General features: G+C 40.3%; 13 protein-coding genes across 25 annotated transcripts in view; 4 read left to right on the forward strand and 9 right to left on the reverse strand.

The window, feature by feature from the left end:
- Positions 1–4,601: 4,601 nt before the first annotated feature.
- LOC120435182 (deoxynucleoside triphosphate triphosphohydrolase SAMHD1-like) lies at positions 4,602–12,809 on the reverse strand. The gene is made up of 15 exons (XM_039604240.1): positions 12,749–12,809; positions 9,411–9,571; positions 9,177–9,319; positions 8,815–8,888; positions 7,829–7,996; positions 7,630–7,730; positions 7,321–7,429; positions 7,139–7,230; positions 6,925–7,046; positions 6,682–6,821; positions 6,009–6,038; positions 5,842–5,928; positions 5,579–5,686; positions 5,387–5,500; positions 4,602–5,212 (listed from the first exon to the last, which is right to left on the reverse strand). Exons 1-15 carry the CDS (start codon positions 12,755–12,757, stop codon positions 5,195–5,197), a joined length of 1,476 nt encoding a protein of 491 aa, XP_039460174.1. The 5' UTR covers positions 12,758–12,809; the 3' UTR covers positions 4,602–5,194.
- Positions 12,810–36,650: 23,841 nt separating this feature from the next.
- LOC116312536 (deoxynucleoside triphosphate triphosphohydrolase SAMHD1-like) lies at positions 36,651–53,876 on the reverse strand. 4 transcript variants are annotated; one of them, XM_039604237.1, is made up of 18 exons: positions 53,765–53,833; positions 53,103–53,204; positions 52,839–52,910; positions 52,538–52,656; positions 45,034–45,194; positions 44,821–44,936; positions 44,306–44,379; positions 41,233–41,379; positions 41,044–41,147; positions 40,809–40,917; positions 40,630–40,721; positions 40,439–40,554; positions 39,391–39,524; positions 37,666–37,695; positions 37,517–37,582; positions 37,258–37,362; positions 37,037–37,165; positions 36,651–36,854 (listed from the first exon to the last, which is right to left on the reverse strand). In XM_039604237.1, exons 4-18 carry the CDS (start codon positions 52,544–52,546, stop codon positions 36,831–36,833), a joined length of 1,416 nt encoding a protein of 471 aa, XP_039460171.1. In that variant the 5' UTR covers positions 52,547–52,656; positions 52,839–52,910; positions 53,103–53,204; positions 53,765–53,833; the 3' UTR covers positions 36,651–36,830. The 4 variants fall into 4 exon arrangements, with proteins under 4 accessions (XP_039460171.1, XP_039460172.1, XP_039460173.1 ...); XM_039604238.1 differs by having other exon boundaries at positions 53,103–53,200; positions 53,765–53,794; XM_039604239.1 differs by lacking the exons at positions 52,538–52,656; positions 53,103–53,204 and having other exon boundaries at positions 37,114–37,165; positions 53,765–53,876.
- A 5,470-nt stretch (positions 53,877–59,346) lies between these two features.
- LOC116312539 (NUAK family SNF1-like kinase 1) lies at positions 59,347–71,074 on the reverse strand. The gene is made up of 7 exons (XM_031729981.2): positions 70,331–71,074; positions 65,988–66,108; positions 64,919–65,070; positions 63,629–63,694; positions 61,977–62,096; positions 61,368–61,500; positions 59,347–61,258 (listed from the first exon to the last, which is right to left on the reverse strand). Exons 1-7 carry the CDS (start codon positions 70,664–70,666, stop codon positions 60,069–60,071), a joined length of 2,118 nt encoding a protein of 705 aa, XP_031585841.1. The 5' UTR covers positions 70,667–71,074; the 3' UTR covers positions 59,347–60,068.
- A 148-nt stretch (positions 71,075–71,222) lies between these two features.
- On the reverse strand, positions 71,223–79,444 carry LOC116312533 (bone morphogenetic protein receptor type-2-like). Of its 2 annotated transcripts, none has more exons than XM_039604679.1 (11): positions 79,308–79,444; positions 78,864–79,073; positions 78,495–78,653; positions 77,929–78,027; positions 76,553–76,659; positions 76,225–76,446; positions 75,252–75,366; positions 74,833–74,990; positions 74,482–74,548; positions 73,713–73,849; positions 71,223–73,631 (listed from the first exon to the last, which is right to left on the reverse strand). In XM_039604679.1, exons 1-11 carry the CDS (start codon positions 79,342–79,344, stop codon positions 73,515–73,517), a joined length of 1,428 nt encoding a protein of 475 aa, XP_039460613.1. In that variant the 5' UTR covers positions 79,345–79,444; the 3' UTR covers positions 71,223–73,514. The 2 variants fall into 2 exon arrangements, with proteins under 2 accessions (XP_039460613.1, XP_031585839.2); XM_031729979.2 differs by having other exon boundaries at positions 74,482–74,635.
- A 1,216-nt stretch (positions 79,445–80,660) lies between these two features.
- On the reverse strand, positions 80,661–87,291 carry LOC116330824 (kelch repeat and BTB domain-containing protein 12-like). 3 transcript variants are annotated; one of them, XM_039604124.1, is made up of 10 exons: positions 87,250–87,291; positions 84,760–84,935; positions 83,680–83,861; positions 83,438–83,570; positions 82,961–83,194; positions 82,489–82,847; positions 82,130–82,403; positions 81,485–81,632; positions 81,201–81,398; positions 80,661–81,120 (listed from the first exon to the last, which is right to left on the reverse strand). In XM_039604124.1, exons 2-10 carry the CDS (start codon positions 84,928–84,930, stop codon positions 80,972–80,974), a joined length of 1,848 nt encoding a protein of 615 aa, XP_039460058.1. In that variant the 5' UTR covers positions 84,931–84,935; positions 87,250–87,291; the 3' UTR covers positions 80,661–80,971. The 3 variants fall into 3 exon arrangements, with proteins under 3 accessions (XP_039460058.1, XP_031609130.1, XP_039460059.1); XM_031753270.2 differs by lacking the exon at positions 87,250–87,291 and adding an exon at positions 85,642–85,763; XM_039604125.1 differs by lacking the exon at positions 87,250–87,291 and adding an exon at positions 85,068–85,107.
- A 6,895-nt stretch (positions 87,292–94,186) lies between these two features.
- Positions 94,187–105,768, forward strand: LOC116330825 (solute carrier family 26 member 6-like). Its single transcript, XM_031753271.2, has 19 exons — positions 94,187–95,856; positions 96,636–96,775; positions 97,030–97,140; positions 97,267–97,439; positions 97,555–97,719; positions 98,513–98,665; positions 98,853–98,935; positions 99,321–99,468; positions 100,967–101,080; positions 101,498–101,575; positions 101,693–101,788; positions 101,894–102,000; positions 102,115–102,184; positions 103,296–103,388; positions 103,561–103,671; positions 103,763–104,071; positions 104,156–104,210; positions 104,430–104,560; positions 104,685–105,768. The coding sequence occupies exons 1-19, from the start codon at positions 95,717–95,719 to the stop codon at positions 104,709–104,711; spliced, it is 2,304 nt and encodes a 767-aa protein (XP_031609131.1). The 5' UTR covers positions 94,187–95,716; the 3' UTR covers positions 104,712–105,768.
- A 190-nt stretch (positions 105,769–105,958) lies between these two features.
- si:ch211-117c9.5 (sodium- and chloride-dependent creatine transporter 1) lies at positions 105,959–121,803 on the reverse strand. 2 transcript variants are annotated; one of them, XM_039604581.1, is made up of 14 exons: positions 121,761–121,803; positions 118,895–119,191; positions 115,632–115,763; positions 115,213–115,549; positions 114,809–114,941; positions 113,528–113,662; positions 113,310–113,413; positions 109,423–109,547; positions 109,201–109,313; positions 108,263–108,403; positions 107,689–107,791; positions 107,499–107,599; positions 107,248–107,418; positions 105,959–107,021 (listed from the first exon to the last, which is right to left on the reverse strand). In XM_039604581.1, the coding sequence occupies exons 1-14, from the start codon at positions 121,786–121,788 to the stop codon at positions 106,893–106,895; spliced, it is 2,049 nt and encodes a 682-aa protein (XP_039460515.1). In that variant the 5' UTR covers positions 121,789–121,803; the 3' UTR covers positions 105,959–106,892. The 2 variants fall into 2 exon arrangements, with proteins under 2 accessions (XP_039460515.1, XP_031609126.1); XM_031753266.2 differs by lacking the exon at positions 121,761–121,803 and adding an exon at positions 120,483–121,149.
- Positions 121,104–131,671, forward strand: LOC120435290 (secreted frizzled-related protein 5). Its single transcript, XM_039604583.1, has 5 exons — positions 121,104–121,201; positions 130,129–130,309; positions 130,799–130,974; positions 131,057–131,143; positions 131,250–131,671. The coding sequence occupies exons 2-5, from the start codon at positions 130,131–130,133 to the stop codon at positions 131,567–131,569; spliced, it is 762 nt and encodes a 253-aa protein (XP_039460517.1). The 5' UTR covers positions 121,104–121,201; positions 130,129–130,130; the 3' UTR covers positions 131,570–131,671.
- Positions 121,821–132,640, reverse strand: LOC116330835 (transmembrane prolyl 4-hydroxylase-like). Its single transcript, XM_031753281.2, has 9 exons — positions 132,259–132,640; positions 131,916–131,997; positions 128,066–128,262; positions 127,822–127,912; positions 126,793–126,955; positions 126,482–126,667; positions 126,179–126,269; positions 125,896–126,019; positions 121,821–123,102 (listed from the first exon to the last, which is right to left on the reverse strand). Exons 1-9 carry the CDS (start codon positions 132,625–132,627, stop codon positions 122,894–122,896), a joined length of 1,512 nt encoding a protein of 503 aa, XP_031609141.2. The 5' UTR covers positions 132,628–132,640; the 3' UTR covers positions 121,821–122,893.
- On the forward strand, positions 132,422–172,220 carry LOC116330836 (cyclin-dependent kinase 17-like). 5 transcript variants are annotated; one of them, XM_031753284.2, is made up of 16 exons: positions 132,422–132,557; positions 141,049–141,209; positions 155,082–155,215; positions 158,697–158,822; positions 163,019–163,075; positions 163,179–163,293; positions 163,474–163,568; positions 163,649–163,711; positions 163,810–163,933; positions 165,330–165,450; positions 165,823–165,920; positions 166,018–166,123; positions 166,312–166,354; positions 166,436–166,526; positions 166,626–166,703; positions 168,878–172,220. In XM_031753284.2, exons 2-16 carry the CDS (start codon positions 141,080–141,082, stop codon positions 168,913–168,915), a joined length of 1,419 nt encoding a protein of 472 aa, XP_031609144.2. In that variant the 5' UTR covers positions 132,422–132,557; positions 141,049–141,079; the 3' UTR covers positions 168,916–172,220. The 5 variants fall into 5 exon arrangements, with proteins under 5 accessions (XP_031609144.2, XP_031609142.2, XP_031609143.2 ...); XM_031753282.2 differs by lacking the exon at positions 132,422–132,557 and adding an exon at positions 132,967–133,040; XM_031753283.2 differs by lacking the exon at positions 132,422–132,557 and adding an exon at positions 135,493–136,002.
- Positions 172,221–174,357: 2,137 nt separating this feature from the next.
- Positions 174,358–176,710, reverse strand: parapinopsina (parapinopsin a). Its single transcript, XM_031753287.2, has 5 exons — positions 176,334–176,710; positions 175,468–175,558; positions 175,147–175,384; positions 174,813–175,055; positions 174,358–174,694 (listed from the first exon to the last, which is right to left on the reverse strand). The coding sequence occupies exons 1-5, from the start codon at positions 176,662–176,664 to the stop codon at positions 174,554–174,556; spliced, it is 1,044 nt and encodes a 347-aa protein (XP_031609147.2). The 5' UTR covers positions 176,665–176,710; the 3' UTR covers positions 174,358–174,553.
- Positions 176,711–178,487: 1,777 nt separating this feature from the next.
- On the forward strand, positions 178,488–188,306 carry ddx20 (DEAD (Asp-Glu-Ala-Asp) box polypeptide 20). Its single transcript, XM_031753306.2, has 11 exons — positions 178,488–178,700; positions 181,334–181,428; positions 181,753–181,921; positions 182,018–182,132; positions 182,304–182,446; positions 184,926–185,064; positions 185,178–185,236; positions 185,639–185,721; positions 185,832–185,937; positions 186,664–186,765; positions 186,896–188,306. The coding sequence occupies exons 1-11, from the start codon at positions 178,505–178,507 to the stop codon at positions 188,062–188,064; spliced, it is 2,376 nt and encodes a 791-aa protein (XP_031609166.2). The 5' UTR covers positions 178,488–178,504; the 3' UTR covers positions 188,065–188,306.
- Positions 188,307–193,718: 5,412 nt separating this feature from the next.
- kcnd3 (potassium voltage-gated channel, Shal-related subfamily, member 3) overlaps positions 193,719–288,358 on the reverse strand; it is a 106,309-nt gene continuing 11,669 nt past the window's right edge. The window contains exons 4-9 of one of the 2 annotated variants that reach the window (XM_039603943.1): positions 212,124–212,292; positions 201,096–201,197; positions 197,852–197,884; positions 197,547–197,639; positions 196,238–196,497; positions 193,719–195,553 (exon numbers count right to left, since the gene is read on the reverse strand). In XM_039603943.1, the coding sequence (XP_039459877.1) occupies positions 195,379–195,553; positions 196,238–196,497; positions 197,547–197,639; positions 197,852–197,884; positions 201,096–201,197; positions 212,124–212,292 (832 nt within the window). In that variant the 3' untranslated portion in view covers positions 193,719–195,378. The remainder of the gene's footprint in view (positions 195,554–196,237; positions 196,498–197,546; positions 197,640–197,851; positions 197,885–201,095; positions 201,198–212,123; positions 212,293–288,358) is intronic. The other variant, XM_031753295.2, reaches the window with a different exon arrangement.

A 288,358-nucleotide genomic window follows, 5' to 3' on the forward strand; every position in this document is an offset into this window, starting at 1 on the left:
TGAGAACGACCCCACCAAGGCTTGCAATTCTGGAAAAGCATATGGGAAAAGGAGGAAACACATAACAGCAATATTCAATGGATCTAAGAGAAGGCCACAGCAACCTCACTGAATAAGACCCAGTAAACATCACAGTGGCAGACATCCAAGAAAGAGTCTCCAGTAAGTAGAGCTGGACCTGATTCACGCCTTCTGACTAACCACGCCATAACAAAAGAACCCTAATAACACCACAGGAAGTAACAAGGTAATCTTAGATTTCATTCAATTTAATTGTAGTTAAGTTATTTAAAGTTTGGTAAACTGTTGAATGATTCAGCATTTTTCTTTCTGTAGCACTAAAAATGATGACACTATTTTTAAATTCTGATGTCGTGCAGTACATTTTGTGACTTTTTGCAGTTTTACAAATAAATTGATAATATCATATCTTGCTTTGTTGGATAAAGCTACCTGTTTGCACACCTGCCATCAATCATGACATCAGTGCTGTTATACTGCTGTCCACACAATCTATTCACATTTTTATAAACAAAGATTCAGAATTATTTTTTACTATCATACTATCAGTGCGACTTCAATTTTGAATTAATCCCCAACAGTGCTGCTTGTTGCTTTTCTTTAGTAGTGGTTTCTTAGCAGCTATTTGACCATAAAGGCCTGATTTGTACAGTCTCTTCTGAACAGTTGATGAACCAGTTTCATCGTAGTGCTTAATGGTTTTTGCAACTGCACTGTGACACAAGTAATGATGGACTGTCGTTTCTCTTTACTTAGCTGATTGGTTCTTAACCATCACCCAGAACATTAAAAAAAAGGCAGTGTAAAGTAACTGTGCAATTGGTATCTGATTTAAGGTCACAATCTTTTGCAGCCTTTCTACTTTGGATAAAAGGAAAGGATATTGATTGAATGATGAAGCTGTTTATTAGTCACTTGCAGTAGCATGCAGCGAAATTAGACCCCTTGTAACCGTATATACATTACATAGACATCACATTGGGGAGACAGGTCAGAACAGGTTCCATTTAAGAAAAACAGTGACAGGTACAACACAATAGGGGAGTTGAGGAGGAAAAAAGAGAACTCTACTCAGACTGAGCTCCTGATAGGGGATCAGTGTGAGAAAAGAAAAGAAAAAACTCCTCAGCACAAAAAGTACATGAATTTTCACATTGCAACACCATGAAAAACACATGACAAGCAACAGGGGTGGGTAATGGGGTTGGAGTGAGCCGGTGTAGACAGCAGCATCCAGTCCTGCGGCATCACTGCGCTGGCCCAGTCAACCCGCCACCTGCATTGGGTGGGGCAAGCATCAGAGGTGTTTGGAATGGGGAGGCGGGTGAGTGCATATCTGTGTCAGTGTACATACGTGTATGTGTGTCCTGTGTTCAGCTTAAGAGAGTGTCCTTCCACCCAATTAAGCGAGAGCTGACACAGGTGGCCTTGGAAGGATATGGGCACAGAGAGCCATAACAGTCTCATTATCAAGGAGAAGAATTAGTTGTTGTTCTCAGTCAGTCAGCCTTGATGGTGGCTATCCACATAAGAGAAATTATGTTTTTGTTTAGTGCGAACGGGCTGCTTCTAATTTTACAGCCGGTCTAGGTCTAAATACAAGATCAGCAAGAACCCTGTTCGAATATTCATGGTCCGAATAGGTATAAATCTTCTATGTCCTCAATCGACAGTCCCGCCAGGCAAACGACGCGCCACTTCTGCCGCCCATCCATCATGTATCCTACAGGAAATGTCCCTCCTGGACAATCGGGCTCTTCTGAACCCAGGCTTCTAGTTGAGAAAAGGGTTTCAATTACGTTGAGGGACCAGTTGATCGAATCCATATTGTTTAGGTTTTAGAGAACAAGACTGAGAGACTCTCTGAAGGTTAAAGTTGCACGAGACTAGACAAGGACATGAGAAGCCAAGCAGGAAAGATAAGTTGAGGGAGAGGGAGAGATACGTCCCCCTCCATCAGAGCCAAAGCAAGTTGGGGATATTTTGACATTACCATGTGTTAACTAGCAAGCTAAAATGGCTTCTGTCATCTGTATCCCAGCTGTCAGTCAGAAGCAGTAAACAGAACAGGGCAGCTACATCATGTAAGAACTGAAACTGAAAATTTTATTGTGCTGAATTACAGAGACAGAGACAGGTGATTTTGATGGTCTTATCAGGCAGCAGCTGGTCAAACTTAAGTGTTGTAAATCTTTTATGGGGTTGTAAGGAAGAGGACTTGCTTATTATGATCTTGTACATTATAACTTTTATAGCACGCTAAGAGCACCATTTGCACCTTATTAAAAGCACATTATCCAGCACTTTAGTTAGCATTGCACCTTGAACATAGATTTGCACACGAAAAACATTTGCACAGACAAGTTTAATTATTTAATGAATATTTATTGTGTATTTTAAAATCAGTAGGTGGCCTTTTGGTTCCAGCTCCTCAAGAACCAAGTCCGCCAGAGCTTATCTTTATATTTTTAAATGCTTAGTGCCATTTTTGGGAGCATTTCAAGTTGCTATACATCAATAAACCGTTATAGCCCAACCTTTAATAATATGTATGCATTAAGTGCATACTAACTACATAAATTGCAGAAAAGTGCAATAAACTACAAAAAAATTGAAAATCGGTTTTGGTTTTTTTACATATATTTGTAGTTAGAGAAATTTAAGAGGTTCATCGCTCAAAATTGTAAATACAAAAAAATTGCACAAAATAGTTTCTCACCACAGGAAATGTATTTTGAGTGTCTTCATAGTTTTATTTTTGAGATACACCAATTTTTATGTGCTGCAGGAAAAACGAAAATAAATATTATAATGCAAATTTGCAAAAATAACAGCATGTGCATCAAAATAAACTATTTCCAGCAGTGCAATTTGAGTTCTAAGCATCTCAGAAATGATACAGAAAAGCATAAAGTCAAACATGACTTTTAAAAACACCAGTATAGGCTTATAAGCCCTAAAGGTTAAAAAAAAAAAAACACACACACAACTACGTTGTCCGCGAACGTGACGTCACTTCCGGTTTCTGGCAGGTAATGGCGATAGTTCGCGCTGACGTAGGAAGTGTTATGAACAGCTGATCGGATCAGCAAAGCGTGTTTCTGTTGCTGCAAGTGCTTTTTATGCAAATTTTGCCATTTTTGCAAAGCTATATGTGGAAGGAAACCGTGACCTAGGACAAGCTGAATTAGTGATGGCCAAATGAAGCTTTCTGAAGCTTATATTGAAAAAGGGTTCATTACTAGAAGCTTTTCAGCACAGTCCTCTCTGGTGACATCTGGTGGCCAAAAACATGAAGAGCAGCTTCAATCTACAAAATAAAACGAACTGCTTCATTATGATTGCCCACTCTACAAAGTGGAGTTCTGTTTGCCACCGTTCTGTTGCTTTGAACATGTGGGGGGGGATTTTTTGTTTATTTGTTTAATAAATTTTGATCAATAAACTTTACTTTTTTAAACATGCACCATGGTGTGGTGTTTCTTTACTTGTGACTTCTTGATGTTGGTAAACACAATAAGTGAAATATATATATATATATATATATTGTGCATGGAGGTTTCACCCCAAATCCAGCACCCTGAGGCTGTACGCTAAGCGGAAGGAAGGGGGCCGGGGACTGGTGAGTGTCAGCACCACAGTCCAGGATGAGACACATTGTAGACTCTGTTAAAACACTTAGTTGAATATGTAGCTGTTAAGAATAGTTGGTGTATTTCTAGCCTGATAGTCAAAGGAGTTTGCAAAGAAAAGCGTCTGGACTTCTTTAAGTTGCTTGAAGATGTTTCACCTCTCATCCGAGAAGCTTCTTCAGTTCTAAGGTCAAATGGCCGAGAGTCCCAGATTTGAACCCAGTGGGAGTATCTCCCCAAAGAGGGACAAAAGGACCCCCTGATGATCCTCTAATCACCTGAGCCAAGGTGTGAAAACGGGTGTGGGTCCCAATCAGCCAGGGTTTCTGGTGAGCTCATTGTGAAACCAGGCCCCACCTTGTCATGCAATTTCCTGAGGTCACATGGCCCAGGATGTGAGTGGGCGTTAAGGCGTCTGGGGAGGGAACTCAAAACTGGATTATAGATGGCAGACAGTTGGTGTCGTAAACCACCGCCTCTGTTCAAAGATGGTTGCTCACAGTGGACATCGATGGCTTCGTTCACTCCTCTTTCAAACCATCTGTCCTCTTTGTCCAATATGTGAACACTGGCATCCTCGAAAGAGTGACCTTTATCCTTAAGATGCAGGTGGACTGCTGAGTCTTGTCCTGTGGAGGTGGCTCTTCTATGTTGTGCCATGCGCTTGTGAAGTGGCTGTTTGGTCTCTCCGATGTAGAGGTCTGGGCATTCCTCGCTACACTGTACCGCATACACCACGTTGTTAAGTTTGTGTTTTGGAGTTTTGTCTTTCGGGTGAACCAGTTTTTGTCTGAGTGTGTTGCTGGGTCTGAAATGCACCGGGATGTCATGCTTGGAGAAAACTCTCCTGAACTCTCCATCGTATGGGAAGTCAGTATATACTTTTATAAATATAGCATTGGTATCATAATTTGTTCCTTTGGTGTAACTTCAAAATGATACAACAGAAAGAGAAAAGGAGCTTTATTTTGAATAGGCCAGAAATCAACAAACACATCTAAACAGTAAAACAGCTAAAAGTTTTAATTAACTTTTGGTAGGTTTTCATTTAGAGACCCATTACATAATAAAGAATAAATTTTCACACAGTCAAAACTCACAAGAGTACCCAGTGCTTGTCTTAACCATATATTGAGCTGAGCTATATGGTATAATATAACAGTGAAAATTGCGTTATATATAGTTTATTCAATACATGACTTGTTTTAGATTTTAGGTTCTTACTTCACATTGATACATATTGCAGAAAGTGAAAAAAGCCTTGCTAACCACAAAACCATGTCAGCTAGAGATGTGGAAGATTTAGAAATCATTCAGTATGTAAATATATTGGTTATATTTAGTTTCCAAACTAAACCACTTAGGTAAAATAAAAAAACAAAAAGCAAAAACAAGATATTGTAAAATAGACAAAGTACTTAAGTTTTATGATTTAAATTCCTGTTTCAGAATCTCTGCAGTATTGCCAAAACTTAGTGTCTGAATGTTTAACATCTTCATATTCACTGGGCATCTCCTGGTGTTGCTTTTTTGACGTCACTCTAATTCTCCTCCACCTCCTGTATTTATATAAAGTTCATTAGTACAAGCAAGAAGGCAAAGTTATAAATCTGTAATTCGTAATCAGCACTCTGACAAGATACAGAGTTTTTAACTGCAGCTTGCATGCTTAACTTCCCACCACATTGCTGCTGATGTAGTAACACCACTGCCATTAAATAGAATAGTAATACCTTTTTCACAGCCTCGAAGCACTTCTTTGCATCTTCCAGATGCTTATCATTACGTCTCTTCCAGTAAACTCTAATATGCTTCTCAGAAAAGCATTCTGGGAGAAGACTGGATACCTGACAACAAGGACAGTGACATAAAAATGACAAAATATGCAGCAGAAAGTTTCCCTATATATGCACTGTGATTCTGACCTCTTCTGGCTTGATCTTGAATCCAATGGTAGGGTTAAACTTGCTGTAGAAATATGTATAGTTACTGATCGGGTCTTCATTTTTCTTTCCATAGTCAAATTTGGCAACCTAAAAGAGAAGTGTGACAGAGAAGCTGGTGTTTATATTCACATGTAAATAATGGCTCATTGGAGGTTTGCAATGCCTTTTTAATCAAATGATTATTAACAAAATCCAAGATATTAAGAAAAGACTTATTGAAGGCAATTAAATTAAAAACTCACTTTAACTTCAAAGTTGTCGTTTTCATCCTGTTTTCCATCCTTAGGAATGACTTTAGTCAGTTCTGTTTTTAAACGTTTAGTCACGTCCTGAAGTATGGAAGAGAGAATCTGAGCCTTTATCGTTATAGATTTGTTAATCTTGTTTTACGATGAGTTCTCATTCTTACCTCTGCTTTCTCTTGGTCTTTTTTCTTGAGCTGAGAAAGTCAGAAAAATTGGAGTGAGAAGACAGAGATTTGTTCATTATCGGTAACAGTAAGAGAACCTTCACATTACACTCCTTCCATGTGTTTCTCAATTTTCAATTTTTTTCTGTTTGAAATTGGACTTTTCTTAGATTCCTAAATTCAAGACTTTCTTAGGTCTTCCAAGACTTTAAAATATTTAAATCTACAGCTTGGTGTTTTAGTTCACACACAAAAAAAAATAGTAGTAGTAGTGTATACCTGTCTAGCTCCTGTTAGGGCATGTGTGTAAAGGCAATGTCAGAAAAGCCAGTCACATATCACGTGCTGACACCAGCTTTTATATTAGGTTGATTTTATTAACAACAACAGGGAATAAACATGGAGATTAAACTGGGCTAATAAGAGAGGTTTACTGAATAACTATTAAAGACTATGTATTGAAATCCCTTTCGTCAAGCAACATTAGCAACAAAGATTTATTTTTGCTAAACGTTTTTTGCAGCCATACACATGAAAAACTTGTTCTATTGTCAAAACTTTTGGCCATGACTGCATATTCATAATGTCAGGTTTAGAAATTGTAGATAAGAAAACATCTTCAGCTGTCAATAGTGAACTTGTAATACAAACACATGAAAATCTAACTGCAGACCTTTATTTCACCCACAAGCTGGTACAAATCTCGACACATTATCCTCTGTATAATCTGTGCTGCCTCCTCCAGAGAGGAAGAGGTGGATTCATTTGAACAAGCACAAGCATCATGGTGGAGTATTTGTTCAATCACTTCATCTACAGAGCAAACATAACAAATAAAATACATGTATAGACAACTTCAGATGTTTTAAAAGTTAAATCAGTAGTTAATTTTAAACACCACACACAAATCCTCTACCTGTCAGCTTGGTGTATGCCTCCTTGTGCTTTTTAGCTGCGGAGAGAGAGCACGTCTTCCCTTCTGAGGATTTAATTTGGAAGTGTGGATCCTGATCTGCTTTTAAGAGAGCGTCTTTAATCCTGAATAAAAATGGCCAACATGTCAGTTTTAGGTGAGACAGTAGACAAATTAAATGTTGTGTAGTACTGACACCTGAACTACAGGTACTCACATAATCTCTACTGCCATTTTTACCCTGTGCTGGTAGGCTCTTCTGTGGAGAGAGTTTCTTGTGTGGAACATGTCATACAGATTTGCCATTTCCTGTTGAAAGCATGCCAACGGTTTAGTCACAGATAATGAGATAAATAGCTCGCTCTTTTCAAAGTTAATAAAAAAAAAACAGGTCAGCACCTTGTCTCTAGAACAAATGTGCAACTGCCCGTCCACATTACACACTCTGGCAAATACAATAAAGCGTCGATGGTCAAAGTTGTTCTGGATGCCCAGGTGGTGGCAATCTCTGAAATAGGAGTGAGAAGGTGTGGATTTCAAAAAACAACCGCTCCCCCCCACAAAGAGGTTCAAAGAATTCCTGAGATTCTTCATATCATGTAGTAAAACAAACATTATTGAATATTGTTGATGTTCAACAGGAATTGATACAGAGAAATTTAGCAATACAAGTTAAAGAGGACAGTTTCACTGGATAGCAAGCTTCACCTTGCAAAGTAGTCAAACTTGTCCACATCAATTCCATTTTGTTTGTTTGCCACAATTTCATAGAGAAAGGATTTTTCATTGTTTCGACCTCTATACAGCTGCTGTGGAGATGAAGCCAGAATAATAACATTAGGCACAGTTTTTTCCAGGAATAATCCTGACTGATTTCAAAACATTCACACAAAAAAACGATGAATACCTCGTTCTGAGGTGAACTGTTCTTCAGAGATCCTTTAATCATCTCCTTGATAAACACCAGGTCATTCTCATTGTCACCTTCTGTTATCAGTCCGCACTTATTCATCACTGGCTTCAGGTTATTGTCATCCACTAGGTGATCAAACATAAATATAGAGGCATCCTCATGCTGCAAGAACACAAAGACAAGCATTTTAATGATCACAGATTCAAAGTGGCACCCTCCCCAAATAAACAAACAAACAAACAAGCACAGGTTAATTTCTCAGGTAATAAGCAAGCAGACAACATTTATTTGCATTTCTAATGTAACAGTCACAATTTCTTTTACAAAGCCAACAGGTCTGACCTAACCTGTGGAATGCATGTTCATTGTAATTTACCATTTAGTGGAACTACTGTAGCTAATGTTACTTGGCAAATTTATTAATTATATTTTATTTAAACAAATAAAAGCCCATCATAATAGATGTAAAATACTGACAGCAGTAACAAAAGGAGAGATTTACTGTTCTTGTTTTCACTACCTGCCTGCACCAATATGATTTTGTTTTTTGTTTTTTGCTTTTACATCCATGTAAGTTAGTGTGCTTCACTTTCTTTTACAGAGGCTCAGATTTTCCTAACTTTGGACAGAGACAGTTTGTTTTAAGTTTTCAGTCTTCAGTGTCAGTGAAGCTAACTCAGTGAAGTTATATTTTTCTGTATGGACTTTGGATTTCCTCCAGGTACTTCTCCCATAATCCAAAGATGTGCATATTCTGTTAATATGTATTTCCCAGTGGGCCATGTGAAGTAGAGAAAGTGCTCAAAGTGTGTGGAAATAAAGTTTTGTAGTGCTTCAAGTGGTCAATAAGACCAGAAAAACAGCGAAATAATTGCTGGTTCATTTACATTTTTTTCTGTATTTTTATATATGTTTCAGTTTTTGGAATGACTGCTATGACCCATTTCACACAAACTGAAACTAATATTTTTCTTTCTTACCTCCCATTTTTCACCACTTGGGTCTGCTTGAGGGTTGAACATTCCATCAAAGACATGAGAAAAGGGCCCGTGACCTTGAATTGAAGAAAAAACAAATATGGTGAATGTGTGTGAACTGCAGAGTGGGTGATTTGTGATAAATTCCTGTCAGGCACTGACAAAAATCAAATAAAAATCTATTTGATTCCTGCACCCGGGTTTGGTTATTAATACTTTTGTAAATTTCCAGGAAAAAACATAGTCTCCTCCAACTTTCAAACAGAACAACTTGTTTGAAGATGGGGTGAATGGACTACATGACGGAGCCACCTTACATCTTCAATATAATGCATGTAATACTGAAAAACGTGTGTATGATTTACCTAGGTCATGGCAAAGGCCTGCAATCTGCACACAAAGGACATCTCGGTCATTGATGAGGGAGTCCATTGACGGCTCCTGCTCCAACTCCTCCAACTGTTTTGCCCTCAAAGCTTTTACAAGCTCTCCTGCCAAATGCCCGACTCTGTATCACAAAAAACACAGTTCACCATGAAACGAACCGAAAAAACAAACAATTGAACAAAAAATGTGTAACTCCAAACATATTGACATACCCAACTGAGTGCTCAAAGCGGTTGTGTGACGCTCCTGGAAAAACATAATAACCCCCTCCAAGTTGCTTGATTTTTCGTAGTCTCTGAAACTGAGGTGTGTCTATGATCTTGACAAGAAGTGGGTGTAACTCAATGTGGCCATGGATGGGATCATTAAACACCTGAGTGAAAAAAGAAAGAAAATTTTTTTGATAAACTGTGTCTATCTAAAGACGAGTAGTCTTTAAATTTATTATTTTAAATTTATTCTCCCTTAATTTGATTTGTTACTGTATTTCACTTCTTATTTGTTATAGACTGCCAACAGGCTCAATATACCATAAGCATTAAAAAGGTACATGTGGATGGCTTAAAACAGCTGTTGAAAAACTAAAAGGTAACAGTAAAGCTTGTAATGCTGTGTGCTGCTCAGGACTGCACCCACACACCCATTTATTCTCCAAAGCTAGGGGGAAAAGAGTCATAGAATTAAACAAATAATGTTAAGGAATTAAACATGGAGAACATAAAATATTTCCTAAAAACCATAATCTACAACTTACCTTTTTTCTGTGTTTAACATAACACATTTAACATCTTATAATCAGCCATTTTACTGCAAGGTGCTACCAAACAAACACTTTAAGCATATGTGATGCAAGAAAGCCCATAGAGAGAAAAAAAAATGGTCAAAGCTGTCATGGTGATATTTAGGACTACATTTACTAGCGCTTTGCACCAGAGTCAGTCACTCTGTTGGATTTTACTAAAGAGGCACAGTGCCAGTATTTTGGGGGGCATTTAGCCTGATGACACATTTGCAGGAGTGGAAAGTTCTTTCCTGTTCTACTAACAGTGCACTGATTTCTATACCAAGATGTAGCTACTCAGTTTATTTCAATAATTATTACTATCAAGTAGCACAAATTAGTGCCTTAAAAACAAGCACACCCTCCCAGTGAGGCAACAATGTCTTAAATAATAATATTACTGTGGGTAATGTGTAAGTGCAGGTTTTATGCATATTTTTTTTCTGAAAGCATCATGAGCAGATAAATTAATGGTCTTGATATAAAAGTAAAATATTACAAATTTCTGTGACTGTGTGAGCTCTTTAGGACTGAGACTCAAGTGGAACAAAATTTATCCAGAGGGCACAGTAAGGGGGTTGCAGATGCGGTGGAACCAGGGATTCTCTTCACCCGATGTACAATTTATTTACAAAAAAAGAAATACTGATAGTCAGGGTGCACAGGTTGGTGGTATGAACAACCAAAAAGAAATTTGTACAAACAAACTTACACTGTTAAAAAAATGAAGGAAACTTATAAATCAACTAAAGATAATTCCAGCAAGCCTTTATTCTCACAGAGCCACCTTGAACTCCACCCTCAGGAGAATTAACTCAGGCTCATAAAGCTTAAGCCCCTCCCCTAAGAACAAACCATACAAGTATTTAATTAGTTTATACTCGATACTCATAACCAAAATATGACAACGATATTCTATTTGTCACTTCTGAGGCTTCTACACAAAAATCACAAATACAGAAGTTTATTCACAATGACTAAAAGACTATTTAAACAAAAGATTGACAAACTCCCCTCTGTTTCTTACTGCTTGGTAAGAGCCCAATTCCTCCCTACAGTAAAGAGGTTTGGAATTTACCATTTCCTGTTCACTGTCTGTACCTCCAAATGGTGGCAACATGTAACACAGCAACCTTCAACATTCTGGCAATACTGTTAAACCAACTTTGCAATAAATGATTCTGAATACATGGGCCCACTGTGTGACTATTTTATGGTATGAAATGGTAAATTAGTACAATGCTTAGGAGAATTAGGGGAAGTACGTATTTTATTTCACCTCTTTAGGACTTCAAACAAACTAATGAAGGAATAGCATCACATTCACAACTAAAACAAAAACTGTATTTTGTGGGCTAGATGTTATAAATTGCCATTCTAGCATGTTGTGGGATATGTGCAGACTTAGTCCTCTAGAGGGCATGGGTTATCCAGAAAGGCACGATCCTGGACCAGCGTTATTATGATGATGATATAGGAAGAACACCAACATGGGGGTATCAGGTAGACCTATCCAGAGGCAAGAGCTGCATTATTCCAAACTATTCCACCATGTAAACCTGAATGTCTGAATGTTCACACTAATGTCATGGTGAAGACAGTTGGTAGATATGACCCCACCCACTCTGTTATTTTTGCTGTGACATCATTGCACATATATTTCTAGGAATTTCCCTTTCAGAACACCACAGGGAGCCACAACACAAGACTGATGCAGCCAATCAAGATATAAAAAACAAAAAATCCCACTCACTTTTACAGTATCATCAATAGTATGTATCGCCTTTACTGAAATAAAATCAAAAAACAGTAGCAACTGTGGTGACAGCATCATGACATGATGCTCCTCTGTTTCTTGAGACCAGATTATTTGTCTCCCCTTATACAGTTATTGTGAGCAAAACTGGTCACTGCACATGCTTCATGAATCCAGTGAAAGGTTTGAGTGTGCACTTCTTTTGTAGGTGAGGTAAGGACATTTTAATTGATTTATTAGATAATTATGAGCCCACTTCTGCTTTGAAGCAGAAACAATGAACTTTGAAAATGAGAACTCACTGCAAGGACAGAATAGTAACCACTAGATTAGTTTGGCCTAATCAAATATAGTCCAATATAAAAAAGGCTATTCAGTGAAAAAGGAAGACTTTTTATACTGCTCACTATTTGCAAGCTTGTAGACAAACATCTTGAGGATGGACAGTTCAGGTACAAAGTAGTTTAAATTTTAGGATGAAGTTACAAATGTTTCAAAACCATTTTGGTTCAAAAATGGAGCAAGTGCAGTGCAGGCTCATTTTTACTGGAAGGTATTTAAACATGTGCTTGGACAGCCAATTTAACTGCAGGGATACATTTGAGTATATAAACCTCAGTGTTATTGGCCTTCCTCTAAACACGAAACGAAACTGACACTAATCTGATGGAAGCCAAGAGACCTTTGGACTCTTGTGCATTAAAAAGTCAATACAAATGACAATCTTTCTTCAACACAGAACAAAATTCAGTGTATGCATAGATGTGCTGACATAGTAATGACTAGTAATAACTTTTTAGGGATCTTATTTAAGATTGACTATGGATTTTTTTTTTTTTAATTAAAATAAAAATCATCACTGTTTATTGCAGGTCACAGATAATAATGATGCTTACACTGAGCACTTCTAATCAGGTATAAGGTATAAGACAAACAATTTTCAGACATCATCACACACCAAAACCGCCATTTAAATACCTAAAATGTAATATTGTAAAGTCTGTTTTAATTACCTTGGCCATGGCGATTAAACTTCAGTCTGCACAAGAAGGATGTCTCTGTCAGCAACATCAAGTTCTGATTGCTATGTACTGCAAGTTCCTCTCGCTTTATACAGATATATTTCTTTAGTGTTTTATGATTCTCCTCCACCCTTTGCTCTCACTCTGTTTTTCTGTCTTTCTGTTTATGGATGTGGTGCTTTCTCTCCTCCCGATTACACACCTTCACATTTTCACATCACTGCTGTGAAACCTGTGTGTAGGATCATTATTTATTTTCAATGAAGTATTCCTAATTATGTTACTAGAAATAACTGTGAATTTATTAGGAAGGAAAGTGGAAAGCTTAAGGCCAAAAAAATAACATCAAACACCCAAGTCTCAGGACTCAAAGTAGGTTTGGAAAAGTAGTAAAAGGTCTTCATTTTTCTGGGATAAATATATCTAGAACGCATCAGTGCCCATTGGCTGGGTTACAAATTCAGTTGCCTTTATCATATTTTAACAGACCTAATAGGTACATAAAAAACAATATTTTGCTGGACAAAAGGTTCAGCAAAAAATGACTTGAAAACCATTATTTAGAACCAATAATGTTGCACTGCAAACACTGTTGGCAATTTTAGCTTGGTGAGGACAGCCTATACAACAATGGTGGTGTATCTAAAATGTCAGGCTGGCTCTTAGCCTCTTTATGTGGAGCAGCTGGCACCTCCTGTCATTACGTATGACATACTCTCCTGGTGCAAAGTCCAACCGGAGTAATTTCACTCTACAGGTAGTGGAAAACCAATCCCAAAATAATCCTCAGCTGTGGGATCACTCTCAGAGCTGCCTTGTGGATTCAGACTCTGTTGACTTAAAGGCACTTTTCATCAAAACTTTCCTATTGTTTGCTTTAGCATCAGCAAGAATTTTAAGTCAGGAAAGTTTTGAGTCAGCTTTCCTGATTTAAAGCACAATGATTAAAAAAATGTTAAGGCTAAAAATGTAAATAACTCAACTTTAAGAATTCTATACTTTTCTCTTGTGATACAACATACATCATCTTTATTGGAAAAGGGTTTAAGCATCAATGGCCTTGCATCTGTTCATTACCAGCCATTTGATTTTGTACAAATCCACTCTAATCCATTCTAAGATTATTTTTAATTGAGGTAAATAGTCAAATGTCATTTTATAGTGTCCATTGTCTGTGAAGGTTCTCAGTCATCCAGGTCATCGTAGTCTAAGGAGCTTGGAAAGAAAAGCGTCTGGACTTCTTTAAGTTAAGTTTTATCTCTTTTTAGCCAATGAACTACATTCAAAAATCATTAAGGGAAGTGGTGAGAGAGTCTGGATCCACAACTCGGTGTATCCAGAAGCTGTACCAAAAAGAAAAATTATGCATTTTTCTATGATGTGTGGAATTAACATATTCAATTTTTGTACAGTGTTTTGTATAAATTCATATTCTTGCTAAATGTGAAGACTTTGTGAATTGTTGCAATACTGTTTCTGTTGACTGTGACTTATTTGTCTTATAATGGCCGACTGTTTAAAGTTAATTTTGTTTCATAATAAAGTTGAAAAAAAACAAAGATGATTTGTTCACTGCAGGAACCATAAATTCATCTTTTGGTACTCTGCTTTTTAAAAGTAGGAACAAGTTTTTTTAACAATGGTTGACAACATATCAAATCTAAAATTTAACAAACGACAAAAAATAAGAAAATTAAGAAAATAACAAAATCAAATGCAGAAATTCCAACACTAACTCACTCACAAAGTAAAGATGCAGTGAACATGTGTGCGGTAAATTCTCCTATTAGAAAACCAACACCAAGCTATAGGGTGTTAACCTCTCATTCACAGAGGAAAATGCCAATATGCAGTCAGTGAACTGGAGGCTGTCAAATATTAGATGTATTCATTTTGGAAATTTCAAGTATAAAATGGAGCTGTTAATCAATATTTTTGTATGCAAGACACAAAGACTAGAGGAGTAAAGAAGCTGAAGAGATGATGAGATTGATGAGGAAATGTGCATCTTCAGGGCCGGGTTAACAAGATAACTTTTCCGGTGATGAGACACACCGAATCCCATTTTAAAAGCAGCTGAGATATGCTTAAGATAAAATTATGTGTAACGGTCTTTTGCATTTGATGTTTGTTGCATTTGATGTTTGTTGCATTTGATGTTTGTTAAGCTGTATGTTTGGATTTTGTTCCTTTGCGCCCTCTGGTGGTGAACTGTGTAGGGTACAGCTTTGCTGTTTGGGTCTCCACCCAGCCACTTTTTCCTTTGCTAGCGCACATGGTGTCTGCATGCTGCAGCTCACGGTTAGCTCCACACATGGAGAAAATATCGTTTAAAGAGTGGAAATAATTGAGAAAGAAGATGGAGGATAAGGCAATAAGGCCATAAAGGACTATTTAGCACCTCCTGGATGTCAGCTCACGAGGTTTGTGTGTTTAAATGTTTTATTTTCTGTAATTAAGGATTTTTGATTGATTGATAGTGCGTACAAGAGCGCATTTTTATGTGATGTTTTTGTTTTATTGTTTTGTCCGTGAGCAGTTCTCACGGGTGGCCAAGACCAGAATAAACCCTGTTCTATAACTACATCGTGCGTACGTCAATCCTTGAGGGTGCTACACTATGAAAAACTGCATCCCTGTGACAACACTTAAAAAGTTACCTGTTTGCACACCTGCCATCAATCACGACATCAGTGCTGTTATACTGCTGTCCACACAATCTATTCACATTTTTATAAACAAAGATTCAGAATTATTTTTTACTATCATACTATCAGTGCGACTTCAATTTTGAATTAATCCCCAACAGTGCTGCTTGTTGCTTTTCTTTAGTAGTGGTTTCTTAGCAGCTATTTGACCATAAAGGCCTGATTTGTACAGTCTCTTCTGAACAGTTGATGAACCAGTTTCATCGTAGTGCTTGATGGTTTTTGCAACTGCACTGTGACACATTCAAAGTAATGATGGACTGTCGTTTCTCTTTACTTAGCTGATTGGTTCTTAACCATCACCCAGAACATTAAAAAAAGGCAGTGTAAAGTAACTGTGCAATTGGTATCTGATTTAAGGTCACAATCTTTTGCAGCCTTTCTACTTTGGATAAAAGGAAAGGATATTGATTGAATGATGAAGCTGTTTATTAGTCACTTGCAGTAGCATGCAGCGAAATTAGACCCCTTGTAACCGTACATACATTACATAGACATCACATTGGGGAGACAGGTCAGAACAGGTTCCATTTAAGAAAAACAATGACAGGTACAACACAATAGGGGAGATGAGGAGGAAAAAAGAGAACTCTACTCAGACTAAGCTCCTGATAGGGGATCAGTGTGAGAAAAGAAAAGAAAAAACTCCTCAGCACAAAAAGTACATGAATTTTCATATTGCAACACCATGAAAAACACATGACAAGCAACAGGGGTGGGTAATAGGGTTGGAGTGAGCCGGTGTAGACAGCAGCATCCAGTCCTGCGGCATCACTGCGCTGGTCCAGTCAACCCGCCACCTGCATTGGGTGGGGGCAAGCATCAGAGGTGTTTGGAATGGGGAGCGGGGTGAGTGCATATCTGTGTCAGTGTACATACGTGTATGTGTGTCCTGTGTTCAGCTTAAGAGAGTGTCCTTCCACCCAATTAAGCGAGAGCTGACACAGGTGGCCTTGGAAGGATATGGGCACAGAGAGCCATAACAGTCTCATTATCAAGGAGAAGAATTAGTTGTTGTTCTCAGTCAGTCAGCCTTGATGGTGGCTATCCACATAAGAGAAATTATGTTTTTGTTTAGTGCGAACGGGCTGCTTCTAATTTTACAGCCGGTCTAGGTCTAAATACAAGATCAGCAAGAACCCTGTTCGAATATTCATGGTCCGAATAGGTATAAATCTTCTATGTCCTCAATCGACAGTCCCGCCAGGCAAACGACGCGCCACTTCTGCCGCCCATCCATCATGTATCCTGCAGGAAATGTCCCTCCTGGACAATCAGGCTCTTCTGAACCCAGGCTTCTAGTTGAGAAAAGGGTTTCAATTACGTTGAGGGACCAGTTGATCGAATCCATATTGTTTAGGTTTTAGAGAACAAGACTGAGAGACTCTCTGAAGGTTAAAGTTACACGAGACTAGACAAGGACATGAGAAGCCAAGCAGGAAAGATAAGTTGAGGGAGAGGGAGAGAGATACGTCCGCCTCCATCAGAGCCAAAGCAAGTTGGGGATATTTTGACATTACCATGTGTTAACTAGCAAGCTAAAAATGGCTTCTGTCATCTGTATCCCAGCTGTCAGTCAGAAGCAGTAAACAGAACAGGGCAGCTACATCATGTAAGAACTGAAACTGAAAATTTTATTGTGCTGAATTACAGAGAGACAGAGACAGGTGATTTTGATGGTCTTATCAGGCAGCAGCTGGTCAAACTTAAGTGTTGTAAATCTTTTATGGGGTTGTAAGGAAGAGGACTTGCTTATTATGATCTTGTACATTATAACTTTTATAGCACGCTAAGAGCACCATTTGCACCTTATTAAAAGCACATTATCCAGCACTTTAGTTAGCATTGCACCTTGAGCATAGATTTTCACACGAAAAACATTTGCACAGACAAGTTTAATTATTTAATGAATATTTATTGTGTATTTTAAAATCAGTAGGTAGCCTTTTGGTTCCAGCTCCTCAAGAACCAAGTCCGCCAGAGCTTATCTTTATATTTTTAAATGCTTAGTGCCATTTTTGGGAGCATTTCAAGTTGCTATACATCAATACAACCGTTATAGCCCAACCTTTAATAATATGTATGCATTAAGTGCATACTAACTACATAAATTGCAAAAAAGTGCAATAAACTACAAAAAAATTGAAAATCGGTTTTGTTTTTTTTACATATATTTGTAGTTAGAGAAATTTAAGAGGTTCATCGCTCAAAATTGTAAATACAAAAAAATTGCACAAAATAGTTTCTCACCACAGGAAATGTATTTTGGGTGTCTTCATAGTTTTATTTTTGAGATACACCAATTTTTATGTACTGCAGGAAAAACGAAAATAAATATTATAATGCAAATTTGCAAAAATAACAGCATGTGCATCAAAATAAACTATTTCCAGCAGTGCAATTTGAGTTCTAAGCATCTCAGAAATGATACAGAAAAGCATAAAGTCAAACATGACTTTTAAAAACACCAGTATAGGCTTATAAGCCCTGAAGGTTTAAAAAAAAAAACAACAACAACTACGTTGTCAGCGAAAGTGACGTCACTTCCGGTTTCTGGCAGGTAGTTCGCACTGACGTAGGAAGTGTTATGAACAGCTGATCGGATCAGCAAAGCGTGTTTCTGTTGCTGCAAGTGCTTTTTATGCAAATTTTTGCCATTTTTGCAAAGCTATATGTGGAAGGAAACCGTGACCTAGGACAAGCTGAATTAGTGATGGCCAAATGAAGCTTTCTGAAGCTTATATTGAAAAAGGGTTCATTACTAGAAGCTTTTCAGCACAGTCCTCTCTGGTGACATCTGGTGGCCAAAAACATGAAGAGCCGCTTCAATCTACAAAATAAAACGAACTGCTTCATTATGATTGCCCACTCTACAAAGTGGAGTTCTGTTTGCCACCGTTCTGTTGCTTTGAACATGTATCTTGGGGGGGAATTTTTTGTTTATTTGTTTAATAAATTTTGATCAATAAACTTTCCTTGTTTAAACATGCACCATGGTGTGGTGTTTCTTTACTTGTGACTTCTTGATGTTGGTAAACACAATAAGTGAAATATATATACATATATGTATATATATATCTATATATATATATATATATAATGTACATATAATACTGTACAACACATTATGGAGTATGCTTCTGTTGTGAGGTCCTTCCTCCATGTGTAACCAGGTCACAAATTACATATTGTTACAATTACACGAAATGTGTTCTAGACCCCAAACTGTTCCTTTTATACCTGACTTTTAGGACCTCCAGGCCTGTAGTTATGTTCATTATCAGTTAGAGCCCCTCCTTCTTCTTCTTCTTCTTTGGTGCAACCCTATAAATACGGAATACGCCTTTGGCCTCTCCCCTTTTCCACAATTCCCCTGTGGGAGAGGTTGGTGTAATTTCTTTCCAGACACTGTACAACACACATATAATGTATATTTAGCCACCCTGATGTTTCTGATTGTGTTTTTAGTTCAATTATTGTCTTCATTGTGTCTGTCTTTGTTAGATGCTGTAAATGTGTAGTACGTGTGCCACATATGTGTTATAGGCACAGTCTATGTTAGCATGAATAGATCATTCTTGCTAGCTTGGGCGTTATGGTGGGTTGAGCTAACCCTCTTCCCTACTGTTAGCTTTGTTGTAGGAGCTGGAGTGGGCAAGTTAATGACTTGGAGGTCTTTCTTTTACGTTTCATTGTCAGATATGTCGGATTTTGTGTTTGTGTTTTTTTAATCTTATGTCAAAAATGTTCCATGTAAGTTCGTACTTTATGTTTAATGTAAAAATAAATGCAGCCCTTTTCTACAATTCCCCTGTGGGAGAGGAAATGGAGTGGGCAAGTTAATGACTTGGAGGTCTTTCTTTCTTTTACCTTTCATTGTCAGACACAACGCAGGAACAGGAACACACCGGTTACACATGTTCTTATGCAATTAATCATTGGACAGTTGGGTTTATAGATAATATTATATTAGGCCAATTTTCTTATACATATTTTTGACCTGAGGGTAGAATTGATTGTGAACTGGAAAGGGAGAATGCTTATGAACTTGCAAAGTAAAAACATGATACATTTAACGTAACCCTTTTTAATTTTTACTCAAAAAGAGAATTTGTTGTCACTGTGCGATGGCCGAGTCTGTTTCTTTTCGTAGAGATAATTTCTCCTGCCTTAAAGAAAATCCTCTGACATGGAACAGAAGAGGCTGGAGTGCACAGAAACTGCAATGCAAGTTTGTAGAGATGCAGTTATACCGTCTTCCTGGGTCCCACAGACTTTCAGCTATTGCTGCTCAATACCATTCAAAATTTAGTATTTACTGTTACTTACATGTATATAAGTTGTTGTTTGTTTTCTTTTTTCTTCTTTTAACAGGTGATTCTGTTAAAAACTGCTAAAGTACCAAAAGGGACAGGGGAAAAAAAAAAAAAAAGAAAAAAAATATTTTTTTATTATATTAAATTTAAGTCAAATGGAAATGTTTCTGATGTTATATAATGATATGTAAATTATGGAAAGCAGATTGTTGACATTTTAAGTTTTTTCATGTTTTCAGATAAAATAAACATAAAACAAAAACAAACAACAAGAACTGAAAGCTGGCAAACCCACCCGAATGACCAAAATCAACTCAGAATACTCCCACACGGCAGAACCTCCTCTCTTTCTCGTTGGCTCGAAACCTCTCAATAGAATGATCAGTGGTTTGCTATCACTCACCATTACAACACTCCACAAATCCCGCGAATGATTCACGTCCTTATAAACAACTGAATCAGTTACGTTCTAAATGAAGCTTCGGACGTCACTGATCATGTGACTCTGGCCAAACGAATCAAGCCTCGACACAGTGCTTCTGAAACAGTGTGTTGTTTTTTTGATTCACGCACCGGAGCGTCAGCTTCAAGCGGACCATAACTAAGCTGAATGCACAAGATGTAAGTACAACTCCTCTGGTTTCATATGCAAAAAAAATTATTGTGCTAGCTTATGTGGTTGCAGTTCTACAGGAATTTAAAAATAGTTACGCAAAACGGAGCGTGCCTGCTCCGACCGGTCTTAAGGGGTGAAAAAGTGTGGTTATTATTGAGAGCAAATAAGGTTAACCACTGAGGAGAACTGGGGCAAATATGTGTGAAAAATCTAGAAATGAAGGTGGTGCAAAGAAGTGACTATGAGATGTGATTACTCACCTTTCTTTCCTGTGTCCTCTCCAGGGTTTAAAGGTTCCAGGAGAGGCCATGGGTTAAGGAAGTGTGGGGAATCTTTGTGCTTGGTCGTACTCATTGTAAATACAGCTGCGAAAGGTCGCCTTCTTACAGTGGTATATAACAAACTCCTGGTGATTATCACTGAGTGAGGTTCTGTTTGTCAAATTTCATCACCCAGAATGTCTTGATGCATGCTCAATCATTCAGGTAAGGAAATCATAAAAAGTGGATTTTGTTCATCTAAACATAGTGTTTTTAGTAGGAGTGGGACTGAAACTAGCATCACTGATGAACAATGTTGCTAGTTACAATTTGCATATTAATTCAATTCAATTCAATTCAATTTTATTTATATAGCGCCAAATCACAACAACAGTCTCCTCAAGGTGCTTTATATTGTACAGTAGATCGTACAATAATAGATACAGAGAAAAACTCAACAATCATATGACCCCCTATGAGCAAGCACTTTGGCGACAGTGTGAAGGAAAAACTCTCTTTTAACAGGAAGAAACCTCCGGCAGAACCAGGCTCAGGGAGGGGCGGCCATCTGCTGCGACCGGTTGTGGTGAGAGAAGGAAAACAGGATAAAGACGTGCTGTGGAAGAGAGACAGAGATTAATAACAGGTATGATTCAATGCAGAGAGGTCTATTAACACATAGTGAGTGAGAAAGGTGACTGGAAAAACGAAAAACTGCATCATGGGAATCCCCCGGCAGTCTATGTCTATTGCAGCATAACTATGTCTGTCTGTATTACTGATCAAGAAACTGATCAAGGCCTATGACTCAATGCCCCACACCTGGATCCTGGAATGCCTAGAACTGTACAAGACCCTTAGAGCCTTCATCAGGAACTCAGTGGGGATGTGGCGGACAACACTAGAGGCCAACTTCAAGCCCATAGCACAAGTCACCATCAAGTATGGGATCTACCATGAAGAGGTCGCTAGAAAAGCTGCAACCACCAAATACCTGCAGAGTGTCAGGCAAGTCCTGAGAAGTCAGCTGAACGGAAAGAACAGGATCTGGGCTATCAACACCTACGCCCTGCCCGTGATCAGGTACCCTGTTGGGATAATAAGCTGGTCAAAGGAGGAGATAGAAGCCACTGACAACAAAACAAGGAAGCTCCTGACCATGCATGGAGGGTTTCACCCCAAGTCCAGCACCCTGAGGCTGTACGCTAAGCGGAACGAAGGAGACACTGGTGAGTGTCAGCACACAGTCCAGGATGAGACAACAAACATCCACGAATACATCAGTAAGATGGCCCCAACCGACCGCGCGCTTAGTGAATACCTCAGGCAGCAGAAACCCAAGAATGAGGAGGAAGAGGAGGCACCATCATGGAAGGCCAGGCCCCTGCACGATATGTACCACCGACACATAATGGAGGTGGCTGATATCCAGAAATCCTATCTGTGGCTGGACAAAGCCGGACTGAAAGAAAGGACAGAGGCACTAATCATGGCAGCACAGGAACAAACCCTGAGCACAAGATCCATAGAAGCTGGGGTCTATCACCTGTGGGACTTCCAGATACAGACGGAGAAAACGGTGGTGGCTAACCAACCAGACATAGTGGTGGTGGACACATAGAAGAAGACGGCCGTAGTGATAGATGTAGCGGTTCCCAATGACAGCAACATCAGAAAGAAGGAACACGAGAAGCTTGAGAAATTCCAAGGGCTCAGAGAAGAGCTCAAGAAAATGTGGAGGGTGAAGGTAACAGTGGTCCCAGTGGCACCTAGTGCTCCAGTGGTAATTGGAGCACTAGGTGTGGTGAATCCCAAACTAGGCGAGTGGCTCCAGCAGATCCCAGGAACAACATCGGAGATCTCTGTCCAGAAGAGCGCAGTCCTAGGAACAGCTAAGATATTGCGCAGGACCCTCAAGCTCCCAGGCCTCTGGTAGAGCTTCCGAGCTTGAAGGATTGACTGCCCACATATATGTCTATATGTATATATATTTGTGTGTGTGTGTGTGTGTGTGTGTGTGTGTGTGTGTGTGTGTGTGTGTGTGTGTGTGTGTGTATGAGTTTTTTGATGAGCCAAAAAAGCCAGGGCCGATTTTTTTTGTCCCAGTTCAGCCTTGATTGCACACCTTGGTTTCACCCATAAACTGGTACAGGTCTCAAGACATGATCAATGATTTATTATTTTAATTACTATCATATTTTTTTAATATCTCAGTCGTTTGGACATTCTGCGCTGAAAATACTTAAAATCACTCAGAAAGTAGGATTATTTCAAAGTTAGACAAATAATTTGACAGAACATGTATGTATAGACATTTTAGTATGGTTTAAAAGGAAATATGTAGAGCATGTTTTCCACTAACTGTCAGCTTTGTGTTGACTTCCATATCAGTTTTAGCTTTGGAGAGACAGAGCGTTGTCCCTCCTGAACCTTTAGGGCATCAAAGAGGGCATCTTTGATCCTGTATAAAAAAAGACCCAGTATATGATTTTATGGTCACTTTGTAGATAAAATAAATGTTGCATTACAATAGGATTATACAGTTGGTACTCACATAATTTCTACACTCTTGGTTACTCTGTGCTGGTACGCTCTTCTGTGGAGAGAGTTCCTTGTGTGGAACATGTCATACAGGTTTGCCACTTCCTGTTGAGACCATCGCCTATAGTTTAGTCACAGCCAATCAGATAATGAATTACTCATTAAAAACTGATCGTTCACTGATGTCACGTTCTGTCTGTTTCAGGTTCAGAGTTTTTACAAGTTCTCCTGCTAAGTGCCCCACCCCGTATCACCAAAAACCACACACACACAAACACACACACATTTCATCATGCAGCACTGAAAGAAAAGTATTACTAGTGTGTCTGTCTGTAAACAAGTGGACATACCCTATTGAGTGTTCAAAGTGGTTGCGCGACGCTCCTGGAAAGTAACCACCCCCAAGCTGCTTGATGTTTCGTGGTCTCTGAAACTGAGGTGTGTCTATGATCTTGACAAGTAGTGGATGTAACTCGATGTGGCCCCGTTTCTCCAGTTTTTTTTATTGAAATTCTGACACTTCAGTGTCTTATTGTTCTCTGAATGAAAGCACAGAACAATAAGACACTTCAGTGTCTTATTGTTCTCTGAATGAGAGCACAGAACAAATAAACAACTTTTTAAGTTAAAAATGAAATCATAGAATCTATTTATAAACCAAATGTTTTCTAATCTTCTGACCCATCAAAGTAGCTGCCTTTAACAGATATAACAGTTAAATGCGTTCATGCCCTTCTTTCTACATCAAAAGCCAAATATTCTTCAGAAAGGTCTTCCTAACTGGCTCTTCTGGGTTGCTTTGCTTTCACTCTTCTGTCCAGTTCATTCCAAACCAGCTTGATGTGATTTAAGTCTGGAGACTGTGCTGGCCACTCCATGTTGTCAAGCTTGCCTTCGTGTTCTTTTTTCCTAAGATAGATCTGTAATAGCCTGGACTTGTGTTTTGGGTCATTATCTTACTGTAGGATGAACCCCTGACCAACTAGATGCATACCAGAGGCCACTGCAGAATGCTATGGTAGCCATTTTGGTTCAGGATCCCTCTCACTCTGTAAAAGTCACCTGTATCCAACAAAAAGACCCAAACTATCATGCTTCCTCCTTAATGTTTGACATTTGATGCCACAGAGTAAGGAACCAACCTTTTGCCTACTCGACAGTGCGCAAAAATCCTGCATGATGAACCAAAGATTTCAAATTTGGATTCATCAGTCCATAACACCTTCCAGTATTCAGTAGTCCATTGGTGGCATTTCATGGCCCAGGCAAACCTCTTTTTCTTGTTTTGATGTCATAGTTATGGTTTTCTTGCTGCAAACGGATCTGTGAAACCTCCAAGTCAAAGTCTTGCTTACTGCAACTAATATTAAATCTGTGCCAGAAGCTGTGGCTCTTTGAGCTGCCTATTACACAAGCTGTTGACTCTCTTTCTCTGTAGGAAAGACCTCCACTTTCAATGATGGTCCATTGGAAGCTGAAGCTCCAGCTCATGTGTCAAAACAACAACACAGTGCTTCTGAAGCACGTGTCAAGGCTTGGTTTGTCTGGCCACAGTCACATGATCAGTCACATCCGAAGCTTCATTCAGTCTGTCACTGCTTCAGTACCTGATTCAGTGGTTTAAACACTAAGTGAATCATTGACAGGATTTGTGATGTGTCTTGGTGGTGATTCTGTGTGAGACGTGGTGAACCGATGTGTGACATAATGAGAAACATGAACTCAGCGAGGAAGAGAGGATGTTCTGCCTGTTCATAGATAATATATTGCATATAAACTTGTTAATAACATAACGGAGGCAGGGACCTCACAGCATAAGCATTGCTCCTGGTCTATTTTAAGATTGTGTTGTACATTATTATATATAATGTATTTTTATCTATTATGTTTAAAAATGTGAAATTTCCATATCCAAGATGTAATTATTGTTAGTCACTGAAAACCTTTACAACATCAGGCTTAACTGGCTTAACACTGCATGTATGAGATTATTATCCTGGCAAACAAAATAGAACAAACTGGGACACACCTGGATACTGGGAATTGATCAACCATGACAGACACACCACCATCAACTTCTTTATGGATTAGAAAAAAGAGATGTTAAATCTTGTGATATTAGGATTTATGTCAAATGCATTAAATTAGTGCTATCACTACAGGGGACAATGTTTATATTATCATTTGTTTTTTCAAAATAAGCTCCTTAATTAAAATGATATTTTTAATGATACAATATAATTATTTTTGCTATCCACAATTTTCACATTTACTATTTGAAACAAAAGTAGAAAAATATTAAAGCAGTTATTTAATTTGCTTTAGACAAAAATTGTTTTAGTGATTGAATGTTATTATTGGATTATATTATGTCAAATTATGTCAAATGTTAAAAAATGCTGATAATTTTAGCATTTTTAGTGGCTCCATAATGTGCTTGCAAGCTCCTTGGAATCACCTCTGACCCAGATCATGTGAAACACTTCCTGTAATTCTGTAATGTGTTTTCAAGAGCTTGAATCAAATAACGAGGGAGTCTCGTTGTTTCAGAGAAAGGGGGCGTAGTTTGTCTTTGGTCAGATGACATTCTGAAGAACTACCTACACAGTTTAGGACGAAGGAAACTGTACACAACAGTCATCAAGAATGGGGTGCAAAAGAAAGGGGGTGTGAAACCCAAAAGAAGCAAAATTAAGATTTCAGTGTTTCCTTTTTTTTTAATCATCAAATTAGCTTTTTATTCAGGGGATACAACATTGGATCTTCACCTGCACATTTGTGAGGGAAGAAAACTTTGTTTCCCCCTGTTTACTTACACTATGATCAGTGTAGAATGGATGTTTTCACGTCAGGTATGTACAGGAATATGATCACAGCTTCCAGCAGTTTTTCCATTATTACTATTGTCATGGAGTATTAGTTTTAAAAATGCTGTAGCTTTCCTAAAATTTGCATAACTTAAAGCACATTATGTCAGTTTGTTTTAAGAAGCAGGGTTGTAGCCATTTCATTATGATGTCACTCTCAAAGATCACAGAGCAGATCACACAGCATTTGTAGAATCAGGAGATCTGGTACAAAGACGTGCATGTGGTGTCTTATTGCACCCCAAAATGATATGTGGCAGGATCTGTAGTGGATTTTGTACAGCAGATCAGTTAATTTGTGTGTCCATACCACCCCACATTTACCTTGCATTCAAGGAAGACCTCAACTGTTACTGGAACACATGGCTCAGCTAAAATGCAGGTCCAGGTTTACAGATCAGCTGTATTTCTGCTACATACACATGGAATTGACACTTCATTGTATATACATTTGTCTCCTGTTCCTTTTATTGTTTTAGGTTAGTACTTTAAAAGGCAATTTAAAAAAAATACATAAAATGAGAGTTATTCCAGGTGGCATTCTATGTGTGTGAAAACTGTACATTTCCCCTCAAATCTATGTTTTAATTCAGTGTGTCAGCCCATGTGGTACTTTAAATTACACAAATGAAGGTTTAGAGTACTGCAGCCTAGTAGTTATTGACACAAGCAAGACTTAAAAGCATTACAATGTGATCTTGACCCTAATTCAGAAATCTTTTTTTTTTTTTTTTCAGTTTTTGGAAAGAATCTTTTTCCACTACATGTACAGCGGGCGAAAAACAAATAAAAATAAACAAATAAAACCTTGCAAGTGGGGTTTGTTTTATTATTATTCTTTATTTCCTTAAGAATAATTGAAGTCTGACAATTTGGGTCATCCTTCTCTAAATAAATGTGAATTCCAGCTGATGGGACACACAAGGGGTAAGTCGGCTGCTTTTACACCTGTTAAAGTTTCCCAATGATCAAAACAAAAGGCTAAGACCTCAAAGTATTAGAAAAAATGCAGATTGCACAGCAGCAAATCCACACTAGACCTTAAAATGAACTTATGATGTTGACTTACAGAAACCTGGTTGCAGCAGGATGATTATGTTAGTTTAAATGAATCAACACCCCCGAGTCATTCTAACTACCAGAAATCTCGAAGCACAGGCCGAGGGGGCAGTGTGGCAGCAATTTTCCAGTTTTTTCCAATTTACCAGCCTATTAATCAACGAAAGACCAAGACAGACTTTTGATTCATTTGAAAACCTGATGCTTAGCCTTGTCCACCCCAGCTGTAAAACTCAAAAACCAGTCTTACTTGTTATCATCTATCATCCACCTGGGCCTTACACAGAGTTTCTGTCTGATTTCTCAGACTTTGGATCTGATTTAGTGCTCAGCTCAGATAAAATAAATATTGTGGGTCATTTTAACATTCATGTAGATGCTAAAAATGACAGCCTCAACATGGCATTTAATCTGTTATTAGACTCAATTGGCTTCTCTCAAAATGTAAAAGAACCCACCCACCACTTTAAACACTCTAGATCTTGTTTTAACATATGGCATAGAAACTGAACATTTAACAGTGTTCCCTGAAAACCCTCTCCTGTCTGATCATTTCCTGATAACATTTACATTTACAATAATTGATTACACAGCAGTGGAGAGTAGACTTTATCGCACTAGATGTCTTTCTGAAAGTGCTGTAACTAAGTTTAAGAATATAATCCACCAACTGTTATCATCTTCAATGCCCTGTACCAACATAGAGCAGAGCAGCTACCTGAGCGCTACTCCAACAGAGGTCGATCATCTTGGTAATAATTTTAACATCTCACCACGTACGACTCTGGATACTGTAGCTCCGGTGAAAACTAAGGCCTCAAATCAGAAGTACCTGACTCCGTGGTATAATTCTCAAACACGTAGCCTAAAGCAGATAACTTGTAAGCTGGAGAGGAAATGGCACATCACAAATTTAGAAGATCATCATTTAGCCTGGAGAAAAAGTTTGTTGCGTTATAAGAAGCCCTCCGCAAAACCAGAACATCTTACTATTCGTCACTGATTGAAGAAAATAAGAACAACCCCAGGTTTCTCTTCAGCACTGTAGCCAGGCTGACAAAAAGTCAGAGCTCTTTTGAGCCAACCATCCCTTTAACGTTAACTAGTAATGACTTCATGAACTTCTTCACAAATAAATTTTTAATCATTAGAAAAATAATTCATAATCATGCCACAGATGTAATATTATCTACAGCTACTTTTAGTACCATTGATATTCATTTAGAGTCTTTCTCCAATTGATCTTTCTGAGTTAACTTCAATAATTATTTCCTCCAAACCATCAATGTGTCTTTTAGACCCCATTCCTACAAAACTGCTCAAAGAAGTCCTGCCATTAATTAATTCATCAATCTCTAATAATCGGCTATGTACCACAGGCCTTCAAGCTGGCTGTAATTAAACCTTTACTTAAAGGGAGACCATGATGAGAATGCCACCTCACTCAGGCTTTTTGCTTAAAACTTTTCGTTCTGGACCAATCTATGTGTGGATATGTGCCTAAAACCCTGAAAAATGTTAGACTTACCACAGATATTCACTTACTGCCTGTAAAAACACATTTAACGGTTTCATGAATTGTGTTCATCTCATACCCAACTGCTTTTATCAAATTCTACTCCAAATTCTGCTCTACTACAATACCAGCACTCATGATCAGAGTGCACAAATGCAACAGTTTTTTTCATACTTGACAACACAATAAAACAAAGAAAAATAAGAATTTGTTTGTGAGTAGGATTTTTATTTGATGTTAAACCAAATTTTTTTTATGTCAGGTTTTGATTCATTTGAGTTAAGTATACTTTAGTTGATTTGTTTTGCTTTGATGCTATATGCTAAAATTTTTTAAATTAAATTAAATTTAAGATTATATAGCATCACAGCAAAACAACAGTCTCCTCAAGGTGCTTTATACTTTAAGGTGAAAACCCTACAGTATTAGCAAGAAAAATCCCAACAATCAAAAGATCCCCCTTTGAGCAAGCACTAGGCAACAGTGGGGAGGAAAAACTCCCTTTAGTAAGGAGAAACCTCCAACAGAACCAGGCTCAAAAAGGGGCGGCCATCTGCTGCGACCGGTTGGGCTGATGGAAAGACAGGGAGACCAGATGAAGTATACTTCTGATGGTCACTTAGATTTTTTGGAATAAATTATTAAATGCTTCAAGATCTTTAAAGAAGCAAGGTAGTGGGGAAAAGAGTGAAGCTGGTCTTTTAGTCATCATCACTTCATTAAGAACCTGAACGGCTTCTTAAAAGCTTTTCCCACTGCTCGAAAGAACCTAGCAACTTTAGACTTCTTTGGGGGATTGAGTATGTCCCCAATAATCACATCCAGGTGAAACAGATATAGTTCATCAAAAGTTGAATCATCTGGTGTAAGAGCAGAACCTACAAACTCATCTGCAGAGCCAAACTCCTTTCTAAGGATTTTACTCATTTTCTTTAGAATTTTAGGTTGGTAAATTGTGAGAGCACTCACATAATCTGGGTTTCCAACGTTATCTAGAACCATATCTGTAAGACGCCTGGTGATGATGGTTAATTTTTCTAGATTCAAAGTCTTTTTTGTGTCTAAACTGCATTTCCCGAGGAGCTTATTTAACAGACGTCTGCTGAAGTCTCTGACACTTTTCTCAGGTTCTTTCTGTAAGTTTTTTAAGGCTGATGACTGACTTTGACTTTCTGTAGGCCCAGTGTCAGTTTTTGGTTCAGGCTCGGGGCTTTTTTCTGGGGGTAGGTCCTGCTTTAGTACACGGACACAGGAGACTGTTTCATTTTGGGTAAGAGAATCTGGACGTGACTGTCTGTCAGTTTCTTTTCGCTCTGTTGGGGTCAGTGCTCTTAAAATCACATCCTGGATGTCTTTCACGGCGCCAGAAATGTTGTCACTTTGGACAGTTTTATCCAAAGCATCATTCTCTAACCACAGAATAATGTTTTGCAAAAACTTTTGCACCGAGTCTTCTACAGTCACATAGAGGACCTCGGGCGAAAAGGGTAACTCATCTGTTGGCTCTGCACACCTAGAGATCACAGAGTCTGAAAGACTTCTTCCCGATAGCATCACAGGGAGTAAATATCTTTGATTTGACTGGAGATGGTCATACATTTTATCTGTCAACTCCCTGCAAAACATCTCAATTTCAACACTTATCTTTAGGTTTTCCTGGGGTTTCCGGATAAGGTTAACGTGATCTGCCTGGTTTAATTTACTAAAGAGTTGATCAAGATTAGATTTGATGGTGTTAAAATCAACTGGGGAAGAACTTTTATACATGGTATCCATAACTGGTGTGTTTACATAGCTACAGACAGAACTGTAGCTGTCCAAAGAATCTGTTCTCTGATCACCAGGAGACTTGACCGGTTCGTGGATACAGATGAAGAACCTTTTGTTTTTCTTCACCAGGTGTTTTAGCTCGCTGATCATTTGGTAAAATTGCTTTTTGGCAAAACTGCAGAAGCGGTCTTTGCGCAGCTTTTGTTGATTGGTTTTTGTGGATGGGATGCACAAGGCCAAAAAGTTTTTCACCTTTTTGATAATTACCTGCACATTAAAAGCAGGTTCGCATGAGTCACATTTCTCACTAGATGTGACATCTTCACCATCAGAAAACTGCAGATTATCAATTATTGTGTTTACAATATCAGCTGCAGCTATTTCTGCTGGCATGCTGGGAAGCTGGAGACTTTCACCTGTCTCAGCATCTATGCACAGCTCTTTTTCTGTGTCATCTTCAGTACACAAATGATTTAGACAGTCAACTATTTCAGCGACAATATCAGGTGCAATCACTTTAGCTGGGATGCTGGAACGACTTTCTGTCGTCTCTCCAGTTTCACTTTCTTTTTTCTCTACAGGCATCACGTCATTTTCCTCCTGTTTGTCCTCACTGGTTGCTGTGTCTGTGCTCCACTTGGTGAGAGCAGTGCACACCTCATCAACAACCAGTGTCTTCTCAGAAATCTTTGAGTCAGTACTCTCTGCTCTTGAATTAAAGGGTCTTGGGGAACAATCTCCGGCGCCCTCTCGCATGCGCAGGCAGATTAGTTTACCTGCACATTTTTCCACACATGAGGTTGCATGAGAGACCATGCGTCGAAGGTTTTTTGTGGCTGTAATTTTTCCGCTGACATAAATAGCAGGATCTGACCGCAAATCCGGGTTGCTTAAGAGTAGAGTCACAGCCGAGTTGACCTTTTCTGAGATCTCCATTTCAATCAGTTTTGTCAGTATCTTACTGGACTGACATTTTTCATGGGGGATGTTAAGAGAGACACCAATGCTGGTTGAAAGAGAGTCTCCCAGCGACGGAGCTATTTTTACCACAGGCATGCTAAAATCTGTTTGGTATGCATTATCTGTCATTAACTCCTGAAATGCAGGAAGTGCAGATTTCAGGATGCCGGTAGAAACTGTCTGAATTATTTCGGTTATCGTATCAGCCAGTGCTGCTTGGAGATCAGAGTCCCAGACTCCATGTTCAATCATTCCCCATTGTGCCCAGGAAAACTGCTCAAAACACTTGCTGAATGCAGGTAAAATATGCTCTGGAGTAATGGGTACAGCTTGAGTCTGAAATTCAGCCATTGTGGACATTTCTGTTTCACTGATATTATTTAAGGGACTTTGAGAATCTAGGTTTCTACAGTGTGAAGATCGTGGTCTGTACGTCTCACTTACTAACATGATAAGTAGTAGATTTTAAGTCCTATATATGAACTCGGTTGACCGTTACGTCAACGGCACATCAAAGCGTTCGCTACGTCACAGTCAGCGATCAAAGCGTTCGCTTCGCCACGTTGCACGCATGCGCACTGTCTGGATTTTGAACTCACACGCACAAGCGGGTCGACTCAAACCGCTAATAAATTCTTACATTTTTTTTACAGCGTGTTGGCGTAAAGCATCCGTAAGCGCAACGACATTTAGCCTCGTTATTTACTCTGTTAAAATGCACAACACCCATATATAAAGTATACGGAGGCACAATGGAGCGAAATTAACCTCTAATCTCCGAGTGGACAACCTGTGGACCCAGCTTGATCACCACCTGTTAGTCATGCTAACATGCCTAACGCCAGCATCACTGCATGCTCGTGTTAGCTTAAATACGTTCCAGCTGTACTAGCTAGCTACCGTTTTCAATAAGCTGACGTGCTCTTGACAAATAAACCCTGCAGAACAGTGTTGCCAACTTAGCGACTTTGTCGCTATATTTAGCGAGTTTTCAGACCCCTTAGCGACTTTTTTTCTAAAAAGCGACTAGCGACAAATCTGGCGACTTTTTCTGGTATTATTGGAGACTTATTTATGACGACTTTTTGACGTGAAAACGCGTATCGCTCTCAATAAGCAGCGGTGCTGCCGTGGGCACCTCGCCCGTGCCAAAGCGCTCACAGGCGGAGGATAGTCCTCCCCCAGCTGCTATCAGGGCAGGAGACGTTCACACCTATGCCTCCAAACGGCAAATGAATCGCGCATGAGCGAAGCCGCTGCTCCCGCACTGACTGTAACGCAGTCAGTTCTTCTTTTACTGTTATGCTGTTTTGTGGATCACAAGGTTTAAAACTACTTATAAACACACTCACACACACAAAGTAACTCCACCAGAGTGCCTATTTCGGGTCACTTTTGCCAGTCCAAGCCCGGGTAAAGGAGCAGGGTTGGAATTGTGACATTAAAAAAAAACAATAATTGCTAAAAGAAATTTAATTTGTAGTTCTAAATAAATTCTAAATGCATTTAGGACGTGCTTTACTCACTTTATGTCTCGTTCCACGTTGTTATTTCTCTCTCCAACAACATAGGTTACAATTATATTAGCATGACCAATTATGCAAATTAGGCGATGACGTCATTTAACGACTTCTAGCGACTTTTAGGACGCCAATAGCGATTTTCCTTACTGAGGAGTTGGCAACACTGCTGCAGAAGCTCATACTGAACCAGCGCTGAGCGAAGTTACCTGCTTGTACTTACAAGAACTGAGTAAGGCTGAATAAAATGAAGGCTGCCCAGTCAGTCCTCTGCCAAAGTTGAACAAATGTCTGATATTGTCTGAATATTTCTTAATGAGGTATTGTTCACAAAGTTACCTGTGCAGTACTCTGTACAGCTTACATCCTTTGAGAGAAATAATTTCAAGCATTGATATTTGTTGTCACTTGTATGTTGAACTAAAATCTTCTGATCTGGAATTCTTTCACACAGTTTTTTGCCAATAGTGTGTTATTTACCATAACGTAATTCAGAGTCTTTCATACAAGAGTAACCAGAGAGAATACTATATTTTTAAATATATAATTTTCTACAGCACTGAATGTAATATCATTATGTAAAGGTCCAGGGCCTCTGAGGATTATCTGAGTATTTCTAACATTAGACAAAGCAAAGGTCTCCAATGTTCATGAAGTGCTGGGTTTATTCATCTTCAGGGACGGGCCTACAGTAGAGGTCTGAAGACACAAGACTCTATTATTAATGGAAAAGAACAAATTACACTTCTATGAACCCTTCTGCTGCTGTTTTTATTTAAGGTTACATGTTAGCAGGCTGTGGAGTGCTCTGTCAGTTTAATTAAGTTCAACTTCATTGGCAAAACTGAAGTAATGGAAGCAATAACAAATGCACTGGACCACAAACAATATGCAGTTGGAATATTTATTGATTTTAAGAAAGCATTTAATACAGTTAATCACTCAATACTACTAAATAAACCACAGCTTTATGGCACAAGGGGAGTAGTACTGAGCTGGATCAAGAAGTATTTAGATAACAGTTTGTGAAGATGGGAGAATTTACATCTAGGTACATGGAAATTGCTTGTGGAGTCCCTCAAGGGTCATTATTGTACCCCAGTCTAGTTAATACATATTTATATTAATGACATGTTCAAAGTTTCTAAATGATCAAACTTAATATTATTTGCTGATGTTACTAATATATTTTTTCTGTGAATAATCATGAGGAACTTTTTAATGATGTAAATAATAAATTAAGACGGTTAAAAATTGGATGAATAGTAATACAGTGGGGCAAAAAAGTATTTAGTCAGCCACCGATTGTGCAAGTTCCCCCACTTAAAATGATGACAGAGGTCAGTAATTTGCACCAGAGGTACACTTCAACTGTGAGAGACAGAATGTGAAAAAAAAATCCATGAATTCACATGGTAGGATTTGTAAAGAATTTATTAAGTAAATCAGGGTGGCAAATAAGTATTTGGTCACCTCAAACATGGAAAATCTCTGGCTCTCACAGACCTGTAACGTCTTCTGTAAGACGCTTTTCTGTCCCCCCACTCGTTACCTGTATGAATGGCACCTGTTTGAACTCATCATCTGTATAAAAGACACCTGTCCACAGCCTCAAACAGTCAGACTCCAAACTCCGCCATGGCCAAGACCAAAGAGCTCTCGAAGGACACCAGGAAAAGTATTGTAGACCTGCACCAGGCTGGGAAGAGTGAATCTACAATAGGCAAGCAGCTTGGTGTGAAAAAAAATCAACTGTGGGAGCAATCATCAGAAAATGGAAGACATACAAGACCACTGATAATCTCCCACGATCTGGGGCTCCACGCAAGATCTCATCCCGTGGGGTCAAAATGATCATGAGAACGGTGAGCAAAGATCCCAGAACCACACGGGGGACCTGGTGAATGACCTGCAGAGAGCTGGGACCAAAGTAACAAAGGTCACCATCAGTAACACACTAAAACGGCAGGGAATCAAATCCCGCAGTGCCAGACGTGTTCCGCTGCTGAAGCGAGTGCATGTCCAGGCCCGTCTGAAGTTTGCCAGAGAGCACATGGATGATACAGCAGAGGATTGGGAGAATGTCATGTGGTCAGATGAAACCAAAGTAGAACTTTTGGTATAAACTCAACTCGTCGTGTTTGGAGGACGAAGAATACTGAGTTGCATCCCAAGAACACCATACCTACCTACTGTGAAGCATGGGGTGGAAACATCATGCTATGGGGCTGTTTTTTCTGCCAAGGGGACAGGACGACTGATCCGTGTTAAGGACAGAATGAATGGGGCCATGTATCGTGAGATTTTGAGCCAAAACCTCCTTCCATCAGTGAGAACTTTGAAGATGAAAGCGGCTGGGTCTTCCAACATGACAATGATCCAAAACACACCGCCCGGGCAACAAAGGAGTGGCTCCGTGAAGCATTTGAAAGTCCTGGAGTGGCCTAGCCAGTCTCCAGACCTCAACCCCATAGAAACTCTGTGGCGGGAGTTGAAAGTCCGTGTTGCTCGGCGACAGCCCCAAAACATCACTGCTCTCGAGAAGATCTGCATGGAGGAATGGGCCAAAATACCAGCTACTGTGTGTGCAAACCTGGTAAAGACCTATAGTAAACGTTTGACCTCTGTTATTGCCAACAAAGGTTATGTTACAAAGTATTGAGTTGTATTTTTGTTATTGACCAAATACTTATTTGCCACCCTGATTTACTGAATAAATTCTTTACAAATCCTACCATGTGTATTCATGGATTTTTTTTCACATTCTGTCTCTCACAGTTGAAGTGTACCTCTGGTGCGAATTACTGACCTCTGTCATCATTTTAAGTGGGGGAACTTGCACAATCGGTGGCTGACTAAATACTTTTTTGCCCCACTGTAAATTATCACTAAATGTTAGTCAAACAAAAGCAATGATATTTGGTAACTATAAAGTCAATGATGGCACCCAAATACAGGTAGAAAATGAAAAATTGAAATAGTAAAGGAGACTCAATTCTTAGGATTGATACTTAATATCAGCTAGAAACCTCATATCAGACATGCACAAACAAAGTGTCCAAAAGCATCTCAATCATAAACAAAATTAAACAGGTTCTAGATTAGAATTTCCTCTGTCTACTTAATTGTTCTCTAATTCTTCCTCATTTAACTTATTGTATAGAGGTATGGGGAAATAATTAAAAATACACTAAATTCTCTTTTCGGAAATTACAGAAAAGGGCAGTTTGTACAATGAACAAACATGAGTATCTTCATAATACAAATTTATAATTTGTACAGTCAAAATGATTAAACCTTCATGACTTGGTTAACTACAATATTGCACATATAATGCTTAGAGCTAGAAATAATCTATTGCCAGCCAAATTTCAAAATCTTTTCAACCAGAGAGATGCATGTGGTGAGAACTACTAGGAAAAGTTTTTGTGTGTCTGTGTGTGGGGTTAAATTGTGGAGTGGATTAGGGGCTAAGGACGAGCAATGTCCAAATATCCAGAAATTTAAATAAATGTTTAAAGATACGGTTTTCATGCAGTTCGGGGATGGGGGCAGCATTAAGTTATCATTGTTATACAGCATATTACATACACTCAGTATATTTGTACCCATATGCTCGAAATAAATTATCAATCAATGGACCAGAAACCAGCGGTAATTAAAACTAAAGAGGAAACAGCAGAAAGATTCTATTATCCTTCGGTAAATTTTCATGTAGAGATCTGTTATATAATAAATAATTTTTCACACAATGAGCAAATCATAACAGTAGCCTTTATCTAAACCATTCAGCCAAGTTGAGCTATATAGTCTGATTATAGTGAAATATAGTGTGATATATAGTTTAATCACCAAACTACTTTAGCTTGCTGATTTACCTGTTTTTAAATCTCTGAAGTAACACAAAAAATCTAATTTCTCAGTGTTTCACATCTTCATTTCATGGAGTTGCTCTGTCTCGATCCTGTAGATATATAAGGACACAGACAAGTTCATTAGTACAACCAAAAGGTCAAATGTGTTATGTGAACTCAAGGCTCTGACAGAATATGCAGGTTTAACAGCAGCTTTCTTGTTTATGTTCTCATCGCATTGCTTGTAACATAGTAATGCCTGTCACTGCCACCCAACAGAATAAAGTGTTACCTCAGTTACAAAGTCATTTTCGTGACACCAGCTTTGAAAGCAGAACTTAGCATCTCTCAGACTGGCTGAGTTCTTACAGTAAACTCTGAGGATCTTCTCAGCAAAGCACACTGGGAGAAGCTTGGACACCTGACAACAAGGACAGTAACATAAAAGCTGTTTTACAGAGACATCTACAGAAAGAACACACAGCTCATGCAAAGACATGCAGTAGTTCTGACCTGTTCTCTGGGAATCTTGAATGCTTCAGTAGGGTTAGCCTTAGTGTAGAAATATGTGGTATTGATGGGGTCCTTGTTTTTCATCCCATAGTCCAAAGTGACAACCTAAAAGAGAAGTGTGACAGACCAGCCTGTGTTTATGTTCACATGTACATTATGACTCAGTGCAGGTTGGCAACACAATTTAACTAAAACAACAAAGCAAAAACCAAGATTTTAGGAAGATTTATTACTGAGTATAATTAGAATAAAAACTCACAGTAATTTCAAAGTTGTCCTTTCGAATGACTTTAACCAGTTCATTTTCCAAGCTGTCCTTCATCTTCTGACAGATGGAGAGAACATGTGCTGTCATTGATATTATCATTGTTTTGCTAATCTCTTTTTATAATCACTTTTCACTCTTACTTTTATTTCCTCTTGGTCTTCTTTCTTGAGCTGAGAAAGGGAGAGAAGATTCACATGAACATTTGGAACATCTGCATTTCTCTCTTCTTTTTTTAGGGCACACACACACACCAAAATGTGTGATGATTCAGTTTTTTCCAACATTGCAGCTTGGGCATGATTATTTTTTAGTTTCCATTAAAAAAATGCAATAAAAAGGTTGCCGTACTGCAAGTTAAACGGACTGAAATAGTTTCAAGCAAAATCAGCCACAAATAATTCATTTTAACTCTGTCTTGAATATTGAGTCAAATAACTATAACAGGCAGGAAAACAGCTATAGAGCAAGTGAAATCAGTATTATTTTGTTCACAATTATATATATATATATATCAGATATCTGTCTTTAAGTTAAAAAGAAACAACAAAGCTATTGATTTTCTTTATAACCATAATCTATGTCAACAGTGAAACAATATAAAAATCACCATAATGCAGATTGCCACCTGGGATCAAAAGCCTAACAGTTTTTATGGACACATTTGACCATGTGATAACAAAATTTAAAGGGGGATTTTAACAGTTCGGAAATTACATTTTCATACACTGGTCATAAAAATTAAAAGTGCACTTTGTAATCAGAGTATAACATAAAGTCAATCAATCTTCTACGTATTGATATTCTGGTAAGTTGAGCAGGAGAGGTGGTTATTAATCTTTTTTTTTTTGGTGTTGAAATGAATGAAATTAAAAACAGGTGCACCAGAGGGGCAACAGTGACTAAACACTCAAAACAGGAATGGTTTTACTGATGGAGGCCAGTGATACTTCATCCTCGTCATCTCTGCTGACTGTGTCACTACTGGTATCCTGAGGCGATACCTGGATCCTACAGAGGCTGCACGGGTAGTCCAACTCCTCCAGGATGGCACACTGATATATGCCATTGCCAGATGGTTTTCTGTGCCTCCCAGCACAGTCTCAAGAGCAGAGGATTATCCATGGGAGTAACAGCAATAACTCTAGGAGAGTTTGATAGAAGGCATGGAAGGTCCTTAACCCATCAACAGGACCAGTATCTGCTCTTTTGTGCCACAAGGGGAAGGATGAGCAATGGAAAAGCTACAAAATGACCTCCAGCAGGCCACTAGTGTAAATGTCTGTGGCCAAACAATCAGAAACAGAGTTCATGAGTATGCCCTGATTTTGTCAGGCATCCATAGCATACAAGCATATAAGGGCCATACAAACTACTGAGGATCATTTTGAGTTTAAATTTCAGCAAAATTAAGAAGCCTCCCAGATATACATTTTTAAATACATACAGGCTGGAAATGTTTATTTCCATCAAGCAGTGTGCCATACTTTCCTTCCTAACATGTTACCCTGTCCATATGATAACAGATATCCAGCATGATCTTTTTCTCATTGAGATTTGATGTGTTCTCATTTCATTTTTATGAGGACTATATTTATTTATTTGTATTTATTCATTGTTCCATTGCTAGATATTTTAGGTTGCAAAACAAATAAACAAACAACCATGTTTGTCAGATATGTAAGTATCCTTTTTTTTCGGACCATAATGCGCACTGTCGATGAACAGGTCTGTTTTCATACATAAGGCGCACCGGATTATAATCCACACTGTTGATTTTTGAAAAGAATTAAAGGATTTTAAGTGCGCCTTATAGTCCGAAAAATACTATATGACTAATACAGGCACCTAAAAACATCAGTGCACACCTTGGTTTCACCCACAAACTGGTACAGGTCTCGAGACATGATCCTCTCAAGAATCTCCCTGGCTTCCTCCAGAGGAGGAGGAGTGGGTTCATTTGAAGAAGAACAAGGGTGGAGTATTTTTTCAATCACTTGATCTGGAGAGTAAACAGAAATAAAGTGAAAGATAGGTCCATTCAAACAAACCAAAGAAACATTCAGTTCATCAGTGGTGTCTTGCAAAGAAATTTACACACATTTACATACACACAAAAAGCAAACTGATTAGCATTAGTAAACAAAGTAGGTGAGCAAAAAAACTAAGTAACACATTAGTAACACTTTTACTATAAACTAGTAGAGTACTGCTCCTTAGCAGACTGCAGTATTTTAAATACATTTACAGTTAAGTTACTTCAGCAGTGTCAGTCAAAATGAAAGTTGTTATGCAGTATGTGTAAAGGTATTTTTAGTTGAATGACTTACTTGACTGAAAAGAGCACTTAAAATAGAGAAAAATCATAATAATTGAAGTGAAAATAAAGTGAGAAAGCACGATACCACCACATAATGACCACATTTTAATTACAGTACATAATTGTTTTTCTTTCTTATTATTTAATATTTCAACCTTTTCTCTACGGATTTGGCTTCAAAGTATTTTATATGTAAAAAAAAAGATTATTTTAAATAAATGTTCTAAATAAATATATAAAAATAACTAAATATGAAAAAGAATAAAACAAAATATCTTTATATCACTGTTGGTCTTTTTAATTATTTCCATATTTCCATATCCTTTTATGGATTTATTGTGTTTCATGCCACTTCTGTCACTCCATAAAGAAGTTCAAATCTTTTTTTCATTGACCTACAGATTATAGATTACAATCTGGAAAGTTTCTATTTCATAAACCATAATCCTGTTCCATACACTAAATACTGAAAATACTAACAAACATTCAGGAAGTAGAATTATTTCAAAGTAAGACAAAAAATGTTGACAGCAAATATATGTATAGACATTTTAGTAATGTTTAAAAGGAAATATGTAGAGCATGTTTTCCACCACCTGTCAGCTTTGTGTAGGCTTCCATGTCAGTTTTAGCTTTGGAGAGACAGAGCGTTGTCCCTCCTGAACCTTTAGTCAGGATGTGATGATCTGCTTTCAAGAGGGCGTCTTTGATCCTGGATAAAAAAGACCCAGTATATGACTTTATGGGAACTGTTGTATTACAATAGGATTATACAGTTGGTACTCACATAATTTCTACACTCTTGGTTACTCTGTGCTGGTAGGCTCTTCTGTGGAGAGAGTTCCTTGTGTGGAACATGTCATACAGGTTTGCCACTTCCTGTTGAGACCATCGCCTATAGTTTAGTCACAGCCAATCAGATAATGAATTACTCATTAAAAACTGATAAAAAGCAGGGATCAACACCTTGTCTCTAGAGCAAATGTGCTTCCGCCCATTCACATCACACACCCTGGCAAACATGATGAAGCGTTGATGGTCAAAGTTGTTCCGGATGCCCAGGTGGTGGCAGTCCCTGAGATAGGAGAGAGGAAATACATCAATTTAAATACATTTATTATGGTAAACGTTATAAAACACCCTTAAGATTTGCTGTATATAGAAATACTGAGTTTTATAAAATGTCATCAACAAGTCCCACCTGGCAAAGTAGTCGAACTTGTCCACATCAATCCCATTTTGCTTGTTTGACACAATTTCATAGAGAAAGGATTTATTCTCATGTCTCTCACCTTCACGCAGCCACTGTGGAGACGACACCAGAATTGACCTTCATGACAGACACAATAACCAATGGTTTCATAATATTCAGACAGTAACTGACCAGTACCTCAGCGTCATCACTCTTTAGAGGTTTAATCATCTCCTTGATAAATGTCAGGTCAGTTGGGAGTATCAGTCCATAACGCTCCATCTCTTGTGCCAGACTATTCGCTTTCACCAGGTGATCAAACATCTGTAAAGAGGCATCCTCATGCTGCAAGAGATACATTATTACTGACATAACATTATGACCACTGACAGATGAAGTAAATAACAGAGGCCAACAACATCTATTTCCAATCCATCTGTTATAGCAAACTAGCAACACACAATCAATTTCAATGGATTTGCCTTTTATTGTGAAAAAGGACCCCAAGTACAGACTTAACATGGTATTTAAAGCATACTATTTATTGAGTGGCAGCTCAAACAATCCAAAAGAAAATAAGTCTGAGAGGGTGACATGGGAAAACATAAGGAAACAGAACAAGTTGAAAACACTTGGGAAGGAAAAACTGAGACTAAAACTTACTACAAATATAAGGAGGAGAAATAACAGGAGCTAACGGAGGCTAGGTACACTCAAGGACAGTAAGCACTGACAAAAGCCAAAAGACTGACTGAGTTGATAATATGAATTACACACCGCTGCAGGGAATAAATAGTTGCAACACATCAGAGAAATTACACTAGGGGAAGCTAAACTCAAAACTAGACACACAAGACAGAGGCTACCAAAATAAAAAGGGAAAAAACCTAAAGCAGCGATGGAGTATTACAATCAAGGCACGAGAAATACAAGGGATAGCATAAATTAAAACAGAGGCTATAAGCAAAATATGCAATACTAAGCTAGATAGCAAAACTAAAGCTAAGAATACCCTCAGGATGTAAATAAAGAAACAAACTATGAATATCTGCTATTTGTAAAAATAGAAAACTCAAAAACATAGCCAGAAATTGGAACTAATAACTCATGCCCAAAATACAAAATAACAAAAAACAAAAAAACAGCAACAGTCCTGGCCTCCAGAGTTAAATGACCTAAACCCAATCAAGATGGCTTGGGACGAGATGGACCGCAGAGTGAAGGCAAACAAGTGCTCAGCATCTCTGGGAACTCCTTCAAGACTGTTGGAAAAACATTTCAGGTGACGACATCATGAAGCTCACCGAGAGAAAGCCAAGAGTGTGGAAAGCAGTAATCAAAGCAAAGGGTGGCTATTTTGAAGAATCTAAAATATCAAACATGTTTTGAGTTTTTTCACACTTTTTTGTTTACTACATAATTCCATAGTTTTGATGCCTTCAGTGAGAATCTACAATGTAAATAGTCATGAAAATAAAGAAAATCAATTCGGTTCAATTCAGTTTGCATTAAATTGAACTGCATGGCAGTTGCAGACTTGCAGAATGATTTGAGCTTCCCACATCAATCATAATATAAAAGTGAAGAACTATATATATATACATATATATATATATATACGTATATGTATATATATTATAATAGACAGTGCTTATATTTAGTTTACTATTTGACCAATTCTTTGACCAATTCTGTCAAGCCAGAGAGACTCACTTAAGCAGCAAAGCTACCGTATTTCCCGGACTACAAAGCGCACCTGAATATTAGCCGCACAAGCTAAAATCAGGGGAAAATCCTGTTTTGTACATATATTAGCCGCACCTGACTAAAAGCCGCAGGTGTTTCAATGTTTACTTATCATATGTAAGAGAATATGCACAAAGGGAATTGTCAGGAAAGAGATGGCTGTTTGGAGACACACCCTTTTATTAATATTTTGAAAAACAAATTAGGGTACATATTTGCATAACTTTTAGGTATATGTACAAGTACCGGTAATTACAAGTACGAAACATGTACTGTGCTTCATAAATGAGTAACAAATGTAGTACATAACAATAACCTACAGCACACCAGAAAAATAGATTCAGCCAACCTTTTTAGGCTCAGGTGCAGTGACACGGCTTTAACAAGAAGAAAAGTCAGTCATTCACCACCATCTTCCTGCGCACTAAAACCACCAAAGTCCTCTTCTCCAGTGTCGGATACGAACAGGCTCAGTATGGCTACGTCATCCACTCTCAGCTTCTTTCCTTCGTTGTCACTTTCAAAACCAAACAAATCCTTGTTGTCAGTGTCAGAGTCGAACAACCTCTGAAGGGCCGTGGCGGTGTCCTCCTCTCCATCATGCAGCAGTCCAGCCCTTGAAATCCGTTGGTGATCATGGATGTTTTCACACTTTTCCACGCTGTCAGAATCCACTGGTGGAGTTGAGCATAACTTGCTTTTCGCAAGTTTATCCCCGCTTCGTCATCCACGCCCCACTGAACGCGTAGCGCCACTTTGAAGTTTGTTTTTCGCGCTGCCGTGCGGCACCACGTTGCCTGGTGGATGGACACGTGACCAACATACCACTCTTAAAGCCCGATACTGTGTGTCTGATCACATGCCCTTCCGCCAGGCAACGAAGTGCCGCATACAACAGTGGAACAAACAAAACAAATCGTCTTACGATATGACAAAAATCATAGAAAGCCGCACCTGACTAAAAGCCGCAGGGTTCAAAGCTTGTGCAAAAAGTAGCGGCTTATAGCCCGACAATTACGGTACTTAGATCAGCTTGCTGTTAAAGGTACCGTAGAAAGACAAATTGTTAGGACTCTTAATTTAATTACCATTTTGTTGTCAGCCCACAGAAAACATTTCCACACTGAGTACAGTAACTACAGGCTTAACTCCCCATTCTAGTCTTGGTGATATGTAAAGATAGCCATCAATTAAAACAAACTAAAGTAAAGCAATCACTCTCCTTTCATCGCAGTGTTTTGTCAGAAAGGTTCTCCCATGCTGGTCTGTTGCTGCCATCTTGTGGCCACAGTTCACTATTGCTTTAGAAGAGGAGTCATTTGTGCTTGATTACAAAGCCACTGAACTCTGGATGGATTAATCTGCATGGGTTAGGTATTCTCATGGGCATGTCTGTGTCCTGTTAAGAAAATGCTGGAGTTTATCAAGCCTACAAGCCAGCAGCGGTCTCTGGCTGTTTGCATATGCACATTGTGGATAAACCTCTATTGTCTCACACTAAAAATTATTTATTTTCTTCCCCTACCTTCCAGTCTTTAGTTAGTGGGTCCGCTTCAGGATTGAACATACCATCAAACAGATGAGAGAAGGGCCCGTGTCCTTCATGGAGAAATATAAAATAGCCAAATGGTAGTATGTGAATATATGCTCCTTTACTCTATTACATGTTTGTATTCCTTTCCACTTTAGAATTAAATAATATATCGGTCATTATGTGTTTTCAAAATCTCGATCAGTAGATTTTGTTTTACTGACAGTTGTGAATTAATAAATGTACTTTTTATGTGTTAAGTGAGTGCCACTTTATGAATGTCTTCCAGACAAGACTCTTAAATTAAAGTGTATTTCATTGTTTTATATCTAACACTGAAATCTCAGAGAATATGTTTAATTTGACGAGTAGAAGTATGACTTGTAATTGTATATTGTAAATGACCAAATAAACATGTTTTACTATAGTTTTACTTTCATGTTCATACTTAAACATACCCATCAATAAAAGCCTAGCATATGGCATGGTGAAAGACGGGCATCACTTACCCAGGTCATGGCAGAGACCTGCAATTTGCACACAGAGGACATCTCGATCACTGATGTTAAGTTCTGGCTGCTTCACCTTGAGGGCTTTAGCAAGCTCTCCTGCTAAGTATCCCACCCTGTATAGTACACAGACACAAACACGGAAAGACAGAATTCACTAAGCAACACACTGAAAAAACTTATAATGGTGTGTCTGCAAACCTGCTGACATACCCAATAGAGTGTTCAAAGCGGTTGTGGGATGCTCCTGGAAAAACAAAATAACCGCCCCCAAGCTGCTTGATATTTCGTAGTCTCTGAAACTGAGGGGTGTCTATGATCTTGACAAGAAGTGGAGGTAACTCGATGTGGCCATGGATGGGATCATTAAACACCTGTGTGAGGAAAGGCAAACAAAAAGTTTGACAAAATGTGTGTAATTCTTATCCAAAGAAACTTCTTGTTTTTTCATATACTGATAACATGCTCAAAATCAGTAAAACCGTAAAGTAAAAAAAAAAAAAGAAGAAGAAGCTAAACATGGATGGCTTAATAACACCTGTATCTGATTGCTAAACCTGGTAAAACACAGTAAAAGCAAACGGGATCATTATCTGGAGGTTGGGCCTTAGCCACTGGACCACCCCTCCTGTGAATCCAGTACCTGCAGGAGGGGCGATAGGGGTCAGGTGGCAGTCAAACACAGAGGCCTTGGGGGGATGATCGATGGTTGCTGAAATGTCACCTTTCTGAGAAAGGAGTGAGCTTGTGCCTGAGCTTGAGAAATACCTGCTAGAGAAAGTCACCGCACAGCTTGGGTTCTGGAACCAGTCTTTTGGAAAAGATTTGGAGTCTGTTTCAATCTGAAGTCGCCCATTGGGAGAGGCAGTGAACAGGGATGGATAAACTTGTATTACCCTAATTTGGCTATTCCATGTTGTGGTTTTCCCAGCGGATATTCCTGTGCCTTTGGCTCTGGAAATGGGTACAGATTATTGTCTGCTCTAACACACCTAAGGACATTTCAGAATACCTGACCTTCTTGGGGTTCTTGAGCATAATGCACAAAGATGCTCCATCTAGCGACCCCATCGTCCTACTGGGGGACTTCAGTGTCACATGGGCAATAACAGTGTCACCTGAAGGGGTGTGATTTTAGAAATGGCTTGCCTGGCTTGAACCCTAATGGCATTGTGGTAGTAATCTTTTTTTTTTTTTTTTTTTTTTTTTTTTTTAAACCTGTCCCGTTTGGTTCTTTTGCCATCAGAATTATTGTCTAAAGGCGAAGAAAGATGCCCAACGGATTTACTTTACTAAATGGACCATCCCAGCCTTGCCGTAATGGTCCATCTGATTCAACTTTTATTGTTTATTTTATTTTCACTTGTTGAATACGGGACAGACTTGACTGGAGGAGAGAACGTGGAGAAAGAAAGAGGAAAGAAAAAACCTGAGAAGAGGGACGGGGAAAAGGGCAAAAACAAAACCAACAGAATAAGCAGACAAAAAATACATATATCGATCACCTGGATCACCTGTTGAGAAAGAAAAAAGAAAGCAAGCAGAAGAAAACGAGAGTAATAAACAAGATCACAATGATATATGGGAATATGACAGTAAATACTAAATATTAAACATTATTGTGCAGCACGTGAGATCGACAGCGCACAGTGTGCTTTGAGGTAGGAGCCAAAAAGGGTGTAGTTTGTGTGTGATCACCCGTGTGTACACCTGTGAGCATGAACGCGCTTGTTTTTAAAAAGGTTCCTTCATGTAACGATCTGCTAGAGGGTGTGGGGGCCACTGCCCCGACCTCCAGGGCATGAAGCAGGTATGGAGGAGATCAAGACTCCAGACATCCAGAGGCCCCAGAACACAAGAGACCAAGGAAGACCAACAGAGGGCAGCCGCGCCCACTATCCCAGAAAGAGCTGAGGAGAGTCCCAGATGAGGGGTCACTCAGCAGCCGCGGAGCAGAAGCCAGGGGGTTGCAGTGACGTGCCCGTGAGCTCCGCCCGGCAGCCAGCTGTGCCTGAGTGGCGAGCCCCGGGCCGTGAGGCCGAGGGCACCCCATCCTAAAGTGGCCCGAGCGAGCCCCAGGCTCCAGGCCCCAATAAGCAGCCGCCAAGGAGTGAGCCGGTGGGTACCTGGGCGCCCACCCCGGACACAGAGAACCACCAACGCACCGATGTCTGAGGGCATCTGCCACCGGCAGGGGAAGTGGTGGGGAGATGGGCCTCAAACCTTGGAGGGCCTGAGATGTCCCCAGAGAGGTGGCGTCTGATACCCAACCTGACATATAGACACAGACAAACAGGCACACACAGATACAAACATCTATTCCCACCCTCATGCTCTCATATACAATTACTCAACACTCACCCAACGTGGAGACAGACATAAAGAGACACTGTACACACAATCACACTCCCCAAGCGTACTCTAAGAACCGGGTCTAGGTACCCTTGCCCCTGGAGGGGGAAACTGCACCCAGACCCAGGTGGTGTTACCCTTTTCTCCGCAGCAGCAGGGAGGCCCCACATTCCAGACCCCAGTCGGACGGCCAACTCCTCCTCCTAGCCCCCCCGCTCCAGCAGGCCGCAGAGAACGGGGGTGTGTGAAGACTCCTAACCTCCCTCCACCCGCTCATATGTAGTGTTGATGTATGTGTGTTCTAAGGTGCATTTAAAACCCAGGAGGGCATGGAGCCACCTGCCAGAGCAGCAGGTAAGCGTATAGCCCCTCCTGCTAGCCCTCAATGTCTACGTGTATTTAAAATTGAGAGGTGGACAACGACGCCAGGGGTGAGGTGTACACCCTGATGGTAGTTTGGAATCCGTGTAGCGTGCCCACCCCCAAGATCTTATATGTATGTGTAATGAGAGTGTGAGTAATGTGAATGTCTAAGTTGTGGGGTAAAATTGAGGCAGAGGCAGCCAGAAGGGGACAGAGGGGGGGGATGTCTCCTCTGCACCCTGGTGACACACCCCTACCCCAAGGCCCTGCATGTGTGGGTGATTGTGGTGGAGCGGGAAGAGGGAGGCCGCTGGAGATGGGGAGGGAAGGAAGGGAGGGGCTTGTGCCTGAGCTTGAGAAATACCTGCTAGAGAAAGTCACCGCACAGCTTGGGTTCTGGAACCAGTCTTTTGGAAAAGACTTGGACTCTGTTTCAATCTGAAGTCGCCCATTGGGAGAGGCAGTGAACAGGGATGGATAAACTTGTATTACCCTAATTTGGCTATTCCATGTTGTGGTTTTCCCAGCGGATATTCCTGTGCCTTTGGCTCTGGAAATGGGTACAGATTGTTGTCTGCTCTAACACACCTAAGGACATTTCAGAATACCTGACCTTCTTGGGGTTCTTGAGCATAATGCACAAAGATGCTCCATCTAGCGACCCCATCGTCCTACTGGGGGACTTCAGTGTCACATGGGCAATAACAGTGTCACCTGAAGGGGTGTGATTTTAGAAATGGCCTGCCTGGCTTGAACCCTAATGGCATTGTGGTAGTAATCCTTGAACCAAATGGTGCAGGTGAAGGGAGCTGTCAAACTGAAGGAGCAGTCATATCAGGCAGTAGCTAAAGGTAAAACCCGGGTGTGGGAGGATTCTGGCAAATCGTTAGATCACTCAGGAGAGGGAAACAGCTTCCTCTTCACATTGTACATTAGGGTGGTGAAATGAATTTTTCAAGGATCGTGAATACATATGAAACGCCTTCTGTAGTTGAAGCAGAGCCCAGGGAAAAGAGTGATGATTTGCATTGATTTTCCCTGAGGTAGTTAAAGAGGTCTTTGGTCGCTGAGATTCACCCTGAGTTTTTCACAGCTCTGGATGTTGTTGTGCTGTCATAGTAAACACACCTCTGCAATATTATGTAGAAGTCAGGAATAGCGCTTCTGGATTAGGGGGAGGGGAGTTCAGTGTTGCTAGCTATCCAATCCCTGTACAATTGTTGCCAGAGTTTTTGATGATAAGTCAAACTCTCCATTTGTCACTGATTCTGCTCACAATTTATTTGGACAGAATTTGCAGGTGCAGCGAAGGGGCGGAGGATGTCTGGTTCGGTGGCCTCGACATCTTGTCTGTGATTTTTGTGGCTTTATCAAACAGTGACATCCAGCTCACACTGGGGCAGTTTGTGGCTCAGTATGAAGCAGCTGGGATGAGAATCAGCACCTCAGAGTCTGAGGTTATGGTTCAGTTGCAAAACAGTGCCCATTCCTGGTCAGGAACAAGTTCAAGTGGAGGAGTTTATGTATCTTGGGATCTTGTTCATGAGTGAAGGGAGAGGGCAGTGCAATACTAACAGATGGATTGGTACAACATCAGCAGTGATGCAGACTCTGTACTGGTCTGTTGTGGGAATAAAAGAACTGAGTGTGAAAGCAGTTGTTAGTACTACACCGGTCGATCTGCATTCCTACCCTCACCTATGGTCATGAGCTCTGGGTAGTGATCCCTAACACACACACACACACACACACCCCCCCCCTCCTCCCCTCCTTTTTCCTCAGCAAGTCCCCGTTAATCGTATCCCATTTAGGGTAAACTGGTTCCTTAATATATATGTATATAGAAATATTTTTGTCTCTCACAGAGATCATTTCAATGTCTTTTATTCTGGCCCCTAACCCCGGACTAATTTGCCTTTGGAGACCCAGCCTGCAACAAGAATCCCCCTGGAATCACTGAATCCAGCCCCTGGGTCTAAAGCAAACAGTGCAATCAGTCTGCTGTTTATTTCTTTTTTAGCAAATAAATCACATGCAAAAATTGTTGAGGGAGGTTGTGAGAGGGCCTGTAGCCATACCTACTCAAAAGCTGTACATACACAGCATATATAATTTTTTATGATGTGTGCTAAAATGTGCAAATTCTTGCTAAATGTGAAGACTTTGTGTATTGTTGTAACATTGTGCTGAAATGGCACCTTTTTTTTTCTATAATTCTGTTAACTATGACTTTCTAGTGACTGATTGTTTAAGGCTGACCTCTGATTTTTTTTCATAATAAAGCTGAAAAACAATGTTTTGTTCACTGCAGAAAACATGGAATAAATATGTATTGTTTTTTAAACTTTTATATAATTTTCAATATAATTTTTGAAATTACCAAACTAAATCACTCACAAAGTAAAGGTGCAGTCAATATTAACTGTGATAACTGCCTTTTAAAACCCTAATGTCGTGAAATATGATACTTTGTAAGTGTGAAGAATGTGTTAATTACCTTGGCCATGGCAAAGAACATGACTATGCACGAAAAGGATGTCTCTGTTACTGATGTAAATTCTGACTGCTGTGCACTTCAAGCTCTCCTACTCATATTAAGACGCATTTGCTGTTCGCGCTCCTCCCCTGTGGTTTCTGTCTTTCTGTTTGTGTATGGTAACCATGGGTGTGGTGCTCACTTCCTACTGCAGTGCAGTACCTCTGCATAGGATTTAGTGAGCTGTATTTTCAGAAATAAAATATTGCTTTCATAATAGTTGTGTATTTGTTAGCTTAGAACAAGCCCTCCATATCTACACAGGGAGTGGATCCAGTTACATTAAACCATACACATTGGACCATATTTCTTCTGTAACCCAGTGGGACAGACCTAATACCAGCAATAAGAAAAGGTCTGTTTTTACATTTAAGTTGCAGTCAGTGTAGGTTCTGCCACACAGTTGGTGGGTACTTAGTTTCCTACTCACTGCTCCTTTAAGTCTTAAGCCTATCAACCTCTCCCTCTGCACCCATGCTTCCTCTCCAGTCTTCTAAACCTGCTCAGTCATCAGACTCTCTTACCATTTACCACCAAAAACAGATCACTCACAGAACTTTCCCCTAGCATTGGTGTACATTTGTGATTGTGACATTGTGCTAATTGAACTACTAAGTAAATCTGATGCTTCAAATGAAGTAGGGATGACTTATAAATTCAGTCTTTTTCAGATCGTCTGTGTTTCCTCCATCAAGTTCCATGTATGTCAAGATTCAGTTCAGCTCAGGTTCATCTTCCATGTTCTTGTTTTTCATACTTTCTTGCTCGTTCCTGGCCTGAATCATGTTAATGTCTGGTTCATAGTTATCATAGTTAATTATAGTAACCACAGTTTAGTTTCCCTAGTTTAGGTTTGCCTTTTGCTTTATTTTTGTGTTCATGTTAATCAGTTTGAATAAACGGCTCGCTTTTTGTTTGAAACTCAGTTCTGTCTCCTTCAGTGTCTGTACTTGGGTCCTCCTTCTCTCCCAACACACAGTCAGCTTCCGCCTGGCTGTGACAGTTACGCTGGAGTATCTAATGGATAACAGGTATTGATCTAAATAACTGGACTTGAAAAACTTGAGCTTATTTTGTAATACTGTACTACACTGCTAACTAAATAGGCAGCTCATTCTCTTTCTCTTGACAAAGCGTCCTTTAAAGACAGGGAAAACCTGACTTTCTTTCAAGTTTTGGGGTCAACTTGAAAGAAAGGAAGTGAGAAAGGCTGATGTGAGATGTAAAAGAGATTAGAGGTCATCTTAAGTTTTATTTGGATTCAAATTTTAATATAATATTTGGGATTGTCATATACTAGTTTAATTTCCTAAATGTTGCAAATAACAAACAAAAACAGTAGAATTTCAAGCATAGTTTTAAAGATAAAAGAAATTTTATGAAAGCTTGACCTGGAAGGAGAGGTCAGAGGTTAAATGTGACATGATATTTTAACAGAAACTATAGACTAAGATCAAGAAAGCAGGGAGAGAAGTTCTTAAACTATCTGAGCTGCAGAAAGGTGTGATGAAGAAAAGGATGGCAAAGAGGTACAGCAGGCTGTCCAAGCCTGAGGCGTTGGAAACTGCCTAGAAAAGTCTCAAAGCCTTTGCCAGCCACTTGAAGAGATATACCAGAGCGATAGAAGCCAGGAGAATAAAGCAGATGTTTTTCACTGAATGATCCAAGGTGTACACTTGGTAGAAGGGGAACACTATGGGAACTGCCCCACCGAGGCTTGCAATACTGAAAAAGCATATGGGAAAAGGAGGAAACACATACAGTAACAACAATGCCCAGTAGATCTAAGAGCAGCAACCTCAGTGAAAAGGCTCCGGTAACCATCACTGTGGCAAACATCCAAGAGTTTCCAGTATAAAGAGCTGGACAGCATCAGGCCCTGACCCTGATCACGCCTACTGGCTAAAGAAGTTTACTGCACATCACGAGCGCCTGGCAACAACACAACACCAGAGACCTTTGTACTTCTTACTGTCAGTAACTCTTGTACATCTTTGATTTGGATACAGAATCATTTTCATTTGTTCACTGTGGGCACTATGACTTAAAGATGGTAGTGACACATCTGTTTATCCATGTTAAACAAAAGCCGTGTGTATGTGTGCGTCTGTGTTTCCTGCTCATTTGTTGCCTCTAGGACTATAAAAATGATGCAGCTTTTTTAAATCAGCCTTTAAATTATAACAAAACCAAAAACAGCAATGATTACCTTTTGTAACCCACCCACTTAAAATAAAATTTATTTAACTGTAACTAGACAGATATTTTGTTTGGGAGAAAAAAACCTTTTTACAGAATGTCTTTTATTATCTTATTTTCCTCTTAAACAGAGTATTTGCTTATCAATAACTTGTTAGACATAAGACCAATCATTTTCACGCATGTTTACATACTAGAGTTGCCATTTAAAACCCAAATAATATAGATATTAAATAATATAATATAAAATAATATAAAGTTAATTACCTTGGCCATGGCAATCGAAGTTCAGTCTGTACTAAAAGGATGTCTCTGTTAGTGACGCCAACTTCTGGCTGCGATGTACTCCGAGCTCTCCTCCGTTTATCAGTGTTTATATAGTGTACCTTATCAGGGCCGTGCAGAGATGTTTAAAGGGGGGGGGGTGCTCAAAATTAAAAAGGGGCACATAGAACCAGGCTGAATAACAACAACCCATATTCATCAAGAATATAATATGGAATCACATCATATTATATCACTGTTATCAGGTGGGGACATTGCAAAGGAAACATAGCCTATGTTTTACCTGATGGGGTATAATGTTGCTGCTGCTCCTGCTGCTGAGGGTGCTGGAGGGCAGGGCTGTGTTGATCTGAGACTGTAGACATTAAAAAATCCATAGAAGAGATGGTAGCTGATTAAACAAGTGTTATGAGATGATAATACACCTAATCCAGAATAAAGTAATGATAGAAAATGTTATAGAACCAAAACATTGTAATTATGTTTATTATTGTTTTTATACTTGAATACCTCTGCAATGCAACGACTGGTACATGTCTCTTATTACCTGTGCCCTTTTTAATCCAGCTGGTGAGGGATCCACTACCTTTAGCAACGTCAAATAGCTCCTTCTGTCACTCTTTCCTCCTCATGTCCTTACAGGGCCTTTCTGGACAATGTCATATGTAATGTAATATATTTTAAAAACTCTATACACATGGCCACAAGTTTGCATCATGATGCTGATCCAGAATCCTCCTCTTATTATTTATTCTTACTGCTATAATAGTAAAGTAATGAGAACCAAAAAAAGTATAAATAAAAAATAATGTATTTATGATTATTCAATTTTTTTATATCATGATTATAATAATCCATAATTATGTGGATATGCATATCTGATATGCATATCAGATAGTTTGTAGTGAAATATAAGGCCACCAGAAAGGCAGGGAAAAGCCATGTAACTTACTTAACACTAAATATGTTCGCTAAAACGCTGTTCAGAGCTACAGACCCATGACACCCTTACCCAGTTAGCTAGCAGCATGACCAGGACTACTTGTGAATTTAATAAAAGGACAGGTAATGTTGGTTGCGCTGTTGCACACGCAACACGTTCATTTGTTTTAATTCCTCAGTTGCCACAGAACAACTTACCAACGTGTACATAATAAGCTAACACTCCTGCGTGCTATAGACTACTGTGTATGCTGTACACCTACTTACCGGTGTCCTCTGCATCAGTCTGCGTCTACCAATTAATTCGTGCTTCTCCTGAAGCTCCACCGCTCAAGCAGCAAAGAACGCGCGTGCTCTTTGCGAGCTCGTTCCCGGCTCGTAACCAGCGCGCTCTGCCGTCAAGGGCGAGCATTGGTTAATGGTAGCCACGTGACTGATGTGAGCCAGAACCTTTTATTTAGCAAAAATTGTGATTAATAGTTAAATGTTATTGAGGGGCATAGGCAGGACTCCACACGCGCACACACAAAATAATAATAATAATAATTTAAAAAAATGCCTCAAGAAAAGGGCACTTGGGCACCCTTCAGGAAATGGGGCAGGTGCGCAAGCCGCTTCCGCCACCCTTCTCCCCCTAACCTGCACGTGCCTGTACCCTATGGTCGTGCTTTGCACTTCTATCTCTCTGTATCCATGAGTGGGGTGCTCCTCTAAGCTACCTGATTGCAACCTGCCTTAGATCAATAAATTATTGCTGTTATGAAGCTTATGCGTAAGTTCTATAAGGACGTATCTGTTTTCCTGGTGCGACTTCTTCTTCTTTAGATGACTGCTGCTTTCCCAAGCTGTCAATCTCAATACTGACATCATTACTCTAACTTCTTTGAGTCGGTCGACCTCCGCTTTGCTTGGTTCAAATCTGTACTCTCCGTCATTCTCCCTTTCAGACTCTCTCCCTTTCAGGGCTCTATTCAAGCTTAGTGTTCATCTTCATATTAGAGTCTAATCGCCAAATACATTAATGTCTCTTGCTCAAGAAATAATTCTGTCAAAATTCTGTCAAGTTGAATGCGTTCACAATTCAAACATTATATGATCAAGTTACCCAAATATTTTTATTAATTGCTTTTTGGTTTTACTGAGGACTTTTAGCTGTAAGACAACCATCTTAACACATAATCGCACGCAGCAATCGCCATTTAACACCCTCTACACAAGAAGGATGACAAGTTCTAGATGTCATGTGGTATCCGCTCTCCTCCCTATATTAAGATATATTTGTGCAGTGTGTTTTATGATCCTCCTTTGCCCTCTTCTGTTTACTTTATTCCCCTGTCTTTCAGTTTGTTTGTGTATCCAAGGGTGGGGTTTAACTTGTCTCTTTACAGTGGCAGAAAAGCAGCCCCAAATGGGAACAAATGCTTTGCTTTTGTGACAGGCTGAGAGGAACAAAGTGTCCTAAGATACAATTTAAAATTGGTTCTTTGCTAGGTTGTCTGTCATTGGTAGACACAACTTTTGCACAGTACTGTAACAAAGCTGTCTTTGAACATGGAAATGCTTGCAAGGTCAGAATAGTAAGCATGGTTACTTGAACTGGATTAGCTAGCCCTAATTATTAAAAGTGATTTTTTTAAACAAAAGTTACATTAATACCACATTTAATACCAACAATGTACTGGAAATGCTGAATTTACTGTACAACATTATAGGATCAAGTTACAGATGATTTTGTTACTGATGCAGTATGCAGGCCGAGAGACATAGGTGCATCTAAAGGCTCACATCACAAATAAATATCACATTTACTGCTATGTAGGAAGCAAAAGCTGAGGACCGAGATAAGTTAAAGATCGAGTTTTTCATCCATTACAACATGTTTTGTTCCAGAGACATTTCATAACCAAATCTATTGGTAGTAATAGGTAATAATCCAGTCTGATTTAAGCTGAAAACCTTCAGCAGCCTGAAAAATTGTGACAACTGATGTTGTCATTTAAAGTACTGTTAACCAGCAAGCTAACAGTGGCTTCTGTCATCTGTCATCTGTATCCCAGCAGTCAGTCAGAAGCAGTAAACAGAACAGGGCAGCTACATCATGTAAGAATTTGAGAGGTGAGAAACTTTAATATTGTATAATGTAAATGTGCTGCTGATTGTATACTTTGTCCTGTACAGGAACTCACTTTATTTGACTAGAACTGACAGTTGTTAAGCTGTGCCTATGCCATTTTATTTCAACAACTTAATGATTCATATGAGTTCTGAGTCTGCAGTATTGATTTCAAGAAGAATAACTTTTAATGCGCTTCCAGGCATTAATATCACGTAGCATCTTGTCTACGTGTACTTTTGTACAGCTAAATTAAATTTCCACAAGGTGGCACCATTGCTCACTTCTCTGTGTTCAGCTCTCTTCCCTGTAACTAATCCAATAATACCCACTCTACTCTCCAGATTAAGTTATGTTATATCTTACACCTAAGCTGATAAAAAAAAGAAATGATAAAGAAAGTTTTCACACAATTTTAAGAATAAGAATAACTTTATTGATCCCACAGGGAAATTCATGTCTGATGTGGCTCATTTGTTATTTCTATGAGAGTTGAAAAGCCTGATGGTTGTGGTGGCTGTGAAGGATTTTCTGTCCATCTCACAAAGAAGAGAAAGAAGGTTTTTATGATATATATCCAGAAACAAGAAAACATAGTTAGCAATAATACAAATGTATACAAGGAATTACAATAAAAGAAACGTCCATATATGTAAAGCATGTAATAAAATAAACCTCAAGTAAATATAATTCAAAACTCTGCATTGGGTACAGCAAGACACCACGTTCGGTGGCTTCGATTACTCTTTCACTCACGTCTTTCTTCCTCCTCTATCAAACAAAATCAAGGGCTCATAGCGACCGCATTTGGATAACGGGGGATTTCTCCATAGTCATGCCACCATTCCCCAACTGCCTGGGCCCCAGTAAGCAGCCTAAAAACCAGTAAAGTCTGTCCTCTTTTGTTCACTCAATAGTACTTTTATCCACACGTGAGGAAACAGGAAGAAAAGCCTCTTGGCCTGCAGGACTTAACAGTGAACCCCTTCTGCTCAATAAGCATTGCAAATATTTGGAGTACTTAAATATATTTAAAGTCCTTCAACATTAAGTCCATGTGGTTTAGGGAAATCACTGGCAGGAAGCTCACTCACATTTTAAATGCTTTAAGCTGGCAATAGTCTGCTGTAAGTGATGAAGCCAAGTTTGTTATTGACTAGAGGACCTCAGTTAAGTAGATAGTAGATAGTTAAGTTTAAAAATATATTTTTTAGAGAAATATTGTATAAGTTTAAAACAAATGTGTGAATTCAGAGAAATTTGAAGTATCCAGATGAGGTGCTGTTATGTAACACCACAAGCTAAAACAGCTGTTTTTAATTCTAAACTTGGCTGTTTAATAATCAATCGTTATTGTTCATAAAGTCACTGCGTTACAAAAACAATCATGTGAGCAACAACAATCTTTGCACATCATCATGTGGTACCTATTAATGAATGCCCAGACAAATAACACAGAAAAATGAGATAATAAATATAAGATAATAAATAAATAAATAAATATCAGTTGCTTTGAACCAATCCATTAAATATAACGGTGCTTTGTCTTAAAGGGGCTAATGTTGCAATACCTTCAACTGTAAGAGAATCATTATTAAAAACGTCTTATACTGTATGAGCGTGCCTTGGGACATAGATCACAATATGGAGTCTAAAGCGTCATTAAATAGGAATTTGGATATTTGGGCATCATGGCAGCGCAGTGGTTAGCATTGTTCCCTCTGGAGCACTCCTGCAGTTAGTCTCTCCATGCCCTTGTGGGCTTTTTTGGATACCCAAGCTTTCTCCCAAAGTCCTAATGCATGCATTTTAGGTTAACTTGCACTTGGATAAGAAGAAGAAAGTGGATAGATGGATGTTTCAATGATTTAAACATACTTCTTAAAATCACCTCCCAGTACAGTAGTTTTGATGACAACCCATCTTAAGCAATGATCCAGAATCCAGAAGTCTTGGGTGGAGATAAAGGCTGTATCACATTTACTCATCTACTCGCTGTGCATGCAGCATAAACATTAGCTCAGCACAGTTAAATGGTGGTTCTTATGTAACAAAATAGTCCCCATGAGACTGACGGGATATGAGGAGTGTTGTGAAAAGTCACCATCTGACCTTTGCTCTGGATTTCATCCTCTGCTGGCCAACATTTTCTCCAATCAATCAATTCAAATTATATACAGTGTCCTAAAATGGGGGGAACACTTAAAGAAATTTACAACCAGGCAAGTGAGTGGTATAAAGTAAGCTCTGTGTTTATCAAAGACCATGCCAGGCTTCTTCACATCTAAACAAGGCCTGCTGGTGAGTTTTGTTGTTTTGGAGATGTTGGAATTTTTTTTTTAATCCATACAGAAAAATGTAATCCTTAAAATGAAAATCTCCAAACAACAATCTATGAAGTGTTTACTCATTGGACAGGCTTTCAAAACACAAAGTTGGAATAACTGCGTACTGAAACCTGCTTTTTCAAATCTGCTGTTTCCACAGTTAATGTTTCCTCTTTGTAGAGCATTTAAAGAAGGAAACTGTGCCTACTTCTTTTTATAACCAAGTGCATTAAAAACTATGAAAACAATCTGTGGGCCAACTAGAGCTGAGTTTATGGAGACAGAAACACAGAAAAAGACAGCAGTGTAACTAAATAGACATCTTTTTGTCTTCCACACTCAGACAAATAATCAAACTGACTAACATCCCTGCTTATGAGTACAAACTCCACGGTTGTTCAAGATGCAATACGACTTACAACATGCTGCTGATTTTATTTATTGTTTCATCAGAAAAAACACTGCAAACTGCTCAGATTCAAATAATTTATTTTACCCAGAAAAACAAAAATATTAAAAAAAAAAAAAAAAAAAGTTAAAGAGAATTCTTTGTTTTTCCTCTCACAGTATGAAAATCACAGATTTAAAATTGCACACATCTACTGCATACATCACCTTAAACATCCAGAGCAGCACAGGTGGTGTCACGGTAAAAAGCAATGTGATCTATCTGCTATTCACACTGTGTGTGTTGGTGCAAAGAAGCAAACTGTGCAGTGAAACACTGTGTGGTATAAATATACTTGAAAACAAATATTGTCATTGGCATTACTTTCTTTAGCATTTTAGATAAGCGGAATATAAACATTTAACAAATGGGTTTTAACCAATGTGAAGTGTCTGTCAACAACCATAGCTCCTCTTGTGCAAGCCCACAGTGCATAAACATAAGCAGGATGATGTGTGAACAGATAATGAATAAAAACACAATTTATCCTCAGATGAGAAATTAGAATTGCTGACAGATTATACAGGTTAATACTGAACACTTAAAATGTCCTGATATCTGCTACATTTTAGTGCGCTATAACCATGTCGTAATGTTTATATAAGGTTTATAAAGTGCTGCCACAAAGTATCCCAAAGGTCAACTGAGCAGAATTTATCCTCATAACAGAAGTTGCTACAGTCTAGTTTCCATCCAAACACTGCACACATTTGAACGCATTTCAGAAAATCGTTAAGCTCAAAGCAAACTTCTATGTATATCTGTTTCCATATGTATGCATGACTGCATGAAGGTGGATGCTTGAATATAAGTAGCTGATGATGTTAAATTTATTGCCGGGTGCTATCACAACCACTGCAGAACAACAGTGTGCAAATTATATATTACAAAAGATCACCAGCAAAACTAGTAGCACTGCCAAACAATGCAGAAAAAATTAAATTACATTTATATTTGCTCCATATATTAATTTAACTAATGCCCCCCCCCCCCGCCATTAGTTCTCGCATACGTACTGTATGCTTCTATCTGACATGCTTCATGCACGATTAGTGTATAAAAAGCTAGTTTCAATTGCACTTTGCCACATTTCACTGTTATCAATACACACATATTTTTTTTAACTTTAAAAGTATTTTTTCTTCTTTTTTTCTGAACTTACACCTCAGATTTTATATCCAAAATGGTCAAAAAAAATGCAGGTGGATGGAAACATCCTTAAGTCTTTTGACTTACTCATACAATGATTGTTCGATAAATCTAAGATGCATGGATTGCCACGTTAGCAGATGACCGCATTCAGACAAAGATTTTGAGAGTTGTCAACATCAATCTGCAAAATCTACAAGGAGAGTCTGTTGTGCAGGTGAGGTCAGACCGAGTCCATTAAACAGACTATTCTGTCCTATCTCTGCAAACTGCTGGAAATCAGGTCCCATTTGGAGGAACACAGTTAAACAATCAGAGGCTAAACTTTAATTTATCGCTTCAAATATGCCGAGACATGGTGCTTTACGTCGGCAGTGCAATGGTCATGAGAGTCTGTGTACTTGAGATGCAACCTTTCTAGAGTTCATGAAGTCTTTTCAAGATGGCAGGCACTGATTATCACATAAAACTGAACTGAAGAGCTGGAATTAAACCCAGTTTTTCAGCACACTAAAGTTTCTATTACGCTTCGTATTACAGCGTTTCCTTTTTTGTTTGTCGTTCTCCAACAACACTGTCCGCCTCGCCTCTCAGCTGCTCCAAATCGTCCTCTGAGCTGTGCCGCACCCCTCTTGAGAAAATCTTGCGACGTGACTGGGAGCTAAGGTCCAGCAGATCAAAGGAATCGGAGGAGAAGAGGCTATCCTCGCTCACCACGCTGGAGGGGCGGCTATGACGGCCCTCGGCATCCCCTGCAGTCTGGAGGAGATGCTGCAGAGCCTCTGGGAATATCGCAGGAGTTGGAGAGGGAGACGACTGGTGGTTGTCAGGAAGATCCAGGCTGCGAGAAAACTTTCCATTACGTTTCAAAATACCCTTACGTCTTCTTACTGCTTCTGTGCGCATTGTGGGACTGTCTTCAACTCCTGGGAGACATGTTTGTTGTTTGTGGGAACAGGACTCACCTGCATTACTGTCTGTACTTCCTACACCTGAGCCCCTTCTGTCTGATGAGGAACCATAACCTGACTCCCCACCATACAAGTTCTTTAGTATCCCTTTCTTGGGCATTTTGGACGATGGCTGACTGAATGTAGTTGGAGACGGAAGGCTGGTTGATAGGACGTCAACATACGCATGAGTAAGACTGTGTGTTCGACAGGGCTGGGGAGCAGTGTTACAGAGCTGAGAGGGGGAGTTATCCCTGGGAGGGGTGTGAAAGACTGAATCTAAACTCCTCTGATGTTTCAGAATACCTTTGGGCTTTTTTCTTTCAAAAGTGGAAGTGGAGGAAATCACAGTGGAAGAAGCAGCTGCTAAACAAACGTCACCACAAGCTCCCTGTGCAGTCTGGGGAATCGCATTCTCCTTGCGAGACTTCCTAAGACTCGATATTCCACCGCGCACCCTTGAACCTCCCCCGCATTCGTGCTTCAGAGGTAAGCTGAAGTAAAAGGGGTTGGAAGCGTGTTGAGGAGGACCAGAAGAGTCTGAGGACAGGCAGTCTGCATCCACCGTCAAACTGCTAGCAGCAGCAACCTGATTCTGCCAGTCGATGTAGCGAGCCAGAAGTGGAGAGGGGCACTCTTGGTGTGGAAATGAAGGGCAGTCACAAACACTCTCTTCATAGCCCCAGTTCACCCACCAGTGGTTAGCCACGTCCTCTATCGTGGCCCTCTCATCCACACGCACCGTCAGCAACCAGTCGACGAGAGCGCAGGCGTCTGGAGGGGACAGAGTCAACAGTTATTTATGGCCACTACGCTGACAAACTAGATCCCATTTGACACCTTTAAAAATATATATATAAAAAATAAAGTTGTGAAGCTTTACCAGAGGGGGAGTTGGGTCTGCGATAGCGACCTTGGCTGATCTGCTCTGTGAGTTTTGTGTGGCTGGCCCCATCGAATGGCATGCTGCTGTAAACGAGGGCATACAGCAACACCCCCAGTGCCCAGCAGTCCACCTAAGACACACAAACACATACAGAATGAAATATTATATTCCTTTAAAGCATATTCATGAGTAAAAGAAGATGTACTGCGGTTTAAAGCTACACTAATCCAGATATGAATATTAGACTGCTAAATTAGTGTAATTTAGCATTGCACTAATATAAATAACAATGTTGGATTAATGAAAGACACAAAGATGCAGCAGAACCAGCGACATCATATTTTTTTTACATTTTAAAGAGCTTTTTTTCATGCCAGCATCTGGTGCCTACAATACCCACAATGCAAGTTGTTAGTATTAGCTAATTTACTAGAAAGCTGTTGTTTTAAAAGAAAACCAGCCACATGTGGTGACAGTAAATGATTATGTAATCTCACAAAAAGCAGCCCTGCAGTCTTTCCCTAAATAAAACTGAAACTTATTCTGTGAACATTTTAAAACAACCTAACATCCATAATGTTGGGAATTAGCAGCATGTTGACCAACCTCTGGCCCCTGGTATGGCAGCCCTTTCACGATCTCTGGGGCAGCATAGAGCGGACTTCCACAGTAGGTTTGCAGCAGCGTGCCCTTGTGGAAATTATTTGAGAGGCCAAAATCAGCCAGCTGCAAAGAAAGAAAGAATGCAAATTAACATATTTTGTTAATAATTATTTTTATTTCTTCCTACTGATGACACTATTCAAAGCTTTCACAGCTGCTGGATGTGTCTGCGCTCATTTTCTGTGCCAAGTAAACACAAGGGGTTCATGTGACACTGTGAATCATAGATGGCATAACAAACTAACAGCTGTCACATTACAAGACAACAGATCTCCTTCCAGATGTCTCTCCACAGCCTCAAAACACTGATCTCTCAAACTTTATGTCACAATGACCTAATCAGTTCACACTGAATCCTGCACTGAGTTTCATTCACGTTAACACTCGCCCTCACGCAATCTAAATTCCTTTTCAGTGACTATGTACGGAAAGCTTTTAGTCATGTGGAAAAAAATACACAATAACTCAAAAGCAATTCCTTTTAAAGGAGCCAAAAATACTGCAGGTATGCTGAGCTTTTGCCAGAGTAAGTGTGAGCGAGGAAAGGGGAGCGGGCCAAAAGCATCAGGCTGCTTACGCCCACGTAACGGAACAATCACTCACTTGAGGCTCTGAAAGCCATACGCAGACAGACTGTGTCTCTCCTCTATCTGCGAAGATTATAAACATGCATGCTGGCTCACTATCAGCCCTCGTGGTGTTAAAAATATTCACAATGACAGCTTCACTTCCATGGTAGAGAGATACGGGGAAACAAAGACCTCATGGAAGAAGATGTCACTGTAAATGCAAGCCAGCTCACTGTTCATATATATTTGGTGGCAATTAGCGCATTTCTTTGGGCTCCCATATGTTTGTATACATTCAGCCTATAGTGAGACAGTTCTTCATGAAGCTGGAAGAGGAAGTGAATGAATACCAAATGCTTACAAAAACAAAGTCAAACACAAAGTTACACTCTACAGACTAATATTCTACTTTAAACTTGACATGACCTAACATTTCACCTAACATATCCGCCTCTCTCTGCCCCGTACAGATGCCATTAAGTAGCTATTGTGCAGACATAACAACGCATTGCACAGAGTCTCGGTCATTTCCTGCAGCAGATGCCGAGAAAGGCCGGTGCGGTGAACCTCCGGTGATGTGGTTGGCAGCGAACGAAGACCCGCAGAGAAGTCTGCACATAGCGTTTTCTTTTGAGAGACAGAGCACACATACGTAAACCCTCTGGCTGGCATGAATCCTCCAGATTGTCGCTAAATTCCCGGCATTCCCTGCTGGCCATACACAGCACCGATATAGGGAGAACAATGCCCAAATAAGGCAAGAAATATTCCCTGGGTTCTTTTGTAAGGCCTTACATTGTGTTTTTTCACATTCACTGTGCATTGCTCAACAACACATTGAAATTCCTCTGGGTAGAAAATGCTCCAACATATATCCTGAAAGTACACTGTGTTTGCATTTTATGTTAGAGGCGGAAAAACAATCCAAGTAGCATGGATCAGATGATAATGGGAAACTATGAATTATGTATCAAATGCTCAGGACTTGTGGCTCAGTTAGTGCACAGTATTTTCTTGGGATCCTACCTTTACATTCAAATCTTGGTCCAAAAGGATGTTCTCCAGCTTGAGGTCTCGATGCACAACCCCGTTCTGCAAGACAGGAGAAACACACGTGAGGTCCTGCTCTTGGAGAGTCTGAAGGAAGATCATCAGACTGTTTAATTATTCTCAAGCATGAGAAGGTGCTCTGTTTTTTTCATCGGATGACGGTTTGAGCCGCCGACTGGCATTAAGCACGAGTGTGCAAGGAAAAGGCAGACGACTCAAAATCGACACTATTTGTAGCAAAATAAAGTGTATATGTAGTAACTCATTAGGTGTGGTCATCCAGGAAATCATGTGACACAGGGACACTTTAAACATTCATGTTAGTTCATCTTAAACAAACTTTATTTCATTTATTAAATTCTCTTCTGAGCACATATGTGGAGGAAATGGCCAATGACCTCAGACAATGCTTTGTGTGCTACATGTAACTCCACTGCACTGTGTGTACATGTGTATGTGTGCAAGCACGGCAGACACAAATATGAAAGATGTGGTTTATCAGGTCAGTATTCTTACTATCGTTTAAAATGCCTGTGACCTGAGAAGTGAACGGCCCTCGATTATTTCCATTTTTCTCGTGAAGCCTTGCTCATCTTTCCATGTACCCCGCATACCTCTCAGGCACATTCAATAATTCATTCACGCTGGAACATTCATGTCTATTTTGGGACAATATTCAAGGGCACGAGGAGCCCAAATTCCATCTCGCTTCACACCACAGAGACCCAGAAGCTGAATCATAATCTCTGAGTTTTACGTGAGCAGATTCACACACAGTCCAAACTGCCAAAATAAGAAAAGCAAAACAACTGCCATTTTTTTCATGTCCAGCTCAGCTGACAGTCAGGCAGATACCTTAACTTCCACTGTAATGCACTTCTGTTTAAATATGACTTAATAACTCGTCAATAATTCCTGCTTTCTGGTGTGATTTTATGTACACAACAATAAATCAGAGAAACAAAGAAGTATTTGTTTCTATGCCAAGGCTTACAGTAATGTTGAAGGAGGCTCATTTAGCATTTGTTAAATGTGTCAGTGTGTGACTGTAAAGAACAATCGAGCCTTATAATGCGCTCTTAACCCAAAGAGATCTGAAAACTCAAGTCAAGTTTTTCTGCAGTAATAGGATTAGGATTTATTGGTTTAAGCAGTACAGTATTTGCATGTGTGCACACGTGCCTGTGTGCAATTTGCTAACTTGTAATGTATTCCTGTTGGGCACCTGCAGAACACATGTGGGTAGGTTGTTTGGTGTGTATAAACCTTATGGCAGTAGTGGACAGCAGATGTAATCTGTCTGAAGATGCTGCGGGCTTCTGTTTCTGGCAGTCGCCTCCTCTCCTGTATGTAATCATACAGCTCTCCTCTGCTGGCGTACTCCATCACAATCACAATCTTATCTCGGCTCTCAAACACTGTCAACACAGGAAAACAGAAACCTTTAATGATGTTTTGGCTGTGTAGGTTTTCAACTCCTGTGTAATCCGTGTATGCAAATGCTTATTGTTTACATTAAATCTCCATAGAAACAGAAATATTTGCAGTTTCATTTGTACAACTTTAAAAGAGTCTCACCTGATGAATGGCTACCAATCAAAATGATATATTTAAGTATAGTGACAGGTATGGGGCTAACTGGGATTTTTATCTTATTCATCGACTATAACATCCTCCTCATTTGTTCTAATCAACAACAATACCCATCCAACAATAAATGGGAGACCTTTAGTGAATAAGGGTAAAAATCTTCTATTTTTATTGTTAGGAACACTACGAGATGATGAAATAAGATACCAAAGAGCATCTCTCAAGGCTGTTTTAGAAGTTTTAAAATTCTTTTCAATCATATTGTTTCATTTCTGGGTGCTGTAGCTTTTAGCAAATCATTTTGGGGAGATTACTTCTCGCTGCAGTGAGTATTTTGGCTCAATTCAGGCTAAACCACCAGAGTGGTGTCAGTAGTAGTTTTGGGATATTTTTCCCAAATCAGTGCATCACTGATTTGATTTTAAGTTAAGTATTTGCCATCAATGCAAGTTTATGGAACAGAGTAAGAAGCCATGTGTTCGATTCTTTGTACAAATAGGAAATACTTAGTTGGATTGTGTCATTGTTGGTTTTGGGCTTCAAATAGGATTTGTGAGCATTACCAGCGTTATCCCTTAGCCCCTGGCATTGTTGAACAACACTGCTGTAAATGCTGCTGTGTGTGTTGTGGGACTTAATATCTTTCGACTGACTTTCTTTAAAATATTCACGGCCTAAATGCTACCTGGAGACCAAACTATGAAATTGTCTGATTATGTGTGATGGTGTGTCAGTGTCATCTTACCCTCATGGAAGCGTATGATGTTGGGGTGCCTGAGGGAAGATGTGATCTCGATCTCTCTCTGGATGTGAATTCTGTCCAGGTCGTCCGTGATGCGCTCCTTGCGGATTGACTTGATCGCCACCTTAGAAGGAAGACACAGATTAGAGGATGTTATAAAAAAAAAAAAAGATTGTGTCCAAATTTCACACACTATCTGTTAAATCTAGTGACTGAGTAATAAAACTTGAGCCAGTAGATTTAATTTCCATAAATTCCTCGAAAAACACACCAATTTAACCATTTTCTGCTTTATCTCCATCAAAACAACAAATAAATAAACAGTTCAAGCATCATTTGCGCAGCCAAACATGGAAACAAAGGCATACTGTACATACTGTTGATGCTTAAAAAAACACACACGCTCATACACAAATAAAATCTCTGGGTATTAGACATGATTATGTGGGTTTAAAGGCTGCATGGTGAGAGCAGATCTCGTGATGTGAGATGTTCAGAGGCAGAAGGTTGACAGCTGCAGTGTTCACACTCTGCTTCTTTAATCCCATACACCGGTGCAACCCGAAGCTTCTGAACACACACACGCAGGCCCGCAGTAAAAACGTACATCCTAAAACGAACCTCTAAAACTGGTTGGATAGAATAAGTGTCACATAATCAGCACTTTACAAAGACGAGACAAGTGCATGCAGGCAGACAACGAGGCATCGGAGTGTGCCTAAAATACACGAATGACAACTGAGACGTGGAACATAACGAGTAGCTGAAGCCATGGGACTAATTTGTGAGGCTGACATTTAAACATGGGACGAAACATGCGCTGTATAATTTTCCTTGTCCCTGTGGGTGAGCTCCCACAGGTCAAAACTCCAGCTTTCTCAGCTGGCGGGGGAAAAAAAATGTCTCCGAAATACTGGAAGAGACACAGTTCGCACGCTCCATCAACCATGATAGTTATGCAACACAACACGAACACCATCCAGGGAACCCCTGAGACTGAAGTGACCTTCTGAAACTCATGTATAAGCTATGTGGTGAATGAAAATACTTTCATTTTCAAACTTATGTCTTTGCTATAGTCACATTTTATGCATCTAACAATATTTTTCTTATATGGGTGATGTGTCAAACCCTTCAGTGGGGTGCTGGGCAATAGTTTGTGCCACACAATTTATGTGGTCATCAGCTGAAGGGCAAATATTAAAAAGTTGAGGAGGCGGATTCTGATGCTCACTAAAGAGCCATTTATGACCCAAATACTTAAAGTAATGTGAGGAAGAGCAGGGGAGACTGTAAAATCAGTTACTGGGATGACTTGGTGGAATATAACAGATAAGTTATGGATTAGACATGTCAATGTATAGACTGGGAGTCAAAAAATTCTACTGCCGTCTCAGCTCTAATTTACTACCAAGACTTTGAAGTGACACATGACACAGGGAATACAGACACTCTGGGTATGGTTCAGGGCAAAGGAGGGTATTTTTTGTGACTGATTTCAAGGGGCCATGTGTGAGTAGAGGAAGCTGTGGTTGTGTGTTTGTGTGATCTCACCCTTGTGCATGCAAATATCCTGCGGATGCATCACGCAGAGACATGACCTCTAAAGTATCCTTCTCACCAACAATGTCTCATTGTTTCCTCTAAAAACTGCAACCTCACATGTGCAGGAAACACAACGCAGCATGTGGGAGTCATTCAGCCGTTCTTTGACATCATCACGGCCTATATTATGATAGCATGGCAATTTTAGATGTGCAAAGGGATGTACTGGCTTTCCCATCCTCTTCTCGTTTTCCTGCTGACTCCAGTCTTGACTTATTGCAGGTGTGTTTGTCTGTATGAAGTCATCATGGGGGTTGGGGTGTGCACCAACTTCCTTCCTACCCTGCTATTTTCACAAACACACATATGTATCCCAGGAGCCTGAGCATCACTAAAGGTCCCTGCTGCATCTGTGAACGATTTAGCGGCAGGATTATACAGGCTTCCTGCCAGAGTGACCCTTGACCTCCAATCATCTACACACAGCCTTAAGCTGTCCCTTTCCTTAACCAGGAATTGCAGAACTGATGGGGAACTGGGCAAATACATATACATAAATGCAAGAAAGGAAACAAGATAATTTTTTCTGATGGCATTATTTGATTATGCTTCAATTCTTTTTTTGCCTATGATATTTAAGCTTTAAAAACAAGTGAGGCTCCCAGCCAGCGTAAGTGACCACAGAATACTTAGCTTGCATAACCAAGGCTGGTTATTCATCTTTCCTTTTGCTTCACTCTGTGCATTCATGAGGATGACTTACATTCCTTTCTTGCAGCGTCACAGGAAAACCACTTAGACACTTTACAGGAACAAGTCTCAAGTCAGCTCCTTATTATAAAATCACTGATAGTGCCTTCTCTTCCTGTTCTTCTTCCTGCTTTCCTCTCCCATCTCCCCACACTCACAAAACAGCCCGCTAGCCTTGTTTCCAAAAATAATGCCTGTTTTGTTTCAAAGAATCCTTGGTATGTGCCTGCTAATGGCTCAAGGAATTCAGCTTTTCCCCCTTGTCCTACCAAACCCACTCACCCTGCACAGACACACACACACACACACACACTACATGGCCTCGTTCCTCTCTCTGTATCCTACCAGCAGTCTCTTATGCATGCTTCACTCCATGTTAAGGTGTAGAATAGAATTGTATAGCACACAACAGAAAACAAGTTGCAAAGTGCTTGAAAGTAGTGCAAAGAAAGACGTGGTCTGAATAGAGTCCGTGTGTGAGTGCCCTGAGTGATGAGGGTAACTCAGGCCATGGCTCAGATCAGGTGGTTGGGCAGGGGTGGGGTGTGGGGAGAGAGTGTTTTTTGACAGTCTCAATGTCCCCAGGGGAAGAAGGTGTTTGTGAGTTTGGAGGTGTGGGACCTGACTGACCTGAGGCGCCAAACAGAAGGCAGCGGGTCAAACAGGTGATGGGCAGGGTGCAAAGGGTCGCATGTGATGGCTCTGGTTTTCCTGAGATAGGAGGATCTGGTGATGGCTTCCAAGGGTGGCAGAGGGCAGTGACTGATGTTTTGGGTGGTGTTAATTACCCTCTGCAAAGGCTTCCTGTTCTCTGTTGTTGCAGTAGAAGGCCACTTCTGGTCCAGGTTATTTTTCTCAGGACACAGAGGAAATGAAGCTGCTGTTAGGCCTTCTTTACCAGGGTGTTGGTGTTGTGGGTCCAGGTGAGATCCATGGAGATGTGGGTGATTCTACAGATTCCACCCATTCTCCATTTATAATGAGTGGGGAGTGGACCTTTCTGTGCCTCCTGAAGTCCATTATGAGTTCTTTGGGTTTAAGGGAGTTAAGCTTCAGGTTATTTTCTGAGCACCTGCAGGACATCATCGGCATACTTGTCAATGTCATTAGTTGGCTGGGTTGGTGTGCAGTCATAGGTGTACGGGGCGTACAATAGAGGGCTGAGAATGATTTGCTCTGTAAGCAAACTGGTGGGAGTTGAGGGAAGAGGGTAGGCAATCTCTGATATGCTGAGACAATTTCTAGTTGGTGAGGGCTTCGACGTCTCTCCACACCTGGCGGGGGTTACTATCAGTGAGGAGGTCTAACAATCACAGTCAAAGGAGCCAGACAAATTGTGAAAGACTCACTCTAATCGGAATCATCTTTTTTGTCCCAATCAGGTTGCGGAAGTGTGTTTATTTATTAAAATAAAACAGAAAGGAAACTGATGAGGCCCCCGTCCTCTCAGATCACAGCACAGAGGGAGGGATTAGGGTCTGACCAGACATAAACCCACGATTATTCAAACTAATCTGGCACCACATTCTGTTTTAACCTAGATACTCAGATTGTGAAGTTAAACAGAAACATGTTATGCTATTATGTCTGGCTCTGTGTGTGTGTGTGTGCTTAAGTCTGGGTTTTTAGGGGTCAGACTCTAGTTGGAGCAGATCTATTGTAGTGATTTTATCCCCTTTTTCAATTGCTGAGTGAGTCAGACCAAAGGCATCTCAAGCTGGCAGCACAAGAAATGGGTTCGGGATCAACGCATATCCTACCACACGCAGAGCGCCCCCCACGAAGTTCTTTCCACCTTCAAATTAATATTTAATTACCATTGAGCAACACCGTGGCAAGTGCAGCACGCAAGCACAGACGCATAAGGAGAGTGGCGAAAAGTAAAAGCATATGCATCACATTACACTTTTGATAGGCTTTTTACAGGGTCAGCAGACGAGGTTAAGAGGTCAAATCAATTTCAGAAACTGATAATTGATCGTTTCCTTCAGCCACACAGCTCCGAAAAGCTTGAGGCACTATGATATGATGGGATATGGTGACCATCTTACCGTCTTCAGGCTCGCTCTCTCCACCGCTTTCTTCACTTTGCCGTAGGTGCCTTTCCCCAGCGTCTCCATCACCTCATAACGGTGCTTTAAGTTGTGCTTGTGCTGATGCTTTTTTACTTCCATGGACGCTGCGGCTGTGGATGCCTGGCCCGGCGCCTCCACGCCTGCTTTCATGTTTCTCTGTCGCTTCTCCGCGTTGCAGGCACGGCGGCTGTCCATTCTCGGTGACTGCTCGCCGCCATGCTGGCTGCTGAACGCCGCGTCCTGCAGGCAGCCCAGCTCGGAGCGTCCGCTGGTGTTCATTGCGCCTCTGCTGTCCGCCTCACGTCTGCCCATCCTCTCTGCGCACTGTGCGCACCTGTCAGGAGCAGCTTTCCTCGGGACCGGATCCCCAAATCACTTTGAGTTTTGATAAAAAGCAGCTGGAGCTCTTTTTAATGATCGGGTTGTCCATATAGAGTCTCACACGTTTAAAAGAGGCTTCTGTAATGGTCTGAAAATTAAAAAATCCCCCAAAGCCGTCTGATCCATCGGCCCAGCTGTTGTTTTCTACTATCACTCTGAGTCTCAGGAACACAGCAACAGGAGCGATGGGAACCACACGCTCCGAGGCGAGGGGCGGAGCCTCCACAAGGCAACATCTCCGAGCGTCACACTCGTTTGGGATTAATTTGGGTTTTTCCAGCGAATACTTGACCTACCCAGCGGCACAAACACGGGGGAAGAAGGCATGCGGGGAATGTCCTGCGGGTCAGATTTACCCTAAATCCATCACTTCAGTCAGACATTTGTGGTGATGCTTTGCCATGCGGCGAGCTTTGAAGACTCTGAGGAAGTTGGCAGAGACTTTGCAGTCAGAGAAAAGAGGCAGCTTAAAATGTAGAAAGAAAGACCAGGATTGTATTCTTTTATTTAAAACGTACATTTTAAACAGTAAAACAAAAAACAAAAACTGTTATAGATAAAGTGAGTGATACATGCTCTGTGGCTGTGCTTTGTGCAGAGCACAACTAACAAGTTAAGAATGGTTTAGCTGTCAGCAGTTGTTAAATCGGGAACCAGTATCTACACTATATTTGCCATATTTCCCTAACAGAACTTAACACCAGGTAATGTGTGGCCCTTAATTTAAATACAGCCAGAGAGAGTGAAGCAGCAGCAGCAGGTCCCACTCCAGAAAATGGGACACAAGGTGAGCATCAAAAAGTGGAAACTATAAGTTATTCCAAATAATCATTAGTGTCAGTAGCAGTTTCAGCTGAAAGGACTGAGCTTTATCGTATGCTGGACGAGGAGTTCACAGCTACAAGATATTTTGAGGAAAGCAATGTGTTTGAAACTGAAGAAATAACATTTTAAAATACCACAGCCGCTCTGCTGCTTAATTAAAAAGAAAAGAAAAGCTTTTGTTAGTTCCAATGAAACCGCATCAGACAGGACACCAGCATAACTGTGAGCTCTGTGGATGTTTTTGTGTATGACTAAATAACCCAAAATATCTGCAAGACCATTAGACTGCTGTACATGACGTCTCTGGCTTTTGTGGTTGGTAACATCAAAAGAACACTAACAGAAAGTGGGCTTTAAAGCAGGGCAGGGGTTAAAATGAGGTTTACTGTTCTTTGTGGATTTAGGTGGAAATTGTTAAACTTATTCATCCTTGACTGACTCCTTCGTTGGGTTACCCACTACAGGCATATTGTACTGGTTCAAATACTTCTTTCTCATTTGGTTTTCTACTTTAAGACTGTTGTTAAAATTTGATGACAAACTTTTGAGCACAGTGACTTAAAACAGCAACATTTGTCATGACCGTTACATACTGGAAGTCAGTGAAGTCAGCATACAATAAGGCAATGCCAGAGAAACAGTTTAAAACTTGTGGTTGAAGGTTGGAGATCAAAAGACATGCTGCTGAGGCATAAGCAGTAAACTGCATCTCTGAAACATCAGTGACATTTTAGCAAGAAAACAACATTTCAGTTGAAAGCAAAAGTTTAAACAACGAAATGCTTAAATAAATACATTTCAAGTGTAAGCCAGAAGAATGTGGCCACATGTTGAACACGCTGGCTTTTTTCCTTTTTGCAGTGTTATGAATAGACTTGTGATGAGATCATAATCCATTGTTTCCATTGGAAACAAATGGATGTGAGTGAACAGTGACATCTAGCGGTCAGTTTTAAAAGCATCTTTATCATTATTTAATAAATGTAAATTCTCTAATTCATAAGTTTCCTTGATTATCAATTTTTTTAAATGAATATTATATTTGATATTTTGCATCACCTTAAAAGCCCAGCCACAGCAGCCCGTCGGTGTATGCTTGGAGTTTGTCCCTGTTGTCATCGTCTCTTTCGTAGGTGATAAATGGGATTAAAAAGGTAACATTATACACATTAATTTAAAAGCAGTTCAGTTACGCAGTGTAAGATACCTGCACTGGGGGAGTCTTCTGGGATTCAACAGTTTTTGCACTCAATCATTGAGAGACTAAAGTTAATGAAGAATAAATGTCAATAAAACATGAATTTCATGTTTCTGTGTTTGAAGACCTAAAAATGAGATTTAGCCTGAAATTTAAAACTGAAATAAATACTTGCACTTTCCAATAATCCCACTTACAGTTGATCATGGAATATTTAGGAAGAAACAAAGAAAACGCTCTGATCTGATCTTTTTTCTTTTTCTTTTTTTTAGGAGTGACAGTTTAGGGGGAATTTAAATTGAGTTTATACGTATGAAACATTTGCATTTTGTGTAATTTGTTGCATTTCTGAGATGTTTTGAACTTGTATGGCTGCTGCCTTGGTCAGTTCTCTCTTGTAATATATACCATAGGGCTTTGCATAGCAGGAACACAAATCCTGTGGGCTTTAAAAGGAACAGTGAAACCAGTGCCTGCTGAAGTAAGGCGTCAGTGGTTTTAATGAGATCAAACTCAGGACAGAAATGCCTGTGAGCCTGCTGAGTAATGCTATCAGAGTTCACTTTATATCAGAACTGCCAGATAAGAGATCATTACGGCAGCAAAGATGCAGGTTCTGTCTCATTCTGATTAGGAGAAATAAAGTTATAAATGCCACTAAATGTTAAGGCAGTCTTTGAAGATTCTTTTACTAAAGGTTTCTGGAGGGAAACAGTACAAAATTGTGTCATCCTGAAAAGACAAGAGACAGAGAAATCACAGAGAGTAAGAAGACTGAAGAGAGGTTATTCTTTCCATGATACTGTGAGCTGTTAGTCGGGCTTCTGAATCACTGTCCCAGCAATCCTCCAGGAGCTCCCTCAGCGCAGCTCCCTGAGAACAATAAACATTTAGTCCACACATTACAGAAACCGCAGGTGTAAGTTGTACCACAAAGCCCCTATGTAAGAATACCTGTGGTAGCAGTTCCCAGTGTTCAGGTATACAGGGTCTTTTGTCCATATAGGACACGTACAGGATGAGGCTCTCCAGTGTTAAATTGCTTCCCAGCTCTAGTTCATATGGCAAAAGATGCTGTGGTGCAGCTCCACCTGCAGGTGGAAACAGTGGTATTAGTCATAGATGGTATCTGTAATAAATGAGGTCTGTTCACAGAATTTTCTAGGCTTAGTGAATTGAAAATTTGACTTGTCAGCCCAGAAACGAATGCATCAGATTTCAAGCAGCTGGGAAACCAGGCCAGCTGGAGCACACTATTCACCAGTTTCTGATTCATGTCGATTTTCCCCTTTCAGTGACACACCCACTGAAAAGCCAGTGTGGTAACTGATCTCTACTGAGAGGAATGAAAGCTGGACTCTAGCAACAGCCTGCAGTTGTATGGTTGATAATGACAACCCATTACAATAATAAGCTTGCCTTAGAGCAGAGAAAACCGAACGACTTGCAGTTTTTTGTTTCTTAATTCAGACATCAGAAACACACTGCAGGTGTATGACATGACATTTATCATTTGCAGTGCTGCACCATTGTTTACATGTAAAAATTGTTCATTTCTAGTCAAATAAAGCTGCACTTTACAGCTACACAATATACAGCAACCTTTTTACAGTGTGCCTAGCCATTTAAGTACTCTGAATAACTTTACCTTGACCCTCTGTACTACTCTAAAGAGCCTTGGACTTATTTTTGAACATCATAACATCTACTCATAATGACTAACCTTCAAATAAATCAGAGCAGCGCATCCAGATCTCCCACAGCAGCAGACCCAAAGCGTAAACGTCACCCTGCATGAGAAACATGCTTTCGTTCAGGTTCACAAAGCCTTCCAGGATCTCAGGAGCCATGTAGTGCAGCATGCCCAGTTGAATACACTACAGAAATACAAATGTATCTATTAGAAATAAGTAATAATATTGGATGTTTTGTTTTCATTTTACTGACTCTTTAATTCTAGTGTGAAATTTTAATTACTTCAAAAAACAGCAGCAAGTCTAGGTCTTCAAGTTTTTATGTTTTGTTATTTAAATAAGATGATTTGAGTGGATAAACAGTAGTACCTGTGTCTCACCTTCATGTTTTTATTCTGGTTGTGCCTGCGGTAAGGCTCTGAACAAGAACGCAGAATGGTGGAGCATCCAAAATCAGACAGGGCACAGGTACCACCTGCCCTCACCAGCACGTTGGAGCTGCTGAGGTCTCTGTGGGCCACAGGAGGTTTGTGCAAATCTGTATGAAAAATCCAATAAAAATATTTTGTCCCCGTAGCTTACGCTCACATATCAAGACAGCCTCAGATAAACAGCGTATCATTATTTAAGATTTGTGGCCACATTAGATGAATCACTGCAGCAGATCCATTGTTTGGATGAAAACAACTCATCTTTATTCTTGGTGATAATAGTTTAAAAACACGCACTCTATGCTTCCCACATCAAACAGATAACCCATGCACACATGCATTTGTTGCAATATTATTCTGGCCAGTACCATGGCTGAGAAGGTCAGAGTGGAGATAGGAAAGTCCCTGCGATAGCGACTGGCACAACTTTAGTGAGAACATCCAGCTCGTGGTTTGTTTGGACAAAAAGGAATGAAGAGATCCCTGAAATCAAAGGGATAGCAGACATTCATACCTGAAGCATACAGTGGTTTCAAACAGATAAAGCACTATAGACTTAAAGGCATGGAACATAAACTATTCAACCATAAATATAGAAAAGCAATTATATTTCACACATTAGCATTAGTTTTAAACTTTATGTAGAGCTGTTCTACTCTTACTGATCAACAAGGTTTAACCATACAGTACCGGATTATCCGATCTATGTCCATTTTAGAATAACAGCTTAATATGACATGAATGTCTTCTGACTATGAGAATGTGAGAGCTCCACACAGAAAGACTAAGTTCAAACTAGAAGCTTCCCTGCTGTGAGACAGCCGTCCTGACCCCTGACCCATTAAACCTTTATTAATGGTTTTTGTTCATTATACCCATCTTAAAATCTTTACAGTGGTTTCCATTTAGTGTTTGCAATAATTTTATTAGCCTTACTCTACGATAACTCTAGACATCTGATCAGAAATGGTTTTAATGACGAGTGAGCCACATAATCTGACATGTTTCCTTCAGCCTCCGATCGAATCTGAAAGGAGCTGAAATTATTGTGATTAAATAAGAGATGTGGGTAGAATAGCTAGTGTAATAAATATTTTTAAACACAGTGGCTTAACCTGGCATATAATTTTACATTTTTACTGTAGTGCCTGTTCATTTATTCATTTTTCTTTAACATTTACTTACGTTACTTTAGATAATTTAAATAAATTGTTTTCTTTTACCTATATATTCTATTTGTCACAACGGACTCTTAGTATTAGTTATAAATATTTCTCTGGTCTGTTCCATGCAGTTTTTTCCTTGAGCAGCTGTTGTCTTCGTGCAAAGGTTTTCACTCACATATTCAGCAAATTGCAGCACGATGAACCAGCTTTTGTCATCTGGTTTCCTCCCAGCCCCGAGAAAGTTCACGATGCTAGTATGCTTTAACAGCGGTAGCTCATAAATCTCCTTTTCTGTGTTAAAATTGTGTTCATAGGCTGCAGGTAAAAATTTAACAGCCACCACAGAGCCCTGGTATGTCCCTTGAAAAACAGTTGCAAAATGCCCTCGGCCCACAATCTGCAGGACATGAACAAGTAAAGTATCAGAACCTGTATGCATTTCTTGCTGATAATTTGCACACTACCTACTGTGGAATTAAAACCTGTTTCATAGCAGAGCATACCTGCTGTAGCTCGATCTGACTGATGTCGATCTCAGAGGTTTTTGTCCTTTGGCAGGAACAGGAGGGTTGGACGAGGTAATCATGACTGGAGGATTGTAGATTCTTCTCTAAAATATTATAGTAAAGAAGTGATTTAGTTGCCACTCATAGAAAGTAATCTGGCAGTACAATAAAGCCACCATTCATTTGAAAGCTTCCTGATTAGTTACTGAGAGCATGGAAATGTGACTGAAGAGTAGCAGAGGGAGTACCATAACACAGATAAAAAAAACAAGGTCAGTGTAGCGCATAGAATGAAGGCATTTCAAGGCCAAGACATCATGGGAACTCATTTTAACTTTAGAAAATGTGGAAACAATAGCTTTATTCTTCTGTGGAATTAAAAAAGACAAATGGACACATTATTACTGTATTAAAACTAAAAATAAAAGGGTATACCTAATATCTCATCACAGTTGATTGACGTGAACATGCAATGCAAATATTAAACACTACAAATGTAAAACTGAAGGCAGAAAATGGACCTTAAACAAAACACAGTCTTCAGCCTCTGAGCTGGCCAGCTTGTTGTCAACTTTTATCACATGCCACGTTATCCCTTAATGAAATTCACGCAAGTTACACATCCCAGAGAATGACTCAACATGTATGGAATGCCAGTACTGCCAAAATGAATTGATTAAATACACCCTTAAATAATTAATTAAATGTGTCAATAATTAATCAAAATTGTAATAAATTAATGAAATACATATTTATGACATATTTAATGATTAAATAATTAATTTCACATTTTAATTAATTATTGACACATTTAATAATTATTTCATGATGTATTTATTTATTTCTTTTTGGCAGTCCAAACCCCTAGGGCCAGGATTGCCAAAATGAATAATTAATTAATTAAATGTCATAAATATGTATTTAATTAATTAATTCAAATTTTAATTAATTATTGGTACATTTAATCAATTATTTAATGGTGTATTTAATTAATTCATTTTGGTAGTCCTGGCATTCCATAAACAGAAAGGTGCATCTCTTCATATTGATGAACATACAGACACATAGAGTGATTTAGAATTATTTTTTTTTTAGAAAGACAACAAGAACACATTATTTTAGAAATCTGCAAAATTCTTCTTTAAAACTAAAAGTAACATTGTTATTTTTAGGAAAATAACAAAGTGAATTTGAGTGTTTTTGCCCTGAATGCTGGACTTCTCTGAGAAATCTGAGGGTAAAGCATAACTTTGAATGTGTAAAAGAAGATTCACTACTTTTTTTTTTTTGTAGTGGAGTCAGTCAGGTCAAACTGAATTACTCAAGTGGTATTTCAATCATAAATAATGTTTTTGAAGAAAAAAGAACCTTACTTTTCTTTTTTAGGCAACTTCTCCATTGAGCAGCAACAATACAGAAACACATAAAGAGCAAAATCCCAACAACAATCACAGCCATTTTCATGAAGACATCTAAAAAGGGGAGAGAAAAAAGGATTAGGTGCCAGTTGAATTGTGAATGAATGATCATATCTATCGCGCATGCGAATGGGTGAAGAATTAAAGGAAAAACACAACCATTTGAGCTAGAGATCTGGTGGGTCTCTGTAATGGTGTGTGAGCCATTTTGCTGGCATGGTGTTGGCTAAGTGCTCCCTCCAAGAAAGCTCCAGATAATGACAAATCAACGCCAAGTGTTGGGTGTCTGGTAATGTTACGCTTAATGTGGATTTTTCCTTAAATTTGTCAACCACCTGAATATATATTCAGTATAACAAGAGCCTAACAAGAAAAAGATCCAAATTCCTTTGGGGTAGCCTCAGGAAGGACATGAAGTGTTTTAGGCTTTTTAAATGCTTCTAATTATATTATGCTATATTATTCTTAAATTATAAATTTATTTACTAATTCACGGTTATATAACCTTATTAATACCATACCTGAAAAATAAGAGTAGGGGTTTGAAGTCTGTTCTTTTCCCCAAGTAATGTTGCCATTGCAGAGGTCTGTGCTGCACATGCATGTAAAGAATTGGTTGTTGATGCGTGGTTGTGCCTTGCAGGTTTCATCTGGGCATGACTTTTCAATCCTGTCACAAGCTGCAACCGAAAAATCAGGAGCACGACAAACAATATTACATATTACATTATACTTCACAGCACGTGGCGCATTTCAGCTGTTAGTGAGTGGCGTGGGGGCTTTAATTAAACTAGCTCATCAATCATTAGATTTTTTTGCTAATGTGCTAAAAATGTGTTGTTGTTTTCAATTACACTCCACGTACTTGGCCAGACATTCGGGCTTCTTACCAAGAACGTCAGCTTTTGGTGTGCCGTTAATGATCCGGTAGTAGCCCACGCAACAGTCGGTGGTCTCACAAACTTGCACTGACCCACTCACACTGCCCGCAGCAGTGTATTTCTTATTTTGCCTGTAGTTATGCTCGGTACTTTCTGTTATTTGGAAAAAACACCTTCTCTTCTGCTCTAAGGGTTTGCTGTAGATGCACATAATACATTCTGGGAATAAAAAAAAAGAATAAAAAGAGAGCCGGACGTACAGTAAAAGCCGGACGTATACTGTAAGATGACAACGGACAACAGTCCTTTTACACCACAAGCAACGCAACCTGTAACTATTAGCAGCCATCAACCTGAAAATTGTACATTAAAAATCCTCATTAATCAAAACTGAAAACACAGAAAAAGGCACAAACAACACAGCAGATTGGCAGATGATTTTAAAAAACTCACCCAAGGCCAAAATCAGCCTCCACCTTTCTACTAGCATGTTTATTCACCCTGAGCGGCGAAGTTGAATGACTGTCCTGAGAATGTGAGATTAGTTTCTCATGCTTGCGAGCGCACCTCCCACCAGCCCACACCTGCTGTTATATCTTTGCGCGAGGACACTTGTTGTCTAAAACATGATTAAATTTAGCCTCCCAGACTATCGGCATCATCTATCATCATCAAGGTCTCACAAAATGGCAATTTCATAGAACTCTGGAAGTATGCCCTGTGTTATCTCAAGTCACGATTGCTGTATCAAATTCTACAGTGAAATCTGTATTCATCTCAATGAATTGAAATGTTGTTTTTTAAGGGCAATGTAGAGTTTTTTTTAGACTGACTAAAGTGCATGAAAGACCAGGTATTGTGTGAATGCAATCGAACTGAGTAACACAGAGGGGGTTTTAAACAAAGGACAAAGTTAAACATTAACCAACAAACAAACAAATAAAAAACCTCAATCAATCCCAGTAGTTATTATTAGATATAATTTAATTAATGTGAATGCCTCGTGATTCAGTAGCTTGTAGAGCAATCTTTATTTATTTATTTCTTAGCAGCAATAACTTAAGGTAATGATATTCTCTATGACTTTATCAGTTTCTCACAACATTATGGAGGAATTGTGTTCCACTCTTCTTTACAGCTCTTTACTCTCTTAAGGTCCCGCCACAGCATGTCAGTTGACTTGAGGTCAGGACTTTGACTTTGCTTGGGAATTTCCGGTTGTATGACCCACTGCTGGACTGTCTTCAGATCTGACTCTAGAATACTTTGGTATACAGATGTGTTCATGGTTGACTCTACCATGTTGATTGAAGCCTGGAGAGTCTGAGATGTAACTTCTGGGATTTTTGTAGTTAATGAGCATTGCACAGTCTGACCTTGGGTGGAATCTACTTGGACGTCCATTCCTGGTAAGAATGTTCCATTGTGTTAACACCCACCTGAATCCTCCATCTTTTTCACGTGACTTTATTGTTTCATTTTATTATTATATCATTTCAACATGCAGTTATCCCAAAAAAAGAGAGAAAAATATATTTACAATGTTTTCTCACTAAGATGTCACCAATTGACAACACAGAGAAAAAAACATAAAAACCTAGTAGCAGTCAGTGTGAGGCTTCTGTGGTTTCTGTAGTTTGACTGAAGAGCAAAATAAATAGCTTGTTAAATTTAAAATTTGCTTTTTTTTTCTTGCCATCCTTCTTTTTACCAAAAGAAGAGTTAAAGTGGTGGAAGTGACTTTTGTATAGACAAGATTTTGTGACTTTAAAGAAGGCTGCACATGTTAGTTTAACAGTTTATACCACATATAGAAAATACACAGAACAGAATGTTGATTTTTCTTTTATTCTTACATTTACAGGTAAAATTCATTGCTTGGACAGGACATGTAACAAACAGACTTTTGACATATAACATAAAATTGCATTATCTAAAGTCTGACTTTGGATGCTCATATAGCAAAAAAAAAAGTTGTTAGTTAATTATAGTGAAAATTAATCTTGTTATTCTGGTTTCCAAATACCAAGAGTGAATAAGGCTTTTTTGAATGAGGCTTTCCGGGTTTAGCGTATAGATGCTTACTTTCCACACACACTGGCCCAGGAGGAGCTGGATTAGGGTGTGAAGAGGTCTCGAGGATTAAGATTAGCCACCAGACAGACGTCGTAGCTGTCGTGCATGGCTGCTCGTCTTTCCACAACTGTCCACACATTGTCTGCAGGGTCCAATTCTAAAAGCTCCTTGGTGATGATCTCATGACGGCCTGCAGCCATTAGAGACAAATTATTTGAGAGCATGCAAAAGTGCTTTTAAAAATTATTTGACAGACATTCAGTAACTGACCAGCCCCCTTGTAGTATCCACAGAGATAGAGCTTTCCATCCACTACTCCTATGTTGGAGGCGTTCGTTCGAAGGGAAAGTAGGGATGTGGGGAGGGTTGGTCCTGGTCTCCAGGTGTCTGTATCTGGGTTGTAGATCTCCACGGAGCTCAGGCAACGACGTGATTGCCCACGGTCCTCTCCATCGCATCCTATACCACCTGGAAACAAACGCATCTTCTCTTGCTCCAGTGCAGAAATCTCACAATACTAATATAGATACAGTTATGTGTTCTGGTAGTCCGACCTAATATATAGATCTCTCCACTGAGGACAGCTGACCCACAGCGGTACCTGGAGTACTTCATGCTGGCACACTCTGTCCATCTGTCTTTGCCGGGGTCAAACTGAAACACACGATTGCTGAGCTTGTCAGGCTCGTCGTCAGGGTGATCCTGAAAGGCAGGAAGAGAGATTTAGGCAGCGAGATGAAGAAAAAGATGAAGAAATGGGGACATATTGGACAAATGAGAAGCAGAAATATTTCAGTAACTATTTCACCATCTCTATTGTGTGGGAATTTTTTAAAAAAGAAAATGATTTTAAATAAAAGTACAATACTCCTGTTAATGTTCAGGGGAAAAACAACCAGTTTGTGTGGATTTTATATGGCAAGTTTTTGTAAATTTTTGAGACTTCCACAACTTCAGTATGATTTTTTTTTTACCCGTGAAAAACCTAAATAAATTGTACAATACATTTTTAAATAATACCGTGCAAAAAAAGGCCAGAGGCAACAAGTATGATAAAAATTCAAACTCATATATGCAAATACATTTTTTCTTTTAATTTGTCAGAAGGTTCAATAAACACTTAATTTAAAAAGATGTATTTTGGGGGCAATTATTTCATGGCTCAGGCTTTAAAGGGTTAAGATGGTGAGTTTGGGTACCTGTGGTGTCCAGCCCCCCAGCACATAAAGATGCTCCTTTAGGGTCACAACACAGTGACAGGCTAATGGAAGAGGCAGAGGAGCAAAGCCGAGCCAGCTGCCTCCTCTCTTCAGCGACCATCTCTCCACGCTGTCTGTGATGACGTAGTGATTACGCACTTTCATCTGACCACCGATTAAATAGAGGGCATCTCCTATGAGCCCTAAAGCATACATGTCCCTGTAAGCTGCCGAGCACAACTTCACCCAGCTGTTCTCCTCTGAACTGTCATACCTGGAAGATGAATAAGTAGTTCATTTGTTAATTCAATGTGGTGCCTTTTGATAAAAAGATTTCTGATATGCAAAGGGATTAAAACCTGTAGATATCAACCCCCTTCGTTCGATGTTGGTCTTCTGCCTCTACAGCCACCACTATGATGTTTTCTCTGCTCACTGCGCCTGCTGTGATCTGTCCCACTATGCTGCAGCCCCTCAGGGGAGAGGGGATGTAGTAAGTCTTCCTAACATGGGGGTCGAAGCAAAAACTGAGGTCAGCAAGTCCTCCACGCCGCGCAGGGACGCCCTCCTTATTCACGCCACCCAAACAGAGGAGCAAATCTGTTGTCTCCATGCCGTAGCGAAGAGCTCGGCGAGGAGGAGCTGCGGCCTCGCAGAGACCTGATGTCTGGAGAACAGCATCAATCATCCCAAAGCACTCAGCATCCCGCAGAAGCACCTGAGAGAATCATAAGTATAAGAATGATATATCGACATACTTATCTCAGGACGAATATAAATAGGGAGTCTTGCTCCTTATTATATTTGGACCTCATTCCAATCTCTTCATACCGGGTTTCTCCTCCTTGCTTTACGGAGAAATCCAGGATCCACAAGCTCCAGTCGGACATGCCTGAGTAACTCCACAGCCTGGGCTTCCCTTTCTGAGTCACCCCTGCACTTTTCCACCCAGCGCAACACCAGCTCCAAAACAACCTCCTCCTGTGATACGTTAAGGTCATCTAAGCCAAGCAGTTCCCCAAGACTTTGAGCATCCAGCTCTAGCACTTCTTCTTCCTCACAAACCTAGTGAAACCAAGATAAAGAAAGACAGTATAAGTCATGAAGACGAAATAAAATAAGATAAAATAAAAACAACACATCATAGAAAGAACAAAAGAGATTTCCACAGTGTTCAAAAACTTCACTGAACTTCAATTCTTCTGATAATTTAGGGCAGGCTGAACTTCATTAATCGTAGGTTCAAGAGCTATTTTTAAAGACTCTCACTGAAGGATTATTTCACATTGGCAATACTTAATACCCTACTTGTGCAAAGTGTTGACAAAGGTATCGCAAGGCACAGTCAGCAAGGCCAGTTGCTCCCAAGTTCCTGGCCCAGTGGTACAGACCAACACAGTTTGACGGGTCCATACAGGCCTCCATGTGACTCTGGCACAACCTTACCTCAGTAAAAACAAGAAGAGTTTGTCAGTGTTTCTTAAGCATAAAACATTTACCACATACCCCCTGTCAGTTTCACCCCATTTCCCATGTTCGTGTTTTTTCACCTGAAGGCTCCATCTACATGTAGCAGAAAGGCAGCGACGGCCACTCCCTGGATGTTGTTGTTTGAAAGTGGGAGCTCACCACGGTACATGTAGTCCAGCAGCAGCCTTAAGCTTTGGGCAGAAGTGTCTCTGAGAGGTATTTCTCCTCCCTGCGTCTCCTTGAGACCACATGTAAACATGGCCTGGACACAATGATTCACCAGAACAGTAAGAAATGATACAACTGCAGCCTTGCGTATCATCAATGCATTTGCTTGGAGCAGTTTGGGAAAAAAAAGAAGAAAAGAATAAAAAATATGGTAACACTTTATAATATGACCTGTAACTAAGGACTTAATTCCCCTGCAATACAATGTAATTTACAATGTATAATTTCCAATGTTCAAGTAATTATATTTAACTACAAATACTAGAGGTAGGTCCACTAGAATATTAAACAAGTCTTTTTTTTTTACAGTAAACAAAGAAATAATTATACTGTAAGTAAATCTGAGCATTGTGTTTATAATTATAAGTAATATGCAAGTAATTCTTTGTAGTGCATGTGCAATTTTGAGTACTGCATAACTTCAGGTGTTTTACAGGAAAAGAAAAATAAATACATAGTAAATAATTTAAGTAGTGCACAAGTAAAGTACTGCATAATTCTGCAGAAAAAACTGCACTATTTATACATCTCACATTGTAAGTAGAGCCTTACATCTCAGGGCTGTATTATGAAGTGGCTGAACCTTGCCTGACTCTCCATTCATGTACACTTCATTTTAAAAGTTATGTTGAAAGTGTAATTATATACTTCTCAATTGTTCTTACAATGTAACCATTTCTTCTTTCTTATAAAATATCTGAAGTTATGCAAGATTTAAAATTATGCACTATGTGATATTACTTACAATTACTAGTTACAGTTTAATAGGTAAATATAATTACATTGTAATTTCAAATAAAAAACGTTAACATTCTATTTAATTACAGTCAAATTTAAGATATGGTGACTGTCCGTATTATACAGTGTTGCCAAAGGTACAATTTGTTGGTCGTTTTCCTTCAAGCATAGTTTGTTGTTGCTGACTATTTTACCTGGAAGTAAGGACTGAATGCAGACAGCACCACCTTGTGGCAATGGAAGGGGATCCCTTCAGCTAGCAGCACCACGTCAGTGAGCTCCTTAGCTGTTCTCATCCTCTCTAGCTGCCTTAGCAAAAGGGAGCCATGCTCTACTTGAGCAGAGTGCAGCACCTCAGCATCCATGGACTCTTGTTTTGAAGAGAGGGGAGTTGTGCAAAATCCGTCAGTAATTACAAATAAATAAATCAATAAATAAAATCAGTGAACATCTGCGAAAGTTTGGTCTATACACACTTGTGTGCAGTTTTAAGTGCGTCTACCTCTCCACTGTCAGTACTGCATGCAAAGTTTTCTCCCAGGTGAGACTGAATGACTATGCACCTTTCCTCCGTGGGTCTGATCCATGCACAGCTCATATTTAGTTCCACTTTTTGTTTATTCACGCTGAGCTAATGAGTACCAAGTGTATTCATTAGCTCAGCTGGGAGTGTTTTGCATGAGTGAGCTAACTCATGCCAGTCACAATGGCCATTATATTATGAACACATGAGCAGTGTGAACTCTGATCGTGCTTTTAAGTGGGCACAGCGGTTCAAGATGAGCACCTTTCTTTGGTTTTTATGAATCACTTTAACATGTATACCAATCACGTTACACAGTCTGCCTTAACTAATGCGATATTTAATATACTTCATAAAACTAAATAGCCATGGCCTGTTTGTAGATAACTTTCTTCTACATGTTGACCTGTGGTTCCACCCCTGCAGCTGATAACCACACTGTCCGTGCGTGAGCTGCGAATAAACAGCTCAAGACACGCACACACGGTTCCGAGAAGAAGCAATAGCATGCGTTATTATTGCTAAGAACATGCACAAAAAACAGTTATCATACCAGTGTTGTCCAAAGGTCAAGATTTAAAAGTATTAAAATGAGATTATGTCAGGTTTCTACCTAAAGCTACAACACAGGCTGGGCTGTATTTGTTTGCTGCCTGTTCTCTCTTGTGTTCTGTGCCATTTTGTTTTGGGGAGTGCGGTCAACAGCGTGTTCACTGTCAAAGACGAGTTTAAAATAGACACGCAAGAGCTGGTGGGGCTGCAGGCCTGTTCAGGTTTCTAGACATGACTGAGCAGTCTGTCCTTAAACTCATTTAAGCAGTGTTTCAGTCTAATTACTTAAAAAGTGTGCAGATTTCTTTAATAGACCACATGAATAATTAACATAATGTAAACAGGTATGTGTGAAGACTAAAGTCAAATCTAAAGTTATGTATAAATTTAATAAAATAAGAATAAAAACTAGACTCTTGAAAGAAATTAAAACTATGTATTACCAATACTAGAATATAACACTTAGTATTTGTTCGTTTGGGAAACTCTGTGATGAGGCTTTAATGCAGGTGATTATTGAGGATGTCTGTGAGTCAACTGTTTTTAAACAGTTCGATTGACTTTCCTAATTCTTGCCTCTGACATACAATAAGAATTAAAAAGATTAAAACTGACACTTAAACTAATAGAAACTGAACTAAAACGGCACCTTTTCAAACAATAAAAACTAAACTGAAGCAAGAAAACCCACTGAAAACGAACTGAAACCAAACTGAATTAAAAACAAAAAGTCAAAAGGAAAAAAAAAAACTAATTAGAAAAGTGAAGGTTTTGTGTGAAACACAGCAAAAACTCTTTGGTGTATGGAAGCTTTTTTTCAGTCACTTCAAAAAAATGATTTGTTAAAATGATCTAAAAGGTTATTATCTAAAAAAGTGATTTAATAACTTGAAATGTTAAGTTATTTTCCCAATTTCCAGTAATAGTCCCAGAAGTTTCAGTTAGGAGTATTTTTTTTTCTGACCAGCAACAGAAGCAGCTTCTCTGGTCACAGATGGTAGTTACACAATTTTGGTGCTTTAAATGTTGTTGGGCTCCAAGTTTATAGTAGTAACAGATACTAGAAAAGAAAAACTAGAAAAAAAGGTCTGATCACATTTGGCCCTCAAGTAAAAAATGAATCTAAAAAAACATTTAGCAATATTTCGATTCACAGGTTCGTTTTTCCTGAAAGTCTGTCAAAGAGAAGAAAGAGTGGACATTTTCTAAAAACTATCAATCAAATTGAAATTATAAACTTTTTCTTGAACTAAAAGGAATCGGGATCATGTGTATGAACTTTATTATCAAAGCATTTTTATTACAAAAATCACAAATCTATGAACAAAACAATCAAACAAAAAACTATTCTGAAATGCTGCTTTTGTATAAATGTTTTACAATGTACAGACCTTTGCTCTTTTTCTTTGCTGATAAATGCTTTTTTGGGGGTTTTTTGGTCACACTTGCTATTTATTTTATCTAAAGTGAACCAACATCGACTGATAAGTTAGTATTACTACAATTTATTGAGGAGATATTATTTGGAAAAGTTGAATGTGATTTATTGAAATAGAGAAATTAATCAGTTTGGCTATTAGACTCTGATTACCCATCATGGCAGACCTACCCAGAGTCTAGACGCAGGTAGCGGTGAAGATGAAGACTGAGACTGAGGTGGAGATGGGGAGGAGGTGCGTTACACAAATGAGAGTCTAAAAGGGAAAATGACAGAGAGCATGGATTTAAACCATGCAAAGAAGATGCTGATTGGTCAAAGAAGGCGGGCAAAGAAGATGATTGGACTAGAGTGACGATGTCAGTGTTGACAATGTGGAAAAGAGGAAGTAATTCAAAGAACAGAAAAGCAGCCTTACACCCAGGAAACTTGATCCTGGTTTGGGTAAAATTAACCATTTTGTCACAAATATCAAAAAATTTTTAATGTGTAGAAATGCATGCTTTATGCATGCATACGTGAATGCCCATGTCTAAACACTGATGTACAAACACATAACACATCAAAAACATTAAACATAACAATGGCTAAAACTGGCTTAGAGAAATGTTGCACATGTAATGGGAAATAGCATCAGTCATGCAGCAACTTTGTTCAAACATCTACTGAAGCAAATGATTGCTGAAAACAAACCATTGGCGGAATGCACTATGTGGGTCTGTTGAACCGAAAAGACACAACGTCAAATGATCACCAAAAATGCAGAGACACACAAAAAGTAAGTAATGTTAATTATACAAATTTTTTTACATATTCAAATTTGTCAGGAAACGCGGCTGCTCACTGGGCGGATTATTTGAGGTGACAGCCCAGAAGGGTCGTACTTTGGGCTAATTGTTCTCCAACCGTCTTCACGGACAGTCAAGCATGCTGCAATACACAACAGTAGATACACAAAGTGTTGTCCTTGCAGATTACAGGCAGTGTAGATTAATGAGTGACACATGCTCTGGTCGTCTGTACATTAACATCTCTGAAACGTGCCCTTGCAAGTGTTGCACAGTGAAACTGTTGTCACATGGCCAGCCTCTGTCCCGGTTTCAGGACCTTTGTTCACGTATTTACCTCAGGAAGGCCTCAGTTTATATTGATGAATGTGAATGCATTTATAAAGCAAACGTAACTGCTGAGCTGCCTAAAAAAATGTTGAATCCTTGCACAGTATACAGCATTGCAGTGCCACAGGGTGGCTGTAGTTTTAAACAAGCCCTCAGCCTTAATATTGGTCATATTGGTCATTTTTTTTCCTGCCATCTGAAATGGTTTGTAGAGGTGTTTCCACATCAAATGGGACAAAAATGTGTCAACAGTTAGGAAAAAGACAGCCCACAAAAGGTGAAAAAGGCTCAAACAACAAGACATTTCCAAAAAATGCAAAACGTAAAAGTGACATCATCCTAAATTTACTAAACTTCCACAGATTACACAGGTGGGCTCAGTCCAGGCCACACTGCGCACACTCAGCTGTTATCTTTCCAAACTGGTTGTTTCATGAAGGATTTATGGCACCGCTTTGGTGTCTGTTTGCGTAGGTCTTTAGCTGTGCAAAAAGAGAGGTTGTAGGAATTTAACAAATGTAGAGGCTACAGAGAAGTTAATACCACCTCACCCGGCTGGGATGACATTATGTGTAGGTCAAATGCTAAATGGTTCAAAGTTGGCCTGACTGAAAAAAGGAGTAGAGTTCACCTTGAAGAGGAAAAAGTGTCAAAGAAAATCTATCAATATCTGTTTTTAACACTTAATTTGACTCCACTATAAGTAAGTTCTTTGTACATTTTAGTTCTACTGTCTCAGCTACTAAGGTTCAGGATCATAAGGAAAACACGTAACACTACATGTGCTCCATGTACAGCACTGTTGTAGAGCAGAAACATAACAGTAGGCAACAGAGTATCGCACTCATTTCTGACACTCCCTCCAAGTGAGCTTATATATGGATATGGGTCTTAAATCATTATAGCCTTTAAGACCAATGCCTCAGCAGGACCTTAAAGAAGAGAAAATTACACTCACTGCAGTTTGCATATTTCAAGATATTGTTGCAGAGTAGCATTTGTCATCCCTCAGGTTTTGGGCCCTCTTGCAGCTGCCTGTCATAGACGTTAAAAAAAGATAAGTAAATGTAAGTGTGGTAAGATGGCAAACTCAGAGAGCTAACATGGCTTTTTGTGAATTCATGGGGATGGTTAGGAGATCCTATACATTCAGATACAAATTACTTATAGTTTTCTGACAGAACACAGCTTGATGTGAATTGTCTTCACTAGTCTTTTCAGCATTTCCTCTTTACAATTTTTCCAATAGCAGAATGCAAAAGCAGCATTTTGTTGGTTGCTTGGTCGGTTGCTCTTTAGGCATTTCCATTTATACTTAACCTATTTACTTCTAACTGAGTCAGGGAGAAAAGCTTTTCCGGTCACAAAAAAATCTGAAACCCTTAACAAGCTTGTAAAAAAAAAAAATACTCATTTTTAGAGCACATTTCAGGATAAATATCACAAAGTGCTTCACAACATAATGTTAAAAACATAAAAACAAAATGTTAGCCAAAAAGCTGAGTTTTTAGCTGCTTTTTAAAAGAAATCACGTCTGCAGATCTCAGGCTCAGTGGGAGAGAGTTGCAGAGTCTGGAGACCCTGATCACATGACCTCAGCGACCCGCTGCAGTATGTATGTAAAAGTTCACTGACGTATGCTAGAGCTTGTCCATGCAGAGCCTTAAAAGTCAGCACACAAATATATATCTTTTAAGTGATAAAGCACAAGACTTCACCTTTTCATCCCTGCAGTTAGTGTTTACATTTTGATAAGCGACAATACAAACAGAGAGATGTGTGGCGGCAGGCAGGATTTGAAACCCATCGATCACAGAATGACAACGATCGCTGTTGCTTAAATTATTCTCTTTGTTATATATATGAAGCGCACACTTAGGCCTGTATATTTTATTTTTATTAAGATGGCGCCGAGTATGGCAGCCTCGTCGCGAGCTCCCCCAAGCAACAGCTGTTTTTTGTGTTTAATTTTACTTTTTCTTTATTTTTTCACGAGTAGCACATGTCTCCTTGTGTACGACCGACAAACCTTACTGGACATAAAAGACGGACTTTCTCATCACTTTCCGGAGTTCAAGTTTTGCAACACGGACCCTCCGTTTGCAGACCCCCATTCATCTCACCTGAGACGCCTTTGTTCTGGGCCCGTGGAGGCCGCAAACGCCGACGCAGAGGAAGAAGATCTGGCGTTCTGTTCGACTGAGACGGCGCACTAACAGACCACCGTTACCCAGCTTATTACTGGCTAATGTGCAGTCTCTGGAGAACAAGCTGTGCGAGCTTCGGGCACGGATCTCATTCCAGCGAGAGATGCGGGACTGCTGCGTGATCTGCCTCACAGAAACCTGGCTATCGGACAAGGTACCGGACTCCGCAGTACAACTACCGGGGTTCTCTGTGCACCGCGCGGACAGGTCACAGGAGCTTACTGGGAAAAGCAGAGGCGGTGGTGTGTGTTTCATGATCAACAACAGCTGGTGTGATTATGCGAACGTGCACCCGGTCAAATCCTTCTGCTCACCGGACCTGGAGTACCTGATGGTTAAGTGCCGGCCATTCTGGCTACCGAGGGAATTTACAGCAGTGATTATTACGGCTGTTTACATTCCCCACAAGCCGACACTGACCGAGCACTCAGGGAACTGTACAGCGCGATCAGCAGTGAGGAAACCTCACACCCAGAGGCGGCGTTTATCACGACCGGGGACTTTAATAAGGGTAACCTGAAGAAAGTCTCACCAAAACTCCACCAACACATCCATTTCAACACTGTGGAGACCGGCTTCTTGACCACTGCTACACCTCTTTCCGGGATGCGTACAAAGCCCTCCCCGCGCCCCATTCGGCCAATCAGATCACCGCTCCATCCTGCTTCTACCCGCCTACAGGCAGAAGCTGAAACAGGAAGCTCCAACCCTGAGGGCGGTGCATCGTTGGTCGGACCAATCGGAGTCTACGCTGCGGGACTGTTTTGATCACGCGGACTGGGAAATGTTTCACGTGGCTGCTAAAGACATCGATGAATACACAGACTCAGTCTGTGGATTTATCAGAAAATGCGTGGAAGATGTCGTCCCATCCGGAACAGTTAAATCCTTCCCAAATCAAAACCCTGATTAACGGAGATGTTCGCACGGCGCTAGCGGCACGGAGCACCGCTTTTGCCTCCGCGAACACATCGGACTACAAACACGCACATTACCAACTCCGGAAGACGATCAAAGCAGCCAAACGTGAGTACAGGGACAGGGTGGAGCAACAGTTTGACAACCCTCGGAGTATGTGGCGGGGACTAAACACGATCACAGACTTTAGAGGGAAAACCAGCACACCGCAGACCACGGCCTCTCTGTGTGAGGATCTAAACGTATTCTACGCTAGATTCGACACAGCGAACACCAGGAGACCGGACAGTGTGCGCACCGCGGATGACGTCAGTGCGCACACTGTGTCTGAGGAGGATGTGCGGAGGTACTTCAGGAGAGTGAACCCACGCAAAGCTACTGGTCCGGACGGGATTCCCGGCCGCGTCCTCAAGTCATGCGCGGCTCAGCTGGCTGGAGTGTTCACACATATCTTCAACCTTTCCTCTCTCTGTCTGTAGTCCCAGCCTGCTTCAAAATGGCCACCATCGTCCCTGTACCCAAATCCTCCACCATCTCATCATTGAACGACTGGCGACCTGTAGCCCTGACCCCATCGTGAGCAAATGCTTCGAGAAGCTGGTCAGGGACTTCATCTGCTCCGCACTACCCGACTCACTGGACCTCTACAGTTCGCATACCGCCACAACAGGTCCACTGATGATGCCATAGCCCTGACACTCCATGCTGCCCTGTCACACCTGGAGAAGAGAGACACGTATGTGAGAATGCTGTTTGTAGATTACAGCTCAGCATTCAACACCATCGTTCCTCGAAGCTGGACAGGAAACTGCAGGATCTAGGACTGAGCAGCTCCCTCTGCAGCTGGATCCTTAACTTCCTGTCTGACAGACGCCAAGTGGTCAGACTGGGCAGCACCACCTCATCCCCATCACACTGAACACTGGTGCTCCACAGGGTGTGTACTGAGCCCTCTCCTGTACTCACTCTACACCTCACGACTGCACGGCCACTAACAACTCCAACATCATTGTGAAGTTTGCGGACGACACTACAGTGGTGGGTCTTATCACCAACGGTGATGAGACAGCCTACAGGGAGGAGGTCAGCGCCTGACCCACTGGTGTCAAGACAACCATCTCACCCTCAACGTCGCAAAGACAAAGGAGCTGATAGTGGACTTCCGGAGGTGCAGAGGAGTACACACCCCATCACCATCAACGGCGCCCGCTGTGGAGAGAGTGAGCAGCTTCCGCTTCCTTGGTGTACATCTGGCTGAGGATCTTACGTGGTCAGTACACATAAACAAGACAGTGAAGAAGGCGCAGCAGCGCCTCTTCTTTCTCAGGAGACTGAAAAGATTTGGCATGAGCCCCGCATCCTCAGGACCTTCTATCGCTGTGCCATTGAGAGCATCCTCACTGGATGCATCACCACCTGGTATGGCAACACCACCGCTTACAACCGCAAAGCTCTCCAGAGAGTAAAAGTGTGCTGAACGGATAATTGAGGTGAGCTTCCCTCCTCCAAGACATCTACAGGAAGCGGTGCCTGAGGAAAGCGGGAGGATCATCAGGACCCAGTCACCCCAGCCATAAACTCTTCAGACTACTTCCATCAGGAAGGAGGTTCTGCAGCATCGGTCCCGCACCAGCAGACTGAGAGACAGCTTTTTCCACCAGGCCATCAGACTGCTGAACACGTCATAGACACCTCACCCTCACTACTGGAACTTCAACATTATGCACTCCATACTGTACATTAATGCCACTGTTTTGCACATACCTACCTCTGTATATTTTATATTTTATATATCTTATTTTATTGTTTACTCTATTTCATTTGTAAAACATGTATACACACACACACACACACACACACGTAGAAAAACATATTTAGTACACACATTCAGTAATGTATATACCTTTATATATGGTACATATATTTATTACTTTTTAGATTAACCATTTTTATATTTTGCTTGTTGCACGTTATTGTATTTTGCACAACTCTGTTGCTTGTGAAGCTTGCACACAAGAATTTCACTCGCATGTACTGTACCAGTGTACCTGCACATGTGATGTGACAATAAAGGTGATTTGATTTGATTTGATTTGATTTGATTTATATTTATATAACCTTTGTGCTGCTCTCCTCTCAACCCAGCCTGAATGGAGCTCTCTGAGAGTTTCCTTCCCGGTGCCATCAATGAGTTCTCATTCGATGGAAATATTTGGGGGGGTTTCTGTGTTGGTAGGCACAAATCCAACTTAAAGAACGGCACCAAATCTAAATGTGGACGGGTACATTTAGCGTTAATATAAAAAAGGTTTTAGCAGTGGTTGTGTAAATGGTTTTGAATTAATGGAGAATCCTGTCACAGTTCATGCGAGTTATCCTTTGAGCTGCTTGGTCATCAAAATGTTCCAATTTTAACTTCACACGTTTACATGTGTGTGACAGGAATCAAGGTTAATATGTACAGGCATCTGTCCCGGTACATGGAACACTCATCTATTGCTGTTAGTTATTTGAGTAAAAAGAAAAAATTAAATAAATAAATAAAATAAGGGAGAAAGAAAAAGGAAATTTCCTCCTGGGAGTAAGCTGCTCCCATAAGCAGAGCCTGTGGGCCTGTGACAATGACTGCTTGGTCAGCTGCTACTTGGTCACACAAAAACGTGAAGAGGCTTCAGTGACAAAATAAACATATAGGTTCATGCAAGCAGAAAGAAATGCAAACTGGCACCTGATGAAATGAAACTTTTAATGTTCAGACAAAAAACGGAGAACAGAGAAGCAGACGGAGAATCCATCACTACAATTAACTAAAAAATGAAACAAAAGCTGAGCTTCACAGGCTCATTGTCTACTGATATGGCTGTTTTGTCTTGTACACCACCCTCACTGTCATCCTCAGTATCAACATCATAAAAACATAAATGTATGAGGAAAGCGTTTAAGATGTAAACCAGTTAACACACAAAATCATAAACATAATCTGACTACAGTTATGTGTCCTGCCAAGTGCAGTTCATTGACATGTTGTTCGAGGTACATTCTAAGAAAAAGAGAAGAAGAAACAATTGATAAAGATTGATGAAATCCTCTTGTAAATATTAACTTATTTGCCAAAGGTAACAGAGACTATGCTGCTTTTTAAAATATACTTACCTTTTTCAGCGTGGGCAAAATATAAATCCTTCATTTACTGCTATGCTACGCTGACTGTGTTATCCTTCTTCATCTGTTCACACAGTGTGAAGAGCCCAATCAATAGCTGAAGACATTTTGACAAAGAACCTTTTAAATGTTAACTAGCTCAGCTTTAAACGTTGCATAGATGTCAGCAGTGTGACTGTTTAATTTGTTGTATAAGGCCAAACGGTTCAAGGCTAAATGGCTTTAAATTCTTGATGTTTAAGTGGCTGTACAGAAAAGCATACATAGGTCATGTGTATAGAAACAAATCCCCCCTCCCCAAAATATTTTGCATTAATCAGTCTTTTCCAGCTCTTGTTCTGCTCTGATTTTCAGTATCTCTAGCAAAAACAACAGCTTTCTATGCTATACCTTTAGAAACATTTGAAACATGGCATGTGTGTCAAAGTTATCTTATATGTTAACAGGCGCTCGGGATATGCAGGATCACTTGGTCACATTTAGGACATGAGGAAGTCGCCTGATTTTACTGGTCTGTCAGATTCAAAGAAGCATATCAGACAACGCAAGAAGCATCTGGCACTGCGTTTCTGCTGACAATGAAAATGATGTTATTTTATCTCTTTACTGAAGCTCAACAGCAATAAAGATAATAGATAAACAACAAAGAATAAAGATAATAAAGATTTTTCGTTGAACAGTGACAATAAAAGGCTTTTCTATTCTTTAAGCTGTTTTATGCAGATTACTTGGAAGCAGATTATGAGTGATGGGTTCAGAAGAGAATGGAACAGACCAAACTAGAAACATCCTTTATTGTTAAACACTGAGGATATCCACTTTACCAAGGAAAGTAGTGTTTTTTGTTTTTGTTTTTAAAAAAGAGTCTCTATTAATGCACATGCATTACATTATAAAACACATGTTCAACACATTCTTCAGTTGCAATTTTCGCCTGTTTTCTGATATCAAAATTTAGCCTTTCAAGTTATTTTTAGCAAATTAATCAACATAAGCTAACACACATGCATGTTCACATAGACACACATCACATCAGACATGTGCAGGTGTGCAGTCAGGGACATGTGAGGAGGTGGCTCCTCTCTTATAAGGATGGGAAAGGAACAGTCACTCCCACAGACACATTGTTACAGAAGACTTCAGGGGGGTTCGCTCTCATTACACAGAGGTGACACCAGTAACTATCTGCACTACTCAAGAGGAGCCTAAAAAATCCCAACTGTAGAGAAGGACATGGAGGAGAAGGGCTCGCAATCTCTGGAGTATTTTGTGAAGAGGGAGGTTCTGGATGAGTTATGCCTGGATGAAGTGGCTCAAAAAGGGACTTGGTCCACTAAACCAACACTGGGCGATCGGGTGAAAGATTCCCTAAGGTAAAAAATAAATAAATAAATAAAAAAAAAAGGAAGGAGGAGTTAAATCAAAAGAAAATAATAAAAAATAGGAAAAAAAAGTTTGTTTTTGAATCCTAATGCAATCGTTATCAGTGCTATAACTTGTCACTGAACAAGTGATTAATGAAGCGAGTTAAAGAGCTAAGAATGAGTTTGCACATTTAGACACAAGTTTACTTTGTCTGGTTGGTAAACTGTTTTGTTATCTCAAAGCAAAGTTCATCATTTTTTAAAAAATTCCCTGGTTAACCTTTATAACAGCTTGTGATACAGCACATCATATCTGACCATAAAAGTGATACTGATGAATCACAAAAGCAATTATTGCCTGTTCAATTACATGAATTCATAACACTTCAGCATGGCAGAGGAGGTCGAGACTTACTCTGTTTACCTACAAATTTCTTTGGGATTAAAAACAATCAAATAATAATGCAGGAAAAAGGCATTTGTTTATTTATTTTGGGGTTTTTTTTGTAAAATATTAGTTATTACTCAATGGTAGTGTACCACGTTTCTGCCCTTATCCACAGTCACTTAATTTTTTACAGCCCCAACTGATAAAAGATGTAACAGGTGGTACAGTTCACAAGATATGTTGTCAGTCTTTCTGAATGTTTAGATGTATAGACATAAAAATGTATATAGATAGTCATTATATACTTAAGCTTAAAAACTACAAGCAAAGTCATTTAGAAAAAAATAGAGACTCTGACCGTTAATATCCAAACTGTGTCTTTCTGGAATGACTCTTGCAGATGTTCGGTGCCCAGGCTGAAACACATACTTCTAACCTGGATCCCTGTTCTCAGCTGGTTGCCTCGTTACTCCATCAGAGAAAATGCCTTAGGAGACCTGATTTCTGGCTGCAGTGTCGGCATCATGCATCTGCCGCAGGGTTTGTATGTGTGAATGTGTGCACTGGAGGGAGGTCACTGTTTAGCCACACGCCTTATCAAACGTTTTTTGGCAACAGGTTATTTAGCTACAAATGTTTGCATTAGAAACAGCTACCTTATCCAAATCTGAATTCTCCCATCTCTCTCTAATCAGTAAACAGAAAAGGAAATGTCTATCAATCTTTTAAGAAACCAAAATGTGTCTGAAGTACTTTAAGATGACACCATACTCTCTGTCTTCTTCTTTAAAAAGGCATGGCATATGCTCTTCTGGCTTCCTTGAGACCAGTGTATGGCCTTTACACCTCCCTCTTCCCTGTGCTGGTCTACTTCATCTTTGGTACATCCAGACACATTTCTATAGGTGAGTAATGTGGAAAATGTGTGTTTCCCAGTTCAAAAAAGCTTTAATATCGTTGATAATCTGATTCTTCCACGTCTCTATGAATTAATATGTGTGTGTATACATTGCTGTGTTTTGTATGCTCAGGCACATTTGCTGTGATCAGCATCATGGTCGGGAGTGTGACAGAAAGGCTGGCTCCTGACAGTAACTTTATTGTGAATGGCACTAATGGGACGGAAACTGTGGACATCGATACACGCGATGCTTACAGAGTACAGGTCGCATGTGCCCTCACAGTCTTGGCGGGACTCTTTCAGGTGTGTGTCTGTTTTGTGTGTCAGACGTACAGCTTTAAGTGAAGTGATGAGCAAACCTGTCAGGGGCACATTTCACCTCCTTTGCTTCGCTGACTTTGCCATTTCCCGTCCTAAGATCCTGTTGGGTGTGGTGAGGTTTGGCTTCGTGGTCACCTACCTCTCTGAGCCCCTCATCCGCGGCTACACCACAGGATCGGCGTGCCATGTGTGCGTCTCCCAGCTCAAGTACCTGTTTGGAGTCTCACCGTCTCGCTTCACTGGCCCTCTCTCCCTCGTTTACGTGAGTGTGTTAATCATTATCTATCCAATTCACACTTAAGTACACTAACATTTTAAATTGCTTTCACTATTTATTTACTTTTCGTGCTGCTTTTAACTTTACGACAAGATTAAATATTAAAAAATGAATTTTGCACTGTTAAAAATTTATATTGTTAACTGTAATTTAATTACTGCGCTGCGACTAATTACAACAGTTAAATGATGCTTGCACCTATATAAATGGATGAGCAATTCCTATTACCTTTCTAAATAAATATAAAGTGTGTGTGTGTGTGTGTGTGTGTGTGTGTGTGTGTGTGTGTGTGTGTGTAATATAAAGTACTGTATGAACATGGCTTTTAGAGTAAAAGCTTTGCTTGCCCAGTAATGCTTGAAATATACCAGTCCAATTACAGTCACCAGTATGTTTCCAGTAGCTGAAGCTGATCTCACTGAAGCTATGCAGGGAATTACAGGAGCTCACATACTGGACATTATTACACACATATTAGATTAGATGAAGTTGTAATTTTATCTGCTGTAATGAGACAATATTGAACATGGACACACACTTCGAGGAACTCAGATCAAGCAGCACACACGCTAAGTGCTGTACGTAAAGGACTCGGAGTGTCAACTTAATGTAAAGTTTCACTTGCAAAAAGTTTGTTTTGTCAGTGTATTTACACATATTGCAGACACTTATTACCAATTATTTATGGTCTACATGTGCCATGTCAAAAAATATATATATATAACCAATAGACCTTTCATTGGTTGTATTGCTTTACTTGTTTTTTTTCTCTCCACAGACTGTGTTGGAGATTTGCAGCCTGCTGCCGCAGACTCAGGTGCCAGAGCTGGTGGTCAGCCTGGTGGCACTCGCTGTTCTCATTGTGGTCAAAGAAATCAATGACTGCTACCGACAGAAGCTGCCGCTGCCTATTCCAATAGAGCTCATAGTTGTGAGTCTTCCTTTTGGTTTTTCTTTCATCCTTTCTCTGCCAGTAAAACAGCAGGTGTATTGATATAAGCACCCAGCAGGGGGCGTCTTGACCACACTAGACCAGGGGAATGCTGTAGTTGCATGAAAGGGGCTGTTGATACTGAAGTGGCTTTTTTTCTTTTTTTTTGCATCTTTTTAATCAACAGGTCATAGCAGCAACAGTCATTACACACTTCTGTGACCTTCCTAGTAAATACAACATTGATGTGGTTGGAGAAATTCCCAGTGGGTAAGCTCATCTCTGTGTGGAAATAAAGTGCTGGACTTGGTGAGGTGAACCCAGGACACAAAGATTCCCCTCTTTTCGTATCTGCCAGAAATGCAGAGCTTGTTGATAAGACTGTCACACAATCTGCAAAGAAGCGTGTGTGTAACAGTGTCTCCCGAAGGCTCCTGTTATGGAAAAAGCCAGGTTTCCCCACGGAAGCCATAAAACAGCGCAGAGTAAACACCAGCCATAATAGGAGATTAATGTGATACACATATAGAACGGCTGCTGGTCTTTAAAGGGGGATTCATAAAATTTATTTTGACGTGTTTCTAAATTATTAAACAGATTCATGTGTGTGTCGCTGATAAATAGTTAAACAGGTCATGTTTTTCTTCTGCTCCAGGCTCAAGGCCCCTAGTGCTCCAGATACCACTTTTTTCTCAAGCGTTATAGGAGATGCTTTTGCTGTGGCCATTGTGGGCTTTGCCATCAACATTTCTCTGGGCAAAACATTTGGCCTCAAATATGGCTACAAGGTGGACAGCAACCAGGTGAGGAAAGCACACATGCACTGTGGCACGTACAAACAGTACAAGCAGTCCTTTGACTCTCTCATAACAAGGAGGAGTAAAACTTTGGCCTAAAATTAGACTTTAGTCTGTAGTCTGCCTGTTCCTGCCACATTAGTGGAAAAAATGACTCAGGTTGTCACTGATTGAGCTTTGGGCTGACTGCATAGACTTCTTCAGGTGCTTAGTTCATTTAAATAAATGTACTTAAGCTAATGCATTAGAAAAGTAGTGTCAAACATAAGGCCCAGGGGCCAGATTCAGCCTGGCAAAGACTCCAATCTGGCCCACTGGACAGCTTTACAAAATGTGATGGAGGGCATATATTTGGACCTTTTAAATGTATTTTCATAAATTTATAGCGACTTCCCCAAGGCTATTCAGACTACATCAAAGTAATTAAGAAACAAAGAAACAATTATATGAAGGAAAAGTTCCTGTGTGTTCTGTATCTGCTACGCTGGTAGAAAGGGGAGTTTCACTAGTTTGGCCCATTTAGGATCAAAGTGAGCTGGATTTGGGTCCAGATGTCAAAGGATTTTTGATATCCGTGCATTAGAATAAATAACCAAAGCATTATAATCTTACATCTCAGGTTTAGATTGTAGCCTCAGACAGTGTGAGCTTCAACAAAATACTTTACTTTTCTAAAGCTTAAAAGAGAGAAAGAGAGAGAGAGACAATGGACTGTTTTCCCACTACACTATTCATACAGTGTATTTTTATTTATTCACTTAGTTCTAACTAGTAGTGCAATTTTGGGAAATGGCTTTCTCTTATTTCTTCAGTACCCTCCAGAGTTATTTTATGCTTCACTGGTGTCTGGATCAGCCAAATAATAATAACAGACTATAATTGGATCAGTCAGTTACATGATTAAATATTAAAATAAAATGATAAATTGTGTGAAACAAGCAGGAAGAAATGAGTTACAAGTTCTACAGGAGCATCACTTTCCATTTTTTGCTTGTTCTTTGTAACCTGATTAATAATTCCCCATGCAAACTCATGTCCTGGAACTGAACTGCACTGTTTCTGCTTTGCTGGTAAATCAGGTTATGTAATCGGTTCATTGGAGAAATGATTGAGGTTTGGCTAAATTAGATGCATGCAAAAAAAAAAAAAAGAACCTGGATGTTTTATTTTAAATGCCAAAACAAACATAGAGGTGTGTTACAAATCACTGTGTTGTTTGCACACTTTGACACACATGCAGAGCTATTTAACTGGGATCAGAGGCGATGCGGGTCAATGCTCTAAGGGCGAGACTGCTAAAACATTCATGCCCAAGACGTTTTTTTGCAATCAGGAATCTTAAATACTGCGACCACATCTCTCAGCGTGGCAGTGACGTGCTGGCCTGGTCATAAAATTAAGGAGGAGTGCACTGATGTCATTGACCCAAAAGTTACGTTGACACCAAGTCACAGTAATACCATTAACCAAAGCGTTGCGTCTTGTCTGCCGTTTGTCTTTGCAGGAGCTCGTCGCTGTGGGTCTCAGTAACACCATTGGTGGATTTTTTCACTGTTACTGTGTGACTTCCTCATTGTCACGGAGCCTCGTCCAGGAGAGCACAGGGGGCAAGACACAAGTAAAAACAACTACTTCTGTGATCAAACAGCACAAACTGCAACTGTGCAAACGATTCAGGCACTAAAATAAGAAAAAAGGACGAGGACGTTTTGAAGAGCAGTTTTTTAAAAATTGGTCTTCAAATATAAAGAAAAAAATCCGTATTTGATGTGACAAGCATAAGATTTTAAATACATCCATTCAAACTGTTAAATACAGAAGTGTGGACGGTATGTCATTAGACCCTCGGGTCATGGATTGAGCGTCATCTGCCTTCATAATGATCTTACATTGAAGGATAAAAAGGAAAACTTCTGGACTGGCTGAAGCGTTTGCACAGATATATACAACTAATTACACCTGATTCTTATGTTCATCTTGAGACCATTAATTGTGTGTGTGTGTGTGTGTGTGTGTGTGTGTGTGTGTTTGGAAGGTTGCGGGGGTGATTTCCTCCATCATTGTGCTGATCACAGTTTTGAAAATAGGTCCTCTCTTTGAAGATCTCCCCAAGGTAACACTCTCCTTCCTGAGCCATTTCTTGCTAATGATCGCCATCCCCCTGGCAGTTTCAGAGCCGGTGAGGTTATCAGTATGTGTGATTTCATTCGTTTCTTTGTTTGCTCCTCAGGCCGTCTTATCCACAATCGTGTTTGTGAATTTGAAAGGAATGTTTAAGCAGTTCATGGACGTCCCTTTGCTGTGGAAGACCAACAAGGTTGACTTGGTAAGACTTAATCCTCTTTAACAGGCACCCTGCTCAGCTGAATACTGTGTGACCTTTGTGGCACCGTGGATCTCGTTAACATTTCGTGTTCATCCCGCCCTCTAGCTGGTGTGGCTCGTAACATTCATAAGCACCGTCGTGCTCAACTTGGACATGGGCCTGGCTGTCGCTATTGCATTTTCCATGCTTACTTTCATCTTCAGAACACAACTGTAACTACACAACTCTAAGTATTCATTAGTGATGTCTATGCAATCATGATGAGGTACTTAAATAAGATACAGGGAAATTGTTGATGTAATTTTGACATTTTTAATGCCTTTCAGACCACGCTACTCAATCTTGGGCAACTTACCAGGCACTGAACTTTATCTGGACACAGACACCTACAAGGAGGTAAGAACACTATTCAGGATCATATTTATCCACATAAAGTTAAAGTGCAAGCTGACTTAAATTCTAATAATAACAATAAAACATATTACTTGAGGAATAACCATGCATATAGAGCTAGATTTTCAAAAATCTGGGCTTTAGAATTCTGCGCTTGACCAGGTGTCATTCAGCCATTTCCTCAAAGTCACTTTGTATTGTTGCTGAATGTTTACCCATTGTGAAATCTAGATATCAGTGAGAGAGAGAGAGAGAACTGTTTGACAGGTGCAGAGTGAAACTAACATCAACTTTAAGGGAAGCGACTGAAAGGCTACTAGTGGAAATGAAAGACACCACTAGACTGACGCATGAACGTGTGAAACAGTGCCTAACAAGTTTATTGGACCACCACCCAATGTTTATGCCATAAAGCAACAGCATGGGTAAAATCTTTTTTATATTTTTGTGATCCAAGCTGTTTAATGAAAAACATATTTTTAATGCTAAAATATAATTAGTGTTGTTATCCATGAATTTTCAAATTCACTGTTTAACCAAAAAAGCAGCAAAAATAGTCCAGCGCGTTGTGATTTTTTTGATTAAGATGCCAAATTGCAGCTACTTACTTGCATCCTCCGACATGTTAGTGTTGAATGTTGTGCTTGGTAAACTTTTAGTTTAAAACAAGCTTTTGACAAATTTCTGAAATATTTTCATTTTCTTGTTTTTATGACAGGTGGTCAAACAGGTTTGTTAAGCGCTTCTCTATTAAAGGGTTTCCTAAACAAAAAAATAAGAGTAAACTTTGGCATATCCCATTAAAAATTCAGACTTTTTCCTAAATGTCTTCCTCCTGGAGCTGTGATTGCAATTTCACAGAGTTGCAGACTTTTAGTTTTAACTAAATTAGGTTGTTCCCTTTCCATTTACACCCATTGCAGTGAGGTGGCAAATGCGCAACTACCTTCTCTAGATGCTAATTTGTTTCGATTTACCCTGGTAGTGGAGCACTGTGAGTAAGGGTACATCTACTTACAATCATTAAGTGGTAGACGAGCTAAGGCAAAAACTGCAAATGAGATAAGAGCAGGGTGTGAGTTTCTGAAACCTTCTAATGTGTGATTTCATGCAGGTGAAAGAGATTCCAGGAATTAAAATCTTCCGTTCATCTGCAACTATCTACTACACAAATGCCGAGATGTTCTTGGACACCCTGCAGGAGAAGGTATGTGGACGCCTGTTCACTAATCTGTGCTGTGTGTGTGTGTGTGTGTGTGCATATGTGTTAAATCTGCCTCTGCTGTCTACAGCACCCTTAATTGCTTTCACTATCTCTCTCATTCTTCTCACTTTCTCTTCTCTTTCTGTTTTAATGCGATGCTTGGCTCTTGTTGCAGAGTGGAATCGAGATTGGGAAGCTGCTATCAGCAAAGAAGAAACGAGATGCAAAGCAGAAGCGTAAACAAGAGAAAGAGAAAAAGAAAACCAAGAAGGAGGCAAAAAAACAAGTAAGAGATCCTAAATTAAGGTTTTGTAAATTCTTCCAAAATATCATTAAGTCACAATCTTTAGTCACTAAGTTGCAAATTCTCTTTGAAGGAGTCCCAGATGAACATAGAAAACATCTCTGAAAGAACAAAAGGAGAGAGAAACGGGACTAGTGTGGCCTTCAGCATGACAGAAACAGCTACAGATGGCCTTCATAAAGGCCAAGTGAACTTGGCTTACCAACCAGACATAACCATGTCAGATTCAGACTCAGATGCAGGTTATGACCACATCACAGAGTTTTCTGGGCACGGCGATGAAGCGAAAGAACAGGCCTGCGATTCGGGCACACACAGCATCATCTTGGACATTTCCACAACCAGCTTTGTGGACACAGTCACTGTGAAGACACTGAAAAATGTATATGTGTGCCTGCTGAGATGTAACTTTTTTCTAAAGGATGTAAAAGAGAAAACTAAAGTGAGAATTGTCCTTTTCTCCCAGATTTTCAGGGACTTTGGACAAGTTGATTTGGACATCTGCTTAGCAGGCTGCCAAGGTAAAGGACACATCGGACAAAAACAGAGACAGGGGGTTCGCCTTAATGCTGAATTAAAGCACTGAAGCTTTACATAATGAATGCGTCAAGGTCATAGCCTCGGTGGAGCCCCGCTACGCCCTGTCAGATGACAATGACACATGAATATTTATTTAGATGACCACAATATGCTCTCTCATTGTCATGCATATTTCTCTCCATTTATGTGTGGTAAAACAGCTTGTGTCGTGGAACAGCTGGAAGCGGCGGATTTCTTTTCAGCATCCATCCCAAAGACCCGGCTGTTTATCACCGTCCACGATGCGGTGCTTTATATTCTCAAGAAACGGGGGAAGGCGGATTTTGTGCTTGTGGGTCACCATGAATATTCATCACACTTTTGACTTCTCCATTTAATTATCACTTGCCATTGCAGAAATACATTCTTTGAGATATTTTCACACATTAAGCTCTGGATCTTCCCATTTCTTTCAGGATGTGTCCCGCAACACCCAGATGTGACCAGCAGGGGTCAGATTCACTCAAATTTAGCCATCTTCCTCCTCCTCTTTTCAGGGTGCTTTCTGTTTCATCACTCACCATCGTCTCCTCCCCTTTCAGTAAAGGGAGAATGCACCACCTTGACATGGCGCCCAGTTGCCATGGAAACATAGGGAGCGGTTGCTGTGGCAACAGGCTTTTTATCATATCCTCTAATGAGATAGACAGCAAGACGTCACTGCAGCTCTCTCACACTGTGGTGCATGCAAGGGACAGGGAAGGGGCGGGGGTTTAGTGGGAGAGTGTAACAGCGGGCTAATAGGAGTCTGTATTTATAGCCAGTGTGAGAGAGCAGAGTGTGAGAAAGAAAGGTTGACCCCAGAGGGACACTCATATGTGAGGCGTGCGTCTACCAGTTTATATTTTTAAAAGACAACAAAAGCCAAAAGTCTCCCACGCATAATCAATAAAATCTAAACAGTGTTACTGTTTGGCTGTGCCCCCCCCCCCACCTCCTAAGCCTTAATTCTTACAGTACCCCTTCCCAAAGCCCGCAGTAATGAGCTGAATGGCATGCAGTGTAATCGCTGATACATTTTAGAGTAACAAAATGTGTGTCTATTTATAGTCATTATTTACATGTGTGGTTCCTCTGACATCTTGAGCTCCCTTCTATTTTTGGGCTTGGGTGTCATCTGCTATTGCTCCTATCAGAAGCTAAACAGTGCGCCTGTTTAGAAGCTAAACGAGAATATGATTTGCTGTCTGTGTACTGATAACTGCCTGCTTTTTTTCCCTCATCTTTTACCTTTTAACTTTCAAAAATCCATCAAGGGACTTTATTTGGTAGTGCACAAATGTTAAGACAGCGTACAATGTGTATTTATGTGTAAACTTTAAAACAGATATGTTTAAGATGACTCTTAATGAGGTGCTAACAAAATAAATGATGAGCCTGCAGGAACACTGATAAAAGGTCTATGAGCTATTTTTTTACTACTTGGATGTTAACCAGGGGTAAGTGTTCAGGACTGCAGTAAACCTGTTTCTACTTATATTCACTGATTTGAACTTTAATTTCGAGCTTTAAAAAGTTGAAAACAGTCAACTGTTGAACGTCTATGGAGTTTGTTTTTGTTTTGATACACAAGTAAAGTTATAAAATATTTAATGTCTGCTCCAGAATGCTTTCTGTACATATCCAGCGTATCTTATTTGAATAAAAATGAATGAGTATGTAAATAAAGACCCATAAAAAACACATTACATCCATCTTTATCTGGCCATTTATTGCATCTCTCCAGGTGTCACAGCAATTCTCTCTCCCCTCCCGACATCCCAGCCTCCTGCTCTTTAAACAGCTCACCCAGAGGTTTCTCTCCTTCTCTTCGTGTGGAAATAATAATCATCATCCCCTCCAAATATTAACACTGATTCACAGACCGTACAACACACTGGATACTTAAGTTAGTTTATAATACATAGCTGGAATTGGTGATGCATTGCTTGTCATGATCATTTTAGTTTTTAACAAATGGAAGTTTGTTTTTTTGTACAGTTAATTCACAGAGAACAGTTGGCAGGAAACAATGGCCGAAGGCAATGTTACATATAAATGGAAAATACCACCGCCACGGTCTAACGCAACACCCGTTCATACAGACACGCACACGCGCACGTGATGACATAGGGTTATAAACACAAGGGCACAGGCATACGTGCATCTACACACATAAACATTCAGACCGTGGCACTATCAGCAGCAGATATGAGGTCTTTAATTTTAAAACAAGTCATCAAACTCTTTTAAGTTTATGCTCATTGAAGATGGCATGACTGCTTGTGAGGTGAGGCTGTTAAAACGTGGACAGGAAGGCGCGGAAAGGGAAGATATTGCAAACTACACTGGACACATCACACAGACAAAGCAATACAGGACAGAACAGCACAAACGCAGGAGTGGGATAGAAAGAGACGGGCAAGCCAGCGAGGTAGAGTCAGAAAACAGAGCAGAGGGTATATCAGCATGTGATGACTACATGGTTGTTTTTCTCCAATCTAATCTTTGGTCCATTGTCCAGGTCTTTCTTATAGTTTTAAAGCGGAAGGGTGTGTAATTAATCTATAAGTTTGTTTGCGTATGTACGTGTCTGCTGCTGTCAAAGATGACCTTGGCCCTTTTGTTCTGTAGAGCTCAGCTCATCAGATGACACTCTCAAAGAGCAGTGTCCCCTTGGTTCCTGCAGGGGGCAGCAGTTTAGCCTCACTCTCAGGGGCCAGGTACTCCAGGTGATGTCTGCCCCAAACTGGTGTGGTTAGGTGCTGCCAGCGCTACAGAGTAAAAACACAATGACATTGATTTTTGGTTTGTTTTTTGGACAGACGATTTAGTTTTCTGCAATGAGCCCTCTTTAATGATTAATGAGGAAATCAGTTGAACAAATAATTCATAGACGAGCGATGGCAACATCCAGGGAGACGCATTCCTACTGATCAAAAGTAAACAGAAACAGGAGAATGCAAATGAACAGACATGCCAGCACCCATGAATACTGACCTCCCGCAGAGATCCTTTGCAGCGCAGTAGTTTGTAGAGAACAGTGACAGGGATACAAAGCATAGAGGACAGGGCCAGCGCCCAGCCAAGTGCTTCACCCCAGATGGGGTATGTGTACACTGTGTTGTAGGTCAGGGGCTTGTAGTTAACCACGTGGAACAGGAACACTCCCTATATGAATGCCAAGATATTACTAGTTTTCCACTTGCAGATACAGTTTACTTAAAAAAAAAAAATGAAGTAGCACGTACCACACAGACAAAAGGTGTGATGTAGGACCAACACCACTTCATATAGGGTAGGGGCTGATAGCCGATCATACGAGCTACATCGTCCATGAAACGGTCTGCGCCTGACAGGGGTAACGTAAGGATGTCATGAGAATGCCCTGAATGGTGCAGTTTGTATAATTTGTACTGTATTTGTGAAGCACAGTCTCACCATACACCCATGCAACCACCACACACTCCCAGAAGGCCTGCCACAACAACGTGATGCCACTGGCAGAGTAGTAGTCAAACAGCTGGAAGACATACATCCCTCCCTGATAGAAACAGTGAGAGCAGAAGACCATCAGAGCCATCCTTTTAATAATTCATAGTCCATTTCAGACATGCAGTTCCTTCCGTTAATCTTTCCATGAATCTAAACTGAAAGCTACGTCTGAATGACAGAATCCATTCACTCTAACAAATTTAGGAGCATAGCAGCGGTACAAGGCTAAAAGGGCCAATATGTGAGCAGTTTGTTTCTAAGAGTGGTTTACAGTTCCAATTACAAGTTTCAACAGACACATTTTATTATTAGTTAAAGGAGGTTATGATGGAGAACTTGAGAAGCTACATAAAGGACACGTATCTTTACTACAAGACTGGTAAGAAATAAAATCTGCCTACTTATTAGAATAATACAAAAAAGGTACTCTGTAGTAATCTACAAATAGCTAACTAGAAAAATACGTAATTCTGAAGAATACAACTAAATGACATCTAACAATAAAAAAGTTTGACTTTACCTCAGTAACCATGGACATGTCAATGAGGAAGCAGATGATGCAGCAGATGGCAGCTACTACCTCTCGCCGAAGCGAGCCTAGGGCAGATTTCGGGGGCAGCATGTCCATGATTCCCGTTATTAAACCTTCAACCCCGACAAACTGGAGGTGAAAAAGAGGCAACATAGAGGAAGAAAAGTGAATGAGAATCCTTTGACTCTGTGTGTGTTAGTATTTTTGTCTGATATCACAGACACATTAAATACCACACAAAAATATCCATGAAGGTGCAGAAATGAGCTAGTTCTTGTTTTCAGTACAGAGGTGGACGCTGTATCATCCCTAACTACTCTATAAACTCCTCGTTCAGACAATCGTCGTACATCAGATGCACTGAAGTAACACTTGAAAGTTTGCAGGTTAGAATTATATCATGAACAGTTTCTGTCTCCCTGTAAAAGAATGTTTATGCGCATCTCTGCAGAAACATATTTCAGCATCCATAATGAGTGGAGCAGATAACAGCTGCGACGCTATTTTTACATTATTTAATAGAGATGGCAGGATATTCATAGGCTATGCCAGTTAAAAAAAAAGAAGGGAAAGAAAAGGGAGAGAATTGAAAGTGAGAGTAAATGAATGGAGAGCAGACAGACGCTCTCTGTGTGAATCACACAGAAGCTCATTGACAAATCCCTGGGCTGTAAAACAATGGATGTAGGCAGTGGCTCAAACAGACACACAACAAACAGGCAGCTGAGAAATGCAATCCTAAAAGTGGTTTTTCAGGCTGTTTCTGTCCTCCTTAGTGAAAGGAAAGGATTAGAGAAAAAGAGAAGGAATTACACTGACACCAAAAAATAGAAGCACGTAAGATTAGAGTAAAATTAGTATATATCTTGTGTAAGACAAGTTCTTTCTCCAAAATTATGACATAAAGGAAAGTCAGTCATTAGTACCTGACTGTCCAGCCCCAGTATGAGTAACATGAAGAAGAAAAGTGCTGCCCAGAGCGGTGCCAGAGGCATCAGAGTCACAGCCTTGGGATAGGCTATAAAGGCCAGGCCTGGACCTGCACATTAAGAAACAGAGCCATCATTATGGACATGTGGCTCTCACTGGTGACGCTTATTACTTAATACAAATTACACAGCGTGTCAGGGGGGAAGGTGTATTCTTACCACTCTCAGCTACTTTACTGATGTCCACTCCTTGTTCTGTAGCCATGAAACCCAGCACAGAGAATACCACAAAGCCGGCAAAGAAACTGGTTCCACTGTTGATGAGAGCGAGCACAAATGCATCCCTACACAGAAATACAGAGAAGAAGAAAGAAGAATTGAAAAAACCCAAGGAAACTATCAGATAAAATAATCAAATGAGATAAAAGGATGCATTATTTTGTGCTGTAACATGAAGCCTGTGTCAGAGACTCAAGACAAACACTGGCATAGAGAGTAGAGATGGGCCGGGATGCTAAATTGGGGATCAATAGCAATTTCTCTAAAAGCAGATGTTGTCTTTGCAGTTGACAGGTGGAGAATAGAGAGCACATAAGCCTGTCTCAAGGTCACGGAGGATACAGAATGAAAGGAAAACTACTTGACTACGTGTTCCATATATGCAATATATCGTATATCTATGATGCATATCAGTGATGTTAGGAGATTGGATGTTCTAATGAGTATTAAGTCAACAACGTCTCTGTTATCTGCCTACATGGTGAGCAGGCATCCTTTGTTTATTCTGACAAGTCTAACCAAGAATGCTGACTGATATGAAGAATGTACGAACAACAGTTGCATTGTGATGTTTATTATAACACTGTTACACAAATGCATTCAACAGCAATTCAGTCCACTATCTGTACGAATCTGAGGCAGTGCACAAAAGAATGTGTGTGGATGTACACAATCAAAACAAGTCAGAATGACAGTTTGTTTTAAGAAAGCAGTCCGTAATAAGACCCAAACTGTTCAAATGACTTAAAGTTATGGAGCCGCTCTTTGAGGCTGTAATTGTCATCACACACCAGGAAACATAGTTGTTAAATGCTGAATTAAAAAAGTTATACTAAACATAACAGAACTGCTACCATCTATCTAAAACTACCCCCAACTTTACTTTTATTTTTTAACTTACTATTTGTGTGTATACACTGTGTAAGTATATTCAGAGGATCCAATCACTCACTCTAATAAACTACTTATTTTTTTTATAAAATACTAGAACTGTTCATCTTTTGGTTATTAAAAAGTGGTGTCAACTTTATCTACGATAAATGTCTAGAACTTTTATTTACATTTCCTAATATTCCACAACTTATAGATGGACTTTCAAAAAAACTGTATTTTGTCTGTCATTTATATCTGTTATTTCTTTATTTCATATGAATTTTTCACTTGAAGACTTCATTCTGTGTAGGTTTTTGAAATTCCTGTGTTGGTTAGCGAGGCAAAAACCCCCCCACATACCTGTATCTATACTTGTAGCACGCTTGTAAATGATTAAACTTTTGATAAAAGCTCAATCAATGGTTTATCAAGCTCAATCCAGAAGAGGTTATCGCCACAGGCTAAAAATAAAATAATTGCCAGCATCACTACAGGGGCAAATTTCACTGGCCAGGTCTCACCCCCTTGCATGGTTGAGGTTTTTACCCTCATAGCCAAGAAGTTTGCTGGACCAGGACTTTGGTGCAAAACAGTGTGCTGTTTCTTTGCAACTTTGGCACCAGAAACTGCTCAATAAAACTGCATTTTTCTGTCATAGTTTGAAGAGATATGTCAAATGATCATAAATATTAAATGATATATGGAAATATCCAGTTCTTCTTGCTTGCATCACTACTTGGCTGTTTTTGTGCACAGCTAGCATTCTTAGGCTGTGTTTATATCAGTGTTTATATGAATCAGCAGAGGAATTATTGCATTATGGCCAGGAATATGTTTTGCGAGGTCACAATGACTGTGACCTTTGACTGCTATATTCTAAACAATTCACACCTGAGTCAGTAAAAGATTCTCTTATGGCAGTGTGTGCACTGATTTAAGAAGTTTATATGGGGCATATAAGTGGTGAACCAGCAGATGGGCATGCTGATAGTTTGATCCCTAAACCTAGTGCTGGGCGATATATCGAGTTTTTTAAAAATATCGATATATTTTCATACGAGATATAAGATGTGACAATATCGTTTATATCGATATAGTCTATGTTACGTTATAACTATACTTGTGGAGCGTAAGTTTGCCTCTCTTCCGTCCATTTTTGTCTCTACGCTGCGTTACTGGGCCTCGTCTCTCCTTCAGTGAACAACTCTCCCTCCTCCCCCAAAGCTTCACCTGCAGACAACGACAAGATGAACACGGCAAATCTCCGTGTTACGCGCGGATTGCCCCATGCTTGGGGCTGGACGGCGTCAATGTGTTAGAGAGCTAACCGCTAATGAGCTAACGCGCTAACGAGCTAACCACGCTAACGCCATGCACGGCCTGAAATCCTTTCATTCTCTCAAAAGTTGACCGCGCGCATTATGTATGAATTCTGGTTGTGCTTGATGACCGCGAACAGTTTTTCATGTGCTAGACGGCGCACAGCAATCTGTCAAAAATGTTTCAGTACGACTTTGGTGAGCTACGGAGCTGCACCGCTTGATAGATTGTCGGAGCATTACGGCTACCGTAGTGGAGCCTCGCGGAGTGATACGTACTGTGCTTCAACGTAATATTACCGTAGTGTGTGTGTATAAGGACCATAAATGGCACCTGTGCAGAGACACGGTTAAGAGGATTTCAAATTGCAGGCTGTCAGTCATGCAGTAGAACTTGGGAGCAGCTGTGAAATCTGTCTCTTTGTTATTATGCTCAGCATCTTTTAGTTTACATTTTGACTGCACAATTGTGAGCTTTTGTTATGCACAAAAACAACATTGTGTTCTTTTATTTATGGAGCATTATTATTTAATAAACGCTGATAATTTATTAGAGAATTCTTCATGTACATCTACGCTGTATGTTAATAAAAGTGCCTGTGTGACATCTAGGACACAGCTTTGACTAAACTCTCTTTTTGTTCTTACCTTATGGCTTAAAGAAAATAAATATCGAGATATATATCGTATATCGCCATCCAGCTAAAAAATATCGAGATATGAATTTTGGGTCATATCGCCCAGCTCTACCTAAACCTATGCAGTCATCGTGACTTAAAAGCTCATAAATCAAGCTATGTTTGGTTTACTTTTAAAGCAAGAAATCTGTACCCCAGATGAAAAATATATTACATGCTCAACTCTAAGAATAGCTTATAGAAATCTTGCCATCTATTTCTGGGCCTACTTTAATGTGTGTAAGAAACAGGGCTGAAAAACTCTCATGTGAACTCATTTTTCAACTTTCACTTGTGGTCAAGAGAGGATAAAAATGTGGCCCATGCTGTTAAGGGCCCTCTAAATAAGTAAGTGCTTGAGATTTATCAAAATAAAATCCGTGTTACTACTTTGTAGCCAAATACCCCAAAAGGCTCTTAATAGGTTTACGTATCTGTCTGTTCTGGTTAAACATATGCAAGCTTACAAACCAATGAAAACTTTCATTGAAGCCATTGAGTGCATGCTTGATATTCTACATTTGTTGGAAATGCATAAAGGGATGTTTGCTTGAAGATAAAATAGATCTCTTATATATTTACGACTATTTATGACTGTGAGTCTTCGATCAGACTTCTAATGCATAGAGTTTTAGTCTAATAGTCATAGTGGGGTTCAGAGAAAAGAGCAGATCTTACAATAAAGCATTCAAAGTGCAAGTGAGGGAATGTTTCAGATCTTTTTGGGTCTTCATGTGATCATTAGCAAGGTCAGGCTGAGGTTGCGCTTCTCCCTGTCAGTGGGTGTATAGTGAAAGAAAGCCTATTTGTAGTGGAAATACATTTTTTTCTGGTTTATTTTAGTACTGAAGTCCACAGTCACATGAAACAGAATGCAGATTCAGGCTATGTCTTTGTGTTGATTTTGGGCCCCTTTCAGTGACAGTAGTGTCTGATTTTATGTTGTGTATAAACTCACTGGTAACAGTTGTTATGGAAGCGATTGTAGCTACCCAGCGCAGTCAGGGCACCTAGTCCGATGGCATAGGAGAAAAAAATCTGAGTGCCGGCATCTATCCACACCTATTATAGAAAAGACACATGTGAGTAATTTTTCCCAAAATTTTTTTGACTTACATTTCTTAGATGTCATTTGAACAGTTGTTATCCAAAGCAAAGCTTATGCAAAAGTTAAACCTGTGCTTCTCCGAGTTTGGACCAGTCTGGTTTCAGGTAATAAACAATGCCATCCAACGCTCCAGGCAGAGTGACCCCATGGGCAAGAAGAACAACCAGAACCAGGTAAGGGAAGAGAGCTGTGAAGTACACAACCTGCAGAGAGATAAAAACAAGACTTGTTAAGCACACCTATAAATACTTTTAGGAAAATTTCTGGGACATACTGGGGGTGGGGAGGTCAAGTTTGTGACTGTGCAGTAACTTGCATTAAGTGAAAGTACAAAACTAAACAGTTGGGCCCCTCATTTTAAATGAACAGGTTAGCTGGAAATGTTTAACGCTTATCAACATGGTTCATCAGCTTATCTAGCTGGGCCTAAGCATGTTTTTATCACTTTGATTAAACAATTACCTGCTTTGCAAATACTCGTGTCATAAGTAGAAGCCCATTAGGTCCTTCCTGTAGTAGATGTGTAATGAGGCCTGTCATATTACTTTGGAGAAAAGGTAGCCTGTAAATGGAAAGCCAGATATTTTGTAAACCTCCTGCAATAGCAGGGGGTTTTGGCAGTCCTTTTCAGAATGCAGTCTTTGTCACATTATACAGAGAAAGTCACAGCTTGCTACCTTGCTACCTTATAGAAAAATCAAGTCCAAGCTTCAGTATGGTGAGAGCAAAGCAGTGAGAAAGCACATATTTGCCTTGATCTAGGGGAGAACATGGACAGAAAAGCCCCTTTCCAGCTTTCAAACATGGTGGAAAGTTACTAATCGGCTTATAGCTGGCTGGCTCAGTGGCTTTCATTATTTTTTCCGTCTCTCTATGAGCTTTGGCTACTCTGGAGACACAAGTATGCAAACACACACATCTCAATATGCTACAGCATAAGGAGATTCAAAAGAATGAGGAATGGGCATTTTTTTGCCAACTACAAAACGGAAGGTTGAGCAGTCTGTACGCAGAGCGTTACATAATAAAGATTTAGGGATTGCAGCCCGAGTGAAAAGATATACAGAATATGACTAACTTTTAAAAGAATAAAAGTATGCATATATTTAGAGTCATTTGTGTTTCAGTCTAGACACTGATCCCCACATTACACTAAAGCTGATTTGGGGTCAAAGGGCAAAAATGCTGCAATTATTTAAATCTTTCCATGAAGCCGTTCGAACATTAGACTGCACTCCATGATCCCTGACAGCCTTTTATGTGCAGCATACTAACAGATATAAATATTAATCTGCACTCAGCCCTGTAATATTATGTATTATGTATTGCACAGGCAGAAAATACTTTACCTTGCCAGTAGATTTAACTCCTTTCCACATGCAGAAGTAAACAATGATCCAGGTGGCTATAAGACACAGCACCATCTCATAACTTATATCACCGGGCTCGTGCAGCCCTCCAGACAGACGAAGCACTTTACGTCTAGAAGAAAGAACAAAAGATGTGAAAAACATTGTTTCCAAACACAACAAAGACATTTAAAGCTATGAGGTAAATAATATTAAAATATAAAGTGCACAGCTGGATTCCAAGTGAAACTATATTTCCTTATACATCCTGCAAATGGCATATAAATGCCAGCAAAATTTAAAATAAGATGCATTTTGCAACTGGTAAAAAAAACACTGTGTGCACAGCCTTAAAAATCTACTTAAAAACTGCAGAAAGCCTGCTTAATCAAGGGATGACATACTCCCAAAACTCAATGACAGGAGAACGCAGGCCCTCAGCATCCATGCAGCTGCCATTGAGGAGGAGCTGGGCTGAGGAGAGGTTCAGCGGGGATGCGGAGGAGAGGAGGCTGGAGTTGGAGGCGGCAGACGATGGTAGAGCAGGCTGGGAAGTACTGCGGTTGTGGCAGGTGCGTCGAAAGTCCTGTGTACAGTTGGGGGTGTTCCAGGGATGTCCGCAGGTGGCCCAAGGCAGTGGGTTAGTGAAAGAGTGAAAGAGAAAGTAGAGGCCCCACACCAGGATCATGATATAGTAGGTGTTACAGAAGAACACGATCACCATTGAGGCCAAGCCCAGACCTAATGGAGGAGGAGAGGTGAGCTCTAAATCAAAAAATGGTGGCTAGATTTATAGCTTTTCAGATAAATGTCATGCAGGTACCTTTAAAGAGGGGTGCGATGTTCCAGGCAGAGACCCCTCCCTGCTTCATGAACTGTCCCAGGGCAATCTCCAGGAAGAAGACTGGGATGCCCCCGATGAACACAATCAACAAGTAAGGGATCAGGAAAACCCCTGCAACACACGGCACTCATACTCATCACAGGCAGGTAGAAACAGTGTTCAATACTGTACTATAGTAATATCAATATTGTTTAATAAACATAATGAATGCCTCATGTGCTAAATTAAACAACTATGAGTAACTATGGAGAAATACATTACTTCATTTTTTCATGTCCCACAGAAGTTATGCTACGAAGCATATTTAGAGACAGTTAAATGCTATTCATTAATATCTTCAAATCTTCAACTAATTATATCATTAGCATTAAATTCAACTAATTCATATTATAATTTATTCTAATTTCAACTGCAGAATTAACAAATTCAGGCTCTTTGAATATGTGTGACAAAAAAACAGCCAGAAAACATGACATGAAAGTCATATTTAATGTCTTTAAGAACGCAAACTGCACACGCACCAACAAGGCTCATAGTAATTAAGCGTTCAGCACAGGAAGAAGCAATACAGAACACAGGGGGGGGTGGAGTCAGGGAGGAGGACAGACAAGGCCACAGATAAAAGCTGTGCTGAAAGTCAATGTGGGAGACAATGTCTCCCGCGTGCAGAGGCAACTGCACTAGTTTGTCCTTGAACTCTGAAACTGCAAGGTGAGGAGACAGAAAAATGGGAATGTGAGACGACAATGGACTCAGATGGGAATTATTAGTCCTGATAGAGACATCTAGGACTTGTCTTGTTTTGATCAGCAGCAGCTGGCTCAGAGCAAGTGTTTTCTATAAATAACTTCATTTTGAATTCTCACACTATAGCCTGCTCTGATGAGGAAGAAGAAAACATAGCAAAAAGGTGCAAAAAAAAAAGCGGCACAAGGAATTTACTTCCCTGTATCTACCTGCAATGATTTGGCTGGAATAGTAATAAACATAACTCGCTTATGCCACCACAGCGTGCAGATGGGAGGGAGTCACATGACCAGCTATGACGCAGAGCAGAAAGAGGCCAAGAAGAAAGGAGGGAAAGATGGACAGATTACCAGAGAGGCTGGCAGAAAAATTAGGACAACAGCGTGTCAGAGATTCAACAAATAACAAAAATGACACACGAAGGCATTGACCTGGTTCGCTCTGCAAGTGCTTTACAATTTCTCTCTCATCCGCTTCATTTTTCTTTATGTGATTCTCTGAGAGGAGAGGGCTGTAGCCATATAAGGAAGCATTCGTGAGCGAGAGTCTAAGGGAGAAAGGGGTGGGAGACTGAGAGAGATGCAGAGAGAGGAAAAGAGAGAGAAGGGGAGAAAGATGCGATAGGAAGACTGAATGGAATGAGTGGAGAAAATTCTTGTGCTGACATACCCAAACAAATTGGCCAAATCATCACGCAACTGCATCCTTAATAGGCTTAAGTAAATCCTCTCTAATCATAGCTAAACCGGACACATCAGGCCTAACAGCTGGGTTACAAATAAAACGATGAGATTGTCAGGGCAATAATTTTGTGCTTTCACAGTGTATTCACCTGTTATTGTCTCCAGAGGAGCGTGTCCTTGTTTCACCAACAAGCAGTGCTCACTAAAAGCCTCAGCTCTTATCTGATACTTTTTGTTGAGTTACAAGGTGTACGCTGGGTTGGTCAAAGGTGGAAAGTGAAGTACTGTAGCGGATGTTACTGCGCTGACGAGGAGGGAAAGGACGGGGCGCAGTCACAGGACGGTTATTGTGTGACATATCCATATGCCTCCTTATCAGCAGACGGGTGGGAGAGAGCACCTTTGTTTGTCTCATGAGTGCTGGGCAGGAACACAGGGGGGTGGACTGTGTGAGGCAGGCTATTGTTATATGATACCAGAAGGTGGGTATCAGAGCCACTCGTCACAAGACACATAGGCGGGAGACAAAAAGGGCTGGACTAAGACACACGGTCACTCATTTAGTTTTACTTCAACTAAACACCTCATAATAAAATGAAAAGTGGGTAGGGCAGAGATAAGAGAGATAAGGAACAAGTCTAAGCCAAAAGCTGCAGTCAGGTCAGGTAACGAGTGAACAAAGTTGGCACAGATGAAAGGAGGACTTGAAACAGCTCAAATAACATCATATGCCAACATAAGGAAGAGGAAGATCGTAGGACAGCTTGGCCTAAGTCTGCCTATGAAGCAACAGGCAGCTATAATAAATATGGTGATATCACATGATGGGGCACGGCTTTTGAGCTACGTGTTCACAGCCACGCAGGCCCTGCTTTGTCTAACTTTATCTCATCGCATTGACTTTCACGGTTGTCCTTCTGCCTATCTGAGTTTATTTTAGCTGCTGAATGATCGTTCAGTTAGAGAATCATACTTTAAAGGATAACTTAGAAACGTTGTTTTCCCCAGAATCTCTTTTTTAAATACACGTTTCATTTTGATACCAAGCTAATTGTAACTCGTAATCTTTTTTGAATTAAATAATATTTTATACATAGATACACAGATAGATAAATACTTTATTCATGCCACCATGGAAATTGTTGAATTTTTTGTTGCTGATCATTGTATTCATAGTATTTTATTAATTATAAAGAGGTCAGTGAGGACTTAGTCCCATTGTGGTTTTGTGGCTAAATAGTGGACTTTTTCACCAGCATTGTGACCCTCGGGGCTGATAGCTGAGACACCTTTTGATACAAGGGCAATTATCATGGTATAACTTTGGTATAATTTTTGGAGATAACATCAGTGGTGTGAAATGAAGGATCTTCCAGATTGGTTATTTTAAATAATGCATCCATGCATTAAAAGAACTTTAATGTATTCAAACTAGACCCTAACTTTTTCTTGCACATTTATATTTCATACTTAGTGGTAGCTTTTTTTCTTTAGCTTTTAATACCAGTCATTTATCCATTTTATGCTGTGGCTGGAACCTATCCCACCAGACAACAGTTGGGAGGCAGGATAAAGGGTGCCAGTCCAACAGAGACATCTACTACCAATAGAATCGCTTATTAGCCAAACATGCGTGTCTCTGATCTGTGCTAGGAAGAACATGCACACGGAAAGCCAACCAGCTGGTTTGCACCCGTAACCTTCTTGCCCCACAGCGGCAGTGTTAAACACAGAGCCACCATGCCGCTTCTCAGTCATACACACTTAACTTTTTACTCACAGAACATTTACACAGTGCTCAGGAGAGCTCACCTCCTCCATTTTTGTAGCACAGGTAAGGGAACCGCCACACGTTGCCCAAGCCAACAGCAAAACCCACACAGGACATGATGAAGTCCATTTGTCTGGTCCAGGTTTCTCTCTCCGCTGCTGGTACTGTTACAGACCCATTTCCAGCCGCAGCATCGTCCTGGGTCTGCGTTGGGCCACCCCCTCCGCCGTCATCGCACCCTGAGCCCACCCCAGGCACAGGCACCAGAGGGCGAGCTGATGCGCTGCCCTCCTCCTCAGACAGTGCCCCTGCGTCCAGCTGGGGAACACTGATTTCACCTGGACAGAAGAACAGGGTTGATTCAAAAACAAGCACAAAGATATGGAAATGACTAAATGGCATTAATATAACAACAGCATAAAATATTACAACACATCATCTGGCAAGTATACAGTTTCAGATCTTTGCATCACACGTCAGCACTGGGGACAGACCAGCTCTGGTCTCTTAGACCACACTCGTGCTGAATAGAGAGAAAGAGAGGCTGCACGCTTTCCATTCATTAAAATAGTCAATGCAAGCTTGGCCAGTTATTACGTACTTTCCCCCCCAGCGGTAACAGGAGCGTAATACATCTTAATATACACATACATGAGATTTGTTTTTGCAAACTGCCCACATCCATTTGCAGTTATACTGTCATCACTGCACCCTCCCCCGATGTTCATTCTCTCTGTCTCACAGACAGACTGATTAGTGTGCTGCGGTACAACACAGCATAAAGCCGCCTCAAGGTACATCTCAAGCTCCCCTGCTACTTACAAAGCTTTTCTTCTTTCTCATGCACCACTCAAACACAAATGTAACGTGGCACTTAGTGCCTTTCCACGATATTAGAGTGAGCCGCTCTTTGCTGGATTCAAAGGCAGATGAATCCAGATCAGAGCAGTTTTGAGGGGGTGTGTGAACAGAGGATGAGAAAAGAGTGGGGAAGGTAAGGTATGTGAGCATCTACAGAGCAACCTTAAAAGAGGATACCTGTGGTTGATGAATCATCTGTGTGAGGAACAGCTTACAGTCAAGAAAAAATCTGTCCTTAAATAAAATGGCCATGGCTCAAGGACATAATGCGGAGACAGCTGAAGTTTTTTAAATGCCTGGAGGGCAACACAGGTATACAGTGTCTGCCTTCACCACAGATCTAAGTATTTTGCATCATATCCTTGAGGCACAGTAAATTCATAAGCTGAACCAACCTGAATGACTATACCCTGACATGAGGGTCTTCTGTATTCACCACCAGTGAACATCTCTAAGGCTACACTGGCTTAGAGATGTAGCCTTAGAGACTCAAATACCCTTAAATGACTAGCTTCTGGTCCCATGTTTATTTATATTTCCTTTCTGTACAAGCATGATGCAGTAAAAAAAATAGACTTGAAGCAGGTTAAGCGCAGCTGGAAGCTGTGTGGAAGCTTTTATCCTCACCTAATAATGTTAAAGCTATGGCAGAAGCAGGGATGCTTTAATTCACCTACTTGTGTTTATGTTTTTAGCTAGTGGCTGACTCATATGGTACCCTACCTAAGAAGTCATTTTTAAGCAGTGGAGGTAGTACGTCATACTCACCTTGGCTGTTCTCTTCCAACTCAGGTGACATACTGCTGAGTAGCGGCACAAAATATGTATATATATATAAATATATATATATATGTATGTGTATATATATATATTTATATTTTTTAAAAGCGCAAGCTGGCTGTTTTTATTTAGCCAGAGGCAGCTGAAGTTTTTAAATGCCTGGCCAAAGAAGGCACCCGGCGGGCTCAGAGAGGCAGACAGGGAGATGTAACCACACTGTTCAGTGCTCCAGTTGTCTCGTTTTTTTTTTTTTTTTTTTGGATCTTCTGAGTTTGTTATTTCTCCTTCTTGAAAAAAAAAAATCTCAGTTTTTTTTTTTTTTCAATTATCTCACGTTGGAACCCCTCAGCTCAGCCAAGAGATGGAAAATTTCACAAAGCGCCGCGGTCAGTTCAGCCGTTGACAGGAGGAGATTCAAAAGCAGTCCACGAAGCACTTGAAGGTAAGCCTGAAGAATCTCATGGATAAGAGCTAAATGAAAATTATACTGCGCCTTAGGGTAATGATTTTTGTGTTTAAATCGCCCAGTTACAAGTCCATTATCCCGAACGGTATGCCGCAATTCGACGGACGAAGAATGTGATCTGCTCTGCTGTCCGTTAGCTGTGACCGACGCTTCCCCCGCCTCCTCCCGCCGCCAGCTGACGTGATTGGCCGAGGAGAGCCCAGTGCGGTGTGCACAGCATCAGCAGCACAGCATTACTACGGTATGTCAGCCCGGCAGCGCGAGCCTGTGAGTCCGGAGTCAGGGCAACAGAACCAATATTCGTAGATGCGTCTCCACAAGCATTTGGAGATCCGCCACGACAGTGTAGAAAAACAAACCAACAAACGTAAAAATGTTTTACGTGGTTCCGAGATCCAGCCGAGCTGTGTGTGTTTACAGCACGCCAATCAAAACGCTAGAATTCTCAGGTGTATGCACACTCAGAGTTAGCCTACGCATTTGGATTTCTCTAGAAATTCACTTTTATGTAATCGTCTGCAGATTATCGTTCACTGTCACTGTCAGAGGTCTTTCTGCGTAGTTACGGATCTGCTTACAAAGATAAAAAATGTCAATACACCCCAAATATATAAATATAGATTCAGAGATTTCTTAAAATGTATTTTTTACATTTATAAAGCTGATCTTTAATTCACGCGAGCAACATTTTTAATGCATGACAACTTTGAATGAAGACTGAAGATTGCTGTTGTTTTAAGCAAGAGGCGTGTTGGTTTTCAGTTAGTTTCGATTTGAGTTTTATGAGACACGTACAGCACCTGTCTGCCCAGAATGTGAAAACTCCATCACCCAACGTCAGTAACGCATATGCGCTGACGTCATCAGTCGCTCATCCAAAGGGACTATTGCCGACAAGTTCCCCGTGTATATCACAACTACCTCATATTCAAGTCACAGAAATAACTGTACATGATGTTATACGACATCTAGTGGTGATTCTGTATATAACATGATGTGAGCAGTTACACAACACCACTAATATTTTTGTACCATTGCTTTGTATACTGTATTTAATGACATATCAAATACAATAAAACACAGATCCACTGCAACATCAAGCTTTTATAAATATGCATTCATTTAACTTAAATCACCAGACGGTGACAATAAATAACACTGAAATAAATAGTCTCAGACAATTAAACATGCTTTGAGTTGTGAGAATAAAAACACACAAGTTGAAATACTAGAAAATCTAATTTAAATTACTCCTGAAGGACTGGCCTTGCACAGCCAGTGTGACAAGTGATCATTCTATACAGTGTACAAGATTCCTGCAATCGCCTTATTAAATGACACATCATGATGAAAGCTCATTTTCACTTTAAGGAAAACTGATGAACAAAATAGACATACAGGAGTTCACAGGAATTTCCCTCGGGAACACATTCACTTATGTATACTGTGATGAATATGGCTTGTAACAAAAGGCTTGAATTCCATAACAATAAATGACATAGACCTGTAAGAGGAGGAGCAGCGTAGTAAACCTAAAAGGAAGGGAGGTAAGCAGACTTATCTCTTAAACATAACTGCATCTTTTCCTGTTCACACATGGAGCCCATATATAATCTGACTATTACTCTACATTTGTAAGGCTTGTGGAGTTTCATAAAGAATGGCATTGCCTCTGTTACATTTATGTGTACTTGTTAATTGTGCTATATAAATATGCCTCCATAACTGCAAATTAAACTCCCTAATAAAATTCACTAAACGTGCAAGACAGAGATATGTAGTGCTGTTTTGTGCAATTTTCAAACTGACTACAACATCTGGCAATGTTAAAATAAACAAACAAAAAAACATCTGTCAGAACTCATTGGCTGCAATGACGCAAAACTGACCCAGTTTTAAAATTAGAATGACTTTTCTCAATAAAAACAGCCAGCTATAGATCCTGGTGGAGGTCGCTGTGTGAGAGAGACTGATAATCCATGCCTGATTTAGCTTGATGCCTTTGAGCAACTACTCTCTGGTAGCGGGCTTGTTGCTGGTAATCTGGGTCCACATTTATCCAGCTGTTGGCCACCCACTTCACTCCACGTCTGACTGGACAGTCGCCGTGAAGGGAATACTCATCTAATTCACCCATCCAACCTGTGGAAGCCAGGAGAGAAGCAGCGTTTAAGAAGAAGAAAAAGTTTTAGCAGTGAGGAACATTTAGACGTACAACTTAATGATTTACAGATTTGATGTTTGCTGCACTGTGCTGACATTTACCACAAGTTAAATATAATCAGGTTAAAAATAAAGTACACCCTCTTTCAATTCTAAGGTTTCACATATCAAGACATTAAAAGGTCATTAAATTAAGTAAATACAACTTCAGATGAACAATGACACATTACACCATGTCATTATTTATTTGTTATTTTTAACAAATGTTAAGCCAAAATGAGACGCAGTGCACTTACTACTTCTATAGGAATTAAAATGATAAATAGCAGCAGCAGCCCATTGCTGCTAAACAAATTCAGTTGATTAACCGTTCATCAGCGAGCGTGAGAAACTCTATAAAAGCAGAAGTTCTGGCAGTTTGCTGGTCTGGAGAATTCAGCTGTGTGTTAACAAAATGCCAAAGAAGAAAGACAGCAGCAATGACAGGAAGACTCATAAGGCCATTTCCAAGACAATTTAAAGTCCATCGTTCTGCAGTTAAAAAATATTATTCACAAGTGGAAAACATTTGAAACAGTTTTCCCAGAAACAGATATCAAAGCAATTTCACCCTTAGGTCAGACTCCACAGTAATTAGAAAAACCGCAAAAACCCAGATGAACTACATCTCAGACTCTACAGGCCTCAGTTACCATGTAAAATGCTAACGTTCATGATGGTACAATTTGAAAAAGATTGAATAAGTGTGGCTTGTTTGGAAGTGTTTCCAAGAGAGATCCTCTATGTTATATCTGAACAGACCAAAAAACTACTGGAACGTTTGGAGAAATTTAAATACAGCTTATCAGCACAAACCCTTCATGCCACCTGTCAAGCATGGTGGTGGAGGGATGATAATCTGGGCTTGCTATATAGCCTGGGGACCTTGCAATAATTATTGATTTAACCTTGAACTCCTTTGCATGTCAAAAAATTCTAGCGTCAAATTTGAGCTGTTCTATCTGACAGCTAAAGCTCATCCAAAACTGGGTCGTGTAAAAGGATTATGGGCCTCGTTTACTAATATATGTGTGTAATCGTTCCTACCCTGCACAAAAAATGAGTTCCCACTTAAAGTCATCGTCTGATTTATGAAACGCACATGCCATAGTGGGCACAGGCTTGTGGAGTTTCCAAACCATTTGCATACTATCTCCATACTGCCCTGCCCCAATTTTTCTATATAAGGAAACACATTTCCCTCCAGGTGAAGCAGAGAAAGCGGAGACGACGGTATGGTAGGAGAGAAGCATGCATTTGTAGACTACAAATAAGGAGAAAGTCATTCTATAATAGTGTCTGAAGTTCAAGGAGGAAACCAGAAAAGGCACAGGTTTCTGAAGTGTTTCCACAGGAGTGACAATTGTTCAAATAAATAGATGAATAGCGACACTCAGGCTGAAATAACAGGAGTGCTGAATATGATTTGCTCTGAGACAGACACTGTGGTTCAAGTAAAAAAAACAAACAAACTTTGGAATCAAAGGTGATATGAACAAGACGGCACGAAAAAAAAGAAAAACAGGTGGAGGCCAAGGTCCATATAGCCTAATCTACTGGCTGCATGTTAGAAACTCAATGCAATAAAAAAAAAGAAAAAAAAAGAATCCAGATTCCCTAACAATTTCGACTATTCTGATTACTTACGGTAGCTTTAACACCTTAAATATTAACTGAAAAGCAATAATAATTTTTATCATTATTTTTAGTAGTAGTATTCAGTTTAAAGATTTTTTTTTTTTTTTTTAATTCGCAAGGCAGCCAGGCTGGGAGTTGTTTATACACATGGTCAGAGGGACTTCTAAATTTGTTCATAAAGAACAAATTCAGGTACGAAACTATTGATCAATCACAGATTTTTCTGTTTGTTCATAAGCACTGTTAGTAAATTAGGGCCAATGATCCCAACCACCGCAGCAAATCAACAACAGAATGGTTGAAAAAGACATGAGTAAAGGTGCTGCAATGGCCCAGTTAAAGAACAGACCTCAACCTGACTGAGATGTTGTTGCAGAAACTCAAGAGGGCTGTGCATAAATGGATAACTGCAAACCTCAAATAAATGAAGCAAAGCTGTAAAGAAGCATGAGCCAAAATATCTTCCATCGAGACAGATAAAGTCACAGACTCGTACAGAAAACACTGACCTCAAGTGACTGCTTCTAAAGATGGTTGTACAAGCCATTTAATCATGGGGTATATGTTTTTCATACACTGACTCTGCTGTTTGGCTTAGTGCTTTTAAAAAATAATGACTGTGTAAAATGTCATGTGATCATGTTCATCTGAGGTTGCAGTTATCTAATTAAGACTGAAGATTGTGGACTGATATGTAAAACCTTAGAATTGAAAGAGGACACACTTTCCTTTTACCATGACTTTTTTAATCATACAATATGTTGTGAAGTTATCGAGATGTTTTCAATGCTGAACCCCTGCTTTTAAACCTAGTTATTTGTGTCATGGATGTGGCGAGCTCTGAGGTTACATGAATACTGTCTAATGTCACACTGAATGATTTGTGATCCTGTTCTTAAAATGATTCAGTAGTAAATGAGCTTTTGTGCTTTACAAAGAATTTTCCTGCCACTCATTCAGATGTACAGAGATTATTTTGTCACAATTCAATAAGACTGAAATAAAACTATTAAATAACGGACAGACAAAATTAGCTTACTGGACTGCTTACTGGCTGTGTGTGCAAATAATATAGCTAAAATCTTCTATTCTTACCTCTACCATCAGAGAGATGGTTGTACCACAGGAGAACTGTCCCAGCAGTAGGTTTAATTCTCAGATTCCCTCTACTACATGTCTCCTGGGTGTCTGTTAAATCAACTCCATCCTGGACAAGTGCCTAGGACACGAGAAAAAAAAAAAAAACTGTAAACAGCTTTTGTCTAATAAGTCTAGTAAGTGTCAGATTTCTTTCCATGGCTCATCATCTCTCTGAATTATCATACGCAGGTGTGAAACACAGTGGAAAAAGTAAGGTACAATATGAAGGCACACTCACCTGCTCCTCATAGGTGCGATTGTCTGCCACAGGAAAGGTGACTTCACCACCTTCTTCCACAGAGGTGAGGTAGAATAAAACTGTAAGATACCTGGAATAAAATAAGAAAGGAAGCAATAAATAGAGATGCAAAAAATGGGGGGAAAAGGGCTTCCTGCCTATGAAAAGGGACACTGTTCTGTTATCTGTTACACAAATACCATGAAACTGTCTGACAACAACCTGTTAATAAAAGTGAATTTTAAAAGTACTTTGTAAAAAAAAAGAAATATTACATTATATTACAACAGAAGAGATACATACCGGCAAGGGACCTCGGTGAGAGCAGACGTGTTTCCTGCCAATCGTGTATGCGCACAAGTTGTCTCTGAGTTGGAAGGGCTGCTGTCATAGTGTGAGTTACTAAAGTCTCCATGTTCATAGCGAATGACCTGCAGTGGTTCGCTCAATTCAACTAATGCAGAGGGCAGGCGTGTCAGACTGGTTACTCTGTGTAAAAGTAAGAAAATTTTTTTATGACAATAACACATCTTAAGACTTAGATACAGGAGTGTGGATGAATAACGCCACAATAAAGTGTGTGTGTGTGTGTGTGTGTGTGTGTGGATAGTGACCTGTTCCTGAGTGTGCGCAGCACATGGTGAGATCCTGGGCCTTGGAAAAGCCAGGTATGCTTGCTCCTTTGTTTGAACTGACTATGAAGCTTCCCACTTTTCTCTTGTCCTGGATGCTGGGATACATCATAAACATGCCTAAAATCCCCCAATGTCAGCATCCCTGCCAGACATACACACAAGTAAGAAGAAACCAGTCTTTCAGTTAAGCAGTGTCATGATTTCAGTTTCAGTATGATTTATTTTTGAATTCTACTAGAGGAAACAGTAAGCTATAACAGCCTCCATTCTTTCTTTTCTTCAATTCCTTTTGTCTCTGTCTGTAAAAATATGCTTTTACTCTCAGCAAAAATGATTGTCTGGTCCCCATCAGTTCCCCTGGGAGACAGCGTCCCAGCCGCAACAATAGCTCCAGGGTGCCAGAGGAGAGATGGCCAGGGAAGGGGGGTGGGTTGGTAAACCAAAAAGTGTGGAGGAGGGAGGTGGGGGGATACAGGGTATCCGGGGGAAAATTAAGAAAAGGGGCTGGAGAATAATCGGTTTTTAATGAGATAGGACGAGGCACATCCGGACTGGGATGTGTAGAACGCCTGGCACAATGCTATCAGGTCAAAAGGGTGTCACTCTTCTTCCTGCCTTGCCACTCACAGACTCGCACGCAATCACAGCCACCAGTGAGCAGTTAACTCTATTCTTACCAGTACACAGCCACTGCAGAAGCACTCACAGACAACTGAAGGAGACTAGCCTAGTATTTACACACTTGAATTTGACCTGCACTTATTTACTGAGTATGTAACAAGTTTGCTGAAAGCAGATGGAGACCAATTGCGACTAGCTAAAAAAAACGAATAGCATGTTTTGACATTATGTTTTCTAGGTTTCAAGTATTTTAGGGACACAGGTTTCAAAATTAATTAATTAAAAATTAATTTTAGTTACATCTTTATCCAATTATGCTTTTCTAAATAGAGTCACTCAGGACAGAAGAAATTTAGAGATGTATATTTGAACTACACGAGCACGGACCTGTTGGGCAGGATTCCAGACCGGTCAGTATCTGCCGTAGATTGTCGGGACTCAACCAAGTTCCATCTTGAGAATGTGAATGACTCACAATCTAGAGGAAAGACCAGAGTGTTTTTCTCATCTCAGCAGAAAGCAAAACATGTTCTGACAGTTCATCTAATTTTACATTACATAGAAAATGACTTTTTCTGGAAATCAATTTTCCTCCTGCAACTGCAGATGCACAATGTTTCTCTCTCATCACCTCCTGCTTCTGAAGCAGCCCATCTTGGTTCAAGTCCAATAGACTGAAGACCTCTTCTGTGCTGAGTGAAAGCAGTGGCTGGTTTGACTCCTCTTGTTCCTGGCTGGATGCTGTTGCCTGGCTGTCCATTAAGCCCTTGAGCTGAGCCAGCTGCACCACCACACGGCACTCCTCCTCAGACAGGAAGCCAGGGATCTCTGACAGGAACATAAAGACAGTAGTAGCAGATGTTATGATCCATTGGAGCCTTTGGCACATGTGACTCGATACTGCACTGAAATACCAATGTATTTCACATTATCTAATGCACAAAGCCATGTGACTATCCATTACAAACTTTATGGGAAATCTAAAATTTTCCAGCTTACAGAATGAGAATAATGTAAGCTTCTCCTCAGTTCTCAATTCCATATAGACAATTTGTTCTAATTAGAATAAATCATACATATTCCTCGTTTTTTAGTTTATTTTTTATAATATTTTATACTTTTTATTTTGACTCTTTGAATCTTATGTCTCTAATGATGTGTGAGTTCATTCTACATTAGGGTGATGCCAACTTTAATGACAAACTGCCTTACAGTTTTTAAAATTAATGTTTTTCAACAACAAAAAAACGAGGTTCCTAATTCTCCTTTTTGGCTCCTAAATATTTCTTTCAGCAGGTCCACCTGTGTTTCCCAAAAAATATGTTACACCAACAAACAAATAAGTATTCTTGAATTAGATACAGTATAAAGGCAAACATTACAAACATGATTTCCTATAATTCATCCATGTCTCTCAGTCATTTTCCATCCTAATAAAAGGCTTCCGGCAGGTCTGGCGCTTGTACAGTAGGGGCCTTGTTTGTCACCCGTGCCTTTTACACTGCACCCTTGGTTAACCCCCAGTCCAGTCAAGCCTCATTAATTGTGACAACTGATATGAATGAAGGGGGACTGAGCCTTCCTCTTCTCCCTCCCACCACTGTCTCTCTTTCTCCCCCGGAAAGGAAGTGACCTGCTTGTCTGAACAGGAATCAGGCCACGGCTGCACAGCAGGACAACGCCAATTTTATTTGCATCCTACGCAAATGTTTATACACAATGCAAAAGCGTGCACTTTACTATCTGCACATGGGTCTCAGATGTTCTGTCATTTCAGGAGAATTTCTGATGAACTTCTCTTGAACATCTCTTAGTGGAAAGTTGCCTCCTCCTGTGGGCAGTAACAATCTCTTTACTATTAAGAACAATACAAGTTTCTAATGAGAAAGAAGTATTTATAAAAAAAATGATGCATAAATAATGCATAAACAAAGACAACAAAGGGAAACAAGGTAGTTAAGTGTGGGTTGAACGAAAATGTGGGTTGGAAAGAAGTGACGAGTTTCACTACTATCAGGGTCTGCATATGCCTTAATGTATGCAAAGTATGCAAATAGCAAATGATTAACCTGGCTCTATAATACACATTTATATCTGCTGATCCATGCAAGTGCATCCATGTTTCTCTTTTAATATGCACTCTTCTCCTTTTCCTAACTGTTCTCTACACCACCCCTTACCCCCTTCCTATGCAGATCTGCTCACCACCCACTATAAATACACCTATTTGGCCATCCTCTCCATCACTTTCACACAGCGATCATCAATTACTCAAAAGAGACACTTGAGGATTTCTCCTACTTTTTGCCTTCTGAGCTTAAGAGCTTTGTCCTCATTAAATATCCAGAATGTCCTCCCATTATTCCTCCCTGCTATTCATCCTTCTGCTTGCTGGGCCTATTAGTCTATTAGCGGTGAGTACCGGGAGAGTAAGTACAGGGATGGAGGAACGAGTGAGGGCAGAGGGTAAGGTTCGATCTGGGGTAAAGAACAAGGGACACAGGGCGAGTATTGTGGACAACAGTGAAACTGGATTAGGAGATACCAGTGTTTCTAAACCAAGAGTATATCCAGGAGGGGATAGTGAAGTTCTAGGAGAGCCTGGTATTAGTAACTTCAAGTCCACACTTTCTATCAGCGAAGACGAACTATGGGAACCCAGCAGCTCCTCTCGCTGTGTCTCTATCCCATTAGGGATGGCCCTGTGCCAAAACATTGGCTATAACACCATGAGGATGCCCAACCTGCTGGGCCACGAGACTCCTGCTGAGGCTGTACAACAGAGCGCCAGCTGGTTGCCACTCCTTGCCAGAGAGTGCCACCCTGATGCCCGCATCTTCCTCTGCTCTCTCTTTGCTCCCATCTGCCTTGACAGGTAAGTTTTCATATATCTTTTATACTAGAATTTTTTTTTTTCATATTAATCTGACTTTTTATAGGAATCGTTATGTCCCATGTTTTTGTTTAGAAATGGACTGGATAGTGTAATACTGCAGGAGTCATGATCGCTGAAAGCAGAAGATAACCACAAGTAGCTCCAGACTTATTAACAGAAATTTCCAAAATGCTAGGTTAATGAAAATGTTATTTAGGAGCACAGTCATCAAGGGATAACGCTTTTGACAACTATGCAAACTGTGCAGCAGTCTCAGCGGGAAAGCCCTGATTTCACAGAGAATCCAGGCCACCAAAAAAAACTAAATCTCCTCTTTATCACATTAGCAGTCTCAGGTGTGAAGAACAAAAAAACAAGGACCAAATCTCTTTTAATCAAGTGTTGTGTTGTCCAGCACTGTGGTATTGATTTCAACCCCTTCATCTACTAATTGCTGCCCATCTTTCCTCTCCATCTCTTCTTCATCAGATTTATCTCACCCTGCAGGAGCTTGTGTGAATCCGTACGGGACAGCTGCGCACCGATCATGAGTTGCTATGGCTACCCATGGCCCGAAATTCTGCGGTGTGACCAGTATCCCGCGGACCATCTCATGTGTATCTCCTCCATCACTAACACCACCGCTGACACAGCAGGGCGTAGAGGTGAGAAACTAGCTACGCAGACACACCTGCTGATGCTGACTTTACTCAACAAGTGATTCAATTAGTGGTTTAACTATTTCAGCGCCACAGGCGAGCTGTCGGGACTGTGAGCTGGAAGAGGCCTCCTCATCAAATGATTTACTTGAGACTTTTTGTAGGAGTGATTTTGGTGAGTATCAATATATATTTTTTGATTTTATAATTATCACACACATGTAAGGTTCGATAAACAGTAAATGTGACTAAGGACTTGTGCTTATCTGCCATCTTCCCAGTCGTGAAACTACGACTGACAAGGCTCAAATACAGCCCAGTCAGTCTATCTCAGTTCTCACTGGCTGGTAAACTGGACGTCCTGAAGCAGGGACCCTTGTTAGGTGGTCAGCTGCGCTCGCGCATCGAGCTGTGGCTGGAGAGAGATGCCACCTGCGTGAGGAACATGACACGCCAACACCCACGAGGCGGCACCTTTCTTGTGACAGGAACAGTGCAAGGGGAGCGCCTGGTGGTCAACAAAGCTTTCGCCTGGCAGAAACAAGACAAGAACCTGATGGCAGCTGCACGCAAGTGGAAACAATACCGATGCAGAAACTAGGATTATATGTTTAGGTAGAAAAAGTCGAATAGCTGACTTGAACTGAAACAAGCACTAAACAGCTGTGGTTAGGGGACAATGTTTAGAATTAAATCATAAGCCTGTAAATAAACCTTTTCTTGTTTCATTTGTTGTTTTGTTGGGTTTTTTTTCCAAATCATATCCAAACTATTGGTTCAGGAAAAATTACCAGACAGTAAGAGGGTCACAACTACAGTGCTCAATCAATATCAGCTGCACCGTGCCACTCAGGCAGAGTAGTTCAAAGAAATAAAAGATGTTAAATAGAAAATATACAATTTTTTTTTTAGTTTCTTTACACCTGGTCTTTATTTGCAAGGCTTACCAAACAGCAATGGTTTCAGACTAAGCGTCTTCATTTCATGTGTTTTGTCTGGGACAAGAGACACCCTCTGAACATGTCCAACCTGCAGACGCACAAAAGACATAATCAGAATCAGCTTTATTGGCCAAGTATGTGTACACACACAATGGTTTTTGCTATAGCACTTCCATGTCACACCAATTACTTTACATGTTTAAATACTTCAGGTTGGTTAAATGCAGTTGAAACTGTTTTAACTAGAAAGAAATACTGACTTAACTTTACAGGAAGTAATGTATATGGGAGCAATAATCTTTCAGTCGAAATGTCAAACTATCATACCGATATTGTCCCCGTTTCTTACCCGTATCCCCTCAATGCGAGGGAGACTGAAGCTTTGACTGTAGTCCTCCACATGCAGCTCTCTGGAGGACGGGGCAGGATGGGGTAGACTCTTCCCACTATCGCTGTCAGCAGCTGAGGACCCTCCGTCTCCACTCACAAGATCCCCAGGCCCGTTGTTGTAGTGCACGTAGAGCAGCAGGGCGATAACATTTAGGATGTAAACATGAAAGAAGACCATGACCACGACGAAATAAGCCCGAGAGCAGACATTACTCCTCTGGATGTGTAGACGAGTGGAGCGAAACGGGGAATTGTAAGGTAAAGATGAAGGTTCGTCATTGTCGTCAAATTCGTTCTGCTCTTTTAGATATTCCTGAGCGGCTTCCATGTTATTATTATAATTATTATTGCACCAACTGAAAGCTGGATATAAATATGTATAAGTATTGTGTAAAGTTATTGCAAAAGTCAACCAGGTTTGGTTTGTCTGATGGCTTGACGTTAGTAAACCTCAACTAGCTAGCTACCTATGTAGCAAACTCGGCGTTAAACCTCTGACTGTTTCGAGAAAAATAAACCTTGTCGTCTCTGCCACTTTCAGTCAAAGAAGTCAGACAGCTTCGCGCAAAAAAGCAGGTATGCCCACAGCCGTGTACTTCGTTTAATATATAGTTCATCATTAACTGAAGTACCCTAATCCCCCTTTAGCTAACAGATGTGCTGCCCCTGACAACCTGCCTAACAACAGGACGGACAAGCCAAAGAGTCACGATGGAGCAGGTCGTCGTTTCGGAAGTCTTGGTAAATCCATAGCGGCCTCTAATGGCGCACAGCCGAACAATAAGAGCTTGTATTTAATTACTCGTTTTAAATTATTTTCGACTTTTCTCTAAGCTTTGCTGAATTACTTTGGTCCCCATGATTTTACTTCTTCAGGCTCCACGCAGTTGACCGTCTGAGAGGTTTAGAGAGGAACTGCCTGGTGCAACAACTCTTACAGAGTGACTGCAAGTTTAATACTGCACCGTTCACGTTTTATTACCCTAAAAGCTGTAAAATGTTAATATGTAGTAGTGAAATAAGCATTCTGGGAGAAAAAAAAGTGCAGTATTCCCTCTAAAGTGTATCTGAAATAAGCTAAAATTTACTCTTCAGGTTATTTGTGTCAAACTCCTGGTAAAGTGTGTCTTGCTAAACAACAACCACATTTGTTGGACAGTTATTTTAAAGCATTATCTAACTTTGCTTTAATTTTAATTATTACTGAAACATAACAACTACAATTATATTAATAACCGGTTAAATTATTCAAAGTCAAAAACTGCTTAAAAAGTTTTATAACTTTTTCCCCAAACAGTATTTTAATAATCATTCCCCCCATTTTGCTTCTAACATTTTTGGTTATATGAAATTCATAGATTTAATTCCATCGATTTTTGAGTGTTACGCATCTATTCTATAATGTCACTGAGGCCAGCATAAGTAGTCTGCAAAGAGGGGAGGTTACAGAGACAGATGCAAACAAAATCAAAAGCAGCACCTAAGATATTTTGATTCTGGAAACTTTTCTATTGTCCACATTTTACCGATTAGTCATAAAATAAATGCAGACTCAGGCCATCTTTTAATTAACTATATTACACTTTGTGTAACAAAATCAATAATCACAGCTTATATTTAATTATAAGTATATATTCATTCTCTAACACAAGCTGTGATTTGTCTTCGAATTATAATATTATGCATTTATTCACTTGTTATTCACTGTTTTTTGAATGCATAGCTATAATTTCTGCTTAATAAAAAAAATCATCATATGATGATGTGGGGCTAATGAGATTATACTCTTCTGTCTGCTCAAGAGTGTTTTGTAATTTGATAAGCAATGCAGACATTTATTGTATAATGCTGTAAAATTTGTTAAGTTTATTTATATATAAGAGTGGTAAGCCTGAGCTGGTTTGGACATGTGCAAAGGAGGAATAGTGGATTTGTTGGGCAAAGAATATTGAAGATGGAGCTGCCAGGCAGGAGGAAGAGGAAGACATTTGTGGATGCAGTGAAAGAGGGCATGCAGAGGGTTAGTGTGACAGACTAGGATGCTAGTGATAGAGTGAGAAGGAGGCAGATGATATGTTGTGGGGACCCCTAAAGGGAGAAGCTGGAAAATAAAAGGAAGATGGTTGTCATGTGAGAACATATTTATTTTAAAGAGTAAGATATGTAAGAACCATTTACTTCTGCTCTATAGATATATTTGTTTGTGGCATTTTCTTATGGCAGATGAATTTAATGGATAGGGGGTGTATGGTTTGGAAATGTACAGGGAGCCCTTTCATGTGCCTTTGTTGATGTTAATAAGAAAACAATTCTATGGCATATCTGGAATTATTTTACTTGATCGTTATTATGATTTGTGTACTTTTGTTTTTTAATGCTTCCTACATTCATATTCAAATGTGTTTATTATTTAATTTTACTTCAAAATATACTCTAAGCTGTAGTTCCTTATTTTGTTGCAATAAGTTGCACAGAGTTTAGGCAATGTTCTGGTGCAGTTTTAGAAGCCAGACACAATTTTTTTCTCCTTCTATGCGTGCTAAGTGTACAGGGACTGCTTTAAACAGTCCCTGTAGAATTTGCTCAATTGAATGAATTTGTCTTATATGTGAATGCAGGCTTCTGCTTCTTGCTTTAGCCACGTGGTGGCGATGAAGTTCAGCAGGCAGAGTTATCCCCATCAACTGTTTGCTGTGTCATCTATGATTTCCCACGCAATTGGTGGGGAATCCAGGTGATCACCTCTAAAAACAAAGGGATCACCTGTAATAACGTATTGTTTTTTTAATGATTCGCTTCAAAAGCATGCGAAGCTGTTCAAGTATGTTCTAAAGTAGCCACATTAAAAGGAGAATAAAGCTGATAATGTTAATAAGGTCATTACTGTATGTAACGGGGCTTTTAAGGAGTGTAATTAAACTCACAAAAAACAAACAAACCAAAAAAAAAAAAATCCCTGCCGAATAAAATCAGTCTGATCACGAAGCTAAATGATTAATTTAGCCTTCACAATTACGGATCTTCGGGAGTGTTTGTTTGATGCTGCCAAGCGAAACTTGGCAGTATTTTCCTTGATGTGGATGCCAACTATGCAGGGGTGGATCATTCTGCTGAAATTCCATAATATCCATGCATTATTCACTAGGAATTTTCTCTGAGGTGCATATTTAGATGGAACGGGGTTTGGATAATGAAAGCTAATTTCCCCGGTGACGGTGATACCCTGAATTAATCTATCTGACCTCCCCCTTTTTCCTGAGAAAGACACTGTTAAGAGTTGGTGGTTTTGGGGGTGGATGTTGAAAGGCTCCGATACGCACACGTTCACAGTGTATCTCACACACGCACACCCCTTGCGGCGTTTTCCGGGATCACGCCACTGCTTCCACTTGGGATCTACACAGCAGCAGCAGAAGCGATATGGCTGATCATCACCGGACGGGACGGTGCAGTTTGTGAGCGAAAGTTAACGCGAAAAATGAAATACAGCGGACCAGCTATGTAGCCGTCCAAGCGACCGGACACTGCGACACACCGTACGGCGCTCCGATGCGAATTATTTGAAGGACTGGAGGCGATCTGGTGTATTTGTTTTGCAGCAAAGTAGTTGGAGGAACTTGTCGCAGTGGCTTCATCCCAACGTGCTGCCTGGATTACCATACAGAAGTGGAACAATAGTCTCCTGCAGCAGAAAGACTAGCAGGTCAGTGGCAGCGGTTTTTTTTCCGTTTGTTTGTTTATATTCGGTCGTGTCGTCGCCCTGACTGTGTAATAACCAGCATCGATACTCAACCGCGGGTGTCCGATCACCTGACGTTCCAGGTAGGCTTATTTTTCGAGTCGTTAAACAAAGATGCCGTTTATAAGTTGGCGTGACCGGGGTCAGATTGCGCGTCTGTGTGGAACTGCTGTAAACAGATCACTGCAGAAAACTGAATCGCAGTAGCAGATAAAGCCGATGTTAAATGGCGACACGGGCACCAAAGTCCAATACAAATTTAAGTCCCTTGAGCAATAGAGCCTAAAGTCTGGAACCATTTCGGCGCCCTAAGCCGTTCAAATAGAAACTTAAAGGTCAGGATAGCGTCAAAGATGACCCCAGCCCCCCTTTCTTCAGAGTTTCTGAGCTTGCTTGGCGGATGTTTAACTTTTCTTTGCCCTGCCGGATTCTCCTCCTACCGGACACTCGCGTCAGGAAAACACGGGGAGAGAGGAACTGGCCGAAAGCGTAAAAGGCCTGGAAGGTGGAGGAATCTCCCAGCCAGGCCCGAGCCGGAGCGCCACCGTGTATGTTTGGCGTGTTTGCTGTACGTGGTGCTGTGTGGGGGCTGCTTTGTGCTGCTCACTTGTGTGCGCTCTGCCCGCAGTCACGTCGAGACTGTACGGAATATCTCGTCCCCATATGTGACAGTCCAGTGAGAGTGTGCTGCGGTCCTGCAGTGCTGTCGATAACCTCGTGGATGTTCGCCATAAACCCACACCGCACATGCTGAACAATTAACGTCACCGGCAAACGCAGGGCTTCACATTATTTCTTCAAAGTGTGCTGGGAGTATCACTGTGCGCTAAATAATTTATGGACATCTCAAAGTGGGATGTCCAGATTGAACACAGCGCGCATCCGTTACTTCTTTTGCCCTTGCAATGCACCCCGACTAAAATAAAATGACACTAATAATCCACGAACAGTAATAATCCCGTGATAATCTTGAATATGTATTTTAATTTGTAGTCATGAGTTCTTGGCCCTTCTGCTCTCTTTTTCCTTTGGCAAAGGATTCTTTATTTCAAAGTCGGGATGTGTTGTCAGGAAATCACTTCGTTACACAGTAGGAAGAATTTTCTTGAATGTTGTTCATTTTTATAATCGAATAAGGTAGTTTATATTCAGAACAGTGTATTCTTTTTTTATTATTATTGTTCTTGTTACATAATGATAACGTTTTGGATGGAAAGTTATTTAGAAGTTAAACTCTGCCAACTTTCCATAAATGACAGTATTTTAATGTAGTGTTCTTCCAGTGTTCCCAAATGAGCTATTCGGATCTACTTCTGTGTATAGGCCTGCATCTATGTTATGATGTTATCATAATATTATGTCTGAAGAAATAAGTAAGATTAAAAGTTATATATTTGCCATTTATGTATCTAAAGTCCCTTTGTATTAATATCATGATAATGATAACAGTCACATTGCGAAGGCTGAAATGAACATGTACTAATCTTTCTGTACTTTCTCTGATCCTCATGAGCCAGATCTGCCAACAATCATACAGTCACACTTTCTTCTCCTCTCATGGCACATAATGACATTCCAGATCTTTTGCTCAGTCTTTTCCAATATGTTTTATTTGTTTTGAGTCTTGTTCTGCTTGTTCATTCAACTTCTTTCCATATATTATTCTCTTAATCTGTCTCCGGAGATTCAGATTTAGTGATGGGATGCAGACAAGAAGCCCTTGGGTTTATAATGAGAAGGGACTATTGTCTGGGTGGATGTGTGTAGGATTCTGTAGTTGGGCAGATTCGTGCATTACTCATGCATCCCCAGGCTGCTGTGCAAAAACAATGTTGTGGCATTGGAGTGGCACTGAGTGCCTGTTCCACTCTGCCACTTTGCATGTGTATGCATGCATGCGTATGATTCATGTGTCATTGAATTTCAGAATAATGCTTGTTTATTTTTGATGAAAAGAAAAAGAAAAATAGGTGCTGGATGTAAGACAATATAGCTGAAGAAAATGGAGACCATGGTCACACAAACAGCTGAAATACTCTGTGTGTGTGTGCATGTGTGTTTTATGAATGCATCAGACAGCAGCTAGCTTGTGTGTATATTACACATTCATTGTGCAGGCATCAGCCCTGTGGTCCATTCATTACTTTTCCTCTGAAGAAGTCATAATTGGCATAATCCTAGAGCCAAGTTGGCTGAATGACGCTACGTGATGCTCTCATCCCACAAAGTTTGGCAGGAAGTTTCTGAAGCTGACACTGGCATGTTTGGGTGTCAGTACTGAGAGATGCGAATTCTGAATTATCAGCTTTTTTTTTTTTTTGCCCCTTTCTCTCTCGCTTTTCCTTTTCTCTTTACCTCATAGACAGAAACTGCGGTTCCAGTCTGGGCCTGTAACCTAGCAACCCAAATGGTGTGTCTTGAATAAATCAGACTGTTCCTCTTCTTTCCTCCTCAGGAGTCTTTCAGTTCACCTCACCTCCAGGCTACAATATCCATGCAACCACCCCACACATGCATGTGAAAACACATATGCACAGTGCGGTAGAAAGTCAGAGGTTTTATCTTTTTCCTGCTTTATATCAATTACCCCGTTGACCTTTGATCTCTTGTGTTGTTTTATTACACAGCCCTTCTTAATGCATGTGAGTTTATGCTCTGTATTGCTTTCAGAGCTAAAACACCAGTGCTTGTTATGCTTTTGAATGAGTGTAGCCTTTGTCATCTGGAGTGCGTCCCTCCATTAAGTGGGAGTTATGCATAGCAGAGTTATTTGTGGTTTGCCAGGTGTCCGTCTGCACATGCTGCAGCCTGGAGCCACATGTCCCATCTCATTCACGGATGGGGCTCTGCCAACTTCTTCACACTTGCAGCTCCATCTGCATCAGACAAGACTCAAAATCCAGTGCACAGTCAAGACATTTCATTCTTGACCATCACTGTTGCATTTAGTCGCTCCGGAACATCTGAACACATCTTATATTGTCATTAAGAATAAAATGTGGTATACCCTTAGCTTCATAGTTTTATTAAACAAAGCTCATTAAGTGGAAAAAAAATCTGTCTGTGTCTTGAATTTCCTGAAAAAACATCTTTAAAAATAACAAACTTTACAATTTAAAGAGGATTAAGTAAGCTATATTTTCATAAAAAGAAATATTTATAATGAATGCTATGTGTTTATTTTGTGTAACAGTCTAATTTGTTGTTCTATAATAAAACTGGAAATCTTAACTTGCTATACAAACAGAGATACCCAGAAGTGTTTCTCTGTATGACCCACTGGATGCTGAGATTTGTGTTACCGTCCATGCTAATTCAACCCAGATAAGAGGAAGACTGGGAAATTGGTTATTGTTGTGTGCCTGTGTGTCTATGTCTATGTGTGTTTGCTTGCCTGGATACCAGCAATATCTGTCTGTGTTAATGATAACACTGGCATTTATTTATCTGGGTAATAGGCAGAAAATTATATCTCAAGTGTTTCCCCCTAATATGACTTATTTATTCCTGAAAATTAATGGATAGTCACTCCAAGGTTACGTGAGGAGAACCCAATCTTCTTGTCCAAGCAGCCACCTTCTCTAATGAAGTCTGGGAAAGCATGCAAATGAGGATTGGGGGGGCGGGGGATTTATTGCATACTGATAATCCATGTACCGCATGATACAAAATAAACAAGTTACTTTCTTTTTGCTCTTTTTTTGTTCCCTTCTTTGGCTTTTATTTATCTTCAAAGAAACGCTTGCAGCTAAGGTGTAAACGACATCTAACTAATCTCATGTATACTGGCAGAGGCAATGTCCTAAGCACATCTTCTGGTGAAAAAAGGCCAGTTGTCCCCAGTGCTAATGTTTGAATTCCCTCTGAGCACTAGTTTTCTCTAATAGGCCTGAAAGACGTAGAGCCTGAAAGGATGAATGGCTTTTGTAGAGGCCTCCAAAGTTGGACACAAAGAGAAAGGCAGTGGGTGCAATGTGTATTTGTGCATGTCGCTGTGTGTGTGTGTGAGTGCATGTGTGCGCACTTCTGTGTGCCAGCTCACAAGCCCTTATGGGTTTGATAGAAGGAGCAGGAAGTGGAAGGGAGACAGGAATACTCTGCCATAGCTGTGCCTACCTTCAGGCCATTAAGGCAGAGAGTAGAAGACGTAACAAATTGACTTCCACACACAGAACTACACACATGCAAAGGCACATTTACTGTACATACACTCATGAACTAGACAATAAATGTCTACTGAGTGGCGCCCTAAACAATATATAACTTTGAAAGCTCACTGAGGTTTACAAAGAGGTGTACAAGCACAAATACACACAGTGTGGGTGCATCACTGAGCACTTTGGTGTAAAAACGCTACGTCCCTTTGTCCACATTTATTTTAAGGATGGGATACTTCTGTCCTGCAGATGCATAGACACTGTGTGGTATTTACAACTAACTTTCCATCAGTTTGGTTATCATATGAACAGTAGGTTAAAATGGAATATTGAAGGATTTGCTGTAGATGTGTCGTATGATAATACTTTAGACTGCAGTTCATATGCAATTAATTCATCGCATGTAGTTGATGGACCACCGAGGGAAATGTTTGTCAATCACAGCTCATCTGGGAAAGCTGCTCTGGTCTGAAACCTCCGGGAAGTTGCATTGTCAGCAGTTTGGTTTTATTTTCTGTACTTTTTTTGTTTGTACATTTCTTTTTCTCTCTTTTTCTACCCCTCTGTGGGTTTCTTCATCTCATTCTTTGTCTTTTATTCTGCAATGTTTGCTCTTGGGATACATAACAATGAGGACACAGGCTGTATGAGCAAACAATCTCTGGGAGCTTAACGAAATGCAGAAAATGCGCACGGGTTGCACTGCAGTAGTTTACCTGCACAGTGATATTATAACAGGTTAGCATGGATGTGGTGGTTGCCGATAGTGATAATGACAGCTCTGAACATGCTGCAGGTAGTGCTTTTGATTATATAATTATAATGAAGGTGGTGCTTTTCTTCCCCCCGTCAGGCCTGAGGGCCCCGGTGGTGTGACTGAGAAGATGGACAGGATGAAGATCATCAAGCGGAGGCTGTCCATGTCTCTACGCAGCGCTCGGCCCGTCGATGACTCTCTGTCCGAACTTGCAGAACAGATGGCCTTGGATGAGGCATCCACAGCTAGGGACAATGGTGAGAGATGTGAACAAGTGCCCTCACACATGTACATGCAAACACCTTAGCAAGCATCGGCACTCAGACATAAAGTCTGTGCACAGAGACCTACAGTTAAATTAACAGCTCACAAAACCAAGTTAAAATGTTTGTTACTGAAATGTAGTGTGTTTGTGATGCTCAGCTACGCTACACTGTGTGCACCTATCTATATACTGGAATTACAGTAACACAGTGTATAGCAGAAGAAACAGACAAACAGTTTATATTGTCCTTATGATAAAGAATAGATGTGTCACCTCCATAACCCTTGTAGGAGTTGCACAGTGTCTAGTCTGACTCCAGCATCTGTTATGCTGATTTTCTTTTCATGCAACTGCAGTTATTAAAGGACACCTGCTCTTGTTTTGCAACATTTCAAGACCTTATGACTTCATTTAGAGCTTTTATTCAGTACAAGAAGAGCAAGCAATAACTAAATGATGGCGTAGGTGGAGAGGGTTAAAGCAAAGGTCCTTTATGATGGATGAAGGTCATACAGAATTAAGGGAGCAGATCTTTCACTTTTCCTCACTTTATGTCATTCATTTACACTGATGTCCTCCCAGAGATAATACATTTCTTAATGCAAATATCTCATAAACTTTATGTGCCTGTTTAAATGTGTGTTTGTCACTTTTTTTTATGTCCACTACTCTCATAAAGTCATACAGACATGCAAATGCTAAACAAAAACACATTCACGGTAGCTTCATCTACTTCTATAACCCACTGAAGCCATCCATTTTAACTATCATCATCTTTACCACAGTCTTCATCACAATTAACCTCACAATCCAGTTAACTTAACCACTCAGTCATCAAGACTGAATGGCAGTGTACGCTGGGAATGTGTAGGAATTGCCAAATCTGTCAGAACTCAGACACACTGTTTGTTTCTTCATGTTTTCACACAAGAGAAAGAAAAGGTCTTTGCTTCTAGAAGAAAGTCTGAAAAACAGTGTCATCCTAAGACACTCTGGGTGCCATCTGCTGGGCATCGTCCGTGACTGCAGGTCCCACTTGGAAGAATCAGAGACCTCGCACCCAGACACTATCTTTGTATGTGTTTGTCAGAACATAGGGAGAAAGGAGGTTGTCTCAGCTTTGGCAGATGGTTTTGTGTCAGCTCAAAAACAAAACAACAAAGCCTTAGTGTTCAAATATAGCTGTGTTCTGTTGGCCGCTTGGCAAGGAGCGATGATGCTTGCTTGTTGCTGTCACTACAGCTCCTGGGCTGCAGCATCTATAACTCTACCCCATTCATTTTTGCTTACTGGCTTCTTTCTGCTTTTCATTCTATTTTTACATCCCTTGCTTTTGTTTTTGATAGCTAAAGCGATGTCATTTCCAAAGAGTCCAGCTAGCAAGTGAGAGAAGGAGTGGAATGGAGCAAGTGATGAGGAGAGACATTAAACTTTAACCAACTGCTCTACATTACTGTCTCCTTCTGTCCTTTTCCCTTGCTGTATCCTCCCCTTCTCCCCCTGGGTGCACAGACATCTCTCTCTATATAAGTCAAACTGTACAAAAGAGTGGTAGAAAATAATTCTCACATTTTTCTTGCTAATGAGAAGCAATGTCAAGGCTCGTGCTCACTGCAGATCCTTTCTGTCCGTGTATTACTGGACCAGTTTGCTTGTTTTGCTGAAGTAAAACACAGAAAAAAGAAACTCGGGTGGTGAATTTACCTTTGCTTGGTGATTTGAGTGAAATTTGAAGAGCAATTTTAAGAGAATTATTTGAAAGCTAGGAGATGTGTCGTGTGGGCTTCCACCCACACTCTACTAACAGAATGTAATAATTACACATTAATCTGTGTGAAAGAAAGCTGACAGTACATGTATGCTGCATGTAGACGTCCTCAGTTAAGGTGCTTTGCTTTGGAAAACTCAAGGAAGGAGTTTTTGACCTTTAGGCGTTCATTTTCCTACTACAGACAACCAAAAATCTCTTGTAGCCCTTACATCAATGATTATTATCACTCCCATACCTCTGTGGCCTGTCTCCTACAGTGTGTCTGCAAGTTTTATGTGTGCATGTCTGCATTTCTTTCTGCTGCTACTTCACTGTGAGTTCTATGACTCAACAGATTTTCCACGATGCATGCCTTATGCCTCGTACACTTTCTATTTTCATTTCTGTTTCCGTGCTACAGCGGCTCCTCACATAATTACAGATTGATTACAGCATGATTACAGGAGCTGTGTGCATTCCCAGCCTTTTATCTATTACTACTACATATTGTACTGTTCCTACATGTTCTGCTACCTTTCTGTGCCTGTCTGTGTGTGACTTTGTGTCATCTTTTTCTTCTCTCATTCCATTTTACAATTCCTGTCATCTTTTTCTCTATTTCACTGTTTTCTTCCTCTCGCCTGAACCCCTTTCTCTTTTCTTTGATCAACGTCTTCCCCTTCTGAGTTTTCTGTTCTCTTTTGCATCCACTATGGGACTCTATTCTGCTTTTGTTTTCTCTTTCTCCTTGTATGTCTGTCTACATTGTGAATCTCAGAGCCCATGGTGGTGTGCTCTGTACACCCTCCCGCCTCCCATAGCGCTCCCTCCTTCCTGCGTCAATATGCTGGTCATCTGGGCCGCACCGCCCTGCGCAGAGAGCCAGGTGGGGGGCTAGAACGAGACAGAGCCTTCCTGAGCCTGCACAGGACTGGATCTCTGGGTACACACACACACACACACACACACACACACACACACACACACACACACACACACACACACACACACACACACACACACACACATACACAGACACACGGAAACCTGTAAGCAAACAAAGAAACATACAAAAGGTACTGAATATTCATAATTATTCATATTTTATGCTGCTCTGTATGCCACTACAAGCATTTAATTGAATTGTCTAATACATTGCTGTGCAGAGTGCCGCTCATTTTCTTATATTTTGATTCCAAGGAGCGTGTCTTTCTTGTAATTTTGAAGTGATCTTGAACGCTAGCTCTCCAGGCTTTTTGGAGGTTTTTAAAATTTTCTTTGTACATTGGCTGCTTTTTCATTCGTTTATAGCCCAGTCCTTGACCATGTTCAGAGGAACGGTTTCCTTGTTTCTTTTTTTTCCTTTTTTGTCTGTTGAGCTATTTAACACTAACCTAAGCTATTTAACCACTAACACTATTCCTACCTTTTCAAGCAAAAAATGCACCAAACTCAAGGATGAACCATTATCGTGTCTACAGATAAAAGAATTCTTAGCAAAGTTCCAGTTTTAAATTGATAGTAATCATTGTTATTAGTAACAAAAAATGTCTATTGAATCTATAAAAAATAACAAATATGACAGTTTGACAGGGATAAAATAGTTTTTTTGCACTAGCAAAGAGCTATTTACCCACAACCTGGCATATTTCAGCATGGTGTGCAGTGTGTCCTTAAAGAAATTGAGGAAACTGGAAAATGAGCCTGCATCAGATTGTCAACCTGTCCGAGGTGTACTCTGCCCCTCGTTCTATGGTAGCTGGGATGACTAAATTCATAGAATTATGGACACAGAAGAGTACCATCAGATTTTGATTCACAGATGCAATACCATCTCGAAGGCACCTGAATCGCACACACATGCACGTGCACAACATACTAACTATTTGTGAACTGTACACACTCTGTTCTGCCTTACATAATGTATCTTCACTTACGTTTGCATGTGTTTCCCATTTTCCTAGCAAAATATAAAGAAATGAGGGGTGGCTAAACACTTTTGCATAGCACTGTATAAAGCACTTATTATACAAACTGGCTTTTACAGTTACATCATAAGTTCATGTTCAATGATGCACCTGTGTAAAACGATCAGATAACCACAGTGAACATTGCTGCTTTGACAAGTCAGTTTCCTCAGTGTTTTCAGTGTCATTCAGTCACGTGTTTTCTGTGTTTTGCCCTTTTCTGCATGTGAGTGTTGTGAGCATGTGCTTTGTGTACAAGATGCATCTGAGTGTGAACAATACAGAACTTTGTGAAAGAGAACTAGGAAGTAATAAGGGACACAGTGTTCATGCTTAAATATTGACTGTTTTAAAGATTTAGAAAAAAGAAAGCAAATAAAACACAAATGACACGAAGAGCAAACTGACCAGACCCCGCCCTGGAAGGCACCAGAAGTATACGCACCTTTTTACCACAACTTCATTAGAAACATTATAACATTCAGTTGTGCATTTGGGTTTGTAAAATTGATTAACTTTATCTACTTTTGCAAAAATGTAGTTAATGCTGAGGTCATATTTAGCAATATAGATGATCCAATAGGATTCTTGTTGCAGCTGTATAATATATAAACCTTGACCCGCACAAAATATCAGGCCAGAGTAATACTGCCACCTCTGGTTTGAAATAGTCACGTACTGAACTCGTGTCAGTTTTGCTTTCTATAGGCGAGGCATGTGTACGTGTGTGTGTGTGCATATCTTACTTGGTTTCATTAAGTGTAAAACAGTGTTTACTGAAACAACTTTTCTATCCTGGCAACACTTACTATGAGGGTGGAGGGATAAAACTCTAATGACCTTAATCCAACATTTACAAACACGCACATACAACACATGCTCACAGCACTCACATGCAATTACTTTTTCCTTCTGTCTACATTATGTAATGTGGTCTGTGGCTATATAGATCCCAGTAATCTCATTTCCCACCATGGCAGAACGGGTTATATCAGGAGCAGTAGGGCAGAACGTACCGAAGAAAAGAAAGTCTGGGATGGATGGAAAGAAAAGATGAGGATGATCATGCCGGAGATGGGTTTCGAATGAGATAAAGCTTAGAAAACTGTGATTTATGAGAGAATGAGAGGTAGAAATGAAAAAGAGCGTGAGGAGGAATGGTAGGAGGGTTTTTCACATCAGCTCCTTCAGAAGTCACATCAGACTTGTATTGTGAATACCCTGCGAGATGGAGATGGACCGCAATGAGACTCCTTGCATTCACTGAGCTTTAGATGAAGGGAACTAGACTTATAACAGCAGCTTATGGTTTGTTGTAATCCTGTGAGCTGGGAATATGATAATTAGACAATGCTTGGATAAAACTAAAAGGATCCTAATGAAGAAACAGATACTGCAACATAGGGGAGGGTTCTATTTGATTATGTACTATTGCATGGTGCCTTACTTGTATAATAATAATAGTAATACTGCTTTTTTCCCAATTTGAATATACTGATACTATATTTTTAAAGCTTATATGTCGATATTGATGATATTGTTAAGATAACAGTGCTTTTTTTAAATAGAAACAAACCAAACGTTTCATTTCATTATGAGATTCAGGGATATTTTACATATTTTAAAAAAGCTATCAGTGTTTTCTGGTAGAAAAACTATGCATTGGTTTGTCTACCATCGTACCTTCTTGAGCCCACAAGTTGTTGATCTGGCAGTGACTTCATTGTAGGAAATCCATGGGTGCCACTGAGTGTACAAAAGCTCCTAAAAGGACAGACTTGACTCAGCCTAGAAAGAAGGCTACTCTATTATTTAGGTCTTGATAAGGTATAGTTTAAAATGTTAAGAGGTACTGTGTGTGTGTGTGTGTGTGTGTGTGTGTGTGTGTTTCCCACTAGTTGGTCTCGCTGACTCACTGTGTGCCACTCAGCAGTCAGAGCACGTTGCACCCTTTAATAGAGTGACATGATGATGCAATCTCTTGTTCCTGCTGCGCTAAAGAGATTATCCACCCTTTCACTTTTTCCCCCTGTGTTTGTCCAACTTGCATTGTATCAGTTTAATTTAATACATTTTTAATTTGTGTAAATGGGCTGTGGGGTTATATGTGTTTGGTCCAAAAGGTATTACAGGTTTATTATATCTGTTGCTATCTAGGCCAACACCCACTCCCAGCACACTGTACTTACAGTCAGGAAAGATGAGCAATGCAGTTTCAGTGTTACTTCTCACCACTACCTCATCTTTTTGTCTTCCTCTCTCTCTGTCTCGCTCTCTTGCTCTCTCTCTGTCTCTCGCTCGCTCTAATTGTAGTTACACGGTTGGGGATTAGCTGGTCCTCCCGTCTGTTTTTACTGCAAAAGGGCTGTGCTAAAAGCTGCCTGCTTTTCTCAAAACCTGTCTCAGACTCCTGTTTTTCAGTACTGTCAAAGAAGTCTTCTCTTGTTCCTTTTCCCCCTTTGTATTTGTCTCTTTCCCTCTGCACACATCAAAATACTGTATTTAACCTCCAAATAAGACTGGAATGGTGCAAAAGATAAAAGCTGGCACCCTGTTAAGACCACCCTTATCTCCACCCGTACCACAAGAGACCGCGTTGTCTATGCCAGGGATTTAATGTAATGCATTAACGCTGTATTAATCGCTGTAGTCCTCTGCCTCGCTGCATACACTCTCATCCATCCATTTGCTCCCTCCCGGATTGGTTTTAGGAAGAACAATGGAGTGGACTCCTTTTATGTAGTCGGTCTTATAAGCTTTTTATGTGTGTTAGGGTGGCTTGCTGTTTGAGAATCTTATGGCTGAGGGAAGGAAGATGTTGCTAATGAATGCATGTATTTTTCAGAGCTGCATATATGGGGTGGGGGTAGGGTGTGGGGTTGAGATGTAGCCGGCCAGCATAAACAGAGCCGGTAGCTTACAGTAGGCTCTCTGGTCTTAGTAATTGAATAATGAGATTCCTTAGATGAAGATAAAAGGTTTAGAGGTAATTACTGCAGTCTAAATTCTCCCACCCTGCAGCCTTGAGAGTGCGCGTCTCTATGTATGCCTGTTCCTGAGGGATGTTGTATGCACTTTGATTTTTACTGTTTTATTTGTCTGGAGGCATACTGTAATATTTATGATTTAAAAAGGAGGTGAAAACAATACAGAAGCTCAAATGTAGTCAAGAAAATGTGGTTTAAGACAAGGTGGAAAGATAAAGTGACAGTAACAGAGACCTTGAGGGAAGTAAAAAGCTTTGTGGACGTGGCTGCAAAGCAAAACAGAAACCTTCCATGTATACAAGCTACTAGTGCTGGGCGATATATCGAGTTTTTTAAAAATATCGATATATTTTCATACGAGATATAAGATGTGACAATATCGTTTATATCGATATAGTCTATGTTACGTTATAACTATACTTGTGGAGCCGTAAGTTTGCCTCTCTTCCGTCCATTTTTGTACATACGGCTGCGTTACTGGGCCTCGCCTCCTTCAGTGAACAACTCCCCTCCTCCCCAAAGCTTCACCTGCAGACAACGACAAGATGAACACGGCAAATCTCCGTGTTACCATGGATTGCCCCATGCTTGGGGCTGGACGGCGTCAATGTGTTAGAGAGCTAACCCGCTAACGAGCTAACCACGCTAACGCCATGCACGGGCTGAAATCCTTTCATTCTCTCAAAAGTTGACCATGCGCATTATGTATGAATTCTGGTTGTGCTTGATGATCGCGAACAGTTTTTCATGTGCTAGACGGGAGCACAGCAATCTGTCAAAAAAATGTTTCAACGACTTTGGTGAGCTACGGAGCTGCACCGCTTGATAGATTGTCGGAGCATTACGGCTACCGTAGTGCTGCCTCGCGGAGTGATACGTACTGTGCTTCAACGTAATATTACCGGTGTGTGTGTATAAGGACCATAAATGGCACCTGTGCAGAGACACGGTTAAGAGGATTTCAAATTGCAGGCTGTCAGTCATGCAGTAGAACTTGGGAGCAGCTGTGAAATCTGTCTCTTTGTTATTATGCTCAGCATCTTTTAGTTTACATTTTGACTGCACAATTGTGAGCTTTTTGTTATGCACAAAAACAACATTGTGTTCTTTTATTTATGGAGCATTATTATTTAATAAACGCTGATAACTTATTAGAGTAAATTCTTCATGTACATCTACGCTGTATGTTAATAAAAGTGCCTGTGTGACATCTAGGACACAGCTTTGACTAAACTCTCTTTTGTTCTTACTTTATGGTTAAAGAAAATAAATATCGAGATATATATCGTATATCGCCATCCAGCTAAAAAATATCGAGATATGAATTTTGGGTCATATCGCCCAGCTCTACAAGCTACACTTGTGAATCTAATAAGACAGGGAAACAGTGATGGCTGGAGGGTTGAGAGCTTTTGTTCTTGATGTTTTGAGCAGCTCATCGCAGTACATCGATACGTGTCTGTTAATTTTATGTAGATCACCATTACTCTGTACTTAATGGTCCCAAATAAGTCGATTTGAATAAGGCAACATATCCAGGTTAAAAAATGTTTTCAAAGCATGTTAAGAATATGGTGTCTCAAACATCCCAAGATGTTTACAGAGTCTAAAACAATTACAAAGTTTAAGTCTTTTTAAGTCCATCATTATTGACATGTAGGGTGTGTGAGGCTCTCCACATGAGCATGTTTGGTTAGCTAAGGCTTAAAAGACAAGCCTATCACTGGCTTCAAGGGAGAGGTGGGGTTTTATTTTGCAGTAGTCAAAAATAGGCTTTTGAAGTGGGAATCCTTGAGAATAGTATGCAAAACGATGGCATTTAACACCTTATCATGTTGACATTTTGGATGCAGTTGTGTTCTCTAAACACTTTTCTAATGTTAGTTATCATGGATGTAAGCAAGGTTTGAGAATTTGGTAGGAACTGGAAGGATTAAGTCCTACAGGTGTCCACTGACTGTTGCCTCTAGCAATAATTCATGTCAGAGACAGTAAATACAACTATTGTTATTCATAATTGTAAACAGGTCTCATTCTCTGCTATGAGTCCAACCTCCGATGCCCAATATTGTTCCACCATTTCTTGCTAACACATGTGAGGTTGTAGCTGCACCAGGTTAGCTGTATGCGCAAAGATACTGAGCAAATTGTATCCTACACCAATTTAGTAAATTTCATATGCCAAGTCAGGTCTGATTAGGAGCATGCTGCTGTTCAACAAGGCTGTGCAACATGAATTTGCCCCTTGTATGAGAGGTCATTGGGGACTTACTATAACATCTCAAGGCATCTTTTGAAAGAGGATATTCAGCAGTAATGACCTGAAGTATGTTGCGTTCCAGCATGCTGTCATGTGCCAGCACACAGTGCATTGAAGATGGTGTTTTGGTCCCAAGAGGACATTCTTGCAACGTGAACAAACTTCAACAAAATGAAAATCAGGTTTAAGGAGGAGATCCAGCATGTATTGCAGAGCTACAAGTGCAACGTGAGCAGGATTTTCAGGGATTCATCTAAAAACAGCCTTTGCACTAAAGTGATCATGAGATGCATCAAATGATGACCTTCAAGAAGTAACTGACCAAATTTAAATCTGGTAGCATTTTTGAGTTCTACCGGCAGACCTTTTGATCGCACCACGTAAATGTAACAAATATCAACCCAATGATCCCTCAATAATCCTTAATCAGCTCCTAATGCTTTTAGTTCGGTTTTTTAATATTATTTTTGAACTTGCTGTTAGTTTGTATAGATTATGTAATTGTCTGTTTGCTCTCCAGGTGTGTCTAATAGCCGTTAGTCAATAGTCAGCATCATGTGAGTTGTATTTGTAACAGTTACTCTGTGTGCAGTGGGATGTGTAGGAAAGAGCGCGTGCTTGCCATGTCCTGTGTTTCATGTCAATATAGAAGGGACTGAGGCAGAAAAGGGAGAGCGGAGAGAATGCCATTGGCATCACTCTGAAGCCTCGGGATTTCATTTTTCTACACTAGAGAGTGATAAGCACAAGGAGGGAGGGTGGGGAGCACGAGAAAGAGGTGGTGAACAAGATGGAGTGCAAGAAAGAGGCCGATCAGGCAGAAAATGTCATCGGCTTGTGACTAGAAAAAGGGGATGACTGTACTGATATTCAACACCATCTCTGGACCCAGACAGTGATAGCAAGAAATAGGGAGGGAGAGATAAAGACAGATGGAGGGGGGAGAGAGATGGAGATTTCTATCATGTGAGAGGGAGGGGAGTAATAGCAAGGTGAAGGGAGGGAGCAGGAGCACTGACAACACTGATAGCGGCGCCAGAGGCAAGGAGGGACTAAACGGGAGAGGGAGTGGAAAGAAGGAGAGCAGCACAACAGCCTGAATAGAGTGCTGTGTTGAATAACAGTGGAAGAACAAGGAGGACAAAGAGAAGAGATCTGCCAGAGACGCGTAAAAACATCAGCAAAAAGAAGAAAAAAGAATGCAAATGAAGAAGTCACAAAGGACAGAGGCAAAGGGAAGGTCTGGCTGTGTTTTCCTTGCTGGGAGCTGCAAGTTAAGTGCGTTGTGAGTCCTTGCACACAGTCCTTGTTTGCGGGCTTGTGTCCGGACGAAGACAGATGATGACAGAACACCTGTTATTCTGAGATGGCAGATTGTAACAGTTTCTAGCTTGCACATGTTGGACTGTCTCTGCAGCATTTTGCATACCTGCACAGTGTTTGACCTTCCTTAGTCGGCACGCAGAGAGCGACTGCAGAGAGAAAAAGAACAAGAAAGGAGAGGGAGGAGAGAAGGAACGTCTGCTAAGAAAAACACACAGGAAGAGAGAGAGTGTGTTAAAGTGGAGTAGCAACCGAGGGAGTTGTTGGATTTTGATTAGTGTGCCTGTGCAGTCTGCACAATTCCTATAATGTCAGACCTGTTCTTTACTGCATGGTGCTCTTCTGGCAGTACAGAGGTAGCCTAAGGATTGGATTTTTCCCAGGAAGCTTGGATCCTTAATCAGCTACTGCTACTTAAACCTGGGTGCCACCCACACTGTTTGATTGGGCTCCAGGACTTAACTGAAGTGGATTTTTTTAATGAAATTATATGCATTATTAAATGCACCTTCAAATGTTAGTGCTTTAAACCCACTGGAGCAATGGATATGGCAGACAACCTGCAAGGATGCTCTGCCCGTGTCCCCAGAGTCGGAGACCTTAAAACGGGGGAGGTTAGAACGGGAGAGGGGGTAAGAATGGTGGAGAGAGGAGACACCCCACTGAGGCTGTCACCTTTCCGTATGCTTCGAGTGCTCGACTCATGCCGGCCTCCGGGAAACCGCATTGGTGAGTCTCATCACTGTCATCTTCTTCAAAAAGTTCATCTACATCCTGACTTCATCCACTGATCAGATTGTTGTTACAATATAGAGTTTGGAATTAGGTAGAAGGCACATTTTTGTGGCATACATCAATACATGCTATGTGTCTGTATACTTTTATTTGACTTTGTAGGACATTAAACGAACAAATGTTAGTAGCTTGATCAAGCGTGTTCCAGGTTTTTCCTTCATACTTAGACACAGATTTATGGAAGTAAAATCTGCTCGTCATACATTTCTGAACATCTTAAACCTGTTCCTGTGAAAATATGATTTGCTTTGCGTGCCTGCTTAACTTGCAGCGTGTTGGCCCCAAGCAACGTGCTTATCTACAGGGATTCTATGAACTCCTTAGAGAAGTGAAGAGTTCGACAAGTTCTTCTTTTGAATTTTTTATTCATTTACTTGTCAGCACAATGACTGCAGTATCTTTGTTCGTGCCGCTCAGGACAAATTCAAAAAGCACGATGTCCTGTGCTTTAAAAAGAGTTTGAGAACTCTTCGCCTGAGAGCATGAAAGAGAAGTGAAAGGATTCAGTTCAAAGCCTAAGCCTATGGTATTATTATTGTTATTATTGGGTAATGTGGATGTGGACGGTGGCTACGAATACTGCCTGTTTCCCCTTTGAGCAATGTACTGAATTCAATGTGTGGCTTTGCCGAGTGAGGGCTTATGAGAAAAAATCCCAATATTTTTGCTATTCCGTGAAGGGCTTTTCAAGTAAATCTTCCAGTACTTCTTTTGATATTCTTTCCCCTGCATTTTCCTTTATTTTTGAAGTGTTGCTATCATGTGCTGGAGATGGATTTTCAACTAAGGAGTATTTGCAGAGCAGAGTGAAGTAAGGATACTCCTAAAAGTAGCCCACTCCCTCCTCTCGACATACTAGCAGGGAGTCAGCAACCCTAACTAGGCCAGCTTGGCTCCATGTGGGGAGGCAGTGGTAGCTTGTGACATTTACTGTCTGCTCTTAGGCTTCTATGGGAAAGGAAGAGAAAGCAACTGCAGAAGATTGAAAAAAATGTGACTAGGAAGAATGTTTAGGACAGAAAGCGTGAAAAATGTAACGTAATGGTATGATATTGGAATTTTACTTCCCTGGTCAGATCATCCTGTTTCATCTACCCACATCTGCTTGACTGTTTACATAAACACACAAGATCGGGACCTCTCAGAAAGTGAGAAAGACATGTGATACTCATGAGCAGTGATACTTACTCATCATGAGCGTGTGGTTCTGTCAGTAGATATCCCGGATCAGTTTCTCCAGCCTGTGGTGTCAGTTACCTTCAGTGTAATGTTTCACCATCATGGTTGTGAGGGTTAATTCCTGATTCCTGATACGACAAACGACATTTTCTTACAAAGGTATATCCATTCCCTGTATCCTTGTGTCTGTCTTTGAGGCTGCACACTATACATCAGACTTGGTGGCCCACTAGATGCCTACATTTCAGCATCTAGACATTGTGTCTAGGCCATGCAACATTATGGCTGTTTGTCTCTGTACCCCCACCTCATCACTGTAGGAGGTTTGGTTAACAAGCCTTTAGAACTTTTATAGAACCTGAAAATTAAATTTAAACTCTTGAGAGCAAGAATCACCGTGTAATTGACTTACAGAAGGTATAATTTCACACTATAGGTATCATTCAGCTTTTAGGTTAATGGGAAACTACAGAGTCAGAGGATTATTTTTAACACTATGCCCTCATATTAATTTGATAAAGACTGAATAAAGACCAATTTAAACCAGTTTTAGAAGCACTTATCTGTGCTTTATTCTATGTATTCCATCTTTTCAAATATTTTTTGGTCCAGAGACCAGCCTGTTTCAAATCCTAATTACATGAAGAAGGGCCTAGAATAAGCCTCAGATGTTTCACAGCTGACAGACAGCAGCACACTGTAATAAATAGCTTTACCTAACCGGCCCTCAGTTGTTAAATCCCACAGCTGAGGTGTTGCAGTCACTCTGGGGACTCATTTTTCTTTCCACTTCATCAGCTCTTCCAACCAAAACCATCCACCCCACTCTCTCCTAAACTTCCCTCGATCTGTCTGTCCTCTGCTGTTGGGAGCTGATGTTTTGTGGGTAAACAGTACATGATTGTAAAGTGTGCGCTTTTAACAGCACTCAGCCTATTTCAGTTTCATGAAAAAGTTATCTTTACCAAAACAAACACCAGGGAGACACACACACACGTACTGTGTGTGCTGTACATGACCCAGACAAAGAGAGAGCCCTCCACCCTTCCCCCACATTTACTCACACACACAAACTCACACATCATTGAAGTAGACAGTCCTGTCTGCTGCACAGTGACTCATTAATCAGATGGATTCTGGGGCACATGAAGGTGTGTGGTGGTGGGGGGGTTGGCACGCAGAGATGGCAGCTCCTATTGCACGCAGGGTAATATTGATCTCGTACTTACTCATCTTACCAATACCATTTTATACACTTGTTTTACACCCCTGCGTGGCTGGTGGTATGATTCATCATTTGGGGATTGGGGTCCTACTGTGTCATTCACATAATGGGTGAGTGAAATTTAAGACAGATGTTTTGTTTTCTGGTGACCCCATAGAGAGAGTAGTGAAATGAAATAGGGTGTCATTAAACACAATCTAAAAACCTGCGCTGAGGTATTCATGTCAAGGGACACCCCTCTAGCCTCGCGGGTAGGGCATGCCGCCCTTGTACCAAAGGCATGTCACATCTCCTCTCTCTCCCTGTTTTACTGTCTTTTTCTAAGACATAAATCCCTGAAAAAAAAGTCTCAAGTCTTTGCACATTTGTGTTTCACAGGCATTGTCCATGAAAATGTGAAGATGGGTTCAGATGGGGAGAGTGACCAAGCATCCGGGACGTCCTCTGATGAGGTTCAGAGTCCAGTGAGGGTCCGTATGAGGAACAATCACCATCGGCGCATCTCTAATGAGGTATGATGATCTGGGACACGCCCACACACAAACACACAAATGCCTTTAGCCCAGGCGTACTGTACTCTTTGATCAAGAGGGAAAATGCACCTGCACTCAGCATTATTATTTGAAATTCAATAGTGATGCCAAAGACTGTCTGAAATCATTCACTTCTTCACTGTTCACCACACAATATTAAGTAGATTTTATGTAGGAAACCACACCTTGTGGTGGATTTTAGAACTAAAATGATAAATTGGTCAGGCCCAAATATCAGGTTTGGCCTGTTGCTGATATATTGGTACTTTTTTTTGGTTGATAAATGACAAGAAAATACATAAAAAGAAATCCCAAGCTAGAAATGAGGCAAAGAAACAGAATAATTTTCTCTGTGCTGTATGTAAAAAGTAAATAAATAGAAAGAGGACATTTCCTATTTTTTGTTACTTTACACGTAGACCATTCCTTTAATGTCTTATTTCCTTGCATGTACACTTCTCAGTGGTAGCTGTCTCTCAGTTAGCATATACTATACACAGTGTATAATATGATAGACTGTGTATAAAGTGAATAGTGAATAAGTGGCATTTATGTGGTACATTTAAAGGGATCTCTTATTCACCTTTTCAGCCCCATATTTTTAATCTTAGACTTGTTCAAAATAAGTATTATTTTACTTGAAGAGCCCCTCAATTAATCCATTGTCTAGAAAGTTGTTTTAGCTCCCTTTCCACTCCTGTTAACATAACTCCGTTCTCCTGATTGGCTGCCCCTTGCAAATAGTTTTGAACAGCAGGTCTTTGTGTCTGTGTCCAAAATGACCATGTTGCCTGCTCTCACTTACATATATCATACAAATCATACAAGTGTATTTGGAGCCTTTGATTCATAGGAAATACTTAACACACACACACACACACACATACATATATATATATATGTGTGTTAAGTATTTACATGTATACAGTGACCTCAATATTTTAAATTTTGAACATCTATCATTGCAACTGTACATTTATGAGAGAAAAATAGGAAAATATAACGGGCTCCTTTTATAACAGGCTCCTTTTATTTTCACTAACATGTATGTATATGTGAGTGCACCTGTGCTATCTGACAGATAGTGTTGCAGTTTGCTGCTGAATTTCTGAGTGCCCTCATGTCTCGGTCAGGCTGCGTGTGTCCGTTTGAAGGAGCTGCAGAGTGTTGAGCACAGCAGTATTACGGGAAATGCCTCTAGATACAGAGCCTCTCACTGCTGTGAGCAGTGGATGGGACTAATTTAGACCATGTTTACAAGAGAGAGAGAGAGAGAGAGAAAGAAAGAGAAGGAGATGGATTGGCAGTGTGGGAGAGGAAAATGTTGGGGTGAGAGTAATTACGGATGTCGGTGTAATTATTGCAATGACAAAGAAAAGGGAGATCCAGGGGAATAGGGCTAAGGAGATGATAAGAGAGAAAGTAAAGAAGAGATGGAGGACAAAATGATGGCAAGAGAGAACAAAAAACAATACTTTCTCTGAGCCACCCCCTCCATTCACCCCTTCCCCCCATCTGCCTTTCTCCCCTCAGGAATCTGTCTATTCCTCTTTTCCTCTGCTCCTGCATCCCCCTCCTCCAACTCTTTTTTTCCCCCCTACTCCTTTTCCTAAGTATGTGGATGGCACTCTACCACAGTGCCAGCCCTCTCTTGCTCTATTTCTCTCCCTCTCTCTCTCTCTCTCTCTCTTTCTCTCTCTCTCTCTCTCAGTGTGTGCAGTCATGTATCAGGTTAGAGACATGCATCGTTGAAAGCGCATGTGTGTGAGTGCATAGAAAAACACATTTAAGGAGGACAATGAGGGAGCTACTAGAGCTGTTCTGCATTGTGAGTACGGGGGCACACATGTTTTGTTTTGCATTTAGATCTTTATTCAGTCTCCACCAGTGAATAAGAGGGCAGGAGTGGCTGTGTTTGTGAACTTTTGTCTATTGTTACGCCTTTGAAAGACGGTGTGCACAGTGAATTTTGTGTGAAAGACTTTTGTTTTGATCACGAGGTGTCACTTTCATTATAAATTGCATAAAATATCAAATGTTTTGCTTGAAGAAATTTGCAGTCATTTGTATTTATATTTGTAACACTATATATGGTGTTGTAGGGCTTACACGTATTCTTCTCTTTTATGATTCAGATTTTAAGTTGAGCTTACAAATGTGCTAACTACAGCTAGTAGGCATTTCTGTGCGAGCGACTGCGGCTCACGTTTACATTGTCTCACATATACTACTAAAACATGCAGAGCGTTGCTTTAGGATTTGTCATTTGTCGCCATCCATATAGTTGCTTTTTTCATGTGACATGTATGTTGTGATGTTAGCCAGTCAGCTCAGATAAAACTATTAAAGGCATACAGTCCCTCTACCTCTCATCTTCAGGCATATACACACTTTAATATCCTCCTATTGCACGGTTACATGTAAACAAATGTGTCACTACACATATTCACATTGAGGGGTGTTTTGACTGGGTCACCCAACTACTGCTGCCATGGAAACAATATGTGACTGGCACCTTGCCGGTGATCGTGTCACAGAAATTTGCATTCCAGCAAAGACTGGAAGGTGAAAGTTCTTCCAGTGGTTAGAAGCTGTTAATAACACTGACTCAAATATATGATGATGTTTAATTCCTAAAATTGTATGGGATCGTCTAATGCTAAACACTTCCAGAGTGAGAGGCTGCACTTATCAATTGAAGTCACAATGAACTACAACATGAATTAATTAGCAAAAAAGTAAAAGATAAAAATATCAAGCGTGCTTTCATTTTGAAAAAAATGCAGATCAGCCTGGAGCCTATCCCAGCTATCATTCATCTTGAAGAGAGACACTCATTTGCATTTACATTCACACCTATGGGCAATTTAGACCCCACTAGTGGCATGTCTTTGGTCTGTGGACATGGGGAAAACATGCAAACTCCATGCTAATAGTGCATTATGCAAATATAGCCAAAACTAGCCAGTAACTTGCTGGAATTTATCCTGATCATGTGGTGGTCTTGCACTGGCATCTTATTCAGCCATATATAGGTGTTATCCACATCATCATTCATCAGTCATTCACAGCAGCAGATGGCACCTGTTAACCAAAGGTCTGCTCTCATTTGACAAACTCACAGCCAGGAGAGACAGATGGAGCAAGCTGCTTGTGAGTAGACAAGCAACCAATAATATTTAAAAAGAAAAAAATCTTTGATTTGATACCAATGGTTAATTAAGGTGAAGTAATAACAAGCTGATAAATGATCAGGGAATGAGATTTATTTAATGTGCATTTGTATATCTTTTTTTGTGACATATCATATCAAAACAAATTTAAAAGGTGCTGAATATCCTGAATATTTCAGGACTAATGTCTTTATAGTATAATTGTAAATGGAAAAAGGTTTTTAATATTGAAAATCATGTTTCAGTTTCTTCATGTCTCCTTTTGTTTATTTCTTCTTCTCTTTTAGGACATAAACAAACGTTTGTCTCTCCCAGCTGATATCAGGCTACCAGAGGGCTACTTGGAGAAGTTTGCCATGAACAGCCCGCCCTTTGACAAACCCATGAGCCGCAGGCTACGACGCGCATCATTGGTCAGTACTTAATTTATCTGTGTGCACATTTGCATCTATATATATGTGTGCAAAGCAGTTGAAGCTAGCTGTGCTAGTCTCTGATGTCATTTTGTCATTTTATCTGGGTGTGTGCTTGCCCTTTTTCATGCTGCTTTGTGTAGAAACAAAAGTAATGTAAGCTTTCAATGCCATTGTACACTACTTAAATGCTTGACCAGGGCCGTTATTGTCTGAAACGCACACACAGAGCAACGACACAAACATAGACTCACTTTAAACACACGCTGGGCTATGCAATAGTGCTTACAATGCCTCAGTAGGGGCATGAATGATATATTCTGAATTATGCATACAGGCCAAGAGCATTATGGGTATGAATTGGGGTCTGGCCGTGAGAGGAGGGGTTGTTTGGGAAAGAAATAGGCATGTATTCATGAATATGCAGCATGTCCTTTTATTGTTGAAGTACTCCTGCTCTGTCACTTGGTTTTTATTTTGGTCACACTTTTTTTTTTTTTTCCAAATTAGTGTTTTGTTTCTGTCATCGCTCCAACTTTCAGGTTTCCCTTTATACATTACTGAGTAACGCGAGAGTGCGGTGCCCTTTGTTTCACTCCACCCACATGCTTGCTTAGTTTTAAAGGGAATTCAGTGTGCTTAGTCAATGCATTACGTTAAAGAAAATTACTGAAAGCCTGATATTCTTTGGGAAAATATGAAGGTATCATCCTCCATCAACCGTTTTTGCGGTTATTATCAAACAGGTCCATTTGCCCGCCTCAATCTCTCTGCTTGAAGCAACTTAATGACACAGCTTTTCTGCAGGAGGCTCACAGACTTGAAAGCAAAGAGTCTCTGAGGGGAAGTATATGGTTTAAGGGTGGAGCAGAAGAAGAGGATAGTCATATATATTAAATGTATAGTGTGCATTTTCTTGGGTTTGCCCAGCTTTGTGGAGCTGTGTATTTTTGGAGTTGTTGTATGTGTGTGATGTAATAGATCAATCAATAATTCAGCAGAAGTGTCAGTCTCATCTGCTGCAGCTCCTCTCCTGACTGGGATTACACCCCAGGACACCTTGGGATGAGCTAGAGAGCACGGAGGAGAAAGGGAAATGTACAAAAGGAGATGAAAAGAGAGGACTAAAAGGGCTTGAATGATAAGATGTCAGGTTTAAAAAGGGCATGGATAACTGAAAAATGCTAAGCAAATGTAAGTAAAGACAAATGGAAACATCAGTGCCACTCTGTAGCTGGATTTAGGTTTTATACCAGGAAAACAAGGTTTTGATTGATCCTGAGCACTCTGCCGAGCTTGCAGCCCATGTATTCAGAAGATGCATCACAGCCAGACTGTTTTTGTTCCATTAGTTCTGATCGTTCCTTTATATAGTGTGATGCATCCATGCAAAAGTGTGTTTTTGACCGTGCAGTAGTCTGAACATGGTTTGCACAGTATGTACAGTATTTAAATGCTTTGAATTTGTGCTATGAAATGAATTAGCCTGTGAAATTGCAGCAATTCTTCATTCACTGCTCATCTGCTCCTGAAACAGTTTAAGCACATTTAAAAGGAGATGTTTAAAATAAATGGTTTCACAAGAGATTTAACTTTAACTAGAGACCATCTAGTGAAGGAATCACACCGGCTGCAATGACCCATGGGTACTCAATGGTATGACATAAGTCCTCAGTGCTTGTGGGTTGTACCACGCCTTTCTTTTTTCCTCAGCCTTTATTTTTACTGTGGCGTTGTGATGCTATCAAGTCAAAATTTGTCCACAGACAGGCAAACAAATACCTCCCAGATTGCTTAAAAAAATTCCTTTGTGGTATTTCCTGTTGCAACAAGCAATACCAGTTATCTTGTTATGTTTGGAAAAAATGTTTCTGAGAAAACTAATGTAATAGCCTTGGGGCTGCCTGTGTGCTTGTCATATGTTACGGTAATGTAGATCATGTTTCCGGTATTCCATCGCAGATCCTTGCGTCAAATTGTTGCCAGTGTAATGCAAGTGAAGTTGGTATCAGTTTTCGCTCATGGTTGTTGCCCATTGGTAATCAATTATTCACAGCAGTCCAGTGAAACTCAGTGTTCCATGGCACTGAGGAGCGAGATGTCATTTTATCTCAAAGCACAACACTTAATCATATTATGCAGCACTTACTTCTTTCCACAAACCCATTCAACCTTGCAGTGACAGAAGATTGAACTAAAAAAACCTCAATGCCAATTATTATGTCCCTCTCTATTTGCTTATGTTTTCATTGAAACAAGTCACATATGATACAACTGTAAACTAAAAGGACTGCTAAGTATTGTGCAGTCCTTTGGTTTTCTTTTTTGTTGCTGTTGGCAGATTTACATGAAAATGGTGACCGTGCAAGTTGGTTTATTGGCCGATTGATTATAGTTCTGAGGAATGGCAGCTTCGTGTTAATGAATGGCCTCGTCTTTCTTCCCACCTCTCATTTCCTGCCACCTCTTCTCTTCTCAGAAGGCTATCATTTTAGCTTTCCCACTGAATACTATAAATCCACCCTTGCTCTCAAACTTAAGCTTTCTTCTAGGTAACACATAAAGAAACTGTAATTACAAATGAAATATGGATCATTCGTTTGATTTCTTTGTCAATAAATATCTTCTTGCAGACATTTCACATCCTACCTTTTTTTGTACTATGAGTTCATCAGCCTGTGTTGCCCTGCAGCCTGAGACAAGACACTTACACTCACATATTGTTTGGTTTTATGTTACTTCAGTTTTGTCACTAAAACTTGGCCTGACCTAGTTCTGCTGAGTAAGCTCGCTAGAGCGTTGGGAATGAAATGAACCCATTGCCATCAAAAGCATACGCAGGCGCACAAGCTCACACATATGAAAAGGATTGTAAGGCAGTCGGAGAGTGCTGCTGCACACCGGTAGCAGAGAGGTGGGCCTTTCTGTGTGCAGGCACTCCTTAACGGGCAAGATTTATTATATGATTGTTGTTATAGGGGTTAGCTCTGGGGGAGGTGGCAATAACATCTGTGTGTGTGGGTGGTTTTTTGTGTTAGATTTACGTTTAAGCATAAAGTGTATGCAAGTGTATGTATTATCAATCCCTGCTTTACATGAAAGCTCATATATCTACTCTGATTGATGTTTTTCTTTCATCTTTTTTGTGAGTTTGAAGGACTGAAATTGACCAGTAACAAATAAAAGCACTGATTTAAATACACAAATAAGAATATGTCAGTTAATTAATCATTTCTGCACATTTAAACTGCTTAACCATGTCCACAATGACTTGTCTCAGTGTGTAAGTATGTCATCTTGTATCTGAGCTTATTCAGATGTTGTTTTTTAGGCATGCCTTTAAAGACATCACATGCTTCAACAGCTAACTTGGTCACCGGAGACCCTCCCCCTCCCTCGCACACGCATACGTACATGCATTGGCCTGGGACTTTGTACGAGTGTCACGATGGGACAGACTAAATTAAGAGGGTTGAGTGTGTTCATTATAATGAATGTAAAGGAAACGTCACACAATTAGCAAATTATTGAGGAAAAGTGAGAAACAAGTGACAGGGATGAACCCTGACAGACCCGTGGGTATTGCAGCTTGATATAGCTACATCCATCCATAATTCATGACTTCAAAACCCAGGAGCCACATACATTATACAGCTAAACATGTATAACTGAACTCAGGTTTATTTCAGTTATCACTCTGCAGTGTTTACCTTCCACATCTTTATAGTCTATAAAAATGTCTAGATATAAAAATGTAGTTGCCACATTTGATTATCTTTGCTACACTGACACCTTGTGGCCAAAAAGTATATGTGCATCTGTAAATTACGTCACACCTTACCAGTAAAGACAGCTAAAGAGCCTTTGAAGAGATGCAGATTTCTAGATAAATGTTGATATTTTTGTCCTTTTCCTTTGGAAAATATTATGTCTGCAGACTGTTGTTCAAGATGAATCACACTCAAAAATACAGAATAATCCTAAAAATTGCTCAACCAGCCCTGTAATTTGCACACATTACAGGATAAAAAAAAAGGCCCAGTGACTCAGAAACCTGCAATTGTCGGAGAGATTTCAAAAGTAGTGAGGCTGACAGTTAGATTAAATATGATGCAGTATCCGATCAGGCTGTACAAAAGCAAGATTTGAACTGTCATTGCCAGCCTCCTCAAACACCTTCTCTCTGTCCTCCACAGTCTGAGATCGGCTTTGGGAAACTTGAAACCTACATCAAACTGGACAAACTAGGAGAGGTGAGGTCAATAAAGTGCCACCAGCAGAAGCGACACAATGCAAACAAAGTGTTCACCCACTTTATTTTACTCATTCATTTACTGTTTTTTTACATCTCTGCAGGGGACCTATGCGACAGTATTTAAGGGGCGAAGTAAGTTAACAGATAACTTGGTCGCCCTGAAAGAGATCCGCCTAGAGCACGAGGAGGGCGCGCCCTGCACCGCTATCCGAGAAGGTACTGAACAATAGTTGTGATTTGGAAGCACACACCTCTAAAGTCAACACTGGTACATACAGACAAAAACTTGACAAAGTGCCTTGTAGCGCCGTGGGCTGTGACTGAAGTATGAGCCGTGTTAGGTCTCACAGCTTGTCTCTGTTTGACTGACGGTGTCTAATCTGTCTTCTCCTCCAGTGTCTCTACTGAAAGACTTGAAGCACGCCAATATTGTCACTCTCCATGACATTATCCACACTGACAAGTGCCTAACACTCGTGTTTGAGTATCTGGTGAGTGTCACTTTGTTTTTAATGTGCGAGTTACATTAAACCAGAAACTACAGATAAGCACTTTCTTTCTTTCTCGTCAGGAAAAAGACCTGAAGCAATATATGGACGACTGTGGGAGCATCATGAGCGTTCACAATGTTAAGGTAAACTATTACAAGTATTTCAAGCGGTCAGTATTGAAAAATGGAAAATGTGTCTGGTGGCTGATTGTGTTGTTTACATCCTCTTCTCTCCACATCAGATCTTCTTATTTCAGCTTTTAAGAGGTCTGGCGTACTGCCACAGGAGGAAGGTCCTCCATAGAGACCTGAAACCCCAGAACCTGCTCATCAATGAAAAAGGAGAGCTCAAACTGGCAGACTTTGGTATGCCACCTTTGGCATTAACTTAAAGAGCAGAACATCAGTTTTGTATATTATGCTGAAAGTTCCTTTATTGCTTAGTTTTCTAAGGTTCTCACAAACTAATTACTTAAAATATTATTTTTTGTCTCATTTGAATTATTTCACTGTTCAAAGGTAGGATCAAAAAACATGTGGACAAGGATACTTAAACATGTGGACTGGAGGAGCCGGGGATGGATCAGTCCTCGGCTCCTCCAGTCCACATGTTTAAGTATCCTTGATCAAGATATTTACACAAGATGGATCCATCAGAGAGTGAGATAAATGTGTGTGTGTTTTTAGAACCCAGTAGCCTTGTATATATACCCTAACCCAAACAAGTAGGAGTCCCATTAGCAACTCCTAAAAGTCATGCTACTCAATACAACATAGTTTGGAGTAATCACCCAACACTCCCCTCCTTTGGTAAAAGTTGTAACATGACATTTCATTAATTCCATGTCACTTCATATGGAAGCTAGCTTTATGCATGATCTTTTTTCAGGTATTGTGTAACTTATTTGTGCCTGATACTATTCTGCCTTTCTGTATTTTGAGTTTCTGTTCTCCTTAATGTATGTATTCACTATATTTTATGCATTTTTATGCATTTTGGGGCGATCGTGGCTCAAGAGTTGGCAGTTCGTCTTGTAATCGGAAGGTTGCCGGTTCGAGCCCCGGCTCCGACAGTCTTGGTCGTTGTGTCCTTGGGCAAGACACTTCACCCGTTGCCTACTGGTGGTGGTCAGAGGGCCCTGTGGCGCCAGTGTCTGGCAGCCTCGCCTCTGTCAGTGAGCCCCAGGGCAGCTGTGGCTGCAATGTAGCTTGCCATCACCAGTGTGTGAATGACTGAATATAGTGTAAAGCGCTTTGGGGTCCTTAGGGACTAAGTAAAGCGCTATACAAATACAGGCCATTTACCATTTTAAAGGCCCATCTTTGTGCATAGCAAGCTTTGTACTTTCTAAAAATAAACGGTAAATATGTAAGGTTAAAAAATGTAACAAGAATTGATCTATGTCATAGAACACAAAACTTTAAAATAATGGATTGGATTTCATATAGCAATTTTCAAGGCACCCAAAGCGCTTTACAATGCCACTATTCATTCACTCTCACATTCACACACTGGTGGAGGCAAGCTACAGTTGTAGCCACAGCTGCCCTGGGGCAGACTGACAGAGGCGAGGCTGCCATATCGCGCCATCGGCCCCAGAGGGGCCATCGGCCAGAGTGTCGTAGTTCATCAACTACGACACTATGCAAAGGTGAAAAGCTATTACAGAGTTTGGATAAGACATCTTCTCACAGGTTCACAGGTGGTGGCTCACATTACAAAACTGTATTTTTATGAAGTAGTCTCACTGTTTAAAATCAGGTTTGGCTCGAGCTAAGTCGGTACCTACGAAGACCTACTCAAATGAAGTTGTGACATTATGGTACCGACCACCAGATGTGCTGCTGGGCTCCACTGAGTACTCTACACCCATTGACATGTGGTGAGCGGACACATTTATCAATAATACTGCCCATTTTCATTGTTTGTGCAGCTGTCACTTCTGAAGTACCAGCATATTTCAGAGTAGAGTTGTTTCTATCTTTTTTCTTTCATCAGCATTTAAATACTCTGTATGGATGTTATGACTCAAAGATTGTAGAATTTGGCTAAAAAAGTTCTTTTTTCATATTTATGTATGGAATTGAAGAAAGTTAAATCTTTTTAAATCTTTTGCTTTATGCATTAACTAAAAACGTCTTTGCAACTCATTTATAGTTTTACGTCCCCTGGCAGCCTGAATCTACATAATAGATGACTAAAAACTATAATTTTGTTTCTTGTGTTTTACACTAGTTTATTGTCTTTCTTCCAGGGGTGTGGGCTGCATCTTCTATGAAATGATCACAGGCAGACCTCTCTTCCCTGGATCGACTGTGGAGGATGAGCTTCATCTCATATTCCGCATCCTTGGTAAGACACCAATGGAATTTGGATGAGCATTTGCTTTTATGTGTGCGTGTACACTGTGTGCATGTGTATATTAAATTATGCTCTTTGTCTTCTCCAGGTACTCCCACGGAAGAGACTTGGCCTGGTATCACAACCAGTGAAGAGTTTAAGACATACAATTTCCCCCGCTACCACGCAGAACCCCTTGTGAACCACGCACCCAGGTATAAAGAACTAGTGGAGGCCTGCATGTGCAAATTAAGATTGATTTTCTGGAGAAAAACGTAATGACCATTTGGAGACAGTGGGAACACCAGATTCCTGCGCAGCTTTTGATTTCACTGGCACTCCTCTCGGTTCTTTCTCTCTTTCCTTCCGCTCTTAATTTTTTTCTCTGCTTTCTGTCACACAGGATAGACAGTGATGGTCATGACTTGCTCTCAAAGCTCTTACAGGTAAAGAACATAAATAATTACAATTATCTGCTGTTTACAGATCATGTACACCATAATGATTTTGTCTCTACGTGTCCCTAGTTTGAAGCAAAGAAGCGGATATTGGCTGAGGATGCTCTCAGACACTCTTATTTCAAATGTCTTGGAGAACAGGTTCAGACTCTGGCTGATAGTAAGTACATGCATTTGACTTGAATATCCACATTTATTGCACAAGCACTATCCCACCTGACCTTTGTTGCTTGTTTTCCTTTTCTTTTTCTTTTTTTAGCTGCATCCATCTTCTCTGTAAAAGGCATTCAGCTCCAGAAAGATCCAGGAAAGAGATCCTCAGTCTACCCAGAGTCATGTAAGTGCTCAAGATAAAAAAAAATAGAAGGGAAGGGATGAAATGAGAGAAATCAGGAATCCTTGATAGAAGTATGACACAGGATAGGACTTGCTCCCTGTCTTCCTCCTCTTCTTGCTCTTTTTCCTCTCTAAGTGTTTGCTTTTTGTCGTTTCTCATGCCACTGTGTGGTCTATTACCAGGTTCAGCCTCCACCACACACAGACCCCCCAGTTCCAGTATTAACATTGCACAATGCCATTCACTCAGAAGCAATATTAAATTAGAAATAGTGGAAGCAAATAGCACAATCTTAGCTTGAAATGATAGTTTTATCTATGACTGACGTTAAAGACTTCACATCACTGTGATCTGGTTGCCATGCTCGCGTTACCATTTAAGTTAGCTTCAAGTACTGCAGTACAGAAACGCTAATGTGGCCTTAGATCCATTTTAGAGTATGTTTAGCTTTACTGAAGTCCCATCACATAAACAAACTAGTCCACCAAACCTAAACATGGCTGCTGAAATGCAGCTGGGGAGAGTTGCCTTTGTCTGAGTCTCTACACATTTACTCTGCATACCTGAAGTGCCTTCGACATTTGCTTCGATTTATTTCACTGTTTCTGTCCTTATCACAGTCTCAGTCTGTGTGTGTGTATCTTTGTTTTCCTGCTTTTGTTGCCTCGCTGTCATGTTCTGATAAACTGTCCCTTCTCTTTGGTGCCCATGCTCTCTTCTTCTGCACTGCTCATCTTTTCCTTAATCCTTTCTCTAATCTCCCTTTTGTACCCTACTCCAACTCTTCCGTAACACCTCAATATTCCCAACCTCCCCCCCTTCTCCCTAACCCAAAAAAGCGATGGCCAATAAGCTAGGCTCCGCACCCTCGCAGTACTTCCAGAGAGAGGCAGCCAATCCCAGGGCTCAGAGTCACAATCTCTCCTCTACTTCCACTGGCTGAGTGGCCCCTACTGTTCTGGTAAATACAGTCTCTTTCATGTGTCTGCCTTCTTTTCAGTAATCTCGCTCTCTCTTTTTTTTTGTTGGGCTGCCACTGGGCCTTTTCTTTTTCTTCTTCTCTGTCAGCACCGTTCCTTTGCTGCAAACACCACTTTATATAACACAGTTCCTAAATTGCATTTAATTATATCGATCTTCCCTCCCTGCACCCTGTCAACTAAAACAACATATTATTTATTAGCTGTTTCTTCATGTCTATGTTTTGTTTGTTCCTCTTCACATTCAAGCCCTGTTCCCACAAGCATTCTTCAGATTTCACTTCACTAATCCTCTTTTTTTCTCAGAGCAAGCCACTCCTAATATTCATTTGAGGGAGTCAAAGGGGCAACAGTTTGTTCATAAGAGCACAGAATGTGATCTGAGAACAGGGAGTCATTTGATTCTTTTTTTTTGTCCAGTCCTGTTTAGATTTCTGCAGCGAGAGATGTAGCGTCTGTAAGTGAGGGCTTTGTGTTGTGGGTTTGTTTGACTTTTGTGTGCAAAAGTCTTTTTAAATTAGCATGGATTTGAGTGTTTTACTGTGCTGTGTTTTATACTTTTGGTAAGTATGATTTAGCTTAAGCAGCATTATGCAAACTGTTTCTTTTTTAATTTATTATATTTCTTCAAATTTCCAGTAGAGAAGTGTCATTAGCAGCAACTATGTCCCGTATATACACAAAGCAAGGTCAATAAAGCAAGGTTTGTCACGTTCACTGTGAGCCAGGCATTTCCAGCACACATACACCCTCACTGAACCTTTTCAGGCTGACAGGTTGCACATCAAGCCCCTAGAAAACGTGTCAGTCGAGCGGTCAACGCAGAGAAACTGACTGGATGATTTGTAGGTTTGCAATCTAGTAAAATATTTATGTTTATCAACTAGTGAGTGAAAGGTGTAACACAGATACTGTTCACTGTTTTGTGATGTTTTCCAGACTGATTGACTAGTTGGTTAAGTTTAAGTTGTGTGATTAATTATACTGAAACAAATCGCTGCAGCGTTTATGAGAGTGTATCCGGTGTTTCTGGACCCTATTGAATTTATTGTGCGTCGCTGGCATGGAGTGAAATTTACAGTGTTTGAGTGTCCAAATCAAATCCAAATGTTTGTTTGTTTATTTGTTTTTCACATCTTTCTCTCTCTCCCCTGTCTTCCTCTGTCTCTCTCCCTCTTTCTGTCTTGCTCTCAGCCCAGGGGAAGAGCAGGAGGCAGAGTGTGCTGTTTTAGTGCTGGCGGGGGCGATGAGATGAGGAGGACAGTGACACGTGGAGCTTGTCTGTCAGACATACATCCACTGACCCTGCCGCCTACACACTGAAGGAGTGACACACACGCACCCTGCCACATAAATACATACTGACTGAAAAAAAAAAGACAGACACAGACACACACACACTGCAAAATGACAACAAACCCACACAAAACTAAGGCTGAAGATTTCATTCTTAAAAATAAAGACTCAGCTCAAACCCAAACATAAAAAAAGAGAAAAAAATGTGTGTGATGCTGGAAGAAAAGTCGGAGAGTATCTGATTCTCCTTGCTGCTGCTACTACTGCTGCCCAGTACGGGGCAGTATTCAGGATGTGAGCTGACTTGGTTTTAAAACAGACCTTGCTGTATGAGGACGAAGGAGTCTCGAACGGACTTGAATGAAAAGAAAAGAAAGAGAGAGGTGGAACCCCGACGTTCTCTTTCATGGTTTTTTCTTTCAGACTATTGCTGTATATAAAGAGACTGAGCTGTAGAACTAGAAGCTTTTTCATGCCACACCTCAGCCTGAATCCAAACTCTAAATATTGCACCTCAACTCTAAACCCTCGCCTGATCTCTCAGCCCTTTATTACATAACCCTTAAATGCAATCAGTCTCTGCTTTTCTGTCATTCTCCGTCTTTCTCTTTCTCTCTTAAAAACACACTCACATGCTGACGGCTCACTTGAAAGTGTGTAGATCTTTGGAGTTTACAGAAGTAGATTTTTGCACCTTATTGTTCATTAGAGGTCCGGGTGGCTGTCATTATGTTACCTCATCAGTCACTGAAGCAGATAGGACATAAAGTACACACCAGTGATATTGAAATGAAGAAGACCCAAACAGATAAACCAAAAAACAAAAAAAAGTTAAGCAATTCACCACCCATGGACAGATATATTGCACAAATCATTACTGCAGTTAAAAACACTCAGCAATCCACATACCAGTAGTAGACATAAATTATATTTGTCACGTTCTTATATGCTGTAAAGAACACTACGCTGCAACATGCTCCTCTTTCTGTACATGAGGAAGTTATCGTTGAAGGACAGAGAGGTAAAAGTGTACAAATCCTAACCTGCTTATTATTAGACACCTCCCTCCTCTTTTGCCTTGACTCAGAAGTTGTCTGGATTTGTTGTCTGATGTGCAGGTATTGATGTTGAGCTCTTCTACAAGAGGTGATCAAAAAGTCCTGAGGACATGTCTATAAAAATCCAAAGCTGGCCAATGTTGCGTTGGAGCGCTTTCAGCGCAGTGCAGAGGTGCACAGGAAGCTGTCTCACTGGAAGTCCAGTTCTGTTAGCCCCATACCTGTGCCTCCATGATTAATGCCGGATCTCCTTAAAGCGACAACCCTTCATCCATGGCGATTGTGCTGGTTAGCCAAGACGTGATGGTACACTGGTATGCACTGCAGTTCAGATGGATTCCCCCTCAGGCTCCTCAGGACATTACAGTAGAACATTACAATAGGAAACTCCCAGTCTCACTCCTTATCTGACACGCTGCCTTCAGAACACTCCTTGGTAAAAGCTGAAGACCCGGGTCTCATCATCAGGGTTGATACTTCGCACAAAATCCGTGTCAGTTTGAAACAGAAGTTTATATTTTCTATTAGAAGTTTTTAGCCCATGGTGCAATCTCAGAGTGCACACTGTGTGGTCAGAACGAGACTTCAGTGGAGCGATCAAAAAATAAGAGCCGTGTTGCATTGGTAAATTTTATTCTGGTGAGACATTTGATTTTTATGCACAGGTTCTCAGAACTTTTTGATCACACCTCATATTTGCACCCAATTTTACCTCTTTAGATCATGAGTGGATCATCCAACATCCCCACCTTTCCCATCCCAACTCTATGTATTATTTTTTTTTAATCTGTATATATGATCATATGTTTTACTTGTCAGAAGCAAAGAAAATTCCAGGATGCTGTTCTCAGTCTTTACAGTAGGTGACTGGCTGGGGACGTGTTGCACATTCCTTGAGCTCAGGACTTATTCCTTGTGTTGTTTTGTGGATGCTGTGAGGTACAGATCGTCTTGTATGTTTCATCCCCGATAGAAGTGGCCTGAAACCCTTTGCAAAGCTGGCTTAAATTGTATGCAAGGTACAATTTATCAGCATCAACCTGTCAATTTCTGTCACCCGTTCTCTGTTTATTTGACTCAGATGTTGCTGTTAAGAGACTACCTTACCCATGTCTATTCTTGTCATCTCTCTAAGCATGTTTCTGTATTGAACACCAGTGGTTTTAATTGGTATATGAAATAGCTGCTGCTGGAGAAGGAATACCTCCTTTAAATTTTGCATGAGACATTATGACCTTGTCACGTGATCTCTACACCAAACACCACCTTACCATCTGGAGACCGTACCGTACACGAAGACAGAAGTGTGACGTGCAGGCAGCACTGGGACTAAATAGTTTGAATGAAAAATCTGAATTATCCAATACGTGTATAATACAGCAGAAACTGTCATGTAGCCCGTCTAACTGGGCTGAGTATTTAACAGGACTTGAAGCGCTCAGACACACTGTTGTTTCATGCTGTTATTATTACAGGCTGCCAAAAAACAACAACAAAAAAGAAAAATAGGACCAAAGTAAGTCCTCCAAGCACCAGGTGTTCAAGCACACAACTGTTTCACACACCAAAATCTGCTGACATGTTAACATGTACTGTATCTGTGAGATGGCCTGTGATTTTAGTTTGGATTTTCCTGTACCTCGGGCACTGACAGGGTCATTTCTGCATCTTTCTTAATTTTTTATAAAACTGATTCAGAAAATGATCACATGTCAGTAACTGTCAGAAGGACTACTTATTTTCCCAGAGTGTGACAGTATGTAGCATGTACATAGATGGTCCCCCACTCTGTATATACAAAAGTGTACAGGTTTGATACAGCTATTAACATTCTGGCTTTTTTTTTGGCTTTTCTTCAGTCGTAGCAATATTTCTGTAATCAATAAAAAGCCATGGTACTAGGATGGGTATGATTGCATTTGTGTTTATTTAGGAAGGCGTGAGAGACTGTGAATGATCAAACTGTGACATAACTTATCACAGGTTTAGTTGTTTTCTGTTTTACATGCTGGATCCAAAAGGCTGAAATGAAGTATCATGTTGCAAAATGAGTATAAGACACTGATTATTTTGATTGATTTTATTTTATGTTTTTCAATCAATGAAAGCCATAAAGGTTATATAGAAGGACAGACCTTAAGAAGCAAAGAGGATGTGTACACCTAATAAAAAATTAAAAATCATGTAATTACTTTTTTCTTGTGTTAAATCTGTTGCGAAATCAGTTTCGCCCCGGTTCTTTGATTCGTCGAGGGATCCAGAAACGGCACCGGAACTTCAGTAGTTATTTTTACAAAATCTTTATTCATCTTCATTCATCTTCATTTAAGCATGCACTTCTAGAAGGGAAGACGAGGCCGGTGTCCCTCTGAAACAATCTTCACCCCTTTCTTAGTTCCACCCAGCTTTATAGAAGCGACCCCATCATAAATCCCCATGTGTGCTGCAAACTCTGTGTCTATGTGCACGAGCACATGAGCGCCTGTGTGTGCGCGTACCCGCGTGTCTATGTGAGTGCTCGTGACTGACTGTGTGTGCATACCTGGTATGAGCGTGCACGTGAGTGAGTGTGCATGTGGATGTGTGAGTGTATCAGTTAAAACACTGTGGGTGTGTGTCTCTTCCTAGGGGCCATAAATACCATCTCCCCTCCAGACCACAGTTACCAAGTTACATGTTGAGACCCCCACACAGGTATCCTCTGGGGAATTTCCACTCAGCATAAACTCTCTTTGTTCTCACTTTCACAGTTCAACTGGGAGGGTCTCCTAAGATCTACTCCTAAGTTCATGACACAGTCAGGCCTTTATTTATATCCAGGGCAGTGTCAGTGTCTCTACCATAATTCTACATTCTATCTTAACACATTTCTAAACTCTAAAATAAACTAAACATTCCTACATATCTAAACTCTAAAATAAGCTAAACATTCCTACAAATCTTTTGAATATACGTTACTATCAAGTGTTCTTTACTATTACTATCACAGGGTTTTAGCAGTTTGCTGCAAAACATAAATTTCTAGTTTAGCTTCTGCCTACATTTCTTCATTGTGAAAATTAAGGTCCACTTTGTTAGGTACACCTATTTAACTGCTAGTTAATGCAGCTATCTAATCAGCCAATCACATAGCGGCGGCTCAATGCAATTATTCACGTAGACATGATCAAGACGACCTGTTGATTGTAGCATGAAGCACCAGATGGGCTAGTCTGAGTAATTCAGAAGCTGCTGATATTTTTGCACATAACCATCTCTAGGGTCGACAGAGAGCGGTCCAAATAAAGAGAGTGAGCAGCAGTTCTCTGGGAGAAAATACCTTGTTGATGCCAGATGTAGGAGGAGAATGGACAGGCCGCTTCAAACTGGCAACAGTAACTTAAATAACTGATTGTTCTGTCAGCTAAGAACAAGCAACAGTAACTCAGATACCAAGGCATGCTGAAGAGCGTCTCTGAATGCACAAACCACATTGAACGTTGAAGCAGATTGGCTACAGCAGCAGAAGACCACCAAAATTGGACAAATAAAGACTGGAAAAACTTTGTCTGGTTTGATGAGTCTCGATTTCTGCTGCAGGATTCAGGTGTCAGGGTCAGAAACAACATGTAAACCTTGATTCATCCTGCCTTGTATCAACAGCTGATGTGTATAGTGGCAGTGTAACTGCGAGGGGGATATTTTCTTGGCACATTTGGGGCCTGAGTGTGTTCATCTTCTGATGACTGCTGACACCATGTCACAAAGCTCAGATCATATTAAACTGGTTTCTTGAACATGACAAGTTCACTGTACTCAGACGGTTTCAATCTAACATAGAAACTTTGAGATGAGAGCTAATGGGAGATTCGCATTATGGATGTACAGCTGTCAAATCTGCAGTAACTGTGTGATATTGTCATCTCAATATGGACCAAAATCTCTGAGAAATGTTTCCTCTATGCTGAATCTATGCCACAAAAAAATCAAACCAGATCTGAAAGCAAAAGAGGCGTACCTAAAAAGTGTGCCAGTGTTTCAGCCAGGTGAGATAATTCAGCTCCTGACTGACAGACTGAAGTAAACAGAGGCTATTTTGCTCACATATGTGAGGTTTTATCTTTTAAATAATGTCTGCAAACAAACTGTGAGTTGTGCAGTCTCAATAGTTCTTGATTAATGTAACTGTATTTTTATTCTTTAAAAGAGATAAAAAGCAATGACACCATCTACAATATCAATGACAGAGGACAAGAAAGATGTTGTGTTGTTGTCTGAATACATAAAAGGAAAAGAAGCCTGCCTGAACAGGGAAATCTTTTTTTTTTTATTACTGCTGCTTTTATTACTGTTATGTTTTATGCCTTAATACATAGATTTGTGCAACCTTCTTCCTCATTGCATCATTTTTACTCTCTGATATTTTGTTTACGTTTGTGAAAACCATCTTGCAGTACATTGCAGAAGTTGTCTTGACTTTGTTCTGATAATCAGGATGCGCCTCTGGAGTGATAATAATAATAATTTCTACACATTTCTATTCCAAAGATTTTTTAGGCACAATTTTCTTGGGGGTCTTGATTACAGACGCAACAGTGGTCTCGTTCTCAGATGTTTGCGGCTCGGAGGACCAGGGGTTCCATCCACACAGAACCGCAGCAACAGTGTAGCCTCGAAACTGGAAACACACACACAAACACAGGATCATGGTTGGTCATGAACATACAGCATGAGCCTGAATCCCTCTTTGTGTTTGTTTGTATGTGTGAATTTCAGTGTACTTTAAACCAGCTTACCTGTCTGTTCATGAAAATGTATATGATGGGGTTGTAGACAGTGCTGCTTTTTGCAAAGTACACAGGAATGGTAGCGATGACAGGGTCGACATATAGACTGGAGTCTATCATGACAGCAAGTGCAAGTGCGGCATATGGCAGCCAGGTGACTAGGAAGGCCAGCACCATCACCACTACCATGCGCGCCACCTGCATCTCTACACGACTTGTGCTTCCTGTTTCAGATACCTGCAGCTTGGTCACCTAGGAAAAACATTCAAGGGCAAAGGACTCCATTATGTTTTCAATACAATCAACAAAAATATAAGGTGTGCGCAGCCTCTTTGTTGCTCACCTGGCGGAGAGTCCATAAAAGCCGCGAGTAAGAAACCATGACGACAGAAAAGGGCAAGGCAAAGCAAAGGAAGAAGAATATTATCATGTAGGACATGTCCCCAACATCACGGCTATGCCATTTAGGAGCACAGGAGGTTTTGACCCCCTCCAACTCAAAAGTTCCCCACCCAAACAGAGGTGGAGTGCTCCACACAAATGACCACACCCAGGACAGTACCACTCCAGCAACTGCATGCCTGAGGACAACAGAGATGGTGTCTGACATGCTTGGTACAACAAGGAACATTCCCAAGTGAGACCTTGATGGTCACTACTGTACCTGGTCTGGAAGAGGACCGCACCCATGGGATAACACACCACTACGTAACGTTCAACAGAAATGACTGCAACTGTGCACAGACTCGCTATACCTGCAATAAAGAGAAAGTAATTCATGACTTTTGCGTTCTAAGTGTTGCATTTGTGCACACTGTTGAGTGCTACATTTCAAGGAAGAAATGCTAATCTTATTTCAATGACATTAACTATAAATATATGGACTATAGTACATAATGTAACTTCAAACAAAAACAGTTCCTTCAAAATATCTTAAATAATTCACTTTAAGTAACTTTTTTAAGCTCAAAAAGTTCAAAAGCGGTCATTAGAAAATGAAAGTTTCCACAGGACTGCGTGCATTTGAAATACTAAGCAAGGTCTGGACTTTGACCAGGTCACAACAGCACCTTGACTCTTTTCTTTTTTCAGCCATTCTGTTGTAGATTTGCTGCTGTGCTTGGGATCATTTATCTGTGGCATGACCACATTGTGGCCAAGCTTTAACTGTCAGACTGACATTTGTCTCAACAATACTTTGGTATACAGCTGCAAAACAAACACAAATCATCACCTCTGAACCACCGTGCTTAACAGCTGGTATGAGGTGTTTGTGCCGATGTGCTGTATTTGGTTTTCACCTCTCTGCAATAGATCCAGACATCTCAAATATAGTCTTATCTGTCCAAAGGACACTGTTCCAGATCTTGTGTTTTTTTGATTGTTTATTCAGATACAGCTTTGCAAATCTGACATAATATAATTAAATTCTCTTCAGATGCTTTTACTTGAGGTACTTTTACTTGTACTAGAATACCTTATTGTATTTCTTCTTTTATTTATGTGAGGAAAAAGAAAATGTAGACTCACCGAAAAAGGAAACAGCAAAGGCTTCTAACACACAGCCCACACGTCCCAGGTTGAAGTATCCCATGGCGCTGGTCACTGTGGTGGGCAGGCCTCCAAACACAGCACAGCCCAGGTCACAAACAGCTAGGTTAACCAGGGCATAGCTGAGTGGCTGCCTTAGCTGTCTGTGCTTCACCGTCACCACAATCACCACGACATTGAGGATGATCCCTGCCACAGAGAACACACCCATGATAACGGCCAGAATTGTGTAACCAGTCCGGGACAAGAGCTCCGTGTTGGCTGAGCTGTTAGATGATGAAGAGTTTCTGTGGAAGGCAGCACTCTCCATTTTGCTCTGTGAAGATCAGGAGAAGAATCTGGTGACAGTATGAAAAACCTCAGTGATGCCTGGTAAAAAACAACAAACAAAAAAGTGTCAGATCCCACACATCTAACTCTAAAATGGCCACATTGTCAGCAAGGCAAATAAAATAGCAAGTTCAGGTATGTGTTTAGCATTTTTTTTAATCATTTGATAAATAATGTAGCAATAAGAACAACTACAAAACTGTTCAACAGATACTGCGTGCTTGATATTCTGAGAGCGAAGCGAGGCCCTCTAAATAAGCCCAGTAAGAGGAGAGGAGGCCGTAGATGACTTGCAATTCTCAGAAAACAAAATCCGTCGAGCCGGATTGTGGAGAGAATAATTCTGTCTGATAGCCTCTAAGACTGCACTTTCCATGATTGCTCAATTTACAGCTGCTCGTGAGTAATGATGCAAAACGTTCATACAGGATCGACCGATATGTCTACAGAATTCCTGCTGGTTTGTCACACATTTTGTAGCCAATAATGGAATAAACTGGTAATTTATGGATACCTGTCCTTGCCTTTTTATGTACTCTCATTAAAAACTAATGAGACGTTAGCCTGATTGAGTCACTTAATGACACAAACTGGTTAACTCGTGGCTTATTTGAGAATGAGCTCAGTGTCAGTGTCTCTGTTTATAATCATCCTTAATACCTACACAACTCCTAATGAATGAATGAATGAATCCATAAAGCTAAAAAAGAAAAGGTGCAATAACAGAAAAAAATGACATTGTGATTTGTTGAATTAAATTCACCTTGAAGATCTCATTTACATTTTCTGCCCAACAGATCTATGGATCCATCCATAAGCACTTTACTAATCACTAATATATTGCTCCCCAAAACTATATGTGATTACATTTGCAATTTCTTGGCATGCTGAAAAAACTCAATGAATAATTCCTCTTTTTTAAGAGTTAAGACACTAACTAACATTGGCTGTAACTAATAACCTCATCAAAAGACAGTTTCCTGCACTGAGCTGTTAAAGGCCATCAATAAGAACTTTTGGGTTATTGACTTATTGCCATAAATAAATACTCCTGTACTGTTAATGCAAAGAAATCTCAACATGTAATTCTCCAACCAGTGGCAATCCATTATTTCCATTGTCTGAGACCGAACTCTATCCTCCAAGAAGATAATGCTCAAACTCACAGAATGAGGTTTATCAGAAACTATCTTCAGAATTGAAGAGTGAGGATGATAGAATGGCCTGCCTGCAGTCCTGACATCAACCCCATCGAACACTTGTGGTGTCAGCTTGGGTGTGCTGTTTGTGCCAGAGTCACCAACACTGACACATTGGCTGACTTGCAACAAATGCTGCTTAAAGAATGGGATACCATCCCACAGCAGTGCGTGACCAAGCTGGTGACCAGCATGAGGAGGAGGTACCAGATGGTTCTTCCACATGCTACCAAATGAATAAACCATTAAATTGCTAATATGCATCTTCAAACTTCAAAAATACAGTCCCATAAACTGCACCAAACAAGATTCAATAGCAGAATACTTTGTTTGGCATTGGGAGAGAAGATTTTGCAAGTTTTTCATGGACACAGCCCACATAGTCAACTCTGCTGCTCAGCCCACAAATGCATTTTCCTTAAAAATTTAGCACCACTTAGGGGGAAATAAACAGGGTTTCCAACCATATAAGATTTATTGCCAAAAAGTGTGTAATCGACCAATCACACCCAGATGATTGCGCAGAGAAATTAATTCCCCTCCGCATCGCTAGAGGGCGCTAAAGCGCAGCTGTGTCTCTGCTTTTTAACCGGGTCACCGGCAGTAAACAGTACAGCAAACATGGCTACCTCCGTCAGGAAAGCAGCCCACGATATCGAAGCGCGAAAGCGGACCGAAGACGTGATTCTGTCGGAGGGGATCGACTTCGGTTCCTTGCTGCTGTCTCAGCCCGTGTTGGACGGACTGTCCGCCGCGGGATTTCAGAAGCCGTCTCCGATCCAGCTCAAGGCGATCCCGCTCGGCCGCTGCGGACTCGGTGGGTGCAAAACAAAACTGCGGGAGGGTTCACATGTGTGTGTGTTGGGGGTAGGAAAAATAAAGTTTTCAGTGTATAAAACTTATAATTGATTTTATAAAAAGAGCAACAAAATACCTTATGTATGCACGTGAAATCAAATCACTAACTTACATTAGTGCATTACATACATCAGGGATCAGAATCTGTTATCTATCCATCATATATAATTTTGCATGTCTGCTCAGATACATGACTGGCACTATAGTTAAAAATGATTATTGTTATTATTATTATCATTATTATTATGTGTGCCTATGCCAGGAGGCACACATATTATTATTATTATTATTATTATTATTATTATTATTATTTTATGTTATTTTTTTTTTTTTTTACAACTTTTTAAAGTATTTTAATTTAAATTTTTTGTTGCAAAGCATATTGGTCATACATATTTAGACGCAAATGATTAATGTGATGTGATATATTATGCCTCAAATCTATCTATCCATTCATTATCGTCCGCTTATGCATCTCCTCATAAATATGAAATGAAAAACTATTGTTATAATTATTATTACTGCAATCAAAAAACACACTTATGGGCAAATTTATGGACCTAAAACTTGGGTGGCTGTGGTTAATCAGGTAGAGCATCTACTAACTGGGAGGTTGGCGGTTCGATTCCCAGCTCCTCTAGGCTACATGTGAAGTGTCTTTGGGTGAAACGCTGAACCCAGACTTGCTTCACGCTTGACTGGTAAATCCAAATCTTTGCTTCCCGGTTCAGCTAACTCTTCATCTCACTGGTCCAGTAAAGTCGGCACATTACTTCGATACAGCACCAATCTGCCTGCCTATTTCCGTTTTATCCAGACACATGAACACCTTTGTCGGGAGGTAATATTATCTGGAAATAGAAACACATGAGAGCTAAAAGATAAAAGGTAGTTTATCTAATTTGACTTCCTCCCATGAGCTACCAGCAGCATCTCCTTACAACGTGCTCCTCAGAAAGACTTTAGCTTTCCTTCATGTAGGACAACTCATAACTGTCCCTGAGGTAAATTAATAAAAATACTTCCCTGTCCTTTTGGCCACTAGTGCAAAACTGACATTTGGACTTATTAAAAGAACATAATGTAAAAAGGTTATTACATGTGATATCATGGCAGTAGAGACAAAGCATCGTGTATCTGATCTAAAAATCTGTTGGTATAATAGCTGGGTGTGTTAGAGTTAGGTCTGTTAGTAAGTGGACACTGATGCTTTTTTGTGAATTTTAAATCAAGTTGTCAAAATGTATTTGAAGGGAAAACTTTCAGCTTTAATTCAGAGGTTTGACAAAAGTATGAACAGTAAGACCCCAGACCCTAAAGAGTTGCATCAACTGTTCAGGAAGAATTTCCACTTTCTTTGCCCTCTGAAACTCTCGGGTTGCTTCTGCAGGATGCTCTGAGTCATTTTCCATTTGCATAGTTTTGCAGCACTTGGATGAATCTGAATTCCCCTTTACACTTCAAGGTACATCCTGCTCCTGCTACCAGCAATCACATCATCAATAAACACTCAAGGCCCAGATTCACAGGCAGCCATGCATCCCTGTGATTTCACAGTCATAGTTCGTAACATTAACTCCACTCTCTTTGATAGATGGTGCCTCTGATTCCCGAACACTTAATGCAATACTTTTGTTGAACCCCTTGAATTAAGCTGAAAGTCACATCTTCATCAAATCCACTGTGATGTGTACACAGGGAAAAAGAATATAAACTTTATGGACCTAACTGCAGAGATCTTCTATATTATTAGTTTAGAAAAGAGCTTAATATGGCCCCGAGACTTCAGCTGTAATCCAAATATTTTTTTACTCTGAATAATTCAATCATGTATTACATTTTAATGTAGTTTCTTAAAACATTTCTTTATACAATATCAAATTACATGTTTTCAGCTTCTATGTCAATAATATATATTTCATCTGTGCAATATTCTGGATATTTATAATTGAGCTATATATTAGAGTTTCTTCTATTTTGTGAACTTTGTTATATTATCGTATAATTTCATTTAGTTAAGTCTGTTACTGTTGTTATTGTCTGTTATTGTCTATCTACTGTAACTGTACTACACTCAGACTGTACACTGACTTTTGTTGTAAACTTTCCTCAAAGCCATGGTCAAATGAGAACAAATCTTTTTGTTTTAAAGGATATTAAAAAGTATTTTATTTTGAAAAGCTCGAAACAACTACATTAGTACTACTAAAGTACTTCTTTAGTCCTTCTTTTGACTATCATAGATATCACAACTGTTCATCGTGATTCTGAATCACTCTTTGGGATCAAATGTGTTTATTGCCTTTAAACATTTTACTGCCTTTACGAGGTACAAATTCAGAATAGTTGCTTTCCACCTGGAGGTTGCCTGTGTGTTGGAAAAGCTCTCGGCTGCAGCGGTGATGCAGAATGTGCTTAATTTCATTGTACTTGAGGTAAACACTTGTTAATTTAAACCATGGTAGGAGACAATTGATTTGATGCTGAGAATTAGGCAGCAATACTTCACCCAGTCATGGTAATTAACTGCTGATGCCAAAACTGTCATTTGCCAGCCCTGTTGTGCCTCGCTCACTGAGTCTCTCCTTTTAGATTTGATTGTACAGGCCAAGTCTGGGACAGGAAAGACATGCGTGTTCTGCACCATCGCCCTGGACTCTCTGGTCCTGGAGAATCCTTCAACCCAGGTCAGTATAATATTTGATTATGAGGGTATGACCTACGTTTGCACTCGGACGGTTAAAGTAAAACATCATCAGAAGAGGGAAAGGGGAAGTTTTATTATTTAATCATTTCATGACCAGCAGATGGCCTTCTGCTGAGTTTAAGCTGCTTAGTGTCAAACGCATGAATGAAAGGGAAGAATGATTGATAAAGATGAGCTACACCTGGTCTTGTAGAACAAATGTAATCTTATTAGCTCTGGGGTCTTACTGTTCATCCTTAATCTTCTCCCAATCGAGTATAAGCGTTTTTGTTTTTTTCATTTTTGACACTTTTCCCTCCTGCAGGTTCTTGTGCTGGCTCCAACACGTGAGATAGCGGTGCAGATCCACTCGGTGGTCATGGCCATAGGCTGTGCCATGGAGGGCCTGGAGTGCCATGTTTTCATTGGCGGCAGGCCTGTGAGTCAGGACAAAACCCACCTGAAGAAGTGTCATGTAGCCGTGGGCTCACCTGGTAGGAAGCCGGGATAGTAGTCGGCGGTGCCACGTCACGTAATCGCCACGCCGCTGTTGTTTTTGTTCGGTAACAGTGTTCCGGTTGTGTGCTCAGGTCGCATCAAGCAGCTTATCGAGTTGGGCATGTTGTCAACGGCCAGCATCAGACTGTTTGTTCTGGATGAGGCAGACAAGCTGCTGGAGGAGGGCAGCTTCCAGGAACAGATAAAGTATGAGGATACAATTTCTGTGATTACACTCCTATTAAATGAGCAGCAGGCCGCTGTAGCGAGCAGAGTGTTTTTCAAGCAGTACATTTAGACTGAAGCCGTTTATATATCGTAACCACATTTACAAACCAACCTAACCTAAAGTTCACCCATCATCCTGGTCCTCTTTAGCTGGATCTTCTCCTCGCTGCCCGTGAACAAACAGATGCTCGCACTCTCCGCCACCTACCCAGAATCCCTTGCTCAGCACCTCACCCGCTACATGAGAGAGCCCACCTTTGTACGGCTAAATCCAAGTGACATGGGCCTGAAAGGTAAGACTCACTTTAATAGGTGGAAAAAAGAAAAGAGAAAGATTCCTGAGTTTTGGCCTCTCGACATTTTTTTAATGTATTTAAATTGCTGTCATAGCAACAGAGACTCTGCATAATAAGACTACATGGATGAGATAACCAAGTCTGAAAACCGACATGTTTGATGGGATTATTTCCTGACAGAAAATTCTTGGGGGAAGTAATATGATTGACAGTAACAAGGCTAAGTTAAGGCACTCTTAAAAACACTCTTCTCTTCCACAGGATCCTATTTTAACCTTCCTCTTGTGTTAGCTTTCTGTTATCATCTCTTATGTTAACGGGTCGGTTTTGACCCGTGAATTAAATCAGCTATAAAATACACTAAAAACAATAAGTTATCATCCAATTTGTTTCTCACCTCTTGGTTACCTTGTTAGGCTTCCTCATCCATGAAAATGTTGGTTTTAATACCTTTGGTGTGGGCCTCTGGGTTTTTTTTTGTCACAATACCCCTCGATTTCAATTAAAAAAATAGTAAAATTAACCTCAAGTGAATCATATTAATAAATAAAAGGTTTTTGTGTTACCTGACTATTACTGAGGGGTATAGGACACATCTCTTAAATAAATCTGTTTTATAGATTTTTCATTTTAAGATTAATAACTAAAATGACATCTATGGTGTTACGGGTCAATTTGACCCATAGATATTTACATCAAGAAAAGAAAAAAATGTGTTTTTTCAGCAGTAGACCTTTAATATAAACTGAAAAAAAAAAAAAGTCCACTCCTCCTTTGTTTTGGTTATAGTCATGGGTACTTGTGGGCTTTTTATCACTTCCCAGTGATACAGCTACACCTTTGTGAAGTTTGCTTTGTGAAGTTCTTGTCCGAGGTCATATCTGGTAAAAAATAAAAAATAAAATAAAATATCACAGCTGATATTGTGACCCTGCAGTCCAGTGGTCATATCAAGGACCACACATTTTCATTGGTTCTTCTCAGGGATGCCACTCGCAGCTTTGACTGTGAAAATCTGTACATTCCAGGCATAGTTGGTTTTTGCATCACAGGGTTCCCAGATTTTCTGCCGATTTCTGGCTTACTGGGTATGTATTGCCGGAAGGGGCATTTTCCTCGAAAAGTGGACAAGACGCTCATCCACTGTCACCTCTGGCCCTCGGATGAACATCAGCGGAAGAAGCTGCACCCATCTCACCCAGACATCCCTGATGGGAGCAAGCTTGTCAGACCTCGGTCTGGTCTCTGTTGTCAAATCTGAGGTCTCTTGAATCAAAATGATATCAAATGTGTGAAGTGACATCGTTGCCCAGAAAATATTTCTGCCTGTCGATGCATCCCATAAACTATCAGTGGCCTCATTGCAGTATCTGTACACTCCAGCAAGAAGAAGAACACATCCAGGTATTCCTCATCAATATCTTTCCACATATCGCCATGGACTTTTTTTCCTTCAAAGGTTCATCTTAGTAATGATGATTCTTTTTAGTGACAATGGCATAAATGGCTCAAAACAGCTCTTGATGTCACTGACTTTGGTCAGAGCAAACCTTGTGATTCCAGGGGTCATTTTGATGACATTTGCAGCAGCTGCCCTGTCATGTACATCATGAGGTACTGAGCTCCAAAAGATCTTACCATTTTTGGACTTGAATCTTTCAGCAGGAGTAGCTTCAGCACCAGCGACCTCCACCTCTGATCAGATGTGTCTGTGTCTTCTGGATGATACTCCACATTGTCTTCCTCCTTAGAAACCTGCCGATCTGAATCGCTATGCTGCTCTGTGTTCTCTCCTTCATTTTCACCAAAAATATGATCCAGAACTTGGCTCACTGTGAATCTTCTTCTCATTTTTGTATGCTGGAAATTGTAAATGTGCCCTCTGGAAGTCAAATGGCCACTCAAATGAGTGAAGTCACCTCACATGTCTTGACATGCCGTCTTTATTTTGTTTTGTTTTTGTGCAGGTGTACTGGAAAAACACGCAAAATAAGAATCCCCTAAAGCTCATATGATTAGGAGAGGAGCTTGGTGTCAGTGTTTTAGCTGACAGTGCACTTATGATTTCAGTTTTGGCTTTAATTATTGCATTATACTCATAATATTATACCTGGGTCGAAACCGACCCTAACAACACAAAGGTCATAATTTCAAATAGGGCATTTTATAATTTAGTGAAAAATTTTTTTTGTTTTATTTTGTAGAAATAGAGGTTCCTGACAAAGTCAAAAAGCCTTGATACAACAAACAAATGTATGTGATTTTTTTATGCATTTGAAATTTAAAATGGGTCGGTGCCGACCCAAACACAAGAGGAGGGTTAAGCTCTGTGCTTATTTTGAGTGAATGTCAGAACACGAGAATTTTAATTCGCACACATCACTGGCAGAGCACGTCCCGCTCGAAGGACCAAAGTTGTTAGGTCAGGTTGAATTAATGACAGCATGTATGTTGTCCTTGTGTCGCCCCCTGTCAGGTCTGAAGCAGTATTACAAGCTGGTTCAGTCCCATCCGTTACCTCACAAGGTTTTTGAGGAGAAGGTGCAGCACTTGCTAGAGCTGTTCAGTAAAATGCCCTTCAATCAAGCACTGGTGTTTTCCAACCTACACACACGGTATGTGATGCTGATTGTATTTATTACCAAGAAAAAGTAATTTTTTTACACTTGTTTTATATAGAATGCATAAAAGCTTTCTGAAATTCTAATGCGATGAATTGCTACCACAGGGCTCAGCACCTGGCAGACATCCTGTCCTCCAAAGGTCTGCCTGCTGTTTGCATCTCTGGTAAGACTGCTTTATGTGATGTATAGTAATGTTAGGATGGGTCAATAAAAATGGTAAAACTGAAAACTCTTGTAATTGATTTCTATTTGAATTGTTGATTTGTTAATGTTCTTTCATTTTAAATTTGAGGCATTTCTATACTGGTACACCAGCTGCTTTTGAATTTTAGAGATTGAAATTCATTCATTTGTTTCTTGAATATCTTGTACGTGTGACTATTTCTTTGGCCAGGTGGTTTATGATTTGCAGTGTTGCCTGGCAACATTTTGCATTTCAATAGTGCACATATTTAAAATGACCTTCATACAGTGTTGTGAATGTGTGTATTTTTAATGCTTCCATGCCAGCGACTTTCAGTTGACGTTATCAGATTTAATGAGGTGTCGTGTCTGGCCTCTGCAGGTGGTCTGAGTCAGGACCAGAGGCTGGAGGCAATGTCAAAACTGAAGCATTACCAGTGCAGGGTGCTCATCTCCACTGATCTGGTGAGATGCCAAAACCTTCCATCTTTGCACACGTCTACGTGAATTTTTCAAAATCATTTTTCTGTTAGCCTTATAACGTTATGAGTAATCTTTGTGTTTCACCACTTCAGACTTCAAGAGGTATAGATGCAGAGAAGGTGAACTTGGTGATAAACCTGGATGTGCCGCAGGATTGGGAAACTTACATGCACAGAATTGGACGAGCTGGACGTTTTGGTTAGTGTGCAGCGCTGCTTCAGAGGCAGCGAGAGCAAGCATTGTTTGACATTCAGCATTTTCACCTTGTCACATCACCAAGTCAGGCAGCGCAGGTGGCTAATGGCACCGCAGCAGGCGAATATGTTTGAAGAGAAATTGCATCATTTTTTATTTTATGTATTTATTTATTTTTTGTAGAATTGGTTCTCCCTCCAGCTCACATTTTGGAAGAAACAATATTCTTTAGATGTGCAATTAGCTTGATGCGAAACCCAGACTAGAATAGCTCTGGGAAAAATATTACTTAGAATTTACAAATTGATGAAACAGCTCGTTATGCTGCTTTCAATTTTAGTGGCCATTCACCAGCACATTGTCAGCATTGTCTTAAAATGATAAAAACATTGCAATAGCTTTTTCTTCTGGTGGCATACGTCTTTGACCTGGACTGATGTTTTTGTTTTTTTAAACTCCATTATACATAATTTAGTAAATTCTTTACTCTCTGAATAATAACATTTTTGACCGAACCACCAAGGGCAGAACGTTCCCAGTCATCTGCATTTAATTGGATTTAACTTTTCTTCAGAATTGAGGTTATTCAATCTTAGCTTCCATACGCTCTCTCTAAGTGCACATGTGTTCGTGTGCAGCTGCCATCCCATTATACGCGACTCTTGCATTCATCTTTATCCCTTCCTGTTATTTAAGTGGCTCCTCATCCAGATTACATTTTGCTTGTAGGCACTCAGGGACTGGCTGTGACCTACTGTTGCCATGGCGAGGAGGAGAACAAGATGATGGCCATCGCTCAGAAGTGTGGCCTCAGTTTGTCTGCGCTGCCATGTGAGTCCCTGTTCATGTCTCTGTGGGGTTTTTACTTGCAGCATGCACAACTTTTCTCTTCATGTCTACTTTTGATTTAATATTAATCGGTAAAAGTCATTCCAGTCTCATCTGTCTGCTGTCATTTTAGCCACAATAGAGCCCGGGTTGATGGATGAGCCGTGCGACTGGGATGTCTGCACCGAAGCGTCCACTCCAGACCCGGTATCCCGGCTGTTTCCCAGAGCAGAGAAGAAAAGACGTACAAAGCCTGACGTCTCTGTGTCTGACTGCATTGAGGATCGAGCTGTGGAGCCCGGCAGTCAAAGAAAGCCAGAGAAGAAGCATCCACCGCCCAGGCGAGAGGCGGTCTGTGAAGAGGATGCTAGAAAGATATCTTCCACAGAGGACACTCTGCCTGCTCAGGTGACACAGACTCGAAAAGAGCTCCAAGACAGTCTGCCTAAGATCCCTCCTCTCAGCTCGTTTAAGAACTGCAGGTCAAAGTTTGTGCCCTTTGAGGAGGCTGAGCGGGACTTCGAGGACTTCATCACTAAAGGTCCTGGGAGATCGGTGGAGGTCATCAGAGAGTTCAGAGGCAGAGAGGATGGTGAACCCAGCGATCAGAATGGGCATAAGGAGTATCTTACACTTGATGATGATGATGGAGCGCAAATATTTACACGAAATGTCGAACAGCTTAAATCACCTCCAAGTTCCATCTCTGGTTCTTCCAGCTCTGAATCTGACATGGAAGATGATGTGACACTGGAAAGTTTAAATGAGACCACAGGAGCTGTCACTAAGCCTCAGATTGCAATGACACATCCACCTACTCCACCCACACAACAAGAAAGCCCCTCCAAACCCAAAGCTTATATTCCTCCTCCACTCAGAAACTCTGACCAGACACTGTGTGCAACACGTGGGAGAACTGTGCCTCCTCCCGATAGCCGGGAACCTGCATTGAGCATTAAATCAAGCAGGCAAACCAATCAGACAGCTCCGGCCCCAGCTCGCCGAGAAGAATCAAAAAAGATGAAAAAAGAGACTGAAAAACAGAAAGAAAAGCTCTCAGAAAAGATGAAAAGGGACCGAAAGAGGGAAAAGAAAGAAGAAGAAGAAGACTGCACTGACAAAGAGGACGAGTGGTGTGCTGAATCTTACTGGAGAGCCTGCTACAGAGCCTGGAATGATTACTACGCCTCCATGTCCCCTTTTCAAGAGCAAGGCTACCAAAGCTACTATAATGTAACCTACAACTGGATGGCAGCTTATCGTATGAATGCCGTCTACATGGAAGAACTAATGAAAAAATGAGTTGTGGATACTGTGAATTTTTTTTTTTTTTTTTTATTTAATCATCCTATTTTCCAAAAATAAAGTGTCTCTACTACGCCACTTGATTCATATTTGCACTTTGGCTAGTATACGTTGCACTATTTTTTTCTCCCCCCCATAACATGTTGGTATCATAAATACTTTTCTAATAAATTACCAGGACATGTATTTTGTTTTTTTCCAGTCAAGTTGTGATGTAAAAAAATAAATCTTCAAGTGCAGTACTGTGTTGGCCCTGCTTTCTCTCCTGACGGTATGCCCTCTTAGACTCACTGCAGTATTCTGCTCTAAAATGGATTTGAAGAGGATTACCTGGTAGTTCTTGACTACATTAAAAACCATTTCAAAGATTATCTTTTGTCTCTGGAGTAAAAGCATGTTAGACCCACCCAGTTCCCAGTCATCTGCATTTAACTGGAATCATCTTAATCTAGCATGTGTGTTCTTCGTATTGGAAGGTTATTTAATCTTCCAAACGCTGTCGGAGTGAGTAAGTGTGCATGTGCAGCTGCTTTATTCTGTTTATTTAAACGGGTCCTCATGAAGATTACATTTTGTTTGTAGGCACCAGTGCTGGCCGTAATTACTGTTGCCATGGTGCCTGGTTTGTATGACTTGTAGAGAGTCTTGAGCCATCCCTCATTTCTTTACATCTTGCTAGAAAAACTGGAAATATGTGCAGTGGTGGATTGAAATATACATGGAAATGCAGTATGTAAGGCATAAAACATTTTGTACTCGAAAGTTAATATTTGGTGTGACCACCTTTATTTTTCAACACAGGCTGAACTCTCTTAAGCAAGCTTTCTTGTTATTTCTTTGAGTAGTCTTCAGGAATAGTTCTCCAGGCTTCTTGAAGGACATTCAAAACTCTTCTTTGGTTGCTGGCTGCCCTTCGCTTTGTTCTGTGTTAAGATGATCCTGCACCAAGTCAGTAATGTTGAGGTCCGGGCTGTGGGGAGGCCAGTCCATGACTGATGGTGTTCCACTGTGTGTGTGGTTCCCCCCCAAAAGATGTTCAGTGTGGTTCTTGTGTAATTTGGCATATCTTTGCCTTCTCATTTCCCTTCTTGGCTTCTTGATGAGAAATGGTAGCTTGAAAATATAATTTTTTTATGGGCATTTAATTATTAAACTCTGGCATAGTGAGTCTTTTGTCCAGTCACCCTCTGCTCTTGGCTATGACCACACTAGCCGGATAGATTTGAAAACGGCGTTTTCGTCTGAATACGCTCCGCGTCCACACTATCGTTTTCAGTTGTTTTCACGGAGTTGAGCGTCCACATTGAAATGGCCGAAAAGGCTTATGTTCCAGTACTGCGCATGTGTGAAATGCAAGACGATTTGACCTGCCTCATTTCCGTTATCTTAGTTTAATTGGTCACTTGACTGCATCACATGACTAAAATGTGTCATCGTTTTGAAAAAGTCTCCGTTTTCGCTGTCCACACTGCGACGCGAAAACACAGTTTTCAAATGTATGCGTTTTCGAGAGCGTTTTCAAAACACTGCGTTTTCCTTGAGCGAAAACGCCGTCTCAGTGTGGACGGGAGGCCAAAACGGGGAGAAAACGATGCCTTTTCAAACGAAAACGCATTAGTGTGGACGTAGCCCTTGTCTCTTTCCACTCACCCACAACCGGTTGCAGCAGATGGCTGCCTTTTCCTGGGCCTGGTTCTACTGGAGGTTTCTTCCTGTTAAAAGGGACCTTTTCCTTCCCACAGTTGCCATACTGCTCATAGGGAACTGGAAACTGTCATCAACTGGGACTGTTGTGGAGGGTTGTGCCAATGAGCTTATAAAGGGATAAAATTAATATTGAGCTGAGTTCAGCTTATTAGTCTGTATACCAGTACCAGGCCCTTGTTAAAATACACTGCCCACTCCGGTTGAGGGTTTATACCTTGCAGTATAAAGAGCCTTAAGGGGACTGTTGTGATTTGGTGATGCATAAATAAAGTAAAACCGAACTCAATGGACTCCCATAGGTTACTGTGTAAAGGTTAGCTGATTTCACCTTCAAACGCACTGTAAATATTAGTAGACCTTTCCATATAGTTCAAACACAGCGACTTCACAGCTTAACCACAGCCAAACAGAAAGCAGCAGTCCCAACAAAACATGAGCTTAAGCTTTTATCACAGGTTTGCTAATTGACGTTATATCAGTTGGTCAATTTATCGAGAAAAATGCAAAAGAGCAACTGCTTCAGTTTTACCAAAGAAAAGAAAACAATTGAGCACAACATTTAATTTCTTTGCACTTCCTGTTTTTCCAACACCACCATGCTGGAGCTGGAAACATCAGTTATGGTGCTGACCCGTGTGCAGCCTCCAATAGATCCCCTCATTTCCTCCCCTTTTACCTAGCTCTTTTGTTTGGAACACGATCTTCCTGTTCACCCCAGGATGTTCCCATAAAAAAATTGCGAGCCTTAAGGTTTAATATTTTGACATGAATACTTGGGTCAAAAGGACTGCACTACTGGCAGAGACGCCGAATCTACGGTAAAAATGTACACACTCGAAAGCATTGATTTAAAGGTGGGTGAAGAAGGGAGCCCAGAGATTATGTATTAGTGGCAGATATAGATGTTTTATCAGGCGTTTCACAGTTGGGACACAAGACAAGGTCATAAATAATATCCAACACCTGACAAGTTACGCACAGCAGTAGTCTCAACAACGACAGGTGGCATAGGAGGGCAAAGCAAAGAGTGAGAGGAAAAACTGAGCCCAGAAAAAAAGACAATCAAAGGAGAATACATAACAGAGAAAGAGAGACGAACACAACAACGGACCTGTTTTAGTTGTTTGTAAAGAAAAATGCAATCTTTTGACACTGAGCAGAATATATGTTTACATATATTTCAAACTGTGTCATTTTGTAAGAGCAGCTGACACAAAACAACCTGTTCTGAAACAGGGAAGCAGGAAATGAACCACCGTCTTTAGCAAAAAATTGAAAAATCAAAAAAACACAGGGAGCCTCGCTTCTGCCGATACCTGTCATACCCTCGTTCTAGATCTAACAGATTCTAAATGTCAGACTTTATGCTGTAAATCTGAAGACACTGTCTCTAACCCCACTTTTTAAAGAACACTGAAAAAAGCTCTGTCTGTGCTTTTATGTTTTTTTTAACCCCATGTAAATTTTGCACACAGTTTAACTAAACACTATTACTGCGTCTATGCAGTTATTCTTGTGTACAGTACTAAACTATCAGCGACAGCACTAAGTCACTGCTAGGAATATCAGAGATAAAACAACTTGGCAGAATAGGTTCAGCCTTTTGGGGGGTTGATGCTAACCTCAAGATTAGAGTGAACTAAAGCACGACACAGAATCAAGGGACCTGATGCACTGGTATTGTACCAGTATGTTATATATATCTCCACCTGATGGCTTATGATATGTTTTCTAAGGCTTCATACAAATGTATATGTTAAACTGCTTAAGCTTTTCAGATGTCTTCATCTTAAGATATATATATTTTTAAAAGGTTTGTAATACATTTGCTGCTATTTGGCAGTAGTTTTAAACAGTCTACTTCTACAGCAAAGTCATCATCAGCTACATGGGAGCAAACATGTTATTCCAACAACGTCAGGATGCTGTGCAAATTATCAAATACAATGCAATTCCTTGTTCTTCATTTAATATCTATATTTAATTGAAAGTAATACAAAGGCAACACGAGAGGTTTTGAAATTAAGGAATTTTGGGATCAGGCAACAAAACACAACTAATTAGTTTAGTTTGAATGTGTCACAGAGGTCAAAGAGGGTTTAAGAAGTAAAGATGTGCCAGAGTTCACTATCCCCGAGAACGTTAGGACAACAAGAAGAAAAATATATTTCTAAATAACAAAAATAATATTTTGATGATTTCATCAACCATCCATTTACTTCTGCTTACCCTATTTCAGGGTTGCAGGGGGGGGCTGGAGCCTATCCCAGCTGTCTTAGGGCGAGAGGCAGGGTACACCCTGGACAGGTCTCAGGGCTAACACATAGACAACCATTCACACCTATGGGCAATTTAGAGTTTCCAACTAAACTAATCCCACTAACTGCATGTCTTTGGACTGTGGGAGGAAGCCAGAGTACCTGGAGAGAACCCACGCAAACACTGGGAGAACATGCAAACTCCACACAGAAAAACCCTGGCCTGATGGTGGCATTGAACACAGGACCCTCTTCCTGTGAGGTAACAGTGCTAACCACCGTGCTATTTCTACATAACAAAAAAAAAATCTTTTGATGATTTCATGATTGATGTTACAAAATACATTTAAAAGAGTCATAAAAAGCTAGTGAGAGCTTGTAAACGAGGACCATAAAAACAATATAAAATGGTCATGGTCACTTCAAAACCAGAAAACAACAACTACAACTTGATGGGCTTAAAATCACCTCTAATAGCTGCACACAGTTTGGTCCACATTGACATCATGCATCTGGCAGTTGCTGCAGATTTGTCGGCTGCACATCAGCAGCACACAGCTCAAAGGATTTTACTGGATTGAGATTTGATGACTGTGGAGATCATTTGAGTACAGTGAACTCACGGTCATGTTCGAGGAACCAGCTTGAGACAGTTTGAGCTTTGTGATGTGGCTAAAGGCAGCTATCAGAAGATGGACATGCTGTGGTTGTAAAGGGATGGACACGGTCAGCAACAACACTCAGGTAGGCTGGGCTGTTCGAACACAAGGACTAAGGGACCCAAAGTGTGCCGAGAAAATATTCTCCATACCACTACACCACCACCACCAGCCTGAACTCCAGTTTTGGTGAGCCCCTGTGATTTACAGCCTGCGTTTCCTGGTTTTAGCTGACATAATGAGGGGTTATTTGAGTCATCATATTTTCTCTTTTTTTCTCTAGGATGTGTGGAAAAATCCCAGTAGATCAGCAGTTTCTGAAATACTCAGACCATCCTGACTGTCACCAACACCCATGGCACATTCAAAATCACTTAAATTAAATTTCTTCCCCATTCTGATGCTCGGTTTGAACTTTACCAGGCGGTCTGGCAGGTACTAAAATGACTTGCCTGCAGTCTGGATCTTTCACACTTATGAAAGGAAGAATAAGACAAAGGAGGCTCAAATGAGAAGCTCATATCATAAACAAAGCAAAAGAAGGAAAAGCATGGATTCATAAATGAATATTTCTCATATGCACTTACAATTTTGGAGAAAGAGAAAGTGTATGCAGCACAGCTGTCCTCTTACTTTAATGAAATGTGTGGGTGGCATCAAATTAAAATTGTCATAAAAGTGTGTTGTCTTTGTACTAGTTTCAGTTAAAAATACAATTTAATTTCTTTGGAAATCATTGCCTTTTGAGTAATTTATATTTTATACTGCATCCCCAAGGCTCTGTAAATGAGGCTGTAGACGATTTCAAATACTGCCTTTGAAATAAGATCTTGGCTTATACTGGTGAAACGCTGGCTCACTCCTTGTGCTCTTTATCACCATTTCGTTTTATCTACACGGAGCAAAGCGGGTGGTTAGTCTGCTCTTTCCTCTTTTGGTGAAAATCCACATGAAGACAGACTTCTCTTTGGGGTCGCTGAGCCCAAAAATGACATTCAAGATTTTTAAAAAAAGTCATAATCCAGAGTTACAAAGGTCAACTTTGATGGGATTAGATGAGAAATAACACATATCGGTCTCGGATTCAAGAGAACAGACAGAACAACACTTTTTTTTTTTTTTTGGTGACAGACATCTGTAGATGCTCATCCAGTGTCCTCGTGTCTCTGCGGTCACCGTCACAACAGACTTCCCTGCTTTAAATTTTCCAGAAGATAAAGGAAATAAATCATCTGAAACACCAAGGAGGACAAAAAGTACAAACACCAAGTTTCCTAACCACACAGAGTACATATACTCAACAACTTCAAAAAAAAAATGCCCGCTGAGTTTGGGGGAGAAAAATCGTTGACGGCTAGAAAGACTACTGAAAGCATACTGTTGTTCACACAGGAGGAAGGGATACAACGGGACAACAACGAGAGAGAGAGCGAGAGAGCAATGTAGAGAGAGAGAGAGAGCAGAGAGAAAGACAGAGTGAGGAAAAGAGAGAACGAGAGGACAGCTTCACTGGTTCTGCCAAACAATGGTCAAATATTACAAAATATTCTATTAACAATATTCACAAAGATCCCAGGCTCAGGACAGATTTGTGTCGGAAATTCTCAGCGAACGCCTTGTGCTTTTAATTGTGATGGTTTTGAATTAAAAATAGACTTTTTGGTTTCTACGTCAGGGAAATCGAGATATTTGAGGTCCGTCAGGCTGGAAGAGCCGAAAAGTGGGAATGAACGGGGAACGTGGAGAAATTCAGAAAGCTAGAAAAAAACGAATATCTTTTAACTCCAGCAGAACAGGCACATGTCGTGTAAAAGCCTTGTAGCTGAGAACTTTGGACAGAAATGTGTGCGCTGAACCCTTCAGAGTGGCAGCTAGTCAAATATACCACATACTGAGCCATAGAGACTTTCAGAAGAACTGAAACACAAGTTTTCAATCAACTGAGGAACAAACACACACGCTCACACGCACACACACCTTCTATCCAAAAGATCACAATTCCTTTATCTACCCCAAAAAAAATAAAAAGTAAATTCACATGCACCCATTCACGAATATGAAAATATGAAAACCATCAGAATCTTTTTGGAATTTTTAATCAAATTGGAATAATATTGGAGCTGAAAAGGATTGGTGTCATATTTATCTATGGAGAGATTAGAACTTCAGAAAACAAAGGGGGACGATGAGGCGGTGGGTTGATTATGTGTTATTATTGTTATTCTTTTGTTTCCCTTTGAGGTTTCCTTATATCTCCTTACATCTCCAGCTAAAAAAGTCAAACTGAAGCGTAAATCATAAGAAAAGGTGCTTTGTGCACAGTGACACATGACTTACTCGGGGAGCTCACCACTGACACTTGGGAGACACTCACTCACTCACCCGCTTATCTAAAACGACTCCCTACAGGTGTTTCTCACTCTTTCACTCGCACACGCACGAACACGTACGCCAACCACTAACATGACGACACTGTATCTAAAAGCCATCCTCCGTCCACACGGGGAGTCCATGTCGTTACAGTACATGACCAGCAGAGGGCAGGCTCAACCAAGGCCAGACCAGGACTCTGAACGCTTTCTCTCCTCCATCGTTCTCAGTCCTCCTCCATCCCTCAGTCTGTCTCGATGAGTTTTTTTTTTCCTTTTTAATCTGTCTTTCTGTGTGACGCGCCTGCACTCTAGTCTTCACAGTGCGGACACCTTCACAACATTTTGGTGGGTGGGGCCTGCCGGCAGATGAGCATCACCCTCCGGAGTCGTCACTGGGGGCGTGGGAATGCTGATGATTGCTGTGGTGATCTGGCTGCTCTGGCAGTTCAGAGGGGCTGGCTCATCTACGCGCATGTTCAAACTGGAGCGGCTGAAGGAAAATTTAAGAAAGACAAGCAAGGATTAGGACAATCCATAGAGAAATATTCCTTTTTGTGAAGATTAGTGCCGAGGACAGAGTGAGAAATCCTCCTCTCTCCTCTTCGATGGCAACTTTCAGTGAGGTGGTAGCTTAGAGCCCTTTCAAAGTTAACAAACCTGATGAAAATCTATAAAAAATTGAATCACTAAATGGTGTTATTTGGTTATAATTCCCCAATGTTTTTCTTAAAAAAAACTCCAACTAAAGCCAAACTATAACAAGACAAAAGGACAAAAAGTTAAACTAATTAAAATAGTTAAAAACATCACAAAAAACCGACCAAAAAACAAAACAAAAGGCTGCACACAGAACAGCCCAACAAAGGCAATATAACCACTTTGACCAAACAGACACCAGGAGTACTAAAACCCACTGAAAATCAACTTCCAGCCTTGCGTGTCTATACAACACTTGTCAGAGCACAGGAGAAGCTATTTCAAGGGGATACTTGTAATACTCTTTGTTTTATGTGTAACAGGCAAATACTCCAATTAGGACAAAACACTCAAATTGCTCTCTTAGCCGGGGGAAAATGAGCACACCTCAAAAGACATCTTAATCTCAAGAGTTTCACTTGAGATGTCCAAGTGTATGAGATGGAACTGCTTTGCCTTTTTGTTACCCTGATCTCACCTGGTGCTGAGAGGCTGGATGTGGATGGTGCTGAGCTCCTGCAAGCCTTGTGGGTGCGTGTGAGTGTGTGTCAAAGGCTGCATGTGTGCTGGGGCACTGGCGTTCGGTAAAGGGGTGTGGTGCTTCTTGGTTCGCCGGGTGCAGCACGTCCCCGTCACACCGTCTTGACTGGAAAGGGAGGGGCTTCGGGACGGGTAATTCTGCAGCCCGCCTTCCAGGTAGCTCTGCTGGTAATACTGCTCGTCCACAAACTCGTGGTTCTACAAAGACACAAGACGGGGAGGGAGACGGAGAGACAGGGTGTCATAAAAAAAATCATGTGAAATTTACAGCATTTATATTTATGTACTGTACATGGCTTCATATATCCTGACATTTTCTGCTTCGTTGCCTAGATCAATAACTCTTCTCAGAAAGTGTGATTATTTTTTATGTGAGTGTCCATGCTGTGTGTGTGTGTGTGTGTGTGTGTATGTGTATTACTCATGTCATGGGGACATAAATCTGATATGACCACATATAACCATAAAAAAACAGATCCCTGTAACATAAATCATTATATCTTAAGTTTAGGCTTAGGTTAGGGTCAGACTAGCAGTAAGGGTAAGACGAATGGCAGGTTTGGTTAAAATTAGAGTCTCCAGGAAATTAATATAAGCCAATGTCCTCTGAAGGCCCTTTGCAGCCTCACAGGCTAGCTCTGAATCATTTTTCCATCATCACACTATATATGAACAATGTTTCACATAACTACTTTCACATGAAAGGGGTCACTCAGAGGCTGTGAACGTACAGAATTATCAGCGGGTTGCAGTTCGCATCTACACTGGATGAGTATCACGTAGACATCATACTTTAATATACGATTATATATCAGTGTAGTCCTCTTTTGCAGTGGCTCGTAACAATCTTCCAAAGCTAAACTCGTATTCGCACTGGCCTTCATGAGATCCGTTTGCACACAAATGCATTTAAATAGGGACAGCTTGTGTGTGAGTCATGCTTGTGAAACAGAGAGCACATCTATACGGACATACAGGCATGTCAAGGGTGTATCATAAGTGAAACACAAAGTACTGGATATCACGCTTTGGTTAGCAGTACTTGGACATAAAAATACTGTCGATCTACACACATTACGCCAAGCTGTCAGTTATTTTCACCCAATGAGCCCCAGATACAAAGAAATCTATAGATGGATGCACAATTTTGAGTTGTGTACAGACAGAGCCTCCTCAGCTCTGTGAAAGGTTACAGGAACTAAGATATTATTATGACAAAGAGCGAGCTCGAGTGTGTGAGCACTCACAGTGGTTTTCTCCAAGCAGTGCAGCAGGTGGTGGTGCTGGCTCTCTAAAAGAGAGGTAGACTTGCTTAAGCGTTTCTCATCCTCAGTGGAACCCTGAAACACACACACACACACACACACACACACACACACACACACACACACACACACACACACACACACACACACACACACACACACACACACACACACACACACACACACACACACACACACAAATACAAAAATAAATGTTATGCTATGCTTCCTTGCAGAGAGACAATAATTAGCTGTGGGAGGTGTGCGACCAACGACTGCCTCAGTACCTGATTCGAAAGGTTCATCTTGTATGGAAGTTGCTTGAGATGGAGAAGAAGACAAAGGGAGAACACACACACAGAGTTTACTAGTGTTTATAGTTCAGTGCTCAGAACAGGCTGCTGTCAGGGTTCCAGTCATGCCAATCAGTGGAACATTACTATTCAGACCCAGAGAGGCATTTCTTTTAACATCAACTGAGCGGCGCATTGATCTGTGCTGGAAGGGAGACTTCTAGCACAACTCGATGCTAATAGATATACAGTATATACAATTGATATAAAAATTTCCATTGTGACATTTCGCCTCCATTTGCGCTGTTACGAAGCCTTGCAACAGGCGACTCATAATGACTTGTTTTCCATATCCCTTAGTTTTGTGTCTGTGTTTACTTGTCTGCGAGTAGGTGCTATTTCTAGTGCTGCAGCTTGGAGGTGAGTCAGAGAATAAGCGGTCTTTCGAGTCTCGGGGAAACTCGCAGATCTCTTAACAAAGTAAAGAGAGCAAGATAAGCTTAGCAATTCATTTGCTTATGTGTTCTTCAGTTACAGTGAAGATAAATGTTCAAATATTCTGTTTGTTTTCTTCATGTACACCTTTTCTAAGGTAGCATTTGGAGTTTTTCTGTATACATACGGATTTTGAATTCACCTATCTATTTATCCATGCTCTATGGAGGAGTTTTTGAAGAGCCACTACCCAGAAAACACAGATTTATTTATATTATTGGCAAAACTATTTTGCATAATAGCCTCAGCTTGCGCCTGGGAAGACGTTCTCTTCAGTATGTTGCCGAATGCTCTGATTGTACTTGTCAGAATTACGGCGGTGTTTCGCATGCAGACTTTCAATGCGTTGCATCAGTTTTCTTCCTAGCAGAATCTGTAATTCAGCTGTTTATAAAAAAACAAAGCCCAAAAAAGAGAAAAAAGTATTGCCCTGATCCTGCATGCTCCACAGCACCGCCGAGAGGCAAGTAAAACGCCATGTTTGGAAGATTTGTAGTAGCAATTTTCTGTTTGTTAAGCGGCTGGCTGGCGGTGTAAGCAGAGGTTTCTATGCTGAGAGGGTACTTTCTTGCGCTGATGACACCGCGCACCTGTGCTCGCGCTGCTTATCTGTACCTAACACAGCAGTAAAACACAGGTGTTTAGGTCGAGCTATTTCTGCCCTTCTCTATACATGCGACTCAAAGCCCATATCAGCAGTCTGTCTGGAGGCGGCTATGGCTCACCACCCAGGTGGCCACCATACTGTAGAGTGGAAACAGCTTGACCCGCTGGGTGACAAAACACAATGTTTTGCTCGGCATGGTACTGTATGTACTGTTGGTAAATAGCTTCAGTACAATTAAACCCATGTTTGACAGCAATTAAAATTATTGAGCTGGCACAGATCTTTAGCTTTGCTGACTTTAGGCATAAGCAGTCTATTAGCACTTTAATTGGTGCCATTTCAAAATCCATTCTGGCATGTGAGACAATACAAGAAAATATTTAAAACCTAATGAAAGCTTCATTTATCTTTTTTCTTGCAGTGTTATTTAACAGACAAGTCAATTACTTTTTTCAATTTCTTATTTTTTCCTCTGACAATTGGTTTACCAGCAAGGTGGTAAAAACACCACCCCAAACAATAATCTTCTTAACTCGTTATTTTTTTTGTAAATTTTGAAACTGGACACGACAGTCTAATGAAGCAGGAAGAATGTTACAGGCAATCAGAGCTCTGGTTTCTGTTAACACTGTTTAAGAAAAGTGTTAGGAAACCTTCGGTAAAGCAGATTTATCCATCAGTGTTAAATGTGCAGGCAAGCTGTATTCAGGGCCATATGTACTCATGTTCAGTGCTGCGAAAAGCTATTTGCCCACTTACTGGTTCCTTATTTATATTTATTACACTTCCATGTTTCAGATCGTCAAACAAATGATAATTTTAGAGAAAGGTAACGTGAGTAAATACAAAATGCAGTTTTTAAAGGATGTTTTCATTTATTATTGGAAAAAAGCTACTCGAACTTATGAAAAAGCAATTGCCACTTCTTGTTAAATCATGAATTAACTGTGATTAACCAAAATGTTTGGAAAGCTTACTGCAATTTCACTAGCCACAGCCAGGCCTGATTACTGCCAGACAGGCTGAATTGAGAAACCACTTAAAAAACAAATCTATCTGAGAAAGTGAAGTAGGCTAAAAGATTTTTCTTTAGTTCACACAACTAACTAAAGAAGAGATGAGAAACAAAGTCTGGAAAGGGTTATAAAGCCATTTCTAAGGCTTTAGGACTTCAGTGAACCACGATGAGAGCCATTATCCATAAATGGAGAGAATGTGGAACACTGGGGAACTTTCCCAGGAGTGGTCTACCAAAATTATTCCCAGAGCACATTAATGGCTCATCCAGGAGGTCACAAAGAATCCATAAGAGCATATAAAGAACTGCAGACCTCACTTGCCTCAGTTAAGGTCAGAGTTCATGACACTAAGAAAGAGACAATAACAACCAGCTATTAGGTTTAGGAAGCAAATACAGATTACTTTTTTCCTTGCATTTTATATTTACTGGTGTTATCGTTGTCTAATATTAAAATGAATTTGATGATCTGAAATACAATCAAGTGGGACAAATATGCCAAAAAATAAGGAATCAGGAGGGGGCGCAAATCCTTCGTCACAGCACTGTGGAAAAGTGACATACATGACTGCAGATAGCATCGCAGTCACCCCTCGTCTGTTCAGGCATGAATGTAAATTAGTTGCGTTATTTCTGCTACAGCTTGTGCACTGCTGGTACCATCCCGATTTCCACCATTGCCACTGAAGAGAGACAAAGCAACAGAGACACAGAAAGTGAGCGAGCGGGTGGAAGAAGCACTTGTTTTTGTTCTGTGTCAGCCTCGGGCCACTGTAGTGCTTGTGAACCGCAACATTTTTGTGAGGCAAGGAACATCCTTGAGTTGTGTTTACTTTTCCTGCTGCATTGCCCGAAGCTTGTTCCTCAGCTGGGCAGCTGGGCTCAGAGATGCTCACATTAGAAGTGCCGCTTATAGAATGAGACCACAGATAGCTGCTCTGATGGGATGCTGGCGTAATTAAAAAACAGACAAGGAAGGCTTGTATCTCATGACTTAGTTACCGCAGAGGTCAGGCTTTTTGTCTTGTCAGTTAAAAACAAAACACAACACAACAAATGCAAGCGTGTCAGACCACAATGCAACAGCGAGGTGTCTGTGCTTTAAAGGCGAGTCTTACCGTGAGCTCTAGAGCTTCATTAAACAGACCATTACGCTTGCTGTGGAGGAAGGCACTGGAGCTTCCTGTCTTGGATATTCGTATCCTGGCCAAACGGGCTTTCTACAAGAACAGAGAGAGAAAGAAGAGTAACCAGATGTTGGCGAGTGTCTATATCATAACAAGTCTCTGAATGGCATCATCCTGTCACCCCTCTTCGTTTGAGCTTCAGCACTTTTGCATGCTTGATATTTTAGTTATAGATCAAATCATACACGCTCTACTAAAACATGCACTCTCATCTCCTGTGATGAATTCACTCTGATCTCCAGTGATACTTATGAATGATTTATAGTGACTACACGATTACACATTCCTTGGATTGAAAGTCAGTTATGGTGGGAGCCTGGAGCGGAGCAGGTAAATCCTGGATGAATTAAGCAGCTAAGTGTCATTCTGTATTTAAAGCAGAGAATTCAATTTATCAGGCTGTTTTTGTGCGGCTGTGTTAGCAGTTTTGTATTAAAAAAAACAAATCAAGAAAGTGTCCATTCCCATAGCGCGCCGCATCTTTACTCCTGAGCCACTGTGTTAGGTGTTGGCTTAAATGCATCTTTAGTTACCCGACTCATGCATCACAGTTAGTGCAAAGTTCACTGTCTCTTTCACTCTTTTTTTCCACCCAAGTTGTCAAATAACTTGCGTTAGACAGTCAGCTTGAGACGAAAACAACAACAAGAAGAGATGCAATACACGGAGGAACAGATATACTGTGGTGCTTGCAGGGAGTTCTTGCACAGCTTTGACACAGAGGAGAAATTCTACTCCGACATAATGATTTTTGATGTACTGTGTCTCACCGTGTGTGTGTGTTTGTGTGCAAACATGTCCACGTGCACATCAGCTTGTGTATCCAGGGGTATGAGAAAATATGAGTGTCAGTAAATCTCTCAGTTACCAGAACAACTGCTTTTACTGAACAGTGTAATGTGAGTCACTCACTCCTCTAAGGTCTTCCATTTTCACATAAAAGCCAGGAGTTGGGTTTAAAACTCGGTGTAGCTACAAAGCGCCTGCTTTCAGTTGCATTCCTTTCCTGCATTTTAAAGCAAAATGATGGATTCATTGAAGAGAAATTCTTCGAAGGATAATGCGAGCTGTTTAAGTGAAGAGTTTGTTTTGTCGGGGCGGGGTGGGGGCTCACGCACCGCTGGGGGATTAATCGAGTATGCGGATGTATGTTTGCTTATCGCTGTGCGCTTATGCATGCACGTCTCGTCTTCATAGGCAAATTTCCATACATATACATGCAAACCTTATACTGTGGAGCGCCAGCAGGAATACCTGGCTCGGTAATGAATGGTAATTTAAGCTCATCCCCAGACTTTAGTTTCATTTAAAACACAGTAATGTATTTTTGACCTACAGAAAGCTCATGCTGTGATTTGGCAATCTAAAACGAGGCAAGGGTAATAAACATGTGGGAGTGCACGTGAACACACACACATGCAAAGCAACCAACCTGCACTTTGGCATCTATAGCACAGCTCCTTTTAAACTGTTTATTTTCTCCTGTTCTCCTTCATGATTATCTTTCTCTCGCTTTCTCTCTGTCATCCTTCTTCCGGCTCTCCTTGACAAGTTTTCCTCACTCTCTTTGTGCCCTCTCTGTACATTTGTGCTGGCACAGCATTCCCACAGGCCTTTAGAATAACCCTTCTTTATGTTCAGGTATTGTACTTTGCCAGTGGTATCGTCTCTCTAGGGTGACCATGCAAACCGAAGGCCTGATATTGTGGCAGTGGTTGCCAGGCACTGCAGGGCTAATAGAGGGGATGTTGAGAGCTTGTCCCGCTAGATTGAATCTGCTTTTTCAGGCCCCTGATAGATTCCCAGGGCCTCTGGGACCTGGGCACTTGTGTCTAGGCTCATCTGTGCTTTCAGGTAGAGTCAGGGCACAACAGATTGAGCCTGAATTGCTGTTGAAGCACCACTGAGAACACAGAGTGCCAAAAAGGCAATGGATAGAGTGTCCTCGTTAACACCAGCATATTGCAACGTGGAGTATTAAATAGCCAAAGGTATCAGCTTGCATAGAAGCATAGACAGTCACACCATAAATACACTACAAAAAAAGCATGTTTAGTGAAATGAAAGAGAATAAACTCTGTTTTTAAACATGAATTCCGCTGACAATGAAAATACTTTGGAACACAGGTTCACACAAACAACAGCTTTCAATGCAAAACATGTCTGTTTGCTGTACAATTAAATGATAGGTCCCTGATTACCATTATAAAACGCACCATTGGTAAATAAATAATAGTCTCAGGAGGGTCTGAACTCATGCAGTCTGTCTCATGAAGAGATTACTGGAATTTTAGAGCCCTTGTTTGAAGAAATAACCATGAATGCCGCCTGCAGGAAGTGTTAGAAGTTTAGCTCTGTGGCCTACTAAGATGCTAATTCCAAGACACGACTCTGCCTCATTTCCAATGGCTGCATGGTTCTTGAAATTTCTTGACATTTTTATTTTCTTCATTGTTAGCTGGAGTGCCAGTGTCTGTAGGAGTGACCAGTCTTGTGACACAGTTTACAAGTCACAGAGGGACAATTGTTAGCAGTGGTAGTAAAAAGCAAGGACCAAACCTCTATCTAAACCGATGCAGATACACGTATATGGTGGTTAATGTGCAGTAACTGACATGCTACCTAGTCCCTAGCCTGCAAAATGACCCTAGAAGGAAAATCTTTCTAGGTGCATGTTTGTTTAGAACAATCTTTAGGAAGCTACGGTGCAGGTTGTGTGTTATTGTCTGTCAGTCACGCAGGCCTTAGCAGGAAAACTAAGGCTTTTATTCAACACTCGTAGCTATTGTAATGTCTAGCAGGCTGCTATGTGGCTTTTAGTCAGTGTAACCATCTATATACAAGAAACCCTTTTGCTCTATGCAAATATGGTTTAAAACAACACAATTTGATTTGACTCTATGGAAACAGGTTATCCATCTTTGCAGATAGCAAATATGTAGCATTCAGAGGGATTAATGCACAGACAGTGGGTGCTGTTGTGAAACCAAAAAAGTATAAGCTATAAACTTCTCATGCGATTTACGTTCGCTGTAGTAGACAAAATGCAATTTAATTCCACTTTAACTTTAAATGCATCAACCCAGGGAAAAACAGTAGCTTTCAGAAATCCAACATATTTTAACACTTGCCAGAATACTGATGCTCAATACTGCTGACTGAAAGAGTCCAGATGTTTCCACACACCCAGAGGCCAATAAACTGATCCAAGCATCCTTTTTTACTCTTTGTTTTCCTCCTTTCTGCCACGAAGCCCCAATTTAGGATCAATCACACTTTAAAGATTATAGTTATAGGATCCAAGCCAGCAAAATGCTCCATTTTACACCATTTGTTGCCAGCTGACAGATCTAACCTGGCATATCCTCAAATGATTAAAAAACGCTGCATATCCACTCAGCGCCCGTGAAATGCTCCACTGAGCAGTGCCAGGACGTTTTTTCAGAAGTTCATCTTTTACTTGAATGTGAAAGTTAAAAAATTCATGGCACCTTGTGAGTTACAGCCTTGCTAGACTGCTGGTATAGTAACTGGCTAAGTGAAAAGTGGAGCAATCGAGCTATGAGACCAGATTAGGTTCTGCCTCAGGCCAGCCTTGGAACCATGCAAGTGAAAAAGGAGACCATCTGATGAGGAAGCACAAACACACACACACACACGTATATATATAAATAACTGTGTAAGAGTCTTATTCTGTTTTGCAGCTGCCACTCATCTTAAGAGTTGCCTTTATACATGCTGACATTCCTGCCACAAGGAAAGAAGTCCTTTACTTCCTCTGAGGTATGTTGCTGTATGATAACACATACGCAAAGAGGAAAAGCGACAGAGACAAATACAGCAAGAGAGCCAGAGAGCAAATAGATGTGAAATTTAGAAAAAAAACCCCTGACTGTTAGAAAATCCATTTGGGACTCGGCAGAGACAGGACACTCCGGACAATCGGGAGATTGATTCCAAGGAAATCGAGTCCTGTGATAGCTCTAGCCCCCAGATATCTGTAGCAAAGACAGCTTAACCCCAGACTAACACTACTCAGAGACAAAATACCTTTGCTAAACCCGGATTACCGCCTCTTTATAAAGAAAGGTACGGCTCCACTCTACAGGCTGCTGTGATGCTGATGTTTTCTTTTTTTTTTTTTTTTTATTAAGGACATAATTCACAACAGCACTCTTGACCTCCTCGGTGAAGTCTCCCATCAGCATTGGTCTGTCTTCTTGCAACGTGCAGACGACTTTATTGATTGTCTAGAAGGGCAAAACACTCTCAGCCAGAAGTCATCTCCACCTTTTGACTTCAACCTTCTGAGTGCGGGCTAAAAACAATAGTGAGATGATTTAGACTACAGGGAGTGGGAGCCAGCAGGAGGGAGGGAGTGAGTGGGATGGTTTTGTTTTGTTTCTGCCATGTTAGCCTGAAGCCAGTTTAATACTCATAAACTGCAACGTAGCAATTTTAATACCCACCAAGTTTGAAGACAGCTGGTTCAACTTGAACTACTTTGCAGCCAAAGTGATAAAACACAGAAAAAACCCCTGAAATGTCACAGAAACGGGGATAATACTGGAGAAATAAACATTGTGAATCTCATTTACATATGAAAGCATTTTTTTATATATTATGAACAAAACAATTGTTAATGCCACTAATCCTCATAAACTGCTTGAAATAATCACACAAGGCTTCATTCTACTGAGTTTCTATACATTTAATTTGGTCTTTTGAGTATAGTAGCTTTGCAGTAGCTTTATAGTAACTCGTAGTATGTAGGTATAAACTGGCTTCAAGTACATTTGACAGGAAGTAGGGAGATAATATTCACAGAGCCACAGGGGAATCTAGGAGAATACCAAGGGTACATTTAAAAGTTAAGCTAGATTAATTCCTTCGTCCTTTTTCTATTCTGTGTCACTTGCCCTTTATGTTTCTTCATTTAAACCTTCCCCTCTTTCAGGCATGTTATATCTGAAATTGTAATTTGTCCTACCTAAGGATACTAATACCTTTATGCAAATAATCCCAGAGAAGAACTAATGCAACCGCTGCAGACCGGACTCTGTTTTTTGAGCCCGTTAGGAAACGACTGAAAACCGATGCAAAACAGAAACAGTGAGACTGGAGACTAGAGGGAGGCAGAATAGACAAGCTAATGTCTGTGTCTCAGCTGTGCAGCTGTGTGCTTCCTCTCGCCACATACAGCAACTAGTGGCATCCTCATGCATCTTTGCTTTGTGCGGTAAGATAGATCAGGGGCTGTCTCTCTGCCACCACCCAGATGGATGGCTAATTGTAATGGGAGCCCAGAACAGCTAACAATTAGACTCGAATGAAGATGGATGCGAACAGGGGGGGTATGACAAGAGCAAAAAAGCACCTAGATCTGGGGGGGGCAGAAGGCGGAGAAAGATACGAAGAGGACAGCAGATGCTGGAAAATGCACTTTCTTCTCCTTAATAATTCCTCCTCCTCCCTGTTCCCCCATCTGCTCTCTCTTTGTCATTTAAGTACTGTAAAAGCTAATCTCAAATGGCTATCCTATTTTACTCTCAGTTAAACATAGCCTTATTCTAAGAAATGATCTGAGGAAGAACAGATTTTCTGCGAAACAACCATTTGCTGATAATAAATGTGGAGGAAATGACATTTTGCTATAGTAAATGACCAGTAACACTTGCTAAATGGTTGGTTAAATGACAGAGAAGGTCATATGTCATTTGCAGTAAAGAACACTACATGTTACATAGATGGCAGTAATGGGCTATTAAATGATATGGCATGCATAAGTAATTAATGGCTCTAGTTGGACATTAGGAATCAGACTTGTGAAAGCAGTGACAGAGTAGTCTATACAATGAGAATTATTCATCATCTGCTGAGGATAACATCTTTATTAAGTGACAGATGGCTCGATGGCAATCTAATGTGCAATGTGCAGAAAACATGTCAGTAGCAGTTCTTAAAAAGGTCAGTAAAATCCTGAGTTGCTACAGCTTATCACCAGGTTGCCAACAATGCCGTCATCGGGTGTATCATCTCTTATCATTTAAGCACGTAACTTAAACTGGAAGCATCTTTCCTTCACTTCTGATCCATCTAGTCATGTATACAGTTACCGAGATTGATGCTCATATTAAACACAAAAGGCCAAAGTTTCAAATAATTAGGTCAGTGTATATACATGTATATACAGAGAGCAGGCTAAAAACAAAAGCTCATGCTTCGGACTAGTCTACATTCCCAGTTTCCCACCCAACTGCTGTTTTAATCTTCTGTCTGTGAGGGGCAGCCGATCAAAAGAAAGTGAGCTGAAATGGACTTATTGGGAGACAAGCTAAAAAGGCTAGTTTCCAGGCTGAATCAAGTTCCAGTATAAAACAAATAAAGATGATTTTAAAATTTTAATCATGGTGTTTGTAGCAAAGCTACCCTCATAAAGAGCTTCACACATTCATACAAGCACACCTAAGTGCTTTCTAACTTACATTAACACACATTCATACTCTGATGCTGAATCGAAGAGCAACTTGGGGTTAGTATTTTGCCCAGGAGACTTTGGCATGCGGACTGGAGCAGCCAGGGATTGAACGACCAGCCTCCCAATTAGTAAATGACCTGCTGTAGCTCCTAAGCTACAGGCATCCTGATAGAGTCAGAGAATAAATATATTCAGCTAGAAGTGAGTATAATACATTTATATTAAAGCACAGCTGAGCGCTGGGCAATTGAGATGTAAACCTTACTGCTGTCAAAAGACCTGACAGAGAACCACAAATTTATTACCGCCTATATAGGCCTTAAAATATCTGTTGTGGATTTTTAAGTGATGCAACCAATGACAGTAAATATTTGCAACTTTAAACAACAAATGTCACCCTCACAGGGATGCAGTGAAGAACCCAAAGCATAACATTAGGATTTATGGCCTTGGAAACATGTTTTATATGAAATTTTATCTGATGGCATTGGCTTTCTATAGAAGGTTTAACAAGGCAGGCAGGAAAGGCGGCCTTATTTAAAGACTATTTGGGAACGCGAAATCATTTCAACAACATCTCCCACTAAAGCTCGCACAATATGTAATTCAGGATACTCCATTGATTTTGAGAACAAAAGCTTAAATGCTAAGCAACACTTAATCCCATGCGCTAATAAAGGCAGGGATGGTGCAGACTGCATCTCCTAAATGCTCAAAAAAAAAAAAAAAAAAATCACATTTGCAAATCTATCATCATCTTTTGCACTTAGACCTTGATTTTACCATAGTAATAACTCTCTCGAGGATTAAAGCATCCAGGTGCAATATCATTATGAAAGCACTGATAAGACTTTTTAGTCATGCTGTTATAAAAAGGAGAAAAGCTATCTATGGGATGTAGGGGTGCTTGAGCAAATCGCTGACCTCACGGCAGGCAAGCCAAAGAGATATTCGAGTGCCTGAAGGAGTCATTTAGTACTAGTTAATGAGAACAGCACTGTCATGCTACAGTGGTTTGTTGGTGGGTACTTGAAGAGTTATGGGGGTCTTGTACTGGGTGATGTTCGGGACACTGCAGATCAGAGAACAGCTAAGGTCACTCAGATTAACGCCTGACAGGAAGTATGGCTTTTGCACCCAGACATGCACGTATATGCATACAGATGTGCACATATGCAGACAGACATACACCTTCCTTCCAGCAAGCATCTCAGCTGGGTAATAGCTATTTCAGGAAAGAACACAGCATCGGGACAAACACTGCCTCCAGCTCTACCCTCTGCCTATGCTCCCTGTGCTTCCCCTGCTCACCCCTTCCCTCTGGCCTTCCTCCTCACTGCTCCTCTGCTTTCTCTTTTCCTCACCTATACATTTCATCCTCTTAAACTGCTTTTCTGGCTAATTTTCTGACTTTTCAGCCATCCTTCCATCCTCTCTTTGTCTCTTTTCATCCTTGCACCTGCGGTCATGTCACCACGGAGGCTTGCTCAGCAGACAAGGTTACAGTTAGCTAAGACTGGGTGGTGGGCAGCCCACAGTTGCAGAACTTTAAACAGATTTAGAGAATGTGTGCTGAGATGGATTGCATTAATCACAGAGAGGGTGAGAGAAAAAGGGGGACAGGGAGGGGTTAGTGGTAATGGATGGAGGCAGGGGAGTAGAGATGAGTGAAAAGGTCTAACAAACAAGTGAAGGGTGTGAGGGAAAAAGCCTTAGTTGGAGAGGTGTGAATGGCAGTGATGAGAGAAAGGAATGGACTCTGAAAATATGTGTCAGTGTGTGTACTGTATGTTTGCCAGCTCCAAATAAACCCACTATCTATCTCAGGAGAATAGAAATGGTCAGGTTTGCCCGCAAACTATGATTACTGGCCCAGTTTTGTTTGTGAGCCATCCGATGCTGCTACCCAGTTTCGCTCATGGACACCGCACATCGCGATTTTAAAAAGGTCTTGGGCTAGACAGGATCTTTAAACCATCTACCATTTAAGTTTCCATAATCCTGTTATAAATCTGTGTCTGAGTGTGTTTTTTTTATTGCTATACTTACAAGGGTGAAATCTCACAAGGACGGACTGAAAGAGAAAATTATGCAAAGAGGGGAAATTGCTGATATTCACTTCTTTGACAGGCTAGCTTAGGATTTAGGATGGGTTTTTTTGGATGAGATTTGAGTAATGATAACATTTAGCTTGTGGATTTAAAGGACTACTTTGGTTTGAGGGAACTGATATTTTACATAATAATAAGAGCTCTTCCTAGGTGAACATAAAATTATTGCAGGCCATGGATATCTAGGGGGCAATGAAAAAAAGTCATTAACATGGCTTTAAAACCTCTGAAAATCTTGCCTTTTCACTCTCAAATTACTATAATATTGATAATTCAAATACACAAAAAGTCAAATAATCTTCGTCTTTAGGACTGAATGTTTGTGATTTGATCAGATTTGCTTCGCAATGGGAGCAAGATTCACCAACCGTAAGATGTTTAATTTTCACTCTGGTGTCACTAATCATAATAACAATAATACTTTATGAAGGTTTTATACTGTATGTTGCAGCCAGAGCCTTTATTTATGTTAATAAATCTCATACTAATGCAGAAGTTTGGCGTTAGAGATGGAAAATCATTTTTGTCTGGTGTTTATATAATCGATCTGTTAATACTGCCATAATAAATGTGGTTATTAATGATACAGCCAAGTGAATAACACTTCCCAGAGTTTAAACAAGGCAACATCAGTTATTCTTATCATTCGTTACAATGGCCATTATTACAAAAACCTTAAAAATGTAAACTGATTTAAAAGTTCTATTTAATTGATTCTTTTCCCAGGCGGAGAAATTAATTCTGAATAAAGGAGCAGGCAAAAATCTTTAAACGTTTTCACACATTTGCCCCTTTGTTCGGACTCCAGCCACGATCCTTTCTATGCACTACCTATTAAAGTACATGTGAAAATGCAAAAGGCCAGTGTTGTCAGATCAGATGCTAAACAGTCCTTAACCTTCTAGTCCCCTAACATAAACTCCATGTAATGTCCCATTGTGCTGATTTGAGCTGATGTGAGAATAGCGCAGTAATTGACCAGGAGCGAGCGGTCGCCCTGTGTCTCTTGTCACTCTCATGCTCTGCTCAGGCAGTCTAATCCAAACCTGGCTGACACATCCTATCTCTCGGCGTGCTTCATGTGAGAAAAGAAAAATCCAGACAATGTCCTATTCTGATTCTTGCAGCACTCCGCGCGTCACAACAGCTTACATCACCATGACACCTGTCGAAAGGGTTTGCAAAGTAACGTTTGGAGCCAGAGCCTAACTTTGCTGTCGATGTGATCGCTGCGAAATTTGTAAAGTCGAGATTATTACAGTCACGTTTGCTTGGCCAGTCTCGCACGTTTTCACTCAGCAGCACTGCGGCTGTCCTGAGGGAAAATTTTGCAGTGGCTGTTCGAGACCTCTGAGTTAATGAGGGATATTATACCAGATGTTCCAAAACTGTTTTCTGACCCTAGGTGGCTTATGAAATTGGCCTACATATGGCTACCATATTAAATACACTCAACAACCTTAGCCTGTCCACAGATCAATTATGAAAGTCAGAGACTTGGATTTGTTACATTAATTTAAAAGAAGAAAAAAAAAACACTTGTGGAGAAGAATCGAAGAGAGAGTGACAGACATGATTCCCCAGAGGATGCTTGCGACTGTGGGTGGCTGAACTCCTCGCTCCAGGAAAAACAGCTACAAACATCCAAGTGGCAACACAGAAAAGAAGTTGTGCTGTGACTGGACTCTAAAAATGAAATGACTCATAAAACAATTTGGCCTGCTCTTTACCAGACAAACTTACTCCTAGGGCTATAAAAACTGAAAAAAGTATAACCCCTTCTCTTTCATAATTTATCATGATATACAGCAAAGGCCACACTGCCATGTGGAAAATGACATTAGAGTTTAAATCAAATATGGGATGTTCTGGTAACAAAGGTAAATAAATGCAGCTGTGGGGGAAAAAAAGCTTCACAGGACTGAAATGCCTTGTATAGGATTTAGGAGAGGGTTATTTTATCCAGTGTAAGGAGGTCACTGACCTGCAGGAACATGAGAATATCTACTTAATGTTGCACAAAAAGACGAGTGAAGATATAAATACTCTGGAGGAAAGAATCCCCCCAAAGTGAATCTATTTATTAAGGTAATGGAGGAATAGAGAATTTCAGTTTGTATATTAGACAGACTATTAAAGTTTGACAATACTAACTGGGAACAGCGGGTACCGCATACTACTGCTAATGTGAAAATACTGTCAGTCAATGTAGATTATACAAACACAGTAATCTTAAAGGGATGACCTGAACCCTGTGGAGTCCTCCCCTCCTCTGAGGGGTGAGAGAGATGTCAGAGCTCCCCTGTGGGCTGGAGGTCTGGAGATCCAACCCTCTGGGACCCCGCTGAAGAGGAATAAAACTGTGTTCACCTGTACCTTCTGCGCCCGCCGCTTGTCTGCTCTCTGGTTCTGGTGATAGATGCGGCTAAAGTTGGACACGATGACAGGGACAGGCAGGGCAATTACCAGCACCCCGCTCAGAGAGCAGATTGAGCCAAAGATCTTCCCTGCGATCGTCTTAGGAACCATGTCTCCGTACCTGCGGGAAATGACAAGGAGAAAGAGATAATTAATTTAGTAAAACACCTTATGCATTTAATGAAATCTGTCTGCGGTAGCTCAACTTTCTAGTCAAGCACAGCCGACTTGAGGTCATTCATTCAAATCCCACAGAAGCACATGCTACTGTATTTCATGTTCAATTTATTTTAATTTGCCGGCTATTCATTCTTCCACTGCTTTCATCTTCTTTAAAGGCTTCTCTATGCTGCATGTATCAATGCCCACCAGAACAAGACTTGGCCTGCTGACTCTATTCCACCCGAAGGGAGAAAAAGAGATGCTCCAACCAAACCTCGTCTGTCACTGAACGGCACAGTAAAGTCCACTGACTCATTCACTGAGAGCAGATACTATTAACCTTTAGAGAGGAGAAAGAGGAGGACACTGTATGCCGGGGACATTTCCCAAAAGTCATTTAGCCCAATTCAGTCTGAAATATTTGCAAGTCAAAAGCAATTTCATCTTCAGTTCAAAGAGAGACAACATTACAATAACTATATTAAATCTCCCCCCTTTTTTTTCCCAGTGAAGAAACCATGCTGTAAGAATAAAGAATGAAAGGATGAAAAAAAAAAAAAACAGGGGATAGAAGAGAATAAATTCAAAAGCTAAAGAAAACACAACTTAAGCTGGGAAAGCAACCTTTATTTTTAATGGTGTTCATTTCTTATTCATGAGTAAAAAGAGCAAGTAATTTGTTCTTGTTTTCCAGCTAAACAACAAGTTTGACTGAATTCATTAGACCTGATCCAGCTAAGTCTACACATAAAACTTTGAAAAGACTTCTTCTTTATATTTAACCTTTATTTATTTGTTTTTCTTTATAGTCAAGAGCATGGCATTTGTGGTAAAGCACAGATGAAGATGAAATGGCAAGTCAAGCTATTCCTGTGCAGTAATCACACTAATGTACAGTACTTACACAAAACTGATGCTTAAATACTGTGTGCATATGGTCACTAAACCACCCACCATTACTTTTTATAGACAAGTTCGCTCTAGATCAACAGGCTAACATTTGAAACTACTGAACATAACTTATCCAAAGAACATAATACAGCATAAGCACCTTTACTTCGAAAATGTTGCTGGTCAAACTAAATTACAATATAAGTAAGTTAGTCTGAACACATCTGTTCAGTTGCCCATTAATGTCAATTTCTAATCAACCAATCACAGGGAAGCAGCTCCATGGATTCAGGCATGTACTGGTAGCTGTGGTCTAGACAACCTGCTCTGACTTAAGATCAAAGCGAGGATCAGAAGATGTGGGACGAAGGGCGATTTAAGTGACTTTGAACTTGTCAAGGCTGTTGGTGCCACATGGTTTGGTCTGAGTATTACAGAAACTGCAGATCTGCTGGGATTTTCCTGCAACACCAGAGAATAGTCAGAAAAGACAAAATATCCACTGAGCAGCGGTTCTCTGGGCAAAAAGCCCTTGTTGATGCCTGAGGAAAATAGCCAGACTGCTTTGAGCTGATAGGAAGGCAACTGCTCTTCTTCTTGTGGCTGTTCCCTTTAGGGGTTGCCACAGTGAGTCATCTGACTCCATCTTACCCAATCCCTAGCATCCTCCTCTGTCACACTAACCCTCTGTAAGTCCTTCACTGCATCCATGAATCTTTCTCTTTTCCTCCTACCTGTCAGCTCCATATCCAACATCCTTTGACCAGTATATCCACTATCGCTTCTTTGGCCTTGTCCAAACCATGTCCATTTTCAAATCTTCTTTGCCTCTCTTACTTTGTCTCCAAACCACTTAACCTGAGCTGTGTTATTTCCAGTCCTGTCCATCCTGGTCACTCCCAATGAAAATCTAAGTGTCAAAAGTCAAATCTTCAACGAGAACACCACATCCAGTCTTTATTGCTGCTGTATCATTTGGATGTTAGGGTTAAAATTTTGTGTTAACTACATAAAAGCTTAGATTCAGCCTGCCTAGTCCCAGTGGTTCAGGCTGCTGGCGTAATGGTATGGAGGATAGTTTCTTGGCACACTTTGGGCTCCTTAGTACTTACTGAGCATCATTCAAATATAACAGCCTTCCCGAGAATTGTCCAACCTTTATGACCACAGTGTACCTATCTTCTGATGGATGTTTCCAAGAGGATAACTCGCCAGGTTACAAAGCTCATGGTTGGACAGTTTACAGTACTCAAATTACCTCCAAATTGAGAACATCTCAGTCCAATAGAGCACCTTTGGGATGAGGAGGAACAGGAGATTCACATAATGGATGTGCAGCTAACAAATCTCCAACATCTGTTTTACGAGGAGTCATCGTTGATAATATGCCATGAAGAATTAATGCCGTTTTAAAAGCACGGGGCCATACCCAGGAATGCTTAACAAATAAAGTGGCCAGTTAATGTACTACTTTGTTATGTTACATCTAATCATTACTTGGAGTATTAACTGGAGTCTTTTTACACTGTTGTAAGGGCACTGCTTATACTACAGATAAATACACACAGTGTATTTGAATCATTTTCTGTAAAGTCTATTTTCACTTCGATTACTATTAACAGATACATTTACACAGATACTAACAGCACATGGTGCTGATGCAGTTGATGTGTGATGGGACCCTATAGACCCTAGTCAGTCAACTTGTTACTGCTATTAGTCATATACATACACACGTTTTCACACATCAGCTTACTAAAATAAGACAGTTTGTGTAGAAATGCAGTAAAGAGTAAAGAGAAGAACCCTGTCAATACCTTTAAAGCACTCCCAAGACAGATAATCTACAAAATATAGCCAAATAACTCTCATTACAGCAGTCCACTTTGAGAGATCACACACAAAAGCACTGGTTGTTATTTGAGGACTTGCAAAGAGTGCACGGAAGGCTCTTCTAAAATGAACAATAATCTGCTTAAAATGTTGTGCTTATGATAGTCATTTTATAATCTAATGAAACACTTCGGTCGCAGTCTGTTGGTCCGAGTAAGAAAAGCACAGCGGCAATACATAAGCGCACATTAACCACAAACACACAAAAAAAGCCATTCGGTTTATTTCGGCGAGGGAGATGAAATTCAAGACGAAACCTCATACTCATTAGTCACAGATTTCGGCAAAACAAGCCTGATATGAAGCCATTTAAGTTAAGGGATGCTTTTTCATCTACAAAGTAAAGCACTGCCCACACACAGCGATGGTCCACAGCCATAGCTGAGAGTATACTTACAGAGAACATTTATCGTCCCTTCCAAGAACTTTAATGGCCTTTCTACCCAAATTAGGCAATAACAATCCTATCAGTGGTACAAAGGCCCTATCACTACACAACATTTCATCTCCTCCCCTCTTCAGAAGATGTTCCCATTAGAAGGAAAGAAAACCTAATCATATTCATCTGCAAGCTTTCTTTAATGGGATCCTATTAGATTTCCTGATAGAGGCCCCTCACTCCTAATACTACAGTCAATTTGCTGCTCCCATTTAGTCAAGCTGGTCTGTCTCTGATGATACCATCATCAGCTATTATATATGCAAGAGAAAAAAAGCTGGGTTTGCACACATTAAAGAAAGAGCTTTAATAAGTGCTATGAGAGAACGCACATGCTCGTGTGTGCTTGCAATAAGCTAAATGCAAATTTTTCCCCTTTGAAGGCCGGGGTCATTTCTGACTGAGAAAGATGATGCTAAAGTTGGCGCGTGAGGTGGAGGTAAATTTCTCTCGGAAAGGAAAAAAGATGGATAAACAGTGAGAGGAAGTGATATTTTCTCAGCAGATGCTGTGCAGAGAGAAGACTGTCTGATCTCTCCATCAGCTCCCCTGCCTTCCTCTCTGGCTCATACCACACTCCCACATGTGCACAAACACACAGAATGATGGGCTTTCTGTATGCGCAAATAATCATAGTGTGCATGCAGGATCTGCACATGCATGCACATGAAGCATCTAGGTCAGGTGGGAAGGTCAGTTCTTGGTCTGAATAGTCACGTCCTCTGATAAGAGGACCAGCTCTCTCTGGATTATTAAAGCCTATAAGGGTCGGATGGGAGCTTATTGAGTGGAACTGAGTGCTCTTGTGAAGTTATGTGTGATGGATGGATTATCAGAGATGGTCTGAGGAGTGACAGACACGCAGATTTGTGATGATGGCAGTCCATGTCAGGTCAGGTCAGCGAGCCACAGCTCACAGCCCTTAAATACCTGATAAACTCAACCATTTCTGAAAGTAAGAGCATTAAATAATCACTGTTTATGAAAATTTATATGAACATATGCTTTGTAAACAGGATTTTTATTGTATGTGTAAACTACATGCGCCATAATCTAAGATTAACTTAGTGAGTGAACTCAGCTGAGATAAAATAAATATTTACAACTGAACCTACAACTGAATGTGCTGCAAAATTCACGTTCCTATTTCTGTGTTTTTATGAGAGGAAGATTCTATCAAAAAAAAAGGGGAAAGCGAGAGAAAGATAGAGGGAGACAGTGAGAGATGGGCTTCCACTTAAAGACACACTCCTCTCTAATTGTATGGGTATAGTCTAAGTAATCCTGCCTAAGTAGGTAAATACACCATCCCTTGTGGTGCATTTACCTCCTGAAGTGCAGAACTCACCTACAGGAAGCAGTGCATTCATTGCCTATGTGTGTGTACGGGTTTGAGTAAGCCAGTACGCACACATACAGCAGAAAAAGAAACGTAATCGTAAAATGGACAGTGTTCTTGAATGGGTTCCCAACAGGAGATTAAGAATACAGCAAATAAACATTTTGTTTGACGCCTCATCATTGGTTATTATGCAACAATGAAAAAGCATGACTACATAAAGAAATGATGTTGATTATCATCCATCAGTCTGTTTTGTTAACTGATTATCTAATTCAAGGTTGCAGGGGCTGAAGTGTATCCCAGCTGACATAAGGGGAGAGGTGGGGTAACAGTAAAAATAATAATAAAAACTTTATTTGTATAGGACGCTTCAAAACAGAGTTATAAAGTGTTTCACAGTCTGAACATTTGTTAACTGTTTAGTTGACCTCATTGACTGTTACTGTAATACATTAATATTCTTTAAGTTATTGCCTAGCAATAATAACTGCCACTATCTAGTTACAGCTTCTATTGCCAGACTTTTCCCTCTTTATTATTTGTCATATTTGCACACATCAAAGAAAAATCGTGACCATGTCCCACTGTTTTTAAAAGACAAAATGATTAATCAAGAATTAGATTATATTATTACCTAATTCTTAAACATTTTAGTATTCCTTTGCTTCATTAAATAAAGGATATATTAAAAAAATATGACTTCACAAAACCTTGATAAGTGGTAAAAGTGAACTATTACACATTCCTTTACAGTTTATGTCTTTCCTCCCTCAAATCCAAATGTGTGGCACTCAATATGATCAAAATGCTGTTCTACTTCTAATAATATATTCAGTTAAAGTCATTATATCATTCATTATATTCACTGCATCTATAAAGAATGTGTGGGAAGAAGAGTTATTTCATCAAATTTAACAATTCACATTTATAGACAAGCTTCACTATGAAAAACGCCTGTATTACTACAGTGGCCAGAAACGATGATGCCTCGTAAAAATATCTGTAGGGGTAGTAGACTTCGATTTTTATTGGGAAACCTGTCACAGGCCAATGAAGCTTAGCACTTTTGGGTTCAACAGAGTGAAAGATTGTTTCTCTAGGTCTCTAACCCTCAACCATCCATCCATCTGTCCACTCCTCTGACACTTCATGGCCAGTCACTCAGATGGAAGTAACTCTGATGACACACGGCTCTTCAGGGATGGGACAACCATCTATAATCACCCCCACAAATGTCACTACAGGAAAGCAAGAAATAAGGAGGGGGAGGAACAACACAGGTAGAGGATATAGAAGAGGATGAGAGTATGAGTACAGCTAAGACACGAGTGAGTCAACAGAAAGATCAAGAAAGATATAAAGTCAGTGTTGATAGACATGAGGTTGGATAGGGCACCGTGGATAAATCTGGAGCCATGCATCATTTCTTTACATTTTGCTACCAAGGAGTGAGACTTAATTTTAAAAGCCGACTTGAAATATAGTCCTCCAGACTTTCTGAAGTTCTTTCAGTTTTCTCTTGGACTTTGGCTGCTTCTTCACTTATTTTCAGTCTAGTCTTTGTACCTGAACATTTTCAGAGGGATGTTTTTTTTTTTCTTTTTTGTTCTTTGTTTGCTAAGGCACTTATCACTGCTCTATGCATCATTCAACAAGTCCAACAAAGGACAGCAGACAGACAGCAACAGATGTCCTTTACAAAAATCCTCGAACAAAGACCTGAGAGATACATCTGGCCCTTCAGTGGGTCCATCAACTGTTCACTTAAGCGTCATCAGAAATGGTGTCAGTGAAAGGGTGGCTGTCAAAAAGACATTTTAAGGGAGGCAAACAAGGACAAAAGGCTGAAGTATGCCAAATGACATGAGTGGACTGAAAATCAGTGGCAACAGGTCTTATAGTATGATAAATTTGAAATCTTTGGTTGATTATCAGTATGTATGGAGGAGGTCAGGAGAGTGGCACAACAGTGTCTGCAGCCATCTGTGAAACATGGTGGAGGCTCAGTCATTGCTTGGGGGCTCTAGTTTAGCCAGTGATGTTGGGGGTCTTATCAAAATTGATGGAATTATGAACAGACAAAAGTAACGTCAGATTTTGATCCGCCAGTACAATCTGAAAAGCAATAGTCCTCAAAAGACGCACCAACATGGATTAATCACATTCACTTTACAGGGAGTGCAGAATTATTAGGCAAATGAATATTTTGTCCACATCATCCTCTTCATGCATGTTGTCTCACTCCAAGCTGTATAGGCTCGAAAGCCTACTACCAATTAAGCATATTAGGTGATGTGCATCTCTGTAATGAGAAGGGGTGTGGTCTAATGACATCAACACCCTATATCAGGTGTGCATAATTATTAGGCAACTTCCTTTCCTTTGGCAAAATGGGTCAAAAGAAGGACTTGACAGGCTCAGAAAAGTTAAAAATAGTGAGATATCTTGCAGAGGGATGCAGCAGTCTTAAAATTGCAAAGCTTCTGAAGCGTGATCATCGAACAATCAAGCGTTTCATTCAAAATAGTCAACAGGGTCGCAAGAAGCGTGTGGAAAAATGCAAAATAATTGCCCATGAACTGAGAAAAGTCAAGCTGCAGCTGCCAAGATGCCACTTGCCACCAGTTTGGCCATATTTCAGAGCTGCAACATCACTGAGTGCCCAAAAGCACAAGGTGTGCAATACTCAGAGACATGGCCAAGGTAAGAAAGGCTGAAAGACGACCACCACTGAACAAGACACACAAGCTGAAACGTCAAGACTGGGCCAAGAAATATCTCAAGACTGATTTTTCTAAGGTTTTATGGACTGATGAAATGAGAGTGAGTCTTGATGGGCCAGATGGATGGGCCCGTGGCTGGATTGGTAAAGGGCAGAGAGCTCCAGTCCGACTCAGACGCCAGCAAGGTGGAGTGGAGTACTGGTTTGGGCTGGTATCATCAAAGATGAGCTTGTGGGGCCTTTTCGGGTTGAGGATGAGTCAAGCTCAACTCCCAGTCCTACTGCCAGTTTCTGGAAGACACCTTCTTCAAGCAGTGGTACAGGAAGAAGTCTGCATCCTTCAAGAAAAACATGATTTTCATGCAGGACAATGCTCCATCAACAGCGTCCAAGTAACAGCGTGGCTGGCAAGAAAGGGTATAAAAGAAGAAAAACTAATGACATGGCCTCCTTGTTCACCTGATCTGAACCCCATTGAGAACCTGTGGTCCATCATCAAATGAGATTTACAAGGAGGAAAACAGTACACCCCTCTGAACAGTGTCTGGGAGGCTGTGGTTGCTGCTGCACGCAATGTTGATGGTGAACAGATCAAAACACTGACAGAATCCATGGATGGCAGGCTTTTGAGTGTCCTTGCAAAGAAAGGTGGCTATATTGGTCGCTGATTTGAATGTCAGAAATGTATATTTGTGAATGTGGAGATGTTATATTGGTTTCACTGGTAAAACTAAATAATTGAAATGGGTATATATTTGTTTTTTGTTGTTGCCTAATAATTATGCACAGTAATAGTCACCTGCACACACAGATATCCCCTAAAATAGCTAAAACTAAAAACAAACTACAAACTACTTCCAAAAACATTCAGCTTTGATATTAATGTGTTTTTGGGTTGATTGAGCATGGTTGTTGTTCAATAATAAAATTATTCCTCAAAAATACAACTTGCCTAATAATTCTGCACTCCCTGTAGCTATAATAATTTCACCTCTCCCCTATAACATATCATCACAGACATGAAAACCAGCTGTGATTCTGATTTGTGGGGGCTGACTAAGATTTATGCAGGAATGACTGCTTCACAAACGTGCTTATTGAGAAAGATGAGGAGGTTAAAAATAGATGTTCTTTCTAAGGATGGTGATGTTTTGTTTGTAAAGGGCAGCTTCACGATCCTGCGAAGAGTACACTATTTATAAAACGCAGCTTTAAAACTCGAATTATATTCTAGGGAAATAAATGAACAGATAACATACAAATGCCTGAAGCTTAAGTTTAGTGGAAACAAAGGTCTTGTGTGAATAACTGCTCTTTGAATGGGAAGTTAATTGCAGCAATGACCTTGTTTTAAGCTACGGCAAAACATGATTCTTGGAAAGGCTGGAAGAGCTCCTGAGAGCTGCCTTATGGTTATTATAGATTCAAATTTTTAGAACATTAACTGCGATTCCCTTCTTGTTAAGTACTATTTAATATAAATTATGTACATTAGGAAATGAGTTTAGGTTTGCATGGATGTAACAAATCTGTGCATTGTAGATTTGTATTTATTATGCAAATATGATATCATCTCGAGACAGAGTTTCAGCTCCAACTTTAATTGGTCCCATGCTGTATAATTTCATCTGATGGACCCCCAGTGACTGACATGGAGGGCAGCCAGTGCCATCTGCACTAAACATGTCATCATATTCAGTCCAATATTTCATCTTTTGTTACTGCCTCTTTTACTTTGAAGGTTAGTTTATGCCTGTATGGTCTGTATGTTCTCTCTCTTAGCTGGCTGTGGTTGAGTATTTTCACCTGAGCCCTGCTCCCACCTGTGTCTTGTTTTCCAATCAATCCTCAGAGCATAATCCTGTCCTTGGACTCCCTACTCAGCCAAATTAAAGGTTCACTTTTTAAACTTTATCTTCATCTTTCTCCATGCCTGGTATTTAGGGCCTTGCATTTTCGCATGTACTATGTTTTATCAAAAAAAAAAAAAAAAAAAAAAAAAGAAAAAAAACCTGTGTTCAACAGATTTCTTTGAAACAAACTACTGCAAAAAATGATAAGATGAAGCTATCAAATGACTGCTTTATTAGGTGGATTACATCCTAAAAGTTATATATCTTAAGAATAGCTAATATTTCTGATATAAATACTACATCATAATGATCAGTGCTCTCTTTCTCACCAACACATAAGACAGTACATTTGGGAGCTTATAGAAAAATCCAGTTTCTATATGCCTCACTGTGAGGTAGGGATATAGGTTACTTCCTCATTTAAATTTGCCAAGTGATGAGAAGGAAAGGCGGTAAAGAAACACACAGATAAATTGACGAAGTGAAAGGAATTACTCTCACTGCACTGCACGCAGAGGAGAGGTCATTATCATCACTCACTTCACAACCAATCGTACACTGAATCACCCTGAGGGATCGCTACCATTTCTCTGTAACACACACCCAGTTTGCTACATTATGACTCGGAACAGACCAACTTTGACACTGTGCAGCAGTTCCTCCCTCCATCACATCTCACAGCTTCGTGGTTTGTTTTCTTTCATTTATTTTTACTGCAGCAAAATGAGAATATTCAGATGTTATTAGTTTAATATTAAATGTTAAACTTAAAAAAAAAGAAAGCCTGTTTCCTGTTCTTTGCTAACATGACACTGTGTCTATCATTTGGACAACATCTGTGTACTTTCTGTATCATGAAACCGGAACAATGTTGAAGCCAGACAAAGTATGATCCCCCCCCCCAACAGCATCAGGTGGGGTTTCCCGCCAAAACAAACTTCTCCCCCCCAAAAAATATAAATCCACCTAAAACATTTTTGGCTTACTCTGACTGCACTCATTAAATCCTTACTGAACATTAGCATTGTCGTGATTCTATAATTTCAAGCATGACACCAATACCATATTATTTTTGATACCATGGGGGAGGATGACAAAAAGTTTGTTACTGTACACTTGGTCATTTTACTAATTTGCCATACCTGCTTTTGATTACCTGAATAATATTTTGACGCATGGCTAATGCAGCTCTCAGGTAGTGGCTAACATCAACGTGTCTGCCTGTTAGGTTAACGTTTATGATAACTGTTTAATACTTCAGTGTGTTTTTAAAACAGGAGCTTTACTAACCTTTTCATAGAGACAGACACTGCAAATTTGTTGTGCTACTGCAGAAGTGTTGAGCTGCTAGTGAGGGGAGGGGCTGTGTGGCCTGCCTGTCTGCAGCATCAAGTTGTGTGTAAGCTAGAGGAGACAAAGCCGGCAGTGTTTGTATTAATACTTTAATACAAACACTAATTGTAACTGTAAATAAGCATTAATCCAATAAAAGGTTTCAGTATAGATTAGTATTTGACACTTTAACAATGCATTGCAGAATTTTGGCAATAAAAGGTGCTATAAGTACCTGGTGACATCCCTGCTGGCCCCAAGGCAGTAAATAAAAACTATGCTACCTGCCATGCAGCAGTCAATTTCCAAATGATTGATGTCCAAAATGACATCAACAGCCTGCATTTTTTGGTCTTAGTGAAGACTTAAGGAGACAGAGTACTTGTAATCATCAGGTGTTGAAAGATGGAGAATATATTTATGCTGTGCTGTGTTGGTACAAAGTTAAAGTTTAAAATAAGGTATTTTTAGTGTGTAACAGGTTGTTATAACATTAGCATCTGTGTTACACAGTACTATAAAAATATGCTCTTAAATTATTTTTTATGATGCTGAATACAAAGTCCATTCGAAGCTTTTAAGTATCACTTCAGAAATCTACATATAATTACACAGATGCTTCAGAAGAGTACCATTAAGCAGTGTGAGTACACATATTTGCCAGGATATCAGTGAATAATAGCCAGGGACCCTGTTACAAGCTCTGCTCATTTATGTGTGAGCTTGTGTGTATGAACGCGTGTGAGAGTCTGTGTATGTGCCCGTCTTTGTAATTAGCGATTACCAGACAGCTATCAACATAACGCTTCAGTGAATCCACTTTCAAGAGTAACCAGGAAGTGCAAACACAATTACCAGAAGAGAAGAAGCATAACAACATTTAAATATGAATTACATCTGAGATAGAAACAGTCCCAAAGCTTGCACTACTGACTGCCTGCATACTGCTAAATTCACAAAAAAATAGTTCTTCCATTAACACGTTTGTGTAGTGCTTCCATATCTATAAGTGATATGCTAATACTTAGTGTGTACAGTCGGTTATGTACACAGTCATGATAATGGGCATATCTACAAGCATTAAAATACTTCAAAGCCCTGGAGGGCTGATATGAGTGGTTGTATAGATAAAAAAATAGTAATGTCTGCTGATAATTGAAAGAGAAGCCCATCTATTTCTGTGAGCCTGAATACACTGAACAGTGTGTCAGTGTGGCGGAGGTAAGGAGAAGAGAGGCTGAGGAACTTGGGCGCAATTACCTTGATATGTGGTTCAATTAAGCTTCAAACACGAACAAATGAAGCTTGCTTGAAACATGACTCTCTGGAGAAATATTTGAAAGCCGAGACTGATTTTTTCCCACTGAATGCAAGACAGCAACAAAATAGAATTTAGGTGAATACATGACGCATCTTTTACTTTGTGTTTAAACTCACAGGTTGGGCACACGGCAGCCTCCACAACATCAGTGTTTTATGTGTCCAACTGTGCAACATTAAAAGGATGAAATTCAGAAAAGAGTTATATGACAACTTTCAAATCCCAACAATACACGTTCATCAGTCATTTTATTAGGTACATCTGTTCGACTGCTTGGTAACAATTATATCTTTACTGGATGTCATAGCAACCATATAGACATGGTAAAGACAGCCTGCTGAAGTTCAAATCGAGCATTAAAATGGTGAAGAAAGGCGATTTAGGTGACTTTCAACATGGCATGGTTGTTAGTGCCAGATGAGCTGGTTTGATTATTTCAGAAATTGCCGATTTAGACGCTATCTCTGGGGTTTACAGAGAACGGTCAGAAAAAGAGAAAATATCCAGAGAGCAGCAGCACTCTGAGAGAAAATACTTTGTTGATGCAAGAATTCAGAGGAGACTGAACTCCTTCAAGTTGATAGAAAAACAAGAGTAACTCAAATAACCACTTGTTAATACCAGGGTATCTAGAAGACTATCCCTGAATTCACAGCATGTTGAACCCTGGAGCAGATGAACTACAGCAGCCGAAGACCACATTTTGGAACGGGAAACTCAAGCTACCATTAGTACAGGCTCACCAAAATTTGACAATAGAAGACTGGAGAAATGTTGTCTCGTCTGATGAATTTCTGGTAGCTTCAACATTTGGTAAACAACATGAAAGCATCCTTCCTTGTATCAGCAGTTCAGGCTGCGTGTGGTGGATATTTTCTAAGCAAACTTCGGACCTCTTTGTACCAGCTGACCATTAATGCCACTGCCTGAGTATTGCATCTGACCACGTCCACCCCTTTATGACAACAGTATACCCATCTGATGGCTGTTTCCATAAGAATAAAAGGGGGTCTACCGGGTTAAACCCCTTTTTATCTTAAAGTGGAGACTGCTCCAGGATAGAAACAACTGCATCATACTGTTAACACAACTTCGGCTCTTTGCAAGCACAGAACTAAACTAGCTGAAACTAGTATTTCAGATCATTTCACACAGTAACATGAAAGTAACGTAACAAGTAGCATAAGAAAAATCTTACGCTTGGGTGTAATTAAGTAACGTACTGCATTACTTTAAATTAATTGAGTTTACACAACAAAGAGGGGGAAATAACATCAACATGCACAAACATTTGACCACCCAGCATGTAATTAATTTCGATAATTAATTACATAATTTCAATACTTTGTGTGTTCAAAATCAGGATGTTAACATTGTTACTGTAACCATGTTTGGATGCCAGTGTTAGCAATTAGTCCAAAGCTATGTATCTGTTACCCTTATAAATTATTGTATCTGCAGTAGTCACTAGCATGACTGAGATCCCTTGCACAAAAACAGTTTTGGCTTCTATAAATGTCATAACCACTCCACTGGGGTTCATTTTTAATTTGGAAAAAAAAACAAAACATGTCCACGTCGATACTGGAGTGAGGGGTTTGATTGACAGGTGCCGTGACACAGGCAGCTGTAGCTAACAACTGTTTGCTAGGCTTCACTCCCCCTAATTTCAAGTCACTGAACTTGACCTCTTCATCATGTCTGCTAGCCAAAAATCACTCACTACACAGTCTGACGATTATTTGTGACATTTTTACTGTATCTGTTCATTTGTGTTAATGGACAGATACCAAAGAACTGTCACTTTTACATTTGTAAGTTGTATTTTCGTTTCCAGTAGTCATCGGCGTAACTTTGTGCTGAACATTGGGGGGGGTCTGTCTAAATAAAAAAATTAATCTGGGTAAATTCCCAGATGATTGAGTAAAGAACAACAACAGATCAACAGCCTATTTGTGCAAGATAATTCAAAATTTTTTTGGGGGGGGGTTATATTGGTTGGGTCTAATTATTGGGCGGGGGGTCATAGCCCCCGTAACCCCCCTGGAAATTACGCCCCTGCCAGTAGTGCTCACACTCATTGTCACACAAGAGAAAACAGTGATTGGAAGCATTCGCACGACCACAATTATTCTGACTGTTTGCAATTGACTTGTGACCTTGCTGGCTTTGAAACAGCTGCTTCAAAGGTACCAGTTATGCACCCACTAACAGTCAGTTGCCATCTACAAAGCAACTTTGGTCTGTCCAGACACATGTCTATAAGATAGAGTCTGTCTCTTATTAGACAGTTATCATTTTGAAGGGTCAAGCTGGCAATTATATGTAAATCTGTTGCTATCAGCATACACAAATATCAACATTAATGACTAACATTCAGACTCCAGCCAAAACCTCAGAGATGTGGAACAGAAATTCCTGCACAAATAGTGACTTAGTTGCTACAGAATGAAAATTTACCTCTAAAATGACATAAGCACTCTGCAGCCTTGCTTTTACACGGGAATATAACTGGACTACAACCAGCTGGCACCCAACTGGGCTGAGTTCCCTAATGCAAAAAGATAACACGTAGACCAGTTCTGCTCATTGGCTCAGACTGATTGCAAAATGCTGCCAATCTCTGTGTTTATAATTGAGCTATTATTATTATTAATATCATTATTATTATTATTGCAGTTATTTGCAAACCTTCACCAATGTGTTTGGTCACCCGGAGTTTGAGGCTGTAGCATATTCAACCTCGGTCCAACCAGCAGGTCACAGCAACTACAATCGGCCTGACAGCAAAGAAATTCAGTGCCATCACCAGGCAACAACCGATTTTGCCTAGTCACAAGGAGGTTGCCATCTAAATTTTATTATCATATGCCTGGTCTTATGTTTAACATGAAACCAGGCAATAAGACCTGCAGGTTTGCAGGTCGACATTACCTTAACATGTCTAAAATAGAAAAGGTTGACATTTTATAGTGTAATCAATCTACTCCAGTCGTTATGTATCTAATGATATTCAATCATATCTAATTCTTTTTTAATGATCAGCACTTGATCATTTGAGCCCTTCCTTTACTTTAACAACTGCTGGTATTGATTTTCAAAGATGAAAAGAAGCAACACTGTGTGACGAGATAAGGCTGGAGGTGAGAGGGGACAAAGAGAAAGGGCCACAGCCTGAGAGTTCAGGGGTCATCTCCACACTGCAGTTAAGTCTGCCGTCATTACAGCAAGGTGACCGAACGGCTGGTTCCTGCACAGATTTCACACTGAGATCAAAGAGATGAAAAAAAACACATTAAGGGAAAGGGTGTGTAGCGAAATGCAAATGTGAAAAAAAGAGACATCAGTGAGGAGGAAACAAAAAGGAAGGGAGGGATTTGAGGGTGACCCCAACAGAGACAAAGACCAAACGAGACACAGGGAGGAGAGATAAATTGATGGAAAGAGGGAGAGAGAATAGTACATTTCTGGATGTCAGATCTACTCTGCCTCTCATTCAGGTCACAGTGATTTCATTTGTTTAACTTGGTCAGACCATTTCCTGCTGTCGAGTGTGAATGTGTACTCGTGGGCTTGGTCGTGTGCTCGTAAAGCATTTTGTGTGCTTCTGTGAGCGTTTGTGTGTGCAGTTGCCTATAGCAGTTACTGTCAGTGGGTGTTGCTGTTTTTCATTTCTTGTACTGCACGTGACTGTAATGCAACAACATAAAACTCAATGGTGATGCAATTTTTTTTTTAATTTCTCTGGCTCAGCTCTACCAGAAGGCTACTGCAAAATTTTTGCAAACCTAATTCAATGTCAGCACATCAATAGGTAGCCACATGTGCCAACAAAGTCAATTTAAGAGGCCAACTCAAAGGCCCTGGTGGGTGCAGCAGGTCTAGAACGATTGACTTGATTGGAGTATTGAACTATTGAACTTTTTCTCAAAAGGAGATGGGAATTAATTAAGCTCTGCTTTACTGTTTGTGTCTCTGCTTCCATGTGACTGCACAGGTGAATCCATTTTTCATGCAACACAACTTGTAATATGCTATGGAGATGTTTTTTGGATTAATTTACTGTCTAGCCAATCAATTTAAACAGATCAAGTGATTTAGTGTGAAAGCGGGGTTAAGTAAAGAGTCCACACAGGCTCACTGGCTGTGTCCTCCTATTTATTATTAATTTACCTCTCTATATTGTCTAAATATTGGTCTTATTTTAGAGCTCAGTCATTTATTCACCCTAGAAACACATTTATTCCTCAACTGTCATCCATTTCAGTAACACAGCCAGCCCTTATTCTCAGTTCTTTGATGTTGCCTGTTGTCATGGGGACCTCGTGAGTGCTGCGATGCTGAGCAGCATACAGAGTGCCATGTCACTGCGGTTAAAAGGGTTACATTAACATCAGCAGCAGGTTACATTTGAGCGTGTCTACATTACCCATTAGCGGCACCAAAACCCATTTGTGGTAGCAGGGCCAGCGCTGTTAGCATTTAGCACTAATCTAAATTATCAGTGGTGAGCATTCAACCCATTTGATTTAAGTGTAATTCATACTTGACTAGTTTTTGAGAGCTGCAACTTCAGAGGCGCTCTTCTCTGTGTACTCTAAACCTTTAAAATAAACTTTGTACAGGAGTCAGAATTATTAGGCAAACAGTATTTTGTACTCTAAACCTTTAAAATAAACTTTGTAGAGTTGAAAATACAGTATAAAATACACTTTTTTACTACTGAAAAAAAAATGGGCCAGTTGCGACTGAAGAATATCCAGCAAAGGTCAGAGGGATGCAGCAGCTCACTCCATCACTGAATGTGAATAGTCAGGGGGAGAGCAAGCACAAAATAAATTGATTTAGCTGCAACACAATTTGCTGCTCATCCCTCTTTGAATCAAAGATGCTTCTCAAGACTGATTTTTCTAAGATTGTTTATCTTGATGGGCCAGAGAATATGGTGGCTCCAGCTGCAGGCAAAAGCTTATCATCAAAGATACTGTTGAGGATTTCAACTCCCAGCTACTGCCAGTTTCTGGAAGACTTAGTTGACTGTCAAGAACATGGCCAACATGGCTCTTCTCATCAGTGTCCTTGTTCACCACTGAACCCCATTGAGAACCTGTGGTCCATCATCGAGATTTACGGAACTATGACCTGAAAAGTGTCTGGGACTGAGAGGCAGTCAATGCACCTAACTAGAGCTGGCTGGTGCCTCTAAATCTGCTTTAGGCTGGTCAATGTGCTGTATATTTGTGAATGTCAGAGTGTTTCTGGTAAAATAAATAATTGAAATGTATATATTTGTTTTTGTTAACAACATGTCACAACAGATATCCCCTAAAATAGCTAAACTAAAAACAAACTAAAAACCTTCCATTCAGCTTTGATATTAAAGTTTTTGGGTTTATTGAGGCATGATAGAAACCAGTGAAATCTAAAGAAAATGTTCTAAAATATTGGCTAGCTGCAGGCAAAGCTTATCACATACTGTTTTACGCTGCCTGACTTATTGACTGTGAACATTAAACTCGAGAATCAAAGACTATATAAATAGCAATGATGACCTAAATCAAGTTTGGCATAAGTTAACAACAGTCAGCATGTCAGGATGCGTCTGTGTTTATGGTGAAGGTAGCTGTCTGGATGTGAGTGCTAGTGGAGAAAAGTAGGCTGCAGGAGAAACTAGGGCATCACTTAGACTCAGGAGAGGTGTCTCCAGCCCAGCCTCCTGTCCTATTTCACTGCCTGGCGAGACTGGCATGTGTGCTTGTGTGTGTGTAATTCAACAGAGGGGGCACCCTGGGCAGTCTGGGGAAAGCTTCAGGCACAGGAGGCAGAGAGATAACAGGTGAGCTCCAGGGATGCTACCTGCAGGAGAGATGAGGGTCCAGTGACAGGCCTCTTTGCTGGGGTGGAATGGATGTGCTGAAACCCCCAGGGCACAGACCAAATGTCAGACAGTCTGTGCACACATACTGGAAAACTGCTCTGAGCTTTATTGGAATTTGTCACCTGTGTGTATGTGAGTAAGTGCGTTTGCCTGTACGTGTGTTTGCTCCAACTGGGCAGATGACTCACAACAGGAACAAGGCAGCACAGACAGGTGGGGGAAGTGCACATGTAGGTGTTTTTGTTTGGCTGTGTGGGTGCAAGAAATAAGCTGTCGAATGTCACTGTAAATATATGCTGTACGCTTTTACAAGTATGCACCATACAGCACAGCACACACTGTGCTTCCACACCTACAGTGCATCCACCCATCTGTGTACCCACTCACGCAATGTTTACTGTACTATGGTAGGCATTATTTATCTACTAGTCCCCATTCTCCACTCCTCTGGAGCTTTCCAACACATCACTAATTCATCCCTGGCATTTCCCCTCCCCTGCTAAATTTGAACTGAAATGCTGGCCCTTTAGTGTTGGGCCAAGTTACATCCCAGCTCTTTCTGTAAGCGTATACCCAGGCAGGGTACATCCCACACGGAAACTTTACCGTTCTACGTCAAGAGAGAACGGTATTTTCGAATCAGAATAGAGATGTAGGCTAATGTGCAATCGTGCACAGCTATTTGATCTTTGGCCGTGTAGGTCAGGAGCAACAGAAGCATGGAGTTAGGTGGGTGTGGGTGTCGTGTCAGGTTGCTAGGTTAGGTTTTGATGGGAGACTACACTGGTCATGTATCGTGACATGTAAAGAAGACAGGGTTTGTGTTGCAGTATCTGTTTAACAGCAACTGTGGATACAGCACACAGCAGACTTAACTAAAACTATGTCAGAAGAGAAGCAGCTATTCGCATCTGCTCAGGATTCACTCTACATGGCAAAGAACTCAGCAGATAACTGTACAAAATTAAAATTGAACTAAAAATGATTAACAGGTTTTTTTTTTACATTTATAGTTTGATTAGTTCAAAATGGTCCATTAGAGTTACAGTTATGGGCTGTACTGATGAGGAGCCATTCTGGAAAGCAGAGAGGCAAAAGAAACCCACTGACAGCACCAATTAACCTATTACATCATATTATTACATTGGGCAAACTTACATTATTAGGAAAACTTCCAAAAGAATGATTTAAATACATTATATCAGATCAGGTTGAGCTTGACCTTCATCAGCATTAGGCTCAGCAGTGGGGTTGAACGCCGCTGCTATAGAACAGCTCGACATCCTAGTTTTTCATTTTGTATTTATTTATTTTCAGACAGTAAGGTAACCAGATGCGTAAATAGGGAACATTAGCCGAATAGATAAGCCTCTACCTAATGTTTCAGGTAACACAGAGTTGCCAGCTCTCATTCATTTTGTTGTGAGACAGATTTTCTGTCCATGCAGGCTTTGTCCCCGTTTTCACCAGATCACCAAAATTACTAAAAGAAGCATGTATGTATGTGTGGGTTTTTTTTAGCATCCAAATATCATGCAAAATGAAAGCAAACAAAACTACTATTAAAATGATCGGTCTTTGTTCTTCTGGTTCTGGCAGAGAGAAAGAGAGAGAGGCAAGCAGGGAAAATGAGAAACAGACATGCTTTGGAGACACATAAGATTAGGTAAGAAATTGGAAAGCAGTTAAGTAGAGCACATTGACAGTATGTGTAACTATCTAGCTAAAAATGTAGCTTAGTAAAGCACAAAAGGTAACTGTGCAGATGAGTCATCTGACGTCATGCCTGTCTACAGAAACAGGTTGTTTCTAAAGAAACAAAGAAAATTTAGAGGCAAAGCTTTAACTGAGCCTGGTTCCTCTATTTGGGATGATAATCGGTGGGGGCTTCATGGCACTGTGAGCAGATCAGGAGAAAATGTTCCAAACAGTGTATAAAAACTTGCTTTTCACTTCCTCCAGGTGTTACGAAATGCTTTCACAGATCAGTCGTTGCTGACAATAAACAAGTAGAAAGTAGAAAGTTAACAATATCAAACAAGGTAATCGCACTTTTGCTCCACAATGAAGTAAGATTACAAAATGCTGCAAAACATAGCGTGCTCACTACTGCCTCTTGAGATGCAGAGTGGTATTACAAGGTTAGACAGGCTGCTGCCTAACCTCAAATACAAGCTACTTTCGGCTGCTGACTAATTCACAAAGGGCTACCAATATCTTTTTCTTATTAGGGAAATGTGTAAACCACTACAATATGGCACCAGAATGATCTGTAGACTGAATATATCGACATATCTGACATAAGGAATTAAAATAGATGTTTTAACTGTTTTAAAATATATATTGCACCTTTAAAGACAGAAGTATTAAGTCATAGTTTAAACCGCCACATAAAGACAAGTAAAAGGCTGTTGATCTAGCACCTGCCAAAACAGTAAGCAGACCATCAGGTGAGGTCCCCTGATGTAGTGTGGCACCGAGAGGAGAGGGTGTTTGAGCTGAGCTACTCTTACATTTCATGTATTGATTCTGTCCAGATTGTGTCTTGACTGATGGAGTATGTATGTGTGTGTGTGTGTGTGTGTGTGTGTGTGTGTGTGTGTGTGTGTGTGTGAGAGAGAGAGAGAGAGGGAGCAGTGGGTGGGTGGAAGTGCAGAAAGGGGGGCAGGCTACATGCAAGCACTATTAAATTTTAATTTCAGAAAGGTCAGCTTTTCCTCAAGGTCAAACATAAAAATAACCTTCAAAGGATGAGTGGGATGGAAAAAAAAGTGACTCTGCTGGGCTGCTGGGGAATAAACCAGCGCACAGGAAAAAAAAGCAATGGGCAAATATGAAAGGGACAGCTTGTTAACATACGCCATACGCCAATTAGTAACCATGGTGATGAACGGAGGGGCGAAGAAACATGCTGTCTTTGACAGAAATAAGCTTTCAGATCAGGGTTTGCGGTATGTTTTACCTACTCATACATATGCGTAAATATGGTAGACATGTGGCTAACAGCACTCTTATGCATGCAAACGTGTGTTTATTACGCACGCTTACACTAACAAGAACATCGGGATGATTTAAAGCTTCCATGTACTAATAGGATCAGCTGGGAAGGATGGAAGATGGGTGAATCCAGGCATCACAAATAATTTCCATCACCCATCACTGCTAATGCCACTAATTCTAACCCATCTGACAGTGATCTCTAATGCTGTACACCGTCAATCTATCATGTTGTTTGGCATGCAGCCGTCCTCCCCTGACTTACTTCTATATATGCAAAAACACGTAAATACGACCGACCACATTTACACACAAAAAACAAAACAAAAAGACAAAGCATCAAAGCAACGCAGTTATGAGATTAAATGAACTTTTCACGGTTTTCTTATTCCTAATAGGAGCCAAAAGCATTAGTCAATAACACCTTAAAAAAAGCATACTGTGCTGCTTTTCAGACTCACTAGACTCATCAGCAAAGATATGGATGTTAGGAGACTTTGAATCACAGCGTGAACAACAATTCCATCTGTAAGGCTTAGAAAAGGGAAAGACAAGCTGTAGACACAAATTGCATGCATAAACATCAAAACTCGTATAAATATTAGAACACTATTCGGGAAGAGAAAATCTTATGTGAAATGTTTGTCAGTTTCTTATGGATTAAAGAAAGCAACGCTATAATCAAAGTGAGCATCAATAGATGACTTATTTAGTCTCTTGCTCACTTGATTGCCTCTTAACCGGCTCTATGTCCACTTAAAGGGATTGCATTAACCTCTGCCACTCTCTGTGGGCAGATGAGCTGCTCCCTCACCCTCCCTTTAAGACGTGCTCTGTATTAAACTCTTCCTTCTTTGGCTGCGATCCCTGTTTGGCCTATGTCCAAACACACACACTTGGAAAGCCAGACACAGTCTAGTGTGTTCTTGTACAGTATATCACTTTATAGGATCTGACACTTCACTGTGGACAGGTTACATTTTTTTGTGAAACACTTTGTCATTTAGAACTTTTTATATGGATAGCTCTCATGCACGTGATATACCGTAGAAGTGAGCACTGGGGTTGAAGAGCAGAAAGGAGAGATCGCTCATGTGTTACAGAAAGACTGTTATTAGGGGGACTGAAGCATATGCTCTCACACTTGAGATAACTATGTAGACATAACAGTTGCTGACAGACACATGTGTACACACAGCCGGCTTCTTTTCATTTCCTCAGCCATATCTGACTTGTATTCTTTCGTGCCAACTCGAGTCCTCCCAGAAGAATGTTGTAACACACCTGACTCTGTTGCTTGTGCAGATTGCCCGACAGCCGGCGTGCCTGGTCCTCTCCACCGCGTGCCCTGCCCTGCTCTCTGCTCTATCCAGCTGGCTGTTCTAGCCCCCTGCTCCCATCATTTCCGTCTATGCAACCAAGCAGCTGCTGTACCAGGCAATCTTTGACTCTCACTTACCAGCCCATTCTGCTCTTGACCAGCTTTAGGATGCATGCATCTTTCCCCCTTTCTAAATTTAGTGTTATTTGCTACCTGTGTATATCTATTGTAGAGACAACAGTAATCACGATAACACACACAAAAAATAAAAAATAAAAGACTATGGCCCCCTTTGCTATAAAGACACAAATCCTCTGTTTTTGCATTCTTCCAAAAACCCTCATCAACGCTTGCATGGAGAGCAGCGAGAGAAAACAGCACATTAATACTGAGACGTCATTTGGTTCTTCTAACTCAACGTATGCGCAGTGTTAGAGAAGGATGCACACACAGAAAAGAAACCCCCACGCAGAGACACACACTTGCCTCTTACATATACATTATTTGCAGATTGAAGCAGTTGCAGGCGTGCGCACACAGTGCTACAGTACAGTTAGTCTTTCACAGCCTGACATTCCTTCCACTGAGCTGTGTATGTTGAGGCCAGTCGCACTGTCAAAACATTTCAGCACCGCCGAGGAAGAAATATACAACACTAAGACCTGACTGCACACACACGAGTGCACGCATAAAATATACCTTCAGCCAAATCCAAAGACTCAGATACGCATCACTGCCGACTGCCTTTAGAAACATGTCTGTCTGAGGACAAAAAACTATAAGGTGGTGGAAAACAATCTAAATCAACTGCTGCTGTACGTTTGTGTCTTTGTGCTCAGAGAGCAGAGTGCAACAGGGGGCTTTTCAGTAGCTACACATAAACTCTACTTTACTACACTGTGTGCACTGCTTGTGTGTGTGTGTGTGTGTGTGCACACTGCTCCAGTGCCTGAAAGTGATTGCTAAGGGCCATCCTGTTTAACCTTAAGAGAGACGTTCTAAAGAGATTTTCATCTAACCTAAGGGGACCCGTGATCAAATGAATTATTTCTCACTTTCCACTTACTGAATGTTCTGCTAACTAACTGGTGTCAACAGAGAGGAAAATATTCATTTAAAATCCAGTTTAAGTGCACTCTCTTGAGCAAGTAAAAACAGTTTAGGACAGATTTCCTTGAGAAATAGCAGGCAAAGTAGGCCCTTCATAGAGAAAACTATTATTTCTACTCATCAACTTTCTCTGAGGAGAGGTTTTAACTTAAAATGTAGAAAATGACACAAATATTATCATCTTCATCAAGAAAACGACCAAAAATTGCAAAATCACTTGCGAAACACATTTCCCTGTTGTTTGGAAAGATTTACAGTACAATCCGTTAATTTAGTCACCAGCTTCAAAACAAACACTTAACGGGGTTTTGGAAAAAGTGCAGGTGGACATTCCGTTCTGAGTGTTAAGGCTTTGGAGCTGCACTGAAAGCTCAACTTCAAATACTGCAAAGTCTGCAAGACAGGAGCATGAAGATGTATCAGGGTAAATGTACGTGACTATTATTTCATTTCCATTTTAGCGTGTCTTATAATTTAATACAACCATAAAGATTTCCTGCTTCTCACTTGCTTATACGCAAAAGCCTTGATCCACCCCTTGTTTCTTCATATTTTACTGGGAAAATTGGAAATTGGTGCAGCAAAAAAGATAGAAACCGAGTTCTACAGCTGTACAGTTCTAACAAGCTTATACTTGGTATGACCACCTTGTTGAAGGCCACCTTCTTCAACACAGTATGAACGGTCTTAGGCAAGCTTCCTTTGAGTACTTTTAGAAATAGTTCCTTAGGCATGTTGAATGACATTTAAAAGCTCTTCTATAGATGTTGGCTGCCCCAAAAATAATAGAGCCTTCACTGTATTTTACAGATGTAGACAGAATAGGATAGGATATCAAATATGATACCCTGAGGCAAAACTGGGATTCTGATGCGTTTAATAATAGTCTTTGTATAAATTACAGAATATTTAAGCAACTTCTAGTTCCTAGAAAATGAGAATAAAATACAAAATTATTTGCATAGTTTTTTTGTGTTATTTGGTAAGGTTTAGGTGTATGACTAGTGGTATTCCAGTAGTTACAGGTTTGGATAAGACCTGTTGACACTGATTTTTAGTCCAGTTCTCATGTAATATGGCATACCTCAGACTTCCCTTCACTCTTTCCCTTCCTTAACCCTAGAACACTATCGCTATAAATAGTAACACAATCACTAGTGCCGGGTGATTTTACCCGATATAATATAACCAATAAAAAGTAATCAAATATATCAAAATATGACAACACATGACAAATTAGAGTGGACTTTCAACTGTGCCATGTCTAACAAAATGAAAACCCTCCTAAAACAAAATAATGACTCTGAAAGCTGGTCTTTGGTCCACCCATTCCTGGGAAATTTGAGACTTCCCTGGTGAAGGCACAGGCTCCCCGACACGCAAACAGCTGCAGGAGAGAGAAATCATGTAAATGTAACCGGTGTAAATCACCCGGCGATAGTGTTCTAGGGTTAAGAATGGTGAATTCTTTTAGATGAGACCATTTCTGATGATGGATCAGCTGATGGATCATCTCTCAGGTCTCGTGTCGAGTCTTTGCTGGGTTTTAGAACATGACTTTTAGATACTATATATCTGCTGTAGATAGTTTTTTTTAAACCTGTCACTTTTTCTTTCATCCTCTACTTGTCAAGTTTCCTCAAATTATTAAGAACACACTGCACACCATGCAGCGATATGCCAAGTTTTTTGTCTAATAGCTCTTTGGGAATCACCTTGTTGGTTCAGAAATACTATTTTTTACCTGTCAAACTGTCTTTTGTTTGGGGTTTCTCAAGATTTAACCAAAGAAATGGGAACAACATATTTTTGTGACAGGCTGCTAATAATAAAGTGCTTAAGACAATTAGAAATTGTTACTTTGTTAAAGTTTCTGTTCTGTGTACACACAAGTGTTAAACTGTGTGACAGGTGACATTTTTATGCTTGAATCATTCAGAGGTCAGTGTGAAGGGGCCTACAAACAAACAAAATTGCAAGAAATTCCTTGGCTTCTTGGAGTATTTGGAACTAAACATTTTTAATATAATGACATTAATGTGGTAGTAGCCTCATAATAATATTATACAGGTTTATGATTAGTAGGACATTATTACTGTGTTACAGTGATGGACTAATACTACTTTATATCCCCCAAATTATCCATTGTTTAAAGGTAATAATGCAGTTATAGTTCCTAAACATATTTACTGTAGATTATCTGTAATAACCATGAATCAGGGGTGCAAAATGCAAAACTACACGTTTCTACTGCATTTCATATTTCCCAGGGCCTCAGATTAGAAAAAACATGTCTGTATAGACTAGTTAATGTTATGTTAATGTTACGATCATAAAGCAGGCTTGGGTGTCATGGCTATTTTACAATACACCACTGAGATGTGGGATGTTATTCCATTAATTTATGCGTAGCGCTACAGACTGAATGATGGTGTAACTCTTCCAATCGCAGTTCGCAAACGATTTACTGATGAGTAAACACAAGACGCTGTGTGCTGGCGTGCATGTACTGTAAGACACGGCAATGCAATGTGTGTGGGCCTGGAGCACAGAAACAGCCTTTGGCCAAATAAACAAGCTAAAGTTTGCCTCTTTGCTGCATGTCTGGGGGTAAGAAAGTTGCCTTTGATCTGCAATTAGCATTCATATATTCAGAACACACAAGATAAACACTTGCTTTCTCTCACATCTCATCTCTAAAAGAGGACTCACGTTAAAGCTGTCAGAACGGATATTTCACCCCCCATCAGCTTGGTTTTTACTCTGACATGCTCCCCCCCAAAAAACAAAACAAAAAGCACCAAGGGCTCCCAGCAGAGATGGCCAACTGCACATTTACTCCCAAGTCAAAGTGGGTGCTCTGACCTTTACCGGAGCCAAATTAGATGTTACACTTCATTCTATTCAAAACATTAACCAAAGGCAAGACATGGCAGCTACCTCTACACTACACTGTCATTCAGCCAACAAACTGCAAAAGGAGCATAAAACCTAACGACTTTCCCCCCTGTGCTTGCAATCTAATGACCATGTCAGCTTGAGAATTAAACCTTCCAACTAGGCATAAAAGCACAAACAGGCTCAACAACACATCTGTGAGGGCTGCACTGGGCTAATCACAGGCTGTCTGTGTAGATGATGCTCCATTGTTTAGTTCCACACAATTACATTCACAATAACCCAGAGCTCCTTAGGTCCCTCGCAGCCAAAAGCTGCGTTCCATTGCACAGCATCCAAGCCTTGTTCCAAAACACCCGTAATTGGCTGAAATGTAATCAACTTACCAGGAGCGGTAAACTTTGTTTTAAATTAACTGCTAAAACGGGAAGTGATGAAAACCTAAACTAGCTTTAACTCACCGGTCCCCAAAGCTGTGTGTACCTAGAGCGTCACCAGCTGCTGGGACACCTCACGCAGGGAAAGACAGAAATAAGATGTCTGGAAGTGCACTAGAGAATGAGCCTTACCAGACCTTTCTGTCCTCTCATCTTACTGCCAGAGAGGGGACCTTGGACTTTCATGCTCTGACAAACACAATTAATTGGGGCAAAATGTGGTGCCCTTGGGGCTCCAATGATTCCTGGCTCATTTAATCTGTTCTGCCTTCAACCTGTATCCCCCTCAAGCGTGGTTTTAGGCAACGACTGCCTTGGGGCTGTGGTGGCGATGCCCATCTCAGTAAAGCTATTTGTAGACTAAGAAGACACATAAACTAAATTATTTTTTGCTCCCATGGGGGCTTTTTAAGAAGAGACAGTTTGGCTTTTTTTCTAAGGGAAAAAAATAAAAACAAAAAACAAGTTTAACTAGTTAAAAATAAAAACACACAAAAAAAAACTAAAGATTTTTTGAGAAACTCTAGCATAAACAGAATAAATCCTCTTGATACGCTAATCAAGACAAAAAGATAACGGGGAGGTGCGAAAAAGGACAGAGCACGGAACAAATAACGTCTCAGGAGAAAGTGAGGCATAATGTTCAAAAAACAGAAGACAAAGTGAAGTGACGGAGCAAGACTGAATGCAAGCAAAGCTGAAAAATGCAATGCAGCAAGAAAGAGAGCAGTTACGCAGTGTGAAGGCAGTAAGACAGAGCTAAGCTGGAGAGCTAAATTCAGCATGCAGGGTGAGTTCCAGTGAGCCAGAGCGAGTGAGTGTTTAAACAAGTGTTGTGACTCCTACACGGCCCACGCTGCATATCGAACCACATCAGTATACCACAGAACAGGTCTGGTGGGTCATCAGCAGTAACAACAGCAGCCGCTGAGAATAGCCTTGTAAGGCTTTGCTGACTGTCAGCCTGCTGCTTGGACTCCAAAGCAGCAGGCACTCGAGTGGTGTTTCATGTGGAGCTCAAGGGGCTGATGGGAGGTGTATGTAGGGCTTATGTAGGCTTGCGGCGGAGTGAACACAAACGCACAAAAGCAGGAAATTAAGAGGGAGGAACCACAATTACATCAAAAGAAAGAGATGCGGGATGGCTGCAGCAGAAAAATGCAAACACAGTGAAGAATGAATGCTCTTTGTTATCACAATAGCGTTTGTCTCCGGGTATAAAAACTGCTACGTGGAGACATCTTCATTACCAGTAAGTGCTAGAACAGTTTTCATTTATGGGCATATGAATAGAAGGCAGGGGATAAAGCATGTCACTGTGCTTAGATGAGCAATGTCTCTAAAAATACAAGTGTATATTGTTTTATTATTCTCCTTGAAGTGGTGTGTGTGTGTGTGTGTGTGGGTGTGTGTGTGTGTGTGTGCGCGCATATGCCTGTGTGAGCTAAAGCATGCATCTTAATAAGGATGAGGTCACCTGAGAGTACTACACGAGTACTTTGCACGTAGCCATGTGAGCAAATACACACAAATATTTGACAAATGATCATTATTTCATTAAGATTACCGTGACAGCACTCTCTCATTTCACTAAAGAAAAAACCCCACAATTTTCTTTTATGTAGCAACAGTGAAGTAATTATGAGCAATCATAATACAGAATAAAAATCTGTAAATATTGTAATTTGCCATTTATTATGTAAATCACATCAGATTAGACTAACTGTATTGCAGTGATTAGCAGTAAATAGCTCATCCAGCGTTTCCCCCCCATTTCATCTCAAATTTTGCTTTCAGTTGCCAGCTAATTTCTGTTGTTGTTGTTAAAGCTGATTCTGAGATTTCAAAGCCCTTGAAACTAATTCAGTGTCTATGTTTAGAGAATAAAAAAGTTAGATATCTGTTACCAGATTATTTAAACTTAAAAAAAAACTTTTAGACTAATTTGTCTCCTCATTTATTCTTTCCACATATCACTGTATGCTTACACTGCATCTGATATGATGAACCTCTATTGCATTAACCATGCAGCACAACTTGTAGCATGTGATGTTTCACAGGAAAGGTGACATGCTTCAAATAATTCATCTCGGATGTTTTACCTACTAACAAGAGAGCGGTTCAGCTCATTGCCTGAGGCCTTCATCTTTTTTCTTGTATCTAAAATTCTGTATGCTTCCCAAAGCTACTATGGAAGAACATGAACTCCTCATGAAATGCGCATAAAGTAAGTGTTTTTGCACTCAGGCAAAACTACATGTCTACATGTTCTGTATTTTATACATATTACATACAGACAATTGGTAATTGAGCAGAAAGAGCAGTAGGAGACAGGGAGACAAATTCAAAAGGGCAAGACAGAAATAGAAATCCACCTAAAAAAAGGAAAAAAAATGCCTTTGAAGGGAGACTCAGATTCATCTTATCCCACTGAGAACAAGGGCTCAGGATTGTGCCGTACCATCAAATAGGAGTGATCTGGTGCTGATGTCCCACAGCTCCTAAAGGCTAAGGCTCACAAAGCCTCTCATTTCAGTGCCCTCCTCTTTAACTTATGCTCTAGATCATATCTGAGGTCTTATCCTTCATGCTTTAACCACAAAGAGAAATCACAGGGTAGATCCACACTTTTTGTTTTATACTGTGTAACGCTGTACTACATCTGTGTCTTTTTGCATCCACACTACTGCAGCATTTAAGGACCCCTAAGATGAAAACTCTGCTGACCCAGTTTTACTTTCAGACTGTGGGGTTGTGTTTGAGTCTGGTTTTTGCAGAAAGAGAATTTTGGAAACTATGATGCCGATGCCCATGTTTGCTTCCTGTCTGAGTCCGATCAGTTACATTAATTAAACCGAAACATTAAAGCCAACCTCAAGTGCCTTTTGTGATCACATCCTTCTTATGTGCGTACTCCTCTTCCATCACCACAGCTCTAAGGTTTCTGCATTTAATTTGTTCTTTAGTTTTCTTTCGAGATAACTAACGCTCTGCTTCAGGTTTACGATGACCTACGCACACAAACGGTCATGTGATTTACTTTTACACGGCTGTCAGTGAAGATATAATGATATAATTTCTGAAACACTAACTTGGTCGCAGATCATTTTCACATTAAAACACAATCTTAATGTGGCTCTAATCCAAGAAAACAGCATTTCAAGAAGTTTTAGCTCTGATGGCAGACAGCTGTGTTTGACTGCTTGACTGTATAAGTGCTCAAGTGTGTATGAGTTAAGCTCCTTTAGGACTCACAAAGCAATCTGCAACTCTCTGCCAGCTGTATGTGTTTATTTAAAAAGGACTTAGAGTATTTTTTTTCCTTCAATTTTCTCTTGCAAACTCCCAGCATATAGCCCGGTGACATTTTCCATAATATATAGCTCTAAAAAGAAAAGCAGTAAGATTGCCAGAAAAGTCACACAAAACATAACATCTCGAGGACAACACAGCATGTAAATTAAGCATACAATGAAAATGAATCTGCAGAACGCATCCAGATATTTGCAGTGCTTGAGTTTAGATGGCTGGATATTAATCTGAAGGTGCAATTAGAGAAGTCTCTATGCCAAAGACGAGATAGCAAAGGGAGCTCAGGGGCTTTGCAGTAAACAATCTCCTGCCTCATAAATAAACTTGCTGCATTGTCTGTTACCATGTGCCAGATGCCCGATATAACATGAGCGCTTCTATCTGTAAGGAGTCCAGACATGTTTGAACAGTCGAGACAGAACTTTTCTATAAACTTTTCAGCAAATATTTTGGATCTTTGTGGAAGTCAAAAGGCCATTCATCACCCTAAAGATGACTAAGGATTTATTATAGATTCCATGTCTGTAACGCATTACTGAGAGGAGAAGCCAAGCCAAAGAATGGTACTCTGAGATGTCAATGAAAAGCTCTGGGCCCTGCAGGCAGTGAGATAACAGGTGAACTTCAGGGATTCTACCTGTGGGGACCTAGAAATGAAAACACCAGTGGAGACAGCTCTGTTCCCAGGAGGTCTGCTGTTGAAACTACATTGTGTTGCGCAACTACCTGTAGCCACTGCCACACACACACACACACACACACACACACACACACACACAATGCATCATGAATTCTCCAGACAGCTTACAGTACTCTGCAAAAGTCTTGAGTCATTTCACTGATTTCTTTATAATGTACTTTCAAGGAGCCCAATCTTGACAGTCCTCTCAAGCAATAGTTTTTCAGGTTTTCTGAATGTCTTTCAAAGTTTGGTAGATTGAGATTGAAATTTTTGGTTGAAATTATCATCAGTAAGTAAGGAGGAGGTCAGGAGAGAGGTCCAACAGTGTCTACAGCCATATTTAAAACACAGTGTCATGGTTTGGAGCTACATTTCAGCCAGCAGTGTTGGGGATATTTCAAAGTCTGACATGGGCTTCATTTTGTCCAGAAATGCAATGATCCCAAACAGATACAGTGCAATAAAAACATAACCCAGATAGCAAACACACAATGAATAACAAGTAGTCATGGACTGGCCTCCCCAGAGCCAGACCTCATCATTATTGAAGTCAATTACAGTACCGATCAAAAGACATCCAAAGAAGATCTAGAGAACTATTCCTGAAGACTTCTTAAGAAAGAAAGACAAGAAAGCTTACCTAAGAGAGTTCAGGCTGTGTTGAAGAATAAAGGTGCTCCTACTAAATATTGACTTTTAAGTTCATTAAAATTGTTCAAACTCTATTTTTGCCTTACAGGTATTTCCGTTTATGTTTGCACGTCTCAATAAATCACTGCACATAACTTAGACTTCCCTAGCAAAATATAAAGGGATGACTCAAGAGTTTTGCACTGTAGAAATAGATGACTGCAATATTACTGCAGGCATCTCATGTTGTGACTGACATCTCCGTTTCTCACTTCATCAGCTTTCATTATGAACAACTGTATTGCTTATTTAGATGCTCTGTCACAACCCAGGTTCTATACAAGACCTTATGTTCACAGAGCAAAGTCATGCTTTTATATTCATGCATGATATCCCAAATGAGCCATGACTGAAACGCTCTGGATGACTATGAGTGGCCTTTGAAGTAAGAACAAAGAGAATTCCTGCTCTTCCAGTTTCTGATGCCTCTCTTTCTTTCTTTCCCGCTCTCTTTCTTGCTTGCTTGCTTTATAGCTCTCACTCACTTTTTTCTTTCCCTAAATAGAACACCTGTTATCAACTATTCCTTTTAAACTCACCTTCCCTGTGAAAACGCTCCGGTGATGATTTACAGTTCCTTCCTAAGCTCTCGGCTAGGAGGGTTAAAATTACAATATCCAAGTAACCTTACTTTGTCTGTTCTCTTAGATTGTTCCTAATGAGAGTTACTCTCTCATTAGAGAGGCTGCAAGGGAGAGATGATTCAGGCAGAGCGCAAGGTCAAACATACAGTCTGTATTACAAATTAGATTATACAAATGCAAACACAGGATGCTGAGCACACACAGCAGTACAAACAGGTGCAGAGGAGAGGCCATAACACAGACTTGCAGACACATGATGTTCACACTAGGAGAGAAGCAAACACACTGACCTCTTTCAGGTCCTGTGGAGCCGCACCTCAGAGCTTTGAGCTATTTTTAGCCTTTTAGTCTTCAGACAGTTAACCCACAACGCTCACAAAGCGTGTGCCCCTAGTGGGACGTCTTCAATGAGATAACAGTATTTATCTACAGATGCACACACAAGAATACATAAAGACTGCCTACACAAAGCAGATGCAAGTACAAAACCTTTCCATACCACGGTTGGTGGATGACGGTAAGTATGGCAGAAACAAATTATATTTTCATTAACCAGTAATCCAGAAATTCTAGTCATTAATCGGTTGGACTATAAAGTTAAAAAAAAGAAAGAAAGCAATTTCAATACAATCAGAGACAAAAACGGGAACATTTAAACAGCAAGAGGTATTAAGTGATTGCCATTTTGGCTTCAAAAATACTCTCGAAATTAATTTATAATCACAATTCTTTCTCCCTCATTACTTATCAAGCCAGCAATTACATAATTGAGAATTCATCTCTTGTGGCAAGTGTCAGTGAGACTATGCTGGGAAATAAGGACAATTCATTTCAGTTCAATTCATGAATGTTCAGCTAAGCTCAAGATGGTAAAAAATCACCTAATAAATCCTTCAAATTTAATTTACCTCACTTTTTTTAATGGGATAAATTTTTGTTAAAACACAAAAAAGCCTTTTCCAAACTGCTGCAAAGCTGAAAGCAGACAGTTGTCGAGAGTATCACTGTAACCTAAAGCATTTGTGTACGCTTAATTAAACCACCAGTCTTTGAATCCATAGTCTGCGTTGGGTAGAAACTGGATAAAGCTTCGTGTGGTAGATTACAGTTAGCTACACTGTAACATAAGACCAACATTGACTGGCGTTACTCCTTCACTGACAGTCCTCTCTTAAAGTCTGAAGTTTCACTTTTAAAAGTAGTGCAATGCTAATAAACTATGTGAACTGTACTGAATTAGAGATCTGCCAAGCTATTTGTCATGCTCTTTAGTCAGGGGTTCTAAATCAGAGCCCATACTGCTGTCAAATTCTTTAATAATGCATCCATCTCTCCTCTTGAGACCACTACAACCATGCCTTTATCCGCCCAGTGTGGGGCAAGACCCTGCGGCCACACACTGCTCTCTCTGCTCGGTGTCCCACATTGCTGCCCAGCCCTTTTTGTCTGTGTGGCTCTGAGCAGCAGTCACTTTTACTCTCTTCTTGCAAAATTCTCTGTATGTTTTCATGCTACATTAAGTAATGATGGGAGGGTTCAGTGAAGTGCACCCTAGGCTTCTTAAGAAGTACATGCAGGTGTATATACTTATGGTGCCATGATTTGAGCAATATATGTGAATGAGCATATAGTGTCACATCTCCAAGGTGATTTCTTTTTTGTTTGGCAAGGATGCCTCTTTTTCATAGTAATTGCCTTTTGCCAGAAAGAACCCTTATATCAAAGAAAATGTGAGGATTTTAGAGTTACTATAGCGACTAATGCTTTATATGAAATGTCCAAATGCATTGATATTCACATCCGATTCCAGGGTTAATTCCTACTATATTCAACTTTTAGTTTTTCTATAAAAGAATGCTTTTCTAATAGACACTAAATACAAAATGTAATTAGTCTAATAGGAGTGTGATCATAGCAGTTTACAAGTTAGTGGGTGCAAGAAAAGGTCAACCAAAACCCACCAAAAAGTGAGTTTGATGCTGCTCTGGTGAGAAACCTGAGGGCCTTGGGATTGGTTGAAAGCTTTTATTCTAAAAGATATTCCTTAATCTGGTATTTTAATTACATAGGTGTGCCGTAGGTAATCTCCTGCAGGCAAAATCTCCTACAGGCAATCAGTTGTGTTGAGATCTGGTGATAATGGAAAGCATATGATTCACGTCTTCCCTGGGCTTGAGTGACCCCTCGAGGCCCAGGGCATGGGGGAATTGTCGTCTTGGAAGAGACCACTCCTATCCGGATAAGAATGTTTCACCACAGAATAAAGGTGATCACAGTAATCGTGTATCGATGTGCCCTAAACCCCTGCCTCTACAGGGATAAATGGAGTCCTAAAGCCTCGACAGCTTAACAGAGCTAACAGCCCCCCTCGTGGCAGGGGTCAAGAATTGAGTTTTTTCTTTAAATTTGTCACCTGCCAATATGTCTTGAAATTTCATGTAAAATCACAATTATTGACATTATTCTAGAGACAGAAGAAAGGTCAGGGAATCCCCAAAGACATTTGCATTAAATCTATGGGGAAGATGAATGTTTGCATTGGCAGTCTATAAGTCCTCCTGACTCAAGCGCCTTGAGGGGACTTCTTGTTGAAGAGAACTGAATTGAAAATTGAATCTACTTTCAGTAGCAGCTGGAGCCATGCTACTAAACTGGCTGTGACACAAAGTTTAGTATAACGTGAACCCAGCAACAAAACCTTTAAAAGTTCATGTTTTTTTCTTTTTCTGGAACCCACATTTGGGACCTAATTTTCTTCCTTTGTTTTGACACACATCATAAAGTAAAGTAGTACTGTGCTTAACTTTGAATAAAGTCAATTTAGCCAAAAATAATAAGAACAAAAAACAAAACAAAAAAATAATGAGAAACCCAATTAAGGCCAGTATTTACAGTGGATAGTTAGGAACTCAGTCTCTACAACACTGGCTGTATCGCATAATTATATTCATGCCTTCATTGCTTGTATCACTATGAGTCTGAACATCTGGGTTAACAGTATTTAGGAAAGCAAACATATTTACTTCAGTACTATAGAGCACCTGTTCAGCATGCTCAATATTGTGAAAGCACTTTACAGATACTGTTAGAACAAATTTCATTATTAAGATCTACACCATGATACCGGCATAAAGAAAATCAGCCCTTGTGTTGCACAGTGACAAATACAGTCATGAATTATGCAACAGAGGAAGAAAATGAAAGTAAATTAATGTCAGTATTCATACCATTCTCTGGCAATAGTGCATCTATATATGGTAATGCCAGTAAAGCCATTTAATGGATTTCAACAGCAAAGAAGAAAAAGGGTGAGAAAGAGAGAGAGAGAAAGTGGGAAATAAGTTCCTCCACACACAACCTTGCATGAGTCAGCACACACAGAAACACACTCACAAAATTCCTTTCCGAACCCAATTAGGCTCTGTATGTCTGTTTGATCCATGGTACCGCATGCATGCAAAACTAACACAAACAAAAGCGCTCAACTGGAGATTACATAAGCCAGTATAATGTGAATACTTCACTCCACTCTCTCTTCTCTCACCTCTATTTTTCTCTTTCTCTCGCTTCTCCTCTCTTACGCATTCTCTTTTGTGAGTCGGAGCCCATGCCAGGTAGAGGCTTTGGTTTTTTCTTTTTTCATTTTCTATTTTAATGCAACATTGAAAAAGCTGATCTGACAAATTAGGAGAAAACATAGACTAAACGAGTGTAACGAAGTAAAAACATAAACTAATCACAGAGACTGAGCAATAAAACAAAAATGCGTTAAAGCCTTGGGAAAAAAAAGAGGAAAAAAGAAAATACTTCTAAGGTAAAGTATTTTAGGCTCCCTAAGCCAAAATTAATTTCCCTGAGGTCATTATGTATGAAATGCAGTTCAATAAATCAATGTTTAGCTGTAGAGGTGAGAAGACAAAAAACAGCTCAGTGCACAGGAATATCTGCTTTTATACTATTGTGTTAAAATCTGGTTTTAAGCTATCAGCAGAAAGGTTTGCCTGTGTATTCCCCAAATAAAAAAAACAAACATATTATCTACTATTTTTTTTTCTTTCATAAGCAGGAAGGCTGCAGATCTGGAGACGGGAATTGCAAACTGACGGCTAAATGCCCCGCCTCCAGTACATCTGTTGTATTTCCTTATTTCTGTGTAATAGTGTTTATCTGTATGGTCACAAACAAATAAATTATAAAACAACTGGAAAGATGAAGAGTGCTGGGTTGCGTTGAATTTATCTTCTACTTTTAAATGAATATACTTCTAAAAAAAATAAATCCACTTACGGTTGCTCTCTGGCACTCGGGGGATCAGCTAGTATTGTGGGCAATTGGCAGGGCGATGGATGATGATTTATAACGTGAAAACACATCACGCAGGAAATAAATGACTTCATCGTGCTTCTCAGTGGTGGCAAAAGGAGAGAATAACTGCCCACTTGGTGCAGAGGTTAGGCACTTATTACCCACAGGACACCCAGAAGAACATAAACACTCCATACAAAGAGGCTTCAGTTATCGCCGCGTGGGTTTTCACCCAAATATTTCATGTTTAACATTTCAAGTAGGTTGTTTTACATGCTTCATTTAACTCAAATAACTCTTTACGCTTTGAAAGGTAAAGTGACTGTACGTCACCATAAAAAAGATGTAACTGTCATTAAAGTGTCATCTGGTGCCCTGCCATACTGTATTCAGAGCCACATAGGGATTATAGTGTCTCACTTGAGTCACCACCCCATCTCCTCTGCCAGCCTTTCCTATTCGAAAAACTAATAGAGCTGTTGAATTTCCATGAATCTCATTGTCTTTATCAGGATAGACGGATGCCCATTCACCGTGTCTCACTCTGTCACTTTAGAGGTTTCTTACCTTACCTTTCTCCTTCCTATATGCCAGTTGATGAACCTTAAGTACCGAGACATGCTATATCAGTCTTCTGCCTTTCCTGTGTCCTCTGTGGATTCTCGCATAAGCCATTCCTTAGCTTTTTGTTTTTTGTTTTTAAAGAAAAGGTCATTTGTTCAATAGAGAAAATAGACATGAAGATGCCAAAAAAAGAGAAAAGAAATCTGTCTGTCTTGTTGATAATGGGGTATTTAAGTTGAGAGAGAAAGACTGCAAAATACAGCTAAAAGCAAGACAGCGTAAAGGGCACTGATGACATGAATCTGGTCAGTGTTTGTATACACGTATGTAAACAGAATTCCCCAAAAAGCCACAGAAAGTGTGCTGCATTAAGTATCAGTATAAAAAAAATAGATCTTACATCCCATGTATAATTTTTATAGTATCAGAGAGTCAGAGGCTGCAAAAATGTTGTATAAATGCAGTAAAAAGCATTTGTATTTGTGTGTATGCATGTTCATATATAAACAAAATTCCACCTTTCAGTAGGCAACCATTTTGGATTAATTCAGAACATGTTACCACTCAGCAGAAAAGTAATGTCTTTTCACATTTACTTCTTCTCACTTCTCACATCTTTCATCTTCCACCCAGCCCCTCCCTTAACCTCTTCTAAAAAGCCACAGCTGGCACAGTGTGGCATTGCCAAATAGTGCCCATTAATGTAGCAGACGTGCTCTGCATGCTCATGGCTAATACCTGCTAGTGGGTGTGAAAGTGTCCAGACTCATTTATAATTACTGACTTACTGATCCTTTGATTGACTGTGACTGTGAATATGAAACAGCCTGCAGCCCTAGCGACCGTGAGCAGGCTCTTAGATGGCTTTGCTGATGACTGTGATGGTGTGACGCAGAAATGCATTTTTTTCCCTAGGAGTGAGTATGGCACTAGCTGGCTCTGAGCCCTGCTAATGAGCCCTATGCATGATGAGTAGTTAGTGTTGGACAAAAAAAATCAGTTTACAGAGAGCAGTAACTGAGTGTGTTGTATGCAAAGCTAAGTGATAATAGAAATGGAGTCATGCTATTTCCTGCCTCCACTCGGGTGCTATTGGGGATGCACAGAGACCTACTACTCCCTCTGGATAGGGCTAATTGCAGTATTTGCCAGCGGTTCCATTAGAGAACATTTTATTTCCACACTAGTTATTGTAATGTGGTAGAAAGGCACACAGAAAGCATGAGTGGAAAGCTACTCCAGAGATTTTATTGTAAACAAGACAGCTGAGGTACTCAGAGATGAGAGGACAACAGAAACAACGAGCATCTAATATACAATTCCCCCGCCTGATGTGCAAGTGTCACTGCAACAGTGTTCTAATTGGTCTGAGGAGGCAAGATCTCACATGCTGGACACAGGAGACACATAGACTGGCATATGGCACTCAGACTGGAAGGCTCATCGTAGAGCGCGCACACACACACACACACACACACACACACACACACACACACACACACACACACACACACACACACACACACACACACACACACACGCGTATGGACGTTTGTACTTAACCAGTGCAAGACCTTACAGTCGGCCTCTCTTTTTTCAGCATAGCTTTTGCTGTTTATCCATGTGGAAAAGATGAACCATATATGGATGAGGAAGCATATAAATAGCAACAGCCACATGCACGTACACACAAGTACATTCAAAGACACCCACCTACACAAACAGAGAGCAGTATGAATATTTAGCATTGCAGAAGTGTGTCTTGCCCACAAGCATGTAGTAGCGTTAGCACAAAGAGCAAACATGATCTAATAGATAGTCGACAAGGTGGACAGCAGGGTAATAAACAGTTTTAGATAAATCAGACACTTCAGTGCTGGAGACAACAGCAGTTTTAATTAGCTCTATTAGCTAATACTATACGTGTTGCAAAAGTTGCAAAACTATTTCAAATTAAAAGCGAGTGCTGCTCCACGCTTTCATCTGAACGAAGATTCAGATGGAGAATCAACTCATGATAGGTTACTCAGTCCTGAAACATCAAACTCCTCTTTATGCAATCCACTGAGCAAGACTAAAGCCTGATTTACAGCCATTAACCTACTTTTTATTTTCCATTCTGATGGTGGGGCTGTGACTTATAATGAAACATTTGGTAGACAAAAAGGTTTGGCACAACAACACAGAGTGCATATTTAACCCCCCAAATTATGTATTGGCGGTTCTACTTTAGAAAGGGCAGAAGGTTAGTGATGACAGCAGGAAGTGGGCCAGATTTTGACAGATCAAAGGTCTCTGGCCCGTTAATGGATTTAATTCAAGCAGAAACCCACTGGGCTCAAAAATGAAGCCAACATACAAGTGCAAATCGGCAGTTCGGTGAATGGCCCCTTAAGGCTGCCTCAAAAGGGGAGTTAAACCCCATTTACTCATATCCTGATATTTTCAGCTTCAGACATTACCCAGTATACAGCTGGGAGAAAAATGTGGTTTTGGTCTCAAATGACAGTTCTTAATTTGTAACAACGCCACAGGGAGTGAATTTTTAAAAAATACCAGTTTACGGCAAATCGTGGCCACGTTGAAGTATGAGTGAGTGCCAGCTAGACCGCTAGCTGTGTGCTACCATAGCCTTTACCTCAACTCATCTTAGTCACTGAACTGGACCTCTCCATTTTGGGTTGTGGTGTCTTTTAGATTCTTTTATCACAGTGTAATGTCATGTGAATAAAACTGTAGCATTTCATTTGTATTTTATGCATCACTAATTAGCAGTTAGTGTCTGTACAATGAAACCTTACAGTAGCCTGTTTACTGAGCTTGCTAGTATTAGCTGATCCCATCGTCTCATGCGTTCTCTTCTGGAACCTGAAAGCTAACATGGCCGGCGCTAAAAATAACGTTGAGGCGTCAAAAAAGACACGGTGGCTACGCTGACCTTTCACGTGCCGTCTGCAGATTAATGCAGTAGCAACTAAATTATTATCAGACTCTTGTGGTGTACACATGCACAGCTCTTTATGGAAAATGCATATCAACAATATAACCTGACATATGAAAACAAATAAGGAAATTTAAAAAAATGTTTTGTGAATAATCCATATGCCTTGATTGATGCTCCTTTCATAAAAGCAGAGAATGGCCTTCAGAGACACGGAGGGAGGGATAACATCCTGTGAAAAGTGATGTCTTCAAGGAAAGACGTAATGGATGTATAATTAGGCATTAATGGATAATCTGGGTTAAGGCCCCTCTGCGTGGCTGTGCTTTGTTGGATAGAGGGGTAGAGTATCACAAGGGAATGACGCATGGAACTCAAAATACAACAACAACAAGACCCTCAGATGCTACATCTGGAGTTGTCATGGTAACCATTTTCCCAAGAGTAGGCCAGCTGACAATCAAGTCCTGAAATGATACGTGTGCGAGTGTGTGTTTTGCGCGTGTTGCTGTCAACAGGCTGACAGGGCGAGACAGAGTTTAATCTCAGCAGATTGAGTGTGTCTATGTTTATCATCAGACTCCCATAAAAGAGCAGGATCACAATCAAACGGGATTTAAAAGATTTCCACGCCAGTAACTGGTCTATAGATGATAGTGTTGTAGAAACTCAAGACAGGGGAAAATGAGTTGAAAATGTGGCGGGAACAAAGGGTGCAAAAGAGGGTCACCGGAGAATTAGAGGGAGAAACAGAAAGAGAGACAGCAGGAGAGGCACTGTGCATGGTTTAATTAGTGGCTATAAATAACCTGGGGCCTGACATTTGAACATGGAGACCTACCCAATGTCTTTCTGTGTTTTCTGCTAGATGTGCCTGATGTTTGAACACATGCCACCGATTTATGCGCTTTCCTCCTTCTCCTCCTCCTGTTCTTTCTTGTCTTCTTGTTGAGTCGCTCCTCTTTCCTCTTCCACATGTCAATTCTCTTGTGTCTCTCTTACACAATCACACAAACACTCCTCAGTCATGTCTCTGTATAATCCCAGCTATATATGTACCAGCAGGGAGTGAAAGTGACATATCAAAAACAGGTTTTTCATTAGCTGCCAGGAAGAGGAATGAACACACAGACAGACTTGGCACCTAGTATGATGTCAATACCCAGCTACTAATAGCTCACTCTGACACCGAGCACCAATCTCCTCCACTGAGAAACATATCTGTCACTTTGTTGACACTGGAACACAAACTCTGCTAGAGATGTGGTGACAGGTCTATTATATAGTTTACAGGTAGAATTTTTTTGGCTCCATAAGAGTAAAACCCGAACACTTAATTTGGGAATTAAGGCTGCCTTATTGTTATTTATTTGAAATTGTAATTTTGCCTGCCCTCGTGTTATCATTAAAGCCCGTCTTCAGTCTCTAAAAAGTTGCTATGGGAACTCTATTTGCAGAGCCATAAGGGACTGGCAAGGAAACAGCAATATATGAATGATGAGGAGGTAGGTTTAAAGAAAGGGGGAAGCAAGAGTGGGATATGTCATCTGTATTCCACTGTCAAAAACAAAGCGGAGAAAACACAAAGAGGGCTGAGGAGACAGGAGAACGCTGCTGAAGTTAAGGAGGGGGCGCAGAGGTTGTTCATCTCTGTCTGAGGAAAGCCTACCTGATTTGCCAGCAATAAGACCAGTCATTACTCACTGAAGCCCAGCGGTAAGACTTCTACATCTCTCTCCTCCTTCCTTTAATACTTGTACTCAACCATCCCCCCCACCTTTGCATGCACGCAAATGATAAAACACGAAGAGGTAAGGGAGTGAAGTCAAACCTGAGCACATGGGCAGGCACGCAACTGGGCAGAGGACATCTGATCAATATAGAAGGAGGAGCAGCAGTGACCAGATGAGATCACAGCAAAAAAGGAAAGCAAGAAGGCAAAAGGTGGACAGGAAGCAAAGGCTCGCTCATGCCAAATAAGCATCTGTGAAGCTGAGATTGCCATTTTTTTTTAAATACATTTCATATAATTACATTATCTTTTCACCAATTTGGATTGGTAAAGTATGTTTGACTCCATTTATAATCAGAAGCAATTTTAGCTGAATTTGTTTATTTTCTCTGAAGAGGGGAAAAAAAACAAGCAATTATTACAGCAGCTCTCAGAGCGAATGAGGCAGAACCTGCCGCAAACTTTTGTCTAGCTTGGCCAAGAGCTTTCTTCTTTCTACCACACAACAACATATTTCAGCTTTAAAATGTGTGCTTTTGTTGTATGTCGGACAAATGTTCGCGTGTCTTTCTGAATCTGGATTGTGACTGTGTGACAATGTGTGCTTGTCAAAAACCCTTTTTCTCTTTCAATAGGCTGGTAATAAGGTTTTAGTCCAGCAATATGGTGCAGCTGATAAGCACAAAGGCCAATAATCCATACAAATATTAGCCCAGGTTTCAGAAATGGCTCCGCTGAATGGGAGAATTTATGTATGTGTGCGTGCCTGTGTGTTTGTTGCCCGTCGTGTGTTTGGACTGGGCATGTTTGCGTACACGCTTATTGGACCATTTGCAAAACAAGATTTGTAATCAAAATGGACAAACAAAAATAACTTTATTGAGTAGCTGGGATTTTCTTTGTTCTGTGCGCATGCATATGCGCAGCTGAGAGAGACTCGGTATGCCCTCGTGTGACTCACATGTATTAGTGTGCATCAGTGTGAGACCTATGATAGATGAAATGGACTATGGCAGGTGAATAAGAAAAACTCCCATGATTACCCTGGAGCATGAACTATATGTGTGCATATATTTATATCATTGTGCATTTGTGTGCGAGCAATCACCTTTTGAGGTCTGAAGTGTTTTTTCCCCCCTAAATTTAGTCCCAGAATTCTGAAGCCATTTTAATTTATTTACCACTCCCAACTTTTAGTCATTTGACCTTACTGTTTCTTCAGTACTCTGTGTTAATTTAATGAGATAAACATTCAGGTTTACACATAAAGAAAGACAAATGTGGTTTACTATATTTCATTAACCTCTGAGCTTGGGGCTAAATGAAAGAATTCTCACCATCATGACAAGCAAAATAACCCCTGATAGATATTTGACCTCATTATTCTTCTAGAGCTGGTCTTAGGGAAGGTGGGGTCTCTGTGGTCAACAGCCTCTGGAACAACATGCTAACAGCAGATTGTTTCTACCTTGTGGTATGGACAGTTCAAACCCACTAATTTCATTGCAGATCCCCCGAAGGAAATCAATACTTAACTCAGTTAGGGTCAATGCATTTGCACCTTAAGGATCAATAAGTCATTAACCCAGAAAGCACAAAAGTCTGCAAGGAAACACACATATATACAGTACTCTGCAAGACAAGCAGGCAGCCAAGATGTTTATGTTTTTATCTGCCATGAAGTACTACGAGGGAGGATCTGTTTCAAAGTCACTCTGCTGCATGAGAACACAAAACATGCAGCCAGAGAGCTGAGCTACCTTCAGCAACAACAACAGCCAGGAGTCTTGCACACACAGAGCCCCGATTCTCATCATTAAGTCTGTCTCAGATTTCATGAAGACACAAAAACAGCTTAAACTGTTTAAATCTACAAAAGAAGTGGTGCAGGTTCTCCAGTATACATGACACATGTCTGTGTGCAAGTATACTTACACTAGAGGAGAACTGATGCTGTAATTGACTGTAACCTTCTCTGTGCGTATTGGACTTTACGTTGAGTGAAAACATTCATGGCAGTTCTTTGAAACACGCCACACTTTACTTTTAGCTCTTTGCACAATACTGCACAGTCATTACTATCTTTTTTTTCTGTAATATATGTCCACAAACCCGGCATCTCCAGCGTAACCCATCTATATTTCACATGAGGCAAGAGGTAAAGATTTGAAACCCAAAAATCTTCCATTTTATGTGCTTCATTCCTTAAAAACAGAATCTATGTTGCTTGAGGCAGAAACAGAACACAGCAGGACTCTTGACTAAATGGTGGGTGACAACATATATCTTTTTCTGCCTGACTGTATAAAAGAGAAAATTATCACTCTGTCACAGTGATAAAAAAAAAACACTAAACAACAAAAAAAATCCCAAACCGTGCTGTGCTATTTAAGTTGATACCATATACGTCCTGGTACAGCCATTTATATATGACCACATTTCTCCTTTTCTTGATCTCTCTGCACGACTCAGCAAATAAACACATTCCAGGCAGAGAATAATAAAGCAAGTCCTGTTAAAAAAAGCTATGCCAGGCTACAAGAGGCAGTGCTGTTGTCATCATTTGTGGCCTCCAGGTAGCCACTGCGCTACTGTATTAGCCAGGCCAGATCACTCTCTGTGCCTGCAAAAGTGGGCACTCAGAAAGGCCGGGCTCTAATGTAAGTCAGTGGAGCGGACATGCACAGACACACACACACACACACTTGCACAAACACTCACACAGAGTCACCCACATCCACGCATGTTTCTTGGCATTTGTAGCAACTTTGGGCCGAGAGAATTTTGGGTCAGAGTAACGCAGCTAATTTGCAGGGAGAAGTCTGCAAACAAAAACATCATTATAAGTGGCCATTCTCACACACATCACTTATAGAAAGAAAGAAAGAAACAAAAATTAAAACAGACGCAACCAGAATGCCACCTAAAGCTGTGAAATGATGTCTGGGCAGATATGCAGATATGCTCCCTCGTGCAACACAGAGCTTAAAAATCTCCATCAGCACATTTATGCACTCATATCCTGTAGCATAATGCCATGCACATTAGTACTCAGGTTCAATGGTGTTGACTCACTTGGTGCTGATTCTGCCGTGAATGATTTCAGCTAATGATTTGTTTCTGTGTAGAAGTCTTTTAAGAGCTGTTATTGATCTGCCCGTCAAGTGTGCTGTGTCTATGTGACTGCCTAAAGACACAACATCGGGCATGACACATCTGTCGTTATGCCCACATGCGTGACAAACATGGTAAAAAGCAACCCAGTGACAGCAGCATACCTAAAAATAAATTTTGAAAACACTGGTGCATATTTAAGCCCCAAATCCTCTTTGAAAGAAATACTCAAGAGAAAAAGGCTCAAGGGCAAAAGGTAAACAACAATCCAACTTGGATTTATTCATTTTTTTAAAACACGTTTTTCGGACAAAGAGGGTCACAGCCACAACTACCTGAATAAATTGTGCATAAACTGCAATGTCCTGTAAAAGAACAACACCAAAAAAACAAAAAACGGATTACATAAAGTGTGCATAAGTGCGGCCCGGGACTATATTTGTGTGTATCGGATCTAAGTGCGTCAGCATGTTGTGGATGTCCTCATTGGTCTCAGCTGCCTGTAATTAGGGTGTATGCTAAGAGTGCAGGAATGGAGATCCCACAGAGACTTTTGTGACAATGATGCACAGGCACAGAGGATGCTTTCATTCCAACAATTCTGTGTATCATTGCACTTACGATAGAATGGTACACAGAATTAACAGTTACAGTTAATTCAGTTAACATGTACAGTTAATGTGTAAGGTACAGCACTCACGCAATGCAATTTCAGCCCTGGCTGTTTTATCTCTTTTGTCAAATGCAGCACACGGTCATATTGTTTAAAAAAAACAAACATGTTTATTTACATTTTGCGGAAGCTTCACATGTTGGCCATGTTGTCGACTGACCTGTACCCTGTGAGAAGAGTTTTGCCGTGAAAAACCACCATGGCACCATAGTTATGCTAATTATGTGAAATATTTTCTTCAGCCTTCAATGGTAATACTGAGTACAACATGTATTTATTCTTTAAGGGCATCACCCAGGAAATAAAGAGGACTCTGATAGACACAACAAGTTAAAATCTATAAAGAATAATAGAAAAATTACACAGAAGCCACAACTATTATTAACATATCTACAGTGATGAAGGGCAGTATTGTAGGTCAACTGTACGAATTACCAAAAAAAAGAGAGAGACTCTAATAGAGGACAAAGTTACTGACTAGTCCATATTAAGACCAGGATAAATGGTGGCTTTAGGCGAAAAAATTTATGCTTTCAAAATAAAAAATGAAAATGAGGAGTCCAGTCTGTAAAGCTACAAAAGAAGGGTGCAGGGGCTGGGTAGTTCCTGGTGAATATAGAACGGTATTTTCGCTTGAAATCCCCATCCCTATTAACTATGCTGACGGGCAGCCACTGGTGCACTGCCAAACCAGTCTGGGTGGAACACACACTTGAGAATTTTCATTCCGGGAACAGAAGTACCTAGATATAAATAGTCCTCTGGGAGAACTTGTTTGGCTGTCTCGTATTAATCCAAATGTTACATACCAAAACAGTTCAGGAAGAACACGACTGCTGTTACATCCCTACGTCCCCGTGTCAACAAGCACACATGCAGGGGGAGTTTATCCAACACACACGGTCTCAGGTAGAAATTTGGATCAAATTACACACATTACAGATGAGGGCACTACCACTACCCTAATGTCAGACTAATAGTCACATGCTACTGCCTTGCAAGGCTCATGATAAATCCTGTTTTATTCTGTGACAGGAAGAGCGATGTGGCATACATTACATCAAGCAGCAGCAGGACAGCAAGCACACCGCCTGCTGTTCCATTGTAGTGAGTATCAGAGATTGCCAAGGTGTTACGCAGCTTTTGGCCCTCCCGCCAATGCAACATACCATCTTTGTCATTGTCATGTCCTCGAAATTGAGTTGAGGGTTCAATGGTTCCTCATTACCAATCGCAGACAGCAGCAACACAGAGACAGAGCTCGGCTGAAGATTTGGTGTCAGCCTCATCACGCTCACGATGCCGATCACCGAGAACGCCCAGTAGTTGGCTTAATGCAGGTTAAGTTATCGCGATTACAAAAAAGGAAGCCTGACGAATCACTCGGCTGATGCGATTTCCCAAATGAATGATGGTCAAGCTGCAGCACTTGGTTCAATCTCTCAGGAAATGGACTGTGTATGTGTGCGTACTTATGTGTGAGTGCATGTGTATTATGGCTGTTAGGCTACCATCTCCTGAGCTTCTGAGAAAAAACTATTCATTTTTCATTACTATACAAAGGGACATGATTTAATATTGTGGTAATAAATTGCCTCTCCTCTTTAATATCTCATTCAAGAGAGAGCAGAGCTTAAACAGGGCATTGCGCCAGACAGTCCAGGTAGTCGACTGGCCGACACGAACACACACAACACAAACCACCTTAATATGTAATAACAGCTGTGAGCATTTCTCCTGTCAACATTACCGGTGACAAACAAGAACATGGTGCTATTTAGGGTGCAACTATTTTTTTTTTTTACAACTAATGAATCTACAAATTATTTTCTCTTTGAACTGATTAATTATTCAGTCTGTAAAACAAGAGAGAATAAAGTGGCCATCTCAGATCCCAAGGTTTTTGCACTTAAACTAAAAGCTTAAAACATTAATTTCCCTAAAATGTTAGTTATGGAGCAGCAACAGTTCTCAGAGTTGAGAAGTTTAACACTTGAGCAGCTCTCTATTGGGTCATTTTTTCAAACCAACCAAGCCTTCTGCTCGATTGGCATAAAAGTAGTATGGCAGAAAATCTTAACATTTACAATGATTGCTGTGAAATTTTATCTTCATATATAAAATAGTTTTGAAAATATAGTTTTTTGAAAAATGGTCCTTTTCGGATCATTTTTTTCCCGCACATTGAAATCTGAGGCAATGTCTGAACATGAATATCTCAAAGACTATTAAAGATGAAAGCCTGAAATTTTCACTGGCTTTTCTTACCATCTAAAGGAATCAGAATCTGTAATTTGGGACAGATACATCAAAACTGTACTGTCTAGTTAAAATATGAACTTAAATATGTTCATTATATATAAATCCAAACTTTGGATCATGAGGTTTTTACCCAAATTGGAGATGATTAAGTGGGAAAAGTTCTCAAAACCGGCTGAAGTGGGTGAACAACATCAACAGAGAAGTTTCTGCTATTTACTTTTTGTAACAAAAAAGCAAATTTAAAGTTATTATTCATGTTTATCTCAAGTGCAACCTGCAAAGTAACCACAGTGGGGTTCATTTCCAACCTGTGTGACTGCTTATGGCCATTTAATGTTTTAATATCAGCAACTGCAGGTTGCATCAATTCCCTTGGTAAAAAGCTGTTGTCACACCCTGTTGAAAACAAAGGCCAAAGCAGTAAAATGAATTTAAAAACACTACATTTTCCTTAAACACATGGTCAAACACACAGAGATGAATACAAAGATGTTTTACCATAACACTTAAAAGTTTTACTTTGCAGTCTCATGCTAATGAATCCCACTGAAACCCCAGCACTTGCAGTTAAGCCTCATTGCCTCACACTGACACTGTTGTGAGTGCTGAAGGGCTCCCTAGTGTTGTCCCTCCTACCCTTGCTCTTCCCTTCTCTCCCTCCCTCCTTGCTTCATTCTGTCCATCTCCAGCTCTTTGAGTTATTGTCAGCACAGACAGGGGGCCATGTCGCATCATTAACTGACTTGCACAGTACAGTCTGCACCCCAAATGCCGAGAACAAGGCTTTTATGTGCCACGGTGGCTGATGGACGGTCTAATTCTCTATTAATGGAGGCAACTCAGCCTCATTGCTCATTAAAAATGAATGGATACAAGCTCCCTGCTCTCTGATAATTACACCATGCACACACCTGGGCAGGGCCGACCCTGCGTAGTACCGACAACAGTGGGCACTTAGAAGGACACATACAGTGAGAGACACTCATAATAAGGAGTCACCAACACACAGCAGGAGTACAAGAATTAGTTTGGAAGAATAAAAATAGGTTTTGGCCTCCTGGAGTGAGCGTTTCACTTGAGCAGGATTCCACTCAGGCAATTTTAATAGGGTGCTATTAAGTTTCTGTGCTTTTAAGCAATCAGAGTGGCACAATTATCTTTCTAAAAATGAAGAAGTAAATATAAGCCTGTTAAATAAACAAGAAACCTCACCATGAAAATTCAGTAAAACCATCCAGGGGAAGCAAAGATATTCTGAGGCACTGTCACCTCACTGCAGAAAGGTCCTAGGTTTGAATCCGACAGGTGGCTGGGCCCTTTCCATGTAAAGTTTGCATGTTCTCTTCGAGTCTGTATAGGTTTAGGTTGAAGGTGTCAAACATAAAGCCTGGGGACCAGAATCGACCTGGCAGACTCCAATTTGGCTTGCTGGATGACTTTGGAATATATGAAGGAAGGCTTTAATTTTTACTTTTAACTGTATTTTTATGTTATACAGCTTTTCCTGTTGAGAAAGACCTCCTGCTCAGCCATTTATACTACAGCAAAGTAATGGACAAATAACTGACAACTGAGTGCATCAAGGGAAGCCCTCAGCAGCCTTACCCTACTGCAGCATAACTAAGGGGGGACCTCAGGGTCACCTGATCTAGCCCTAACTATATGCTTTAGCAAAAAGGAAAGTTTTAAGCATAATCTTAAAAGTAGAGATCGTGTTTGTCTTCTAATCTAAACTGGGAGCTGGTGGCACAGAAGAGGGGCCTGAAATCTGAAGGCTCAGCCTCCCATTCTACTTTTAAATATCCTATCAACCACAAATAAACCAGCAGTCTGAAAGTGCTCTATTGGGGTAACACGGTACTATAAGGTCATTAAGATGACGATGGTGAGAAATTTTCCAAATTTGATTCTGGATTTAACAGGGAGCCAATGAAGGGAACCCAATATGGGCAAAATATGCTCTGGCTTTCTAGTCCCTGTCAGTACTCTTGCTGCAGCATTTTAGACCAACTGAAAGATTTTCAGGGAGTTTTTAGGACATCCTGATATTAATGAATTAGACTAGTCCAGTCTAGAAGTAATGAATGCATGAACTAGTTTTTTAGTGTCACTCTGAGACAGAATGTTTCTAATTTTAGAGATACTGTAGAAATGGAAGAAAGCAGTCCAACGTATTTGTTTGATATACGCATTGAAGGACGTAGCCTGGTCAAAAACTTCTCCAAGATTCCTCACAGCAGGGCTGGACTGGTAATCTGGCATACCGGGCATTTTCCTGGTGGGGCGATGCACTTTTGGGCTGATGGACTGGAATGAAAGGTTGCTGTGCACCGGTGTTATGCCAAAAAGTGATGCCAATTGATAATAAGTGTTTGTTACATGTAATGTCTTTTCTTATCTATGTGAACACACTTCAGTGAACAGGATTTACAAAGAGTAATCACTTTTTGGCAAAAATAGATGCACTATATTAACCGACATAATTAGTTGTTGGGCTACACACCCACACACATACACACACACACACTAATAATAACCTCAGTTTTATCTTAATTTAGAAACAGAAAATTGGAGGTCATCCAGGGCTTTATATCTTTAGGACATTCCTGCAGTTTAACTAATTAGTTAAACTGCAGGGTTCTCTAGCTTCTCTAGCTTCATAAATAGATACAGTTGAATATCATCTGCATAACAGTGAAAAAAAATATGCTATGGCTTCTAATGATGCTGTCTAAGGGAAGCATGTTCAATGTAAACAGAACTGGTCCAAGCACAGAACCCTGTGGATTAACCTTGTTGTATGAAGAGGACTCTCCATTAACATGAACAAATTGGAATTTATTAAACAGATATGGCAAATGTATGAAAGTCTTTATACCAGCTAAAAGTTTCACTCATCTATCCCACTTAAGATCAAAGTGGGTAGTATGTGGTCCTCAGTGTGAAACGAGCTCTCTAGGTACGCTTTCTTCCCCCAACACTCCAAAAACAAACATGCTGGTGTTTCTAAATTAGCTGTAGGTGTGAATGAGTGACTGTGAATATTGGCCCATGAACCCAAAGTGGAATACATGGTTAATAAAATGGGTGGATAAACACTATTTAAAAATGTATAGAAACAACATGCTTCAGATGAGTTCTAAAGAAAGACAGGCTAAATGCTATAAAGAGACTAGAGTTTAATAATGACTGCCTTCACTTCCATAAACCAGCTGTACGGGGGTGCTTCCATTATGTTAAAGCAGGCAGGTAATTAATTAAAATGAGTAATTAATTCTAATGAAAGAACGATGCAGATCAGTGAGGTAGAGGTATGAGATGATGACAGGGAGGATGTGACAGTGAGCTTGGGCGTGAGAGAGAAAAGTGTTGATCACTGAGTCAGGCCTGGCTGGCATACAGCACGCAGTAGCACGCATTCAGCCGTGCAAATGCGACTGTTTGTTCAATTACAGCTAATTTATGTTTACACAGGAAAGCGGAAAGTAACCTAAACAGGGCCAAACAGCCCCGAGGGCCAAAGCTATTAAGTAAGGCAGCCTTTTTTATTGATTGGCTCAAATATTAAAAATGCAGCCGGCATCAGACCTCCTGTTTAACTATGCTCACATTAGAGGCAGACGCCGAATGATAAATTGCCCAGGGTTGACGGGAGATCGCAAATCCAGATTCTACGAACGCTCTGTCCAACATGACACACTTCCACCCAAACAGGACTGTTCCCTGGATTAAAAGTGCTGAGTTGTGACTTCTTTTGAATCACAATTAAACAGGCAATCTGTTCAGAGCCGCAAAATAAATCAGCTGAACAAAAAAAAAGGAAAAACTTCAGCCAACTCATATTTCTCAAGAGTAATTTATCAATGTCCGTGCGTGAGCAATAAGCAATGCTGGTTTTTTTGTATGTATGTGAATTAAATGATTTTGTTGTTTGACCCATGGGTTACTTTAACAAGCAAATATTCAATTTAGCATCTCAGTTGAAGCAGAATTATAATAGAGGTCCTGAACCCAAGTGGTTAGATTTCTTTAATATGATATGACAAACATGCTTGTGTTTGCACGAGACGCAAAGGGTTTGATAACACACGAGAAATACAGAGTCCCTGCACGGTGATATGATAAAAGCTGTCATGGGGGAAGTGGTAGTGTAGGATGGTGTTTTCGTATGAGAGTGTATCTGTTTATAGTATATTAGCAAGTATAGAGTGCATGTGCAAACAGAGAGAGGTCAGCGTGTGCAAGATAAAGAGACACGGCAGAAAACAGCAGGTCAAGACTGTGAAGAGCAAGGCAACTTTATGCAAGAGCGGGGGTGACTCAACAGTCAACTGTATGTTTCAGTACATTCAGCAAGCTAAAAAGGACTCTACTTTAGCTTTGTAACCTTCACTATTTGGTCAGGCTTGTGACCAACATGAAGGAAATACTGACCAACATCCTCTGCATGCAGTTCAAACGCTCTTGTGAGTTATGTGTCCCCTCCCAGTGTCTCCATCCTTGGAGAGCAATAGCTGAAGATGGGAGGGACTCACTTGGGACTGCTGCCTATTTGCTCACTGGCTCTCTCTTCCATCCACATGGCACTGACCTTCTTTTGTGTTTGCACAAACAAACGTCACACAGCATCATCCACTCACTGTTTGAAGTGCTGATGTTGCAGCTTTTTCACACATGACGTTCACATGTGACATTTTGTGTTAGCTTTAATAAATTCAATTTCAACAAAGTAAAGCTCTGGTGTGGATTTCTACTTGTCACTTTCCTTGAGCCAGTTTATGTCAAAGCAGTGTAAGAGATGGGATTAAGAGGCCTGTTTTATATATATGTTAAATCAAATTGTAAAAATTATATTTTACATATAACTGTATAAATTAATAACTACACTGATTATATGATGAGAAGAAAAAATCCTTCTCATTACATAATCAGTGAATTAACAATATTTTACACAGTGGTATAAATGGGATAATTAGCACAACCAATACCGGATTTTTAAGACTGATACGAATATCAATATTTGGTGATTTAAAAATAAGATACATTTTGCTGAAGTTTTTTTTTTCTTTCAGACACATGAACATAAACAGAATTCATTGATATTCGTTATATGTAATTATGAGTCTTTGTTGAGATAATATGCCAATGTGCTTTAAAAGTCTTGCTTTACTTTCAGAACAAGTAGATTATACGATTATGCTCTGTGAGACTCCAACAGGAAAATTTGCAGAGTGCCCTCTTGTGGACAAACTATGCGACATCAACACCCACTGACATGTTGAAGGGTTTGCCCCACCCCCCCAGGGTCTGCCCCACCAACCCACCCCCCTAACCGCCCATATAATGCAGCATCTCATCCTTGTCCTATTTGCAGCATGCTGCGTTTTATTTTAAAAAATTTTCCCCAAATAAATAGTTGTTGCAACTACCTCATGTTGCAAAGTGGTGCATCTTCACGCAATGTGGTGGTGGTAATGGGGGGACATATAATCATATACCCACTTTCACGTAACAAATAACCAACCTGCCCAGGCAATGTCACACACTGTTAGAGAGGAACATGGTTGCTGAAGTCTGCTAAAGCGTGCTACATTTCCCCACAAGCAAAAACTACAAATCAGTGTTTCTTAACTAAAAATCCCTTGTTGTGTGTCATCCCAGAAAACCACTTATTTGCAGCTTTCTCTCCATCTAAAGCCCGAGGCCAAGAAGTATTTCCATAGAAGAGATCCTAGAATCTGCTTAACTGGATCTTTCCACTGATGGCTTCTGCTATTTTTAATCTGTGCAGTGTTATCTCAAGATCATTAAACATTACAAAAGCATGAGATTGTGAACGTTGCGAAAAGAAAAAGCCAGATTACGCTTCAAAACGCAGTATATTTTGAAGACCAAGAATTTGCTATGCATAATTAATGTTAATTTAGGAAAAAGAAGGCAAGTTCATGATGATACACGGAAAAACTGAAAGTCGTATCCTAATAATACAGAAACAATTCTTAAGATGTGAAAACTGTATTTTCAGTGGATGAAAACATACATTTTAAGGATGTATAATGTAGCTTTCATTCAACAAAACACTGCGTTATATACATCGTAATTCACGAAATGTCAGCTTATCTGCAAACAAAGTATTTTCCTTCACATACTACTATTTCTTTTCTCTCTTGGAAGAACAGTAATGACTTCTCTCTGCAGGGCTGAAACACTTTGTGAACAACATAATGAAAGAAAGAATGAGACATTCTTTGTCACAAAATGACCCGATACAAATAGCAGCATAGTACAAAAGAGCCTGGAAGCCAAAATGTGACATCCTATTTCAAATAGAAAGTATTCTGTTTAAAATGACAGTTGTTCATCACAGATCTTGTTCCTCCCTGCCACTTTTGTCAGCGGAGGGCAGGGACATGCAGAGCCTCATAAATAAGCCTAATGTTCATTCATATTCCTCGCTTTAACGAAAGATCTTCAACTGATGAAAAACAAGAGGAAACAGAAGGTTTTATGCTGCGAATCTCAAAAGTAGAGGCCATTAAGTGTATGAAAGTGTGCACAGAGCCCCACACACGCAACCAGGCAGAGACGCACAAATGTGCATAAACAAAAGTACTGAATACCAATAAGACGAGATAAAAATCCCCGATGTGTCAAAAGCATTTTCTGAATGGCCTCTGGATAGAGGGTTAATCTGTCGGGTTTAATGTGTGTGCTCGCATGAGAACATTTCGGTGTGTGCAAGAGAAAGCAAGTGAGAGAGATGGCCCCGTCCAGCTGCTATGCTGCGACCCAAAACCACAGGCGACAGATTCTGGATAATTCATCATATTCATTATTCCACAGGCCATGAATACCAAAGAGAGTGAAGAGAGAAAGAAAGATGCAGACGACCAGCCAGCCACCACAACAAGCCCTATTTACCCTATCACACAATCTGTTAGCACTGACATATTACCCCACATCACTGGGCCCAACATTAGTCTTTGACAGTGAACGCTTTGCAAGGCTTCTTTCTCACTCTATCCCTCATCCTCTCTCTCTCTCTTTCTCTCTCGCAATCCAAACAGTTTCATATTTCCATCAGACAAAGATCTGGCGGATTTAACATCAGGTTTGACAGGGGACATAAGTAAACAGTTATTAAAATGAAAACAAGCACTGTGAGATGAAGGAAAAGGTCCTGGCTTACACAACCTTTCCATCTCTGCTTTAGGCTATAAATAAGTAAACAGTAAACAACAGGGATCTGGAGTGGTGTCAGGCTAACTTATGTGCTCAGCTTTTTTCTACAAAAGAAAATATGGTGATGAAGCGTCACCTAAGGTAAGAGTTATGAACACCACTGAGTCAGTGCTTTTTGTTTTTACATTGTACTTTTGTTCACATCGGTGCCCACATTTAACAGGAGAGAGCCACAAAAAGGCAAGAAGACATACATTGCCCAGCTAAAGAGATTAAAGCAGAGCCGTGACCTGATGCTACAGCCAAGCAAACCACCCACCTTCATCCCAGCATCTATGTTGATGCCATCATGCAAGCCCGTTGACTTCCACTTTTACTTTCCATTACTCTTGCCCGACCTCCTCCCTGCTTCTTTCCCTTTCCATTTCCCTCCTTCTCCTCTCCTCTCCTTACCCGTCCTACACCCTTGATCCTTAGAGACAGACACCTCAACTGTGTTCATTATGTGTCTTAGCGTGAGTCTAGCCTCTCCTGTTTTGCTCCGAGTCCCTCCTGGGGTGATCCAATCCTCCCCTTTCATGAACCCCACTGCTAAAAGTCAGTGGTTCACACCTCCCAGGACAGTGTCAAGTCTGCTGTCCATCTGTCACAGCAGAGCTCGCCAGGACCACACGTACCAATCATTGAGTACAGAACAACGAAGACTCAAATTATCAGTGATCTCGATGATTAAACACAAAACCAATACACCTAGCCGCAAATGAAGCACAGCACACATCGTTTATTAGGATTTTTATTAGGAGTTCTTCCTTTACACTTTTGACAAATGCTTGTTCATAGGAGATCTTTACCAAGGTCTTTACCTTGCAATATAAATTTCCTTGAGGTTTCTGTTTCTCTGGTCTGGCTCTATATAAACCAAAATAAATTGAATCAAAAGTTTGGATCTCCCCGCAAAGAATCATTTCCCCCCCACAAAATTTAAGTTTATTTATCAAATGAGTTCCAGAGTGAACATAAATATAGTCAAGATATTCATGACAGAAACATACATATATAGAAAAAAATACATATTTTGCTTAAATAAAGAATTTTGTCCTTCAAATGCTGCTTTTTGTGAATTTGCAGCAATCTGCCAAGCTCCCTCTATTCGATGTCTGCACTTGATTATTTCCTTTTATTGGCCAGTTTTAGATTTGCAGGCTTTTTTCTTTACAACTCTGCCTAGAAGGTCAACATCCTTGCTGACATTAAGACTGGTGTTTTGTGGGTACCACTGAATTTGCCAGCTGAGGGCCTGTGAGCTATCTTTTTTTTTTAAACTAGGGACTGTGATATATCCTCTTGCTCAGTTCTGCACTGGACTCCCACTCCTGCACCCCTATTTCTCTTTTTATATGTGTTATAGGGAATTTGTGCTCTGCTGTAAAGGGAGGTGGTACACATTTTGTATAAAATATTTTTCAGCACTTCCTGTATAAAACAGTCTTCAGTTATTTGAACAGGTGTTTTTTGATGAGTCAAAAGGTTCTTTCTTCTGTTTATATTGAGACTATAATAAGATCACAGAGGCTGAAACAACACTCACTTGGTGAAATTGATTTTTTCTTTATTCAAAATAGTTTTCAGTTCTGTTAACACAATTAGAAAATCAGTATAGTAATTACACTATATGGTCACACCTCTAACAGGATGCCACAGTTACAACAATTGAGTTCATTAACTTTCTTCTCTTCTAGATATTACACAATCAACTCTAAGTGGAATTACTACAAAGAGGAAGCATTAAGGAATCAAAGCAACTCAGCCACAAAGTGCCAGACCATGCAAGTTGCAAACCAGGGTTTACAAAGTACTGAAGTGCACAGTGCATAAAAGTTGCAGAGCTCCAAACCTGCTCTCCGCATTAACATCAGCACAGAAATTGCACATTGTAAGCTTCATAGCAGGGATTTCAGTGGCCAAGCAGCTCCTGTAAGTGCAATGTGTAGATAGACCATGCACTGGAGTACTCGAGGGATTGTTGTTGAAATGTGTCTCTGTATGACTAATTAGTTACTCCCTTAAAAACCATAAACAATTCATGATTAGTGATTCCAATTCAAACAAACGTGCAGCTGACCCCAAACTAATAACTGGTAAATACAATCTTGTAAAATGATTAAACGGTTAAACACCTCGGCACTATAACTGTTCAACCCCCCCCCCCAAATAAAACAATACACTGAAATAAAGGTGCCAATCTGTTGCAAAGTTCATCTGTATTTTAGGCATATTGTGTTTGGATTGTGTGGTTGTACATGTCTGTGTGCTGCATGGATTTGCAAGCATATGTGGAGTGCTGTGTTATGCCAAGGAGCCCACTGTGAGAGCACAGTCATCTAATCTAAGATCAAGCAGGCTTGGACACCTCCTCACTGTTTTCCACTGAGAAGAGAATTGGAAGCAAGATTCAAAATCCATCCATCCGCATCACTTTTTCCTCTTGACCTCACTTCTACAGTGCTTTCATGTCTCCATCTACATTACAGGTTCACACATTAACCTAGTTGTACTGATTTTATTTTGCTATTTGTACTAACGTGGTTAAAATAGATCAAAACACATGTTTTACTGGGTTTGAGCCTCATGAGCTTCTTATTTGTCTATAGCTAGTTCAAAAATACAACTATATAGCTAAATAAGAAACAAAGAGAAAGAAAAAAAGAACAACAATGATGTTTTCCTGGAAAAAGACTGAGATGAAGGGCTGATATAGCAGCAGACTCGATGCTCTAGCCATGAACTTGACAGCATCTTAAAAAGATGGGTTTAGATAAAGATGTCAAATAAGATACATTTAATGGTTCAAAGCAGGTCTGGATTAGCTGGAGGTTGCTGCCAGATGAATGAGGCTATTTTGCAGTTGCTCCAAGGTTAATAAGACCTCACCGAATGTGCTTGTGGGGCTAACTCAGTTCTGTCATTAAAGGCTCCAGCTGTTAGCCAAGTTACTACTCTCAACCCAAGGCATGCCATTCATGCATCTGAAGACAAGAGGATAGAGACGAAGCAACACAGGGTGACTCATAGTTACTCATCTTGAGTGTGGCATCAAGGTGCCTTTGCATCTTTCCTGCATAATACTTCTAAAATTAATTCACATTGGTGCAGAGAAAGATTAGAAACATCAGAACATCGACCGGCAGACCACACTGATGTCTGTATGTTAAATGCAAAGGCAAAGAAGATGGCTATTTTAGCTTACCATAAAGGGTGTGAGCAGAGCAAACAACCTTTAAGTTGCAATGCCCAGCCATCAAACAACTGAGACCAAATGTGCAGTCAGCTTTAGAGCTGCTAGCGGGCATTTCGTTACTTTTGGACAAAGTCGGGCTAGCCATTTCCCTTGTTGCTCAATCCAACTGTCTCCTGGCTTTATGGAATCTGGGAGTTGCATTAATCTTCTTCACTAACTCTCAGCAAGAAAAACAAACAAGTAATTTAACAAAATGTCAAACCATGAATACACAATCCCAATTTCAAAAAAGTTGGGTCACAATGTAAAATGTCAATAAAAGAATTCACAATACAGCACAGAAAAAGTATCAAATGTTTAAACTCAGACATTTTACTGATACGTGAGAAATATTAGATTATCTTAAATTTGATGGCAACAACAAGTTGTTAAAAAAGTTGGGACATGGCAACAAAATTCTAGGAAAGTAAGTGTTTCTATTAAAAACAGCTGGAATAATATTTTGCAGCTAGTTAGGTTTATTGGCAACAGTGTAGGGTATAAAAAGTGCAGAGTTTCTCAGAAGTAAAGATGGCATGTATAATGTTATAGTAGAATTTTCCTTGACGAAAAATTGTGAACACACTGAATATCTCATAATCTGTAGTCCATAAAAAGTTCAATAAGTCCCGGGAAAACTGTGTGCAAGGGCTGAAAATCAGTATTGGATGCTTGTAATGTTTCTTTTACAGCACTACATTAAAAAGAGGCACAATTCTGCCATGGAAATCATTGCACTGGCTCAGGACCACTTCCAGAAATCACCGTCTGTGGACACAGTTCACCGTGCCATCAACAAATGCAGGTTAAAGCTGTCATGATCCAGACATACTGCCATCCTCTCTGGGCCAAACCTCATTTAAATTGGACTGAGGCAAAGTTGAAAACTGTGCTGTGGTCAGATTTGAATCCAAATTTGAATTTCTTTTGGAAAACATGGACTCTGCAGCTTCCAGACTAAAGAGGAGAGGGGCCATCCAGCTTGTTATCAGTAGTCAGTTCAAACACCTGCATGTCTGATGGTATGGGGCTGCATTTGTGGCTATATAAGTAACTTGCACATCTGGAAAGGCACCATCAGTGCTGAAAGTTATATATGCAAGATTTAGTGCAACATAAACTCCCATCCAGATGATGCTGTTTTCAGTGAAGGCCTTAGCAAGACAATGGTAAACCGCATACTATGTCTGTTACAGCAGCATGACTTTGTAGTAGAAGAGACTGGCTGCTGTACTGGGCTGCTTGCAGTCCAGACCTTTGACCAACTGAAAACATTTGGCACATATTGAAAAGAAAAACAAGAGAATCCTAACCAGGGAAGAATGGGACATTCCTCTCCCACAAGTCTAGCAGTTGGGTCCTCAGTTCCCAGATGTTTACATACATGATGTTTTTACAAGAAGAGGGGATGCTACACAGACATCGACATGTCGCTGTCCCAACTGTTTTGAGAAGTGCTGCTGGCGTCAAATCTATGTTCTATGTTCTATTGTGAATAAAATATGGATTTTTTATAGATTCATTGCATGATTGCATTCTTTTTTTATTAATGTTTTCCACAGCATCACCATTTTTTAAAATGGGGTTGTATTTTATGACACTTTATAGATTAAAGAATGATGGATAGTAGGATAATTATTACGGCACAGGTGTGAATATGGGAATGCGGTTCAGGGTTCAGCTCATGGGTTACCATTAGATGCTGAATGTTGCCCCTTGGGTAAATACAGTTATAATATTTTTCAACCTAAAAGCATTTAATTAAGTCTTCTCATTTCCCCTTTACTATCTGCTCCATCCATAATCTCTTCTTCATACATCTTGCTCGGTCTCTCCAGGTCTCTCCTGGGAAATCACAACACATCCTTTCTTTCATCACGTCCTCACACCTTTCACCCTTCTCCATCATTTGTCCATTCCCCTTATCCTTTTGAGGCAGATTGTGAAATTCACAATCAATCAAAATATTATCCATCAGAATCCCGTCTTTTCGGATCAACGAGCCAGTTGAAACATCCTGTTTTCCTCCATGCGACTTTATCATCCTTATTTTGGTGCTTTCTTTAAATTTATTTCCTTTCCCATTTTCCCTCCGCTCGGTTTCGTTGGGGTGCTCTTTTAAGCACTGGATCAAAGACATGAATAAGGTGGGTTAGCCACAGGCGTGCAAGCTGACGGCTTATACGCTTCCCCTACCGCCCCCTATTAACACATACACACACAAACACCTGCAACTGCCCACTCAAGAGTCTGACTAAGACTGATGCCCACATATACACACAAGCAACACAAACACTGACGCGCACATACAGTCAGCTATTGTGAATATGGATCCCATTTCCGTTATATAGGCTAATTCCCCACTCAGATCTGATGTCTTGCGTTCATTGACGTGGGGGAGGGAGGGGGAATAAAAGCATAGATTTAAGAGTGTGGTAATTCCATTTTCTGTATACTCCATATCTGTGCTCTCAGCAGGGTAGAACGCCGCAGGCAAGCAATGAATAAAAAGATGTGGAAATAGTCATGAAAAGTTGCAGTTGCATGTCTGGTCTTTCACTGTTTTATCAAGGACACATAACACGCTGGGCGTAACCCGATAATCTAACAAAACACTGAAAATGGCCCGATTTTGGAAACACTTGTCTATAAATTTAGACATACACACGGAGCCTCAGTATGGGCGGGGAAATATAAATGCAAATGCAGAACGTGTCCACGATGAAAAGTGTTTAAAAGTCAAGAAAAAGGAGTGAACTTGAGTTATGAATCTTGAGTCAGATGTAAAATGAAGTGAGAGAGGGTGATGAACTGCAGTGTATTTCTATATCTGTGTCAGACAGCTTGTCTGTGTGTCCATAGTGTGGTCCCCGAGGGATGAACTTCTGTCAGAGCTGATGTTCAGACAGCCTCCACCTCAGGGCTCAGCCTGCCCACATGAACTCATCTTAAAAGAAAAATTAAATGATGCAGCTTTTAAAAGGACAAGAACCGAGAGGAGAGATGGGTCGCATGTATGCTCACGTACAGAGTGGGAGGACATTTGAAAAGGAAAGAATTAGGTTGGGAACTTGAAACGAGGTAGTCAGGCCAGAATCATAATTATTGTTATTATTATTTACATATGACATGTCTCGTTTAATCAGCAGATTGGGAGCATCCCATTCAGTGTGATCTTCCCACAATCTAATTTTTCCAAAAGGTACAGTAGCATGTGTTCCCAGCCCTCTCTGATTCTTTTTTACATAATCAGGGCTACTTGACCTACCATCTCTTTCTGTGCCTCCTCACTTACACAACTCTCCCACCTACAGCACTCCGCATCTTTCATGTCCAAGAATCATGAAGCCAAGTGAGGGAAGAGAGCGAAACAGAGCTATACTCTAACACCCAATATATATAGCTGTCTGCTACTTATGAGTAATAAGCAGCACCAGAGCCTGTGAGTAATTCACTGAGTCAAATGCACATGCCTGTGCAGGACCTGCAATACAGTTTGTTCGGCCACAACTCGTGAATTTCTGTTCAGCTGATTCTCTCTGAAACTGTGAGATATATGTGACAAACAACTTTTCATACTGCTTGTGCCTTCACTGCTCTTTTGTCCTCCAATCCAATCCCACAGATGTTGCTCTTCCCTCCTCCACAGATCAACTCATTTACAGGGTCTTTTCAACACGAAGACAACCCATATACCAAAAATAGCTCTTTCCGTCTCCCACCTGCTTAATCGGGACAAGGGCTCAAAAGAAAAGGGGTCAAGGGGGTGAAAGTCAGCCCTCATCAATCTGGAAGATTCTGTCAGCAGGTTGCCTGCAGCCACTCCTCTTCCAATGCTGGCCCTCCAAATGACTGTGCCTTGTCAGCCTTGTACCAATCAAACACTGTTCTCGTGACCCCACAAGCTACCTGGTGCTACAGTGAAAGGAAAGAGACAGACAGACTGATTACATAGCCTGTCTCTAGGTCATTATACAGCCTTGTCTGATCCTGTATGCCCCCTCATCTTTCTCCTTGCCTTTTCTTGCACTCTCTTCCTGATGGAGAGGCCTTTGACCTTCATTGCATTTTTGGTAAACACAAGCGCCCTTTGAAAAGTGGGAAAATGGCAGAATGGGTGGCAAGTGAGGTGAGGAGAAAAAAAAAGCCGGTGTGAAATGAGGAGGATAAGCTACCTAAGCCGGTCTCGATGCGCTGTGAAAAAAGAATGAATGAACTGGCAGAAAACAGAGAACAGGTGGACTGAGCACAGGTGAACGGAGAGGACATGTGGCGGAGACCAAAGGAAAGAGAGGAAGGACAGGAAGACAAAGCTAAATGCTTTGCAAAATATGAAACGTGGGTGGCTGGGTGGGTGTAGTTTAAGAGCTCTTATCATCAGTCTTTTTCTTTGCTGAGCTACCTACTGCTGTTCCAAAATTGTCACCCCTGATCTGGAACGGCATGCATGTTTGAATAATGCACCGTGATTTCTCCAAGTTATAGTGACAATTATTTGCGAACATTTCAAGATTCTTTTCATCATCAACTCGGAGGGTAATTGCTTTGTACACTACAGTGACGGACTGCTGGGATCCATGTGGCTTTAAGTTACCATACCCGCCGGAAAATTAGTAAACAGAAGTAATCAGTCTTTGGTTCCATGTTGTGATCATGTTAATGTTCACACTAAGCAAGCCAGCTTCGGGACATTATCCCTGTCTTCCTCAATATGATTGGTGAGAAATTAATTAGTTCTGCTGTGAGACTTGGGTAACTAAGTAAAACAAGAAAGGAGCTGGTTTTATTGGTAACAACCCAGAATGCATAACACCTGCAGAAACAACACAGATGCATCACAAATAGACACTTTTTCCTTCTGTGTAAAGTCATCAACAGGACTTATTTTACTAAAGGATTTGATTTTAGTTAGTTGATTATTAAGTGAAGTTGATCCATAACATGTATGTTATATGTGTACTCTATATTTTCATCTTTTAAGGTCATCTTTGGCGTGTATACATTATTGTACACAACAACAGAACATATATCAGTTGCTCCTGTTGTCTGTGCTGACGAATATTAGAGGTTAACAGTACAGTAAAGACGTTGTGCTGATAGATGAGTGTGTCATTCTGCCTTTTTCTCCTTCATGTTAGAGGTTTCGCCATCCTTATCTGCTACTTACAGCAGTAATGGTACTCAGTTAACATCCTGTCGATCCTTTACATGCACATACATGTAGCTTGGACCTTCTTTTACTTTCAGAACTGCCTCAGTTTTTCATGGCACAGATTCAACGAAGTGTTTTTGGTATATATTGGCATGATAACATCACACAGTTGTAGCAGATTTGTTGGCTGCACATCCCTGATGTAAATCTCATGTTCCATCACATCCCAAAGGTCCTCAGTGATTTCCTTGTTAGATTCAAGAAACCATTTTGAGATGATTTGACCTTTGGGACATGATGTGTTATCCTGCTCGAAGCAACGATCAGAAGATGGGTACACGATGATCATAGAAGGATGGACATCAGTCTTGTGGTAAATGGTATTAAGGGGCCCAAAGTGGACCAAGGAAATATCTCCTGCACCTTTACACCATCAGCAGCCTGAATAACTGATACAAGGGTAGGATTCATTCATGCTTTCATGATGTTTATGGCTAATTTTGAACCTATTGTCTGAATGTTTTGGTAGAAATGAAGACTCATCACACCAGATCAACATTTTCCAGTCTTCTGTTGCCCAGTTTTTTGCGAGACCATATAAACTGTAGCTTCAGTTTCTTCTTCTTTGCTGACAGGAGTGACACCTGGTGTTGTTCTTCTGAAGCTATAGCTCTGCTTTAAAGAAGAAGTGTTGGACATTCAGATAAGTTCATCTCAATATCTTGGTTGCAACAAATAGTTACTGGAGAAACTGTTGCCTTTGGATCAGAATTCTGGTTATTTTTCCATGACCTGCGACATCAGTGAGACATTTTCTCCCACAGAACTGCTGCTCACTGGAGATTTTTTGTTTTTTCAGACCAGACCTCTGTAAACCATTGAGATGGTGGTGTGGGGAAGTCCCAGCAGTTTCTGAAATACTCATACCAGACTCTCTGGTGCCAACAACCATGCCACAGTCAAAGTTTCTGGCATGGGATAGGCTAATTAGATCCTTGAGCTAACAAACAGTTGAACAGGTGTACCTAATTAAGTAGCCGACTACGCATTCCCCCCCTTCTCTTCTCCCTTCTTTGCTCCACACAAATATAATAACACAGAGACATAAACCTGTGTACTTTTGCCTGTTCTTTTATTTATCTGTGCTAAATCATGCAAGTTTGAAAGATGAAATAACACAGTATCACGTCCTTGACAAATACAAGTCATAAAAAGGCAAAACAGGTTTTTCCTCAGTATATTTTACTTGGCGTGACACATTCAGTAATTCATGCTGGCTGAACTTTAAAAAGAATCTGTTGTGTAACTAAGCAGACTTAATGGCACTTCTCTACTGGTGCTTTTCTCATACTACAGTCTCACATTAACCACTAGTATCATCTCTACTTGTGGCTTTTGTAACTGGTGTTCAACAACTGTTACGTGGCCTCGCTTAAATTTTACAGGGTTATCTTCATGTGTGTGGTTAGCCGTGGGCATTTACAGTGGTGAAAAGAAGACAGTGCAGCAACACCCTCCCCTACATACAGAGAAAACTGAGGAGGGACTATTGATTTTGTGGAAAAGAGGAGGCTGATAACAGATGTGTGAATTTGTCATCCAGGGAGAGCCTCAGAGGGAAATGGCCAGTGCAATCATCAGCAGCAAGGAGCCTGTAGGGAGGCATTCACACATAAACACGCGCATACACTTCTTTATAAAGACAGAGAGGAGAGGAGGCACAAGACAAAGATACCAGGAAAACGAAATGGAATCTCACAACTAATGGGCCAAGGAGTAGATGTTCAATTTATTTCACACATACACCAACCCGAACCTCAACCAAAAGCTGGCAAACGGTCCTTGTGAAAGCCAAGAGCTATTCACGGTAACAGCTGGTTCCTGCCTGAGTTTCACAAAGGCGCAGTCGCATACAGCCATGTGGATGACAATCTGATCGTGATTAACAGTCTCACTATACAATTAGAGCCACAACAGGTGTCTGATGTAGATGGGGGCACACACAATGAGTCAGTGTATTAACCACACACGCGGTGCAGAAAGAAGAATAGTTTGACTGACTTATCTTCGCTCTCGGAGAGAGGGGAAAAAAAAGGGCGGAATGGAGAGAAAGACGCTCTCACGATGGTATTTTATCATCTCTGTAATTAAACATATAGCTGTGGTTATGAGCGAGAAAGCGAGACGAAGAAATGGCGATAACGAAACAGATGGAGGCGCACACTTGTGGAGCAAATGTGGAATTAGAATACAGTGAAAATGGAGGTTCTTAACTCTCTACCACTGATCCTCTTAGGTGGGAATCTCTGCTGCGGCTGCTCCGAATGTGTGCGTGCGTTATAATTATGCACTCAACAGATAATTCTCATTTACAGCCTAGGGTTACCACGGAAACACAAACAGCCAAGCAGCAGATGACATGTTTAAAAATATGACACCTAAAAAAAAAGAAAAGGAAAAAAAAAAAAGATTACACTTCATCTGAACTAGCATGCACGCAACCATGACTGTTAAAATATATAAACAGTATATTCTGCACAGCGGTGTGTGAGAGTTGTGTTGCATGAATGTGAATGGGGTGGGGAGGAGACAGAAGGAGAGAGAGAGAGAGAGAGAGATGTGTTGAGATAGAGGAGATAATAGGAGGGAGGGAAGGTGGTGTTAGAGAGGAGGAGGAGGCTGATGATAGGAGTGTAGATGGTTTCTATTTTTATCCTGCATGTGTGATATATGCCAATAGGTGTTCAAACCCCAGAGCAAGAGAGACTTCAGCAGACTGTGATACACCGAGTGTATTTTCACATTTGAACGGTAAGTACGAAGTCCTAACTTTCAGTGGTAACATTAAATTTCGGTGCGGATAGCCCAACTAAAATAATTACAGTCTATTTTTCAGATGAGTGACTGAAGATAACTGTTGGCCCCAATATTTTCTTTCCCTGCCAGGAAGCAAAGGTGCCGAAAGCCTCCATAAAACCCAGTAAATTGAATGTGCTGATATTAAATTGAATGCACTAAGGAAACAGCAGCAGGAGAAAAAAATGATATCATGAAGAAATCAAATCAGGATTATATTCATAAGGCCATTCGATAACTTGTTAATCCCAAAATGATTGGGCTTTGGGGGAAAAGATGCATGGATATACACACAGACACGCACATCAAAGAGATGGATTAAGGGACGTCGATCAATAAGTCCCCATTGTTTAGCAACATCAAACCATTCCAACAGTAACAGATTCGGACAATTTCTCAAGCACCGTACTAAACACAATAAATGCGCTTACAGAATGGACACTTAGAGAGAGTCAGATCTACCATGGCCAAATTACCAAACAATTTCAAATGTGATTTCTAGTTTTGCTATACATCTTTGTAATGTTGCAGTGCAGGGACCACAGCCACTTATTGGATTATATGGCTATCACATCAATCACCCCGTGCTGTGACTGGCCTCCACTTACTAAAGCATTTATCTGATGATCCCCTCATAAATGGCCTGATGAATAGCACCGTCCTCTGACTTTGGTCTAATCGTAATTGCATCAGTCTCCAATGGATACCGCTTCTTGTCCCTTTCTGTCTCAGTCTTTCTGAATCATTCTCTGGACAGGTCAAGCAAAAACAACCAAACAGGTCTGACTGGCAGAGACATAGGATATGATCAGAAACAGTATTGTATCGGTCTGCACTGTAACTAATGCACTCATGCAAATTTAACATTTAAAGTAGCAGCAGCAGCAGCACCACTATGGTATTTAAGAGCCGCTCTAAAGACTCTAAGAGACTGCACTCACTCACATCAGTGAGAGGTAAGTACCAACATGCTTGGCTTTACTGTTTACTAATCTTCTGTTGCCTTTAGAGGAAGTCAGCTAATTCCATAGTAATCAATTTCTAGTTGGAGACATAATTCTGGGTCGAGGTGGTCACAAAATGACTGGTATCAACAGCATCATCCCACGCAGCTGGTGTGTGAAAAATAGCAATAATTGTATTTCAAGTGTGAACCTGAGGATGCATATTAATATTAGCCTCGTTCTTCATCGCACCCTGAGGTCTTGTTGGGTTTTTTGGCTGAGTTGCAGACTTCTAATATAATCACCACAGCCTTGTTTTCTTCTATTTAGTCTCCACACCTGCAGGGAACACAAGAAGATTGCGGGGCATTCATGACCAAGGAAGCTAAAAATAGCAGTAACCAAACCTCACTATCTAATAACAATAGCTGCTGTCCAAAAAGAAATGACAAACACTGTTAAGGGGAACAGAAGATTAACAAGCTGTTTTACTTTATTTGGTTGTGAATAAGGGGTTGGATGTTAGCAAATAAAATAAAATTGAGAAAAATGAGCTTTTCCATCAAGCAGCACAAACATCATCTGATATTTTAGGAGAAACACAGACTATTTGATAGCCTGTGATGGCATGCAAACAATTTGACTAGTTAGGCCAACACGCCTCTGCACACCGTGATGTCTGAAACTCAAACACTTATTCCAATATCCTAAAACAGGCAGATCTGCAAAAGATACGAAGCTCTTTTGAATCTGCTTTTCTAATATCATCTTTTTAATCCATAAACCCTACATATGAATCCCTACATACACATGCACAGACATAAGTACACATACAGAAAAAACATATATTTGAGATGCTAAATCCTCAAAAGAGGCCATCTGTGAATTTCTAATAACATTTGGCCAGGTTCTTGGTGTGTCTGCTTTTCCATGGGGCCTGGCTCAAATCTGTTACCATTTCCCAGCATGGCTTCTGTATAGAACACACATCAATGACCTCACAGCTGGAGTCTGGAGCACAGGCCAAGTTTACAACTAAGAGGTTCTCCACGGGAAAAGAAGAGAGACACATACACACTTGGCAATCACTGCTCTCCCCTTCTTAAAAAGATATATTTTGTTCCCTGATCATCTATTGTTTCTTTTCCTCAGCATCTCTGTGTGTGCAGTGTCAGCGTTATGATAAAATTCAAATCTTACTGTCTGACTGCAGTAAGGACCAAGCTCAGTTACTAGTAGTATAATGCGTCTGCAGTAATGCGTCTAACTAGCACAACTGAGAAGGACACTGACTGACATCTTTCATTATGATTTAGGAAGTGTCCCCCCCTTAAATCATTTTGTGCAGCTAGTTGTAAAGCATGATCTCTGCCAAACAAATTGAAATGTGTTGATGAGATTCTGCAGTCACAGTCGGCACCTCCAACTGTCCTAGTGTGTGGTGAGCTCATTGATCTACTTTTGCACCTTGAGGAAAATGTCTCTGTTGCACTGTATACAATGCTCTCCAATATTTACACTTCTGTAATTGTGGCTAGTGTTTTTCTTTGAGTGCATTAGGTTGTAATTGTTTATGGCACTTTTTGATGTGGGTTGAAGCATGTTGTTTGTCTGTGAGTTCTGTGAAGGACTGGCAACTTGTCCAGGGTCTACCCCGCCTCCAGCCCCCCCACTGTTCATGCTCCTCAACAAGTGAGAGGATGGATGTTTTTTGTAGAATCTGTGCAGCTTACAGAGTTAACATGTGAGCACAAGCTCAATAAAAAAAAAAAAAAAAAAAACAGCAAAGTGAGGTGAAGCTGTCAAAGCTGGGTCCCCTTCCAATTCCAAGTGTTTGGTTGTTTCTCGCGCTCTGGTGATCAGTTAGCAACCTGTCCCCGCCTTTTTCCCTATGAAAGCAAAGATGGATGAGTGGTTAATAAAATAGACAGATATAATCTAATTCTGAGCTTTAATAAGCTATGTAATGCTAGATCAGTTGTATGAGCAGTAGACAGCAGTGAATGTGCAAATATGCTTGTGCAAATTTAGATAGTAGACTCCAGTCATTTTGACTCATCCCTTTTCTGTTACTACAGGTGTGCCACGGGGATCCTTTTGTAGTCTTTACTTATTGTATACATGAATAGTGTGATATCTGCCACAAAAAACTCAAATGTACAATTTATATATAATGTTTGCATTTGTAGCTATGTATATGTACACACATACATATATGTATAATAATGACAATAAAACTTTAATTTTTTTGATACCTTTCAGATTTAAGGATGCAATATTTTGGTTTGATATCCGTCAAATCTGGACTTGAAAGCTAAACTGGGCGACAGCGTGTAGACGTGTTTACGACACCTTTTGTCCACAGCAGCGCACCAGCTGGTGGAAAGCTAGCTTAGGAGGAAGCTAACAGCAAAGGGTCAGTACTTTGGAGGTATTTAACAAGTATGATGCCAACAGCTTTGTATGTTTGGATTAGTTTTTGACTTAACTGCAAACTGGGGTCAAGTGAGTTGACACATCTGAAAACCGCTTTCCCCAACTGTCCTCTCTCTTTCCTTCTCCCTATTGCACTCATCCATTCTTCAACACTTGTTGAGACTTTAATTGCACTTATGGTCTCTTGTCAGCTCGGCTCCATGTGATGTGCATACATGACGAGATGCACTTATGGTGACTGCACAGAAGGCTAAGCCAGAGCAACTGTTAATGACAACGCAGACTCACAGCGAGCTGAAAATAAGATTTGTGTCACAAACAAAAACAGGTGAAAGCCACAAAACACTCATTTGGTTTATAATGGTCCTGGTTATTATCAGTTCCTAATCTGTATTGCTGACAGTTTAAAGTCTTAAAATAGGGGCTGTTCCCTGTTCTGTGTACTTAGCAAACTGGCTACCAGACTCACTTTTAAGACCAATGAAACCTGATGAAATGAAAACTGAAGGTAGAAATTGAATTTGTGTACGAAAACAAATCATGTCTCCTTTTATCACAGTGTTTATTTATAAGGGCCTATTGAACAAACTGTCTACTCTCCTAGAAATCTGAGAGCCCATAGTATAGTCACACCTCTGCTCTCTGCATTTAAATACAGTACTTACAGTGTCAGGTCACAGGGCACTGTGACATTAGTTTTACCCCTTTTTCACAGGTGCTCTGTGAATGAGGTTTAAGTGCTCTTTGAATGGATCAAGCTCTAAAAGTATGAAGCTACATTCTCATATTTCACTCAGAAACTGTAAAAGTTTAAATGTGATGTGAGATACAAAATAATACATTTTTATAACACGCATGTCTTTCAAAAGAGATCCCAAGCTCCCTTAAAACGAAGTGGTTAACAATAATTGGCTTCTCAAGCCTTCATGTCGTCTGTTTTTCAGTCTTTGTGGTGACATCAGTCAGAAGGTGGCTCCATAGTTGTTTACACATTCACCTGATAAGCAAAAGTTGGTAGGAGACAAAATCCTTTGAGGTTACGCCGAATCAATGGTGACCTCTCATGAATAAGGGAGCAGGTGAAAGCAGTTTTTGTTGGCACAGTGGTCAGAAGCACTAGTAATGAACAGCAACGGTAAAAACAAACAAACAAGCCTAACACTGAGTAATCGTGGATAAATCTTCTGCAAACACTGTGGAAAAGACACCGGTTTTAAGAAAGTGAAAGTTGAAATGAAATTCACAACCCAACTCGCTGCTAATTATAGCAGCCCAGACCTCATCTGCATCTGTTTAAAAGTCACAGCTCCCCTACAGTACAGCTAGACACACAGTCCCCAAGCTTCTGGTGTGATATCTATTGTTTCTTATTACATTAATCACACAAGCCCTAAATTACTCTTTTTACTCAGTACTTTGTTTTTAAGTGTTTGGCTCTTATTTGCACCCAATTCGTCTAATCTTGTGTGAAAAGAATGCCGCTAGTGGAGGCGGAGAGGTGAGTGTGTCCAGAGCACTGTCTGGACACAGTGTGCCCAGTTAAGAGGAGTTATTGGAAAGCTGTTGCTCCACTTACAGCCACCTGCTGCCAGCCTGGTCTGGAAGCATTCATTACGGCCCAGACTACGACATCCATCACCAAAGTCTGATCTATATCCACACATTAGGCTGGAGCTAACATCACCATCCACTAGTCATTAGGAACTGATTAGGTGGGTGGATAGGAACTTGGAATGCATAGATAAATACTTTAGGGCAGCAGTGGGGTTTTACTCATACAGACCAATCACTTTAAATGGATAGAAGGTTATAAAAGAGAGATATAGAGTGTTGCATAAACAGGAAATAAAAGGATTTATTATCTTGAGCAGTTAATGGATACTAGAGTTTGCATTTTTTGTAACCACTTGATGCTGATTGAGTGGCCAAATAAATTTCTGTAAAGCACTTTGAGAACATTTTTAATTTGTAACACAGCAGAGCAGCAGGCATATCTTCCAGAAACAGCAGGCGTAAATACTCCATGTTTATTTGGATGTTTCCAGTTTTACTATTCATAAATGTAGTGTTATTAGTGTTACAGTTTCATAAAGTTATATACAACCCTATTTCATTCTGGATGCCAGCGGGAAAACTTTTAGGGACCCAATTTAAGCACTTATTGATAAAGTTTGTGCAAAAAAACCTGTTTTTGAAAGTAACATTGGTCCATTTTTATGGGTTGTGTTTAACAGACAGCACAGTTGCTGACATGTTTTGCAGTTAGTTTCCTCGGGGCTTTGCAATATCACTAGAAATCAGTACTCAATGTGAAAATATTAATTTTGGGGATTATTATATTATCCCTGTTTAAATCACAGGGCCAAACAAATGCTATCATTTAGAGTGCTTGATAAATAAAAAATAAAAAGTGACATTTATTCAGTATTCAATAATATGAAAATTGCTTTTTGATCTAAATCAAGTTTAGCATGTATTCATACTTTTATTAAACTACCTCTGAGGGTACAATTCATACATCATCTTCAGGGAATCTCTCCAATGTAAAGTGTTCGCCGTCTTGCTATGTCCAGAAATCAGAGTTTGAACTGTTCATATTTGTGCAGATATCATTTTCAAACTGGTAATCTGCACTCGCCAGATAGCAAACTGGAACCTTATAAACTAAAGGTCAACCCTCCCTTTTGTCTTCAGAATTCTTCACGGCATAGATTCAACAAGGTGTTGGACACATTCGTCATAGATTTTGGTTCATATTTACATGACAGCATCATGTAAATATTGCAGATTTGTTGACTGCCTGTCCACGATGTGAATCTCCCACTCCACCACATGTCGAAGGTGCTCTATGGAATTAGGATTGGGTAACTGTGGGGGCCATTTGAGTGCAGTGAATTTATCATGATGTTCAAGAAACCAGTTTGAGACATATGACATGTTATCCTGCTGGAGGCAGCCATTAAAAATACAAAATAAAATAAATTAAAATGATGATCAGTGTCATTACAATGCAGTAAGTGTCAGCTCCACCATATGCAGCTTTTGTAATCAATTCATGTTTAAATTACTAGCGGAGCTGTAAACTATCATAGAGCTTGTCAACTGTGTGCATGAACATTCACAAAGACTGCAGGCAGTGCAATACTTACTATGAAACATTTGTTTGTTAGTAATTTTGACTGTGATATTTTGTTAAAGACAAGTGAATGCAGCTTCACAGCATGAAGGCTAAGACTGACTGCTCAGCTTAGTTTATCAAATTTTGTTGGTCAAAAAATTGATTAATTCTGTTGTTTTTCATGGGTCGATAACGCAGCCCTTACATCAAACACATTTTTTCAACCTGGTTATTAATTCTTATGGACTTGCTAGCAAAAGTAATAGTAATATTACTTTATTAATTTTCTGTGGCCCATGTTAGTCACAGCAGTTATTCAGCAGCCACTGACAGTCAAGTTCTGTTGTCATCTTTTCATAGTTCAGTGCTGGCTGACTGACTTCTATCCTTTTATCCCACTGAATCTTAAATCTGCTCAGAGTAATACACAGTGTCAGAAAATCTAAGAGTGAAGAAAAAATTAAAATACACTGGATATCTCCTCTCCCTGCTGTGTTATTACTAAGACCCTCCATAAAGATATACAGTTTTGTTTCCCCCCCCCCCAAACAGAGCAGCAGAGGAAATTTTCTGCATTAACTTTATTGAAGTACAGACTCCAGCAAGTGTTTTTCCACTCATTGTCAAGTATACTCTCTGAAATGTGACAACCCTCTGAAATGTGATTATCTTACGCACTAGCTGTTTGGATGTACAGAAGCAAAGATCAAACCAGTGGGCTGTATTTGTCCTTATACTTCAGCCCTCTTCTCAGCATCCCTTTGGTTTTTGTAATATTAATAATGAACAGCGGATAGTTTTCTCTTTCACCTCATAAACATGCTGGGGAGATAGGATTCCCCTGCTGTGTCTGCACATGCCCGAGGCTATTGAGCATAGAGCAAAAACTCTGACAAATTAATTGTAATATAGCCTGGTTTGAGTGGATGCTTGTACACTGCAGCAATGCAGGTTCAAAGTGTGTGTGTGTGTGTTGAAGAGAGGGGGAGGGAGACAGAAAATAAGGGAGAGTATATGCAAGCTTCACATGGACTGTGGGGCACTGCAATGCACAACTCGATAAGGAAATATTCCACTTTTAAAAACAAATTGAGGTCTGAAGACTTCTTATAATTTGTTTTCACAATATCGATATTACCTAGTAGGTGGAAAGAAATGAAATATGAGAGGCAGAGAGAGACAGACACGGCAATAGGATGAGTAAAAGACTTGAGATGTGTTATGAAGAGGCAAAGAGAAGCAGTAACAGAGCCGAACAATAAAGCCAGATAAGATTTAAGATTAAGTATGAAACTGAGCTTTTTAGTGTTCGCCTGTAAAATTAAATTTCTTGTCATATGTAAAGATAAATGACATCTTTGCTAAAATGATTTATGTTACAAAATTATTTCAAAAAGATACCCAGATTTATACAAAACAAAATAAATTAAGTTTCGAGTTTCTAAATGGACACTTTTGCAGATTAGATTCTCAATGATTCATCAGTGGATTGATTTTATGCTATGACATCATGTAGCTTTTAACAAATACGCATGGTGTACATGCAGATTACTTTTCCTCATACTCAGATGGCCTCTCCTATGTCCCATTTCCAGAATGAACCACTTCTGCACAGCACACTTCATCTGGACAAAGAGGTTATGTCCTATCCACCGAGCCTCTGCACAGAAACAAAATCAATTTGCACACACCGCACGTGTTCAATTGTCCCTCATGTGAAAGATTGAAGTATATTGTTCTTGTGTGCGATACCAAGGTTACGGACCATCTCCCCTTTAAAGCTAAAGCGGCTTCCTTATGATGCATTCAACATGATTTGTTGTCCAGAGGTAACGAATAGCTTTGATGATTCTCTTTCCTTCAGAAGTGCTTCTAAATCTGTTTTGCATAACAGCTGAAAGCTGGATGGACTTAAATGCACTCTGTTTTGAGCAGGTCATTGATGCGGTGTTAATTCAATGCTAATAAGATTAAAACATAATGCACATTGTCTCCTGTGAAACGAGGCTAGTCAAAATCCTTTGAGGAGACTTCTTATTGAGCGCCAGTAGACCATGGCCTTGCTCCTCACAGAGCGCAGAGGTAGAGGATGGGTTACTTACAAGAGGGGTTTGGGAATTGAATTAATATAGCCACAAGTCAACCTCTGAAAGCAAAAAAAGGCTTACTGAAATCTATTAATGGCGTTAGTCCATGACTTGACTTTTGTGCTCCTCTCAGTGCTTGGTGCTGTCATATGGCACATGGCAGGATTAATCCCTTAGCATGTGTAATCCCCCAAAGACATCTGGATGGGGGGGAAAAAAGTTGATTCATAGCTTTGTGAAGGACACATCCTGCATCCATGTACTGACATAAGAACAGCAGCACACAGCAGAGGTCAAATACAATTTTCAATTGTTAACTCAGTGGTACCTTTTTATTTTTTTTAAATAAATGAACTCACCAAATCAAATGGCAACGGATAAAGTAAGTGCACCCCGACAGGGCGGAGCACAGGAGAGAGAAGAAGACAACCCACACAGAGACACACATACACGAAACCAGAGGGAACGGCTCCAGAGACGAGCATTAATCCCCACAGATTTAGTGTAGCAGAACAATTGCTTTTGTCACCCTGGATAATCAGCACAGAACACAGTTTATGAATTACAGTAAACCCAGAAAGACATAGAAATGGGAGTGTGTGAATGAGAGCAAATTCATATATGCCAGTGCAAGAGTGAGAGCACAAAAAACCCCAGGAAAAAATTGGAACAATGATGTCTACCTGTTCAAAAGCCTGGCTACAAATCTGGGAATTATTCAGAGGTATTCACACCTCGTTTATCATTATCTCTACAGGGAAATGAGAAGTGATTTATTTCTATAACTTGGCCTACATATATGGAGAACTATCACTCACAATCATTTAAGCCCTTATTATCCACTCAGTAATAAGTATGTCTGACCAACAGACACAATACAGTCTAATCCATAATTGTTTACATTCAGTGTTTGCTCACAGCCAACTAAATCCAGGGCCACTCCAATAGAACAACAGAAACAATGCTTAGCCAAGTGATCACGTAATTGTCTTCTTAAATCTGTTTTATGCAGTGCAGCGAAACCAAGGAGAAGAGCGTATTTACATCTATCCACCACATCAATACCATTTTCCTTTTATTTTTCAGGTTCCACTCATACCACTAAGCCAGCTGGGACCTGTTAGGGCATGTACACATGACCTTTGGGGCAGACTGATGGCAGATCCTTCAGGTCCTGTGGGTTGTCGCGTGGCAGGGATTTAGTCTGGCACATCCCATGGATGCTTAATTGAATTGGGATATGGGAAGTCAGGAAGCGGGATAAACACCTTGGGCTCTTTGTTGCATTGCTGAACTCACTTTTGAGCTTTTTAAAAAAATAATTAATTTATCTATTTTGCTGTAGCAGGATGGATTATCCTGCTGGGGGAGGCGATTGCTATCAAAACACGCATTAGGAATGATTTTTCAGTGGGTCACATGTGTCAAAGTATAATTTGTATGATTTAAAGGGTCTTTAAGTGTTATTTTTCCCAGAATTTCTACAGCTGAATTTAGATGTTAGTATGCTTACCGTGATTACAAGTGAGCCTGATGAAATGTGAGATGTTAGGAAGATATTTAGTGAGATGAAAAGTTGAAGGATAATAAAGTGACTTCAGTTCATTGCCTAGGGACCATAAACTATGAATGGCAATCCATCCAATAGTTATTTTAGTCTGGACCAAAGTCATAGGAGTC

This window comes from Oreochromis aureus, linkage group 20, assembly GCF_013358895.1.
Source record: "Oreochromis aureus strain Israel breed Guangdong linkage group 20, ZZ_aureus, whole genome shotgun sequence".
NCBI lineage: Eukaryota > Metazoa > Chordata > Actinopteri > Cichliformes > Cichlidae > Oreochromis > Oreochromis aureus.

Excerpts from the sequence above, each read along its gene's own strand:
- LOC116330836 (XM_031753286.2), top strand. The coding sequence starts at position 152,047 with ATGGATATGGCAGACAACCTGCAAGGATGCTCTGCCCGTGTCCCCAGA. Across the intron at positions 163,076-163,178 it reads AACTGGACAAACTAGGAGAG|GGGACCTATGCGACAGTATT; the intron begins GTGAGGTCAATA and ends ACATCTCTGCAG. Across the intron at positions 163,712-163,809 it reads TGAGCGTTCACAATGTTAAG|ATCTTCTTATTTCAGCTTTT; the intron begins GTAAACTATTAC and ends TCTCCACATCAG.
- LOC116312539 (XM_031729981.2), bottom strand. The coding sequence starts at position 70,666 with ATGGGCAGACGTGAGGCGGACAGCAGAGGCGCAATGAACACCAGCGGA. Across the intron at positions 62,097-63,628 it reads ACCAAGATTTGAATGTAAAG|CTGGCTGATTTTGGCCTCTC; the intron begins GTAGGATCCCAA and ends CTTTCTTTGCAG. Across the intron at positions 61,259-61,367 it reads CAGACCCAACTCCCCCTCTG|ACGCCTGCGCTCTCGTCGAC; the intron begins GTAAAGCTTCAC and ends TGTCCCCTCCAG.
- LOC120435290 (XM_039604583.1), top strand. The coding sequence starts at position 130,131 with ATGGCCCTGTGCCAAAACATTGGCTATAACACCATGAGGATGCCCAAC. Across the intron at positions 130,310-130,798 it reads GCTCCCATCTGCCTTGACAG|ATTTATCTCACCCTGCAGGA; the intron begins GTAAGTTTTCAT and ends CTTCTTCATCAG. Across the intron at positions 130,975-131,056 it reads TGACACAGCAGGGCGTAGAG|CGCCACAGGCGAGCTGTCGG; the intron begins GTGAGAAACTAG and ends TAACTATTTCAG.
- LOC116330825 (XM_031753271.2), top strand. The coding sequence starts at position 95,717 with ATGGAGGAGAAGGGCTCGCAATCTCTGGAGTATTTTGTGAAGAGGGAG. Across the intron at positions 97,141-97,266 it reads ATCCAGACACATTTCTATAG|GCACATTTGCTGTGATCAGC; the intron begins GTGAGTAATGTG and ends TTGTATGCTCAG. Across the intron at positions 98,936-99,320 it reads GTTGGAGAAATTCCCAGTGG|GCTCAAGGCCCCTAGTGCTC; the intron begins GTAAGCTCATCT and ends CTTCTGCTCCAG.
- LOC116312536 (XM_039604236.1), bottom strand. Across the intron at positions 39,525-40,438 it reads AGCCTACACAAAGCTGACAG|ATCAAGTGATTGAAAAAATA; the intron begins GTGGTGGAAAAC and ends TTTACTCTCCAG. Across the intron at positions 36,855-37,036 it reads AAAATGACTTTGTAACTGAG|GATCGAGACAGAGCAACTCC; the intron begins GTAACACTTTAT and ends ATATATCTACAG.
- LOC116312533 (XM_031729979.2), bottom strand. The coding sequence starts at position 79,344 with ATGCTAGTAGAAAGGTGGAGGCTGATTTTGGCCTTGG. Across the intron at positions 78,654-78,863 it reads ACCAAAAGCTGACGTTCTTG|CTTGTGACAGGATTGAAAAG; the intron begins GTAAGAAGCCCG and ends TTTCGGTTGCAG. Across the intron at positions 74,636-74,832 it reads ACCAGAATAAAAACATGAAG|TGTATTCAACTGGGCATGCT; the intron begins GTGAGACACAGG and ends GTATTTCTGTAG.
- ddx20 (XM_031753306.2), top strand. The coding sequence starts at position 178,505 with ATGGCTACCTCCGTCAGGAAAGCAGCCCACGATATCGAAGCGCGAAAG. Across the intron at positions 182,447-184,925 it reads AAGTGACATGGGCCTGAAAG|GTCTGAAGCAGTATTACAAG; the intron begins GTAAGACTCACT and ends GCCCCCTGTCAG. Across the intron at positions 186,766-186,895 it reads CAGTTTGTCTGCGCTGCCAT|CCACAATAGAGCCCGGGTTG; the intron begins GTGAGTCCCTGT and ends CTGTCATTTTAG.
- LOC116330835 (XM_031753281.2), bottom strand. The coding sequence starts at position 132,627 with ATGGAAGCCGCTCAGGAATATCTAAAAGAGCAGAACGAATTTGACGAC. Across the intron at positions 131,998-132,258 it reads CTCGCATTGAGGGGATACGG|GTTGGACATGTTCAGAGGGT; the intron begins GTAAGAAACGGG and ends GTGCGTCTGCAG. Across the intron at positions 126,020-126,178 it reads ATCGCACCTATGAGGAGCAG|GCACTTGTCCAGGATGGAGT; the intron begins GTGAGTGTGCCT and ends CTCGTGTCCTAG.
- LOC116330824 (XM_039604124.1), bottom strand. The coding sequence starts at position 84,930 with ATGGATGCTGAGGTGCTGCACTCTGCTCAAGTAGAGCATGGCTCCCTT. Across the intron at positions 83,195-83,437 it reads TTTGTCAACACTTTGCACAA|GTTTGTGAGGAAGAAGAAGT; the intron begins GTAGGGTATTAA and ends TGGTTTCACTAG. Across the intron at positions 81,399-81,484 it reads TGGAGAGATCTATATATTAG|GTGGTATAGGATGCGATGGA; the intron begins GTCGGACTACCA and ends GTTTGTTTCCAG.
- LOC120435182 (XM_039604240.1), bottom strand. Across the intron at positions 5,929-6,008 it reads AAGACCAAGAGAAAGCAGAG|GACGTGACTAAACGTTTAAA; the intron begins GTAAGAATGAGA and ends TCCATACTTCAG. Across the intron at positions 5,501-5,578 it reads TCAAGATCAAGCCAGAAGAG|GTATCCAGTCTTCTCCCAGA; the intron begins GTCAGAATCACA and ends CCTTGTTGTCAG.
- parapinopsina (XM_031753287.2), bottom strand. The coding sequence starts at position 176,664 with ATGGAGAGTGCTGCCTTCCACAGAAACTCTTCATCATCTAACAGCTCA. Across the intron at positions 175,385-175,467 it reads GCGGTCCTCTTCCAGACCAG|GCATGCAGTTGCTGGAGTGG; the intron begins GTACAGTAGTGA and ends TGTTGTCCTCAG. Across the intron at positions 174,695-174,812 it reads ACATTTTCATGAACAGACAG|TTTCGAGGCTACACTGTTGC; the intron begins GTAAGCTGGTTT and ends GTGTGTTTCCAG.
- si:ch211-117c9.5 (XM_031753266.2), bottom strand. The coding sequence starts at position 120,513 with ATGTCACCTGAGTTGGAAGAGAACAGCCAAG. Across the intron at positions 115,764-118,894 it reads GTGCTACAAAAATGGAGGAG|GGGTTTTCCTGATCCCTTAC; the intron begins GTGAGCTCTCCT and ends CGTGTGTTGCAG. Across the intron at positions 107,022-107,247 it reads GCAAAGGATCTCTGCGGGAG|CGCTGGCAGCACCTAACCAC; the intron begins GTCAGTATTCAT and ends TTTACTCTGTAG.